The 277,715-nt window shown below is 52.3% G+C and overlaps 11 protein-coding genes, 2 non-coding genes and 1 pseudogene across 33 annotated transcripts; 7 read left to right on the top strand and 7 right to left on the bottom strand.

Moving 5' to 3' along the window:
* The first annotated feature begins 41,141 nt into the window (after nt 1–41,141).
* Nucleotides 41,142–43,233, top strand: LOC109271392 (F-actin-capping protein subunit alpha-1-like; annotated as a pseudogene).
* A 2,444-nt stretch (nt 43,234–45,677) lies between these two features.
* Nucleotides 45,678–242,333, bottom strand: TCTE1 (t-complex-associated-testis-expressed 1). Of its 4 annotated transcripts, none has more exons than XR_008423076.1 (6): nt 241,832–242,333; nt 232,391–232,763; nt 230,850–231,418; nt 227,554–228,003; nt 225,028–225,672; nt 45,678–45,734 (listed from the first exon to the last, which is right to left on the bottom strand). XR_008423076.1 is itself a non-coding variant. In XM_019457297.2 (6 exons), exons 2-6 carry the CDS (start codon nt 232,674–232,676, stop codon nt 225,463–225,465), a joined length of 1,314 nt encoding a protein of 437 aa, XP_019312842.2. In that variant the 5' UTR covers nt 232,677–232,763; nt 241,832–242,333; the 3' UTR covers nt 224,008–225,462. The 4 variants fall into 4 exon arrangements, 3 of the variants coding, with proteins under 3 accessions (XP_019312842.2, XP_019312838.2, XP_019312840.2); XM_019457297.2 differs by lacking the exon at nt 45,678–45,734 and having other exon boundaries at nt 224,008–225,672; nt 227,554–227,613; nt 227,815–228,003; XM_019457293.2 differs by lacking the exon at nt 45,678–45,734 and having other exon boundaries at nt 224,008–225,672.
* Nucleotides 71,000–84,716, bottom strand: MRPL14 (mitochondrial ribosomal protein L14). Of its 2 annotated transcripts, none has more exons than XM_019457267.2 (3): nt 84,597–84,716; nt 73,723–73,801; nt 71,000–71,479 (listed from the first exon to the last, which is right to left on the bottom strand). In XM_019457267.2, exons 2-3 carry the CDS (start codon nt 73,791–73,793, stop codon nt 71,113–71,115), a joined length of 438 nt encoding a protein of 145 aa, XP_019312812.1. In that variant the 5' UTR covers nt 73,794–73,801; nt 84,597–84,716; the 3' UTR covers nt 71,000–71,112. The 2 variants fall into 2 exon arrangements, with proteins under 2 accessions (XP_019312812.1, XP_019312814.1); XM_019457269.1 differs by lacking the exon at nt 84,597–84,716 and adding an exon at nt 84,481–84,590.
* TMEM63B (transmembrane protein 63B) lies at nt 84,818–109,222 on the top strand. 3 transcript variants are annotated; one of them, XM_053904970.1, is made up of 24 exons: nt 84,818–84,940; nt 91,560–91,742; nt 92,032–92,111; nt 92,374–92,415; nt 93,392–93,482; nt 94,911–94,948; nt 95,880–96,022; nt 96,135–96,186; nt 96,645–96,753; nt 97,417–97,487; nt 100,382–100,462; nt 100,938–101,061; nt 101,931–102,064; nt 102,207–102,344; nt 102,469–102,622; nt 103,528–103,634; nt 103,902–103,988; nt 104,192–104,257; nt 105,549–105,711; nt 106,283–106,388; nt 107,386–107,553; nt 107,784–107,899; nt 108,056–108,136; nt 108,408–109,222. In XM_053904970.1, exons 2-24 carry the CDS (start codon nt 91,584–91,586, stop codon nt 108,597–108,599), a joined length of 2,502 nt encoding a protein of 833 aa, XP_053760945.1. In that variant the 5' UTR covers nt 84,818–84,940; nt 91,560–91,583; the 3' UTR covers nt 108,600–109,222. The 3 variants fall into 3 exon arrangements, with proteins under 3 accessions (XP_053760945.1, XP_053760947.1, XP_053760946.1); XM_053904971.1 differs by lacking the exon at nt 84,818–84,940 and adding an exon at nt 87,207–87,228; XM_053904972.1 differs by lacking the exon at nt 92,374–92,415.
* CAPN11 (calpain 11) lies at nt 114,938–132,730 on the top strand. The gene is made up of 22 exons (XM_019457272.2): nt 114,938–114,987; nt 120,919–121,172; nt 121,551–121,620; nt 123,682–123,800; nt 124,618–124,751; nt 124,936–125,104; nt 126,354–126,437; nt 126,543–126,628; nt 126,868–126,942; nt 127,099–127,259; nt 127,401–127,570; nt 129,241–129,252; nt 129,589–129,800; nt 130,326–130,365; nt 130,464–130,532; nt 130,615–130,672; nt 130,814–130,878; nt 131,153–131,221; nt 131,678–131,756; nt 131,853–131,969; nt 132,440–132,498; nt 132,589–132,730. The coding sequence occupies exons 1-22, from the start codon at nt 114,957–114,959 to the stop codon at nt 132,613–132,615; spliced, it is 2,160 nt and encodes a 719-aa protein (XP_019312817.1). The 5' UTR covers nt 114,938–114,956; the 3' UTR covers nt 132,616–132,730.
* Nucleotides 156,616–156,718, bottom strand: LOC128777886 (U6 spliceosomal RNA). Its single transcript, XR_008423196.1, has one exon. It is a non-coding gene; the product is annotated as a U6 spliceosomal RNA (small nuclear RNA).
* On the top strand, nt 163,174–167,337 carry MYMX (myomixer, myoblast fusion factor). Of its 3 annotated transcripts, XM_019457282.2 has the most exons (3): nt 163,174–163,353; nt 165,726–165,912; nt 166,552–167,337. In XM_019457282.2, the coding sequence occupies exon 3, from the start codon at nt 166,566–166,568 to the stop codon at nt 166,818–166,820; it is 255 nt and encodes an 84-aa protein (XP_019312827.1). In that variant the 5' UTR covers nt 163,174–163,353; nt 165,726–165,912; nt 166,552–166,565; the 3' UTR covers nt 166,821–167,337. The 3 variants fall into 3 exon arrangements, with proteins under 3 accessions (XP_019312827.1, XP_019312828.1, XP_019312826.1); XM_019457283.2 differs by lacking the exon at nt 165,726–165,912; XM_019457281.2 differs by lacking the exons at nt 163,174–163,353; nt 165,726–165,912 and adding an exon at nt 165,943–166,072.
* Nucleotides 171,581–181,945, top strand: SLC29A1 (solute carrier family 29 member 1 (Augustine blood group)). 7 transcript variants are annotated; one of them, XM_019457276.2, is made up of 14 exons: nt 171,581–171,599; nt 174,054–174,163; nt 175,346–175,425; nt 177,399–177,480; nt 177,598–177,800; nt 177,913–178,052; nt 178,357–178,491; nt 178,586–178,683; nt 179,013–179,091; nt 179,521–179,618; nt 179,842–179,950; nt 180,190–180,275; nt 180,656–180,855; nt 181,216–181,945. In XM_019457276.2, the coding sequence occupies exons 3-14, from the start codon at nt 175,397–175,399 to the stop codon at nt 181,325–181,327; spliced, it is 1,371 nt and encodes a 456-aa protein (XP_019312821.1). In that variant the 5' UTR covers nt 171,581–171,599; nt 174,054–174,163; nt 175,346–175,396; the 3' UTR covers nt 181,328–181,945. The 7 variants fall into 7 exon arrangements, with proteins under 7 accessions (XP_019312821.1, XP_019312820.1, XP_019312819.1 ...); XM_019457275.2 differs by lacking the exon at nt 171,581–171,599 and adding an exon at nt 171,753–171,866; XM_019457274.2 differs by lacking the exon at nt 171,581–171,599 and adding an exon at nt 171,825–171,842 and having other exon boundaries at nt 175,343–175,425.
* Nucleotides 193,398–199,419, top strand: HSP90AB1 (heat shock protein 90 alpha family class B member 1). The gene is made up of 12 exons (XM_019457284.2): nt 193,398–193,530; nt 194,975–195,121; nt 195,560–195,766; nt 195,861–196,020; nt 196,163–196,296; nt 196,404–196,712; nt 197,136–197,301; nt 197,473–197,663; nt 197,775–197,922; nt 198,042–198,310; nt 198,591–198,924; nt 199,045–199,419. The coding sequence occupies exons 2-12, from the start codon at nt 194,975–194,977 to the stop codon at nt 199,152–199,154; spliced, it is 2,175 nt and encodes a 724-aa protein (XP_019312829.1). The 5' UTR covers nt 193,398–193,530; the 3' UTR covers nt 199,155–199,419.
* Nucleotides 199,671–203,153, bottom strand: SLC35B2 (solute carrier family 35 member B2). Of its 3 annotated transcripts, XM_019457285.2 has the most exons (4): nt 203,014–203,130; nt 202,295–202,488; nt 201,946–202,100; nt 199,671–201,225 (listed from the first exon to the last, which is right to left on the bottom strand). In XM_019457285.2, the coding sequence occupies exons 1-4, from the start codon at nt 203,022–203,024 to the stop codon at nt 200,287–200,289; spliced, it is 1,299 nt and encodes a 432-aa protein (XP_019312830.1). In that variant the 5' UTR covers nt 203,025–203,130; the 3' UTR covers nt 199,671–200,286. The 3 variants fall into 3 exon arrangements, with proteins under 3 accessions (XP_019312830.1, XP_019312831.1, XP_019312832.1); XM_019457286.2 differs by lacking the exon at nt 202,295–202,488 and having other exon boundaries at nt 203,014–203,153; XM_019457287.2 differs by lacking the exons at nt 201,946–202,100; nt 203,014–203,130 and having other exon boundaries at nt 202,295–202,375.
* On the bottom strand, nt 203,773–211,328 carry NFKBIE (NFKB inhibitor epsilon). Its single transcript, XM_019456684.2, has 6 exons — nt 210,706–211,328; nt 208,220–208,322; nt 207,322–207,544; nt 206,190–206,278; nt 205,783–206,022; nt 203,773–204,872 (listed from the first exon to the last, which is right to left on the bottom strand). Exons 1-6 carry the CDS (start codon nt 211,071–211,073, stop codon nt 204,807–204,809), a joined length of 1,089 nt encoding a protein of 362 aa, XP_019312229.2. The 5' UTR covers nt 211,074–211,328; the 3' UTR covers nt 203,773–204,806.
* On the top strand, nt 216,346–224,708 carry TMEM151B (transmembrane protein 151B). Its single transcript, XM_019457292.2, has 3 exons — nt 216,346–216,862; nt 219,034–219,474; nt 220,646–224,708. The coding sequence occupies exons 1-3, from the start codon at nt 216,740–216,742 to the stop codon at nt 221,771–221,773; spliced, it is 1,692 nt and encodes a 563-aa protein (XP_019312837.1). The 5' UTR covers nt 216,346–216,739; the 3' UTR covers nt 221,774–224,708.
* A 1,053-nt stretch (nt 242,334–243,386) lies between the features above and the next one.
* AARS2 (alanyl-tRNA synthetase 2, mitochondrial) lies at nt 243,387–256,092 on the bottom strand. Of its 5 annotated transcripts, none has more exons than XM_019457288.2 (22): nt 255,811–256,091; nt 254,360–254,551; nt 253,679–253,824; nt 253,285–253,452; nt 252,586–252,730; nt 250,419–250,564; nt 250,103–250,211; nt 249,724–249,762; nt 249,509–249,620; nt 248,880–249,013; nt 248,319–248,463; nt 247,859–248,031; nt 247,578–247,691; nt 247,348–247,488; nt 246,599–246,736; nt 246,411–246,520; nt 246,149–246,257; nt 245,723–245,845; nt 245,392–245,502; nt 244,734–244,817; nt 244,510–244,620; nt 243,387–244,139 (listed from the first exon to the last, which is right to left on the bottom strand). In XM_019457288.2, exons 1-22 carry the CDS (start codon nt 256,051–256,053, stop codon nt 243,975–243,977), a joined length of 2,958 nt encoding a protein of 985 aa, XP_019312833.2. In that variant the 5' UTR covers nt 256,054–256,091; the 3' UTR covers nt 243,387–243,974. The 5 variants fall into 5 exon arrangements, with proteins under 5 accessions (XP_019312833.2, XP_019312836.2, XP_019312834.2 ...); XM_019457291.2 differs by lacking the exon at nt 255,811–256,091 and adding an exon at nt 255,521–255,757; XM_019457289.2 differs by lacking the exon at nt 244,510–244,620.
* A 5,676-nt stretch (nt 256,093–261,768) lies between these two features.
* Nucleotides 261,769–261,873, bottom strand: LOC128777865 (U6 spliceosomal RNA). The gene has a single exon (XR_008423182.1). It is a non-coding gene; the product is annotated as a U6 spliceosomal RNA (small nuclear RNA).
* Between the last annotated feature and the right edge of the window lie 15,842 nt (nt 261,874–277,715).

Here is a 277,715-nt window from a genome sequence, read left to right as displayed (position 1 = left end):
AGGCATCCAAATTGGTAAGAAAGAAATAAAACCTTCACTATTTGCAGATGACATAATACTATATATAGAAAACCCTAACAACTCCACCAAAAAACTACCAGAACTGACAAAGGAATTCAGTAAGGCTGCAGGCTACAAAATCAATATACAGAAATCCATTGCATTTCTATACACTAATAATGAAGCAGCAGAAAGAGAAATTGAGAAAATAATCCCATTTATGATTGCACCCAAAATAGTAAAATACCTAGGAATAAACTTAACCAAGGAAGTGACAGACCTATACTCGGATAACTACAAAACACTGATGAGAGAAATTGAAGACAACACGAACAAACGGAAAGATATTCTATGTTCATGGATTGGAAGAACAAATATTAAAATGTCCACACTACCCAAAACAATCCACATATTTAATGCAATCCCTATCAAAATGCCAACTGCATTTTTCACAGACCTAAAACAAACAATCTTAAAATTTGTCTGGAACCACAAAAGACCCCAAATAGCCAAAACAATCTTGAAAAAGAAAAATAAAGCTGAAAGTATCACAATTCCAGATTTCAAGTTATATTACAAAGCTGTAGTAATCAAAACAGTATGGTGCTGACACAAAAATAAAGCACCCAGCTCAATGGAACAGAATAGAAATTCCAAAAATAAACCCACAATTATATGGTCAATTTATATTCGACAAAGCAGGAAAGAATATACAATGAGAAAAAGACAGTCTCTTCAACAAATGGTGTTGGAGAAACTGGGCAGCTTCATGCAAAAGAATGAAACTGGACCATCTTCTTACACCATGAACAAAAATAAACTCAAAATGGATTAAGGATCTAAATGTGAAACCTGAAACCATAAAAATCCTAGAGGAGAGCATAGGCAGTAATTTTCCCTGACACTGGCTATAACAACATCTTTCTATATGTCTCCTGAGGCAAGGGAAACAAAAACAAAAGTGAATGATTGGGACTCCATCAAAATAAAAAGCTTCTGCACAACAAAGGAAACAACCAACAAAACTAAAAGACAACCTACTGAATGGGAGAAGATATTTGCGAATGACATATCCAATAAAGGGTTAGTATCCAACATATATAGAGAACGTATACAATTCAACACCAAAAAATCAAATAATTCAATTAAAAGAAGGGCAGAAGACATGAACAGACATTTCTCCAAAGACATCCAGATTGCCAACAGACACATGAAAAGATGCTCAACATCACTCATCATCAGGGAAATGCAAATGGAAACCACAATGAGATATCACCTCACACCTGTCACAATGGCTAATATCAACAACACAGGAAACAACAGGTGTTGGCAAGGATGTGAAGAAAAAGGAACCCTCCTACACTGTTGGTGAGAATGCCACCTTGTGCAGCCACTTGGAAAACAGTGCGGAGGTTCCTCAAAAAATTAAAAATAGAATTACCCTGGAGAGTATGGGTGGCTCAGTCTGTTAAGCGTCTGACTTGGGCTCAGGTCATGATCTCATGGTTCGTGAGTTCAAGTCCCATATGGGACTCTCTGCTGTCAGTGCAGATCCTGCTTCAGATCTTCTGTCTCTCTCTCTCCAAAATAATAAATAAACATTAAAAAACAGAATTGCCCTATGATCCAGAAATCATACTACTAGGTATTTACCCAAAGAATATGAAAACACTAATTTGAAGAGATACGTGCTCCCCTATGTTTACTGTGGCATTATTTACGATAGCCAAATTATGGAAGCAACCCAGGTGTCCATCGACTGATCAATGGATAAAGCAGATATGGTGTATATACACAATGGAATATTATTCAGCATAAAAAAGAATGAAATCCTGCCATCTGCAGCAACATGGATGGAATTCGAGAGTATAATGCTAAGCGAAAGAAGCCAGAGAAAGACAAACACCATTTGATTTCACTCATATGTGGAATTTAAGAAAGAAAACCAAGGGTAAAAAAAGAAAGATAAACCAAACCAAAACAAAACCAAGAAAACGGACTCTTTTTTTGTTGTTTGTTTGTTTCAGACTCTTAATTATAGAGAACAAATATATGGTCATCAGAGGGCAAGTGGATGATGGGGAGGGGTGAAATAGGTGAAGGGAGTTAAAAATACACTTATCCTGATGAGCACTGAGTCATATACAGAATGGCTGAATCGCTACACCTGAAACTAATATGCCACTGTATATTAACTGCACTGGAATTAAAATAACATTTTAAAAAAATTAAAAAGAAGGTGAGGCCAAAGATGCCGCCCACCTACTACTATGGATCACAGCAGGTGCAGTGTGGACCTAGCAACAGAAGCAGCTTCCTATCACGCCACTGCATGTGGTTCTGGAGCTGGTGACCTCACGATTGCCAAAGACACAGCAGCCTCTTTAGGGGCCCAGTTCTGTGGGCATTGAGAATTGTTCCTGTAAGTTCAACCTTGAGTCTCTGTCTTTGGCCTTCCAGTAGTTCTGCAGAGTTTCGTACTCTGGAATAAATCTCTTCCATTTAAACTCACCACAATGGATCCTGTTCCCCGCAACAGAGTCCTGACGCCCTGGGCTTCGTATTTTATTCCCAGCTCCGTCTCCTGCTCTGTCTCTGAGATGTGGACGCGGGTCTACCAGAAAGCCAGACCAGAGCACATCCTGGTGACAATCGCCTGCCCTGTTAAGAACTGCCCTTGCTTGCCTTCTGAGAGTGAAGCACTGTCACTTGGCCAAGACTGTCTCCCAACTGTCTCTTCCCTCTGGAGGGTTTTCTTCTAGGAGTTTCCTTAGACCCTTGTGCATGTCTGAATCCCCATCCAGAACGGTAGGTAGATTTTCATTTCGTGTCAGTTCTGATGCGAGGGCCTGGACCGGTGTGTGAGGTAAAAAGCATGAGGCTGGTTCTGGACTCGGAAGGACAGAGGGTTCTAACCAGCTAGTATGGCTGCCGTGGTGCGGAAGTGGATGCTGACAGTGGGCAGGCTGTGTGATTGCTCCCATATTCGAGGGAGAAGTGAATGAAGGTGCTTTCTGCCTAACTCAGACAGGGGTTCGTTCGGCCACACACTCCCCAGGCAGCTACCCAGCCTGAATGCCCCCACCCAGCTTTCTGACACGACCTCTGATTTCCCCACCTAAACATTTGTTCATTGACGCATTGCACCGACTATTCCCGATGCTTCCTGACTCCTGTCTCCAGCTTACATCCCCAAGCCATCGCTCCAATGTTCACACTAGCTGTCACACTACCCTGGGGAGTTGAACCCAGGAAAGAGCTGGAGCTGAAATGGACTAATTCTTAAGTCCACACCTCCTCCAGGGAGAGCCTTCACCTCCAGGCTCCCCGAAGGCCCTCCTTCACACGTCTCTGTGCCCAATCAGGGCTGGGCACTTGGGAAGTGCTCGAAAAACCCATGGATCAGTGAAAGAATACACAGATTGCCTAGGAATGATCTCACCAACCACTGGCTTGCCTTTCCCATTCTTGCCTCTTGCCCTTTCCCGCACTCAAATACCTTTGTTGACATTGACATCTGGCCTCCCAAATCTCCAGGAAACTTGCACGCAGTGGGCCCCCACCCCCTTGCATCCCATCTGAGTCACTGTTGAACCTAAATCCAGCCTGCTGCAGAAGCCAGCTGCGGTGGGATAGAAATTGTGTCCTCCGGGGGGGCCCCCAGGCTCTCTCGTTTGAGGGAGGGGAGCCACCCTCTAGGCACAGTAGAGATGGTGGGGAGAGTGGTTAGTCATTTTCCGGGGAAGAAAACCATCCCTGAGCCCACCGCACAGCATCCTCGCTCTGGGCTCCTGCTCACCAGCCACACTCTTTCCACTTAAAGGGAAACAGATGGTGTGGTTAATTGGGGTGTCGTAGTAGGCTCTGGCCCTCGTTAAGGCCGAGGGTGGGGACAATGAGTGATTTACCGGGTCATAAACAGCAGCTCAAGGGAGGGTCCGTGCCCTCATGCCCACAGCCCCTGAGGATTGAGCAAGCAGTGGCCAGTGGCCAGTGGCCACTGGTCTTGGGCCGTGGGGTCAGGCTGGAGTTCAGACGGGACAGGACACTCGTCACCTCTCCCTGATCACTGGACTCTAAGCTGAGGCAGCCCGCAGCAACGGAGTGCAGCGACAGCTCCTGGGGCGGTCCAGATGCTCACAGCTGGAGAAAGTGAACACTGACCTGGGAGGGGCGGGCAACAGCAGGGTGGAAGGGGCAACCACAGAGAAGCAGGGACACCCAGGGTAGGATGGGCAGGAGCTGCTGGAGGCCGGGAGATCCCAGAGGGGTAACCGGGGCCTGCCTCTTCTCACCAGAGGCACACCGCCCCAGGCACACCGCCCAGCCCCAGCCCCTCACACAGAGGCATGTGTAGGAAAGGCAAGTCCATCCCTCTCTCCAGGGAGCCCCACAACAGAGAGAGGAAGTAGTTAAGAGCCCAGCTGCCTGGGTTCAAGCCCCAGCCCTGCCCATCACAGGCCTGTGTGACCTGTGGCCCCTCTGTGCCTTGATTTCCCCGTCTGTAAAATGAAATAACATTTCCCCATGAGAATTGCCTCGTTAGTAGGCTCAGAACGGCACCTGGCACACAGCACTATGTATTTGGTTCAGGTGATTATATTTAGGTGACAGACCCTGTGTTGATGAACTGGGCAGCAGGGGGGGGGGGGCGGGGGGGGGGGGCGTTCTCACCCTCCCCTGTAGCCAGCAACAGCAGCCTCTGGGGAGCATCTCCTTGCATATCCTCTGAGTCTCCTCTCTCACCCCACCAGGATCCCCAAGTGACAGCAGAGACAAGGGGCTCCAACCTTAACCAGAAAGTGAACGAGCCAGCCAAATCCCAAAGACAGCCTGGATAAGCGTGGAGAGTGAACACTGTTGACCGAGCACCTGCTGTGTGCCAGGCTGGACGCTGGAGTTTTATCCGCACTTGCTCACTTAGTTCGTGGTAGATTTTGCTGTCCCATTCTATAGATGTGAAACCAAGGCCTCGAGAATAAGTGTCTAAAATCACCCAGACAGCAAGAGGAGGGGCTGGGGTCGGGACCCAAGACTTCCTGCCTCCAGAATCTGAGCTCTTTCCTCAAAAACAGCTACTGATGTCACAAATACTGAGGGACTTTTAAACTAAGACTCTTCCAGACCTAGAAAATTCCAGTCCCTGTAAGTAGAACCCAAGAGCCTATATTTAAATACGATAGCTGCCCCTGGCTTTGGACCTCCTCCCACCCAGTGTGGGCCCCCTCTCAGATGATAGGCGGACAGGATGCAGAAGAAAAAGGGAGACGGAGCCCAGTCAGCCTGCACTGGTTATTTCTGGGGGATAGAAGCATCACCCCTGCCTCTGTGCCCCTTTCATCCCCAGGATCCCTCACTCTCTCTTAGAACCGGGGCCCAAACAGGCAGAGGGGGCCAAAAGAGGGCAAGAAAACCTGTCTCCAACATGTCTTGGAGTGGGAGGTCCAAAGCATGGGGTGCGAGGAGCAACAAGGTCGATGGGGCCAGCTCCTCTGTCCATGGCAGGGGCACAAGTGGAACGCAGAGGGGACTGACGCGCCAGACAGCACCAGGGGCCCCGTCAGCTGGGGGTGACCAGCTCTGCGGTGGGGAGCTCCTTTTAGACCAGCCCCTCCTCTCGTAGCACAAGGATATCCCTCTCCCCACTCTGACATCTCCCCCAAACACCCCCGGACATGATGAGAGAGCCGCCCCAGGCTCCCTGTGCTGCGGGGGCAGCAGACGCTGGTCTTCAGTAAGGAGTGGAGAGGGATCAGCACACATCACATCACGCTTGGCACGGCCCCCATTGGCGGGCACTGTGCCACTGTGTCGGCCAGCCATCTCCCCGCAGAACCTTTGTCAGCGGAGGAGGGGCTGGCAGGGGGATCGGCCCCCACGCTGAGCGGCCCAGACTCAGGAAGCCCCCTTACTGCCACCCCACCCCCTGTCCCCAAGCCCTGCCTCCCCTGGGCCCGGTTTGTGATTCCTTTTTACTAGTGTGACTATTTGCTTTCAGCCTCTCTCCTGGCTCCGTGAGAGCCTGCGTGCGCGGGGGTCACCAGAATATCCCGAGCACCTGGTGCATTTGTTGAATGATGAATGACTTGAACGCGAGTGCCACGTTCTTGTCCACGCCCTTGCCCCTATAGGTGCCCCGCGCTCAGACGTGGTGGGACGAGGAGCCCATCTTGCCAGAGCTGGTAACTCAAGGTCAACCTCAGAGCAATGCCAAATCAAGGAAGGCTTCCTGGTGGAGGTGGGCAGGGAGTGGAGGCGCCTAGTCTCACATCTGTTTTCCCTGCTCATCACCTGTTTCCGGCGGGAACTCCCAGAGGGCAGAGGTCATGTCTGGGTCTCAGGGCCACCGCCAGCACAACCTCATTGGAGCTGCACATGCCTGCCTCACTGTCAACTGTGACTCATGGCTCATGAGCCTTTCCTCTTGACTAGGGATCAGGGAGCAGTTATTACAGTAACATTACTAACCTCGTATCGTGGCTGTGACCACGCTTACGTTCACTGTTCCTTCCCCAACCCCAGGCCAGAGCAGTGACCTCACCCTTGGGGGTCAGCAAGCAAGGATAGAACTATTCCCCCAGAGGCAGGGGTTGGCCTTGATGGGTCTGGACTGCCTGAGAAGCCCAGAATCTGGCCCCTTTCCCTCAGAGCTGGTTGCACATCCTGGCCCCCCCCTCCCCAAAACAGCCAGCTCGGGTAGGGGCTAGTCCCCTGCTGCCTCCTGCCCCACCAGGGTGGGCACAGGAGAAAGAGAAAATGGTCGGGGCTGCCCTATGCCTGCCTTTCCCTACCACTGGGTCCAGGATGCTCACATGCTGGGGAAAGTTGTGTAGAGGAATGTGGCCATAGTGGCCAGCTCCCGGCACCAGCAGAAATCCCCGAGCCTGTCCATAGGCCCTGTTCAGACACGTTCCCTGACCATGGTACTGAGTAAGTGCTGAGGAGACACCTGCGGACTGAGGTCACATCCCTGCCTGCCCTCTCCTCCCAGACAGGCCCCTCCTGGGGCCCAGACCATTCTAGTTCCTCCTGTCAGACCATGAGAGGGCCCAAGGCATTTACTCCTACAGGAAACACTCAATGGGGAAGAAAGGAACACACAAGAGCTGGGCTAGGACCCCAGCTGGGTGCTTTTAGGGAAGTTACCCAATTTCTCTGGGCCTTAATTTCTTTTTCTTTTTTTTTTAATGTTTATTTTTGAGAGAGAGACAGAGACAGAGAGAGAGAGAGAGCACGAGCAGGGAGGGGGAGAGAGAGGGAGACACAGAATCTAAAGCAGGCTCCGGGCTCTGAGCTGTCAGCACAGAGCCCGACGCGGAGCTTGAACCCGCAAACTGCGGGATCATGACCGGAGCCGAAGTTGGACACGTAACTGACTGAGCCACCCAGGCGCCCCCGGGCCTCAATTTCTTCAACTGTAAAATGGGACTAAGACTAGCTACTTCTTGGCCTGGATCTGCAGTGGGTGAATAACAGCCGAAGGCAGCCACTCTTGGAATTTCACTGCTGCCGTTAACAGCTCCAGGCGGTAAACGTAGTAGTCCCCCCTTATCTGTGGGGGGTGCTGGCAAGACCTTTAGTGGGTGCCTGCATCCACAGATAGTATAGAACTCCACATATGCTATGTTGCTCCCATACATATATCCCTGTGCTAAAGTTTAATTTATCAGTTAAGCGCAGTAAGAGATTAACAATAATAACTAATAACAAAATAGAACAATTATCACAATACAATGTAATAACAGTTACGTGAATGTAGTCTCTCTCTCTGTCTCTCAAAATATCTAACTGTACCATGCTTACTGTTCTTGTGATGAGGTGGGATGAGAACATTCCCAGGTGATGAGATGGGGTGAGGGAAATTACAAAGGCATTACAGTGTAGACTTACGCTACTATTGACCTTGTGATTCTGTATCAGAAAGAAGATCGTCGGCTTCCAAATTGCAGTTGGCAGGTAACTGAAACCGCAGAAAGCGAAACCATGGGTAAGGGGGTGGGGGACGCCTGTACTAAGTATCAGGAAGAACTGAGGCTTCAGAGAAGGGAGAGAATCAGAGTTGCTTGAAGAAGGGAGTTGGGAAGGCCCCACCTCCTCTCTGCCAATGGCAGACTAAAGGAAACAAGGGCCCTGTGGCAGACACGGTCTCCCAACATCCACTGTTCCTTTCTCCTCCCCGGTTTTCAGCCAGACCCCCATGATGGATAAGGCCCTAGTGCCCAGCTTCCCTTGCAGCTCGGTGTGAATGGGTGATCACGCTCTGGCCAGTGGGTTGTGAGCAGTGCCTGTTCAATTTCCAGGAAGGGTCCAGGGAAAGGGTACGCCTTTCTCCAGCCTTTCTCCCTCCTTTCTACTAGCTAGAGCTCCGGCAACCATCTTGAACAATGAAGTGACCTTGGAAATGGAAACTACACCCAGCAGATCAATAAGAGAGAAGGAGCTGAGACTCTGACGGCCTGTGGTCGTCAAACCAGCCTGGGGATGTTTACTTGCAGACTTCAAGTACAAGGAGCAAAAAAGTTCATCTCTATCTTGTTTAAACGGAACTTAACTCTGATATAGACCCCTCCTCTGGTAGAATCACCTCAAGATTCACGTGTGGCTAGGTGTTATAAAGAACAGTTGCCCAGGATGTGACATCCCCCCATGAGGAACACTCCCTTTTTTTTTTTTTTTTAATGTTTCTTTATTTTTGAGAGAGAGACAGAGTGTGAGCAGGGGAGGGGCAGAGAGAGAGGGAGACACAGAATCCGAAGCAGGCTCCAGGCTCTGAGCTGTCAGCCCAGAGCCCGGCGCAGGGCTCGAACCCACAAACCGTGAGATCACGACCTGAGCCAAAGTCGGACACTTAATTGACTGAGCCACAGAGGCACCCCAGGGGAGGAAGAGCATTCCCTCCTGCATGCCCTCCATGGTCAAGAGAAGTCCTGTTGGGAGGACTTAGCTCCAGGAGGATCTGGGGATGGATGGATGGGTGAATGAAAAGAAAAAAGAAAGAGAAAGAAAGAAAGAAAGAAAGAAAGAAAGAAAGAAAGAAAGAAAGAAAGAAAGAAAGAAAGAAAAAAAGAAAGAGGCAGGATAGAAGGAAAAGAAAGAAAGGAGGGAGGAGTCGGGTAAGTGGGTGAAATGAGAAAAGATACCCAGAAGGAAAAAATACCCCAGAAAAATGCTTCAGGTGACAGCCAGCCAGCCAGGCTTCATGGTATGGGAATAGCAGCATGGCCAACCTGACCCACTACCCATGTCCAACTCTGTTTTCCTATCTGTATTTAGGAATGGGCCTTATGTCGGCCTCACAACTCAAGACAAGTGTGAAGTGATTTTTTCAAAACACACAGAATCAGTGTGGTATTATGTCAATACAGCCCTTAGCAGGCACCCCCTCTCTGATGTTCCTGGGATTCCTCACCTGTAAAGTGGGGATAATAGCAGAACCCCCTTTAGCTGGCTGTCATGCGGATTCAGTGGGGCGATTCCTGCAAAGTGCTTCTCACTGTGTCTGGTGCCTTGGCAAGTGCACAGGGGAACTGCCCAGCACTCACTATTGCTGCTGTTGAAATCCTGCCCTGGTGTAGGGAACAAAGAGGGCCCACCCAACCCGTGGTGTGAGCTTAGGGAAAGAGACGTGGGGCCCTCGCCCCGGAACAACCAACCCCAGCCCTTTAGGACCCTAAAGATCATGTAATGTAAACGCTGTGGGAGAGCCACACCTTCCACCCCATCAGGATCCTGCCTGGTCCTGCCTAGGAAGGCACAGGTCTGCCCTCAGTGTGAGTTTCAGGGGTTAAGTAAGATAAGGCACAGGGCTGCCCTTTCTAAAACTCCCCAGGGGGGTACCTGGGGGGCTCAGTCAGCTAAGCAGCGGACCCTTGATTTCAGCTCAGGTCATGATCTCAACGGTGGAGCTCGAGCCCCACGTTGGGCTCTGTGAGGACAGAACAGAGCCTGCGTGGGATTCTGTCTCTCCCTCTCTCTGCCCCTCCCCTGCTCGCTCCCTCGCTCCCTCTCTGTCTCAAAATCAATAAATAAACTGAAAAAAGGGGGGCGGAGGGGATTTTACGAGGGGAACTGAGGGCTGTCCTAGCTCTTTGGAGCAGCGAATGAGGAAATGAGGAAAAAATAACCTTACATGAAAGTCGCTGTGATTCCAGGTGGCCTAAAGGAGAATTCTGACGGCCCCCGCGGCATGAACTGTGTAGGGCAGGGAGCTGTTGGACGGAGTGAGGAATAAAAGGGTCTTGCAATTTAAGAGCAACCTCCAACCAGCAGCTGAACTTCTGAGCCTCTGCTCCAAGCTCTATAGAATCGGACAAGGTAATGATTTGGGGCGTGGGTTTGGAAATCGTGCGCAGAGGAGTCTGAAGCCGCTTTGGACAACGTTATCTAATTGCGTGCCTCTGTTTCTTCTTCTGTTTGAAACAAAACAAAAACAAAACTGAGCCACCAGGACGATCGATTCAGGGGAGGCCAGCTGAGAGCCTGGCCCCCAGGACAAGCTCCATAAGTATTCTCTAGCAGGCTGCTATCTTTCTCCTGTCTGGGCAGGAATCGGACTGAAAGTCTCTCTCTGAGTTCTTTTCAAGTCTAGAACTCCTTGACTCCACAATCCTGTGGTTGTCTGATTCCGATTCTGGGACCTAAGGATTGGATATGACACGACCGGATGGCTCCGCTGTGCACACCCCAGGCCTGGAGGCCCCACCAGCAGTCCGCATCATTTTGCTTCCACGAGTGGGTTTCACCCTGCCCATCACGTGTCCCCCAGCCCCGTGGCAGCCCCAGTGGCCCCGCCAGCCCTCTCTGACCCCCGCACCATGCCTTCACCTAAAGTCAGGGCAGTGTGGATCCCGCCCCACCCCCAACCGTCTTCCTCACACCTACAGTCCCCTGACAACGTCACATGCTGTGGAAGTTGGCAGGCCCGGAGGGGCCACAGATGCCAACACAAACATCATTCCTGTAGAGGGAGAAGAGCCCATGGGAGTTATTTTTAACCTGTTGATCAGAGACAATATCTCCAGCTCCGGGCTGGAGGCTCTGAAGGGAAAGTGACTTGTCAGGCCTTACCTCAATGATTCCCAAGGACACTGGGCTGCAGGCACCCCAGGCCTCACCCCACTTTGATGGAGAAGGGAAAAGGGAGACACAGCTCAGGACATGCCCCATATTGTCTCCAACAGTCTCAACTGGGGTTGAGCTCAGCCAGGAAGAACAAGGACGCCATGAATCGCAGAACATTGAACCCAGAGGTGGGTCCTCTCCAGTCCCTTCGTTGTTCAGCTGAGGACGCTGAGACCTGAGAGAGGAGCCCCAGCCATGCTGCCAGTTAGTGCTAGCTCCCTTCTCCCTCGTCCATCCACAAACCTGACACTTCAATAACTCTCCAAGGCTCTATCCAGGGGGCCACCTCGCCCTACCGCTCTGCCCAGTGGACCACCTTTCCTCTGCCCACTTCCCAGTCTGTCCCATCCCCGTGGACTGAGCCCCCGACAACCCCACGATGAGGCCTCTAAGCCCTGCCTCACCCTGCAAGGTCTTCCCAGGCGCCCAAGCAGCGCCCCCTGGAGGCCAGCAGCGGCAGTAGCCAGGGCAGCGGGTAGTGCCATGGTGGCTGGAGGCCCAGGCGAGGACGTGCAGGCCAGGGCGTGCCTGCGTGGGGGGAGCAGGATGGAGCTTCTGCCAAGAGCCCGCTGCCGGCTGCTGCCGAGCCTGTGCTCGCCAGAAAGGGGGAGGCCAGACAATGGACCCCACAGCCCAGCCTCCCGGCCTTGGCCCCTTGAGCTGGGCAGGCAGCTGCCGCCTCCACTGGGCCCTCACGTAGCCCACGTCCTGCCTGCTGGGTGGCCCTTATCACCGGGTACGTGCCAGAAGCCCACGTGCCTACACTCTGCAGTGGAGAGGGGACTGGAGGTCAGGGTGGATGGCACCAATGGGGAGTAAGGCTTCCTGGTCCCCCCCACCACCCCCGGCCACTCTCAAGGAGGGGCCGGAGCAGGCCCCGCGTACCCTTTGGGGAATGTCCCAACCCCAGAGAGACCTTAGCCGCGTCTTGCCCAGTTTCCCAACTCTTAACTACTCTTCTCCTCTTGGACCGAGAGGGTTGGGGGTGGGGGAGAAAGGAGAGACCGGAATCTTCGCATGAGTACTCCGGCTCCCCCAGCTCACAAAGACGGGGCGTGCTTCGACATAACAAGCACCATCACGTTATACCCATCGAATACGTGGGGAAACAGAGGCACAGAGAGGTTGAGTAAACTTAACCACAACCAAACAGCAGGTAGGGACGGAGTCAGAATTCAAAGCCAGGCAGGCCGAGTCAAGAGCCCAACCATTCCTCAACCGAATGCGGCAGGAGCAGGGATGGGAGTGGGCAACGCTCAACCTCCTACCCCACGGGAACCATGGCTTTGGGGTCTGACAGGCGTGGGCTTCAAGCCAGGAACTGTGTGCTCCAGGCCAAGTGAAGCCCCTCTCCGGGCCCATGCTTCCTCAGCTGTACGAGGCCCACGGCGAGGTGGTAAGTGCGCAGCGCGTGCCTCACTCATGGAAGGTGCGCTCCCCTTCACCTAGCAGAGCTCAGGGTCCCTCCATCGAGTGACTAGAACGTCCTCTAGCTGGTTGAAGGCCGCCAGGCCAGCCTGCACTCCCTCAGGCCAAGCCCACAGGGCAGCTGCCTCCCCTGGCACTCGGGCTCTGCTGCAAGCAAGCCACTAGCACGCCCAGCCACGTAGCCCCTGTGCCACGGCTGCCTCAGCCCAAGCACCGTCATTTAACCGTGGGCACTGGGTTCGCCCTGTCTTCTCCCCAGGAAACCTGCGAGCACCTGCGGTTGAGCCGAGGAGGATGGGCTGAGGGCAGGCACTGTGTCTCCCCCATCAGATCAGCGGCTCCAAAGGAAGACGGGGAAAGGTGCTCCCTTCGACACAGACACTCCGAGCTGGGGCTCCCTGCAAGCAGAGGCTTAAGCAAGCCACGTCGTCCGGGCTAGCTGGCTGACCGCACACTTATCGGCAGGCCCTGCTCCCATTTCCGGTCTGCCACCCAGGAGCTGTGTGACCCTGAGTAGGTCCCTCAGCCTCTCTGAGCCCTTTCCTCACTTCTCAAATGGAGATCGCATTCCCTATCTACCACATCCCAGGCTTGTGAAGACCGAATGAAGCCCCATGTGCGACACTCCCTCCTCATGACCTCTGCTAGGGAATTAGGACTCCATTAGGGGGGTGGGGGAGGGGGCCGTCCTGACTGGGAGGACACAGGAGACAGGCACAGACGTCAGAGAAAGAGGGAAGCAGGGGGTTTCCCCATCTTGATGTGAGGCCTAAGGCTGCTCGCGCAGGGAAAGAAAGCTTGAGGGGGCTGAGTCACCAGCCCTGTGGAAGATGCTGGGAATCTGCTGGGAGATTCCTAGCCACTGGGAGTGAAGTGACCACAGGAGGGACCACAGGAGACACAGGGAAGCCTCAAGGAATGAGGAGATGACCGAGCAGCACACGGAAGGGAACTGTGGCAAGGCTTCTCTTCCGGCACTCTGGAGGAAGCTGCTTGAGGAGCGAGACTGAGCCCTGCCCTCACACGGATCTCAGACTGATGGGGACACAGAGCCCTGCTCCCAGCGAGCCATAGTCTGAGGGGGAGACACAGCCCTGCCCTCAGGGAGCCCCAGTCTGAGGGGGGAGACCCAGCCCTGCCCTCAGGGAGCCCCAGCCTGAGGGGGAGACACAGCCCTGCCCTCAGGGAGCCCCAGCCTGAGGGGGAGACACAGCCCTACCCTCAGGAAGCCCCAGTCTGAGGGGGGAGACACAGCCCTGCCCTCAGGGAGCCCCAGTCTGAGGGGGGAGACACAGCCCTGCCCTCAGGGAGCCCCAGTCTGAGGGGAGACACAGCCCTGCCCTCAGGGAGCCCCAGGCTGAGGGGGAGACATAGTCCTGAACTCAGCAAATCCCAGTCTGAGGGGGGAGACACAGCCCTGTCTTCAGGGAGCCCTAGTCTGAGGGGGGGAGACACAGCCCTGCCCTCAGGGAGCCCCAGTCTGAGGGAGACACAGCCCTGCCCTCAGGGAGCCCTAGTCTGAGGGGGGAGACACAGCCCTGCCCTCAGGGAGCCCAGTCTGAGGGGAGACACAGCCCTGCCCTCAGGGAGCCCCAGTCTGAGGGAGACACAGCCCTGCCCCTCAGGGAGCCCCAGTCTGAGGGGGAGGCACAGCCCTGCCCTGAGGAAGCCACAGTCTGAAGGGAGAGACACAGCCCTGCCCCTCAGGGAATGATAGTCTGAGGGAAGAGACACATCCCTATCCTCAGGGAGCTCCAGTTTTAGGAGGGAGACACAGGCCTGCTCTCAGGGAGTCCAGTCTGAGGGGGGAGACACAGCCCTGCCTTCAGGAAGCCCCAGTCTGAGGGGGAGACACAGCCCTGCCCCCAGCGAGCCATAGTCTGAGGGGGAGACACAACCTTGCCCTCAAGGAGACCCAGTCTGAGGGGGGAGACACAGCCCTGCCCTCAGGGAGCCCCAGTCTGAGGGAGACACAGCCCTGCCCCTCAGGGAGCCCCAGTCTGAGGGGGAGGCACAGCCCTGCCCTGAGGAAGCCACAGTCTGAAGGGAGAGACACAGCCCTGCCCCTCAGGGAATGATAGTCTGAGGGAAGAGACACATCCCTATCCTCAGGGAGCTCCAGTTTTAGGAGGGAGACACAGGCCTGCTCTCAGGGAGTCCAGTCTGAGGGGGGAGACACAGCCCTGCCTTCAGGAAGCCCCAGTCTGAGGGGGAGACACAGCCCTGCCCCCAGCGAGCCATAGTCTGAGGGGGAGACACAACCTTGCCCTCAAGGAGACCCAGTCTGAGGGGGGAGACACAGCCCTGCCCTCAGGGAGCCCCAGTCTGAGGAGGAGAGACACAGCCCTGCCCTCAGGGAGCCCCAGTCTGAGGGGGGAGACACAGCCCTGCCCTCAGGGAGCCCCAGTCTGAGGGGGGAGACACAGCCCTGCCCTCAGGGAGCCCCAGTCTGAGGGGGAGACATAGCCCTGTACTCAGGAAGCCCCAGTCTGAGGGGGAGACACAGCCCTGCCCCCAGCGAGCCATAGTCTGAGGGGGAGACACAACCTTGCCCTCAGGGAGACCCAGTCTGAAGGGGGAGACACAGCCCTGCCCTCAGGGAGCCCCAGTCTGAGGGGGAAACACAGCCCTGCCCCCAGTGAGCCATAGTCTGAGGGGGAGACACAATCTTGCCCTCAGGGAGACCCAGTCTGAGGGGGAAGACACAGCCCTGCCCTCAGGGAGCCCCAGTCTGAGGGGGGAGACACAGCCCTGCCCTCAGGGAGCCCCAGTCTGAGGGGGAGACATAGCCCTGTACTCAGGAAGCCCCAGTCTGAGGGGGAGACACAGCCCTGCCCGCAGCGAGCCATAGTCTGAGGGGGAGACACAGCCCTGTACTCAGGAAGCCCCAGTCTGAGGGGGGAGACACAGCCTTGCCCTCAGGGAACCCCAGTCTGAGGGGGGAGACACAGCCCTGCCCTCAGGGAGCCCCAGTCTGAGGGGGAGACACAGCCCTGCCCGCAGCGAGCCATAGTCTGAGGGGGAGACATAGCCCTGTACTCAGGAAGCCCCAGTCTGAGGGGGGAGACACAGCCTTGCCCTCAGGGAACCCCAGTCTGAGGGGGGAGACACAGCCCTGCCCTCAGGGAGCCCCAGTCTGAGGGGGAGACACAGCCCTGCCCTCAGGGAGCCCCAGTCTGAGGGGGAGACATAGCCCTGTACTCAGGAAGCCCCAGTCTGAGGGGGGAGACACAGCCTTGCCCTCAGGGAACCCCAGTCTGAGGGGGGAGACACAGCCCTGCCCTCAGGGAGCCCCAGTCTGAGGGGGAGACACAGCCCTGCCCTCAGGGAGCCCCAGTCTGAGGGGGAGACACAGCCCTGTACTCAGGAAGCCCCAGTCTGAGGGGGAGACACAGCCCTGCCCGCAGCGAGCCATAGTCTGAGGGGGAGACATAGCCCTGTACTCAGGAAGCCCCAGTCTGAGGGGGGAGACACAGCCTTGCCCTCAGGGAACCCCAGTCTGAGGGGGGAGACACAGCCCTGCCCTCAGGGAGCCCCAGTCTGAGGGGGAGACACAGCCCTGCCCGCAGCGAGCCATAGTCTGAGGGGGAGACATAGCCCTGTACTCAGGAAGCCCCAGTCTGAGGGGGGAGACACAGCCTTGCCCTCAGGGAACCCCAGTCTGAGGGGGGAGACACAGCCCTGCCCTCAGGGAGCCCCAGTCTGAGGGGGAGACACAGCCCTGCCCTCAGGGAGCCCCAGTCTGAGGGGGAGACACAGCCCTGCCCTCAGGGAGCCCCAGTCTGAGGGGGGAGACACAGCCCTGCCTCAGGGAGCCCCAGTCCGAGGGGAAGACAGAGCCCTGCCCTCAGGGACCCCAGTCTGAGGGGGGAGACACAGCCCTGCCCTCAGGGAGCCCCAGTCTGAGGGGGAGACACAACCCTGCCCTCAGGGAGCCCCAGTCTGAGGGGGAGACACAGCCCTGCCCTCAGGGAGACCCAGTCTGAGGGGGAGACACAGCCCTGCCTTCAGGGAACCCCAGTATGAGGGCAGACACAGCCGTGCCTCAGGGAGCCATAGTCTGAAGGAAGAGACATGGCCCTGCCCTCAGGGAGCCCAGTCTGAGGGGGAGACACAGCCCTGCCCTCAGGGAGCCCCAGTCTGAGGGGGGAGACACAGCCCTGCCCTCAGGGAGCCCCAGTCTGAGGGGGGGGGAGACACAGCCCTGCCCTCAGGGAGCCCCAGTCTGAGGGGGGGGGAGACACAGCCCTGCCCTCAGGGAGCCCCAGTCTGAGGGGGGAGACACAGCCCTGCCCTCAGGGAGCCCCAGTCTGAGGGGGGAGACACAGCCCTGCCCTCAGGGAGCCCCAGTCTGAGGGGGGGGGAGACACAGCCCTGCCCTCAGGGAGCCCCAGTCTGAGGGGGGGGGAGACACAGCCCTGCCCTCAGGGAGCCCCAGTCTGAGGGGGGAGACACAGCCCTGCCCTCAGGGAACCCCAATCTGAGGGGAGACACAGCCCTGCCCTCAGGGAGCCCCAGGCTGAGGGGGAGACATAGTCCTGAACTCAGCAAATCCCAGTCTGAGGGGGGAGACACAGCCCTGTCTTCAGGGAGCCCTAGTCTGAGGGGGGGGAGACACAGCCCTGCGCTCAGGGAGCCCAGTCTGAGGGGAGACACAGCCCTGCCCTCAGGGAGCCCCAGTCTGAGGGGGGAGACACAGCCCTGCCCTCAGGGAGCCCCAGTCTGAGGGGGGAGACACAGCCCTGCCTTCAGGGAGCCCCAGTCTGAGGGGGGAGACACAGCCCTGCCCTCAGGGAGCCCCAGTCTGAGGGGAGACACAGCCCTGCCCTCAGGGAGCCCCAGTCTGAGGGGGGAGACACAGCCCTGCCCTCAGGGAGTCCCAGTCTGAGGGGGGAGACACAGCCCTGCCCTCAGGGAGCCCCAGTCTGAGGGGGGAGACACAGCCCTGTCTTCAGGGAGCCCTAGTCTGAGGGGGGGGAGACACAGCCCTGCCCTCAGGGAGCCCAGTCTGAGGGGAGACACAGCCCTGCCCTCAGGGAGCCCCAGTCTGAGGGGGGGAGACACAGCCCTGCCCTCAGGGAGCCCCAGTCTGAGGGGGGAGACACAGCCCTGCCCTCAGGGAGCCCCAGTCTGAGGGGGGAGACACAGCCCTGCCCTCAGGAAGCCACAGTCTGAGGGGGGGAGACACAGCCCTGCCCTCAGGGAGCCCCAGTCTGAGGGGGGAGACACAGCCCTGCCCTCAGGAAGCCACAGTCTGAGGGGGGGAGACACAGCCCTGCCCTCAGGGAGCCCCAGTCTGAGGGGGGAGACACAGCCCTGCCCTCAGGGAGCCCCAGTCTGAGGGGGGGGGAGACACAGCCCTGCCCTCAGGGAGCCCCAGTCTGAGGCGGGAGACACAGCCCTGCCCTCAGGGAGCCCCAGTCTGAGGGGAGACACAGCCCTGCCCTCAGGGAGCCCCAGTCTGAGGGGGAGACATAGTCCTGAACTCAGCAAATCCCAGTCTGAGGGGGGAGACACAGCCCTGTCTTCAGGGAGCCCTAGTCTGAGGGGGGGAGACACAGCCCTGCCCTCAGGGAGCCCCAGTCTGAGGGGGGAGACACAGCCCTGCCCTCAGGAAGCCACAGTCTGAGGGGGGGAGACACAGCCCTGCCCTCAGGGAGCCCCAGTCTGAGGGGGGAGACACAGCCCTGCCCTCAGGGAGCCCCAGTCTGAGGGGGGAGACACAGCCCTGCCCTCAGGGAGCCCAGTCTGACCAGAAGAGATAGGAGGTGTGCCTTCAGGGAACTTCCAATGCGATGAGGAAGTTGTACTGACGTCTGCCTAAGGGAAATCACCCTGTGAAGAGGAGGCTGAGCTCTGCTCTCAAGAAGCCCCAGCTTAGGCGTCCATGTCTGCAGGAACACATGCTTGAGTGAGTGCTGTGCCTTTGGGTGCTGGCACCTTTCCTGTCTTCCTTCAGACCCCCTACTCTGATGGGGGAGACATGACCCCCACCCCGGGAGAGCTCTCTGTCTGAGGGCATGTGTGCCCACGAGCACGCAGGCTGAAGTGAAGGGGAGTGGGGTACACGTGACTCTGTGGAGGCCCTGTTCTTACTAGGGGATGCCTTCCTGATGGGGGCGGGGGGAGGCGGGTAACTCCTCACAGGAGGGAGGGAGGATCCTTGGTTGAGCCCCGGGTTGGGGATCTTCCCCAGAAATGCTCTGAGAGCCTGGAAGATAGAGGGTGGAGGGACACAGAAGTGCGGCCACATCTGGTCTGGGGGTGGCCGGGCGCGCTGCCCCAAACAGCTGGGCCACATCTGGCTTCCAGACATCCACTCTTGCTCCATGATTCACTCCAGCCTCACATGTCTGCCGAGATGCAGAAGGCAAGGGCTTCAAGCTGCACATGTTGTCCCGCACGCATGCGCAGCCCTGGCACACCCAGGAGAGGGTGCCTGGGGCTGGGAGTCGGCAGGCGCCCCTTCTTTTCCTACCCCTGGCCCCGGTGTCACCTCTCACACGAGCGCTGCTGCCATGGGGATGGGGGTTCAGTTCGCCCTTGAGTCACCATGACTCAGTCTCCCGCCTGGAACCCTCACACTCAGGCTTCGTGGGCTTTACACGGGGACGGTGAGCAGGCTTGGAGTCAGCAGGAAGGAGGGGGCAGAGCCAGACAGGAACTCCTGATGCCCCTCACCCAACCTTTCCTAGGCAAGGAAACCTCCGTGAGAGCAGGGGATGGGGCCAGGGAGAGAAAATAACATGCCAAGGAGGGGAAAAGTAAGAAGCATATGGCATTCCCCCCTCACACACTGGGGTTCCCTGAGGACAGGGCTGTATCTCTCCTCAGACTGGCGCCCCTGAGGTAGGGCTCTGTCTCTCCCCTCAGACTGGGGTCCCTGAGGGCAGGGCTGTGTCTCCCCCCTCAGACTGGGGCTCGCTGAGGGCAGGGCTGTGTCTCCCCCCTCAGACTGGGGCTCGCTGAGGGGAGGGCTGTGTCTCCCCCCTCAGACTGGGGCTCGCTGAGGGCAGGGCTGTGCCTCCCCGCTCAGACTTATGCTCCCTGAGGGCAGGGCTGTGTCTCCCCCCTCAGACTGGGGCTCCCTGAGGGCAGGGTTGTGTCTCCCCCGTCAGACTGGAGTTTGCTGAGGGCAGGGCTGTGTCTCCCCCTCAGACCAGGTCTCCCTGAAGACAGTGCTGTGTCTCCCCCTCAGCTGTGATTTCCATGAAGGCAAAGGCTGTGTCTTTCCCATCAAACCGGATCGGAACTGGATCTCTTTTAGCTTTAGAACGGGTGATGCATAGACCAACAATATCATTTGGGTTTTTCAGGCCGGTTGGAGGTAGAAGGGATCAACTTCCCAACAAACTCCCATCCTGAAGGACGACAATTGTCCTCGCTGGCAGGGGCTCCCTCAGTGAGCAACCTGTTCCCAGCAACCCAGCCACCCTTCTGAGTGGTCCCTCCTGCAGTCTAGCCCCAGTAGCTCACACTAAATCATCTGCAGGGTAGGGTGGCCCCAGAGGACGTGTGTGCAGGGCCCAGCTGGACGTGGGAGTTCAGATGAAAGAGTCGGCACTCTCTGGGGTCACCGTCTCATATCTGGCTGCCCTCAGCGGCAGGGGGGTAGATCCAGCTCCCCTTAGACCCAAAGCCAAGCTTGGGGAGCAGTAGACAAGCCTGGGTATCTGTGGCCTGGGAAGGCCAGGCTGGGCAGGCTCCGGCTTCCATGAGTCCAAATCAGCACAAGAAGTGGGTCCCAGCCCCCTCAGCTAGTCCTTTTCCAGCATGGTGGCCCCTGGATCAGAGAGAAGAGGCCTCCTATCCCAGCGGGTCACTGCAAGAGGGCCACCCCATCCTATAGTGGGTACGTTCGGTAGTGAAGGAAGCAGGAAGCAGGACGGACAGGCCTGGAATCTCTCTCGAGACCCTTTGTCACCTTCCCATACCCGTAGCAAGGCTCGCCCCAATCTTCTATCCCACTCCTTCCCTCCTACATCTCTTTCAGGGAAATGAGCCAGGAGGTCACGCAGCACTGGGGTTGGCGTGGTCCAGAGGAAGCAACAACTTCTGGCCCTCCTTGTCCCACTGGCCACCCCACCTTCAGGCTGGTGGGATCAGAGAGTCCGTGCCTCCCCACCTGGTACTGAGAATTGGGCATTGCCGTGGCTGAGACTGCCCCAAGATGCCAACCCCACTGTACAGATGTCCTGGGACTAAGGCAGAGCCAGGGTGGGTCCAGCCCTGGAGTGAGCCGGCCACTCTGCCTAAGTTAGGGTGGTCCCTCTCCCAGTCAGGCTGTGAGCTCCCTGAGGTCAGGGACTGGTCTCCGGCTTCCTGAAAGGAGCTTGATAAATGTGGGCCAGCCCTGGGATAGGAGTGGGGGATTCAGGCAGGAAGCCTCCGACCTCAGTGTTGTGGTTGCCTTATTGGTGTCTCTGGCCCTAGTCCTAGAGAGCACACAGAAGCTCGTAGGATTCTCCAGATCCTCTCCTCCTTTCCTTCACTTTGTATTGCCCCCCAACCTGACCAGGCTGGCTGCAAGGCCTCCTTATCTCTGGGCCCATCTTTGCCCACAAGTTCCCCTTCTCTGTTCCTGGAAGCCCCAGGTTCCTGGTGCCTGGGGAGGGAGGGACGAGGGTATACAGGCAGACCTGCCAGAACGGACCATCTCTGAAGTTCCGGAGCCTGATGCAGGAACCCTCTCCCCCATGCTGGCAGGAGGACTGGCAGAAGCCGTCGTGCCAACCTCTGTCCCTGGGCCCCAGACAGGTGGCTGTGCTAGGTCCAGCTCGACCAGTGTCCCGTCCTCTCACCCCTTCCCCTAGCATCACCCCTCTTTCAAGTACAGGCCTTGCTGCAACCGGATGTCCGGGCACAGGCTTGTCCCCAAGAAACCCATCCCCTGCCCTGCCAGTTTCTGCACATCCTGCCCTCCCTCCCTCCTTTCCCCACCCGAGCCATCTCCCTCCGGGCCACTGTGCTCACCACACTTTCTGCAGAGCCCTGACCCACGTGGAGAGCCAGCCATGCCCCGCCCCGCAGCCAAGGAACAACAGAAGGGTCTCAGCAGAGACAGAAGGAAAGAAGAAACGACCCAGCTTCCCCAATAGCTAGCATGCCTCTGTCTTCACCCAGCCCGCTCTCCTATCTCTACCTGTTCTCAGCCTATGCCTGCTCTCAAGGCAGCAAGTTCGCTAGGTGTACTTCCCATTGTGTGGGCGAGGACATGGTCTCTCTCTTATCGGATGCCAAGACTTGCTGCAACCCGACTCGGCAGCAGAAAGAGTTGTCGTCAAGCCCAACCCTCAAATTCACACTGTAATCTAGAGGGAGGCTCTCACAGAACCTTCTGGCTTCAGTCACTATTCCTACGTTATCCAACCTCTTGGTCAGGTAGCTTTCTTCTTTGTACATCTCTTAAATTACACGGGAACACAACATTCACCCTCTTTACCATTTTAAAGTGCAAGTTCGGTGGCATTAAGTGATTCACATTGTTGTGCAACATTACCGCCATCCTTCTCCAGAAGTCTTTTTATCATTCCCCAACCGAAACTCTACCCATTAAACTCTAACTCCTCATTCTTCCCTCCCCACAGCCCCCGCAACCATCATTCTACTTTCTGTTTCTATGTGTTTAGTACCTCATTAAAGTGGAGTCATACGGTATTTGTCCTTTTGTGGCTGGCTGATTTCACTTCGCATCATGTCCTCAAGGTTTGTTCTTGTTAGTAGCGTGGGTCAGAATTTCCTTCCTTTTTAAGGCTGAATAATATTCTATTGTACGTATAGACCACATTTTGTCTCTCCTCTTGGGTAGCCTGTTTATTAACTACTTTTTTATCTTTTTAAATTTTTTTAATGTTTATTCATTTTTGAGAGAGAGAGAGACAGCACATGAGTCGGGGAGGAGCAGAGAGAGAGAGACAGACAGACAGACAGAATCAGAAACAGGCTCCAGGCTCCGAGCTGTCAGCACAGAGCCCGAAGCGGGGCTTGAACTAATGAACTTCGAGATCATGACCTGAGCCAAAGTCAGATGCTTAACCAACTGAGCCACCCAGGCGCCCCAATTAACTACTTTTTTAGAAAGTTAAGCCACTATATTCTCAGAAGAAAATGTCTGAAGAGTTCAGAAGCAAAAAAAAAAAAGGGGGGGGGGAGTTCACCCCAATCTGCTCAGAGCAAACCCCTGAAGTTTTTGAAGCAGAGGGCAGATAGATTTATACACAAATAGCGTTTTTTACAAAAATAGTGACACACTCCTCGCCGGTACTTCTCAAATGCAAAATTCATCAGAATCCCCTTGAGCGTGTGCTAAAACAGACCTCTGGGCCCCAGCCCCAGGGTTCCTGACCTAGTTGTTCTGAGGCCACCCAAGATTTGGGGTCTGCGGAATGCTGGTGCAGCTCAAGGGGGTACACTTCGCTGACTTCCACCATCTAAGCAGTGTCCTGTCACTTGCTTTTACACTTAGTGAATACTGACACTGAAAGCTGAACCTCATTCTTTTTTTAAAAAAGATTTGATCTTTAAGTAATCTCTACACCCAATGCGGAGCTCGAACTGACAACCCTGAGATCAAGAGTCATATGTTCTTCTGGCTGAGCCAGCCAGGCACCCCTGGAGCTCATTCATTTTAACCACCACATACTACTCTGGTCTGTGAATGCCCTATAACATAGCTAATCAGTGCCTTATGGATGGGCTTGACATTGCTTCCTGTTTTTTTAGATCTGGAAATAAAATTGCAGTGAACACAGTTATACATATACTTTGAACACTTGTGACAGTGTATCTGATAAATTCCTAGATGTGGAACCCCTAAGCCAAAGGTTTGTGAATTAATTCTGCTCATGTGTATGGCCAACCCCCTTCACAGGTGCTGTTGCCTTCCCACCAACTCAGAGGATGCCTGTATCCACAGTCAGATTGGGGGAAAAAAATCTTATTGTTTCTTAATTTTGATTTCTTGTATTGTGATGGAGGGTAGGCATTTGCACCTGTTTATTGGCAATTAGTACTCCCTTTTCTGTTCATGTGTTTTGCCCAATTTTCTATTTGCTTTTCTTTTCCTTGTTGACTGTATGAACTCATCTGTCATATATATTGAAAGTACTTTTTTTCTGGTTTATTTGCCTTTAGACTTTAAGATACTACTTTTTGAGAGAGAGAGAGAGACAGAGCAAGTGAGCAAGGGGCAGAGAGAGAGAGGGAGAGAATCCCACAAGGGGCAAAAAGAGAGAGGGAGAGAGAGTGGGGGGAAGAGAGAGAGAAGAGGGGTTCAGCCGAAGCAGGGCTTGAGCTCACCCTACGCGGGGCTCAAAGTCAAGAACCACGAGACCATGATCTGAACCAAAGTCAGATGCTTAACCAACTGAGCCACCCAGGTGCACCAAGATATTACATTTTTATGCAGCCCATTTTTTAAAGTCTTTCCTTTTGTGACTCCTATGTTTTGTGTCATACTTTCCCCAATCCAAAAATATGTATTTTTTAATCATGTTAATATTTTCTTCTAGTAATTTTATGATTTCCTTTTTACATTTAAATATTTGGTCCATCTGGGATTTATTTCAAAATAATGAATAGAAAACTGGGCTTTTTTTTTCCTAAACAGCTAGCAAGTTGTCTAATTTGATTATAATTCATTTTTTTTTTCTCTAACATGTTCCTTTATCACATATTCAATTTCCATTTGTTCATGAGTGTGTGTCTGGACTCTATTCTGTTCCTTTGATCTGTCTGTCTGTTCTCGTGCCAGTACCCAACTGTTTTATTACTGGAGCTTTATACAACATTTTAGTAGCACTGGCCGCCCCTCATAATGCCTGTTTTTCAGAATTTTCCGAGCTCCTTTTGTATGTTTACTTTTCCAGATGAACTTTAATATAATTTGTCAAGTTCAAAAGATCTTGCTGTTTTTCACATCCACGAACAGATGTGATTTTCTAATTTCTCAACCCAGAGCAGAAGAGAAACCAGTGAAGAATGAGGTGGGGTTGTGGTCTGCAGGCAAAGTGACGGTGATTGATAGGGCAAGCGACCGCTGATCGGGAGAGAGTTGATGAAGTGAAGGGAATAGAAAAAGGAGACACAAGAACCGTGAAACGCAGCCATCATGGAATGGGCCTTTAGTGGGGGGCCCAACAAGACTATATTACAACCAGGATAGTGATGGCCACTTGTAACCACAACTCTGAGTCATAAAGACTCACATGGTCTGTAACCTCTGATTAAGAAGGCAGGAAAGTGTGTAATACCCACTAGTGATTTCCATTCCAAAATACCTTTTTAAGGGCTCAGATATTAATGTTTGGAAAACTAATGTGAAATGGTTCATTCTTGGATGATGACAGAAGTATGACAATGTTACTGGTTCCACTACAGTTTTCTCAAAACCCACCTCTAAATTCCAGTGAGCTGCCAGCTCTGGGATTTGAATTTATTCCATCCGTGGAGACGGATCTGAGGGAAACGTCCCCAGCCTCTCAGCCAGTTTACACACAATAATACAAAAAGATTTAGCTCTTACTGAGCATCTGTCTCCCAACACGTGAGGCATGTGAGATGCAGACTACATTTTAATTCCCAACAGCCCCCCGAGATGAATGCCATATTCCCATTAGACAGGAAAATGTAGCTCAGAGAGCTCAAACTTGGGCAAGTTCAAGTTAACGTGTGTGACAAAGAACCCTCAGCCACCGTCACCCACATGCCGCTCACCAGCCCCCTTCTACTCATTCCCACTACCACTACAGGAGGTCCAAAAGGGAACCAATCCTATCCACACACCCCTTCACAAAGCCTGGTCCCTGCCTTACCCAAAGCCTGCACAGCTTAAAGAGGCCTCATCCCATGTCTCAGCCATGGGGAGGGTAGAGTGAGGATACTAAGTAAGGAAGAAAGGGACAGCTCCCAAGCCACCCACTTACCAGCCCCTTGAGATCAGGGACTCAGGAAGTCCCAGGAGGGTGCTCCTGGGACTTGGCACACACTTCCAAGACCAGCACCGCCTGCCACAGCCTGGCATGGCCTCCCGGCACTCACTGGTTATGTCAAGGCATAGACTCTGTGTTCACCATACCACACCTCTGCCAGCGGTGTGGGCTGAGCCCAGTCCCATGCAGGACACCCCAGGGAGTGGGAGTCTGCAGGTGACAGACAGTGGGAGGAGGTGACAGGGAAAGGCACACCCTTGGGAGTTCCCCATCTCAGAAAAGATAGAGGTCAAAGCATTTTTCCTTGACAGCCGGTTTTGAAGGCCCTCTAGAGGCCTTACCGGCCTGCCCTGGATTCAGGTACAGAGAAGTGGGAGGGTGAGGGCCTCCAGGCTGAAAGCTACTGGGGCAAAGGCAGGGCTATAGGCTCCTGAATCTAGTCCCCAAGGAACCAGAGTTTTCAGCCCTCCACGACCCCCTGCCCCAGCCTAGGAACCTGCTGACTGTAGAGCAGTGACCCCGAGGGTGAGGAGGGCAAGCAAATCAATTCATTCCAGCACCCACTAATCGCGAAGCGCCTACTATGAGCAAAGGACCGTGCTATTGGGGTGGAAGATGAAAAGGGGACTGGGTAGAGGTGAGGTTCGCTGGAGTGGGGACGGAGGGCGGTGGGAAGGCCTGGAGCAGCGGAGGCCCTACTCACTGAGCATCCCCAACCTCGGCACACAGAGGAGCCGCTCGCTCCGGAGCCCGGCGCGCGCGCGCTCAGGGCCCGCGCCGCACGCGCACGCGCGCTCGCAGCCGCTCCCCCGCCCGCGCGGCTCCGGCTCCCGCGCGCGCGCACTTGAGGCCTCCCTTGTGCGTCTCCTCCATTCGCTACGTGCAGAATGGTCCGTCGGCAGCAGCTGCAGCGCCGGGTGGGAGGGGGAGGAGGAGGGGAGGGGGAGGCGGCGCCCAGGTCTGGAGGAGGGGCCGCGGCGGGCCAGGCTGTGGAGAGCTGGGGGAGAGGGGCTGGCGGAGAGGGGCTGGGGGAGAGCCCGGGTGGGCGCATCGCTAACCCCTGTCACCTCCCTCCTTTGCCATCGTCCGCTGCTGCTAGACCATTATGGCCATCCCCCTGTTCCCAGCTTGGGCGTCCTGGAACCTAGCCGATCGGGTTTTTCTCCGTGTTGTCCCCTCCCCAAACCCCAAACCCAAGAAAGAAACACTCCTGGTGTCCCGTCGCCCTTCCCCCCCTCGCGCCCCCCCCCCCCCCCCCCCGCCGCCCCGTCGCAGTCCCAGTAACATTCCCAGGCTTTTGTGTGAGATGACCCAACAGTAAGCCTTTCCCCACCTTTCATAGGGTGGGGTACCTAAAAGATACTGTAGCCTCACTCCCCTTCTCCTCTCTATTATGTCCCTGGAGGAAGTGGAATGTTCAGGATGAATACAGAGCCTATTTCCCAGTATTTCCAAAATGGGAAGGCCAGAATCTCACCATGCACACCCTGACAGGATGGCAGAAAGGTCTGATGGCCCAGAAGAGCAGGCTGCTGCCCAGGGCCCTAGGGCCACATTCACAGAAATGAGTGTCAGGGCCCCTCCTAGACTGGCATGAATTCACCCGTATTACCAGTTTGTGCCCTAGACACCTGTTTGTAGAGAACTCTCCAGAAATGTAATGGTGAGAGGCCACCAAGGGATGGATCTTAGATCCCTGTGGATCCCAAATTGACCAGCTCTCCCTCCTACCAGGAATCCAAATGTGGCCCAGATATCCACAGCAGCCCCTCCCACCGGGTGGGATAACAGCTATTTTCTGTGGCACCTCCCAACCCTTCTCCCAGGGACAGGGGAGGAAACGTGCCATTGTCCAGTGCCCCTTCCCCATTAGGGCTGCTGGGAGGGGGCAGCTCCCTCATCCTTTCCTTCCTGGCCCCGGGGGGGCCCACCTGGGTTCATCTCCAAGACAGCCACCTGGGTTCAGCCTGCAGTCTAACCTCTGGCACTCTGCTGACAAGTTAAGTCCAGATCCTCAGGAAGTAAGGCATCTTGGGTCAGTTTCATTTTACACAAACGGACCCATGAGCCTGGACTTTGTACAGAGCTGGATCCAGGGAAGCGGATTGTCTGTTCCTTCCCTGGTGCCTCAGTCTTTGGGGGGCGCCCTCTGCTGGCCACTGGGAAGTGCAGGAAAGAACAGAGTTCTGCAGATGCACTCTCGGAGGGTCTGGAGAAGGGGACAAGAGTCAGAGAAACAAGTGAAAACCAGGAGCCAGCTGAGAGTGGCATACTGACCACAGATAAGAGAGGCATGCTGAAGCCTTTCTGGAGGTGGGGAGTTTTAAGCTGGCTTTCAGTAGACAGAGGAGGGGAAGCCACGCTGGCAGATGGGGGCTCAGGACATACCAGAGGCAGCCTTTTCCGTGTGTGGAACCCTGCCCCTGCCCTAAATGGCTCACACACCCACTGATGTGTGTGGTGCCCTGCCAGGACTGGGAGAAGTGGCCCCCAAAAGAAGTCCGCAACTGACAAATCTCTGCGTCCATCCCCACCCACCCCCCCAAACACAAGGATGGCCCAAGCCCAGGTCTGTGGCATGGTGGGGCTCAAGGTGGGGTAGGGGCCTGAGTCACAGCCTGGTGTGGTACTGCCCTGTCTCGGGAAAGGCCAGGTCAACAACCCATCACTCTGCCTCTGGCTGCCAGACATCCTCCTCGTCACGTCTCACACGTGGGGCCAGGGGGGTGTCAGGGCAGTGTCAGGGTGGTGTGGGCCATGTTAGTGCTAGGGCCTGTGCTTCAGGGCCACAAATGGGCAGGAGAAAAAGAATGAAGGGCTTCTCACTGCTGTAGCTGGAGGAGTTTGGGTTAGAGGGAGGAGAGACTGGATGGACGCCTGGGCATCTGGAGTGCCTCCTGGTATGTCGGGTAAGGGAGGCAACAGGTGCCACCAAGAACTGGCAGCTCCTAGAATCTGTCCCTGAAGTTGCTTTTTCTAAGGAGGGTCACCCTCAGGGCCTCAGTATCTGCACAGGCCCTTGGGCCAGGTCTTAACCTCCAAAGGTGGCCCACTGCTTTCAACCATCAGGCCCCACATGGGTCTATGTACCCCAGACCCCAAGAAAGGCGGAGGCTCTGGCTACCCAGACCACTCCGCAAAAGTAAATGGTTCTGTGGGTTTCTCTCCTCCCCTGCTCCACTCACTGATTCCCAGACTTCCACCCTAATGGCCAGGCCTCCTTCCAGACCTAGCCTGGGTGAAGGGGACTCCCAGGGGCGGGGATTGAGGCCCAGGAGGGAACAGAGAGCACGGCGCTTTAATTGGAGGTAATTAGTTAATTTACTCTGAAAGCAGTAGGGGGAGGGGATGGGTCTGTGTCCTAATAGGGCTCAAACTCTGCTGAGTCTCTTTCTGAATAGAGCTGACCACCCACCCAGGAGACCCACTCTTTGGCCCCAGGTCAGAGCAAGGCCCAGAGCAGACCTGCAGTGGAGCTGCAGAAAAAAAGCAGGTGCCTTGGGGTGGTGGGAACAGGCCTTTTGAGGTTAGGCAGGGGGGAACTGGCATGATTGGGGAGGTGCAATCTGGAATTGGAACTGGTTCCTCTCCTCTCACCTATACTTCCATCCCTCCCAAGGTCATTGCCCTCCCAAGTTGGGGGCCCACCCCCCTCCTATGGTCAGTGACCTCCCAGAGCTGCCCACCCTAAGGGCAGCAGGGCCTGAAGGCTAACCTCACTGCCTCCTGCTTCGGGAAGCCATTCCAATAACCAATAACCCGGGAAAGGGGCGCCAGAGGGGAGAGCCCCTGCCGGGCCCCAGGGGGGCGTGTCGTCGGCCCGACGCGTCGTCGGCGGCGGGAGGGAGGCCGGGACGGCGTGGCGGGGACTCTGGGCGACAGCCTCCGGAGCCCCGTCTGAAGCAGCTGACCCGCTGGTGGCGGGCCAGGTCGCGGCGGGGCCGGGAGGCAGCAACGTGCGGCGCGGCATGTCGCGGCCGCAGCGGCAGGGAAATGTGGGGGCGGGCCGGCGCGCCGCCACCCCCACCCCACGCAGGCCCATTCATAAAACCCGCAGGCATTGCCCGGGCCTGGCAGCCTCCTCTCCTAATTGCAAACTCATTAAGGAGTTTGCATCTAATTTGCATGGAAATCATTTCCTGGCCCTAAACAGAGCAACTCCCCCTTCTTTTCAGACCCCTCTGCCCTGCTCTACGCATACAGCCTGTGAGAGGAGGTGGGGCGGGGGGGGGGGGGGGGGGGGGCATTATCTCTGCCCTGAGCCCCCTCCCATGCCTCACTTCCCCCATCCTCCTGGCCGGGAGCCGGGAGCCGGGGAGCGGTGTTGGCAGAGCACCCACCTAGCTGGGAGTCCTGCCTGTGCCCTAGGTGAGCCCGCCCTGCACCAGTGGGTCCAAGCAAGGGGAGGTACCCGCCAAGTCATTTGCCCCCCGGCTTGGCCATGCCCAGGGAAGGGAGGAGGCGGACGGCGGGCAGCCGCAGTAGCTGGTTGTACCTGGCAGGAGTACGGTTGGTAGGTGAGGCTGTTCGTGCCCAGCCTCACGTACGTGCCCCCACCCCCACACCCCTCACCCCACAGAACAAGCGCCCAGTGACTACAGAAACAGACACCCAGCCTCTGCTCACAAAGGCACCCACACCAGGCCAGCCATAATGGCTGCCGTCTTGGCAGCTACCCTCAAGGGCAGACAGATGCCTTCACAGGCCGTTTGGTTCTTCTCCAGCACCCAGACAGGGTTGGGGGGAAGGGGCTTCTTTTAAGACTTCTCTTAACACTTCTCTCTTAAGGCTTCTCTTAAGCCTCATAGAGGGGCTCCCTTCTGTACCCCAAATGCGGCCTCATGCCCTTCTTCTCCCACAACCCATATTCATGGAGGTCCCCCAAGTGCTGGGCCCTACATGAGGGTCTACCCGGCTGACGGGGACACAGGGGCCTCTAACCCAGGAGGGACAGTGGAGGTGGCAGCCCCAGAGAAGGGGGCACCTAAGTGCTTCCCCAGATGGGCTCTCTCCTTCCTGTAGTAGGTGGAATGTTCCCCAACCTCTGGGAAGGGGGGAATGGCATGGTTTAAACTGTTGGAAATGGAACAGAACTACCTGAAGTACCTGAAATCAGGTACTACCTGGGGCACTGTGCCCTGGTCCTGTATGTCCTGAGACAGTGTAAAATGCAATCACAAAATTTTCAGCATCAGGATCGAAAATTAAAACCTGCCTCTTGTCTGGATTATCTGGATCTCTCCTCAGACATGGCCCTGCTTCTGCTTCCTGTCTGCCCACACTCCCACCTGCTGTCCCTGAAGTTTCTCCCTTCCATTGCTAGGGCCTGGAAGGGGTGGGCAAGGGTGTTCTGGAACGCTGACCACACATTCATCTTGAGCAGAGTTGGACCAACACTCTCCTCTCATCTCCTAAAACAGTTGGGGCTAAAGTATTGTGTGTATATGAGTACAGAGGTACAGGAGGAAAATAGTAGGGCATCTATTTTTTTTTAATCTCCTCTTTTCACTTAGGTTGAGTGTGGTTTATAAGGTAAACAACATAAAAATATGCTTATATTACTAGTGTCTCTCAATAATGTTTTTTTATTGTTAGGGAGCATGGCCAAACACTCTTTGGAGACCACTGGTCTAGACTTCAAGTCTAGACTTGTGACTGCAGGTGGGGGGGGGGGGGTGGCTTGTCTTGTCCCTCTTAGTATCTGTCCTTGAGAAGTGGTCAGTACAGAGGCCAGCAGGAGGCAGGAAGCCGGGACAGTGTATTGGATGAACAAAGTCTGCCCCTGGAATTGACAGGTAAAGAAATTGAAATAACTCTGGGTGGGGGAGTTTGCTCAGAGAAGCACATGGGCAGACAGAGTACGTCTCATTGCTGCTGTGTGTGCAGCCTGCGCATGTCCAATACCCACAACGAATCCAGACTCCACTCCCAGCCACCCCAGTGGATGTGGATGTGGTTCCTTCCTCTGCCTGCTGGCAGCATGACCTGTCTGAGCTCCTCTCTAGCCAGACAGCAGGGCCACCGGCCACATCCACTCCAAACCCAATGGGAAGCCTGCTGCAAGTTACCTATCCTAGGACTCTCTGGAAGTAAATATGGTGTAGGAGAAAGAATTTAGGCTCCAGAAAGCCCTCAATCCTTGTCCCGCTGGGTAACCTCAGGCCCAACACATAACCAGTATGAGCCTCGGTTTCCTTGTCTATAACATGGGACTAATAATCGTACTAACCCAGAGGGTTGTTGTCAATACTGAATGGCCAACTGTGTGTACAGAGTCTGCACATAGTAGGTGTTCAGTAAAATTACCCTATGTGTGCAGCAGGTGCCCCATAAAGAACCTGTTGAATTGGGATTTGCTATCAGCATGAGAGGGAGAATTCTGAAGGCAGACAAATGAGGCTTTGTACAACACCTTCCTGCAGAAATTAACAGCCATCCCACCATCCCGGGCCCTCTCCAAGCTCACCCACTCCCAGAGGGGGTGTGGGAGGGGAGGGATGGGTCCTCCTCCCTTTCTCCAGCCAGCTCCTTTTCCTCTTCCTGTGCTGCCTTCACTTCAAGCATGAGCTGAGGGTGACACCTGACGGCCATTCCTGTAGCTGCAGGACCCATACCAATGACACCACAATAAGAAAGGCAAGAGGTCTGGTGGGAGAGGGAGCCATTCTTTCCAGCACTTTCCTTCCACTTCACACCTCCCTTCCAGGGCCCAAGGAACCTCTAGAAAACCACCCCTCACTCCACCTGAGAGAGCTCTGACACTCGTACCTGCCTGAGGGGTGTGATGATCAAGGAGGCCTCTGCCCAGACCCTGCCCTGGCCCTAGGCAGAAAGCAGAAAGATGAAGGTTACTCTTCCCCCATGTGCATTCAGGGCCTTATAGGCATCATCTCATTCAATTCTTATCACTAGGGCCTATTATCACAGCAGGGAAAGCAGGTACAGCAAAGTTAAGCAACTTGCTCAGGGTCACACAGCTCCTAAGGATCTAAATGATGAAATGAATGGGACACCTGGTAAGACTCCAGGTGACAGAGGAGGCCAAGAGGAAGTGGCCTGCCAGAGGGTTAGAAACACCAAGTTCCAACCCAGCCTTGCCCAACTAGTGGAGTGACCTCCCTCAAGGGCCTTCTGCTGGCTCGAGGGCAGTGGGGTGTTGGATAGAGCAGTGATTCTCAAACTGGCCCTCCCTCCATGAGAATTATCTGGGGAGAATTAAAAAAAAAATTAATGTTTATTTATTTTAGAGACAAGAGAGACAGAGCACAAGTGGGGGAGGGGCAGAGAGAGCCAGAGACAGAATCTGAAGCAGGCTCCAAGCTCTGAGCTGTCAGCACAGAGCCCGACGCGGGGCTCAAACCCACGAACCATGAGATCATGACCTGAGCTGAAGTCAGACACTCAACCGACGGAGCCACCCAGGTGCCCCGGAGAATTTTTTAAATACCAATGATTGCCCCAGCCCTGGCTGATGAAATCAGTGTCAGTACGAGTGGGGCTGAGGTATGGGTATTTTTAAAAATCTTTCTAGGTGATTCTAAATGAAGCTAGGGTTGAGATTGTGGCCTCTGGGAGTTTTCCATCTTTAGACCTCCCTGCCCTCCAGAGGTCAGCTCCCCAGGGCTTCCCCTGTCCTGAGGGCTCTCCAGAGAAACCACGCCTTCCTTCCCCAGTGTTCTCTGGACATCTTAACGTGTCCACCCAGACCCCCAGGGCAAGCTGCCTCCTCACCCCTCTGTGGCCCCAGGGGGGAATACTGTCCATCAGCTCTTCCCAGAGGGGGCCCAGTGGGCTTGAGCCTCCTGAATCTCTGACCCCAGGCCTGGCCACTGTGATGGGGGCAGGGAAGGCCACTGAGAGCTTAACCCCAACAGGATGAAGGCGCCATAATTAGGGTCAGGTGGTTGGCTCAGCCTGCGGAAATCCCCAGCTTAGTAGGGATAGGGGGGCTTCAGCCTGGGAGGGGAGGGGGTCAGAGCAGAAGTGAGGGGGCAGGGGAGCCCAGGCACGTGGAGACCCCAGGACCTAGCCCCTAGCCACCTCCTGGGAAGGCCCACTAGAAGCTCAACCCAGTTCACCCCACCCTGGGTCGCTGACCCCCAGGGAGACAGGAAAAGACTGACCAGCCCCCGAACCCCAAATGCCCCGCTGCTCCTTCGGGCTGGGGTGTGCCAGGATCAACTCCCAACCCCAGCCTTTAGTGGGAGGAGGAGGAGGAGGAGGGTACTGGTGGGAAAGGGCTACGTGAGTGTTCCCAGGGCAACACAGGCTTCTCTCTGGCCCATAATCCTCAGGCCTTGAGTGAAGGATCGCTTTCTTCTGTGGAATGTAACAGTGAGGGGACAAAATGGGGCAGAAGGAGAGGGGGGGTGGAGGGAGCAGATTCCAGGGAATAAACTTTGCTGGAGGTTCTTGCCAGCCCCCAAATGGTGGCAGCTACAAAGAGAAATCCCCACCACCCCCAGATCACCCCAGGGCACAAGGTCTTGGGCTGGGCTGGCCAGGTAGCTCCCAACAGACCCCCACCCAGAGTCCCAGGGGGCCTGGGTCATCACCTTTGCTAACTGGGCATTTGTGAGGGAAGAAATGGGGTCTAAGAGATTAGAACCAGCCAAGTCACGTAGCATCAGAACCACACCCAGAAGCTCCAGCTTCCCAAGAGACTACCCAAGTGAGCCAGCAAGAACCAAAACCTGCTCCCACACTTACCTGGGCCAGAGTCCCTCTGCCCCCAAGCTGGGCACCCCTCCCCCCTGCCATCGGGGTCATGGGCTGGGCATGGCTGAGCAAGCAGGGGGCGGGTACATACCAGTCCACAGGCCATGATGGCTGGGACCAGGGGCCAGCCCACTGGCTCCCTCATTGAGATTCAAAACTTATCCTCCAGGAAGCCTTCCAGGCTGTTCCACAAAGGGCTGGTGGTGCCAACACGCACACACTCAGCCTTGACCTCCCAAAGGATGTTTTCCCCTCCCTTGACTTCCCCTGGCCCATCACAGAGGTCCTACATAGACCCCCGTTCTGCTAGCTCTAGGCTCTCCCAAGAACCCCTGAGGGCAGGACTGTGTGGGCACAAGGTACTGTGCCCAGCCCAGCACCAGCAGCAGGGAGACTGGGGAACAAGAGTCTCTTAGAAAAGGGCCAAACTTGGGGCCCCTGGGTGCTCAGTCGGTTGAGTGTCTGACTTTGGCTCAGGTCATGATCTCACTATTCATGGGTTCGAGCCCCACATCGGGCTCTGTGCTGACAGCTCAGAGCTTGGTGCTTGCTTCAGATTCTGTGTCTCCCTCTCTCTCTCTGCTCCTCTCCCATTCTCACTCTCTCTCTCTCAAAAATAAATAAATGTTAAAAAAGAAGAAAGAAAGAAGGAAAGAAAGAAAGGGGACAAACTCAGCTGCAGTCACAGAACCTGGAAATGACCTGCAGTGGGAAATCACCTCAAAAGGCATCTGGTTCTGGTTCAGCCCCCACCCCCCACACCCCGTGACCTTGCAGTTGTGGGATAGCCTTCTGTCTCAACACCTGCAGAGATGGATGTCCCTTCACGGATCCGTTCACTCATTCATTCACGCAATGCTCCTCACCCAATCATCTTCCACACCTCAGGGGCCAAGGCAAATTGTTTTCAAGGTCGTTGCGGGGGTGGTATCTGTCGATCACCCTTCCTGGGCCAAGCACAGTGCTAAGTGGAAATAAAAGATCCCGGCTGGCAACACACCCCCGTGTTCATGTTGCGCCGTGGCACTTACAGTTTGCACACCCCATTATTCCTTTCAGACCCCAAGCAACCATCCTGGGTGGTGTTGGTCCTGCTCACTGGCAGCAGCTGAGACTCCGAGGGGGCATGTCTTTGCAGCTGGGAGAGGGGTGGCCTCAGGACACAGCCTGCACAGCTGCGCTTCCGGCCCAGCGCTCCCTTCACGCACCCACTGCCGGCCCTCTGCCAGCTGGAGTTCCCATGTGGGAGACAGGCTTTGCCCAGGGGAGAAGAGGGCTCCTAGCTATAAAAATAATAGTGCGGAAGAGTCAGACTCCCGCTGGGTCCCAGACACTGTGCCGAATCTGTTAGCGGCAGGGGAGTCAAGTGCTGACCCCGGAACTCCCACCACCTGTCCTCTGGGACCGGGCCCGCAACAGGGACCCGCACAGCTGGCACATGCATACACGCACAGACACACCCAGGTGGCATGAGTCCCTGCACGTCCTAGGAGATGGGCTGTCCCGGCCCATTCACTCCCCTCTGATAACCCAGCAGCTTCTAGCAGGACACGCACGTACCTCCAGGCTGGTCACCTCGGGCACATGCCAGGCCAGCTGCCAGGGCCCAGATCACCAGCCCTGCTGGGCCCTAGAGCGTGACCTCCTCCATGGCTCACCCTGTTCGACCTCAGGAAGGGGCGTGACCCCATGGGATGTGAGGTCCAGAGGCCCCACCGGCTCCTCCTCAGGGCCAGCAGGTGCTGCAGGGCTGGGGTCTAATGAGGAGCCTCAGGGACACCCCCCGCCAGGCTCCGTGCAGGCACCCAGCTCGTGGGCACACTCCAGGGAGATGCAGAGTAACAAAGAGAGGCCTGGAAGGGCTGACAAGGCTCTAGCAGGGAAGGGGGCGGAGGTGGAGGGGGGAGGCAGAAGGGAAAGTAGGAGTAAATCTGGGAAAGGTGGAGGTCGAGGTTTGGGATCAAGGAGACGCACAGAGAGGGCTTGGCCAGCGAATGCTAACAGGGCAGCTGGAATTTAGGAAAGGGAGGACCCGTGGGGCGTGAGCAGAGGCAATTAAGAAATGGACCCTGGAGCAGGCAGAGCTGGGTTAGAATCTTTGTCCAGCCACGTACAAGCTGGGTGACCTTGGGCAGGTGGCTTACTCTCTCTGAGCACCGTGGTATAATAGTACCTGCCTCACAGACTTGTGGGAAGTAAATGAAGCAAAACGCCAAGCACCAAGCACGGAGCCTGACACACAGGACCTGCTCGACTCATAGCAGCTGTTGCAAGGAAAATCCAAAAGGCTCTGAGGGCAAACCTGAAAAACAAGTCAAGCCTGCCCTGGGCCTAGCAGAAAGGGGGCTTAGGGAGCAGAGAGCCCGGGGAGAGACTGGGGCCATGGACCCAGGGCAGCCTCCCCACAAGGTCCTTGTCCCTTGAAGGGGATAGGGGGTGAAGAAGAGGGCAAGACAGCCACTGCCGCCATGTTGGCATCATTCCAGGGATTCTGAAAGGTCCCAGGAGTGCTTCTCTCCACCCCAGGCCCTCATCATTCACATGAGAGGACCTAGGTCCAGCGAGAAAAAGGAACTTGACCAAGGTCACTCGGAGACAGCAGATCTGCTAACCCCCAAGCCAGCCTCCTTTTCCTGGCGAGGCACCCTGGGCCCTGTTCAGAAGCAACAACCAGGGAGAAAGACCCCTCAACTCCATGAAAGGGAAAGACCTAGAAATCATATTCCCTGGAAATAAAGATGAAAAACTCCACTCCTATTCCCACTTGCTGAGGCCTGGAGAACACCCATACTTCCTCCGAAGCCCAGACCAAAGGTACTGCCTCTGAGAAGCCCTCCCTGACCAGCGATGGCAGTTGTGCAGGTGACATTCTGCAGGGCCCTCTCTCTGAGGCCTCCACCTAGCCACTGCTATAGTCAGTGGGTGTGTTTTGTTTTGTTGTGTTGTTTTTTCCCTCCACTGAGCTGGAGTTTTTGAGGCCAAGGGCAGGGTCTTAATCAAGTTGGAGGGCCCAGGTCCGACATCATAATCCAGCCTAGTGCTGCTGTGTGTGTGAACGAAGGAACCAGTTGGATCCAGATCTGCCGGGGCAAGGACACCCTAGGGGTGGGGACGGGGCTCTAGGGCAGCTGCCTTCCTGTCCTGGCCAGTCTCTCCCTCCCCCAAGCCTGAGAGCCCGTGCTAAGAACAAGTTCCTGGTGCAGGCTGTACCCTGTCCCGGATGCCTGGCATTTACCAAAAGGGCAGAGACAGTGAGAAGGGCCTCACCTGTGCCATCCACTCAGAAAGGAGCCGGGCGGCCGGCAGGAGGGAGAGGAGTTAGGTTTCAAAGTGCCCGAAGATGACAGACTGATGGCGGAGGCTGGCCATCTCAGAACCTGCAAAGGATTAGTACCTAGATGAGATGATACAAGGGGCATCTGCAGAGCTACGGGAGGATGGCAACCCTACCCCCAAAATGGGCAAGAGATATGAGTGGGCAGTGAAGGGAGACAAGACCCCAAAAGCGAACACACATGAGAAGAGGTGCTGAAAATCACCAGACATCACTTCTTTCCAATGGATGGGCAAAGATGAGAAAACTGGATAAAGCCCAGTACTGGTGGGGATGTGGGGACACGGGAGCCCTTTGCATGGCAGGCATCGGCCCGATGGCACACCGTGGACTCGGGGTGGCCATGCTTAGTCAAGTGAAATACCAGGTGTCCTGTGACCCTGCAGCTCCCCTTGTGACTACATATTGAGAGTCTCAGGCGGGTCCCTCTGGTCCAGGCAGAGCTGGCCCGCAGCTCATTCCCTCCAGGGGGGTGGGCAGAAAATTGTGGGGTTGGCACATCATGGGATAAATGACAGCAGGTTGGAACAAAAAGTTTGTTTTTTTTTTTTTTGAAAGGGAGAGAGAGAGAGAGAGTGGGGGAGAGAGGCAAAGGGAGAGGGAGAGAGAAAAAATCTTGGGCCCCATGCTCAGTGCAGAGCCTGATGCGGGGCTCAGTCTCATGATCATGAGATCATAACCTGAGCTGAAATCAAGAGTCAGATGCTTAACTGACTGAGCCACCCAGGTGCCCCAACAAGGCTAGATTTTAAAAGAGTGCTGAGCAAAGGAGATTGTGACACAATGACATTAACCGAAGTTGTTCCAAAACAACAGTGCCTATTTGCAGGAAACATACAAATGGAAAGATCCACATCCAATATTGTGAGGGGGGAGAGGAGCGGTGTGGGGGGCTGAAAGGAATATATGCACAAACTAGACAGGCCAGTGATGCCCACTAAGCCTGTACCCGAGGGCCACAAAGGGGGATGGCCCCAAAGCCCTGAGCACAGGCCACCGGTGGAGCCAAGGGCCCCATGCAGGTGGGTCAGAGCCCTGCTGACCTCAGAGGTCACCCTCCACTCTGGCAGAGAAGGATCTTGGCCAAAGTCAATCCACTGCACACTCAGAGCCCACCCAGCATGGGCATCTTTCATGCCCTGGAAATGGAGGCAGAAGGAACCTCGAACCTATGGCAGTGGGGTTCCCCTGAGCTGGAGGCAAGGAGGAAGTGAGAAGTGAGTCTCTGACCTCCCAAAAGTCTCTATGATTAAGGGGCTTTGTACTTTTCTTGAAGGAGAGTCTTTATCTTCAGATGTACATTCAGGGGCATCTGGGTGGCTCGGTCGCTTAAGTGTCCTGCTCTAGGTTGCAGCTCAGGTCATGATCTCATGGTTTGTGGGTTCAAGACCCCCATGAGGCTTGTGCTGACAGCTGTGGAGCCTGCTTGGGGTTCTCTGTCTCCCCCTCTCTCTGTCCCTCCCTTGTTCGTTCTCTCTCTCTCTCTCAAAATAAATAAACAAACATTAAAAAAAAAGAAAAGAAACATCTGTGAAATGATATGCAGCCTGAAGTGTGCTTCAAAATCATCTAAGGGTGGGGGCAGGGGAGAGTGGATAGGTTGATGAAACCAGATTGACCATGAACTGATGGCTGCTGAGTCTGGGGATGGGTGCATGGGAGTTCATTATGCTTTATTCTCTACTTGTGATTGCAAATTTCTCTAATAGAAACTTAAAAAAGGAAAAAGTTCCCCCTAAGAGAGTCTATCATCTGAGGAGAGTAGCCCCTGAGCTCAGGGAGCTCCCAGTCTGATAGGGGAGACACAGCCCCCACCCCCCGCAACTGCCCCCCACCCTCTGTGTGGCCACGGCCTTCCTGCATCTTCTCAGCCTGCCTAACTGGTCAGGGACCACACGTGGGACAGAGGCATGGTCCTGTCACTGGGAGCTGAGCCCCCAGACCTGGCCTTTGTCACTGAGCCCCAAGGGTCAGGCACGGGTGCCACGCCTAAGCAGAGCTGGCTCTGGTTCTGGCTCTACCTGCTTGTGGCCTAGGTTCCTCACCTTTACAGCACCTGCCTGAGGAAATGCCCCGGGGGGTCCAGCTGTTATCAGTGGGGAGACGTCTCTGTTGACCCAGCCCCTCCCTGACCAAGTCTCCCTGTCCCTATTGTGGTTACTCGGCTGTTGCTGCCTCTGCCTCCCTGCTTGTATGATGAGGACCAGCGAGTTGGAGGCAGTGTTTCATAAATGCTCACACTGTCACCAGGACCAGGGGAAGGAGCTGGCCAAGGTCACACAGTCAGATAGTGGCAAAGCTGGCTTAGTCACAGGTGCAGAACACTGAGCCAGCTGCCCCCTCACTCACTATGAGGCCTGTAGGCCGACAGACAGAGTGCCCTCGTTCCGAGTTAGGGTGGGGTCCCTGGGACAGTCCCCTTCAAGCTCCCAGTCCCACTGCCAGGACCTCTGACTCAGAGGAGCACCAGAAACTCCACGTGGGTGAGACGCAAGCCAGAGGGGGGAGGCTGGGGAAAGAGGGAGGTAGAAGCCTTTATCCTGCACCCCCTCCAGGTACACAGAGGGGTCCAGGGACATCTGTCCAGGAAAGCAAGTCCAGACTCAGGGGCTCTGCCAAGAGCTGCTGGGTGAGTCAGGAGTCTTAGGCAGGCCTGGACACCCCTCTCGTGACAGTAGTAATAGCAGTCAACGCTTGTATAGTGCCTGCTGTGTACAAGGCAGAGTTTACAGATAGGAAAACTGAGGCATTGAACGATTAAGTAATTTCCCTCAAGTCACTCAGCTTGTAAACGGCAGAGCTAGGGTTTGATCCCAGGCGGGCTGCCTTGAGTCTGTGCTCTCAGCCACCCCAGTACACTCTCCAAGGGCAACAGTCTGACTTCTCCTGAGACAGTTCTTCTGATTCCCCAGGGGTCTGGTGGCCGTTGACGTAAAGAGGGGGGGCCTCTATCACAAAAGGGCACAGGCCAATGGCCACAGCTCCTTCCGCCATGAGAGCCTGAGAGCTCCTGGGAGCCCAGATGGTGTAGAGACCAGGCAAGGCAGCAGCTAGAACCCTGTTTATACCACAACCCATGGGATGGGCTCTTCACCTGGGGCAGACCGCACTGCCCTGGGGCAGGACCTCCACTCATCTCTTGCTCTGGAAAGCAGAGTAGAAGGTAAGTGGGCAGGGAGTGACTGTGTCAGAGAGATGGGCTTGTATTTATTTATTTTTGTTCTTAATTGATATCATTCACAGAAAGTTAACGAAGAGGGGAGCACCCAGGTGGCTCAGTCAGTTGAATGCCCAACTCTTGACATCGGCTCAGGTCATGATCTTGTGGTCATGGGATCGAGCCCTGCGTCAGGCTCTGCACTGGGTGAGGAGCTTGCTTGGGATTTTCTCTGCCCCTCTCTCTCTCTGTGCCCCTAACCCCCTCTCAAAATAAATAAACCTCAAAAAAAAAAAAAAAAAGGTTAACCAATATCAGCAACAAATTCTTTGTGAAACACCCTCACAACCAGTCACCACGTGGGCCCTGGAGAATCTCTGTCCTCTACTGAATGGGAGCAGCTGAGGCCACCCCCTCCCCCCTCCTCCTGAAGCGTGGCCCTCTGCCAAAAAAAATGCCACACCGTGTAGTGGTGGGTCGGGAGTACGGACTTCCGGAGCAGAAGCCGGGGCTCTGGGTGAGTGCTGCCACTTCCACACTGAAATACAAGACCACATATTAGGTGACTTCTGGGCCTCGGTTTTCTCATCTGCAAAGTGGTGGTGATAATACCATCCCCTCACAGAGGGTTACGGGGTTGTTGTGGGTTGTGTTTTTTTTTTTTAATATTTTTTATTTATTTATTTATTTATTTATTTATTTATTTATTTATTTATTTATTTATTTATTTTGAGAGAGAGTGAGAGAGAGAGACCAGAGGACGAGCAGAGAGAGAGAGGGAGACAAAGAATCCCAAGCAGGCTCGGGGCTGCCAGTGCAGAGCCAGACACAGGGCTTGAACTCACAAACCATGAGACTGTGACCTGAGCCAAAACCAAGAGTCAGACGCTTAATAGACTGAGCCACACAGGGGCCCTAGGTTAGGGGGTTTTCATGAAGTAAGGTATGTCAAGTGTTCAGCCTGGTGCCTGATACATGGTAGGTGTGCAACATTGGCTTCTTAGCGTTACCACTGCTGTCAGGATCAGCCCCAACCAAGCTGTGAGCTCGTTGGCGGAAGGAACCACATCTTGTTAATCATGGTCTGTCTCAGCATTTTGCACAGAGCTTGGGATACTGTAGGTGCTCCTGGCTTTAGGTCAAGTTCCCCAGAAGCAGATCCTGAGATGGGGAATCCCAGCTCGTGATTTCCTAAAGCAGTGTTCCCAGGGGGATCAGGGGTCAGGGGGACACTGAAGAGAGACTGGGGGAGGCAGGGGAGGCCCACAAGGGTGCAGAGGCTGGCTTCATCCTGTCCTGCAGGGGACTCTGCTGTGCACGTTACACCTCAGGGCTCTCCCCATGCCACGCAAGGGAACTGAGCCCTCTCTCACCTGCACTCCATTTGTTGGCTAAGAGCTACTTTGGGGGGCGGGGTGTAAACTTCCAGGCACTTCCACTATGCTCCAGGAGCTGAGTGCATTATGTAGAAAGAGAGCCTGCAGAAGGGAAAGCACACAGGGGGCAGGGAGGGTGCATGGAAATGGGAAAAGGGAGAGTAGCCCAAGACAGCCGACTTTGAGGATTAGGTGTAGGTGAGGAGAGGGTACACATAGCTGCTAAATTCATCACTCACGCACCCCCAGGGGAATTTAATGCAGTGTTCAAGGATGTCCGGCTACTACTTAATAATGACAATCTCCTCAGGGAAGGGGCAGCACATGCATTTGCCCAGTATAACGGGTCAGTTCACGTCTGTGAAGATAGAAGGATATGAAGATCAGGTCTTAATTACAGAACACGGTGACCTGGGCAATAGCAGATTTTTAGATCCAAAAAACAAAATTTCCTTTACGTTGGATCATTGACGGAAAGAAGCAAGTGACCCCCAGCCAGAGGATGTAGATGGAGGTCTGAAGTCTTGGAGAGAATCCTGTGACAGTGCTTTAAGGGCCTATGTGAAAGATCATTATTCCAATGGCTTCCGTACTGTTTACGCTAAAACTATAGGTGAGCAACAGATCATTACTGCATGTGTTGAAAGCCACCAGTTTTAGCCTAAAACCTTCTGGAATGGTCGTTGGAGATCAGAGTGGAAGTTCACCATCATACGACCTACAGCCCAGGTTGTTGGAGTGCTTAAGATTCAGGTTCACTGTTACGAAGGTGGCAATGTTCAGTTGGTTAGTCATAAAGATGTACAAGATTCAGTAACTGTTTCGAATGAAGTCCAAACTGTCAAGGAAGTTTATTAAAATCATAGAGCATGCAGAAAATGAACATCAGACAGCAATTAGTGAAAACTATCAAACAACGTCACACACCTCATTCAAGGCCTTGCGCCGGCAGCTTCCGGTTACCCGCATGGAAATCGACTGGAACAAGATACTCAGCTACAGGACTGGCAAAGAAATGCAGAATGCTTAAAAGGCTGAATGTAGGATTCTTCAGTATGCGGAAAGAAAGGATTCGACATGCGGTCATATGATAAATCAGTGATTTATAAACAAGAGTGATATTTTGCAGGTTTTCTAGCCTCATGGAATACTGTTTAACCTTGACTCTTTTGTGTTCTCTGCCTTGTAATTTTCTGTTTTCACTACATTTAGTTGTATTTTTTTTTTTAATTCTGCCACATTTAATGATGGAGAAGGAGATCTATCCTGGAGTCATTTTATCTTTTAGAAATTTTTCCTAGCCGTGAAGCCCTGTCATTGATATAGACAGGTAATACACTCAGCACTTTTCTATCCCTATCCTTCAAAGCACTTCTGGTACTTCCGTAGTTTTTACTGATCCACCAACTGCTAACGATGCTATGTTACAAACGTGCTGAAGGGAAGACACATTCACCCTCTCCCTCTGACTGCTTTGATCATCATTTATAGCATCCCATGACTGTAGTGTTCAAAAGTTTGGATAGGGCTTTTCAGGTCCTTTTGTGGGGGCAAAGGAAGTTTTCTGGAAATGCCATCATAGGCAGCTTCTCTGGGGAAGTTGCTTTTAAATCCAAAGACTTGAACCACATTCCCTGCACATGAACGTGTTTGCTTTTTTCTCTTCCCTCATTGTCTCTTTCCAATCTAGCACCATTATGGTTATAGACATCTGCATTTTTAGAAGAGTTTTACTCATTTACTATTCTTTTTTTTATTATTCAAGAACTGCTGACATACTAGGAATGCAGTAGAGTTGAAAACGTGAAAAAGTGCAGATGTTGAAGGAAGAATAGGTATCTTGTGCTTTAATACTTTGTGGCTGGATTGTACTATAAACAGATGATTCAAACAACTAAGTAAATCACAAACAAAACCAAGAAATGAACCAAAGTGAGAAGGACACGTCCCAGGCAGTATCTTTCTATTGTAACCTGTTATTTGAAGGGATACTAGGGATTTGTTCTAAACAGGATGGAAAACTGTTTCCAATTTACTTGTCCTCAGTCCTGCCTGCCAAGAACATGAACATAACTGTGATACAGCAACCCTTCCCAGGTATACTGGCGGGTGTATGTGTGATCTCAGAATACACGGGGGACACAGATATGGTATGACAGCTGGTCATGGTGGATTCATTTCCATTGTTTACACTTCTATGACCAGGCCTTAAGGGAAGGTCAGTTTTTAAAAAACCAAGTAGTGTCTTCCTACCTATCCAAATACATGTCAAAAGAGAAGGGTGCTTGTTTTTGCTCAGTAATATAGTTAAGCAAGTTTGTTTCCAAGTGACCTGTTGACCTATATAAGCATTTTTGTTTACTTCAAATAAAATATATTTGTATTAAAAAGAAAACGAAAAAAGAAATGGAAAAAGGGCCTCAGCGGATCTGCTATGCTCCAGAAACATCTTCTTGGTTGGCTGGAAATCAGTCCCAGCCCAGCCTCTGAAGGGTCACGGATCCCTGCTAGTCGAGGGAGGTAGAGGCAGAGAGGCACAGACCGCAGGGCAGAGGGCAACAGCTCTAACTTACCTGCAGAGTCCCAGCCTGTCAGAGCCAGGAGGGTCCCCTGAGCAGCAGCCTCTCCCCTAGCTGAGCAAGGGTGGGGCTGGGGCCGCCTGATGTGGTCTTGAGAGCCCCCCTGCACGTCCGGCATGGGTGCTAAGTTCTTCTCATGGGTCACTCGCTTCACTCTCATACAGCCCTGGATAGTATCCCGGTTTAGACACCAGGAAACTGAGGCACGCAGAAGGCAAGGGACTTGCCAGAGTTCCCCCAAAGAGTTCAGGGCAAAGATGATTAATGCGATTAGTCATTAGGAAAATGCAATCAAAACCCACAATGAGATACCATTTCACACCCACGAGGATGGCTATAAAAAGGAAAATAACCAGTGCTGGCAAGGAGGTGAGGAAATTGGAGCCCTCACATGCTGAGAACATATAATGATGGAGCTGCTGTGGAAACAGTTTGGCGGGTCCTCAATAAGTTAAACATAGAATTGCCATATGATCCCTATGATTCCACTCCTTGTATGGACCAAAAGAATCAAGAACAGGTGTTCAGATGGAACTTTCATAAGGATGTCATAGGAGCACAATTCACAACAGCTAAAAGGTGGAAACTACCGAAATGTCCATCAACTGACAAATGAATAAACACAATGCACTATATCCATACGGCAGAGTATTATTCAGCCATAAACAGGAACGATGTACTGACGCGTGCTACAACATGAGTGAACCTTGAAAACATCGTGCCGAGCAAAAGAAGCCAGTCACAAAAGGCCACATGTTGTAGGGGGCCATTCATATGAAATGTCCAGAATAGGTGAATTTGTAGAGACAGAGTAAATGGGTGGTGGCCAGCGGCTGGGGGAGGAGGCATAGGGAGGGACCATCTAATGGGTGTGGGAACTACATAGCAGGGATGTTGCAGAACCCTGTGAACATTCTACGTGCTACTGAGTTCAGTACACCTCAGTGTTTAGTTTATTTATTTATTTATTTATTTATTTATTTATTTATTTATTTATGAGGGGGTGAGGTGAGGCTCAGAGGGAATGTGTGTGTGTGTGTGTGTGTGTGTGTGTGAGAGAGAGAGAGAGAGAGAGAGAGAGAGAGAGAGAATCTTTAGCAGGCTCTGTGCTCAGCGCACAGCTGAACTCAACACGGGTCTCAGTCCCACCACCCTGGGATCATGACCTGAGCTGAAATCAAGAGTCAGATACCAGTCAAGTGCCTGGGTGGCACAGTCAGTTAAGCCTCAGACTCTTGATCTCGGCTCAGGTCATGATCTCACAGTTTATCAGTTTGAGCCCCCCATCCGGCTCTGTGCTGATGGCCTGGAGCCTGCTTAGGATTCTGTCTTTTCCTTCTCTCGGCTCTCCCCCACCATCTCTTTCAATAAAATAAAATAATAAAATAAAATAAAATAAGTTGGACAATCAACCAAGACACCCAGGCACCCCCTGAATTGTACTTTTAAATGGTGCAAATGGTAAATTTTATGTTACCTTACCACATTTTTTTTAAGTTTTTAAAAAAAGTGACTTTTTAAATTATCCTATGTCCTTATTTAACAAAATGAGATGCCAGCAACCCTTGCATCAGTTCCCAAAATGACTTTTTTTGCAATTTTGTTGGTAAATCCTCAAATCTAAGAAGCATGGTCCTGCCCGACCTGCCCGTCAAGTTTCCCTCTTCTGGCAGAGGGTGAATCGGGTCTCACTTACTCAGTGAGTGGGAGGAGGGTGGGGCCCCTGGGGACCATCCCTGGCAGGGTGGCTCTTTGCAGCCTGCCCCCCCCCCCTGCCGCCCCACCCCTTCACACAGCAGCATCCTCACTGGCCAACCTCTGCTTACCCCGAGGCTGCCTCCTGCATCCTGGTACCAGAGGCCTGTCCTCCAGCAGCAAAGGGGGACACGTGGCACCCTGCCACTCTCCCATTTACCAGACCTCTAGTTTGGCTTAAGAAGAGGCAAGCCATGGGGCTCCTGGTAGCTCAGCTGATTAAATGTCTGACTCTTGATGTCGGCTCAGGTCATGACCTCACGGTTCCTAAGTTTGAGCCCTGACAGCACAGAGCCTGCTTGGGATTCTCTCTCCCTCTCTTTGCCCCTCCCCTGCTTGCTCTCTCTCTCAAAAATAAATAAACTTAAAAAAAAAAAAATATATATATATATATACATATATATATATATATATATATATATATATATATATATATATGGGCAAGTCATGTTCACGGACCAATTTTCTTGTGAACCAAATGAGGCTTCATTAGACCGTGTGGACCACACTCATCCTGAGCAGCTCACAGCCAAGTTCTGAGGGGGCTGTGGGCATCACTGGGACCTCTTGGCCCTCTCCAAGTTTCTCAGACTAGCCCAGACCATTCTAGGTGTGATGCTGATGCTGAGGGCATAGTCAAGGCCTCTGATGCTACAGCCAGGAATGTACCACAAACTGCTCACTTAAAATCCTGTTTTGGGCTTGGCAGTAAATTAAGTGGCAGAGACCTAGGGCTTGTGTGGGAGGCACTGCTACTCCAGAAGAAACCATTAGAAACCATCAGGAGACCATGGGGAGCTGTGAAGGGAAAAGAAGGGAGAAGAACAAGGATGGACAGACAGACGGCAAACATGGCCTGAAGGCCCACTCTGGGCCAGGCACGGTGCTTGGTGCTAAGAGTAGAGCATGAAAGAAACATACTCCCTGCCAGGAGCAGGGACATACACCTGAATGCCTGATGAGCAGGTGGAGAGCCGGGGCCAGGACTAACACTTATCAAGCCTGGTCATCTCCATAATCCTGGAGACAGGAGCTTCATCCTCAAGAGCTCACGAGCTGCCAACCAAGTCAAAAAGTAGGAAACTTCCAGACCGAGGTAAGACTGAGAAGAAAATAAACAGAAGGCGGGACAAAGCAAAATGGAGCCAGCAATTCAGGGGGTGGTTGCAGAGGGCCTCTCTGAGGAGGGGACATTGGAAATGAGGTAGAGGAGAAGGAAGAGCATTCCAGGTGGGGAACAGCAGGTGCGGGGGCCAGGAGACAAGAAAGGACCTAGCATGTTCAAGAATGAACAGTGTGTGGAGGCTGCTGTGGCTGGAGTGTGTACCCGCAGAGGGGCCAGAGACAGGTCAGGCAAGACCTTGCTGACTGCAGCGAGGAGTCTGGGTTGGGTAATGAGAGCTTCATTTGCATTTAGCAGATAAGGAAACTAAGGTTCAGAGAAGAAAATTTCCAGGGCGCCTGGGCGGCTCAGTCAGTTAAGTGACAGACTCTTGATTTTTGGCTCAGGTCATTACCTCATGGTTTGTGGGATCGAGCCCTGTGTTAGGCTCTGCGCTGACAGCAGGAAGCCTGCTCAGGATTCTCTCTCTCCCTCTTTCTCTGGCCCTCCCCTGCTCGCGCTCGTTCTCTCGCTCTCAAAATAAATAACACTAAAAGGAGAGAGAGAGGGAGAGAGAGAGAAGATTCCTCCACACAGTCTGTTGTCAAAACCCACAGGTCTTTATTTTCTCAACAGGCACTGGAAACCAGACAGTGATTAATGACAGCTGATTTAATGACAGGGGCCTGGAGGTGGCCAGTTCGCCAGGGAAGCCTTTGTGGTGGTGCTAACATCTGAATTGGGCCTTTAAGGATGAGGAGGACTTTACCAGGCAGAGAAGTGGGGAGGGAGAGTTCAAAGCAGCTTAAGTAGAGGGGAGACCGGAAGCACGTGGTCGGTTTGGGGGATGAGAAGCAATGGAGAAGAGGCACCTGGGCGGCTCAGTCAGTTAAGGATCTGACTCTTGATTTCAGCTCAGGTTGTGATCTCATGGTTTGTGGGTTTGAGCCCCATGTCAGGCTCTGCACTGACAGCACGGGATTGGGATTCCCTCTCTCTCCCTCTCTCTGCCTCTCTCCTGTTCATGCTCTTTCTAAACAAACAAACAAACATAGAAAGAAAGAAAGAAAGAAAGAAAGAAAGAAAGAAAGAAAGAAAGAAAGAAAGAGAGAGAGAATTGCCGAGTTGGAAGACAAGTGTGATAAGGCAAGTTGGGCCAGATTATAAGGGACTTGAGTGCCTATCAAGGATGTCTGAATTGACTCACAAGCAACGAGAAGCCAAGGAAGGTTCTTGAACAGGCTAAGCTGTTCTGTGCTTTAAGAAGATAACACTGGTGCAGGAAGCAGGAGAGGCTGGGGATGGGGGGGAAGGGACAGCTAACATAAATAAGGGGACAGAATCTGAGGGAGAAGAGAAGAAGGAGGAGGGGAAGGGGGAGGGGGAGGAGGAGCGGGAGAGTAATGAGTTGTGAACTGCAGAGGGAGGTGAAGCAGGGTAGGACCCCCTCAAATCCCAGAGATCAAGACCACCGGCACTGCTGGTACCCCCCTGCCACCACTTCCAGCCGGGGACATACTTATCCTGATTATACATGACCTCCACAACCTGTCTGGTGGGTACTTGGGAGAGCAGAGGAGTTCAGGCCGCAGATAAGGAGGTATTTTGCAGGACCTCACCCCAGGACCCCACCCTGCTTCACTCCACCCACCCCTGGCCTGGGTCCATGGTCCATTCTTAGCCAGTGGCCCCAGGCCCTGGTGCCGGTGATCCCATCAACCCCAGGCTTCCTGTCCATGCCCACAGCCCCCAGGCCCATCTCCTTCCCTCTTTGCTTTCATGATGATCCTGCCAGATGATTCCTGCCAGGACTCAGGGATTTAGCATCTGGGCCTCACCCTCTGCCTCACCCCCTCAGGCAACACCTGCCCGCCTGCTACAGCTGGTGATGAGGAGCTCAACTGGTCTGAAGCTTCCTCTGCCCCTGAACCAGTGCAAGCCCCCCAACCCTGGTTTGCCCACAGCAAACCCCAGCCAGCCCATCCCTGCCCCTCTGCTGAGGGGCCCAACCAGGCAACCCCTGCCGGGGCTGTCCAGACACCAGGATGGCGGCTTGGGCTCTGGGACCGGGGAGCTGGGAACCCTTCTGCCCACTAGATGTCGTGATGCGCACAGAAATGTAGGTTTTACAAGCCGGCCTCCCTCCTCACCTGCCCAGGGACGGAATTTTCACCACGCCCTTTGTCTTTATCTCGTTTTTTATTCCCACTCCTTGCCCCCACCCACAGCCAACCATTTGTATGTGTTCTTGCAAAACAGGTGCATGTATTTTGTAATTTCCTGTTTAGTATGTCATATATTTCTTTGTTTTCTCAGTACCCTATTTTTAAGCCCTATCTATGTTGCTAGGCCCCCGTGGGTACCTTCCACAGTTTCTGGCTGAGAGGGTGACAGGCACCCAGGTTCCCTCCAACGCCCCTCAACAATCCTGCCATGAGCGCCCTTGCACATGTCCCCTGTGGACCTGCCTAAAGATTCAAGGAGTGGAACTGCCCAGTCACAGGGTTGACCTGATGATTTGAGTCCTGCCAGCCAGCTCTCAACTCACCCAATTCATGGATGCTTACTGGGAAGAGACTCCAGGCCTCCACCTCCTGGACTGCCTGGCCTGGCCTCCCTCCCTCCCTGTGGGTGACCCTGAATCCATCCAACAGGAATCTGCCTGGGCCTTAGGAGAGTTGGGGGATGGCTGTCCAGAGTATCTCAGTGACTGAGAGACCTCAGGTCTCGCAGTCTCCCCTGGGCCTGCTCTGCCCACCTGTACTGAGTGCTCACCAAGGCCCCGCTGGCCCAGAAGGGCCCCACGTCTCTGTCTTCGGGACTCTTCCTGGTAACAAGGCCCATTTTCTCCCTCTTCCCCTCCCAGAGAACTCCCTCAGTTTCCTGCTTCTTCCCAAGTTCTTTCTCTTCCTCGGCCCATCCCTTCTGTGTGATCAGTTCTTCGCTTTCTAGCTGTGTCTACGGGCAACTTTAGACTCTCCAAGTATCCTTGTCTATAACATGGAGATAAGGGATATCATTACTAGTAACAGACACACAGACATGATCCCTCCTCACCTCTGCACACAGCCCTCTTTCAGACTCCCTGCTGCCCTCCTTCCTACACATGGTCAAGTCACTTGAACTCCTCCTTCAGGAAGTCATCTCTGATTGAACCAGATATGGTTCCTAAGCCATGTTACCTGTCACCTAGTAAGAGCTCAAATGTTTTGTGGGCTGAAATTTGAAATCACAATAATGACTGTGATTCATCGATCACGTGCTATGTGTTAGGAGTACTTTACGCTACTTCACTCACACAAGAGCCCTGGAAGGCAGACATTAGCATCCCCATTTCACAGAAGAGGAAGTTGAGGCTCGGAGAGTTGAGGTGACTTACCCAAGGTCACAGGCAGATAATTGTCGAAGTCAGGACTGGAATACAAAATTGTCTGACATAAGGTTTTATGACCTGACCCCACACCACCTCCTTCAGAATCCCTTCCTCCTTTCTTTTTTCCTCCATATACCCAGTATGTATGCTGCATTTTAAAATGAGTGATTTATTTATTTATTTATTTATTTATTTATTTATTTATTTATAATGTTTATTTATTTTTGAGGGACAGAGACAAAGAGAGACAGAGCACGAGCAGGGGAAAGGCAGAGAGAGAGAGAGGGAGACACAGAATCTGAAGCAGGCTCCAGGCTCTGAGCTGTCAGCACAGAGCCCGATGTGGGGCTCGAACTCATGAACTGTGAGATCATGACCTGAGCTGAAGTCAGACACTCAACTGAGCCGCCCAAGAGTCCTTAAAATTAATTTTAAGTATACAAATAATACAGAAGTATATTCTCCTCGGAAACATTAAAGCACTGTAGATAGAGCTTTGTCATATTTGAACAGGATTTCCCACCCTCCCCATAGTACCCCCTACTACTAACTGTCCTGGATATGATCTCAGTCCTTTTCTAGGCATTCACACACATTTTTCTACATGTGCAGAAGTAAGTAATATTGTTAAGTGATTTTATTTTTACATAAATGGTGTGTGTGTGTGTGTGTGTGTGTGTGTGTGTGTGTGTATCAATCTTCAACATGCTTCTCCCCACCCCACCCAACAATATGTCTTGGACAGCTACGTCTATTTACACCTACACCATTCTTTCTTGGAACCGTTGTACCTGGATCGGCTTTACCTATCAAACCGGCCCTTCCTGCTGGCTGTTCAAATTGTTCCCAGTTTCCATTATTAAAAACGGGGCCATGGGGCACCTGGGTGGCTCAGTTGGTTAAGTGTCCAACTTCAGCTCAGGTCACGATCTCACGGTTCGTGGGTTCAAGCCCCGCGTCGGGCTCTGTGCTGACAGCTTGGAGCCTGGAGCCTGCTCACATTCTGTCTCTCTTTCTCTCTCTCTCTCTCTCTCTGCCCCTCTCCCACTCACGCTCTCTCTCTCTCTCAAAACTGAATAAACATTTTAAAAAATTAAAAATAATTAAAAATTAAAATGGGGCCAAAATGAACATCCTTGTACAGACTTCCTTGTACACTGTACCAGGAGGCCTTCTCTGTCACACTGTTACTGAACACCGCTGATGGGAGTTCTCAACCTGGAAGCCACTGAAGGCCTCGGGGGGCCTTGAACCCGTGAAATCATACATAAATTTACCTACATGTGCCTCTGCATGTTTGGACTATTCTGGGGAGAGGGGCCATAACCCTCACAGGTTTTCTGGTTTTCAGAGGCCCTCACAAAAGCTAAGAAGCACTGACCTGTGTTAACTTTTGTGCCTTTACGAAATACCATGTTATGTGCTTAGAAGGACAAGGTGGACAACATAAAGCAGCTTCCCTCCCAGCGGTTTTGCTGACAAGGATTCCATCTACTGCTGAGACAATCTCTGGAGCCCAACCTAGCCCAAATTCTGGTGCCACCCCTCACTGTGGGCAACTAATGAACACCAGCCTCAGTTTCCACTTTACAAAGTGAAGAAATGCCTGCCTCATAGGACTGCTGTGAAAACAATAAGATCACCGGTGCCAAAGTGTCCGGCACATGCATTAGGCGCTGCTCTGTGTCCTTGTCCTTGGCTTCCTTACTTCTGGCCAAGATCTTTAGACAACCTGAACCCTCTCAAGGGCAGGGACTGAGCTCACCCAAAGTCTGCAATCCCCTTGGGCTCAGAGCCTAAATCCATTCTGGACAAGTTGGGATGCTGTGAGCGGAGTCCTTGCCCTGCCTCTGCGGGTCACACCACAGCAAAGCCACAGGACAAGCCCGGCGCCTGAAGAGGTTCTGCTGGGGGGACCTCTGACTGAGGTGGTATATGCATGTGTGTGCACGTGTGTGTGCATGCATGTGAGTACATGCGCATGAACATGGATGTGTTCATGGGAGTGTGTGTCTGTGTGTGTGTGTGTCCATGTGTGTTGGAGAGGCAGAGACCAAAGGTGAAGGCCAAGGTTTCCTAAGAGGCAGGATCCCCGGCCCTCCCCCCTTAAGGAGCTTCCAGGCTGATTTAACAAATATGCAATCACCTACTGTGTGCCCAACACTGCTTCCGTCCTCGAAGAATTCATAGGGGACAAAAGCAAGACAGTTGGGTTCAAGCAATATTTCCAGGTGGTGGCCTTGTCCCCACCCCTTAGAGTCAGACTCATAATTCCACTAGTGTAACCTCATACATGGCGCCTTGGAACAGAAGCGTGTTCAAGGGGCGCCTGGGTGGCTCAGTCGGTTGAGTTTCTGACTTCGGCTCAGGTCATGATCTCACGGCTTGTGAGTTCAAGCCCCACATCGGGCTCTGTGCTGTCAGCTCGGAGCCTGGAGCCTGCTTCCAATTCTGTGTATGTCTCTCTCTCTGCCCCTACCCTGCTCACACTCTTATCTCTCAAAAATAAATAAACATTAAAAAATTAAAAAAAAAAAAAAAAAGCAGCAGCATGTTCAAGACCCAGAGTAGAAAAGGGTGGAGTCAACTCTATCCTGGGGCCACAAACCCACTGGGAGAGAGGGGGCATTTCCACTGCTGGGCCTTGCCAAACCTGACCCACGATGTCCCCCGCAAGGCATTCTCCTCCCTTTCCCACACATGGTCACTGAGCCTTGCTCAGTGCAGACCCCTCTTCTGCACAGGCAGGAAACCATCGGGGCCCAGCGCCCTAGTGCACTACCAACCCCTTCTCCATTCTCAGCTTTCTCCCCCAGGTGGGCAGCTGGTCCCCATCTTTCCCACCCCTACCCCACTCTCAGCAGACAGCCTCCCTCTTACAAGGCTTTCAGGAGTTAACCCTTCAATGTCCTGCCCGCCCAAACCTATACAAAAACTGACCTCCCTGAGCGCCCAGCCTGCCACCAGGCTCAGGGATCAGGTGTCCCTTCGCTTGTTCGGGCTCCCCTGCTTCCCCCTCTGTTGGGGCCTCCTTCCACCAGTCACCATGCCTCCACCTCCAGCAACAACTGCACAGGCCCAGCACTCCAGCTCCATTTCCTGGCCCAAGGACCTGAGACAGCGGCTCCACCAATCAGAGCTTCAGTCCCCACGTCAGCACAGGGCACAACCCAGGAACACTGACAGAACCGACCTCCTGAGGTTTTGGGAAGATGAGATAACATCAGCACATGAAATGCTCAGAAGTGGGCTGGCAGGCAGGGAGTGTTCACTAAATGTGATTGCAATTGCCCTAACCCCTAGGCGACACCCACCTGCCACAAAGGCACTTTCTGGTGATCACTAGGTGCCCATGAATGCAGTCCCCCTGCATGGGACGGCACCGATAGCTGCCTACCTGCCCCGTCATATCCACTTTTGGTCTAAGTCAGAGGACCTTCCCCCAATCCAACCCTCCCAGGGCCTCTGCCCATCTCCACCCGAGGCCCAGGCTCTCCATCAGGCAGCATTTTGTTATACTTTCCTCCCAGGGGTCACTTTCCTTGGGTCTGGGCATCACTAGAAGGCCTTCAGAATGAAACACAGTCCATGCTATGGGGTCTTCTCATGCTGATAATATTGACCTAGTACTTACCAGGTATCAAAAGTTCCAAAATAACAGAAGTAAAACCAGTGAATCATCCAAGCAGTAATTTTTTTAATGTTTATTTTTGAGAGAGAGAGAGAGAGAGAGAGAGAGAGAGAGCATGAGTGGGAGAGGGGCAGAGAGAGAGAGAGAGAGAGAGAGAGAGAGAGAGAGTTACAGAATCTGAAGTAGGCTCCAGGCTCTGAGCTGTCAGCAGAGCTCAACGTGGGGCTTGAACTCACGGACCAAAAGGTCATGACCTGAGCCAAAGTCGGATGCTTCAGACCACAAGGTCATGACCTGAGCCAAAGTCAGATGCTTAACCGACTAAGCAACCCAGGCGCCTCCAAGCAGTAATTAATAAAAGTTTATTGTGCACACACACCAAGAAGACAGTTTACAAACCAGCGCTCAGCACTCCCAAAACATGGTATGAGGGAGGCTCCAGGGTGTACTGTTTTAAAGCAGTTTACACAGTGAGAAAGCAGTGACTGTTTATTCTGCACAGTGACTGGTCATATTAGACTCCTCTTAAATGACTGGGAATTAGAGGTTACTTCCTATCAACCTTGGGAAAGTTTCAGTTTTGCTTGTGATTTCCAGAGGCATAAGCAATGGCCCAGGTCAAGTTTGTCATGCAAAATAAGCTCAATTAAGCTTTGCTTGTATGACTAACCTGGTTTTGTCTGCTCAGGGAATTTTAAGTGTTTTTGTTTGTTTGTTTTTAATGTTTATTTATTTATTTTGAGAGAGAGAGAGAATCCCAAGCAGGCTCTGTGCTGTCAGCCCTAAGCCTAACACAGGGCTCAATGTCACTATCTGTGAGAGCCACCCAGGTGCTCAGGGAATTTTCAACGCTGGTCTCCATTTGTTTTTGATTTTCACATATGCTAGCATCTTCTTACCAAAGACCCCCTCACAGCAAGGAGGAGAATCCACCTGTCTACAAACTGCTCGGGTCTCTCCCAACCTAAAGCATCTCTCATGCTGTCCTCTCTCCTCTCCCCTCGTCAAACAAACTTCTTGAAGAAATTCTCCTCCCTCCTCGTGACCGTCTGCTTGCTCCCATCCCTCCTCGCCCCACTGCAGACTGCCTCTGACCTCCCTCCACCAGTGACAACCATGTGGTCACTTCACCCGACCCTCTGTAGACCTCACCCCAGATGCAGACCCCCATCTGACAAGTGGGGTGACCACTTCTTCCTCACACCTCACCTCCGCACCTCCAGGACTCCACTCCCCAGCCCTCCTCCTCCTCCTCCTTCCCATTTCGTGTTGATCTCCTGCCCAGCTTCCTCCTCTTGCACCCACTTCTTAAATACCAGTACTCTCCAGTCTCTCCCCTTCCTCTCCCTGAGGGTGGGGAGGCGGGGGGCAATGGGTTTCCCGATGCCTCTGAAACCTTTCATCTGTTCTCTCCTTGACCTTGTGTTTAGACGATGTCCCCCCAACACTTACAGCTCAACAACCAGAAAAGAGCTTCCTTCCTCCTCTCCTCTCCTTTCTCAGGGACCCACCAGCCCCCCAGGCTGCAGACCTAGAAGGCACCCTGGCCTCTGTCTACTCCCAAATGTTCACCAGATCCTGCCCATTCCACATTTGGGCAGTTCAACAGTTGGCTGGCCCAGTAGGTTTAAGACCCAAGGTGCAGGATGCATGGATGCCCTTTTATTTCAGGAAAGTGGCTCAGAGGAAGGCAACTGAGCAAGCCCCACACCTCTAGTCACAGGTAGTCAGGCCTGGCCTCCAGGTGGCCCCAGCTGCATCGGGGATGCTGCAGGCAGCTTCCTCTCCCTGCCTTGACCCAGGCCACTGCCAGTCACCCTCTGAGCTTGCCTCGCTCCCCGCCACAGGCACAGATGGCATTTGCCCCATGCTCAGCGGCTCCCCTCCCCACCCACTCTCCTGTTTCCCACCACACAGTTCCTCTGAATACAAACCTCAGCCCTCAATAACCCATCCCCACAGCCCAGTTGTGCTGTCTTGAGTTTCTAGACCCCTGCCCTGTCTCCCAACATGACTCCCCTATTCCAAACTGTCTCAACCTGCTAAATACCTATTTCCCCCAAATATGTCCTGAATCCCATCCTTCATCCCTGCCTTGCCCTACCCTGGTGCTCTTACCATCTCTTCAACTTACTGATTCCCCTGCCACCTACCTGGCCCTCATGCCACCCCTTAGAGAGGTCCTCCGCACAATAGCCTGGCCCAACTTGACAAATGCAATCTGGGATGAGGAGCTCTGGGGGCATTTGAAGCCAAGTGGTGAGGAGGTCAGGGTCCCGGGGCTGGTGCGGCCCTGCCAGCCTCCACACTCACTGCTGGCCTCCAGGGTCCCCAAACCATTGGCAGGTCATGGTCCCTCTCACTCAGTGTCATACATCTGGCTTTGGCTAGGATGAAAGTAGCTTCCACTTTAGATGTCACTTGACCAATCTTCTGGCTTCCAGGAATCTCTTCAGGAAGTCTTTCTGGGTCCCCCAGACCAATGGCTGCTGAGGCAGAAGCTTCCTGACACTTCCCATAGAATGAACCAACCCCATCACCTCCCAGGAGCTTCTCCAGGGCAGGGACCATTGTTTGCCATCTGGGTTCCCACGGTCCATGTTTGTATCCGGCAGGGTCCTAGCAGGTCACAGGTGGCCCACTCCAGTCAAGATCATCTGAAGAGAGTTAAACAAAGGTGCAAGCAGCACAGTGGGCTCCATGGTGCCCCAGGGGCACAGCTCTTGGAAGGAGAGTGGCAGAGCTGCTGTGAGAGGGGACTGAGGGTGCGGCCAGCCCTACAGGGGCAGGGGACCATGACAAGTGCTCCGTACCCATCCTGTGCACTCCTGTTAGCGCTTCCCACTGGCCAAACCCAACTGGAAGTCAGAAGGCATGGGAGTCCATACAGGTTACCCTCCAGGACATAACTAGGCAGAAAGGGGGCATGAGGGGCCCCAAAGGGCAAATTAAAAGATGTCCAGCCGGGGGCCCAAAAAATGCCAGTTGATCCAAACTAACTGATGAGGTGTGTGAGCAGGGCTCCATAAGATGACTGACAGCGTCTCCAAGAGGAAAGGACACTCCAAGCTGAACATGTGCAAAGGCACAGCTGTGGGCTCGTGTGGCTCACCTGGGCATAAAGATACCAGCCAAGAAGGAGGGGTTCGAGAAACAGAGCCAGTTCAGGTCTCCACGCTGATGGCACCTGGCAGGCAGAGCTGTTTAGTCGGCCTATACAGGACTTCCTTGGCCTGGGTTTTGCAGGTGGGAATGGGTTCAGAGAGGCAGAGGCAGCCTTTCGTGGGGCTGGGGAAAGACCTATGCTTGATAAATCATTCAGCAAACACTGAGAAGCGACCTGGTAACTGGGTGCTGAGAGCTGAGCCGTGAGCCAAGACCAGGTGCCAGCCCCAGGGAGCCCAGTCAGCTGGGCACAGAATGCAAGGGGAGGCCCACTTCCTTGGCCAGAGTTGAAGCTCAAGTTGCAAGGGACAGGACACTGTGCTGATAAATAAGGCAGGGAGCAGGCCTCCACCAGCAGGAAGCACTGCCCTTGGCTGGCTGGCTGGAACTGACCTCAGAGAAAACTGGAAGCAACTGTGGGTATCTGCCATCCAAATGATGCTTCCGGGAGACAACTCAGCTGAGGGAGGGCACGTTACCAAGGAAGATTTCCACCACAGATCAGTGCAGCAGAAGGAGCGGGAGCTGTGAGGTCAGACGGGCCTGACTTCAAATCCCAGCCTGCCACCAGCCTGGATTTGCTCACTCACATATCAGGCACAACACTCACACAGTGTCATCGCAAGGGCTACTTGGAACACAACGTGTAAAGTGCCTGGCACAAAATCAGCCTCATACATGGGTTACTCTTCTCTGTTCCTACCACCATGCGCTACAGACCCCAGGCTGAAAGAGGTATGATGTCTACACCGAGAGCCGTCTCTGGTGGGCGGCTGCATTGTCACAGTGACTCGGCAGCAGACAGCAGCATGTCGGGACTGTGTGGGACCCCGGGCTGGAGGAGTGCCACCCTGCTCTAGGAAAACGGGCAGCACTCCATGAAAATTAATAATAAATAAGGAAAACGGGACAAACCCAAAGGGATTCCAAAGTTGTAAGATCTGTGAGGTAGCAAGGCTGCTGGTGCCACCACTAGGACAGTTGTGGAGAATGGGGGCGGGGGCAGGGACAGAAGCCAAAGCTCTGAGAAAAGCAACTAGCCTCAGTGACCTAACCCATGAGCAGGTGGCTCAGCCCAACCTCCAGCCATGCCCTCAACCCGAGCCCACAGCTGAGACCCAGTCCAGGGCCCAGTCCTCTGATGGTGACTCTGTCGGTCTATTTCTCAACGCTTCAGGAAGCTGCAACCCTTCTAAATCCCCCACTACCTGCTGCTCTACCTTTAGGGCTCAAGCCAAGGCAATGGCAGATACACTGTGGTCAAGTACAGAGTTTCATGGATTTCAGTGTTAGAGGGTTTCACTCCTCTAATTCAACACCATTATTTAGGAACCAGTGGTTCACTGTGACTCCCGGATGTCCTCTGTTCCCTCACGCACGACTAGTCTTACCCCAGGGTTTCTTATCCTTGGCATTATCAATACTTGAGGCCAGATGGCTCTTTGTTGTGGGGTCTGTCCTGTACATCATAGCATGTCTAGCACTGACCCTGGTCTCTACCCACTAGATGCCACCCCCAGTTGTGACAACCACCAATGCCTCCAGATGTTGACAAATGTCCCCAGTTGAGCACCACTGCCTTATCCTTTCCACAGCTTTCTTTTCTCCTAAACAGGGTGAAGATTTAAAAAATCTTGGGGCGCCTGGGTGGCTCAGTCGGTTGAGTGTCCGACTTCCGCTCAGGTCATGATATTGTGGTTGATGAGTTCGAGCCCCACGTCGGGCTCTGTGCTGATGGCTCGGAGCCTGGAGCCTGCTTCGGATTCTGTGTCTCCCTCTCTCTCTGCCCCTCCCCTGCTCTTGCTCTGTCTCTCTCTGTCTCAAAAATAAATGAACATTAAAAAAAAGATTTTTTTAAATTCAATTTAGGGGTGCATAGGTGGCTCAGTCAGTTAAGTATCCAACTCTTGATTTCAACTCAGGTCATGAGCCCATGGTTTGTGAGTTTGAGCCCCACACCTGGCTCTGTGCTACCAGTGTTGAGCCTGCTTGGGATTCTCTCCCTCTCTCTCTCTCTGCCCCTCCCCTGCTCACCTGCTCTCTCTCTCAAAATAAATAAACTTTTTAAAAAATTCAACTTTAGTAAGAAGCTCATTTACTCAATATCTTCCTGGGTGGGGATCGTGGAGGAACCAAGATGGAAGAAGGTGGAAAAGCTCTGTCAACAAGAAGCAACTAACAGCCTAGGCACTTAATGCTGAAACCAACTTCTGGTGGCACATTGTCACTCTGTCACATGCATCTCTTCCTTTCTTTTCCATTCTTTCTGTCCCCTAAGACTGAGGACTGCTGACTGCTTCCAAGGACATCATTTAAATCCGATGAACTTGAGGCAAAGGTTGAGCTATGTATGTTCATCTCACTCCTTCCATCCATCCCATAGACATTTGTCCAGCCTGAAGGGACTGCTGTCCTCTGAACCCTTGTACAAACAACTGCCTCACAAGCCACCTTGTAACTCTCTTAATTGTTGCCTAAACATTTGAAGGTTACTAAAATTTTTGTATGAATGAAACCAAGTTTAGGAGGGGGGACGGTATTTTATTGTTTGGGAAAAAAAGAAAGCAAGTTCCAGTAAACGGTTTCCTTTTTCATCCTGGCTAGTCCTGGAAAGAGGTATCAGAGGTATGGCCAGAAGCCCCACTCATCAAGGGTTCTCTCGAAGAAAGCACATACTGATGGTTTGGACATGAATGTGAACTCCGGTTTCACAGGGTTACCAGCATGGGCAGACATCCTATGAGCGGGAAACTCTGGGCATCCACTGTGTGGATGAAGTCCATGGGTAAGGATCTGCACAGAGACGTGCGACACTGTCCAGCACTCGTCCTTGGAAATACTCCGTAAATGTCTCAATTTTTGCCCATTCCTACACTAACCGTCTAAACACAGACTCCTAAATTGAGAATCCAGATTTTAACCTTTGAGCTGTCAATACTCTTGTGTACCTACTGAGCACCCGGGAGACAGCAGAGAACAGGACGGACACTCCTGAGTAATTGGGCCTGCCCAATTACAAAGTGGTCTGAAAAGTGCCATGCTGAGGGGTACGAAGCACGGCGGAGGCCCCACAGATCATAAAAGGAACGCTGGGCCCAACTCCACTGCGTACTCAGTCAGTTTTCTATCTATGAAATAAAGACCTAGCACCCAGAGTTGTCACCGAGGCCGCAGTCACAGAGCGCAAGGCTGGGAGACGCTGTTGCAGTGGGTGCGAGGGAAGACCACCGAAGGGAGAGCTCCCCAGAGGCAGGGGTTTGCCAGTGGCGGTGTCCACAAACCAAGCGGACCCCTGGGAGGAAGTGCCCTGCTACTCAGGGGAAGGAAGAAAAGGCAGAGAGGTGGGCTCTGAAGCGCTGGGACCCCGGGGGCGGACGCAGGGTTCAGGGGAAAGGCTTCAGCCCACGGCAGCAAGAGCGCCCTGCCTCCTCCCCAACCAGCCCCACGGCACCCCCGCCCCACCCATCCCGGTCACCCCACACGCCTAGGAGTCTCCCAGCTCCTCACACCAATAACTGCTTTCTGCCCCAACAGGTTGGGTGGGTGTGTGGCCCCTTCCAAAAATGGTTTTCAGAAAGTTCACCATATTTCTAAGCTCAGTGGTGACAGTGCTCAGTGATACTGTGAGGTGCAGCGAAAAGAACTGGACTGAGAACCAGAAAATCCTAGTTCTCATGCTGAAACTGCTTCTTTTGTCTGTGAAATGTGGGGAGATCCTCAGTCCTCCAAGTCATAGTGAAAGATTCAAACCACACCAGTTTTCTTTTGAAATAAACTCAAGCCACAGTGGGTTAGAGCTGACATGGCCCGTGAGAGAGGGACCCTATGCTCCCAGCCGGGTGTCACAGAAAGGAAAACTCAAAGTACATGCTAGACGAACAGTAGTTACTTAGGAAGCACAGAATTCTCCTTTTTTTTAATGTTTATCTATTTTTGAGAGAGAGAGAGAGAGAGAGAGAGAGGGGCATGAGCAGAGGAGGGACGGGGCGGGGGGCGGGGACAGAGGATCCAAAGTGGGCTCTGCGCTGACAGCAGTGAGCCTGATGCAGGGCTCAAACTCACAAACTGTGAGATCATGACATGAGCTGAAGTCGGACACTCGACCAACTGAGCCACCCAGGTGCCCAAAGTTCTCCTTTCTTCTTTTTTAAATTTTTTTTTTTTTAACATTTACTTATTTTTGACAGACAGAGCAAGACAGAGCACGAGTGTGGTAGGGGCAGAGCGAGGGGGGTACACAGAATCCAAAGCAGGCTCCAGGCTCTGAGCTGTCAGCACAGAGCCTGATGCGGGGCTCGAACTCACGGACCGCGAGATTGCAACCTGAGCCGAAGTCAGCCGCCCAACCGACTGAGCCCCCCAGGTGCCCCCTCCTTTCTTTTTAAACGCTCACCACAAACTTGAACAGACATGATTTATGAATTCAACACTTACTGCATGTCTACTGTGTGCCATATGTTAGAACAGAGTTACAAACACTACAGCCACATTCCTGAACTGGAGGAAGGAAAGAATACAAACCAAGCCCAGGCCATGGGGCCAGGGGAGGGACAGTGAGAAAGGCACAGCCAGAAGCAGGAGCGTGGGCAGCAGCGAGCAGACTGAACAGCTTCAGCTCCTGCCATCTGAACCGTCCGGTCCCCAGCCAGCTCAGAGCCACAGGTTCAGGGGACCCACAGTCTGGGCACTGACTAATGGGAGCACATTTCAAACACAGGTTTGATTTTATCATTAGAAATTTTTTTTTAAAGGCAATAATTCCTTTTTCTTTTATCCCTATCATTATTTTGAAAATGTCAAACCTAAAATAAATTGAAAGAATAGTATAATCCCCATATACTCCTTTTAGATTCACCAATTGATAATTTTCTACACATATCAAGACACTTAATTCCTAAGTACTTCAGCATCTGGCTTTTTAAAAACATAAATACATGACCTTCCAAAAAATGGAAATGGGAGGAAAACTCCCAAACTCATTCTATGAAGCCAGCATTACCTTGACTCCAAAACCAGACAAAGACCCCACTAAAAAGGAGAACTACAGACCAATTTCTCTGATGAACATGGATGCAAAAATTCTCAACAAGATACCAGCCAACTGGATCCAACAATACATTAAAAAAATTATTCACCACGACCAAGGAGGATTTATACCTGGGGTACAGGACTGGTTCAATATCTGCAAAACAATCCATGTGATACATCACATCAATAAAAGAAAGGACAAGAACCACATGATCCTCTCAATAGATGCAGAGAAAGCATTTGACAAAATACAACATCCTTTCTTGATAAAAACCCTCGAGAAGGTAGGGACAGAAGGATCATACCTCGAGATCATAAAAGCCATATACGAAAAACAAACTGCTAATATCATCCTCAATGGGGAAAAACTGAGAGCTTTCCCCCTAAGGTCAGGAACACAACAGGGATGTCCACTCTCACCACTGTTATTCAACATAGTATTGGAAGTCCTAGCCTCAGCAATCAGACAACACAAAGGAATAAAAGACATCCAAATTGGCAAGGAGGAAGTCAAACTTTCACTCTTCACAGACATGATACTCTATGTGGAATACCCAAAAGATTCCACCAAAAAACTGATAGAACTGATCCACGAATTCAGCAAAGTCTCAGGATACAAAATCAATGCACAGAAATTGGTTGCATTTCTATACACCAACAATGAAGCAACAGAAAGAGAAATCACGGAATCGATCCCATTTACAATTGCACCAATAACCATAATATACCTAGAAATAAATCTAACCAAAGAGGTGAAACATCTATACACTGAAAATAATAGAAAGCTTATGAAGAAAACTGAAGAAGACATGAAAAAAAGGAAAAATATTCCAGGCTTATGGATTGGAAGAACAAATATTCTTAAAGTATCGATACTACCCAAAGCAATCTACAAACTTAATGCAATCCCTATCAAAATAACACCAGCATTCTTCACAGAGCTAAAACAAACAATCCTAAAATTTGTATGGAACCAGAAAAGACCCTGAATAGCCAAAGAGATCTTGAAAAAGAAAACCAAAGCTGGAGGCATCACAATCCCGGACTTCAAGCTGTATTACAAAGCTGTAATCATCAAGACAGTATGGTACTGGCACAAAAACAGACACTCAGATCAATGGAACAGAGTAGAGAACCCAGAAATGGACCCACAAACGTATGGCCAACTAATCTTTGACTAAGCAGAAACGAATATCCAATGGAATAAAGGCAGTCTCTTCAGCAAATGGTGTTGGGAAAACTGGAGAGTGACATGCAGAAGAATGAACCTGGACCACTTTCTTACACCATACACAAAAATAAACACAAGATGGATGAAAGACCTAAATGTAAGGCAGGAAGCCATCAAAATCCTAGAGGAGAAAGCAGGCAAAAACCTCTTTGACCTCGGCTGCAGCACCTTCTTTACTCAACACGTCTCCGGAGACAAGGGAAACAAAAGCAAAACTGAACTATTGGGATGTCATCAAGATAAGAAGCTTCTGCACTGCAAAGGAAACAATCAGCAAAATTAAAAGGCAACCGACAGAAGGGGAGAAGATACTTGCAAATGACATATCAGACAAAGGGTTAGTATACAAAATCTATAAAAAAAAACTTATCAAATTCAACACCCAAAAAACAAATAATCCAGTGAAGAAATGGGCAAAAGACATGAATAGACACTTTTCCAAAGAAGACATCCAGATGGTCAACCGACACATTTTTCGAAAAAATGCTCAACATCACTCATCATCAGGGAAATACAAACTAAAAACACAATGAGATGCCACCTCGCTCCAGTCAGAATGGCTAAGGCGAGGATGCAGAGAAAGAGGATCTCTTTTGCACTGCTGGTAGGAATGCAAACCGGTGCAGCCACTCTGGAAAACAATATGGAGGTTCCTCAAAAAATTAAAAATAGAACTACCCTACGACCCAGCAATTGCACTACTAGATATTTATCCAAGGGATACAGGTGTGCTGTTTTGAAGGGGCACATGCACCCCAACGTTTATAGCAGCGCTACCAACAATAGCCAAAATATGGAAAGAGCCCAAATGTCCATCGATGGATGAATGGATAAAGAAGATGTGGTATATATTTACAAAGGATTGTTACTTGGCAATCAAAAAGAATGAAATCTTGCCATTTGCAACTACGTGAATGGAACTAGAGGGTATTATGCTAAGGCAAATAAGTCAGTCAGAGAAAGACAGATATCATATGACTTCACTTGTATGTGGAATTTAAGATACAAAACAGATGAACATAAGGGAAGGGAAACAAAAATAATATAAAAACAGGAAGGGAAAAAAATAGGGAGGGGGACAAAACATAAGAGACTCTTAAATATACAGAACAAACTGAGGGTTGTTGGAGGGGTTGTGGGTGGCAGGGATGGGCTAAATGGGTAAGGGGCATTAAGGAAGACACTTGTTGGGATGAACATTGGGTGTTATACATGGGGGATGAATCACTGAAATCTACTCCTGAAATCATTATCGTACTATATGCTAACTAACTTGGGTGTAAATTAAAAATTAATTTAAAAAAAAGATAAAATAAAAACAAACACATGATCTTATAAATAAAAGGAGTAAAAAGTAAAAACTAAAATTAACTTTTATATGGAACAAAAGGGAGAAAAAAAAACGTGTATATATGGACTCTCTCTGCAAAAAGTCACCTACCAAAAATCAACTTAATTAAGTACAAAGGGAAGCCTATGGGACAGGAGATCTGCGGCAAAGTCTCTTCCAAATACGTGGAAAACTATGTAACTAATGCTCAATGTTTCGCATATTTTGGGGACAAACCTGGAGAAACAAAATCCACAGACAACCCTAAAACTTCATTTCAAGCAAGGGTTTCATTCTCCTTCACCAGCAAACCTTTAACCAGAGCTGGCAGCAAATCAGTACGTTCAGGTAGTTGGTTAAGGACAGGGACAACAAGGTCCACGGACTAAGGGAAGCTCCACCCCCTGGCCCTGTGTGCCAACCAGGAAGGGCACTGGCTTAGTCTGTGGGCATGGGGTGGCACAGCCACCTCCAGCCTGTGACATCCAGTACAGGCCAGGAGCAGCATCCCTTGAAAAAGCCAGCATGTGAGAGAGGCCTCTTTCTCTCTTCTTGCACTGGCACTGTGCCCTCCTGCCTTCCGGAGTGGTACAAATCAACAGGGAGCCCAGAGCAGGGAGTGGGGACCTGGGAGGGTGGCTCTGATCCCACATTGGATCATCAGTCCCGATTGACCAACAGTTGCCTCTATTTGGCAGGTAAACATTTGGCCTAAAAGCAATTTCAAAGGAAGGTTTCAAACTATCCAAGGGTATCCCGATTATTCAAGAGCTCTTGTGAAATTCCCAAAATGTTTAAGTTCACTTCCATTAAAAAAAATAAAAACAAAAACAAAACCAGCTTATAGTATGTCTTGAGATAGTCTGTCATAATATCAAGCAAATGACAAGAGGCATTACTGTTCCTGAATCTGGCTGGAAACCACTGGCGTTAAAAAATCATAAAGGCAAAAAAAAAAAAAAATCATAAAGACACTAGCTTGATGCTGAAAACTGAGAAGCAAACTCATGACCACTGTGAACCTGGGAACTCCCAACAATTTGGAAAATGACTAATATTTGGGAAAACAATTCAGCAAATGTCCAAAATGCCAAGGGGTACTGAACTGTGATCTCTATCCATCCTCCAGGTGGGAAAGAATAAAACAAAATCCTGAAACTTTTTGTTAAAGGTTGAATTACAAAATCAGAGGAAGGAAGAAATGCAGCTGCCAGAACAGATTTGAATTTCAGTTAATCATTTGATTCCAGTATCATGCAATTTTCATCAAAAACAAGAATTCTCAGCAGCTGAGAAAGAACCAGAGAGAACATGAGGAAGAGGCCAAGAAAGGCAATGAGGGGAGGGAGCAGGAAAGCTAAGGAGGCTGTGCCCAGGAGAGGCCAGAGCCTGTGGGCTCCAGAGGAGGCAGCCCCTGGGGCTTGCTCCCCTGCTGAGGGAGGGGTTCCTCTCCTCCCATGAGTCCTGCCTCACAATGGTCTCTCTCTCTCTCTTTCTCTCTCTCTCTCTCTCTCTCTCTCTCTCTCACACAGCCCGCCCTCGCTAAAGCAAGGCCGGGCTTAAGTCTCAAGAGGGAACTGCCCTTCACCCAGGAAGAGACCACCCTGCCAGAGGTGCCTGGCTTCTGTTTGCCAGGAATGTTGGTGGCGACAGGATGATCTCTGCACATTCTTTGACCAGGTCCCTACCTGCAGCCAAAGACATACTCTTCAAAGTGGCTGGGGCAAGGGCTGCAGCCAGAAGCATGTCTGGACTACTCCAGAGGCACCCCACTGGCTGGGTCCCCTGAGCACCAGGCCCCTGTGCAACTCCCTGAGGCTGTGGCTTGCCCAAAGTCACAAAACTAGGAAGTAGCATAGGCCCAAGTGGAGTGCAGGTCTCCCAACCTACAGCCCTTCCATCACATTTCTTTGATGGCGCTGTAGCAGAGGGAGTAAAACCACAGGTAGAGCCAAACACTGCAGGAGGCAGAGTGATGACGCCTATGAACCAAGAGACATGAGGCTCTTTGACCTGTCAGGGGCAGCTTCTTAAGGGCGCGGAAGGGAAAAAAACAAAAGCAAGCTTATACTCATAGGGAAACATAATCTGTGATTATAAATATTTCATGAGCAAAGAAAGTGGTACTGGCTGAGAGACTGGGGCGGGGAGGGTGGACAGCAAATTAGATCCCAGTTTGCAAAGTGATAGGGCAGCTGGAAAAGCAGCAAAGCTGAGGCTATTCTGGGCTGTGCGCTGGGAAGGCCTGCGTCACAGGCGGAGAGCAGGGTCCGGCCACTCGGCTTTGTGGAAACCACAGCCTTCCGGTGGTCAGCACAGAACACCTTGGGGAAGAGTGAAGAGCAGAGGAAGGGACAGTGAGGACAGTCATTTGAATGACTTGGGTAGGCCCCAGCGGCAGAGGGAATGCGGCAGAGCGGCAGGACCCTGCAAACTCATGAAAGGATCCACACCACAAGCTGGCTGCTGACTAAGGGCACAGGAAGGAGTGAGTCTGACCCCAGAAAGCAAGTGACCTGTGACGACAAAGGGTAGCTCAGGAAAGAGCAAAGGCCCAGCCCCCGAGCAGGTGGTACCCGGCTGAGAATAACAGTTCTGCTTTTCCTTTGCCTCAGGACAGGGGTCTCTTTCCCCCAAAGCCTTTGGGAAGCAGCAGCCCAGAAAGCAGAGAAATTAAGAGCTTGCTGAGTACCAGCTGCTACAGTTGGAGACACTCAACACTGACAAAGCAGGACCCAGGCTGCGTGTGATCCCTCCTCCTTGGCCACGGTGAGCCACTGCAGCAGAGCATGTCAGCCACAGACTCTATATCAGTCCTTCCACAGGGCCAGATGGAAAAGGACGTTAGCTCCTCAGGTACCCAGGGGGACCCTGAATCAAGCTTTGTCGGAAGGGCCCTGGGGAGCGGTGCACGCCTCAACCAAGTAGACGGAAAACTACGAGCCCTCACCTCACTGCAGTCAAGACATAGCAGGTAACAGGCTCCAAGGTGTACCCACTGACTTCAGGAAACGCAAATTATCCTCTAGGCTCACAGCTAGAGAATCCATTCAAGGTGGGGAAGACTCATCGACCACAAAATTAAGACCCCATAATGCTGTGGGAAGACTCTGCAGTTACAAGTCCCAGGATCTGACTTCCAGACCAGCTTTACTACCTAGGAGTTTTAAGACCCTGTGAAATCAAGTTACCTCTGAAGCTCAGTGTCCTCGTCTAAACCATGGACCAATGCCTGCCAAACCTAAGGACTGTGAGGAATCCAAGGACAGACATACACATACTTTCAAAACAGATACTAAGTGCCATTCCAATTTAAGAGATCATTTATATCCAGCTACCTACCTGATATCTCTTGGATGTCTCAAAGGCATCCCCTTCCAGATGCCCCTAATTGCTCCCTCCCTGCTACCCAGACCTCTCCTAGGGTACTGCCCCCTCACACCATCCAGGCATGGAAGCCAGAAACCCATGACCCATTCTTGGCCATCCCCACCATCTTAATGCACCACCAAGCCTAGTCAACTGTACTTCCTAAAGGCTTCTCCTTCCCTCCTTTACTACCCTCCTCACCCAACACATCATCATTTTCACAGGGCCTGCTGCAGAGCCTATGCTACCCATTTTGGCTTCCCTCAGCCCCTGTCCACAGAGCAAATCTAAGCACATCTCCTCTCCCACCACCCCTACCCCACATGCTAAATACCCCACAACAGTACCCTCAACGTAAGCTGGAAAGGCAAGGGAAGCTGCCTGGGGCCTATGAGGCCTCGCACAGCCTGGCCCCGCTCTTCTCCTACTCTCAGCCAACACCACACTCCGTCTCACTCTCCCTGCTCTGGCCACACTGGCTTTTTCAAGTCCCTGGTACTTATACCATTCACTCCTGCCACAGGGCTTTTGCACATGCTCTTCCCCCTGCCCGGAACATTTTTCCCTCCTCTCTAGCCTAACTAATGCCTACTCATTGATTTTTGCTAAGGTATAAAAAAGCACATGATGTGCATAACTCAATAATTATTTATAGATCTATACCCATAATTCCTGCCTAGATAGGTTTCCCTCTTCCCCTTTCCTGTCCACACTCCTCCCCACCCCCACCACTATCCTGACTTCTATGACTTCTATTCATTTCTCAGAAAGCAGCTGATGCAACCTTTTCTCAGAGAAGCTGCCTCCAATCCCTCAGAAAAGTCTAACCCCTCTATCACAGGCACTTTCACACCTGAGAATTTGCATTTGAATTATGTGAGCTGTGTTGATTTCCCAAGGGACACCGTAGGCTCCATGAGGGCAAGGACCATCCCTACTTGCACTCACTGCTGTTTCTCAGTGCTGGCACATGCATAGAAATGACAACAAAAAACAGCTAATACCTACTGAATGCTCATTATTGCCAGGTACTCAGACGTACTACCTCACTGAACTCTCACATCAATCCTACCAAGTAGGTGCCATTGTTATATCCCCATTTTACAGGTGAAGAAACTGAGGAACAGAGAAGTTAAAGAACTTGCCCAAAGTCATTAAGTGGTAAGTGGCGGAGTCAGGATTCAAACCCAGGCAGTCTGGCTACAGAGCCTGTGTTCTTTATTTTATTTATATTTTAAATGTTTATATTGAGATAGAGCGAGCGCGCCTGTGCCCACAAGCACAGGGAGGGGCAGAGAGAGGGAGAGAGAGAATCCCAAGCAGGCCTTGCACTCTCAGCACAGAGCCCAACACTGGGCTCAATCTCACAAACCATGAGATCACGACCTGAAATCAAGAGTCAGACGTTTAATCGACTGAGCCACCCCGGCGCCCTGGAGCCTGTGTTCTTGATCATTGTGCTACTCTGCCTCTCAGAGGCCAGTGGAATATACTACAAGCATGTGCTCAGGATAACTTGAGTGAATGGACTTACAAACGAGTTGATGAGATTTCGTTAAGGGAACTAAGGGAGACCCCCCAAATCTCCCTGAGAAGATCAACAAACAAATGGGACCCACCTACATAGGCCCAAGATTAGGTCATCTGCAAAACCTAAGGGCTCGTCCATTCCCCCGGCAGTCAAGGGCAGAAGCTTTCTACTGAACACAGAGGAGTGCTTCTGCTCCCTAGCAGAGGGTACTCCACAGCAGAGAGAGGATTACCGTCTGGGTTCCATCGAAGCCTGAAGGCAACATTCCACTAGATTAAACAAGTCCCTCTGCTCTTTTTCATGCTAACCCTGTAATCCCCATAACCATTTAACATCTCAAACCCTCTGACACACAAAAAAATTTCTGGCTGGCAAAAAAATAAAACAAAATAAAATCTTGCCTGGTTAGAAAGTGACAGAGTCCGGGGCGCCTGGGTGGCTCAGTCGGTTAAGTGGCCGACTTCGGCTCAGGTCATGGTCTCGCGGTCCGTGAGTTCAAGTCCCGCGTCGGGCTCTGTGCTGACCGCTCAGAGCCTGGAGCCTGTTTCAGATTCTGGGTCTCCCTCTCTCTGACCCTCCCCCATTCATGCTCAGTCTCTCTCTGTCTCAAAAATAAATAAACGTTAAAAAAAATTTTTTTTTAAAGAAAGAAAGTGACAGAGTCCAAGTGCACATGAATGAATTGGCATTTGGTTTATACATCCATTCTCCAGAGCTTGACAATCCTGGATGGGCTCATAGGCTACTTCCTGCAAAGACTGCCATCTTGTGTGGCCAGACAAGGGTTGGCCACCTTTTAACTGCTTTGGTGCCATTTACCTCATGACTACATCCCAGAAAGCTCAGGAAGGAACACACAGGAAAAGGTTTATTTTTTCACAGGACACTGTTCCCTGGCATGAGGCCCCAAGTTCCCTCCCATGAGTCCCAGTGCAGCCAGTGGCCTGGCCACTGCTCACACAAAGTTCTGAGCAATGGCCAGCACTTTGGAAAATTCACCTTCCCTCTGGCGCAGGCTGGTGGGGATGGGTGTCTTAATTCGGGTCCCCACAGGGTTCCCATTGTCCTCAATGAGGACCACATTGTTAGAGTCAAACCTGGGGGTCATCCGGGGACCAGGCATGCGATGCCCCACAATGAGTGCCTTTTTCTTCTGTCCCTTGATGGCCAGCAGTATCCGGTCACCCACCTTGCCCACCCCACTCTTGTTATAGACGTGGATGCAACGAGGAGGGCGATGGTACGGGGTGTTCCCCAGGGCACTGTTGTCCACCACACGTACGCGCGTCATCTTCTGAATTGCATCGAGGCTCCCAGTGGTGCTAGGGAAAGAGAAAAAATGTCTGAAGTCTGTATCTTTCCTGGCCAGGGTGCAGAGGCCTCAGAGGGCAAGGCCTGGGAGAGATCAAACGTTAGCAACAACATGCTGAACAGAGCAAAACCCAGGGCCCTGACAGAAAGTCGGGTTCTTGTGAAGACTTCTCTGTGACCAAGACAGTTTCCTCACAGTCAAAAGCTTCTGCTGCCAGGTCAACATCTCAGCTTGGAGGGGTTTTAAGGAGAACCCGATTCTCTGTTACAACAATCTTCATGGCAACCTAACTGAAAGCCTTTAGTATTCAAAAGAACTCTTGAGGATTAAGGGAATATTTTACAGGCCAGGCCTCACCCATTACCTAGCCTGCAAAACCTGCTCCCCCACAATACACCGATTCCCAAACTTCCCATCTGTGTGTTGCTGGGAACTAGACAACATGAGTAGGTTTGCTAAGGGGGTCCCCTGACATAATATAGGAGAAACCAGAAATAAGTCAAGGTAACAATCTTTTGTCTCAATGCATTTGCCCCACTAGACTGGAATTGGTTTTAAAGAATACCTATTAAAGGCAGACAAACTATTATTAAGCAGTCAGATAACAGGTGGATTTCTATTTTCCTGAAGTGCTGGCATTGTCCCGGGTAATCCCAGGCTCTCCCCTCCAATTCCACATGCTTCCTCCAGGTAATCTCATTGGTTCCCTCTGCTTCCAACTAGTAAATTTCATCTCCGGCCCCACTTCTCGCCTATACTCTAGCCCTGCATTCACTCCAAGCTCCCCGCAACGTGTCCTACTGATACTGCAGGCTCAATAGGTCTCACAATGACCTCATCGTCTCCCCTTGCAAACCTCCCCCTGCTGCCATATTTTCTTTCTAGAAAATGGCTTCTCCAGCCCCCAAGCCATAAACCTCTCTCTCCATCAACACCCTGGCTGCCAAGTCCTATTGCCACTACCTGCAAAGCCCCTCTGTCCCTTCCCTCCAACCCCACCAACACTGTCAGTTCCACAGCTTTCTCTCTTGCACCAAGACTGTTACATTAGTGTCCCAAGTGGTTCTGTGTGCCTCACATTGCAGACCAAGGGCTCTCATCAGAACATTAAACTGAGGCCAACCCCCCCACCCCCACCACCACTTAAAACTGTACAGTGGTCCACCACTGTCTACACTGTCGACAGTCTGCCCCCCCCTTACCTGCTGAGGTCCACAACCTCTTCCCATTGACCAGAGTGACCTGTGCCCTCCGGGCACACCATGCCTCTGAGCCCTCCCTGGAGGCCTGGACGGGCCTACTCCCACTTCCCTTGTGGGAAGGCTGCCTCCGCTCTCCCTTCCCCCTCCTCGTCCATTAGCAGCTCCTGTCTCAAGCCATCCAAAGCACCGTACAAACCTCTATTATTATACTGGTCACATTTCCTCAGAGTTATTTGTTTCCAAGTTTGCTCCTGTGGCCAACTGTGAAGACTCTTTCAGGACAGGAAGCAATTCTTATTCATCTATGACCAACCCTAGGCACAGTGCTCAGTAAACGCCAGGGAGTGAGTGCACGAATGGGGCCAGAAGGCACGTTTGCCAACAGGAACACACCCAGTGCTCTGCGTCCTGGCTTAGCATCTATAAGGAGGGGAGGCTGTCATACTTCCACCGTGCCTGAGTTTTGGTAGTAAGCATGTAACTTTTTAAAAAGAGATTCCAGGGGTGCCTGGGTGGCTTGGTCGGTTAAGCGTCCGACTTCGGCTCAGGTCATGATCTCACAGTCCGTGAGTTCGAGCCCCGCGTCGGGCTCTGTGCTGACCGCTCAGAGCCTGGAGCCTGTTTCAGATTCTGTGTCTCCCTTTCTCTCTCTGCCCCTCCCCTGTTCATGCTCTGTCTCTCTCTGTCTCAAAAATAAATAAACGTTAAAAATAAAAATTAAAAAAAGAAAAAGAAAAAGAGATTCCATTTTTAAAAGAAAAGGTTTTCATGCACTGGGGGAATGACAAGGTCAAGAAATGTCAGAGTCCAGCAAGGACCGAAGTTACATCTACCGTAGGCCACTCCCTACTCTACCTCCAACAGCAAAGTCACCTCCTTACCAATCCTCTTACCTGACCTGACCAAACCCCAGCCGCTCTGGCCCCTTAAGCTTTCCCAGATGCCAAGCCTACCTCTCTGGGTTCCCACTCCCTTTCGAGTCATGTGATGCCCAGCCCTGATGGGAGGTTTACTCAAAGACACAGCTTTTAGAACCGAATGGGAAAGTTACCTGAAACTGCGCTGGCTGAGGGCTCTGCCTGCACGGGTGAAGGGGCACCAGAGCCCAGCAAAGAAAGCCATGGCAAATCCTGCAGGAAAAGAGGGGGAAAGGGGTTATTTCTAAGTCAGTGTCCTTACTCAGAGCCAACCTGCTGGGGACTCGTGTGGGAGGTGGTACTTCTAGCATAAGATCATTAGTCACTAAATATAAATCTTAGTGGTTAAAAGATACACAGATGATTAGGTGGAACTCTAGCTCCAGTTTTGCTGATTCATATTCTCACTGGGGTCAGAGAGCTGGCACGGCCCACAGCAGTTCTTGCTATAATACAATAGCACAGAGGATGCCTTCCTGGTTACAGACTTCCATCGTCAGGAAGAAAGCAGGAATCCTCTGGTACACAACCAGCCAGTGACCCCTTCCCAAGTCCTCCACAGAGGAGAGCCTACACACCAGTGCCTCTGACACTCCTGTGTCTCCTGAAACCAGAACTTTTACTCCCTGAAAGCAGACTACCTGACCAACTGCCAGCTTGTCTTGTCACCATATCACCTTTCCCCAGATATAAAAGCCAGAACACCTGGATAGCTCAAGGCTAGTCAAGTAGAGCCAAAGGATGCCCTCGCCACGTCACCAACCAAAGCCTCTATCTGGGTCAGTCTCCCAAACAACAATATAACACAGAAAAATTACCTGCCCCACTCTACAGCTGAAAGCCGTGTTTGGGACAACAAGGTGGAGACAGAAGAACAAACACCAACCCCAAACCGACTCCTCCAACTTGCAGAACCCCAACCCCACAGCTCCCTAGCCCCAACAAATATGGCAGCCCCAGCTGCCTGCAAGACCTGGGCATCAGTTAGGGGTACGTTTAAGAAAATCCTATAGCCAGCCAGCAATTCTAGCTGCAAAACATGCCCGTTCTTCTATCCAAATATTTGGCTACAGAGGGCCTCATCGAGAACTTTCTGCTGAGAAAGGCCTCTACCACTGGAGTATTTACACACAGCCTTCCCTCCTGTAACTTCAAAGCACCTCAGATAAGATTTTATTTAACAAGGGTGGGAGCGGGAGCCACTATTTACTTCCACAGAAACATCTAGACACTCCAGAAATGCTTATTAACTACAATTTAGCCTCAAATTACAAGCTTATTCTCCAGTGTTTTCCTTAAGACAACCCAGAAAGCATTGGCCAAAATGTAGTTATGATCAGAAAATTAAATGCAAAGAAAGGCAGCTAACTTCTAGAACTACTAACGTCTGACATACCGAATCAAAGACAATCAGAAGAGGCCAGCTTTACCTTTACAGCTAGGTGACCCTGGACAAGGAACTATGAGCTTCAATTTCCCCATCTGGAACACCTACACACAGCTGGTCATGAGATAAGCCATGAAAAGGACAGAGCATGGGGGAGCCTGGGTGGCTCAGCTGGTTAAGTGTCCCGATTCTTGACTCTGGCTCAAGTCACGACCTCACAGTTTGTGGGTTTGAGCCGCACATCAGGCTCTTTACTGATGGCACGGGGCCTGCTTGGGATTCTCTATCTCCTTCTCTCTTTTCCCCTTCCCCACTTGTACTCTCTCAAAAATAAACAAACATTAAAAAAAAAAAAAAAGATGAAAAAAACAAAGGACAGGGTGCCTGGGTGGCTCAGTTGGTTAAGCATCCAACTTCAGCTCAGGTCATGATCTCGTGGTTCATGGGTTTGAGCCCCGTGTCGGGCTCTGTGCTGACAGCTCAGAGTCTGGAGCTTGCTTCGGATTCTGTGCGTGTGTGTGTGTGTGTGTGTGTGTGTGTCTCTGAAGCCCCACAGCTGGCCATGGGCAGAACCAGAACCAGAACCGGGCCCAGCTTCAGCCCAAGGGTCTTCCCACACACTGTACAGCTTCACTCTGCCATGCAAAGCTCACTTCTCAAAAGGGAGCTTAGGGCAAGAAGCAGTTTTAAGGGTCATCTGGTCTTTCTCGGTTTTCTTTCTTTATGAAAATTTACCTAATAGTTAAAAGCATCAGGCACTAGACTAAGTGCTTTACATTATCATCTTCTTTAAGCCTCACAAAACTATAAAATAGGTATTAGTATCAGCCTCATTTTACACATGAAGGAATGAGGCCCTGCGAGGTTAGATAATTTGCCCAAGGTCACACGGCCAGGAGTGACAAAATTGAAATCTGAACCCATGCTCTTACTCAACAGTTAACGTGGTTTAACTTTAATTTTACTATTAGTATTTTTCCAACTGTTAAATCATCCCCATTCCATCACTGGTATCACATACACATTTTACTCATCCCCAACCCAATGCTTGCTGAATCAACCGAACTATATAAGCACCAGGTGAAAATTATTCACTTTAATCCAATTTAAGTTTTTGAGGACAATGTGTAGTGTAGGTGGCAAGAAGAGTTCCACACTCTGAGCAATAACTAAAAATTGGCCTAAAAAAAAAAAAAGGCTCTGAAAAGCAGTCCGTCTGGTCCAGGCGGCGGCTACCTCCGATCTCAGCCAAGCTTTCCCATCTGACGCTGGCGGGCCCTTGTTCTCACTCCCAGGGAGGAAAGAGGCTCCTCAGCTCCTCCACAGAACCCTCAAGATTAGCCCAGCACCACCCACCCACATTCCCTCTCCCGAGAACTGCAACACCCTGCCTCTTCACACCGCACCTCTTCCTCAGTGACACTTACGTTAGTCCCAGGGCTGCCGAAGTGCTGGGGGCTTCCCAGAACTTTCCCGACTTGGGTACAACAAACCCACGACTCAAGGCACCTCTCTAAAATCTGCAGGGCAGCCTGGGCACAAACCCAAAGCCAGACCTCCTCTCCGTGCCTTGCTCACAAGCCGCCCCCACAACCTATGCCCAGCTCTGCCCAGCTAAATCTGCCCTAGTGCCAATCGCATCTCCCCCAGGCAGCCTTGTGTAAAACCACAGCATCACTTGCTACCCCTCCTGCACACCGAGGACATCTGGGGATCCTGTGCCAGAGGAACTCTCACAGCGCCAACGTTCACTATCCAAACTCAGTCACCGCATAAATTTAGATACTTTTTTGAGATAAGGCTGATAACCCTTAACATTCCAGTCCTTGCTACTCTCCAAAACTCAGAGACTCTGCAGAGATCTTGATAACATGGCATCTGAACTCACTACAGGAATTCAGGGGTCATGTAGACTCAGATCACGAGGATTATATGTACTGCCCTCAGACACAGGAGTAATACATTGACATCTCCAGCAGGTACTTCCATTTTCACAAGAAAAGGTCCAATTCAAAGACTTTTCACTAGCCCTTCAGTGGATCTGATAGTGACCTCCACACCCAAAGGACTTAAGACATCAAATGGACAGCAGTAAGCATTCCCATGAACTTGAAAGCACACAAGAACCAAATATATTCACTTATTGTACACGTGTCCCTTATTTCTCAAAAAAAAAAAAAAAAAAAAAAAATCTGTGGTCCCCTCTACTCCCACCCCAGCAGGTCTTGATAGAATAGGAGTGCAATGAATACCTGTTGAATAAAATAAATGAGGTGGCCAGGGCACCTGGGTGACTCAGTTAGTTAAATGTCTGACTTTGGCTCAGGTCATGATCTCGCAGTCCCTGAGTTTGAGCCCTGCATCCAGCTCTGTGCTAACAGCTCAAAACCTGGAGCCTGCTTCGGATTCTGTGTCTTCCCCTCTCTCTGCCCTTCCCCCAAGGGCAAATTTTTTAAAAATTTTAAAATGAGGTAGCCAACAGAAAGAGAGACTCCCCTCACCCACGGCTCCACACAGAAGGAAATCCAGACCCTGTAGAGCTGTTATCTGTGTATCAGGAACCAGGACATCACATGCAAACATGCTTTGGGAGAACCATGGTGCTAGTCATGGGAGGATTAGCCCGTGCCATGTATACCAGCCCCTGGAATCATCTCCTGGGCCTAGTGCCTACAGTGCCCACTGTGGAAAGGTCCCTCATCCCACCACTAAATAACTGGTTCGGATCAGGCAAGAGTAATAATGGAAGCAGCAATTTACTTCAAAGCAACTCCAACTGACCCTGATGTTATTTCCTAGCATAAATCCATCATGCAGACACAGCCCTGATTCACTTCAGTCTATATATAATGCTTTGTTTCACAAGCAATGTCACTCTGAGTCTTGTGTGCACAGGAAACTAACCCCAATGATATTTCCTCCTCTACAACACTCTCACTCAGAGGCCAGCTATTCGGAAGACTCCAGTGCCAGAGATGGCTTTTCATGCCACTTCCTGGTCAGCACCAAGTATTGCCCTCCAGGTTTAGAGTATGAATCACAACCTCTCCAGGGAGAGGGGGATGGGGGAGCAAGAGAAGGAAGGAGGGAAGGAATGAAAGAAAGAGAGAGATTACTTAATAAAATCCAAGAATTGTGCTCACTTTCCATCCTGGTTTAGCTTTAAGATCTCCCTTCGGTTTTGGAGGCCAGGGAGGGCCAAGCAGGTGAGTATTTTACTTAGCATGGCCCTATAGGTCCCATCAGAAAGACATTCAGTGAGGGCAGGGACCTGCACACTCAGAGGGCTCAGCACAATGTATCCAAATGGAGTTCACTAAGTATCTGTTAGATGAATACAATTAATCTACAATTGCAATTAGTTCCCCTCCAGTCCCAGAGAGGCCCCATGCTGGGGTTGGGGGGGGGGGGGTCTTTCTTGTGCCCTTCACTCTGGCTCCTAGTGACTTGGGGAAGCCTCCAAGACACAATGAACATGTTTAGCTAATTTTAACACATAGAGACTAAGCTGGAAAAGCAGACAGAAAAGACCCTATACCTCTGGTGCTTTGTGGAAAGCAGGAATGTACCATTCCTTGAGCAAGGAGTAGCAAAATGGTATACTTAGTGTCACAGGTACATGTTATATATACATATATATTTATTTATTCATTGTTTCCACCTGAACAATTTCCATCTTTAAGTGCCTGGCATGTTAGGTACCATATAAAGCCGTCTAAAGAGGAACGGACTCTTAAGAAAAGAGACAAAAATAAAAAGTTCAGCACAATCACATAGGCATGTTCAAAGGACATGTCAGTAAATGAAAAGAAACACATACAAATGCAAGGCCCAGCCACAAAAAGGAAATACACCTACCGTAAGGATAGAAATGTCCTTCTTAATTAAAGCAGGAAAAAGGAGAAACTTGCCGGCTTCCAGGAATCAAAAAAAGGACTCCCTGACCTATCATGCAGGAGTCCCTCCCATCTCCTGCAGATCTCACCCCAATCTTTCTGTACCAATAAGTACTCCTACTTGTTGTTTTAAAACTCATTACTGTTTTGTTGCCCAATTATTCTCTTTTAGGAAATTTTGTGGGGTTTTTTTTTTTTTTAACCTCACACAAGTATAACATGCTACAATTCTCAAAGTACTTTCATAGATCATTTTGTTGGGTGGTTACTTTTTTTTTCTTTTGAGATTTTATTTTTAAGTAATCTCTACACCCAACGTGGGGGGCTCAAATTTACAACCCCAAGATCAAAAGTTGCATGCTCTACCGACTGAGCCAGCCAGGAGCCCCTGGATGATTCCCTTCTTGAGCACCGAACAGAAACATATAGACAAATGATAAAGAGCAACAGTCTGTAAGGGGTTGACTCTGTTAAGGGTTTTGAATAGTTCTGGGGGCTCAGTAAAGTACCATTTTGCAGATAAAGAAATGAAGTCCAAAATGCTAAGCAACTTGTCGACTGTCCAAGGTCAGAAAGCTGTTTCCACTGTACCCTACACAGCTAAGATGCTGCTTTAACCATTAATAAACTTCACAGAAACAAGCATGCCACACAGAGGGCAAGCGCTCTTTCTCCTCTGTCAAATCTTTTAAAACTCGGAAATTAAAAAGCTGTCTCTTCATAGGCACCTGGGTGGCTAAGTCAGTTAATGGTCTGACTCTTGATTTTGGCTCAGGTCATGATCTCACAGTTGTGAGATTGAGCCCTGTGTTGGGCTCCACGCTGCGCTAGGAGCCTGCCTAAGATTCTCTCTTTCCCTCTGCCCCCTCCCTACTTGTGCTCTCTAAAAAATAAAATAAAATAAAATAAAATAAAATTAAATAAAATTAAATTAAATTAAATTAAATTAAAATAATAAATAAAATAAAATAAAATAAAATAAAATAAAATAAAATAAAATAAATAAAATAAAATAAAATAAAATACAATAAAATAAATAAAATAATAAAATAAAATAAAATAAATAAAATAAAGCTGTCTTTTCAATAAATATCTACACTACACCCAGCCCAGATTAGGACCGAAGCTGAGCTGATCTGATTCACTGGCCAAAGTGTCAGTTTTCCCAGCATCACTATCAATAAACAAAGCATCCCTCCAAGGCACAGTGGGCTGTTTCTACAAAGGCTACCAGTGAGGACCCCATTTCTCAATGTGATTCACAAAGATAAAATGTTTCCAGGGTCCTTGACCTAGGCTTGTTTATTTATTTACCTTATGCTCCACCCTGTTACAAAAGTATTTAAATAGTGGTTCTTGGGACGCCTGGATGGCTCCGTAGTGGCTCAGTCCATTCAGCTTCCGACTCTTGATTTTGGTTCAGGTCAATTCACCCGATGGAGCCCCCTTGTCCTGCATCAGGCTCTGCGCTGACAGCACAGGCTCTCTCTCTGCCCCTCCCTCTTGTGTGTGCAGGAGCACACTCACTCTCTCTCTCTCTCAAAATAAACACTAAAAAAAATAAAATAGTGGTTCTTTAATGTATATGACAATTCTCAATTATTCAAGCTGGTTTTTCAATATGTGGATTTTATCTACTCTAGACTTGCTCCCCCTCCTTCCTGACCTCACTGGTGTGCAAACACCTATAGTTCCAGAAGTAAGTTTGTAACAATCTTGGTTTGGTCAAAACTCAGAAAAACCTATAAGGCAAAGTTAAGTCCTACTTAATCTGTTACATACTTCCCTCCCATTAGTACCTCTACTGGGCCAGTGGCAAGGAGCCAGGTTTATGGAACTGTCAGTTGGGCAGGCCTGCAGTAGAGAAAAAGAAAAGCCTAGGGGAGCCCCTGGACTCAAAGAGAGGATGCTGCTGACGGAAAGCATATCTCTTCCACCCTCACCCTCCCCTGGAATCAACCTCTCCAGGCCTCAGCAACTCTCTGTCAAGCAGGGGTCATAGTGAAGAGCGAAGAGGCATGGAAATGAAAATGCTTTAGCGGGCCTCATGAAGAGGGTCATCTTAAGCGGGGAATCCCTCTCTGGATTAACCAGTAAGGACCAGGTCTGCACTGTAAGCAGTTTGTTTCCCAAATGCTGACCAGGGAAAAGAGCCTTGCTCCCTGATTCTCAAGGCAGCACTATGGGTATGTCTTTTAATTAATTGATTAATTAATTTTAATGTTTATTTATTTTGAGAGAGAGAGAGACAGAGCACAAGCAGAGGAGGGGCAGAGAGAAGGAGAGAAAGAATCCCAAGCAGGTTCCACGCTGCCAGTGCAGAGCCTGATATGGGGCAAGAACCCACGAACCACGAGATCATGAGCTTAGCTGAAACCAAGATCTGGACACTCAATCGACTGAGCCACCCAGGTGCCCCTACATTTTTTAACGTTTGTTTATTTTGAGAGAGAGAGAAAGAGAGACAACACAAGTAGGGGAGGAGCAGAAAGAGAGTGAGAGAGAAAATCCCAAGCAGGCTTCTCACTGTTAGCACACAGCCAGACATGAGGCTTGATCTCACAAACAGAGATCATAACCTGACCCAAAATCAAGAGTTAGACCCTTAACCAACTGAGCCATCCAGGTACCCCCCACTATGGGTCACTCACTCCTAAAAGTGTTTTTCAGCTAAAAGTAAACATGGAAAAGTGCTCCTTCCCTTTTCTAAAGACATAAATGATTTTTAGAAAGTTTTTGACAGGGGAACTTTCCCACTCTGAGTTGTGTTTCAGGAATAAATAATGAGCTAACTGATGTGTTAATAAGAAAGCATATTACCAGGGCACCAGGGTGGCTCAGTCGGTTGAGCGTCCAACTTCGGCTCAGGTCATGATCTCACAGCTTGTGAGTTTGAGCCCTACGTCAGGCTCTGTGCTGACAGTTCCGAGCCTGGAGCCTGCTTCAGATTCTGTACCCCCCTCTCTCTCTGCCTCAACCCACTCACATTCTGTCTCTGTCTCTCTCAAAAATAAATAAACATTAAAAAAAATAATAATTAAAAAAAAAAAAGAAAGAAAGAAAGCATATTACCTCACCCAGAGCAACATTTCTGGAATTTGAATCAGTTCTCTCTTCCAACCTGGTTGTCATTGCTAATACACATGTAAAATCGCACAACGGTGAGGTACAACCCAAAGAAAACCATCAGCCTCTAAAATGAGGGCTAACTCATAACCTCTAAAAGGAAGACTAACTTGTAACCTGATTTTTGAGACCTTCAAAAAGAGACCTTTGGGGGCCCCAAGGCCCCCCGCCACACAGCCATAATAACTATCCAAGTAACAAAAACAAAAGGAAAATCCATTTTCCCCAGCACAAAATTGGGACAAAATAGGTTTTAAAGGACTTTTACATCATCTAAGATTCTAAATGTCGAGGAGAGCCTAAATAATCATGTCTAGCACCCAACAGAGTACTACCCGAAAATGGACTCCATGCAAGGTTTTTATCCCTGACATTCAGGAGCAATAATAAAATGTTTTGGCCACCATTTCTTCATGGATTCCACAGCACATTTGATTCAATTATCATTTCAGGCTTTTTGAAAAGTTCCTTCTTCTCTCCAGTAATATGTGGTTTAAAAACCTTAATTAGGCACAGGCAGAAATAGACCGGGAATCCCCCACATGTTCAGATTAAGAAATAGTAATACATAGGGGTGTCTGGGTGGTTCAGTTGGTTAAGCATCCAATTCTTGGTTTCAGCTCAGGTCGTGATCCCACAGTTCATGGTATTGAGACCGGCATCAGGCTTTGCGCTGACAGCCCCAGGCCTGCTTGGGATTCTCTCTCCCTGTCTCTCTGCCCCTTTCCCCACTCATGCACACACGCTCTCTCTCCCTCAAAATAAAGAACTAAACTTACAAAAAATAGTAATACATAAGAAACACCTTGTAGTGATCCTCAGAGATCCACTTCCATGACAAGTGCTATTTGGCAATGGATCACACCAGCTTTACAACCATAAAATCAACATCATATGCAAAAATGTCCATAGGAAACATACACCCAAGAAGCTCTAAGGGTTAAATGAACAATTCCATCCGTGAAAAAACAAAAACCAGAGCACACCCCCTTTCATCTAAACTCCTTGCTCCCACTCAAAACAACTCCCGGAATCCAAACTTACAAAGACCACCAGGGAGTGTACCAAAGACAGGTTCATCCTCCTTTCTATCCTTCCTAAGTAAACCAACGTACTTCCTACTCCAACAAAATGCTTGTTCTTCAACTGCATGTATCTCCACGAGTGAAGAGTAAATTGTCCTTCTTCTTGGAAAGTACCTCTCTCAAGAGACACAATCTGCTCTTTACTGTACGTTCCCAGTGTGCTGAGTCCTTGTGTACATTTTCAAATGACTGAACACTCAGGCTGAGGAAGGAAAGGCAGCAAACAGGAAGATAAGGGAGACCAATCCATTTCGAAGTTTTCTGTGACACACAAAGAAACACATGGTATTAACACTTGACACATTCACATATGTATGAATGTATGTATACCTGAAGCAAGTGTCAGGAAACAATACTTGGTCTTACTAAGTAAAATGAGCCCTGATGGCTTCTACCTTTTTTTTTTTTTAATGATGGCTGTGATCCACTAAACTGGATTTCAACTAACCAATGGAACTCAGTTTGAATGGGAGTTCAGTTTGAAATGCAGTAAATCAAACCTTACTGTTGCATTCCACAAGCTTTTAATGATCCCTTTAAAAAGCCAGCAGACAGCAGAGACAATGACCAATCACAAGAACCAGACACAACCAGGTAAGCAGTGCCCTTCCTCTGTCCAGCAGCCCGGGTTTAAGTATCTCCCAATCTCCCAGCTTTTCCCAGGTAACCCAACATGACTCCATCATATGCCCTTTTGTTACCCCGTTTATAAATTCAGTCCATTCAATCTCCCAGGATGGCAAAGTTCATTTACTGCCCAGTATGGAACGCAAAACTTCCTTTTTGTTCCCAAACCTCCCTCTTCAAGCCTGAAGGGAAGATAGAGCCTTCCAGGAACCCAAAATTCAATGAAAAAGTTTGTACTCTGCGTGCCTTTGTGATCTATTTGCGTAGGTGCTATAAAAGAGGATACACACGGCCTGTCTGTTCCCCCCTCTCTCCCCCTCTCTTCATCTTTCCAGTCTTAATCCCTGGCTGATGCAGCCTCTGGTGAAATGAGAAACCAGGGAACCCCCTGGAACAGGGGGGAGCCACTCATCGGCATGACAGTGAAGGCAGTGGACTCACTCTCCACACCACAGAAGCGCCTGGCAAACGAGTCACAAAGTCATCTCAAGAGCCAAGCTGGAAAAGGGAAGGGAAGACAAGAGAAGCAGACAAACTCAAGGAGCCGGGGCTGGGTAACGGGCCGGAGGCCAACTCGCCAAGGCTGGACCGCAGCCCGCCCCTCACCAAGCCAGCCCCACATCCCTGGGAAGGGCAGGTGAGCGCAAGCGGGGGTCGCGGGGTGCAGAGACCCCGGGAGCCCCCGCGGCCCTCGGGGACCGGGGTCAGAGGCCTCCCCTCCCCACTCTGACCCCTCCCACTGGCCCTCTGCCCCCAAGGGGGCCCACTAACCTCCCACTCCGGCTTTTCCCCGTCCACCCCGAGGAGTGCGCCTTCCCTAGTGCAGGGGAGAAAGGAAGCGGAGAAGGAGGAGCGTGACGCCCATTCCCCCAGTCACAGGGTCGTACCGCTCTCGCCGCCCCGGAATATCCCGCGGCGGGCCTCTCTGGCCCAGCGCCGCCTTCCTGCCCCACGCGGCCTCTCCACTGCGCCTGCGCGCCCGACCCAGCCAGGCGAGCGCCGATCTGAGAGTGCGCGCGCGCCTTGCGTGTTCTGGCGTGGGGGGTGGGACCTGTGCGGCCCCGCCCCCTCCTCATCCCCCTCCCTCCTCCCGCTCCCCCTCCCCCAGACACTGCCGCGGCCGCCGCAGGAGCCCGGAGCTCGAGCCGCCCAGCGACTCCCCCTCCCCCTCCCCCAGCCCCGCCCCGCCCCAACGCGGGGCTCCAAGCCGGAGCCGAGTCTGCGCCTGGGGGTAAGTACGCGACCCTTCCCCAACCCCTTCTCTTTTCTTTGAGGCTCCTACCACCACCCAAAGAAAACCCCAGACTCAGCTACGTGTCCCCTCCCTTCAACCTCCTGCGGGACCCAGAGGTGCCCGGGCCCGCGGGACCCAGTGGTGCCGCGCGCTGCCCCCAACCTCGTACCATCCTGAGCCAAATGCGAGTCCTCTGACCCCTGCCGAGGGTCCAGATGTGCACCGCCGTCTGTCCCCACCCCTAGGGAGATCCCGAGGGGTGGGACCCCCGCCCCCGGCCCCCAAGCGCCACTCTTCTCCCACCTGCCGGGTCCAGGTGCGCGTCCCCCCGCATGCCGCTCCAGGGTTCCAGCTGCGCCCCCATCAGCTCGCCGCCGCTGTGGGGAACCTGCCGCCCCCGCCCCCGAGTTTTGGATTCCAGGGTCGCCAAGTCCAATGTCCTCGGTCTCTTTTATCTTTTCTCCTGTTCCCGGGGCCGAGAACCACCCACCCCCCCAAGCCTGCCCGGGGCAGGGGTTCGGGCTCGGACAAGGGCAGGGTTCGCGGGTGCTGGCTGGAGGCCGACCGCTGCCCCCAGCCCGTCTGGGGACTGGTCTCGGGCTGAAGAGGCGACTGGCCCCGGGAGCGTGTCCTCTCCTTGCGCCCCGCACAGTGCAGTTCATTCATGAGCCGCCCGGGCCTGCTTTGGAGGGTGCGGTGGGGAAAGGCTTCAGAGGCGGAACAAGGAGTGGGGCAAAGGCCCTGTTGGGGGGAGGGGGCGCGCTTTGTCCCTCCTGGCCTTCTTGACCGTCTAGCGAGGACAGTCCCAAAGATTTGGCGCCTTGCTCCTCAGAAGAGAAGGTCGCTTGGGAAGTGGAGAGGAGAGGTCAGAGGGGCCAGCTGCCCTTGGGGCTCTGTGCTGCCACCTGCCTGGGTCCCCTGGGGGGAGCTCTGGCCGCTCAGCACTCCACTTCCCTGCGGGGCAGGAGGGTCTGGGCTTCTGTACCCAATACCACTCTCTACCCTTTCCCTGGGTCTGCCCGGGGAAAAACGAGGCTGTGCTCAACCCCTCTTGAGTAGGGACCCCCAGTCTTGCTTCCCAGGCCGTGAGAGGAGAGGAGTGGGAGTGTCTACCAGGCTTCCAGCCCTGGTTGTGCTGGCAGCATGACTGTCCTCCAGGGCACCAGAGGGTCCAGGCCCTGGCTTGCTGCAGGTGGCACAAGCTGGGGCCTGCTGTTGGCTCATCCAACTCAGTCTTGGCCTATGGTTGGGTGGTGGGTGGGGATGTGGCAAGGCAGAAGGCAGGTGGTGAGTAGCTAAAGGTAGTTAGGGAAGCTAACCCCCTTTTGGACATCCTACAAGTTCCCTCCGATTATGAGTCTTGGAGGCCTCAGTTCAAATTCCAGATCTGCTATTCTTTAGCTGTGTGACCTTGACAAGTTACTTAACCTGTCTGAACCTTAGTTTTAATTAAAAAGTGCATTTACTACCACCTCCTTACGAGATTTATCATGAGGATCAACTAGATAACACAGGTAAAGAGCCTGGCACCCTGCCTCGTTGTTGATCAATAATGGGTTCTCTTCTCTAAACTTCTGACCCATCTTGGCATAACATCACCCTCCTGGGCTCCCACCTTTCTGGTCTGCTACAGATGGATTGGATATGTCTGAAGAGTCTGGGAACACTCCCTGCCACTCAGCGGCAGAATCCTGAAGGCCATATAAACCCTTTAGTCTAAACAAGAAGCCCATCCTGACTGAGGGGCTCTGTCACGTTAAAGTCTGTTTTCCTTTATTTTGATTTTTACCAGTTTTCCTTCACTAAACCAACCCCTTTTATGCCAACACTTTATTAATAACAGTACCTAATATTTTTAGAATCTGTCATGTGCCTTGAACTGTATTAAGAGCTTTACATAAGTCATCTTGTTTAGTTCTCAAAACAACCACACAACTGAATTGTGATTCCCATTTACTGATGAGGGAACTGAGGCCCAGGGTGGTGAAGTAATTTGCCCAGGTCAGTAGCCAGCTCTGTCTCATCCTAGATAAAGCCTGAAATCACAGTCCCACAGTCTGAGTGGGAGGGTCTGGCAGCCACAGGCAAGAAGGAGGGCAAACAGGTAGAAATAGGGTGTGGCATTTTTCCAGAGCTGGAGCTGGCAGCCCCCACCCCCACCAGGTCCCTGATGGAAGCTTCTCCTCCGGCCAGGGCAGCAGCATGCGGTTGTCAAGACCACACACTTAAGCCGGACTGCCTGGGTCCATATCTGGATCTGTGACAGACTGACTGTGTGACATCGGGCAAGTTCTGCACCCTCTCTGTACCTCAGTGTCTTCTCAGGGTTGTGATGGCTAGTAAATGAGCTAACATGTGTAAAGCACTAAGAACAGTGCCTGGCACAGAAGAAGAGGGAAATCAATATTTGATAAATGCATTCTTTTCCTACTAGTTTTTTTTTTAATTTTTTAATGTTTATTTATTTTTGAGAGAGAGAGAGACAGAGCACGAGTGGGGGAGGGGCAGAGAGAGAGGGAAACACAGAATCCGAAGCAGGCTCTAGGCTCTGAGCTGTCAGCACAGAGCCCGACTCCGGCTCCAACTCTGGAACAGTGAGATCATGACCTGAACTGAAGTCGGAAGCATAAGGGACTGAGCCTTAAGACGTCCCTTTTCCTGCTACTATTTATCCTCTTTTGCAGATACTTTAAAAAAAAAAAAATTTTTTTTTAACGTTTATTTATTTTTGAGACAGGGAGAGACAGCCTGAACGGAGGAGGGTCAGAGAGAGAGGGAGACACAGAATCTGAAACAGGCTCCAGGCTCTGAGCTGTCAGCACAGAGCCTGACGTGGGGCTCGAACTCACGGACCGTGAGATCATGACCTGAGCCGAAATCAGATGCACAACCAACTGAGCCACCCAGGCGCCCCTGCAGATACTTTTTTTACCCATCCCTGTGAAGCTTGGAGGGGTGGAGCAAGGATATTAATACCTCTTTGCTACAGTTTGGAAGACTGAGGCCCAGGTTACATAGTAGCAGAACTGACCCACATCATCATCCCCTCCCTTCAGAACACACAGCCTTCCTGATCCCAAGCCCTAAATGAAATCTTCCCAAGTAACTCTGGAAGAAAAAACTTTTACCTTCTAACTCCCTCACCCTCACCATGCACACGCTTTTTAATGGTAACATAACAACCTTTAGATAGCTAGAACTAAAATCCTCCGCCATTTTGGGGGCACCTGGGTGGCTCAGTCGGTTGAGCGTCCGACTTCGGCTCAGGTCAAGATCTCACGGTTCATGAGTTCAAGCCCCGCGTTGGGCTCTGTGCAGACAGCTCAGGGCCTGGAGCCTGCCTCGGATCTGTGTCTCCCTCTCTCTCTGCTCCTGTCCTGCTCACACTCTGTCTCTCTCTCAATTTTTTAAAAATTTAAATAAATAAATAAAATCCTCCTCCACTTTCTACATACTGCCAGCTAAAGTCTCAGTGTCAGACTAGAGAAATTCCAGGATACACCTGGCCCAGGGGATGAACTGCCCCCTCACTTAGTCCTCCCCCCAAATATTCCGCCTCAGTTTCTTCCACCCTCCCAGCTGCTCTCCCTAAAAGCTTTGGGCAGCTGCCCTAGGTGAAGTTCAGCCCCCCTGCAACCCTGCCCCCCACAATTAGGAGCACCAAGGAACCCAGTGAGCCTGAAGAGCCACTGGCCCTGACTCCACACTTTACCTGCCCTGTGACCTCATGTGAGTCGCTTCTCCTTCTCTCTCCCTGGGCCCCTGCTTCCTCCCCTGTAAAGAGGGGATAGTGATCTGATCCAGCAAGTACCTTGCCTTCCTTGGGGGTCAGGGGTAAGATCAATGCAGTTGTTGGGGGAGGGGGGGAGTGCTTTGTGACTGTAAAGAGGGAAGCAGCAGATAGACACCATAATTTCAGTTACTAAGCATCTACCTGGACCTTCACCCACCCTATGGGGCCCCCTTACTGCAGAAGCTCGCAGAACGTTCCACCTTCTTTCAGTGTGGACAGGACTGGGGGGGGGGGGTGCGTGGTACTCCAGGGGTTTGTACCCATTGCATTCTGGTCTGATGGAGCCTTGGAGTTGGGGAGAGAGACAGGCAAAAACTAGGAATGGGCTCTCTTGATTGCTGGAGTATACTGGAGCGGGGGGCGGGGGCCACTAATTCAGAGGGCTGCCAACCATCACAGACCCAAGATCCAAGATACCTATACCTACCTTTAACCTCCACTTTAACCCTGGTACCGCAGGGTTCTACACACCTCACGTTTACATATCCAAGCTTCTAGGCACACCCACACACCCCCCAACTTACACACCAGTCTCCTACCTCCCCCCCAACACACACACACACACATCAACACATGTCTGCACACCTAAACATACACATTCCCACAATGCTCTAGTATTCTCTAGCTGGAGAATGAGCATTTATGAAACTTCTGTGTTTTGTGGAGTCCTCCTGTTCTAGGCACATCAGAAAAGCATGGTGCCCTGAACAGTGTTCTAGCTTTAGAAGGAAGTTGACCTAGGTTTGAACTCCATCATTTTATGAGCAGTGTGACTTAGGGAAAGTTATTTAACTTCTCTGATCCCCTGTGCCCTCATCTTAAAATGGCAATAAGATCCAACTCAGGATTGTCAAGGATTAAACGAAATTGTGTATGTATTATTCTTGAAACAGTGGGTACTAGATAAGTGATGCCTGTTGTAATTACTAAATTCATGGGGTTTTGGGGTTTTTTTAAGGCAACTTGGGCTGGAAGGGAAGAGGGAGGCATAAACACTGGGCAGTTACCACTTTAGCCTTCTTAATACAGGCTTTTCAGAGACTCCCTGGGACCAAGTGAAACATATAAACAACCACAGCTTCCCCCTCCACTTGAGAGCTGGTGCCTCTTCCCCTGCAATTGAAGTGTCAGGAAGGGGAAAACCAGGGATCGGTGGGCAGGAGAAACCCTCTGAGTCCCCCCAAGGGGCTAGAGGATGCTTGCTGCCAGAGTTACAGTCACTGATTCTTGGTTTGTTGTTCTCTCTCTTTGTCTGGTTTCCTCTCTTCCCTAGGGACCCCCACCCCCACCCCAGGCAGAGTTTCAGTGTTGTCAGCAGAAGGGGCCCCCAGGGGCCCCCAGTAGGACGGGGTGGAGCAGCGTGCCTCGGCCACACTTCTCCACCGTAGGAGCCTCCCCAGAGCCCTGCTAGGTTCCGTCCCCAGACACTCCCAGAACCCAGGTATCCGGGCTGGCTGCCCCTTCCCTCCTCCTCCCCGCCCCACCCACCCAGCCCAAAGAGGGCCGGGCAGCCCGGCAGTGGGCAGTGGCGGGGAACCGGGCTGGAGGGCAGTACCCTGGCTGCCGGGGACTTGGGCGGGCTAAGAGGCCCCTGCCCACTCTCTCTTCCTTTGCCAATGGAAAAGCTCGCTGGAGGGCACAGCATTCCCAGCCTGCCCTACTCCGGAGGCAGGAACAGGGCACTCTGGGAGTTGTAGTTCTCACACCACTCAGGTGACCCCTGTGCTGAGATCGTTGGAGAGGTGAGGAAGCTGGAGGGGAGGAGCTGCTTCCAAGGCAGGGAAAAAGGAATGAGGGTAAGCAGGAGTGACTGGGACCAGGCAGATAATGCAAACCCAGAAGTCCTAACTTTTTAACTGACTTCCCACTCTGACCCCATCCTCAGGTCCCTACTCTGAGGACAGAGAGCCAGCTCTGAAGCTGAGCATCTTTTTTTTTCCTTGTTGTTGTTGTTGTTGTTGTTGTTTAATGTTTTTATTTATTTTTGGGACAGAGAGAGACAGAGCATGAGCAGGGGAGGGGCAGAGAGAGAGAGGGAGATACAGAATCCGAAGCAGGCTCCAGGCTCCCAGCTGTCAGCACAGAGCCCGACACGGGCTCGAACTCACAGACTGTGAGATCATGACCTGAGCCAAAGCTGGACGCTCAACCGACTGAGCCACCCAGGCACCCCCCTTTTTTTCCTTTGTTTTGAAGCCAGTTATATCGAGAAAGTGATTAACAGTGCCGAAATCTCTAAGCAGATGAAATCATGCCATTTTTCTAATAGAGGTAGAAAGAGAAGATCAGGATGAGGTAGCTGGTTCCTGACTCATCTTCCCCTGGCCTCCTCACCCCACCTTTTAGCCTTGAACCCTCAGACCTAAGACCTCTCCCCATCTTCCCTCATGTCTCTGCCTGAGACAGAGAGAGAGGGAGAGAGAGGGAGAAAGAGAAAGCAAGCATGAAAGTGAATGTGTGTGTGTGTGTGTGTGTGTGTGTGTGTGTGTGTGTGTGTGTTTGGAGAGTGTTTGTGTGTGTGTATGGAGGTGGTGGGAGGTAGGCAGCAGAGACTCACAACTTCCAACTTAGAAAAACCAGTCTCCCCAGTGCAGATCTGGGCCAAGTTCCCCAGACCCTGGGTGGGGTCTCGGCCTCAGAGCCAATGAAGGTAAATCCACGTGACTCAACCCTCCCCTCCCCAGGCCCTTATCTCTGGAAGCCAGTGCTTCCCCCCACCCAGGCAGCCGGTGATCTGCCCTCACTCCCTCTCCCCATGCTCATGCTGGGAGCCATGAGGGGGACAGGGGATGAGCCCAGCTGACCATGGTGCTCTCTGCTCAGGAGGACCATGCGGCAGTAGCAGCCATGCTGCCCTTCCTTCTGGCCACCCTGGGCACCACGGCCCTCAACAACAGCAACCCTAAGGACTACTGCTACAGTGCCCGAATCCGCAGCACCGTCCTGCAGGGCCTGCCCTTTGGGGGTGTCCCCACCGTGCTGGCTCTTGACTTCATGTGCTTCCTTGTGAGTGCCCACACATGCCCCCCCCCCACCCCCCATGCCTGGCATCCACACCCTGTACCTAGCTAGCTAACACCTGTAGCTCTAACCACTCTTCCACCTGACCCTGACTCCCCAGGCTTAACTATGGGAGGGATCCGTGTCACGCAGCCCAAGCCTAGCCTCTGGCCATTCACCCAAGCCAGGGTCAGCCCTTTCTAAGGCCAGATCCCAGCCCCTCTGCCCCTGCCCTCCAGGCTAGTCCCGTGGGTGGACGGTCTCTCTACCTGCCAACCATTCCCTCTGCCCACAGGCACTGCTGTTCTTGTTCTCCATTCTCCGGAAGGTGGCTTGGGACTATGGGCGGCTGGCCTTGGTGACAGATGCAGACAGGTAAGGCTTGGGGACTCTGCCTCACCCCTGCACACATACACATGCACACTCACTGTCACTCACTCAACACACACCCATCACTCCTCAGGGATAGGAAAGAGCCAGCCCTCTCTCATCCCCCTTTGTCAGGGGGATGAAGAGGGACCAGTCCCAGAACAGCCATGGGGGACATGAAGGCCTACAGTTGGATCTGTGTCCTTTGTCAGTCCCCCGGGACCCTCCCCCACCTCCCCTGTTAACCCTGTCTGTTCTCTGTCCCCAGGCTTCGGCAGCGGCAGGAGAGGGAGCGAGTGGAACAGGAATAGTATGTGGGGCACCTGCCCCCTCATCCCCACTAAACCAGCTTTCTCTTTTCTTCTCTCATGCTTCTTTTCTCTTCCTGCCTCGTTACTGGTTTCTCTTTGCAGTTTTCTCCTCTGCAGGCTCATGTTTCGGACTAACGCAGGCGGTGTGCTTTGCAGAGCAGGGGACTTCCAACTTGTCTCTGCCTCGCTCCCCCATCTCTCCCTCTGGCTTTCTGCCTGGGAGAGGCCCCTCCCCATGTGCCTGGCTCTCTTTATGGTGGCCGGTGGCCAGGCTGGAGGGGCTGTCCTCCCGGAAACTTAGAGGACGCTCACCTGTTGGTCCCAGAGACAAGATTGGGTGTCCCCAGTGGCTTGCCATCCCCTAACAACTAGTTCTTCATATTTCAGGGTTCCCTGCTCACCCCTTCTGGAGGCCTGGGAGGGGGGCCTCCCACGGAGCCCCGAATCTGGCCTTTTGTGTCACATCATTGTCTCTGTCTATAGGACTAGCGTTGGAGTTGCAGCAGCTGCTGGGGTCAGGGAAGGGGGAGGGGAGGGTCCCACCTGGGAGGCATCCCCCAGCCCCTGATCCCTCCAGCCCTTCTGGGGCTCTCCTAGTCCATCCTTTCCTTCAGCTCCCCATTGCCCTGTGCATAATACTGGCTCTGTCGCCCCCCTATCCCGTCCCCTGCTGGTCAGCCCCAGAAATGCAGGGCCTCCTCACACTCTCGCTCCAGCCTCCAGGGAGTAAGATGAAGACACCCTTCTCCCTTCACTCACTTCCCTGCACTGGTGTGCCCTCCAGGTGCTCTGAAGGAAGGAGGTGCAATTAAGGGAGGCAGGGAGAAGGCAGGCGTTCGTCCCCGCTTCAGCCTCTGCGCTTTCTGTGCTTTGTCTAGCCCCTGGAGCTCTGGAGGGGGAGCCCCCCACTTCAGTCCCGCTCCCCAGGAGCTCAGACTCACCAGGCTCTCTGATCTCTCACCTCCCCACCCCCAGTGTGGCCTCAGCTATGCACGGGGACAGTCATGACCGGTATGAGCGTCTCACGTCTGTCTCCAGCTCCGTCGACTTTGACCAAAGAGACAATGTGAGTGCCCTCCCCCAGACTTGTTAGCCACCCACTCCTTCTCCGGGGCAGGGGGCTTAGCAGCCTCTAGCCTCCAGTGATACAGAGTCAAGGACCTGGAATGTGGCCTTCTCCTCAGCAAGGGCAGTGCTCGTCTAAGAGCCACAGGATGGCCACCCAGACTCGCTCTGTACTCCACGCCAGCCTCCAAATCAGCACAGACCTAACATTGTGAATCCCACACTTTGCACCACGTAGAGCCCCACGCCCATCTCCACCTGTTAATCCCAAGGACCCCTTCTTCCTTAGGGTTTTAGAAGTAATGACAGGCCTTTCTGCCCCATGGAGCAAAAGCAGGAATTCATTGCGTTGCTCAGAGATTGCAGGCTGGTGGCCCTCGTCTAGATGGGGCCAGTTGTGGGTTGGGGCTGAGTGGCAGAGGTCCTTACAGATAAGGCGATTCACAGCAGTCCCCGGACCCTCATGCACGCCAGACCCAGTACTCCAACATTACCTGCCTGGCCCCTGTCGTTCTGCCAGGGTGTGGGTCCTAGTCAGAACTCTAATCTTTAGGCCCTAGGCTGGCCCTGGGCAGTCCGGCTTGGGCTGGGTGGCCTGGGGGCAACAGCTCCTGTAGCAGCCATAGTAGAAGAAGCCTGTCAGCTTCCTGAGCTGGACTCACACCGGTAAGTGGCAAAGCAAAGCTATCACCCTTGCCCGCCAGAGGTGTCCACATGGTCCCCAGACTCAGGTGATGTTGGCAGCAGGCAGCACAGTCCTGCATCTTAACTGGAAGCACCTCTGTCCCCGATCCTGTGTTAAGCCTGGACCTTCCACTGGTAGGAAGGTGAGGGAGGGTTCTCTCTGCCCAGCCCTCCCCCTTGTATCCCGACCCTTCTCTCAGTGGGGTCTCTGCTGCAGGTAGGCCTGGGGGCTTGAAGGTGGGAGACTGAAGCTCACAGGCACCCGGGGGTTGGTCCCTCTGGGCTGTATTGGAAGAAAGGTGGCAGGAACTCGGGAAGCCTGGCCTGCCCCTCTGCTGTAGGCAGAGCCATGTTGCGGACTCTTCTTGTCTGGGTCTGGAGTCCCCACTGCCTCTCCTAGAACCCTGAATCCCACTCCTCCCTACCCTGACCCACACCGCTGCAGGCCTTCCTTTGGTTGTGCTGCCCCGTTGGCTCTTGGCGGGGATATGTAGCTCTGGACATGAGCATCCACAGATAACTCAGTTTGGCCTTAGTCCCTTTCTCCTTTGAGGGCTGGCACCTTCCCTCTCCCCCTCTGGGATGAGCTGCTTTCTTTGGGGGGTTGTGGAAGTTGTTCCAAGGTGAGCCCAGCCTGGAGGTGATTATGAGAATGGGGCAGGTGGGATTTGAGGGGGAAGGGAGGCTGGGGGTGGTGGGGTGGAGGGGGGCTCCAGCTGATAGCCCTCTGTCCCCCCCACTCCAGGGTTTCTGTTCCTGGCTGACAGCCATCTTCAGGATAAAGTAAGTGAACAGTCTTCAGGCTCTAAGGAAAGAGAGAAACAAAGAAAAACTTCAGAACCTGTTACTTCCCTACAAAATCCAGAGGCCAGCAGCTTTGAGGGCCTTAGTGCTCCTAGCCAGTCCAGCACCCTCCTCCTTCCTCCAGGAGGCCAAGCCCTGGGGTCCTGGCCTCTGCTGTCCCCTGAGCTGGCCTCAGTCTACCCCACGGTCTCCTGTATGCCCCCCTGCCTGGTGGGCCCGCTCTGCCCTCAGCTCTCCGCACCCCTGCCACCCTGTGAGGGCAGAGGCCAGAGCCCCCCCACCTCAGAGCCTCCGTGCAGCCAGCGGGGTGGGGGACAGCAGGCAGGCTGGGAGCAGCCAGCCAGCAACAGGCAGGAGCCAGTGTCCAGCAGACAGAAGTCAGGAGGTCGAGCCAGAGTGCGGCAGGCAGGCAGTGAGCGCTGAGAGAGGCAGGAGGCCCAGACAGGTCAGCACCACCATTGCCCACGCCCCGGCCCCCAGGGCCCCTCCCCAGGTGCACCACATAATGTGTTTATCCAGCACCCATAAGGTGCTGCTCTGTCCCCAGCCTCCATCCTCCCTCCTGCTCCAACCTCTTCCATCAACCCACCCTCCCTTTCAACACCCCCTCTACTCCTGGCCCTTTCTTACCCTTTCTTCCTCTCTGCAATCTTCCCCTTTCCCCTCTGTTCCCCTCCTCTCTCTCCTCTTCTCCTTTCCCTCCCTGCATCCTTCCTTTCCTCCCTCCCCTTCCCTCTCCCTTTCTCATCCCCCCTCCCAATAATAGGGGGCCCAAAGACCCTAGCCCACCCCCATACTGCTGCCAGACTGGCAGGGGCTAGGGTGGACTTGGGGGCGGGCAGGGCAGGCAAGCTGTGGCCCCTCTGCCACCCGGCCCTCACCTGATTCCTCTGCTGCCCCGGGCCTGCAGGGATGATGAGATCCGGGACAAATGTGGGGGCGATGCTGTGCACTACCTGTCCTTCCAGCGGCACATCATCGGGCTGCTGGTCGTCGTGGGCGTCCTCTCTGTGGGCATCGTGCTCCCTGTCAACTTCTCAGGGGACCTGCTGGGTCAGTGAAGGCTGGGATGGGTGGGGCGGGGAAGGGAGGAGAGGGGGCAGGAGGGCACGCGTCCTGACCCCAGCATCATCCTCTCCCTCTTCCTGCCCCCTCCCACCCCCAGAGAACAATGCCTACAGCTTCGGGAGAACCACCATTGCCAACCTGAAATCAGGGTAAGATTGGGAAGCCAGTCAGTGAGGTCAGAGTCCAGCTGTAATGAGGAGGGGTGCGAGGGGGAGCACTGTGGGGAGAGGTGGATGTGGGGCCCTGGGGACTTGGATTGGAGACAGAGTAGGTGGATGTCTGCTAGGAGTCCCCAGAGATGACCAGATAAAGAAGCTGCTGTGTGACCTCAGGCCAGGGAAAGATGGCAGGGGGTAGTTAGGGGACAGTGTAGCCAGTGCACAGGGCAGGGAGAGATGACCTCTTGGGGACATTTCAACTGCAGTGGAATAATGTTGGGACCCGGACGGTGTGAAGTATGGGGCCTGCCCTGTGAGGGGGCCAGTGCCAGAAGACCGCTGGCAGTAGAAGGGCCTTGAACCAGGGCTGAATTCACACCGGGAGGCTGGGCGCTGTCTGAGTGGGTTCCTGGCCCCAGTGGCTCCATGTACCCCTCTGCCCCACCCAGGAACAACCTGCTATGGCTGCACACCTCCTTCGCCTTCCTGTACCTGCTGCTCACCGTCTACAGCATGCGTAGGCACACCTCTAAGATGCGCTACAAGGAGGACGACCTAGTGAGTAGAGCCCAGCCGGCCTGCCCCGCCCCCAGCCTCTTCCCTTCCCTCTGGGCCTCTCTCCCCTCGGCCCTAAGGGGTGTCAGTGCCAGGGTGAGGCCACCTGGGTTGCATTCCGGGCTCAGCAACTCAAGAGCCCCTATGCTGCAAGTTCAGTTACCTCCCCAAGCCTCGCCTCCTGGTCTGTAAAATGAGACAACAGCAGAACCTTCCTAAGATGGGGGGCGTTGGCGGGGGGGGGGGGGGGGGGTAGGTGATAGGAGGCGTGGAAATCACCCATGCTGTGCCTGGCCCTGGGGAAACAGCAGTGGTGATGCCATGCTTGGGATGCTCCCTCCCTCTCCGCATCCATCTACCAGCCCAGTACTGAATGCCCACCCTACAGCAGCCATGGTGCCGGGGCCGGGGGCCTTGTGGCCTGAGGGTCAGAGTAGTACCCCCTCCCTCGCCCTGGATGACCCCTCAGGAGTGAGAGACCAAATGGCTCTTTCATTAAGCTCCTGCCTGATTTCAATTAGATGCACTCCCCTGCTTTCCCTGGAACCTGGTTTATCCCTAAGGCCTCCTCCCACCCAGCTGCTCCTCTCTGCTCACCATTCCCCACGCCCTCCTGGCATTCTCGAGCCTCCTCTGGAAGGTACATGCGCTCCCCTCTCACCCCAGGTGAAGCGGACTCTCTTCATCAATGGAATCTCCAAATATGCAGAGTCAGAAAAGATCAAGAAGCATTTTGAGTGAGTGGCCACTCCTACCCCCAACCCCAGGTCCTGTGGGCCCTTCTTCCGCCTTTCAACCCCTCAGACTTCTCACACCCTCCGGCTGAGGTCTGGGCTGCAGTGGGGTGGAGACTAGACCACTGAAGGATTAAGTGACCCCAGGGCATTCTAGCACCAGGGCTGGGTGATAGCCACCCCCGCCCCCAACAGCAGGGGAAATATAAGAAATACTTGTAAAGTGAGAGAAGGAAGTGTATGTCACATCCCCTCCTTCCTCTCTCTCACCCCCCCCCCCCCCCACTCCACCTCCCCTCTCAGCTTGAACTGGGTCATGGGTTGTTGGCCTGGGATCCAAGGGCCCTTCAAGGTGTGTGGCTTCAAAACCGTAGGTGACATTCTGGGGTTTGTGTGCAGATTGGCAGGGAGGAGCTCTTGGCTTTCAGTGGATCCTGGGGGGGGGGGGGGGGAGGGGGGGGCTGTGGACCTGAGCTGCATGTGTTCTCAGGCTCTTTTCAGCTCTGGAGTTGTGTCTCAGAGGGGAAGGGGAATATACACCTCCAGGAGCTCCAGGTGGCCGGAATGGTCCGCATCCGGGATTAAGGATCCCGTCACACATTCATCTGTGTGCTCAGCAGACTTTCTCATGATATTAAGCCTTGGGACCATAGAAACGAATGAAAGATCATTGAGCTCTCTGGACGTTCACATGGTGGAGGTCAGCATCAGGAGCTGGTCCAGGGTCTGATCAGAGATTGGTCTGAGGCCAGTCTGTGGCCAGAATTAGGAGTTGGCCAGTGGTCCTGATAAGGGACATTGGCAGTTTGGATCAGGGCTCAGTCTCTGCTCAGGATCGGGACTTAGTGAGGTCTGCATCCACAGCCAGTTGGCCTGGATCAGAAGCCAGTTCTTGTTCTGGATCAGAACAGGATTAGGAGTCAGCATCTGGCCGAGGTTAGATTGCAGACCCCTTTGTTGCAGGCAAATGAGTGGTTTGTGATCAGCATCAGCGGACGGATAATCATTCATTCAACATGCATTTATTATCACTTTCTGTACTCCAAGCATAAATAAATTAGAAACAGGCCCTGCCCACACAGAAGTTCAAGAACAGCGGTCAAAATTAGATCATCCTCAGTCAGTACGAGAGCGACTTGGGATCCTGTCTGGATTCCCAGCTGTGATCGGCATTAGGGGGCAGTCCGAGTCAGGATTAAGGACAGTGTGTGCTCAGAATTAGGTGGCATCTTAATATCACTGTCCTGTTGGGATCAGTTGTCAGCTTGTACTGGTTAGTCCTTTAATGACAAATCCTTCTTGAGCACCTGCCGGGCACCCGCCCTGGAGGGGGACCTAGGGTTACAGCAGTAAACAAAGAAAGAAAGCCCCTGCCCTTGTCCGCTGGCATTCTGGTGGGCGAGACAGGTAATAAACAAACGAACTAGTAACAGACATTGTGTTGAGTAGGGGTGGGTGCCAGGGGGAAAACCAAAGCAGGGAGAGGAACAGAGTGAGGGAGTCAGGAAGGGCTGCTGTTTCCAGTGGGGGGGAGGGAGCGGCGGGGGTCATGCTGACAGGGCCCTGCACACAGTGAGGAAGTGAACCCCGCTAACCAAACATCCATTCAGCACACACTCATCGTACACCTACTGTGTGCTTCCTACCAGGGAGACAAAGGAGAACCAGGCCTGATGGGTGTCCGTGGGGAGCTCGTGGTTCAGGCTATTTCAGGAGTCAATCTACAGTTTTGTTTAGGAAGCAGACTGTGATTAAAATTTAGTGGTCAGCCTCTAAGCAGGGTGGGGGGGAGACTGTGGTCCTAATTGGAGTTTGGGGGGGTCAAGGAGGTGAGCATCAGGGAACAGCCATCTCATGGATCCATTCGTTCAGCGCATGTTTATTGAGTACCTAGTATGTCTAAGCTGCTGGCCCAGGCCCGAGCACATGGTGATGAGTAGGGCTTGTGATCCAGGTCTGGGGTCTGTCTGAATTAGAGGACTGACCCAGCAGAATTAGGGAATATCCCGTGTGTAATATCAGAGAGCCTGCATGGCAGGGATTAAGGGGTTAGAGATTAGTCGGGTGAGAATGAGGGCTCAGCCTGCCACAGGGTTCCAGGCCCATCCAAAGAGGAGCCCTAAAATGGTTAGAGTAACACCGTGTCGGGGGAAAAGTCTGTAGTGCATTTCAAGGACCGCATCCCAGATTTAAGTTTGCAAATTCTCGTGCTTTGGGGAACTAGATATTGTGCATCTGTTAACACTTGGTGGTTCTTCATTTAAAAAAATTTTTTTAAAGATGGGGCTCAGTCTAGATTGGGGAGCAGGGAGCAGTGTGCGATGAGAAGTGAGAAGGAGCCGCAGGCACCCCTCGAGTCCTGCCAGGTACCAGCACCGAGAGTCACATATAGTCTCTCTCTGCTCGGTTTCAGGGCAAGGTGAGGGTCAGTCTCGGGTCAGGGTTAAAAGGTCAGTCTTGGGTCTGCAGACCGGGCCGTGGGTTGGTTGGGATCAGTTGGACCGTAAGGCAAGGCTAAGTGTTGGACTGTAACCAGGTATTCTGGAAACAGGGTTGAGAGAACAACCTGAGTAAAAACCGTTTCTCTCAACTGAAAGTTCAGAGCTCTGAACAAGAGTCAGACCACGGCCGTGGCCTCCCCTAGCACCGTGCGAGGGTGCACTCACATCCACGGTCATCATCGGGGTGTGCTCAAGGTCCCCGTGCCTCAAGGCTCCCCGCTGCTGCTCAGTTAAACACAGGGAGGAATTTCCAAGTTTCATTCTTACGGAGCTCCCATTTTTGTAGACCAGAAAGAGGGAGCTTGAATTGGGGGTGTATGTCTTCACGGTCGCGGCTGCAAGTCGGGGGCAGGTGGGCAGGGTCGCCGCAGAAGATGATGGTGGACTGTATTGCAGGGAGGCCTATCCCAACTGCACGGTTCTTGAAGCCCGCCCGTGTTACAACGTGGCTCGCCTCATGTTCCTCGATGCAGAGAGGTAATGGGGGGGGATGACACCTGGGGGCCCCTGCCTGTTATAGAGGGCATCTCAGCTGCCACAGGGGAACCTGGCTCCCCATCCAGGTGTTTCCCAGGGCATTTGATTTTAATTCAACCCCTGGGTTGCCTGTCAATCCAGCTCTGGAAAGAGCAAAGCCTGGAGGTTAGCGTTTATTGCAAGAAGAAAGGAGCCCACCATCCCCACCCCGTCCAAGGACATCCCCTTCTCCAGCTACAGTGTGAAAACTTTAGGCCAGACTATAGGAAGAATTTCTGGCCCTCAAGGGATGGGCGGGAAGACCCTGGAATGGGGACATATCTGAACCATACATTCTAAGCAGATCCAAGAGTAAGATCGCCCCTGTCCTCAGGGAGTGGACTTAGGTGGCCCCTCAGCTGGGCTCCCTACTCACCCTCCCAGCCATTCCTGGCCCCAGCTGGGTGGTGGGTGACTGGACCCCTGGATCCCACAGGAAGAAGGCCGAGCGGGGAAAGCTCTACTTCACAAACCTCCAGAGCAAGGAGAATGTCCCCACCATGATCAACCCCAAGCCCTGTGGCCACCTCTGCTGCTGCGTGGTGCGAGGCTGTGAGCAGGTATGAGGTGACCTCAGGCCCCCAAAGCTCCTGCTGGATACGGGGAGGGGTTGGACAGATCTTGGGAAGACAGATCACAGTAGAGATGGGCACATTCCAGGTGCGTGTCCCAAGACCCCGGGAACACACACACACACACACACACACACACACACACACACACACACAAATGGGTCTTAAACATAAACAGCCAAAAGTAAGGGACGCCTGGGTGGCTCAGTCAGTTAAGTGTCTGACTTAGGCTCAGGTTATGGTCCCACGGTTCGGTTCTTGAGTTCAAGCCCCGCATCAGGCTCACTGCTATCAATGCAGAGCCTGCTTCGGATCCTTTGTCCCCCCCCCCCCCCCCCCCCCCCCCGCCCTCAAAAATAAATAAAAAACACCAACGGTAAACAGACTCCCTGAGGAGGCAAGGCCATGCGGCCCAGGGGCTGGAGGTAGGGTGCCAGGATGGGGAGCAGGGCGCAACCCTCCCTCAGTAGGTCCCCACCTGTTCCTACAGTCCTTGAAGCTCCAGTTCCACTACTGGGTTTGTACCCATCCCTCCAGTGACCAAATTTTCAGGGCCCAAGTCAGAAGAGGTCAGCCAAGAGGACAGTGCTGTGGTGTATTTACTAGCTCTGTGGCTTTAGGCGAGTTTTCTGACTGCTCTGTGCCTCAGTTTCCTCATCTGTAGGATGGAGCTAATTGTACCTACCTTGGGCTTATGAGGATTACGAGTTAACACATAGAAAGCCTAAAGCAGTACCTGGCCCGTAGTAAGCCCTGGGGCAGCGCCGCTGGGCATGGTGGGGACCAGCCCAGCTCTCTGACCAGAACCTTCGCCTCACCCGCCCCCCCCCCCCCCCCCCCCCCCCCGCCACCGGCAGGTGGAGGCCATTGAGTACTACACGAAGCTGGAGCAGAAGCTGAAAGAGGACTACAAGCGGGAGAAGGAGAAGGTGAACGAGAAGCCTCTTGGCATGGCCTTTGTCACCTTCCACAATGAGACCATCACCGCCATGTGAGCCCCTGCCCTGCCTGCCCAGCCCAGTCCTTGCCCCCCACCGACCAGCCGGGGCTCCCGGGTCCCCACGCTCACGGCCAGCTGTCGGCAGTGGGGTCCCCAGCGGCTGGCGCCCTGGTAACCGGTGCCCGTCCCCCAGCATCCTGAAGGACTTCAACGTGTGTAAGTGCCAGGGCTGCACCTGCCGCGGGGAGCCGCGCTCCTCGTCCTGCAGCGAGTCCCTGCACATCTCCAACTGGACCGTGTCGTATGCCCCTGACCCCCAGAACATCTACTGGTGAGCGCTGGGGTGGCAGGGGCACGTTCCATGGGGCCTGCTGGCTCCAGTGGGTAGAGGGGAGGTGTCTCCGGGAACCATCAGCATGCGGTCCCCAGGATGACCCTCTCCCCTGCCTTCCCAGGGAGCACCTGTCCATCCGAGGCTTCATCTGGTGGCTGCGCTGCCTGGTCATCAATGTCGTCCTCTTCATCCTCCTCTTCTTCCTCACCACCCCGGCCATCATCATCACCACCATGGACAAGTTCAACGTCACCAAGCCTGTGGAGTACCTCAATGTGAGGCCCTGCCCCGCCCCACCCCTCTATGCTGTGTCAGGAGACACAGATGCCGGGCCTCGAATCCCTCTTCGGGGGGAATCCAGAACACCCTCCTGCCCAGTCTGGCTCCTCTCCTGCTTTTCTAGCCCAGCCGCACCAAGCACTCCCACACGACCACGGGCTGTAAAGCCCTCTGTGAACTTCCCTGGGGCTCCCTGCCACCTTCTCCTAGCAGAGACCACCCTTGGGTTTGCGCACATCTAGAGAGACACCGGGGAAGAGAGAGAGCCTAGGGCCAGTCCCTTCTCATCCCCCAGTCTCTCCGACAAACGAATGGAGGTTCAGACTACATCCCTGGCTTCCAAACTCAGATTCTGGTGCCTTTATCAAAAAGACTCTTACGTGAAACCCAGTGTGGAAAAGCAAGGCTGCTCAGATGGCGACAGAGTGACGGTCACTTCCACCAGCTCTCCCCTCACCTCTCCTGCCACGCACACGGCGTACCTCCTTAGAGTCTCAAAGTCCAAAGGAAGATAGTTTAAAAAATTACTGACTGATAAGAGCAAAATACATAAGACCCGGTTTTTCTGGGTTCAGATTCCACCCCCCTTCACTCCTCACTAGCCGGGTAACCTACTGAATCTCTTTTTGCCTTAGTTTCCTCATCTGTAAAATGGGGTAATATCGTGAGGATCAATACACGTAAAGCATGTGATCAATGCTGGGTACTTAGTAGGTACTCAGCAAGTGCTAACTACTGATGCTGTTCATAAGACCCTGGCCCCCACAGGTTCTGGACGTCTGTCATGGGGCCCTGAGAGCTGCGGGGCCTGGGGCTCAGTGGGGGAGGGGGCCGATAAGCAAAGCAAGCTGGACCGGGGCCACTGCCCCTGCCTGAAACGCAGCCCCGTGCCCCACTGCAGAACCCCATCATCACTCAGTTCTTCCCCACCCTGCTGCTGTGGTGCTTCTCGGCCCTGCTCCCTACCATTGTCTACTACTCGGCCTTCTTCGAAGCTCACTGGACACGGTGAGACCCTTCACACTCACTGCACTCTGGCCCTCCTAGGTGTGCACCCGTCCCCCCACCCCCACCCCGCCGCCCCCAGGCAGCCCTTTCCCCTTCAGCCTCCCCGCCCCAGGCGGCCCCAGAGCTGCTGGGGAAGGGATGCTGGCCGGCATCCTCACCCTGGGCGGTCCCCATCCCAGTGGGGCCTCCTGTGATGCCATCCTGGCTAGGGGAGCAGGCGTGGGGGGCTGGTTCTCCTGACCTCTGCCCCCGTGCCCCCTGCCCCAGCTCCGGGGAGAACAGGACCACCATGCACAAATGCTACACCTTCCTCATCTTCATGGTGCTGCTCCTGCCCTCACTGGGACTGAGCAGGTAGGTCGCAGACGATGGGATGGGAGATGGCGTGGGGGTGTTGCAGGGTGGGCGAGGGGAACGGTCCAGGCTCCTACCTCCCTCACAGAGCGGGGGGACCCAGGTCTGGGGGAGCATCCCCAGAGGCTCACGGACTAGACTCCTCCCCTGGTGTTCTGGGCCATTCCAGCCTCCCACCACACCTCTCCACTCCTCCTCTCCAGCCTGGACCTCTTCTTCCGCTGGCTCTTTGACAAGAAATTCTTGGCTGAGGCAGCTATTCGGTTTGAGTGAGTGACCTGGGCCCCCAGGGAAAGAGACCGGAGGGCGGGGGTGGGTATGCCTGGGACACACTGCCTTTCCCCATGGGAGGGTGCCTCGAAGCTTCCCACCCCCCCGCTGCAGGGAAGAGGAGGGGGCTTACAGGGTGTGGCAAGGCCATCCCAAAGCTTGCACACAGTGTCTCAGGTGTAGACGTGGGAGATATCCCTGGGGTCTGTGTTGGGGCTCATTCTCCGGGAACCCCTCTAGAGGTCACCTTCAAAGTGTATTTGGGGCTTTAGGACCCACACTGGGGCATTTCTCTGACCGTCTCTAGAGCTTGTATTCTAGGACTAACTGTGGGAGGCGAGTTTCACTCAGGAGGTTTGGAAAGGTGTCTGTAGTAGGATCTTGGCCATACTTTGGGAGTGATTTGGGTGTATCCCTGAAGGGCTCTGGAGCCCACACTTCTGAGTATTTATGGAAGGCTCTTGGGCTCCCAACTCTGGAGTATTTACGGGGAACTCTGGGGCTCATACTTTGGGATGTTTATGGGGTATGGGTTCTGGGAACACCTCTGAAGTTTCAGGCTCTTATCCAGAGGTGTGACTGTGAAATTCTTTATAGAGCACCTTTTCTGGAAAGCCCTATGAAGCTGTTTGGGGGTGGGGGTGAGGGGCCACGTGCCATGGCTGTATATGTGGACACAAGCTCCAGGGGTCTTGCTCTAGGCCATCTGTGATCATCTTGGGCTCACACTTGGGGTATCACAGGCACTGACAAAAGTTCTTGGGCTCCCCCACTGAAGATCTTTGAGGAAGGGTCTCTGGAGCTTGTGTTCTGGAGGTGGCTGAGGCTCACGCTCTGGGGGTAATAACCATGGCTTAATTTCAGAGCTAAGGGGTAATTTCTGGGTATTCCTAGGGCTCACGCCCTTGGGGGTCTTTTAGGATCTCATGGGGGTTGTCTGTGGAGACCTCGGACAGTCATACCCTGAACTCCGGTGGCCTCAGGGCTATGGAGCACTCTCCATGGGTCTTTATAGCACACAAGTTCTAGGCGCACTGCTGAGCTCACACTCCCAGGTTGCATCCACTCGCACTGAGGGTGTTGGAGGTGTCTGTTGAACACTCTGGCATCTGCCCCTGGGGTTCACACTCTGGGGGGAAGCGGGGGCACAGGTGCTTGAGAGCTGACCTGGGGTGTCCACATGGAGGAAGGCGCGTTGGGGGCGAAGGTGTGGTGTGCTCTCTGGCTGGCAGTGGGCAGGCCGCCGCCGGGTCTCCCAGGGTGCAGTGCTGGAGCACTTGGTGCCTGCAGGTGCGTGTTCCTGCCTGACAACGGCGCCTTCTTCGTGAACTACGTCATTGCCTCAGCCTTTATCGGCAACGCCATGGACCTGCTGCGCATCCCAGGCCTTCTCATGTACATGATCCGGCTCTGCCTGGCGCGCTCTGCCGCGGAGAGGCGCAACGTGAAGCGGGTACGGCCGCCTGGGGCCGCAGTGGCCCGCACAGCGCCCCCTGGTGGGCCCAACCAGAAACAGTGGCAGTTCTGCTAGGGTGTGGGGACACAGGGGTGCCGGAAGTTGCAGGACCCAGTTCCGAGGCCTTGGGCTATCCCTTTCCTTTCTGGAGCCTCAGTTTACCCATATGTGCGACGATGGATCAACATAGAGAACCCCGAAGGCACCTGCCAGTTCTGACAGTCTAGTGTTCCCATGGGAGTTGGGGGAGGTCCGGGTCCCTAGACCTAGGGTCCCTGTGCCCTCACCCCACACGAGGTCTCTGGGCATCCCATTCCCAGGCCTACCAACCTACCAGCCCCTGATTTCTCAAAGAGCCCCCCCCCCCCGACCCATGCCCCGTCACTGTACCCACCCTGACTCAGCCACAGCCCCTCTTTCCATCTGCTTTGCCCTGCCCCACCCTGGATATTGGGTTCCTTTTCCCCACAGCTTCGTTCCTGGCCCCCTGCCCCCTCCCACCTGCCCTGTGCCCTTCTAGTCTGTCCCTCCCTTCCCTGAGCCACCCTCCTGCCCATCTCCCCCCCAGCATCAGGCCTACGAGTTCCAGTTTGGCGCAGCCTACGCCTGGATGATGTGCGTCTTCACGGTGGTCATGACCTACAGTATCACCTGCCCCATCATCGTGCCCTTCGGTAGGCACCGCCGCGCCGGGACCTGGGCCCTGCTCGGGGGGACCCAGGACCTCACCCGCTTCACTCCAGTAAGGCAGGCCGCCCTGAGTGGACAGGGCCCCGGCTGGGAGGCCGACCCCTCGGGCCTCCCGCCCGGTCCCTGCCTCAGTCTGGGGCCGGGCCTGGGGGGAGGAGGGGGAAAACCATCTCAGCTCAGGTTGGCTCCAGCTGGTGTGCTGAGCCCCTGGGCAAAGCCACCCAACATGGCCATACTCATCCACACCAAGTGCCTTCACTCAACTGACATGCTCGGACACACATCACATACCCACAGAGGTATTCACATGTGCGCGCACACACACACACACACACACACACACACACACACTGTCACTCCTACACAGCATCCGCGGGTACACGTGGACACAGTCCCATAAGCTCAGGAAAGACCTTTGGATTCCAGGGTGGGGTTGGACTCTTGCCACTCACAGAGACCCACTGTAGCTGAACTGTGCGCCTTGGACAAGTCCCTCTTCCTTCTGAAATTTAGCAAAGTTTCTCTTCACCTGTTGCCCTACTAGGGACCTCTCCTTTCCCCCTGGTAACATCCTAACCCCTTAACCGCCCTCCCTGGTTATTGAAGGCTCCAAAATAACCCCTTTGTCCTCATTTGAAAGCTCCCATTCCCTCAGCCTCCAGGAAAACAGAACTTACCATCTAATTTATACCCATCTGTTTAGGGACAGGATAGAAAAAAACCGAGAAGGGTTTCAAGAGGAAGCTCATTGACCCAAATGAATGGACTTCTAATAGTAGGGTTTTTAGCGAGGGGCAGCAGAACAAAGCAGGGAAGCTGAGGAAGCTGACAGTCTGTGATCCTGCGATGGGCTTGGGGCTGGGGCAGGAGGAGGGAGGCCAGCCCTTCAGCGATCTCGGTAGGACTGGGACAACCTGTGACGGACACACCGAGGTCCGGTGGCGTTGGTTCCGAGGTCAGGGCCCGTGTGGCTTCCCCCAGGGCTCATGTACATGCTGCTGAAGCACCTGGTAGACAGGTACAATCTCTACTACGCCTACCTGCCGGCCAAGCTGGACAAGAAGATCCACTCAGGGGCCGTGAATCAGGTGGTGGCCGCACCCATCCTCTGCCTCTTCTGGCTGCTCTTCTTCTCCACCATGCGCACGGGTGAGGGCCACCCCCCCACATGCCTCAGGGAGCTGGGGGAGGGGGACCCCCATTCAGAGTCAAGGCAGAGCAAGCCATGGGAGGGTCCATGATGGCCAAGGGCCACAGGCAAGGAACCTGGGAGAAGCCACAGCACATGGAAACGTGGGGTTGCATTCAGAAGGTAGCGAAGGTGGGGGGGTGCCCAGAGGAAAGGTAGCAGCCCCATCCTCTGCCCCCTCCCCCACCAGGGTTCCTAGCCCCCACGTCCATGTTCACATTCGTGGTCCTGGTCATCACCATCGTCATCTGTCTCTGCCACGTCTGCTTCGGACACTTCAAATACCTCAGTGCCCACAACTACAAGGTGTGGGGCCAGGGGGGCAGGGGATGGCTAAGGGCAGAAGCTCAAGGGGGATGGGTGGGAGCTGAGGGCAGGGGTGCCAAGAGGGTGCAGGGTCATGATTGTGGCTGAGAGCCAAGGACATCTCCCCACTCCCTGACTCATTCTGGACCCCTCAAGATTGAGCACACGGAGACAGATACTGTGGACTCCAGAAGCAATGGACGGCCCCCCACTGCTGCCGCTGTCCCCAAATCTGCGGTGAGTGCCCCGATTCATGGCCAAAGGTGGGGAGGAGCCTCTGATTGAGGCTCAATCCAAAGTTGGGGATTCCATTAGTCCTTCAGAAAGTGAAGCCCATTCCAGACCCCAGAGGCAGGGAAAGATCTGGCTTCACTGAGGGGTCTGCCCACCTCTCCCTGGGGGGGAAGATCACTGTCCCGCTTCCTGGAGACCCTGAGATTCCCCCAATCAACCCCTCGCCACCAGGAGCAGCTGTCCACCCTCACCCTCTACTCCTCTCCCCCTTCAGAAATACATCGCTCAGGTGCTGCAGGACTCAGAGGTGGACGGGGAAGGGGACGGGGGTCCTGGAAGCTCAGGGGATGAGCCCCCATTGTCCTCGTCCCAAGATGAGGAGCTGCTGATGCCACCTGATGGCCTCACGGACACAGACTTCCCGTCTTATGAGGACAGCCTCATAGAGAATGAGATTCACCAGTAAGGGGAGGGAGGGGCCCTGGAGGCCACGCCCTGCCCCCACCCGACCCACCCCCCCTCCCCAACGGACACTAAAAACGCTAATAATTTATTAGATCTAAAGCCCCTTCCTCCCCCCATCCCCTGCTTTCATTAAGGTATTTAAACCTGGGGATTCCACCACTCTCCCCCCACCATGGAGGGAGGGAGGGAACCCCCCCAACCTCAGTGAGGAGAGCCCCGAGCCGGACCCGGGGCAAAGAGGGGTGCGGACAGGGTTCCCCCAGATCAGTGCCCCCCAGGCTAGTAGTATGGTCAGGAAGGGTTATTGAGAGCCAAGAGGGGTACCTGGTGCCATGGCTGGAGACCTGGGGGGGGGGCAGGCATATCAGGGGCCACCCCCCCCCCCCAGTTCTTTCCTCCCCCCAAGGCCCCCTGGGATCTGGCACTCCAGGGAAATGGAGCCTCCAGCCCCTGTGGGTTGCATGAGAGGGGAGGGGCTGCTGAGTGGGAGGAAGAGTCAGGCCCCCAGCCAGGGAGGTGACCTAGGGGTGGGGGGTGGGTATGGCTGACACTGGAAAATGGGTTTTTGCACTGTTTTTTTTTTTTTTTTTTCCTTTAAAATAAAAACAAAAAGAAAAGCTCTGAGGCACGTGTCTGATTTGTGCTGCCGCCCCGGACACGTGGGCTAGGGACCAACCACCCTCCTGTATCTGGAAGATCTGTTTGGACCCCGGGCAAGAGACTTCCTGTGCGGGACCTCAGTTTCCCCAGGGAGAGGAGACAATGGGCCTGGGAGACTGCAGGGGAGTCTCAGGCAGGCGGAGCCTGCTCAGTTCACACCGCCACCCTACTCTGGCATCTACTAGCTCTCAGCTCTGTCTTCACCCCCTGCCCGGAGGAAGCTGTAGGACCACTCAGTCTGAGGGACAGCGACACAAACCCACACACCCGAATCCCCAGGAGCCACACAGATGGGATGGAGATTCAGGGAGAAAGGCCATGCAAAACCACAGGTTCCCCACTGTCTTCTTGAAGACTTCCTGGAGGAGGAAGATCCCCAGAGGGCTGCTTCTAGAAAGGGGCTCAGCCGGTGGCTCTGGAGGGTGAGAGAGGCCAGAAAATGGGGCCACAGTAGTCCCGCAAATAATGCCATTATTATTTGTTGTCATTGTTGCCATAACATATCGAGCAGTGATGTGCCTGGAATCCTGCTGAGTGACTCTGTTACCTGTTTTAAAGCATTTACTCCCCAGAGAGCTCACTCCAGGGGTCAGGCATGGGTTCACTGCGAGGAGGATTACATGAGGCAATATAGGCCAGATGCCCACTTGGCCCAGCGCCTAGCCCAGAGGAAACACCCTATAAACGTCAACTGGAATTAATTCTGTGATCATTAATAGCACTTGCAACACAGGTGTCATTTTCCCTCTTCTTGTGGAGGCTCGGGGAGGCTGCGGGGTTTGTCCAAGGTTACCGGCCTGAGAGGAATCTTGGAAAGCCCTTCTGAGAATCTCAGTGAGCCAGGCCCCCAGCCCGTCTGTCCCTTCCCCCTCAGGAGTGCCTGAGGCCCTGCCGGACAAGTCTCCTGCCCAGTCAAATCTCCCACATCCCCAGACCCAACTGTAATTCACTTTTTTTTTTAATGTTTATTTTTCTTTTTACATTTATTTATTTTTGAGGGACAGAGAGAGACAGAGCCCAAGTGAGGGAGGGGCAGAGAGAGGAGACACAATCTGAAGCAGGCTCCAGGCTCTGAGCTGACAGCACAGAGCCCGACGTGAGGCTCGAACTCACACACCGCAAGACCATGACCTGGTCTTGGTCTAAGTCGGACGCTTAACCGACCGAGCCACTCAGGTGCCCCTTTTAATGTTTATTTTTGAAAGAGAGGGAGACAGGGCGTGAGCAGGGGAGGGGCAGAGAGAGCGGGAGACACAGAACTCGAAGCAGGCTCCAGGCTCTGTGTTGTCAGCACAGAGCCCAGCATGGGGCTCAAGCTCACAAACCATGAGATCGTGACCTGAGCCGAAGTCACTGCTTGACCAACTGAGCCACCCAGGCGCCCCAGTAATCCACTTTTTGTAAGAAATTTCCTATGGCCACTCTAGCCCACCCCCGAGAGGCCCACCCAGCCACATGGTCGCATGCAACGTACATTGCGTGTGCAACGGGTCTCCTGGCTCCTGGAGAACCGAGAACTCCAGTCCCGGTTCTGTCACTAACGTGCTGCGCGACCCTCGGAAAGCCGCCTCTCCTCTCTGAACCTATCTGCTCATCGATAAAACCAAGGAGTACGACCAAGTGACCCCAATGGCCCTGAACATCCAACCCATCCATTACCCACCACCCATCAGCAGGACCCCGAAAAGAAAGTGAGTCAAGGAACTCCTAGAGGAGAGAAGAGGAGAGACCCCAGGGGACCAGGCAGAGGAAGAGAAAAAGCAGATACCACAAAGGCTTACAGATAGTCGACCAGAAACGACCAACAGCAGGGATAGCAAACAAAGCAAAAAGCCCGTGAAAGATTGCCCAGGCACTGGCAGGGGGCAGGAGGCACACGGTGTGGGGCCCACCCACTCCCAGGCTACAGACAGATGTCCCCTGCTTGGAAGGCCAGTGTTCCCTGGGGGCACCGCCGTGGGCAGCTCGGCCCAGGCCTCAGCCCTCACGTGTACGACAGTTGCACAGTCTTGTGAAATGTGGGCCTCCAGGTAGGGTCCCCAGAGTCCCAGGGTTGGGGAGCAGAGTGCCAGCCGGTAGGTGGGCTGAAACTGGCTGTGAATTTCAAGCAGGGAGCACGCGCAGCAGGCCTCTGAGGCCTCAGACAGCAGCCCCTGATCCCTCCATGAAACCTCCTCGAGTACTCCTGTGCTCCAGACCCTGAGCTGGGTGCTGGCGACATAGCAGCAAGGCTGATTGTAGAAGCCCACGGCCCGGCGGGCAGGCCAGAGACAGATCTGAGCACTCACTGGGTCCAACACCCTTCTGACCACCTTCTCTGAGTTGACTGAGTCCTCAGAGAAGCCCTATCCCAAATTCAGAGATGAGGGGCCTGGGGAACACCGCGCTCATGTCCCTTGCTCCTGCTAACATGACTTTGGGTGCAGGGGTGCTAGGACAAGGGTGAAAAAAAATCTTAGGGTGGTATGAGAGCCCCAGATCAGGACTATCTTGCCTATTCAAACTTTTTACTGTTCAGCCAAGAAGGTTGACACCCAAAGAGGAGGAATGACAAGAACCCACAACTATTAAGGCCAAAATGGCTAGCGTGGTACCAGATGCCTTCCCCAGGGTCATTGGATTAAACCAGAAACACTCCCAGCATGTGTTGGGAGGCTGGGAATGGCGGTGGGCAGTGGGGCGACCCTTCATCAGGTCAGACAGAAAAGTCCAGAAGGCGAAGGAAGACTGGGGAACTGGGTTAAGGGGCAGCGAACAGACGGGGAGGGGTCGGGGTCCAGGTAAGGACTCACTGGCAGAGGCTGTAGGCAAGCAGGGAAGCATTCTGGGGCTGGACGCCTGGGGTCCTGTGAAGGTCCCACAGGTTCTGATCTGTTCTTTGGAACAAAACAGAGGAAGGAAGAAACCAGGTGTGTTTTGGGTCACGGGGGAAGGACCACTGGTGTTGATTGAGAGGGGGCCCTAGGGGGGTGCTTTAAGTAGCCAAGAGAGGTTTTGAACCAAGCACCTTGGTTCACGAAGGCCCCTCGGCTCCCCCGAAGCGTGTTCTCTGTACAGGTGGGCAGGCACAGCACCACTTTGCCTGGAAAACCCCGTTAGCTGAGCAGTGTGGCCTGGGACAGACCTCAGCCTAGACCCCCAAATTCCTCACCTGCCTGGCTTCCCTCGAGGCGGGGTCTCCCCTAACCCCACCTTACAGGGTCTTCTCCCCTAACCCCACCTCACGAAGCCCAAAGCCAGGTTCAAGTGTTGCCAGTTGTGAAACTCCAGATGATGCCGAAACAGCAAACTGAACACAGGTCCTGGGGCGAGCACGGCCCCGAAGTGGGAGACTGTAATACAGGAAGATGCCCGCAACCACCCAGCCCCTGCCTCTGGTGCCCCCTCACAGGCAGAACCCAGGTCAGAGAGGGAAATCACAACATGCTCATTTCACAAACATTTCCTGAACCGGGGCTGAGGGTCCGGCTTCGCCCTGGGTGCCGCAAAGGATCCTCGAGGTGCGACGGTGGAGTCACGGAAGGAGGCCACAGGGAGCCCCAGAGTCCGCCTCTCCTCCCTCCCTTTCCAGCTGGGGCCGGCAGAAGATAATGGGCAAGAGCTGAGGATTTAGGTTCAAGTCCCTGCTCAGCCACTTACCAGCTGAGTGACGCTGGGCGAGTTGTATCGTGCCTCTTGAACAGGAAAGCTCCTGATGTCCTCACACACGAAATGCTCTGACACCAAAAGAGGGAAGGGGGCTTTTCCCACATCAACCGACTCTCCAACTATCCAGGCACCAGCTGGGTGTCCCACAATTCTGTTCGGTTCTGACACCGTCTACCTGGAGCTAGCATCAGACGCCCAGGTGGTCACCTGTGCTTCCCCCCGACTGCCTATACATCAGGATTTATAGCCCTTCCTCAGGTTTTATCATTTGCTATGACAGGGGCGCCTGGGTGGCTCAGTTGGCTAAGTGTCCGACTTCAGGTCATGATCTCACCGTATGTGAGTTCAAGCCCCACACAGGGCTCCAGGCTGACAGGGCGGAGCCTGCTTGGGATTCTCTCTCCCTGCCCCGCCCCCCCAAATAAAGAAGCTTTTTAAAAAATCTTATCATTTACTACGACAGCTCAGCAGAACTCAGGGAAACACATTTATCAGTTTCTTGTAAAAGGATATATTATAGGACACCAGTGAGTGGCTGGTTGAGGAGGTACCTAAGGTGAGATCAGAAAGGTCCCAAGCATAAGAGCTTCTGTCCCTGTGGAGTTGGGGTGCCCCGCCCTCCCAGCACGTAAATGTGTTCACCAACCCAGAAGCTCTCTAAACCCCATATTTAGGAATGTTTCTGGAGGCTTCCTCCAGATTGGGCCTGATTGATGATTAAGTCAATCTCCAGCCCCCTCTCCCCTCCCTGGAGAATGAGGAGTAGGGCTGAAAGTTCCAGGTTTCTAATCACGGCTTGGTTTTTCTGGCCATCAGCCCCCATCCTGAGGCTATCCAGGAGATCTCCAGGAGTGACCTCATTAGAACAAAAGACGCTGTTGTCACTCACAAAACTCCAGGGGATTCAGGAGTCCTGTCCCAGGAACCAGGGGCAGAGACCAAGTGTGTATTTCTTATTATGTCACCTCTGGCCCTCACTTTCCTCATCTGTAATGTGAGGATAATGATAACGTCCTTGAGCTGTTTTAAGGATTAAACAAGCGGCAAGTTCTTAGCCCAGCATTTGGCACATAATAAGAACTTAATTAACTGTAATTAATGTTCTTATAGATGAGGAAGTTGAGAGATCCAGAAAGGGGGGTGGGGAAGACTTGTCCGAGGTCAGCTTGGAACAGGACTCTATGATTCCATTCAGCAGCCTGAGCACCTGCTCTGTAGTCAGCACTCCACCAGGCAGGGCGGGGGGACACAGGGACGACTGGACAGTCCCTGTCCTCAACGGTCATACGCTCTTGGAAAGACTATACTATAGGGAAGGTTTCTCATGTCAAAGAGTTCACTCTTTCCCCTGGATAGACATGACAGCCAGGCCAGTGGCCTAACCATGCCAGGGAGAGTGTTATGGGTTGAATTGCGTCCCCCCAAAGATGTATTCAAATCCTAATCCCCCCAGTCAGTACCTCAGCATGTGATCTTATTTAGAAATATGGTCATTGCAGAAGTAAACAGTTAAGATGAAGTCACGCTAGAATAGGGTAGGTCCCTAATCCATTGCAACTGGTGTCTGTATGAGAAGGAGACACAGAATGCCTTGTGAAGACCCAAAGACACACAGGGAGAATGCCATGTCAGTGGGAAGTTGCCTTTCAGAAATGAAGAGGTTTTCAGGATACAAAGGTCAAGTTGGGGTGTCAGGGCCACCCCCTTCCTGGAAGGCTTGGGCTGGAGGAGAGGGACTCAGACTTGTCCTGATTGGACAGTACGGTGAGGACAGCCAGCATGGTGGAGGTGCCCCCGGGGTAGGGGTGCTGGGACTCCTGTCTCCACAGGAAGATGACCCTATGGGCGGCAGGTAGGGCCCAGGCAGATCGAAAGCGGCTAGGTTACTGACCATGCCAGCTATGAGGGACAGTGGGAAGGAGGACAGAAGAGGAAGGCAGCTATTAAAACGTGCCACTGCCCCGCGGCCCCCACTGCAATTGGAGAGTTCTAGGTGGGGGTGGGGGTTCCCCTCCCCCTCCCCACCCAGAGCCTTCAACTGTCAAGCACCATGATAGCCACCAACATGCCGTACTCCCCAGGTAGGCACTGATGGGCTTGTACCTCTACAGACCAGGGCCTCCCCGCCCCCTACCAGGGAAGAGGCCATGTCCCCTCGAGGGTGACTCTCCCATCGGACTGGAGGCTCCCTAGGAGCAGATGAGCCTCTTCCCCAGACGGTCCACTGATGGCCAGACCCACAGGACCCCTTCTTCCTGTCTCCACTGAAAGGTTGGAGTCGAGGAGCCGAGAGGGACCTCACACCCCACTGTCACAGCTATCTGTGAGAAAGGCTTGTATGAGGGAAGCCCCAGAGGCCATTAGAAAAATAAACCTCAGGGAACAGAGAGAACCCCTCCCCATCCCAGAAAACCTGGCCTCTTGATCCAGAAAGACCAGACCGTGAGAAGGCTACAGGAGCAGGACTCCGTAGGCAGGCCTGGGGACCTGACCTCAGGGCCTGAGGGAGATAGCCCTGGGGAGAGGGGTGCTGGGCAGAGCTAGGCTGTTCTGCAGGGTGGAAGGCAGCCAATCCCAGCCGGCAGAAGGGCTCAGCACTGCACCTCACCCAGCCTAGGAGGGCAGCTGGCTTCTGCTATACAGGGCACCCTAGATCCTGGCTTCCCCGGCCCTCACCGTCTGCCTGACCCCTGGAGGCGTAGGGCTAGCCCGAGGAGAAGACCAAAGCCAGTCCTCACTCTTCCAAAGTGCCCTGAGAAGTCTAGACACCCCTGGGCCAGAGAGCTTCCTATCCCTTCATGCCTTGTTTTACTGCGTTGCTCTGGCCATCTGCCTGTCTTTCCCACCGCCAGGCTTATCTGTCTGTCTGTGTCTCAGCTTGCCCACGCCCCTAGCCCACCCGCCAGGGCTCGAGTCTGTCACCCGCTCTGGAGACGTTTTTGGTGACGACTGTGGTGGAGTGTGTGTCTGTGTAAGTCTCCCCGCCAGCCAACTGAGTAACACGCTCAGACCCGGGAGACTTGGTACACAGGAAGTGAAGCTGGCGACAGAATGGTGGGAAGTGACTTCTCAGGCTGGGTGATGATCGGAGGGCATGATCACAGCCTTGGCCTGCCCCCTGGGGTTCTCCAGTGTTCTTGGACACCAGCACCTCCTGTGGTCCTTCTAGACCCGCAGGGGGAGCCCAGTACATTCACTGCCATCAGTCAGAGTCGACCTAAGGCGACCTCGTAGTGGAAGGGCACAGAGCGGTTCACCTCACTGTCTGAATGACCTCGGGCCATTCGCTCACCCCCGGTCTCTCACCCTGAGCACTACGGGACGCTTAGCAGCATCGCCGGCCTCTCCCCTCTGGATGCCAGTAGCACCCACCTGGTCCCCAGTTATGACAGCCCAAAATGTCTCTAGACATTGCTAAGTGGTCCCTGGGGCACTATCTCACAGGTTCAGGACCACCGCCCTAAGGCCTCCAGGCAGGCTCTAAGTTAGATGTAGGTCAGATGGGCCTAGTCGTTCCTGCCCTGCTGACGACTCGGGGTAAGGGCCAGGTGATGAGACAAAACCAGTCCTCAGGGATGCCACTGCCCTGGGACTCCCACTGCAATTGGAGAGTTCTGGGTGGGGGTGGGGTTCCCCTCCCCCTCCCCCTCCCCACCTAGAACCTTCAACTGTCAAGCATCACGCTAGCCACCAGCATGCTGTATTCCCCAGGTAGGTGCTGATGGGCTCGTACCATTCCTGTACCTCTGCGGACCTGGGCCTCCCCCAGGGAACGGGCGTGTCCCCTTGAGGGTCCCCCTCAGGGATGTTCTGCCGCCTGCCTCTTTGGACCCTCTTCATCTGGACCCCTTCTTCACCCCCCAAGATTTGTCCCCCCACCACAGGCCTCCCTCTAAGTCTTTCCCTTGCTCTTTGAGCAAAGAAATTAGCCACTTCTTCCCCTGCGTCCCCAACACACCCCTTTATTCACCCCACCTTAGGGGAGTGGAGTGAACTTAGAGGAGGGAAAAGGGGGCAGTCACTCTCCCCAAGAACCTCCCAATTATCCCACCCGACCTGGTGGCCTCTCTCCCTGGCACCTTCTCCCTGCCTCTGTGGCCCATGAAGCTGAACCTGAAGGAGGATAGTCGGAGGAGGGTCCTCTCAGAGCTCCATGCAGGGGTGGGTTCGCTTCTGACTCCTCGGTGCCCGGCACAGAATACATGCTCCGAAAATGTGGCTGAGACGAGCTACAGTTTGCTTCAAGGACCGCAAACGGAGCAGCAGAGACAGACAGGCTCACAGAAGATCCCAACATATAGAGGACAAGTGTTCCTGCATCCTTATGATCACTGAGTCCTGGGAGGGAGGAGGGGTGCTATATGATCCCAGGAGGAACTCCATAAATACTAGCTACCCAGCCGGGTCAGCGAGAAGGCAGCCAACAATTTCTGAGCGCCTCGTGAACGCCAGCCTTTTTCATGTCTGTTGCACCATTTAATCCTGAAACACCCTGCAAGGTAGGATATGACGGCCTCTTTAGAGAGATGAGAAAACCAAGGCTCAGAGACATAAAGCAGCGTGCCCGAGGTCACACAGCTATCCACTCTGGTATGGGGCAGCCCAGGGCTGCAAAAGAGGAATCAGCTGCCTAAAGGGAGGTGACTTCACAAAGACCGCCTAGAGGCTGTAGGAAAGTGGAGGAAGACTAAGCCGCGAGTGATGGGTAGGAGCATGGACCAGCCTGCCTAGGTATGACCCTCACTGACTCTGCTGCCCACCAGGTATCCAGCCTTGAGGGAGTTCAACCTCTCTGGGCCTTGGTTCTCCCCCCTGTAGCAGGGAGACATAATAATAACAAACCCAGCCAACAGCGTTATGAGGATTCCCTGAAGTAATGCAGGTAAAGCATTTAGAACCATGTCGGGTACGCACTGAGTCCTCAAACACTGTTAACTATTATTTTTATAACTGCTCTGTAAGTGCTAGTTACTTTTTTTTTTTTTAAGTAAGCTCTGGGGCCCAGTGCGGGGCTTGAACTCACGACCCCGAGATCAAAACCCAAGCCGATATCAAGAGTCGGACGCTCAGTCAACTGAGCCACCCAGGCGCCCTGGTGCTAGTTACTTTTACACCTGGGGGAGATTCCTAGTATCTTCTCGTCACAAACCATAGGCTCTGTGGAAGAAGCAAAAGACAGGGTCCCAAGTCTCCATTCAGCAAACTCATTCTAATCCTTACAGCCAATGGACTTTTCTCACCGGGGGCCAGGAAACTCCAGGCCCCAGGGACCCCAAAGGGGGACCCCAGAGAAGCCTTTATGCTGTGGTCAGGGACTTTGCTCATCGCCTGCACCAACGCTCTGTCTTCCCTAGGCTGGGGTGAGCTCTTTTTTGTCCCCAGCCCAGGCATGGCCCATGGCAGTGGTGGGTGGAAGTCTGTAGGTCCCTCCATTTACCAGGCATCTGCTCTGGGGTCAGCTCTTCGGGGGGATTCTCCCTAATGGAGTGGAGGGTCCCAGGGATGAGCCACATGACCATCTATCCCTTCACAGGGAGAAACTAAGATGCTCCTCCCTTCTAGAAGCACTGGGGAACATCATTCAAAACATCTATCGAGCACCTACTATGTGCCCAATGCAGCAGCAAACAAACGACAAAAACCCCTGCTCTCCTAAGCTTTCATTCTAGTGAGGGAGACAAATAATAAATAAAGTGTATAGTATGTCAGGGACCAAAGAGGGACAGGGAGCTGGGGGTCAGGGCAGGAGAGAGAAAACAGAGATTTGCAAACATAGATGAAAAATCACTACAGTGCAATGCAAAGCATTCATTCGTTCATTCATTCATTCATCCACTGAAAGCATTTCTGAGCCCCTGCTGGGGCCAGGTGCTCTATGAGACAGATGGAGTTCATTGTACTTTATTTTTTAAGTTTATTCACTTAGTTTGAGAGAGGAGAGAGAGTGAGTGCACGGGGCGGGGTGGGGGGGCAGAGAGAGAGGGAGAGAAAGAATCCCAAGTAGGCTCCAGCATAGAGCCCAGCATGGGGCTCGAACCCATGAACCGCGAGATCATCACCTGAGACGATGTCAAGAGTCGGATGCTTACCTGCCTGAGCCATGCAGGTGCCCCAAGAGACAGATGGAACCTAATAGTGGACAGAGGAGCCCCCATGTCCACCCTTGAGAGCTCACAGACAAGTCAACTCAGCAGGCAGGCAGTGATGGGTGTCACAACAAACGAAAGCGTTAGACTTGACGGCGGCCCCACACTCTGGGCACGTTAGGGGAGGGCTTCCCCAAGGAGATGGCATTGAGCAGGGACTGGAAGACTGAGCAGGACTGTCCCCAGTGCACCAGGTGTGTGCGTGGGATCAGGAATGACCCCGGGCGGAGGCACAGAGGCAAGAACCATCTGGTACAGCTGAGAAACAGGGGCTGCCTGTGCAGGAAGGCTCTGGGCCTCTAGGTGGCAGCCTGGCTTGGGTTTGTCAGGCTCCAGGGGGAGACAACAGGAGCGTTACCGGACCTAGAGAAGTCCCAAGGAGACGCTGATGTGGGACAGGGGAATGGGTTGGCTTGGTTGGGGTAGCGTGAAGAGTAAAGAGGCCTCAGATAAATTTAGCCACAAGTGGCCCGTGATCCCCTTAGTTGGTGAAGATGGGAAGATGGTGCTAGTTCCACGGGACTCCCCGCTGAGGAGAGGGGCCTCCCTCTAGGAGGTAGCATCAGGAAAAGGTCACGGTCATGGGTCAGGGCGCCTGGGTGGCTTAGTCAGTTAAGCATCTGACTTTGGTTCAGGTCATGATCTCACAGCTCATGGATTCAAGCTCAGCTCAGAGCTTGGAGCCTGCTTTGGATTCTGTGCCTCTGTCTCTCTCTGCCCCTCTCCTACTTGGGCTCTGTCTCTGTCTCTCAAAAATATATAAACGTTAAAAAAAGATTTTTTATTAAAAAAAAAAAAAGGAAAAGGTCACAGGCCTCGTTTGGGATCTGCAGTCAGACTTAGACCCATGCCCAGCCCTCACCCCGTGACCTTGGGCAAATTCCTTGACCTCCAGGTCCCTGCTTCCTCTTCCAGTAATTAAGGGTATTGCATGGATCTTTCTCAGGGCTGGTGTGCCTGGCACAGAGCAGGCACTCGGCACTGTTAGCTCTGCAATTGTAACTCTTCTCCTTGTCTGTCAACAAGGGAGGACGAATAGCTAAGACCCCCTGCTCTTGCCTCTGTGGAACTCAGCCCCCTGTGTGCTCAATCTGGGTCTTACCTCTAGACACCCCAGAACCCTCCTGCCCTTCCCTGTAGCTGCCCCTTCTTTTCCTCACTATGCATTCCTCCCATGCCCTGGCACCAACGGGGCTCTGTTTGACTCAGACCACATCCTTCTACTACTCTCTATCTCTATGTAGATTGGCCTATTTGGGGCATTTTATATAAATCTGACTGCCTTCTTTCACCTACATCCATGACAGCATGGATGAGTACTTCATTTCTTTTTGAATGATATCCTTGTACGAATGATATTCCGTTGGATGTCTGTTTCTCATTTTTTGTGCCCATTGATCAGCTGCTGGACATTTGGGGTCTCCTCCCACTTTTTGGCTATTGGGAATAATGCAATGAACATTTGTGTCCAAGTTTTTGTACGGACATATATCTTCCTTTCTCTCAGGTAAATGCCTAGAGGTGGAACTGCTGGGCCATATGGTAATAACTCTATGTTTAACTGTTAGAGGGAGAGCCAGGCCATTTTCCAAAGTGGCAGCACCCTTTCATATTTCCACCAGCAAAGTATGAAGGTTCCAACTTCTCCACATCTTTGCCGACACTTGTTATTATCAGTCTTCTTTATTATAGCCATCCTAGCTGGTGCGAAGGGGTGTATCACTGTGGCCTTGATTTGCATTTGTCATTGACGACCAGTGGTGTTGAGCAATTTTTCACATGAGTGTTGGTCATATCTTCAAAAAGAAATCTGTCCAGATCCCTTGTCCATTTTTTAATTGGGTTGTTTGTCTTTTCATTATTAAGCGGAGGCGGTTTTCACCAATCAGGGAATGGCGGCTCACATCACCCACTGCCGACTCAAAGCCAAGGGCATGGGCCAACACCACAACGCCCAGAACTTCCATAACCAGAGCTTTGAGGACCTGCAAGCAACCTGTCTGAGGAAGGGGGAGCTGTTCGAGGACTCCTTTTTCCCTGCCGAACCCAGGTCCCTGGGCTTCAAGGAGCTGGGTCCCAACTCCAAAAGCGTGCAGAACATCTCCTGGCAGAGGCCCAGTGTGGGTACTGGGAGGGAAGGCATGACTCATCTTCGGGGTGGAGGGCTGTTTGTAACAATGTCCCAGTCACTTTGACATTTCCAATCTCCCAACCTCCCTAATCCTGGCCCTGGAACTAGTCTCCACCTCCATCAGGGCTGGAGACAGTTCTGGACATGCTTAAGCAAAACCTCTCAGATAACCCCTGGGAAAGTCACTCACTGACCTTTGCTATCACATCCGACAACTACGTCAAACTGGTCTTGTGCCCTCCTGCACCCTGTTTTCCCCTAGAACTTGGAGGTGGGCATCATGCCCCGGGAATGGCGAGATGGAGGTTCCGGGGAGGGGGGCGGGGCATGTCCTGCACCCTCTAAGACCTTTATTCCTTTACTGCAGGAAATCACAAGCAATCCTCATTTCATTATGAATGGGATCAGTCCAACAGACATCTGCCAGGGTGTACTTGGTGAGTGAGGAGCAAAAAAGCCGGTCGGGGGGGAGGGGGTGAATCGGGGAAGAAGGCTGAGGTAGGGGGAGTGCCAGAGTGTCTTTTGAGGATGGGAAGCTGGGACTCTTAGATTCAGACAACCTCTCCTGCTTCCCTGCCCCTCTGTTTCTGTGAAGAGGATAATGAGACTGTCAAGTATGTTCTTCCTGTTACCTCCCCCCCCCCCCCCCGGTCTGATCCCAGCCCCTCCCGCTGCTAGCTGGGTCTGGGAATAAGCTGGGTGGTATACTAGTGACCCATTGCTGCACAATAAACTGCCCCGGGCAACGACAAATACCTATCATCTCCGTGTTTGTGGGTTAGTGATTTGGAAGAAGCATAGGTGGGTGGGTCTGGCTCAGAGTCTCTCATGAGGCTGCAGTCAAGATGTCAGGCAGAGCTGTGCTCACCTGAAGGTTCCGCGCGAGCTGAAGGATCCACTTCCAAGATGGCGCACTCACGGGCCAGGAGGCCTCAGTTCCCTTCCATGTAGTCTTCTCCATAGGGCCGCTTGAGTGTCCACACAACACGGTAACGGATTTCCCCAGACGGAATGATATGAGGGAGAGGACAAAGAGGAAGCCATCATGCCTTTTACCACCTAGTCTCAGGAGAACACACGCGGTCACCTCCACCACATTCCATTTGTTAGAAGCAAGCACAAAATCTGGCCCACACTCAAGGGAAGGGAATTAGACTCCACCTCCTGAGAGGATTGTCAAAGAGCTTGTGGACATATTTTTAAGCCAGTGCCGGTTCCAGAACTTCCTTAGTCTGACGTATTAAGTAAAGGGGCACTAGGCTCTTCAGCCCCCTCTCCCATGGGCTCCCATGACAAGCCCAAGGGATATCTTCCTCCTTAAGGAAGGATTCCTCCAAACCCTTCATCGCATTTTCAGGGACAAGACCAGTATGGGCTTCCTCTGGGGCTGAGTTCTGTCGTATTTGTGGCAGAGAAAAGGGCAAGTTGTAGGCAGGGCAGAAACCAAGGAGACCTCAGGCCCCGTGTCTGTCACCGTGGCTTACTGGGCCACAGGAAGTGACCTGGCTTCTCTCTATTTAGGTGTCCTTTTGGCAATGGAAGATTGGAGTGTCCTTAACCCTCCTTTTCCCATCCTCTGCCTCCCACTAAGGGTACCTCAGGCAACTAGGAAGCCATTGGTAATCGCAGTAGCTTTCCGAGAGACCCTCAGCCTCAGCCTGGCCCAGGACACTCACTCAGGCTACCACCCTGCCCCACGGCCACCCCAGGACATCTGAGATACCGAGAGAGTACTCGATGGGTGACCTCAAACCAGAGTTACTGCCCCTGTACCCCATCAATGCCTAGCCCTGGGGACCTAGCTGGGCTACAGCCTAAGCCCCTTGGGTGTCTGGTGTTATGTGACTGATACCAGGGAGAGATATCTTGATTGCTACACTAATGTAATCATGGCGTAGAAGTAGAAGGAGGCAGGGCATGGGGGAAGGTGACTGGATTTGTTCAGGGGGGCGGGGAGGGGGGAGAAAACTGGCTCTCTCCCAAAGAAAGTAGATCCCAGAGTGAGAAGCAAGACGAAAGCCAAACACCTCCTCCCCAAATCTGAAAACAAAAGCATCCAGCTCTAATTTGTGAATCTCTTCTGTAATACAGAAGGTAAAGAGGCTCACCTCCCCCCCACCCCAGAGCCTGTTCTTTCAGCCCTGTTTCTCCCTACTAGATTCTTTCCTGAACACTTCTTTTTTTTTTATTTTTTTTTTAACGTTTATTTATTTTTGAGACAGAGAGAGACACAGCATGAACGGGGGAGGGGCAGAGAGAGAGGGAGACAAAGAATCGGAAGCAGGCTCCAGGCTCTGAGCCATCAGCCCAGAGCCCGACGCGGGGCTCGAACTCACAGACCGCGAGATCATGACCTGAGCCGAAGTCGGACGCTTAACCGACTGAGCCACCCAGGCGCCCCCCTTCCTGAACACTTCTTAGTGACAGGGCTAAGGGAGGGGGCCACGGAGTCAGTTCCTGGGAGTACAGGAGAGGCAACCCCCTTCCTGTCTTTCCAGGGGACTGCTGGCTGCTGGCTGCCATTGGCTCCCTCACCACCTGCCCCAAACTGCTGTACCGTGTGGTACCCAAGGGGCAGAGCTTCAAGAAAAACTATGCAGGCATTTTCCATTTTCAGGTGAAGGATGATTTGAAAGCCAGAGTTGTTTTGTGGTGTGTGTGTGTGTGTGTGCGCGTGTGTGTGTGTGGCAGAGACAGAGACAAAGCAGGTAGGGAGGAAGAAGAAGAATTAATTATATTTGCTTTGAAGTTACATTTTTTCTTTTTGAAAAATGACATTTATTAGGGTGGATTTTTGTCTAATTATCAGGGAAATATCTGGTCACTAAAGAAATCACGTAAGCTAATTTTTTAAAGCCCTCAAAGAAAATGATAGTAATGATCTGTTGTTGGTGGCCCTCCTTCTCCTGCTTCTCTCCCTCTCCCTCTCTGTCTCTTCCTGTTGGTAGAAACACGCATGTGTGTGAATGTGTGTGCGTGTGTATGACATCGGGAGTCACTGTCACATAGTTTTGGTAATCTGCTCTTTAAACTTACCGACGTGTGGACACATTGCCCGTGTCGCAAAATATTTCTGAGAATCACAAGAATTTTTTTAATTCCAAATTTAAAATCCTAAAGCCCAGCCAAGGTCAAAATGTGGGTGGGGTCCCTCTGGGGCCCAAGGCAGAAACTGGAGATGAGGCTGGGGTGACCTTCAGGCTTTTCATAGCTTTTCACTCACTTTTCAGCCCTTCTGGGGAGTGGGCTCTCTGACACTGGCGTGTCACTGATCCTGGCCACCAGGAGGTGCTCGTGTAACACAGTTCTCATATACGGCAGCGGGGGTGGGGTGGGTGTGAGGGTGTGTGCCAGTAGGCACGCATGTGCTTGTAGGATGGCCGGGGGCACACACGTGTCTTAAGCCCCACTGAGGTCCACCTTGCTGCCCACAGATTTGGCAGTTTGGACAATGGATGGACGTGGTGGTGGATGACCGGCTGCCCACAAAGAATGGCAAGCTGGTGTTCGTGCACTCAGCTGAGCGCGCTGAGTTCTGGAGTGCCCTGCTCGAGAAGGCATATGCCAAGTGAGTGCCCCAAGCCTGGGCTTGCCTCCAAGCCTGCCCGACAACTGGCAGCTATGGGGGCAGCTGACTCGGGGGAAAAAGCAGATGGAGGTCAGGGCATCCCTTCCTGCCCTCACCACACCCTCTCGTGTCCAAGCTGGCATCTCTAACCCAGAGCATAAAAGTGCCCTCTCTGTGCCCGCAGGCTGAATGGGTCCTATGAAGCACTGTCGGGGGGCAACACAGTAGAGGGCTTTGAAGACTTCACAGGGGGCGTGACCTATAGCCTCCAACTCCAGAAGCCCCCTCGGAACCTGCTGAGGATTCTTAGGAAGGCCATAGAGCGATCCTCCCTCATGGGCTGCTGCATCGAAGTAAGCCATACTGGGTCCTGCCTCAGGGCCTTTGTACCTGCGGTTGCCTTCACCCAGATGGTTCTTTCCCCCAGGTAGCTGCACGACTAGCCCCTTCTCATTCACATTTCAGTTCAAATGCCCCTTCCTCAGGTCTCTCTTCCCTACCTCCCACTCTAAATCAGCTGCTCCTACCTCCCTTTGCTTTCTACTTTGTTTTTATTCTCTCCCCAGCATGTATTGTGATCTGAAATGGTCTTACTTATCAATATAGTTGTTCCCAGTCTATCTTCTCCCGACAGTTTCGTATTCCATGGGGGCAGTGACCTGTCTCATTCACTGCCGGATCCTGGGACTTAGGACGCTGCCTGGCATATGCAAGAGACACCCAGCAAATATTTATTCAAAGAAATAAATGAGCCCAGGGTGGAACCGTACGACCCTGCCTTTGCACTCTGGGCATGTAACCCCGAGAAACGAAGACTTACAAGCACATGAAAGCCGGCACACAAATGTTCATAGAGGCTTTGTTCATAGTAGCCAGAAAGTGGGAACAGTCTAGACGTCCTTCACGTCCTTCACGGAGTGAATAGTTAAACTGCGGTGCACATAGGCTATGGGATATAACTCGGCAATAAGAGGAAATGAACTACCAATACATGCAACTACTTGGCTGAATCCCAAGGGAATTATGTTGCGTGAGGAAAACCAAGAGAGTTCAATACTGTACGAATCCATTCACATGACAGGCTTGAAATGACAGATTTTTTTAATGTTTATTTATATTTGAGAGACAGAAAGAGACAGAAACAGAGTGCAAGCAAGGGAGGGGCAGAGAGAGGGAGACACAGAATCGGAAGCAGGCTCCAGGCTCTGAGCTGTCAGCACAGAGCCCGATGCGGGGCTCGCACTCAGGAACCGCGAGATCGTGACCTGAGCCAAAGTTGGACGCTTAACCGGCTGCGCCCTCCAGGGGGCACCTAGGTGGCTCAGTCGGTTAAGCGTCTGTCTCTGGATTTTGGCTCAGGTCGTGATCTCACGGTTCATGGGATGGAGTTTTGAGTCCGGCTTTGCACTGACAGCACGGAGTCTGCTTGGGATTCTCTCTCTCCTTCCCTCTGCCTGCCTCTCTCTCTCTCTGTCTCTCTCTCTCAAAATAAATAAACTTAAAAAAAAACAACCCTGGACCCCAAGAGTGCTCACATCTCTTCGGGTGCCCTGGTGCATCTGACCGGATCCTGAATTCCTTTCTTTCCTCTCTTTTCTGTAGGTCACCAGCGACAGTGAGTTGGAGGCCATGACCCAGAGGATGCTAGTGAAAGGGCACGCCTACTCCGTGACCGGCCTCCATGATGTGAGTCTGCCAAGGGCACCCTACCTGGAGACACAGAACAAGGAGGACAGTCCCTCCTGCCCCGGACCTTTAGCCACACCCCTGCCACCACACCCTTTCTGCCAGGTCTTCTACAGAGGCAGGACGGAAACCCTGATTCGGGTCCGGAATCCCTGGGGCCGGATCGAGTGGAATGGAGCCTGGAGTGACAAGTAGGTGCCCCTGAGCAGCACTGTCAGGTGAGGGGCAGAGCGCACGGCCGGCCCACGAGCCAGGCAGTGTCACAGATGGACCCTCTGGCGTCCCAGGACCAGCCTCTCCCCCCTAGTGTCTTTCCCTCTAACTCAGGACCCCCAGCGGCAGGAGTTCAGCGGGGAGGGAATCCCTTGGGGAGGAACAAAATACCTTCTGAGCCCTGCCTTTCTCCTTCCACCTCCTGTCTCTGATCCAGTGCCAGCGAGTGGGACAAAGTGGACCCAGAAACCCAGAAACAGCTGCTTCAGAAGAGGGAGGATGGGGAGTTCTGGTCAGTGCAGCTTGGGTGGGCTTCCTTCTGCCCCCATGCCCGTCCCTTCTTCTCCTCTGCCGCCCTCCCACCCTTGCCTTTGATGGGGAGGCTCTGAGGGGGAGCCTCCGGGTGTGACGGTGCCACAGGCTCTAGCCGTTGCGCCCTCCACCACAGGATGTCCTACCAAGACTTCCTGGACAACTTCACGCTCCTGGAGATCTGCAACCTGACGCCTGACACGCTCTCCTGGGACAACGGGGGCTGTTGGCACACCACCTTCTGCGAGGGCAGCTGGCGGCGGGGCAGCACTGCGGGGGGCTGCAGGAACCACCCCGGTGGGTGAGGGGATTCGGGGTCCACGAAGGGGTCAGGGGACCGGCAGATCCCACGAGGCCCCGCCGAGGAGGCAGGCGTGTGGCCGAGAAGCCGGTCCATCCTGGGAAGGGCAGAGCCATGCTGACCTGCTTCTTCCACAGACACATTCTGGACCAACCCCCAGTTCAGGATCTCTCTCCCGGAGGGGGATGACGACCCAGAGGACGACGAAGTTGTCTGCACCTGCCTGGTGGCCCTGATGCAGAAGAACTGGCGACGGGCACGGCCCCACGGAGCCCAGCTGCAGACCATTGGATTTGTCATCTACTCGGTGGGTGCCCCAACACCTCCCCCAGCCACTCTTGCTCCCTCTCCTGGCCTCACCCCCTTCAAGACCCTGCCAGAGGCCTTAATGAATAGTAACGCCTTCTAAGAAGAGGAAGGAGACAGAGCGCCAGGGAGGTGAGGTTACTTACCCGAGCTCACACCCCCAAGGCTCAGAAGCAGATTATGTCCTGATTCCCAGATGTTCTGAGACTTCACATTGTCCCCAGGTGTCCCCCACACACACACACCCGCCCAGACACACCACCCAGAGCGTTGACTCCAGCAGCCAAGAGGTATCCCAAGGGGCGCCTGGGTGGCTCAGTCGGTTGGGTGTCCGACTTCGGCTCAGGTCATGATCTCACAGTTCACGAGTTCGAGCCCCGCATTGGGCTCTGTGCTGACAGCTCAGAGCCTGGAGCCTCCTTTGGATTCTGTGTGTCCCTCTCCTGCTTATGCTCTGTCTCTCTCTGTCTCAAAAATAAATAAAAACATTTTAAAAATTATAAGATACTTCATCTTTAAAAAAAAAAAGAGAGAGAGACACAAGCCTTGCCCTCCTCCTAGGCTGGGAGCCCACCAGGTTAACAGACACCAGACATGCCTGAAGATATTTCCAAGATTAGGGGTGCCTGGTGGCTTGGTCGGTTAAGCGTCTGAATTGAGCTCAGGTCATGATCTTGTAGTTCATGAGTTTGAGCCCTGCATCGGGCTCTGTGCTGATGGCTCGGAGCCTGGAGCCTGCTTCAGATTCTGTGTCTCCTTCTCTCTCTGCCCCTTCCCCGTTCACTCTCTCTCTCTCTCTCTCTAAAGAATAAAGAAACACTCAAGACATTTAAAAAATATATATATTTCCAAGGTTAGCTGTGGTCCTTCGGGAAAGGTATATACTCTACCTCCCACCTGGGGCTCTACAGGGCATCAGCTATGGGTTTTCATCATCCCTACGGGGCAACAACCCACTTAATCTTTTTTGTTTATTTTATTTATTTTTGAGACAGAGAGAGAGAGACAGCAGGGGAGGGACAGAGAGAGAGAGAGAGACAGGAGATAGAGAATCCCAAGCAAGCCCCGTGCTGCCAGCACAGAGCCCAATGTGGGGCTCAAACTCATGAACCATGAGATTGTGACCTCAGCCAAAATCAGGAGCCGGACGTTCAACTGACTGAGCTACCCAGGATCCCTTACAACCTACTTATCTTGGTTTAACTCACCTTTTTACAAACATATTTGTGTCCAATGGTCAGTTTCAATAATCACCTGTTAACTACCTGCAGGATACGAGTGTTCCATGGAAAACGCTCGTGTTCTGGAAAACGCTCTCCTCGACTTTCATCCTAGCTCTTTCACTTTTTAGCAGTGTGAAATTGGGCACGTTACCTCACCTCTTGGGATTCGTTTCCTATCCTTAACCTGCAGGGGTAAAAACCTCCCCCTGGCAAAACTTTGTGTAAACTATGCTTTGTTGTCCAAAACTGAGGGATTATTAATGTTGACGTTAGGACTTTTGGCTGTCAGAACCCATGCCCCACCACCACCACCCCGCTGTAACACCCCCAACACACACACATGTGCACGCGTGCACACACACACACACACACACACTGCCTGACTTCTACAGGCCTGAGCCCTTTCACCATCCTGGGAGTTTGGCCTTCCTCTCTCTTCTCTTCCTAGGTCCCAAAGGAGGTACAGAAGACATGGGCTTGATTCTGGGCAGGCACTGCCCCACCTCTGGCTGCATGTGGATGGGCAAGGGGTAGAATTCAGCCAAGGGCTCTCAGGGCTACTGGGTTAGGATTCTACTGCGTTGGGGCCCCGGATGGGAGTCAGGGCAGGAGATCAAGGATTAGGGAGTCGGGCAGGAGATACTTTGGTTACCTGCCAGCTGGGTGGTATCCAGGACTGGTCAGTTTGTGGTAATGCCTCCCCCGGAGACTTGCCCCAGTAAGCTTCACTTTTGGGGTCCCTCTCTCTGCCTATACTCACATGCCAGCCCTGTACCCACCTCCAAGGCACATATAGTTTCAGAACACCCAGGATACTCGCTTGAAGAAGGACTTCTTCATAAAGTATCAGGACCATGGCTTCTCAGAGATCTTCACTAACTCGCGGGAGGTGAGCAGTCATCTCCGGCTGCCTCCGGGGGAATATGTCATCATTCCCTCCACCTTTGAGCCACACAGAGATGCCGACTTCCTGCTACGGGTCTTCACAGAAAAGCACAGCGAGTCCTGGTGAGGAGCCCTACCTCACCGCTCCAAGACCACCTGCCCAAGAGCTGTAGGATGTCAAGCTCAGGGGGCCGTCATCTGGTCCTCCCCAACTCTGTCCCTAGTTTAAATCAGGGAAACTGGGGGCGCCTGGGCGGCTCAGTCGGTTAAGCGTCCGACTTCAGCTCGGGTCACGATCTCACAGTCTGTGAGTTCGAGCCCCGCATCGGGCTCTGGGCTGATGGCTCAGAGCCCAGAGCCTGTTTCCGATTCTGTGTCTCCCTCTCTCTCTGCCCCTCCCCCCGTTCATGCTCTTGTCTCTCTGTCTCAAAAATAAAATAAACGTTAAAAAAAATAAATAAATAAATCAGGGAAACTGAGGCATACGGAAGGGGAGTCTCAGTAGCAAGCCAGAATCAGAACCCAGATCCCATGGAACCTGTTGCACGCTGCTTCAGATACACGACACGATCTCCCCACAAGCACCCCACTAAATTCCCTGTCTCCCTGATCCCGCATAACCACGAACCTTCCTTCACTTTTGCGCAGGGAACTGGATGAAGCCAACTGTGCTGAGCTACTCCAGGAGGTGAGGGGAGGCTGTGGGGTTGAGGGACCAGAGGAAGCATCTGAGGAGTGTGAAGGAACTTTCTTGACTGGGTCCCTTTCCCACTCCTTTCCCTCCAGGAGAAGTTCTGTGAGAATGATGTAGACCAGGACTTCATACATTTGTTTGGGATAGTGGCAGGAGGAGAGGTGCGAGGCCGAGGGCTGGGCACCCAAAGCAGGTGGATGGGGGGAACGTGCCAGAGCTGGGATTTATGGTCGCCCTTCCTAGGACAAGGAGATAGGCATGTATGAGCTACAGAAGCTGCTCAACAAGGTGGTCACCAAACGTGAGTCTTTCACCCCCCCCCCCCCATCCTGCCACTCACAACCCTTCTCCCGCAGCTTGCACTCACCCTGGGCCGCTCCCTGCATCCCCTGCAATGCCCCACTCACTCCTTCTCTCTTCCTGCCCCTTCTCTCCCTCACAGTCAGAAACTTCAGGACCCAGGGCTTCGGCCTGGATGTGTGCCGCTGTATGGTCAACCTCATGGATGTATCTTCTTGTCCAGTGCTCTCCCACCCCTCACCCCTACCCCCAAGCCTGGCCCCCCGGTGACCATCGCTCTGGCCAGTCATGCCCTCCTTCCTGCCGGGGATTAGGCTCTGAGGTAGCAAAAGATGCCAGTTTTTCTGGCTGTTACCATAGTGACCACATAAGATCCCCAGGTCTCATGTCTCCCACTCAGCGAGCCCCTCTGCTTCCCTGGCCCCAAGATGCCCTCTTCACTCCCTCTTCTGGCATCCTTGACTACCACCCCCCTCCCCAGAAAGATGGCTCTGGCAAGCTGGGGCTTCTGGAGTTCCAGATCCTGTGGAAAAAAATCAAGAAATGGACGGTAAAAAACACTGAAGGAGCAGTTTATGGCGGGGAGAAAGGGAGGTCCTCAAGAGTGATGGGGATTAGTAAGGACGATGCTAGAACCTGGAGCCCCTGACTAGACACACACACACACACACACACACACACACACAGAGGACAGGATCTGTTGGAGTGTTGGTGCATTAGCTAGTCAGATTAACAACCAGTATAGTCCAGGCATCATCAGTTTAAAGGACTGGTGCAGAGGGCCCAGTTGGGAGTGGGTCTTTCAGACCCCTGACTCTGGTCTTAGCCCCCTCCCCTTGCCAGAGGCCCCCTACAGTCACTAGATGACAGGAATATTGGGCGCTCAGGGCGGGGGCCAGTGTAGGCAGCGCTGGGGTCTTGGGTAGTCCTTGTAGGTTAACTATACTGAAGTATTTCATTATTTCCACCACCGTGCTATGCACACCCCCTCTGTCTATCCCTTCAGGACATCTTCCGAGAGTGTGACGAAGACAACTCAGGCAGCTTGAACTCCTATGAGATGCGCTTGGCAATTGAGAAAGCAGGTTAGCAGGGGGTCAGGGGAGAGGGTCTGGGGGCAGCGAGGGAGGACGCGGTGGCCAGGGGGCTGGACTCCCCCGCCGCACTCCTCTCTCTCCCAGGCATCAAGCTGAATAACAAGGTGATGCAGGTGCTGGTGGCCAGGTATGCAAACGATAACATGATCGTGGATTTTGACAGCTTCATCAGCTGCTTCCTGAGGCTCAAGGCCATGTTCAGTGAGTCAGCCATCTGCCCACTCCCCACCGTGGGTCGGGGACCACTGGCCGCCTCCCACACGCCCACGTGAGGAGCCCTGCTCCCAAACCATCCCCCTCTTTAGGGCACAGATGATCTGGGTTCAAATCCCAGGCCCACCACTTGTTGGCTGTGTGCCTTGAGCAAGGCGCTTTATCTCTCTGTGCCTCCGTCCTCTGTTCTCATCTATAAAATGTGGGCAGTAACAGTATTGCCCTCATAGGACGGAGCCACAGAACATATGAGTTTCACGCGTGGCGACGCTCTGTGTGTGGCTCGTGGCGAGGCTTGGAGTTGTTATCATTAATTCCTTCCTGGGCTGAGGGTTAGCCTGGAGGCAGCAAGGGACAGCTTCTGATGCCCTTTCTGACCTCCTGCTTCTTTGGGATTGGGTCTTGCAGACCGCAGACTCGGCTCTCAAACCCCTTCCCTTGCCTCCTCTCCCAAACAGCATACTTTCTATCCATGGACCCCAAGAACACTGGCTATATTCGCTTGAATCTGAACCAGGTACTCACGGCTCCCCCTGCCCTCTGCTCCCCCAGCCATCCTGCCCCACCCTCCCTACCGGCCTTGGATCTGCTTCTCTCCTCCCCACAGTGGCTGCAGACAACCATGTGGGGATAGGGGAGCCCCAAGAGCCCGGCTCCCACCACCACCACTGCGGGGCTCCGGGCTCAGGGGCAGGGCACTCCTTACTGCTCTCGGCTCTGCATTCCCTGCCAATGGAGCGGGCTCCAGGTAGTGGCACCTGGGCCCCTTACTCCAGCACCAGGCCGTCCATTGCCCACCCCCCCAGCCCGAAGTGTTTCTCTTTTTCCCCAGCCAGCTTCTGGTGGCTGGATTTCCCCCAGTCTCTCTCCCTTTCTGAGTATATTCTACTGAAGATTAAGTGCCACTTCCCCAGTGGCTGTGGAGGCTCTCCATACTTTCCTGCTCACACGTACCCACTGCCTACCTCTCCAAGCTTGGGCCCTCCTCTCTCTCCCTCACTTGCGGGCATTGTTATAATAAACAGCCATTGCCACTGGCTTCTGTGTCTCCGTGCTTCTATGCCAAGAAAATTCTGGCAGGGGTGGAAGTCACTTCCCCAGCACCAAAGAGGGGCTCCAGGAGCTCTCAGTTAGAGTGATCTCACCCCTACTTCCAGGGAGGCATGTGTGACTGTTACAAAAACTAGAGGGCGCTGTTGACATTTATGGGCAGTACCAGAGACGCTAAAGGCACAACGGTCCCTCCCCGAGGACCCGTACAGACGTGGTACCAAGGAGCAGCATCTGAGGACAGGGCATTGGGCAAAGTTAGGGGCCCTTGGGACGCCAGCCTCCTCTCTCGTCCCCTCCCCCAACCTGGGGTCTCCAAAGGTGGCATTGCAGGTGTCTCAAAGGCCAAAAATCTGGCATCCACGTGAGCCAGCCGGTCATAGAAATGAAGTGACCCTCCTGGGTGCGAGGCGGGGAGGGGTGAAGATTGTGGCAACAGATGAGCTCCTTCCTGCGTGAAACGTGCTCTGATTCAAATCATTTGTGTTGTTAGACACTTGCTACTGCTGAGCCACTGCCCTCACAGGAAGGCTCAAGGGACCCTTGACCTGTTCTTGACCTTGGAGTCTCTGCCCCAGGTGCCCTCTCCCCTAGTCTCCAGCCTCTTGCTGCAGCGAGAAGTCCAGACCATCTGCAGCAGCCCCTCAGCTGCACATCGCCCATCCTTCCAGATCTTTCCCTGGCTTCCCCTCTGGTCTCTCTGGGCTGGACACCCGGGCCTGTGCATGTGAGCTCTTTAACCTCTTGGACAGAGGCAGCTTCCAAATCCCTTTAGCTTAGGGACCTGTCCACCTTACATGCCTCTAGATCCTTCTTGTGTCTGTGTGCCCTTTCGTCCTGTCTTCCCGGCTGGTGGCTGATTTCAAGTTCCTTCCTACAGCAGTGGTCCGTGGTGGCTCCCTTCCATTTGCACGACACCCACCCACCCCTCTTATGCTTAGTGGGGGGCTGGATTTCCAATCTCCCCTGCCGCCTGTCTCCTTTGTGGCCTCAAAGACTAAACTAAGTAAGCCGCCCTCTCCCTCATCTGCCGCCCCCGCTCTTCCCAGGAATCATTTCCGCCAGCCACCTCCCTCTTCCTCCTCCTGCCCTCTGCAAGCCTTGTCTAAGAGAAAGTCACACTCTCTTGAAGAACCTCTTAAAGACCAGTAGTTCCTCCACACCACTTTCTGCCTCCTTTTTTCCACAGAGCTGCTCTCTAAGGTTCCTGGGGGGCAGGGCAGGGATTGTTCGGGGAAGCCCCAAAACTAGCAGGTCCTTTGAGCTTTAGAGAGGCCCTGGGCAGTCCCACTGGGTTCTGGGAAGCCCGGCAAGACGCTGACCCCACCTGTTGTTCCTTGCCCTGGTGCGAGATGCCGCCAACTTCTGTCTGGGTGGCTTCGGGGCAAGTTATTTTACTTCTCTGAAAGTCCCCTTTTTCTCACCTGTGGGTTAAGGATGTGAAATGACAAAAATTTATCTGAGTAACTGAAAAGATCAAATTGGCTTGACTGAACAATTCATGAATCGGGCAGCATCCCACTTAGCGAACAGAAAAAAGCTCTGTCCAGCTGTAGAAACAGGTTTGTAAGGGCAGGGGGTGGGGCAGCGGAAGGAAATTATTAGCAAAGAGTGTATTGTTTTAGGTAAGGTCACCTCCCTAAGGGGGAACAGAAGGAGTCTATCCGTAAATGTTCTAGTGCTGCAGGTAATCCCAGATTGACTGGTTAAGGGTCACATCCCTAGGAGGGTTAAAACTACAGTTAGGTTAGGTATGAAGTCTTGGTTTCCTGGTATGGGGCCTTGACATAAGTGACTCCATGATCCATGTGGGGCCTGGGGATTTTCTTTTTTTTTTAGCAATTTCTTTTTTTTTTTTTCTTTTCTTTCTTTCTTTTTTTTTTTTTTTTTTTTTTTTTAAGAAAGGGAAAGAGTGCACAAGCAGAGAAGGGCAGAGGGAGAGAGAGAGAGAGAGAGAGAGGGATTGACTGACAGAGAATCTTAAGCAGGTTCCATGCTGAGCGTGGAGCCCAGCTTGGGGCTCCATCCCACGACCCTGGGATCATAACCCGAGCTGAAATCAAGAGTCAGATCCTCGACCTACTGAGCCACCCCAGTGCCCTTCTTTTTAGACATTTCTCCTTTTTGATTCGATTCTAAGCTTAACTGAGAGACGTGATCGAAATTTAAGACATTCCGTGACTAAGGTAGTCACAAGTTACAACTTCAGGTTCATGGGTTTTTTTTTTTAAAGTCATCTCTAGGGGCACCTGGGTGGCTCAGTCGGTTGGACATCCGACTTCGGCCCAGGTCATGATCTCACGGTTGGGGGGTTCGTGCCCCACGTCGGGCTCTGTGCTGACAGCTCAGAGCCTGGAGCCTGCTTTGGATTCTGTGTCTCCCTCTCTCTCTGCCCCTTCCCTACTCGCGCTCTCTCTCTGTCTCTCAAAAATAAACAAACATTGAAAAAAAATTTTTTTAAATAAATAAAGTAATCTCGATACCCAGCGTGGGGTTCAAACTCACAACCCTGACATCAACAGTTGCATGTTCCATGGCATGGATATCACGCCTACCAGGAGCCCCAAGGTTCACCATTTTTAAGTCAGTTCATCCTCTTTGCTCTTTTTCTGACAGTCCAGTCTTCGGGAGATCGTGCACTTGGTGAAGTACAGCTGTGAACACGCATTTAAAGCTTTTGAGAGAGTACAAGGCACCACGGAGATTATCGTGATGAGCACAAACAGGATAATCCCCAGTGTCTGCCGCGCACTTCAGAGCCATGGTTTCCAAGACCCAAATAAGTCAAAGTAAGACTCTGCTGAAGGAGTCACTGTTTTAAGCCCTGTGGCTAGGGCAGCGAGCTCGTGCAACTGAGTTTCAGCCTCCCCAGAAGTGTTAATCCAGGTACAGCGGATGGCATTGGCCACAGCACAGACACCTCCTTGCTCAGCTAAAAGATAATCAGGGCTATCCTGTTATCGAGGACAGCTTTACTGCAGAGTTTAAGGATCTTTGTTGGCCAGCTATTGTCTGAGGGACAGATTCTACAATATCTTTAAGAGTTAAGGAGAGGTTTCTGATCATATTCTTATCTATATTTCCTCCTAACCAGGTAAGTATGGCTCTGCTAAAGGAAGCAAACCCTGAGTTGTGAATCCCTCCTGATAGGTCTTTTCTTTATTCCTTTCTTTCTTTTCTTTCTTCCTTTTCTTCCTTTTCCTTTCTTTCATTTCTTTCTTTCCTTCTCTCTCCTTCTTTCTTTCTTTCTTTCCTTCTCTCTCTTTCTTTCCTTCTTTCTTTCTTTCTTTTAAATTTTTTATTTTAGAGAGAAAGTGAGCGGGGGAAAGGGGCAGAGGAAGAGAGAGAGAGAGAGAGAGAGAGAGAGAGAGAGATGATCTCAAGCAGGGTCTACGCTCAGCACTCAGCACAGAACCTGATGCAGGGCTCCATCCCACGATCCAGCTGAAATCTGATCTGAGCTGAAATCTGAAATCTGAGATCTGAGGTGAAATCAAGAGTCAGATGCACAGGATGCCTACCTGACTCAGTCAGTTGGGTGTCTGACTTCGGCCCAGGTCATGATCTCGCGGTTCACAAGTTCGAGCCCTGCGTCGGGCTCTGGGCTGACAGCTCGGAACCTGGAGCCTGCTTCAGATTCTGTGTCTCCCTCTCTCTCTGCCCTTCCCCTGCACATGCTCTTCTCTATTTCTGTCTCAAAAAATAAATAAAAACAGGGGCACCTGGGTGGCTCAGTCGGTTGAGCGTCCAACTTCGATTCAGGTCATGATCTCGCGGTTTGTGAGTTTGAGCCCTGCATCAGGCTCTGCACTGACAGTGCGGAGCCTGCTTGGAGTTCTCTCTCTCTCCCTCTCTCTGCCCCTCTCCCATGGTCTCGCTCTCAAGATAAATAAATAAACTTGAAAAAAATAAAATTTAAAAAAAAGAAAAAAATACATAAATACATAAATAAAAATATTAAAAAAAAAAAAAAAAGAGTTGGACGCTCAACTGACTGAGCCACCCAGGCACCCCTGGTAGGGTGCCTTTTCTAACTAACTCAATGATGTAAATCCAGGGGAGTCAACCAGTGAGATGTCTTATTTCACTTGTGACAAGTTGGGGACACAGTGAGATAACCTAAGAAGCATTGCCCGGCTGTGCACTGATGGGGAGAACAAAGACCAAAGGAAATGAAGATAAAATTCAATTTCCTTATATCCTGCAGCCCATTGACAAATACTTGAGGCCGGCAGAGTGTGACATTCCTCCAGGAATGTCTTGTTATATTTTTTAAAAAGATTTTATTTTGAAGTAATCTCTACATCCAATGTGGTGTTTGAACTCACAACCCCGAGATGGCGAGTGGAATGTCACCTCTCCACCCACTGAGCCAACCAAGCGCCCCCACAACTGTCTTAACGCTAATGCCTTGCTAGAGGGAAAAACGGACTTAGTCGACAATAGCTAGGCCTCCAGGATCCTGTGACTCTTCTTTAACATAAGAAAATCCTTCTGGATGTGAAGGTTCCTTAAAAAATTAAAAATAGACCTACCCTATGACCCAGCAATAGCACTGCTAGGAATTTACCCAAGGGATACAGGAGTACTGATGCATAAGGGCACTTGTACCCCAATGTTTATAGCAGCACTCTCAACAATAGCCAAATTATGGAAAGAGCCTAAATGTCCATCAACTGATGAATGGATAAAGAAATTGTGGTTTATATACACAATGGAGTACTACGTGGCAATGAGAAAGAATGAAATATGGCCCTTTGTAGCAACGTGGATGGAACTGGAGAGTGTGATGCTAAGTGAAATAAGCCATACAGAGAAAGACAGATACCATATGGTTTCACTCTTATGTGGAACCTGAGAAACTTAACAGAAACCCATGGGGGAGGGGAAGGGGAAAAAAAAGAGGTTAGAGTGGGAGACAGCCAAAGCATAAGAGACTCTTAAAAACTGAGAACAAACTGAGGGTTGATGGGGGGTGGGAGGGAGGGGAGGGTGGGGGATGGGTATTGAGGAGGGCACCTTTTGGGATGAGCACTGGGTGTTGTATGGAAACCAATCTGACAATAAACTTCATATATTAAAAAAAAATGCAACAGGGGCGCCTGGGTGGCTCAGTCGGTTAAGCATCCGACTTCGGCTCAGGTCATGATCTCGCAGTCCGTGAGTTCGAGCCCCGCGTCGGGCTCTGTGCTGACAGCTCAGAGCCTGGAGCCTGTTTCAGATTCTGTGTCTCCCTCTCTCTCTGACCCTCCCCTGTTCATGCTCTGTCTCTCTCTGTCTCAAAAATAAATAAACGTTAAAAAAAAAATTAAAAAAAAAATGCAACAGTATATACCAGGCATTGTGTTACACCCTAAATATATAAAATAAAGCAAGAGCAGATTTAATTTAAAAAAAAGAAAAGAAAAGAAAAGAAAATCCTTCTGGAAACTTCCTTTGTTTCTTCCGCCCTTCCCCACTTAACCCCACTTAAAACGTATCTAACCAATCACTCCTCACAATCCTGGTGCAGCTCTTTCTGCCCATAGATCCTGTCTCTGGGCTTTAATAAAAACCACATTTTTTTTTTTTTTTTTTGCATCAAAACCGTCTCAAGAATTCTTTCTTGACCGTTAGTTCCCGAACCCCACTTCAAATCATATCTTGCACCAGCTCTCTAGACATTTGTAGACCCAAGGAGAGTGATGACCACCAAAGACAAGGGACAAACCCCATCCGGTCACAAACCACTTCCACTAAGGTGGCGCTGTGAATGTGGACAGATAGGAGTCTGGGATGACGAATCCAGCAGGCCGAAAGGCAAAGGTTATCCTCCTTCACACCAATGAGGGGGGTCATCTTTCCAGGCCAGTGCCATTGTGAAAGAAAGAAAAAAGAAAGGGTTTCGTATCAGTTAAAGTGTGAGGTCTCACGATCTGGCCTCTTGGATGTCTCCAGCACTTGCACAGGACCAGATGCCAGGGGGAGCCTTCTCCAGCTCCAAGGTGCACATCCAAGGTTTAAGGCGCTGTGGTTTGGCTGCCATCTGACTAGTGAGGAGGGCCTGCTATAGTCCCTTCCAAGGAGATTCAAGAGCAGGCTTTGTTCTCACCAGTCCAGTTGTATGATCAGAAAGTTACCAGAAATCTGTATTCTACGGGCTCCGGTGTGGCTCAGTCGGTAGAGCATGTGACTCTCAATTTTGGCTAAGGTCGTGATCTTGCAATGTGTGAGTTCGATGGTACTTGGCAGACTCCTTTCCGTGAATTTCTCTGAAGATGAAACTCGCTTACAGGAAGCTTCTATAAAAGTATCTGAGTAAAACAATAACTGCCTGTAAATGATAAAGGACTTAAACATGACCTGGGTAAAAAGATCTGATGAGAGTTCATTGTAATGCAATTAACAAAGAAACTTGGGTATTCTTGCGACATACATTTTAAGACAGTAATTAGAATTACAAGTGTCGACATTATATTAGGACACATCAGATTGCCAGGAATTTTACAAGTTTTCCAGAACACGTATATGAAAGAGCGGACCTACACTGGCCAACTCCATCTTGTTCTGTGTCCTCCACCTTGAGTGACTATGTCCCCAACATGGCCCCCTTTCCAGGAAAATTGCAGAAACCTCAGACCACGCCTCCTCCCCTTGAGTAATCTCCCGCTCACCCGTTCAAACTCCCCGATCAAAACCCATCCAGCAACCTGCCTAACGGGACTCTGACCCTTCCCCAGCCAATCGGCTGAGGCCACGACCCTTCCCCAGCCAATCGGCTGAGGCCACGACCCTTCCCCAGCCAATCAGCTAAGGCCACAACCATTATCTCACCAACTGCCCCTAGACTCCTATAAAACCTTTGTGCTTTTGTTTTTAACGTTTATTTATTTTTGAGACAGAGAGAGACAGAGCATGAACGGGGGAGGGGCAGAGAGAGAGGGAGACACAGAATCAGAAACAGGCTCCAGGCTCTGAGCCATCAGCCCAGAGCCTGACGCGGGGCTCGAACTCACGGACTGCGAGATCATGACCTGAGCCGAAGTGGGACGCTTAACTGACTGAGCCACCCAGGCGCCCCAAAACCTTTGTGCTTTTGAAACTCGCTGGCTCTCTCCGGCATCTCACCGCTGCGTAGGTACAGGTAGGGGATTGAGCTGGAGCTAGCTCGAATAAAGGCTCTTTGCTTTTGCATCGGACCCGGCTCCCTGGTGGTCTTTGGGGATCGCGAATTCTGGGCATAACATATACAGGCATAATATAAAGAAGGCTTAGTACCAATGCAGTTTGACATGTTGAGGTTCGAAGCCAATGGCCAAGAAAGAATGCTTTTCGTTAATGTTTGTTTGTTTTAAACGTTTATTTATTTATTGAGAGGGAGAGAGAGATTGAGAGAGTATGAGCCCAGTAGGGGCAGAGAGAGAGGGGAGAGAGAATCCCAAGCAGGGTCTGCACTATCCTTGTAGAGCCTGATGTGGGGCTTGAACTCATGACACATGAGATCATGACCTGAGCCGAGATCTAGAGTTGGACATTTAACCTCTGAGCCACCCAGGTGCCCAAATGTTTATTTACTTTGGAGAAGCGGGGAGAGGAGCAGGGACAGAGAGGGACAGAGGATCCAAAGCGGTACGGGGCTCGAGCTTGTGAACCATGAGATCGTGACCTGCGCCGAAGTTGGACACTTAACCTACTGAGCCACCCAGGCGCCCCAAGAAAGAATTCTTGAGAAGCCTTTGGTGCAAAAGGGTGGCTTTCTTAAAGCACAGGGACAGGACCTCTGGGCAGAAAGAGTTGCACTGGGATTGTGAGGAGTGACTAATTCGATAGTTGGGAGCTGGGGGAGGTAAAAGCAAGGGGGAAGTTTCCAAAAGGACTTTCATGTGCTAAGAAGACCCACAAGATCCTGGAGGCCTAGCTATTGTCAAGCTAAGGTTGTTTTTCCCTCTGGCAAAGCATTAACAATAAGATAGTTGGGAGTTCCTGGAAGAATGTTATTCTCTGCCTGCCTCAAGTATTTGTCATTGGGCAGCTGGTTATAAGGAAACTGAATTTTATCTGCATTTCCTTTGCCTTTTGTTTCCCACATCAGTATTATTTCTTATTTGACAATGCTCCCCGTGTAATTTAATATATCAGATAAGCCTAATTAAGTTTGATATCTCCCTTTTTATAAGGAGAGAGAACAAATCCTTTGAGATGTTCCGGGAAATGTCTGGAATAACTCAAAGGTAGTTCAAGGTCAAAAAGACTATTTAGGATTTGATTTGGGGGAAGCTCATCAAAAATATCAAAAAGGTTGGGGCACCTGGGTGGCTCAGTCAGTTAGGCATCCGACTCTTGATTGCGGCTCAGGTCATGATCTCACAGTCCTGAGCGTAGAGGCTGCTTAAGATTCTCTCCCTCCCTCTGTCTCTCCTCCTCTCATGCTCACCCACTTTCTCTCTCAAAATCAATCAATCAAAAAGGTTTTAAAACACTTGGGCAAATAGAATCATGGGTCACTTTCACAATACTTAGTTATCCATTTAACCAAAGCAAGAAGTAAAGACTTTGCAAGCAAATACAGAAAGTTAAAATAGTTATTAAAAATTTCAACTCTTTTAGCATTAAAAAGATTCCAGGTTTTTTTTTTTCCTAAGTAATCAGAGACTCAATAAAGGCAAGCATACAATCTTTGCATTTCTAGGCAGATTACATTAAAGGTGAAGAAAAACCTTTGTTTATAATGTCTTCTTAAGAACAGGTCAATAATCTAGAAAAAATATTCTTTTTTTAAGTTTATATATATATGTATTTTAAGTTTATATATATACATATATATATAAAATATATATATATATATATATTTTTTTTTTTTTTTTAAGTAATCTCTACATCCAATGTGGGGCTTAAACCCATGACCCCAAGATCAAGAGTCACATGCTCTTCCCACTGAGCTGACCAGATGCCCTGAGAAAACTTTGTCCTTTTGACAGCAAGAAAAGCTAACTTCTAATTTTGCAGCTGTTTACTTTTGATACTAAAGCTTATTTTTTTAAATGTTTATTTATTTTTCAGAGAGAGAGAGAGAGCAGGGGAGGGTCAGAGAGAGGGAGACAGAGGATCCAGAATGGGCTCTGCGCTGACAGCAGAAAGCCTGATTCGGGGCTTGAACTCATGAACCGTGAGATCATGACCTGAGCTGAAGTCGGGTGCTTAACCACCTGAGCCACCCAGGCACCCCTAAATCTCATTTTTAAATAAGTTCATTTTAATCTTAGCCAATTTGATCACATATTAAAATTCCTTTTGAAAATTTCCCTTTCCACAAATCTTCTACAACTCTTTCTGTTTTACATTCAGATTTTGTCCTCTATTTTCCTCTTTAAGTACCCCTATTTTAGAACAAAATTACTATATTACAAAAAGTAATGCGAGAACAGGATGTGTGCTTTCAGTAAAAGAAGTTAATGGAAATGCATTTTTGTAGACAGAAATATAGTAATTTTGTAATATTATCTTTTTTTTTAATTTTTTTTTAACGTTTATTTATTTTTGGGACAGAGAGAGACAGAGCATGAACAGGGGAGGGGCAGAGAGAGAGGGAGACACAGAATCTGAAGCAGGCTCCAGGCTCCCAGCTGTCAGCCCAGAGCCCGATGCAGGGCTCAAACTCACAGACCACAAGATCATGACTTCAGCCGAAGTTGAACACTTAACCGACTGAGCCACCTGGGAGCCTCAGAATATGCTTTTTTATAGAAAATTTCTCACCATGGCATAAACCATGTTTATTAATAGAGACAATTATTTTTAGCTTGTCTGTAAAAGGAAGCAAAAAAAAAAAAAAAAAAAAAAGGAGAAGCCTGTGTTCAGTAATTAATGTTTCAGCATTTTATCTTATTTGGAAATGATCTAGATATTCTTTGAATTTAACTTAACTCATCACTTGGCAAAACTTTAAGATTTCAGGTTACCAAAAAGACTTGAGGAAGGGGTGTCTGCCTGGCTCAGTCGGTAGGCTATGCAAATCTTGTTCTCAGGGTCAAGCCCCAAGCTGGGTGTGGAGCCTACTTTGAAAACAAAACAAAAAAGATGTTTAAAAGATTTCAGGAAATTTTTTTTTTTTTTTAAGTAATCTCTTCTCCCAGTGTGGGGCTCGAACTCACAACCCTGAGATCAAGAGTCACATGCTCTTCCGACAGAGCCAGCCAGGCGCCCCGTGAGGAAATTATTTTAAAAGTTTACCTAAGATTTTTTTATCTTATTTATATCTACTCAATTTATTTTTTCTTAACAATTATGTTTAGATTACCCACAAAAACTTTATGAGACATTAGATAAAATCAACTATTGTCCCAAGGTATTTTTCTTGTTGACAAATTTTGTAACAGAGATAACGTGACCTTCCTCGATTAGCAAACCAGGGTAGGATAAAAGTATTATATTTAATGCTAATAACTTCAAAGACATGTTTATTTTAATTAAACTAACAACCTTAAACTAGCTTTAATACTAAAATATCTTCCCAGAGCATGTGAACCTGAAAAGCACTTGGATTAGCTTCTATTATACTTCTGAAATTTAGAAATATTTCATTTATAAGTGTTTATTTTTAAGCCAGTTAAATAGAAGCCTTCGCAAATTAATTCTAGCAATTCCACACAGAAGTAGAAAATGTCACCTATCTACAATAAACATATAAACAGAGACTTTACAATTATCGTTTTAAAATTTTTAGCCACGAGACAGGCATGAAAATACAAAACCCACTAGTTTATAAAAGAACAGTTAGATCCAAACTTTTTCTGGCAGATGAAATAAGTTCAGGTGACTTGCTCAGATTGCTAAAGATTTTTCTACTAATATTTGTGGAAGAAAACACATGACTTTTCATTCGTCTAAGTTTCTTTTTTTTAACATTTATTTTTGAGAGAGAGAGAGAGACAGAGCAACAAGGGGGAGGGGCAGAGAAAGAGGGAGACAGAGGATCTGAAGCGGGCTCTGTGCTGACAGCAGAGAGCCCAGTGTGGGGCTTGAACTCACAAACTGCGAGATCATGACCTGAGCCAAAGTCAGACATTTAACTGACTGAACCACCCAAGTGCCCCCATTCATGTAAATTTCAAATGGCCTGTGGTGCCTGGGTGGCTAAGTCAGTTCAGCTTCTGACTCTTGATTTTGGCTCAGGTCGTGATCTTATGGTTGTGGGATCAAGCCCCTCATCAGGCTCCAAGCTGACTATGGAATCTGCTTAAGATTCTCTCTCTCTCTCTCTCTCTCTCTCTCTCTCTCTCTCCAGATGGCTGTCTCTCAAATAAAAAAGTTTTTTTAATTAAATTAAAAAACTTCTAATTGCCTTTCTCCCTTTCATTCTACTTCTGGTAAGAATTACTTTAGGCAAAATAAGTGAAGGGAATTAAAACATACAGACTTCTAGAATTAAGACATTATTAATTTCTAAAAAAAATTTTTTAATGTTTATTTATTATTGAGAGACACAGAGAGATAGAACATGAGCAGGGGAGGGACACAGAGAGAGGGAGACACAGAATTGGAAGCAGGCTCCAGGCTCTGAGCTGTCAGCACAGAGCCCGACGTGGGGCTCGAACCCACAAACTGCGAGATCATGACCTGAGCTGAAGTCGGATGCTTAACCGACTGAGCCACCTAGGCACCCCAAGACATTATTAAAAAAATTTTTTAAAGAGGGGGAAAGAATGGCTTTCCTGAAGTTTGTACTTTTAATATTTTTATCTCAAAGTCCCAGGAAGAGAATGCAAATTCCTCCAAGAAGGACTTTGGCTTTGTAAAGTCAATCATTTACAAGCCGCTTGAGATAGGGGAGGTTTGGGAATTAGTAAAGAAATAGGTGAACTTTGAATTGCCTTTAGAGCTGCAAGTCTAGTTTTGTAAAGATTTGTAAGATAAGGACAGTTGCCTTTAATCCCTCTTCTGAAGAACTGGGCTGTAGCCTGAATGTGGAGGACTGACATATCCACCCACCTATGGTGAAATGTTTGTTAGTTTCTTTCTTCGTGGGTACATTTCACTGACAGGAAACAGCCTTCTAGCCAGCTTCCATCAGTTTTTCCAGGATCCCATCCTAAGGTTCTGAGTGGGGCTTAAAGTGGAGAGAGTATAGCTCTGATATTTACTAGAATTTGGCAAGGCTTTGTTTGGCTTTTAATTTTAGTTTTCCTTTGGCTGTGTCAGGGAACAATGTAGCAGCTTACCAGAAGATTTCCACAGAGTCGCATCAGCTCTGGGAGAGGCTCAAGGGGGGTAGGGGGGGCTCCTTTGACAACAGATATGGTGGTGTCTGTAAAGTGATTAAACCGGTGGACTTTTGTCTCCAGTCATGTAGTGTAAAGGCAATTCAGACAGAGGATAACTAGAAGGAATCTGAGTAAAGGATAGAGGGAGGGGGAGGCAGTAAGAATTAGGACAGTCTTACAGTCGTTTGTATTACTTCTGTGTCTTCGTAATTTTTTATCAGCTTTTTTGCACCGAAAGTTTCAATAAAGCTGGTTTTGCAATTTTGAAGCCTTTGTTTTTACGTGTACTTCTTAAATGATCTTATCTGATTGGAACATTCTTCCTAATGGCCACTGTAATTCCCCTGAGGGCTGGTAAAGGAGTTTAACCTACATTTCTGTCCAGCCAGATCTAGCTGTAAATGAAGTACAACTCACTTTGGCCTTATTTTGGGGATCGCCACCTGACGTTTATGAAGCCAAGTTCCTCAGAACGCAAATCAAGCTTAGTAAGATTTTGCCATTTGTGTAAATATCTATAGCTTCCAGAACCGAAGTTCTTAGACATAAAATAAGCAGGTGCGCTGGAAGGTGGTACACTTGACTCTGTAAGAATTAAGGATCCCATCTTTATTATTTATTTACTTACTTTTATTGTTTGTTTGTTTTTTTCATTAAGCTTCTGGGTTTCTCGAAGCCAGATTAATACCTAAGAAAGATGCACATGGAATTGGGTTTGTGTGGTGTTTCAGTGTTTCACCTCATTGCACAGAAATTGTCTCTTTTTTTAAATGTTTATTTACTTGTTTATTTATTATTTATTTTGAGATAGAGAGTGGGGGAGGGGCAGAGACAGAGGAGAGAGAGAGAATCTCCAGCCGACGCCGCGCATCAGCACGGAGCCCACTGCGGGACTCGAACCCACAAACCATGAGATCATGACTGGAGACAAAATCAAGAGCTGGATGCTTAGCTGACTGAGCCACTCAGGCACCCTAAATGTTTATTTATTTTTGAGAGAGAGAGATGGGGGGGGGAGGGGGAGGGGGATGGGGGGGGCGGGAGAGGATCTGAAGCAGGCTCTGTGCTGACAGCAGAGAGCCTGACACGGGACTCAAACTCACGAACCCTGAGATTGTGACCTGAGCCAAAGTCGGACACTTAACAGACAGAGCCACCCAGATGCCCCGCGCGAAAATTTTCTTGAGGTTGGTAGATGACTTAGTGTCAATCTAACCCATTCTGTGGCCAACTTATCCTAACACGGGCGTCTTTGGGTCAGGTGGCACTCTTCACACTCTAACAACTCTTAAATGCTGAACCCATGACCACCAATTTTTGTGGCTTTTTGGCTTCCAAGATCCCCATCAGCAATTACACCTTACCTTGTGGGTACACTAACAGAAAGCCACAGAAACCAAGGAAACCAACCGTGGCCGCAGCAGTACCCAAAGAACTAGGGGCTGGGGAAAGGTCAACCCGACCTCAAAGGATGGGGACTGCAGACTGATTCCATACAAATGGAGAAACACAGCTGCCACCAGCAGCTCCCCGCGTGGAATCTGAGGACAGAACCAAGAACGAGGGTTTAGAAATCACTGTGGACCAGCCCATAGAAGACTGCACAGTGCCAGCAATTCCAGTGTGGACTCCACAGGCAGACCTCAGTCTCCCTCTCGGGCGAGCAGTTCCAAACCACTGGGAACTGAAGACTGAACCAAGGGCTCCAGCCTCAGCTTGCCATCTCAAACTGACCCACTAAGCCCTGGACCGGGAAGCCAGTTAGATCAGGAACTCATCTGATCTCATCATCGCAAAGAAAGCCCGGTTCCCAACTGAGAGGGACTTACCCACAGCCCTGGGAAACGGTGAGAAAGACAGTGAACTCAAAAAGGGGTTCGCAGCTACCACGCCTATCCACAGTCTTCTTCGGGGTCTGCCGCGGCCGCCAAATCTGTTAAACAACCAAAATTCAACTGAGTGGTTGGAAAGATCGAACTGGCTTTATTGAATAATTTATGAATCAGGCAGCGTCCCACCCAGCAAACAGAAAAAAGCTCCGTCCAGCTGTAGAAAAAGAAAGGTTTGCAAAGGCAGAGAGAGGAAGCAGGAAAGGGAAATTATTAGCAGTGTATTGTTTCAGGCAAAGGGAACGGAAGCAGTCTATCTGTACATTTCCTAGCGCTGCCCAAGAAATTCCAGGTTGACTGATTAAAGGTCACATTCCTGGGAGGGGTTGAAACTGCAGTTAAGTCAGGTATTAGTCTTGGTTTGCTGATGTGGGGCCTTAACCTAAGTGACTCCATGAGGGGCCCGTGGTTTTCTTTTTAACAGGGGTGCCCCTGGCTACCTCTCAGGGCGTGTCCGGTGGACAACAGGGATCAAAGTGTGCTCAGCGCTTGGTGAGCAGTGAGCGCTCCCCGGGGGGTAAACTCATCATCCTCATCACATTTAGATGAAGGAGCCCCACCTGTAGTTTGTGTGCCGACCAATCAGAGGGAGTGTCATTCACCTAGATGGTGTGGTGCACGCCCAGAGTTGCACCACATGGCGGCTGCCTAGCATTCGAGAAGTGAAATGAATTAGCATACATGTGATAAATGCATCTAATGAACACACGCGTCTAACACATACGCAAGCGTGCATGCGTCACATTCTCCCACATCCAGACTCTGAAACAGAAGTGCCCCCCCAGCTACAGCCAGGCCTGTCTGGCCTGCCCCCTGCCAAATCTGCATCCCGCCCCCTGTTTCTCCAGTCCCTTTGGACTTGATCCCAGCTCAACTTCATTTGCCTGCTCTCTCAGCCTAATGCCCTGGAAGGTCATTCCCACTTTGTCCTTGCTGTCTCTCAAGGATCTGTAACTACACTTTCTGATCTTCTCCCCTGGCCTTCATTGTGGCTAGCTTCCTCTGTGCACGGAACCGGGTGGTAGGGTTTGGCTGGGGAAGGGCCCTGGCCCGTGCTGCCTGCAACCTGCACAGCTCAGGCTGGGTGACCTTGATCGAGGCCATGTGGCAATCTAGATTTCACATCTTGATGACTAACTGCCATTCTCTGCAGCTGCTGCCCCCATTTCCTTCAGGCCCCCCTCCACGGCTTCCAGTTTTTCTGCAAGAATGAGGCCACATGAGAGGAACCCCCTCAGCCCGACTTCTCCAGTCCCTCAGAATAGCACCATAGCTTTGTCTTCTGGTTTCTGAGAAAGCGGGGTCTAAAGTGGGCCAGAAATCTTGCCGTTTGCAACAACATGGATGGGCTTTGAGGGCATTATACTGAGTAAAATAAGTCAGACAAAGACAGACAAATATGTATGATCTCACTTATGTGTAGAATCTTAAAAAAACAAAAAACAAAAACAAAGCCAAAAGCAAAAAATCTAACTCATACATATAAAGAACAGATTGGTGGGGATGGGGGTGTGTGCAAAATGGGTGAAGAGGGTCAAAAGGTATAAATTTCCAGTTATAAAATAAATATGTCATGGGGATGTAATGTACAGCCTTGTGACTATAGTTAATAATACGGTTGTATGTTTGAAAGTTGTTAGGAGAATAGTTCTTTTTTTTTTTTAAGATTTCATTTTTAAGTAATCTCTACACCCAACGTGGGGCAAAGTCACAACACTAAGATCAAGAGTCAGATGTTGCACTTGCTGAGCCATCCAGGTGCCCTGCCCAAAGAGTTCTTAAAAGTTCTCAACACAAGAAAAAAAAATGGAATCATATTTGTATGTAAACTAATATAATGTTTATAATGTATATAAACTAATATAATATAATGTCATATGTCAATTATTTCTCAATTTAAAAAATAGAATGTGCTAGAAAAACAATGGACTACCACATAACAGGAGCAGTGGACTGGACACCACACAGCCACGGCTATAAGATTCTGAAAATATGCTGAGTGGAAAACAGTAAAGCAAAATGAACATGGTAACTTTTTTGTACATTTTTTAAATGATGGTTTCAACAGAATATAAACTTTCCCATCTTAACCATTAAAAAATTTTTTTTTCTTAACATGTATTCAATTTTGAAAGACGAAGAGAGACAGAACATGAGCAGGGGTGGGACAGAGAGAGAGGGAGACATAGGATCCGAAGCAGGCTCCAGACTCTGAGCCGTCAGCACGGAGCCAGATGTGGGGCTCGAACTCACAAACCGTTGAGATCATGACCTGAGCCGAAACCAAGAGTCGGATGTTTAACTGACTGAGCCACCCAGGTGACCCCAAACATATTTTATTTCTCTACCCTCTTTGCACAAAAGGTGGCCTGGTATACTCATCAGTCTGCACCCTCCTTTTTTTCTTAAAATTTTTTTTAATGTTTATTTATTTTTGACAGAGAGACAGAGCATGAGTGGGGGAGGGGCAGAGAAAGAGGGAGACCCAGAATCCGAAGCAGGCTCCAGGCCCTGAGCTGTCAGCACGGAGCCCGACGCGGAGCCCAAACTCACAGACCTCGAGATCATGACCTGAGCAGAAGTCGGACGCACAACTGACTGAGTCACCCAGGTGCCCCTACACCCTCCTTTTTTCTAAAAAAAAAAATTATTATCTTGGGAATATTACAGATAAGCCAGGAAAAGAGGCTAGATGATCCATGTGGTCATAGATCAGACTTGGAGATATCAATATGAATTCACGTTTAGCTTAACATAGATACAGATGATTACATACAATATATTTATAGATATGTGTGTATACTGGGGTCAGTATACACACACGCATTTCCTTCCTCTGCAGGCTGAGAGGGCCCAAAGCCACAACACTCCAGTAGCAATGAGCACACCAAGTGCCCAGTACTTGGTTTCTAATACCATTCACCAATAAACAGAACTGGGGCTTGTGGGAGAAATGTCTGATTCTAGGGCTGGTGCAGGAAAGGTATAAGATGAGCCCAACGCGTCTTGTGCCAGAAAGTAAGGAAATGCTCAAAATAATGGCAAAAACAAAGAACACAACGATGAGAGTACGTCAAAGGTGATTGCCCACCCCTTAAGTGTGGGCAGCACCTAGTGACTTCCTTCCAAGGAGGGCAGTATGAAAAGTGGGAGGAAAGAGTAACTTTATGGTAGAGAAACCTGACAAACACAACTTCAGGCAGCTGATCAAGGTCAGCGTCAACAGGAATGGCTTTTTACTTCTTTGGTTTCTTTCCCCCCAACCCCAAAACTCCAGTCTAATCATGAGAAAAACAGACAAATCTCACCTGAGGGACATTTTGCAAAACACCTGCCCAGGATTCCTCAAAACTGTCAAGGTCACCAAAACAAGGAAAGTCTGAGACACAGAGCCAGGAGGAACCTAAGGAGAAAAAGACAACTAAGTGTCATGTGGTCTCCTGGATGGGACCCTGGCACAGAAAAGGGACACTGGGCAAAAGCTAGGGAAATCTGAATAAAGTATGGGTTTCAGTTAATACTAATGTTATCAATATCTGTTCCTTAACTGTACCGAACGTACTATCCTAAGGTCAGATGCTAATTATAGGGGGAATTGGGTGTGGGGGATACAGAAATAGTCTGTACTATCTTCACAATTTCTCTGTAAATGTAAAACTATTCTCAAATAAATAGGTGGGGCGCCTGAGTGGCTCAGTCAGTTAAGTGTCCGACTTTGGCTCAAGTCATGATCTCACTGTTCGTGAATCGAGCCCCACATCAAGCTCGCTGCTGTCAACGCAGAGCCCAGATCCTCTGTCTCCCTCTCTCTCTGCCCCTCCCCCTCAGAGATAAATAATAAAATAAACTTTAAAAAATAGTTTATTTTTTAAAGTAATTAAAATAGATACCTTGGAGATATTTTTCTATTGGTGCACAGAGAGCTTCTGTATGATTTTTTTATAGTGGCATAGGATCTCACTATGTAGTGAAGTCTTGACATTGACTTTGTCTGTTCTTTCCTGACAGTTGTTCCCAATCTTCAACTATTATAATCAATGCTACAATGAATGACACCACACGTGGCGTTTCATATAATGCAGATATTTCTAGAAGATACGTTTCTAAAAGTGGGATATTAAGTTAAAAAGTATATACATCAGGGGCGCCTGGGTGGCTCAGTTGGTTAAGCATCCGACTTTGGCTCAGGTCATGATCAGGAGGTCCGTGATTTCGAGCCCCGCTTCGGGCTCTGTGCTGATGGCTCAGACCCTGGAGCATGCTTTGGATTCGGTGTCTCCCTCTCTCTCTATACCCCTTCCCCATTCATGCTTTGACTGTCTCTGAAAAATGAATAAATCTTAAAAACAAAAATTTAAAAAAAGCATATACATCAGTAATTCATTATATATATTAAGCTCCCTCCATATCAGGGGAATTTATACTGCCACCAGCAATATGAGAGAGTGCATATCTCCCCACATCAACACGGTATGTGGTAAAACTTTTACATATCTCTAATCTGGTAGAAACAAAATTGTTTCTCAGTGTCCTCATAATTTGCATTTTTCTTATTGCAAGTTGAAACTGAGCTAAGACTCCCGTTTTGCTTGCATTTCATTTTCAGTGAGCTGCCTCTGTATATTCTTTGTCCATTTTTATACTAGGCTTTTGTGTTTTTCCTTATACAAGTCTAGGAGCTATTTATATTTTAGGAAGATTTGTCTTTGTTCTGCCGTAGGGGCTGCGAATATTTCCCTTTGTTTGTCATTTGTCTTTCCACTGGTTTTTTTTTCCTAATGTTTATTTATTTACCTTTGAGAGAGAGAGACAGACAGAGAGACAGAGCGTGAGAGGCAGAGGGGCAGAGAGAGCCAGAGACACAGAATCTAAAGCAACTCCAGGCTCTGAGCTGTCAGTATAGAGCCCGACCCAGAGCTTGAATTTGTGAACCACAAGATCATAACCTGAGCTGAACTCGGACGCTTAACTGACTGAGCCACCCAGGCACCCCTCCACTGGGTTTTAATGCCTGCCACACAGACCCCACTCCTCCCTTTCACTCCAGCAGAACTGCTTTCCTCAGGCCACCTGTCCCCTCTCAGAGCCACGTCCCAAAACCCCTCTAGTTCCTCATTCGTCCTGGTGACATTTGACCTCTTGGTGACATCTGGCTCTATAAAGACTCTTCTTATTGTAAATAACATTTATTGTGTCCTTTGACTTCTGGGATTACATATTCTTTTTTTTTTTTATGTTTGTTTATTTTTGAGAGAAAGAGAGCATGCGTGTGCAGGAGGGACAGAGAGAGAGAGAGAGAGAGAGAGAGAATCCCAAGCAAGCTCTGAGCTATCAGTGCGAAGCCAGGGGTGGGGTTCCAACCAAGAGATTGGTACCTGAGCAGAAGGTGGATGCTTAACCGACTGAGCCACCCAGACGCCCCCCAGGATTACAAATTCTCATTAGAACATGGAAAATAGAGAAAAGCACACAGAAGAAAACCAAAATTCACCTTTCAGCCTACTTCCCAGGATAACCACTTCCTGTTTCTCAATGCCTTTGTGTGTTTTTATCTGTGGGTGCATTTATTTACAAAATAAATTTCTTTTTTTTTTTTTTTTTTTTTTTTTGCAATTTCTTAAATCTCCCTTTTGGGAGTCTATCGCTGCACTTTCACACCCCTCGCTTTTCTCCTTGCGTTTATTCTGTCTCCACAGGCAGGTCCGCCGGAGGTGCCCCTCCTGCCCATCGCCTCTGCAGCCTCATTCTCTCGCACAATGCGCCACATTTCTCCCACGCTGCCCGAGGTTAACCGCTGCACACGCTCCTGCCAGAGACGTGAGCCTCTAGGTCCCGTGGGTCTTGCAGAAGCACCTTCACCTTGTTGGAAACTTGGCTTCCTCAACCCGTCCCCCAGAGTGAGTCTGCTGTCCCTCTTTCCCTTAGTGGCACCAGCTAGTCAGAACCACCCAGACTCGCCCAAGCACTGTTTCCAGCCCCCGCCTCGCGCGCACCGGACATTTCCTGAATTCACCCCGCTGTTTGACCTCCATCTTGGCTCAGGCTCTTCCTCATTTGGATTCTGTTCCTCCTCCCTGCAGCAGGGTCACCCTCTGCCCCCAGCGCACCTTCGGCCTCTGCCTTCTCTTCCTGTTTCCTCTCCGAACCCCCGCCCTCGCCTAGACCTCAGCTGGCTTCGAGCTCGGCCAGTCTTGTGGGAGGCCTTCTAAGAGAACTTCCACGCCTGCTCCCCAGGCCATGCTGGCCAGGCGCCCTGGACTCCTCAGGCGCCAGGCACTTTTCCCTGGCAGCACAATCGTCTCTCCTTATTGTAATTTCCTGTTTACTCCTCTGGGTGCCTTACTGACAGCCGGTGGCAGGGCTGTCTTTCACTGACTTATTTCAAGGTATTTCAAGTGCCTTCACAGGAACACTATGTTTGTTGAGGAGGGAAATGAATGGGTGTCCTAGCTAACGTGCTCACTCCCTATTTCGAACGTCCAAAGCTCTCCACCAAGGACGCCTCTTGTGGGGCCAACCTGGCTGTGCGGGATATTAGAACCCTCCTGGGTCTGAGGTGCAAACTTCTCTACCTCGACTGTCTTCCCTGCACCCTCTTCCGACTGTCACCGAGGTCCTCTCTGAACCTCAGTTTTTTTCATCTGTCTAGGGAAGAGAACACTCCAGGGAAAATTATAAGGACCGATGAATACGAGATGTGGGTACATTATTAAAAAAACAAGAGTGCTACCATTCACTGAGCATGTTCTCTATACCAGGCGCCGTTCTAATATCTAACCAGTAGTAGAAGCCTTTTCATTCTAAATTGGCTCCATTTCACAGAAAGGTAAACTGAGGCCCAGAGCCGTTAATGACTTATTTGCCTAAGATTCCTCAATGGAGGCAGAAGGGCTGGGATTTGAACCCTGAGCGGAGCCTACTTGCTTAACCACCACCCCATATCGTGTCTCTATTAAATAATATATATTAGTATCACTCGGTCTGAAAGCTGCCCTCTTCGAATAAAACTGACCCAATCACACAACCATCCTCTCCTGGAATGATTCTAACTCTAATGGGAATTCTGTACGTGGATTTTTGTGTAGATATCTACTTATCTATCTCAAGGATGGAAACGTGTTTAAAATGTAGCTCTTTACAAAAGAACCATGCCCATATTTTCTGTTCTTTGACATTTGTGTGATCAGATTCAAACAGAATCAACCCTTCAGTTGAATGACACAGAGTTTAACTACATCTATTTTGCCATAACTCACATGGATTTACCTTCAGTGGCATTGGAGATGTACATTCCCCAAACCCAGCCTTCCAGGTCTTCCAAGAACCTTTAGGCTGGGTTTCCAGTGCCTTCCCTCCTATTTTCAGAATTCCCTCACTGAGAGAGCTGGGTGCAAGGGAGAGGAAGGAAGTGGGTGGGGCTCTCCTCTCGGATTCACAGAGGACAGGAGGAAATAAAGAGAGGTCTGGTGGCCCTCTGGGTCTGTGGCTCAGGGCACAGGCTTTGCTCCCCTGGAATGCCATGGGGGGGCGTGGCAAGGTCACCTCCACGTTGTTGGGTTCCCCTGACCTGTCTCCTGTGCCTGTCCTATTGCTGTGTCCCTGATGCCAGCCTCATCCCTGGCACAAAGCACCAATTCCTGCCTAAGGGAGCCAGAGAAGGAAGGGAGGGCAGAAAGGGGCCATTTCTGGACACCCAAGGAGAGACTGAGTGTAGAAAGAAGGACACCCCCGGAGAACAGTCAGAAGCAAGAGGCACTCCCAGCACCATGCTCCCTACTGCCAGCCCACACTGCCTTTTACTTCTTGGGGTCCAGAAACTTGTGGGGAGGCAGGGAGAGAAAGAGAGGAAAAAAAATGCTGGGGGCCTGGGTGGTTCCTTTGGTTAAATTTCCGACTCTTGATTTCATCTCAGGTCATGATCTCACAGTTTCATGGGTTCGAACCCCGTGTCGGCCTCTGCCGACAGACCCTGCTTGGGATTCTCCCTCTCTCCCTCTCTTTCTGCCTCTCCCCTGCTCACACTCTATCTGTCTCTCAAAATAAATAAATAAACTTAAAAAAAGAGGGAGAGAAAGGTGAAGAGCGTTAGGGAAATCCAGAGAAAAAGCCTAAGAGGTTGGAGAGACCAACTCAGGCGTACCTTAGAGATAGTGTGGGTTCAGTTCCAAACATTACCAAAAAGCAAGTATTGCAATAAAGTGAGTGAAATGAATTTTTTGGTTTCCCAGTGCATATAAAAGTTAGGTTTGCACTATACTGTAGTCTCATAAGTGTGCAATAGCATTATGTCTAAAAAAACCAATCTTTTTAATTTAAAAAATGAAGTTTATTTATTTATTTATTTATTTATTTATTTATTGAGACAGAGAGAGAGAGAATCCCAAGCAGGCTCTGCACTGTCATCGCAGAGCCCGATGTGGGGCTCAAACACACAAACGGTGAGATCAGGACCTGAGCCAAAACCAAGAGTCGGACGCTTAACCGACATAGCCACCCAGGCACCCTACAATGTGCATATCTTAATTAAAAACTAATTTATTGCTGGGGCGCCTGGGTGGCTCAGTCAGTTGAGCATCTGACTTCGGCTCAGGTCACGATCTAGCGGTCCGTGAGTTCAAGCCCCACGTCAGGCTCTGTGCTGACAGCTCGGAGCCCGGAGCCTGCTTCAGATTCTGTGTCTCCCTCCCTCTGCCCCTTCCCCACTCATGCTCTGTCTCTCTTTGTCTCTCAAAAATGAATAAATGTTTAAAAAAATTAAAAAAAAACTAATTTATTGCTAAAAAGAAATGCTAACCTTCATCTGAGCTTTCAGCAAATCAATCTTTCTGCCGGTGGAGGGTCCTGCTTCCTTGCTGATGGCTGCTGACTGATCAGGGTGCTGGAGGCTTGAGGGTTATGGTGGCTGTGGCAGTTTCTTAAAATAAGACAACGGTCAAGTTTGCCACATCCATTGACTCTTCCTTTCACGAATGATTGCAGCATGTGCTGCTGTGTGATAGCATTTTCCCCGCGGTAGAGCTTCTTTCAAAACTGGAGTCGGTCCTCTCACATCCTGCCGTGGCTTTATCAATTATATTTACATAAAATTCTAAAACTTCTGTTGTCAGTTCATCAGTCTTCACAGCCTCTCCACCAGGAGCAGCTTCTGTCTCAAGAAGCCACTTTCTTAGGGGCGCCCGGGTGGCTGAATTGGTGGCTGAGGGGGCCCGGGTGGCTTTGGCTCAGGTCATGATCTCATGGTCCATGAGTTCGAGCCCCATGTCAAGCTCTGTGCGGACAGCTCAGAGCCTGGAGCTTGCTTCAGATTCTGTGTCTCCCTCTCCCTCTGTCCCTCCCCCGCTCACACTCTGTGTGTGTGTGTGTGTGTGTGTGTGTGTGTGTGTGTGTGTGTGTGTGGTGTGTGTGTCTCTCTCTCTAAAATAAAATAAAAATTTTTTAATTCTTCCTAACTTCTATTAATGTTGATTTGTTTTCAAGATTTCACATATCATCCTTCCCAGGGGCCGTGCTAATCTCTGTACTGTTCCAACTTTAGTAAATGCGCCTGTGAAGCAAGCACCTATTACTGTTAATATTTTGACCTCTTCCCATGAATCACAGATGTTCCTTTTTTTAATATTTACGTATTTATTTTGATAGAGAGAGAGAGAGAGAGAGCACGCACACAGAAGAGGGGCAGAGAGAGAGAGGGAGAAAGAGAATCCCAAGCAGGCTTCATGCTGTCAGCACAGAGCCTGGCTTGGGGCTTGATCTCATGATCCATGAGATCATGACCCGAGCCAACATCAAGAGTCGGACGCTCAACTGACGGAACCACCCAGGCATACCTGTATTTCTCTCTTTTTTTTTAAGTTTATTTCTTTATTATGATAGAAAGAGAGAATCCCAAGCAAGCCACACCCTGTAAGTGTGTGAGCCTGATGTGGGTTCGAACTCACAAACCTTGAGATCATGTCCTGAGCCGAAGTCAGACGCTCAATTGACTGAGTCACCCAGGCGCCCCCGTCTGTATTTCTTAAATAATAAGACTTGAAAGGTAAAAGGACTCCTTGATCCAGCTACTATAGAGTGGATGTTCTGTCAGCAAGCACGAAACATTAATCTCGTGGTACATCTTTTTTTTTTTTAATTTTTTAACATTTATTTTTGAGAGACAGAGAGATAGGCCACAAGACAGGAGAGAGAGAGAGAAAGAGAGATACAGAATCCAAAGCAAGCTCCAGGCTCTGAGCTGTCAGCATAGAGCCCAACGCGGGGTTTGAACTCACCAGCCGTGAGATCATGACCTGAGCGGAAGTCAGACACTTAACCGACTGAGCCACCCAGATGCTCCTATATTTTTAAATTTTTTTTAATGTTTATTTATTTTTGAGACAGAGAGGGACACAGCATGAGCAGGGAAGGGGCAGAGAGAGAGGGAGACACAGAATGTGAAGCAGGCTCCAGGCTCTGAGCTGTCAGCTCAGAGCCCGACGTGGGGCTCGAACTCACGAACTGTGAGATCATGACCTGAGCCGAAGTTGGACGCTTAACCGACTGAGCCACCCAGGCGCCCCTGCTCCTATGTTTTTACATAGGTATGTATCTACAAAAGTATATACTAATGCTCATATATTTAAAATTTTTACATAGGGGCACCTGGGTGGCTCAGTTTATTTTGGCTCAGGTGATGATCTCACGGTTCATGGGATTGAGCCCCACATCAGGTTCCGCACTGACATCGTGGAGCCTGCTTGGGATTGTGTGTGTGTGTCCCTCTCTCTCTGCCCCCTCCCCTGCTCTATTTTTCTCTCTCAAAATACATAAACATTTAAAATAAAATAAAATTTTTACATAAATTATATAATTTGGCTCATAACATTTTTCCACTTGGCTTTATCTTATTCAACATCATGTTTTGACACTTATCCCTGTTGATACATGAGAGTTAGTGCACTCATTTTATCTGTTGTATGGTATTCCATTTTATGATGAAGGTGATTTTTCTTTTCTTTTTTAAAAAAAAAAAACAAAGATTTCGGGCACCTGGGTGGCTCAGTTGGTCAAGCGTCGGACTTCAGCTCAGGTCACGATCTCAAGGTTCGTGGGTTCGAGCCCCGCGTCAGGCTCTGTGTTGACATCTCAGAGCCTGGGGCCTGCTTTGGATTCTGTGTCTCCCTCTCTCTCTGCCCTTCCCCTCCCCCCCCAAATAAAATAAATATTAAAAAAGGGATTTTATTTTTTTACTTTTTTTTTTTTTTAGAGAGAGAAAGAGAGAGGGGCATAGGGGCAGAGAGAGAGGGAGAGAGAGAATCCCAAATAGGCTCCATGCCATGTGTGCAGAGCCAGACATGGGGCTCAATCTCACAAACTGTGAGATCGTGACCCGAGAGGAAAGCAAGAGCATCCAGCTCTTGAGCCACCCCAGGGCCCCTAAAAGATTTTAGGTAATCTCTACACCCGATGTGGGGCACGAACTCATAACCCCAAGATCAAGAGTCACATGTTCCACTGACTGGGCCAGCCAGCCAGGTGCTCCAAAGTTGACTTTTCTGTTCTCCTGTTGGTGGACATTGATTGTTTTTGTGTGTTTTGTTGTTCTTGTTGCAAAAAGCATCAATGGATATCCTTGCACACATCTCCCTATGCACATTTGTGGACATTTCTCTAGAGTTCCACCTGGAAGTAGGACTGCTGGATTCCAGGGAAATGTGTGTTTCGAGCTTCACCAGATATTGCCAAAGTGCCATCTAAAATGATGGTGCCAGGGTGCCTGGGTGGCTCAGCCGGTTGAGCGTCTGACTTCAGTTCAGGTCATGATCTTGCAGTTCGTGGGTTCGAGCCCCTCGTCGGGCTCTGTGCTGACAGCTCGGAGCCTGGAGCCTGCTTCGGATTCTGTGTCTCCCTCTCCCTCTGCCCTCCCCGACTCGCGCTCTGTCTCTCTCTCTCTTTCTCAAAAATAAATAAACATTTAAAAAAATTTTAATAAAAAATAAATAAAATAAAATGTGCCTATTAGCTCTCTCTTCATCTCCTTCTCAGAGATGCAGAACGGTAACCCTTTCAGATACCGTTTGCAGTTCCCCCTATGCTGGTGTAGATAAGTAACTTTTCACACGTATGGGTCACTTGTGTCTCCTTTCCAGGAAATGACCTGCTCGTGACCTTTGTTCATTTTCCTTGTTGTTATTGCTGTTTCCTTGTTGTTGGTGCTGTTTTCTTATTGATTATAGAAGTATTTTGTTTATGACGGATACCAAATCGTTTCCAGGTATGTGGGTTGCAAATGTCTTCTCCCCGTCTGGGAGGGACGGTCTTGTCATTTTGTTGTGAGTGTCTTGTGTTAATTGAAAGTTTTTTAATTATTATTGAAGCTGGGTGATTGATACGTGGGAGTTCATCATACTATTATCTCTACTTTTGTATAATTGTGAAGATAACACAAAAAGTTTATAAAACTCTATGACACAAATAAGCGTCTACTATCCCAAATTCCTAAAGATCAGCTCCTATATTATATAGTTTTACTTTCCACATTCAGATCTCTAATGCTACTGGGATATATTTCTGTAGTTGGTACAGCAACAGGTCAACACTTATCTCTTCCTCATGGAGGGCCAACTGTCCCAGCCCCATTTCCGACCCTGTGCTCCAACCCCGTCCCTTCTCCTCTGAGCAGAAACTCCCCCTCTGCCCCATATACTCTGGGGTCTGTTTCTAAATTCTCTATTCTGTTCCTTAGCCACTGTGTCTATGTTTGCATTTTGCCACACCGTTTTAATTCCCATATTATTAGATTGGCCAGAGTAGTATCTGTAGGGCCAGACTGATATCCTTTCTTCTTTTTCTCCTTGGTCCTTTTTTCTTCCACATGCATTTAAGAAATTTTTTTTTTACTTTTATTCATTTTTGAGAGACTGAGACAGAGTGCAAGCGGGGGAGGAGCAGCGAGAGGGGGAGACACAGAATCCGAAGCAGGCTCCAGGCTCCGAGCTGTCAGCACAAAGCCCGACATGGGGCTCAAGCCCATAAACTGTGAGATCATGACCTGAGCTGAAGTCAGATGCTTCAGAGACTGAGCCCCCCAGGCACTCCTTCCATATACATTTTTTGATCAGCTTACTCAATTCCAGAAAGGGAAGCAACCAACACTGTTGGGATCTTAACTGGAATCACACTGAATTTCCAGAGTAATGTGGGGGAGAACTAACATTTGTATAACATGATACTCTCCTGACCATTGTTACCAGGCACATTAATCCGTATGTTCAGGTCTTCTTTTTTTGGTCCCTCTGTAAAAATGGTGTTTGCTTTCACCGTTAGGGTCTCACTCAGTCTTTGTTAGATTTATGCCTGGGGTTTGTGGGTTTTTCTGCTGTCCCTCCACCCATCAAATATGCCAGGCATGTCCTTCCCTACCTCCTACTCCTGCCTCTTGGTGCCCACCCCTCCTTCCTGCTGCCCAGGGAGCAGCTGTCCTGTGCCAACAGCTGACTTCCCTGTGAGGCGTTACCAGAGGGGTGCAGCTCACACCCCCCACCTTAGGTCCTGTCAGCTGAGTCTGGGGAGAGTGACAGTTGTTTCAGCGGGGACAATGGGCCGCATTCTGTACAGGCTCCTCTCTGGGCTGCCTTCCCCCTGGCCACAGCAACTGTTCTTGGGGATAGGGTAGGGTCCCACCTGTCAGCTCTACTCTTTCCGGCAACGCTCAACTCCCTGACCCATTTCTCCATGCCTGATAAGCATGTCTAATATGTGTCCTCCTGCCTGGCTGCCTGGTCATGAGCCTATCCTGGCCTGGAATTGGTGGGCAGAAGAACGGACGGTGGTCATGGGTCATGGGTCGTGGGACTGTCCCCTCCCAAGTGCATAATCTCTTACCTCAGTGGTGTTGCAAGTACCCGAAACTTTCTCCCAGGCCTCAGATCCTCACAACGGCCCCACTCAGACGTTGAGTGACTATTGTCACAAGCCAAGAGGAGCTGTGCTAGGTAACAGGGCTGAACTCCCAGTGCCAGGCTGGTGCTCTGCCCTTCCCCCCCACCAACCCCGACACTCCCCGCCCCTGACTGGCCTCCACACCTGCTCTTCAGCACCTGCACCCTCAGCACCCCTGCCCTTGATGAGGCACCCCTGGCTTCTCTTCAGAACGCCTGTTTGGGGGTGGGCACTGCCTTCAACTTCCCACGAATGGGGAGGCTCCAGGCCAGTGCTGATCCCCCAGAGGGGCAACAGGACAGTGAAAGATGACAGAGCCAGGGGCCGGGGCCCGAAGGAGACTTGAAAACTCCATCGATTTTTCAAGCTTTAACTGAGGCCCAGCACCCACTCTCAGTGGCTGGTCGTGAACATCAGGGTGCCCCCGAGCAGACCTTCGAGAAGCAGCCAGCTGCCCTGGCCTCAGACATAGGGTGTACTGGGAGGTAAAACCCAAATGATGAAAGGAAGGAAACTCTTGTTTACTGGACACTTTCTAGAGCCAGTTCTGGACCATGTTCTCCCATGTCTCCATCCTGTCAGAGGCAGGAGTGGTGACAATTCCCGTGTTAGAGAAGGGGGCCACCACACAGCACAGCTCCAGACGGTGTTATCCCCATCCCCACTTGTGCAGTGCACAGTCTGCTCAGGCGTCCCCGGAGGCCCTGACAGAGGGTCCCAGAGCCAGCATGTAAATCCATTCTTCACCTCTCTGTGCAGGCCGTGGCAGAGGAGGTCATGTAGTGGAGTGCTGTGGACCCCTGCATGGGGACAAGCAGAAAGGGGTGGGAAGAACGGAAGGCCCCGCGGTGCCTGGTCTCCCAAGAACCCATTAGCTATATGGGGTGCCTGGCTGGCTCAGTCGGTGAAGCGTGAGACTCTTGATCTCGGGGTTGTGAGTTCAAGCCCCATGTTGGGTGTAGAGATTACTTAAAAAAAAAACTAACTATATTGCAACTCTCACTGCCGCCCCCCCCCCCCACCCGGTCTACCCAGATGCTTGTCTCACACTATCTGCTGACTCTCCGTGGATCTGTCCCGTGTCCTCGGCGGCAACTGACACAGGCCTGGCACACGGTCACTGGCACTTCGGTGCTTGTGGTTGACACGAATGGCTCCAATTACCCAAAAGCATTCTAGAGACCCCTGAGGCTCTGGGAAGAAGACCAGGGAGGAGGACTCCAGGGGTCACAAACTTCACAAGTTGGCCCTCAGATCCTGTTTTGTTTTTTTAATTGACTTTAAGGAACAGGAGGTTTGGCCAGTTTCCTCAAAGTTTCTGGCCTCTTCCCAACAGCAGAGGGTGGGGGGCAGAGGTGAGGGTGGTGCAGGCAGGATCCATTACACAAGGCTAAATCAGGAACTGGGAGGAATTGCTCTGTGGTAGCTCCGTTGCCAGAGAGGATGGTTATCTTTCCAGGAAAGGCTGAGGAAATCCTTAGCAGCGCCCCTGCTTTTCTGCCTTGGAGAAAATGTCTGGGGCAGGCTGATGGGCATAGGGAAGGATTAATCCAGGTGAAGGTGGGAAGGAGGTGGACAGGGGAGTTAATCCCAGGGGGTTAGGGAGTAGAGAGTAAACTAAGACTAGACCCAGGTCCTGGCAGCTGCTGCCCCTCCCCCACCTCCCTTTTCACTGCCCCCCCCCCCCCCCACCTCTGAGGTTCCCCATTGTTACCAGAGACAACATCCTGTTTCCTTTACTTGCCTCACTGGTCTAGGTCCAAGAGTCCCTCACTATGCTGGGGGGGGGGGGGGGCGGAGAAGGGAGCGGGGAGATAGGGGAAGGGACGAGGACAAGGATGAGGGATGGGACAGGCATCTGACTCCAGGTCCAAGGTCCAAGGATCTCACAGCTGTAGCAACTGAGGTTGGAGGGGAAGTGTGACTTACTTGAGGTCATCAATTTCTGCTTATGCGGGTCAGTGCTTGGTTGAGACTCATGGTTCCCTCAAAATTGCATACTTCGAAGGTTCCCAGAGGGAACCATCAGGTCTGACTCCTTTCCCTTGGGTTCATGTGATTGGTTCGCCTCTCTGAAAGGCTCTCTCCAGCTTCCATGGCAAACAGGGTCTCACATCCTAAGAGTGTACGCAGATCAAAGGCGCTCTGGGGCTCAGCAGCACAGGCTCTGGACAAGCAGGTCTGAGTTTGGGACCCATCACAGAACCTTCACTGAGTCATTCTTTACATTGAAAGTTTATTGCCAAGCACTGGGGACCACCAGCAGACAAAACAGATGTAAGTCCCTACGTTCTCTGGGGTGGGGGTGGGGGGCAGCAGATAATCAGTAAGATAAGGAAGTAAAATAAAATATATAGCATGTCAGAAAATGATTTGCTGTGGAGACAAGTAAAACAGAGATTTGGATAGAGAGGGGACAGAGGAGATGGGATGAAAGGGGTGTAATTTTAAACAGGATGGATAGGTGCCATATGGGCAAAAACTTGAAAGAAGTGAGATAGAGCCCCACGTGGATACCTGGAGAAAGAGCCTTGTGGGAAGGAGAACAGTGGGTGCAAAGGGCCTGAGGCAGAACCATATCTGGCACAGTTAAGGAGCAGCAAGGAGGCCAGTGTGGCTGGAGCAGAATGAGAGAAACAAGGATAGAAGTTGAGTCAGGAAGTTAGGTGAGGTCAGACCACCCAAGGCTTTGTAGGTTGCAATTAAAGCCTTTGGCTTTAACTCTGAGATGGGAGCCATTGGACTGTTTGTGCAGAAAGAAGACAGGATCTGATTTATGGGGTTTTTTTTTTGTTTCGTTTCAAGCACAAATGTACTTAAAACAGCGCAAAGCCCATGCGGGGCTTGGACCCATGACCCTGAGATCATGACCTAAGCTGAGATCAAGAGTTGGATGCTTAACCAACTGGGCCACCCACGAACCCCTGAGCCATCGTTCATGAAAATCATCCTGGTCACTGTGTGGAAAAGAGAAGCAGGAACCACCAGTTAGGAGGCAACTGCAGTAATTCAGGTGAGAAATGATGAATGCTCAGATAAGGGTAGTCACGGTGACATCAGTGAGAGGTGGTGAGATTCTGGATATTTTGAAAGCAGAGGTGCCAGAATTTACTCATATGGGTAGTGAACTGTGACGGGAAGAGAGAAGGTCAAGATAACGTCCAAGATTTCGGCCTGAGGAACTAGAAAGTTGCAGTTGTCATTTACAGGGATGGGCAAGCCTGAAGGAGGGGCGGGTTTGGGGGGAGATCAGGCCATTTATCTGTGGTAGGACTCTGGCTAAGTGAGCCACTCTGAACCTCGGTTTCTTCATCTGTACAATGGTTATAATAGCTCTCCTGCAGAGTGTGTGGTGCCTGAATGGGGTGTCTCTTGATCAGACGGAGGCCCCCAAATGTGGAGTGATGATTGGGTGGAAGCCGGTGGTGCAGGGGGTGAAATAACTCACCTGAGGCAGAACGAAGGGGAGAGAAGTTTAGTGAACACACCGCAAGGGAGCATCTGGCTGGACAGCAGAGGAGGGGCTATCTACAACAAGGCAGTGGGAGGGAGCCACTTTTAAGGAGGGAAAGTGAGGAGGTATGGTGACAAGGAGTTTTCCCTTTTTTGGTACCTGTGCCTAGTTGTTATGGGTCAGTTAGGGCCTATGGATATTTCAGGGTGGGTGGCCTGATAGACCTGTCTGTATTCAGCCAAGTGGTCGCTGTGGCCCTTTTGTTTTGTTTTAAGTTTATTTATTTATTTGGGGCAGGGAGGGGTGCAGAGAGAGAAGGAGAGAATCTCAAGCAGGCTCTGCACGCTCAGTGTGGAGCCCCACGTGGGGCTCGAACTCACCAACCATGAGATCGTGACTTGACCAGGAGTCAGATGCTTGACCGACTGAGCCACCCAGGTGCCCTTCACTGTGGCCCTTTCTGCATTCCATTGCTCAAGCCTGTTTGTCTAAAAGCAGCCTCCAGATAATGGTAGTAAGTAAGAAGTGAGTGAGGTCATGAGCTCACAGGATTGGCACGTGTCGGCCCATGGCCCAAGGATGACACATGACCAGCACATCTCCTCAGGCAGCAACTGGAAGGAGAGGAGGACTGAACCATAAATCTGAACTCGAGCTCCTCTCCCTGCTTCTTCCAGGCAGAAGTGGGAGGGCCTTTCTGACGTTTAGGTTTTCTTTCTTCACGGTCTTCTTCGGTGGCTTTAGAGATGGTGATGATGCTAATGGAGGCTGGTGATGGAATGTCGATAACTGTTCCCAAAGCTGTGAAGTTTACAAAATGCTTTCATGGCCATTATCTCTTCTGGGTCCAGAAAGGCAAAACATGTACCCATTTTATGAAGTAGGAGGATGTGGTATTCAAAAACAAAACAACCCCAGGTTGTCTCTGTATTTCGCTAGCTCATGAAACTTCATTTCGTGTTGGGCGAAAGTGAGTGAAGAGGGTCCTAAAGTGGGTGGGAGTGTCACCGAGCTGTGTCCAACTGTCAGATGGACTGTGACCTCACTCCTCTACCCCCGGTGCTTGCCCACGTCCTGCCGTCCTGTTCTCCCTGTTTCGGTCACTCCTTGCCATAGCATGCCTGGCGTGTCTGGGCTGCAGCCTTCCCGCTTCTGAGGTTTGGGCAAGTGGGTCTCTTACATCGTTCCATTCTAGGTACTCCCAGTTACTGAGACAACCGTGGAGGAGACTAGAGACCAGAAAAATCAATGCGCCGACAGGCACACCCTTAGAAAGCACAGTCTGGGTTCCAACTCTGAAGTCTACACCCAGCAGGAAAAATTCCTGCATGTGCTCCTTCTACTTCTTCCGAGCCAGCTGCCCCCTGCCCTCAATATACCAGGTGCCAGAACACAGCTGTCTCTTCGTTAATCCCCCCCCACCCAGGCAAGCGGTCCTAGGGTGGGGCTGAACTGGGTGGGGCCGCCGTGTAGGGTCCAGGGAGGCTGTGCCCCTGCAGGCAAATTCAGCCAGAGACTGATTCTGAGCAACAGTTCTGACTGGTGAGAGCTGCTGCCCGGTGGGGTTGGGGGGGGGGGGGGGGGTTGGGAAGGTAGGAAGTGTCAGGTCTGGGTGGATCAAGGGGCCTTGGAGGAAAATTTACAATTGCCTAGGGAAGAACTCCTGCTGGGTTGAGACTGAGGATGTGCTTGAGGAGGGGTGGAACTGACTGGGGGGGGGGGGGGATGTCCAGGGAACTAGAGGAGCCCCTGGAGACTGGGAAGGGCAAATTGTGGGTCCTAGCCTCAGTTTTGCTCTTGCTTTGGTTCAATGTCTCCATCTGCACTGTGGTAAGAACCTTCCTGCCCCAGCTACCTTGCCAAGAGAAAGGGCTTCTGGAAAGCAAAAATGACCCAGGAATTGAAGTGGGGGGAGCATGAGGGTATAAACTGGAGTGGGGGGACACCTGCCCACCCCAGTTTTTGCCAGGTGAGGAGGGAGCAGGAAAGGGGCAAGCTTAGAGTCTGGATTGCTTTCACAGTCGCTGACCCAGCCATGCCCGCTCCACTGCTCCCACTGCTGCTTCGAACCCTGATGTCCCGCTTGCTGCTGCCTGCCACCCGCCTGGCCCGCCGGCACCTCCTGCCCCTCCTGCGCCGACTGGCCCGCCGCCTGGGCTCGCAGGATGTTCGAGAAGCTTTACTGGGCTGTCTGTTGTTCATCCTCAGCCAGAGCCGCCCTCCCGACGCTGAGGAGGTCTCCAGAGTGGCTGGCCAGGAGAGGAGGGAGAGGCTAGCTCCCCCAAAATGAGGCTGCGATCCCTGATATTGGCTGTGTCATCAAAAGCCATTCTTTTGGAGCAAGACAGTCCTGGCACCACCACTGAGCACAGCCTACCCACTGTGCAGAAGACGCGGTGGGGGACTGAGCACAAAGAGGGGTCTGACCAGGAATGCCTCCCCACTCCCAACAGGAATGACTGGAAGGATACCCAGCATCTAGCAGAAAACTGATCTTACGCCACCCTGCACTCCTCCTTCCAAGACACCTTTCCTAATCGCCTCTGGGCTGGGAGGGGAAAGGGGGGGATGAGGGGAGTGACTCTGCTCCCCCACCCCCATCCCGGGCAAATGGGAACCTGAGTTCCAGTGAGGGACAGTCCTCACCCATGGATAACTGACAACTTATCTGAGAGGGGAGATTTTAACCCAGACAGTCTGTCCTTCAGACTCAGGATTTTCCTTCAAATAATAGAACCTTGATTTGGTCAGTCTTGCCCCAAAGCCCAGCACGCAGCAGGTGCTCAATAAATATCTGCTCATTTGAATTCGTGGGATACCATTGAAAATTGTGTCACCCATGCTCCTACACTGAAAAACAGTCTAACGTGGCCAGGGGGTGGGAGGGGGAAAACCACTCCCGGCTCCCTTTTGCTTCCTATTCCATTGTCCTGCAGTCCTCATCTCCTGGAGATCGTTTCTCTTGCATAACTTCAGTATGTCACCCCGTGACCCAGCAGTCCTGGGTCCGATTTAGAGGTCTGGCCGGCCAGCTCAAGGTAAGAAGGAAAACTTCCTCGGGCCGCTCACCTAGCGGCGTGGGAAGAGGGAGATTTGTTTGCTAAGGGGCCCTGCCGGCAGCCACCCAGGGGAGCAGAGCAAAAATGCTTCCTGAGGGGCACTGTGCCTTTTAAGAGATCTGGGCGGTAGGGGGTGGAGGTGACCATGGGCATTCACCTCATTATTTCCTCCTCCCCAAAGAGCAGCCCCTAAGGGGTCAAATCAGAGGTGTCCGATTCATTTGCTTTCAGCCTCCGGGTAATTTGCTTATTGTTCCCAAGCAACAGTCCTCCCTCCCACCTCCCTCCCTCCGCGAGTCTTAGGCTCTAGGTTGGGGGCGGGGGGATAGTGAGGGATGCGGGCCCCTCTCAGGATCCCCGTACGGTCCCCACACCAGTCTGAAGTTCGGCCCCTGGGAAGAAGTGACGCCAGAGCTGTGCGCCCCCACTCCAGCCCCGCGGGACCTTCCGCCGGACCCCCACCTCCCCACCCCTCTCGGCACCATCTGCTTCCTCTTGGCGCCCTCAAAATCAAGAGCACGTGCTCGCCCCTCTCGGTAAGGCGACCTGGGGGAAGGGGGCTTCAGCCCGTGGTCCCCTAACCTCGTTCCCCTCTGGGGTCACGAGCACCTTTTCTCTCGCTTGTTCCCGGCCTTCCCTGCGGCCGGCCTCGTTCGCCCCGGAGTGGCGGAGTGGCGCGGCGCGAGGAGGGACGGAGCAGGCCTGCGGAGTGCGGGGCGGTAAGCCGCCGGGGTAGCCCGTTGCAGCCCGTCTCCCGCCCGGCAAGAGGCCGGTGTGACCCGGCGCGGGCCGCGAGCTACGGCCACGGCCCCAGCCCCGAAGTAAGGAGGCCACGAGGGGGACCCGGGCCAGGGGATTTCCGTCCCCCCCCCCCCCCCCCCCCCCGGCTCCCAACCGGCAGGACTGCGGGGAGCGGAGGCGGGCCTCCAGCGCAGTGGGGCGGGGTCTGCGCGGTTCCCACGCGCCGCGCCGCCAGGGCAGGGACAGGTGCTGGTGCGGCCCTAGTTGGGGGATATCAACCGTGTCGGAATCTGCGGTTTCCAGTATAGGGGAGCCTTTAATCAGACTTGGAAGGCCGCCCCCCCCCCACGACTCTTCTTCCCCACCCCTGCCGCCCTAACCGTATACAGATGCCCCCAAGGTCAGAGACCTGCCCAGAGCAAAGGGTAGGGGGAGAGGCCCGAGAAATTAGTCTGAGACGACCAAGCCCAGACCTAGTGAACCTCAAATCTTAAACCCTGACCCTCGTTCCCATCCTGGAGTACACACACCCACTAGGAAGGCGAGGGAAGTGAGAGGGCTGGATTCTGTATCTTAAATGTTTGTTTAAGTTTTTATTTACTTTTTGTGGGGGGTAGGGGCAGAGAGAGGGGGGGACAGAGGATCTGAAGAGGGCTCCCCGCAGACAGCAGAGAGCCAGTGGTAGGGCTCAAAACCACCAACCAGGAGATCATGACCTGAGCTGAAGGTAGACACTTAACCCACTCAGCCACCCAGGAGCTCCTGTATTTTAAATGTTGATGTTTGGTTCATCATAGATTTTTTTGCATTAACTTTGATTTTTTTTTTTTTTTAATTTTTTTTTCAACGTTTTTTATTTATTTATTTTTTGGGACAGAGAGAGACAGAGCATGAATAGGGGAGGGGCAGAGAGAGAGGGAGACACAGAATCGGAAACAGGCTCCAGGCTCCGAGCCATCAGCCCAGAACCCGACGCGGGGCTCGAACTCACGGACCGCGAGATCGTGACCTGGCTGAAGTCGGACGCTTAACCGACTGCGCCACCCAGGCGCCCCTAACTTTGATTTTTTTAAAGACTACAGTAAAATATTATTTATCTTGATTCCCGAATTTTTTGGAGTCAAGTCCCTTAAAATTTGCAGTCAAGTGCCTCATTGGCCTCTCTCTAGTCCCAACCCTGCCACAAGGGCAGGGACAGAGAGTCACAAACAACAACTGAGAACGCACAGTCATGAGACAGGTGCTGGTGACAAATAGCCAAGCCAAGCAAACACACTTCCAGCAAACACAGATGGACACAGGGCTGGGGAAAAGAGGGCTGTGTGTGAGATGGTGGGGCAGGCTCGGGGCTTGGAATGGGAGGATGGAGTCTGGAGCTACCGACAGTCTCAACTAGAGTGGAGTATAGGGTGGGGGTGGGGGTGCAGCTGACTCAGCCCTTCCTACCCTACTTCTGTGTCAGTGACCCAAGGGAACTCAGGGAGGGAGAAAGCCCTAAGACTGGGCAGAAGGCGACAGGACTGGCTGGGCCTGACCAGAAAAACTCCCAGTACTGACTGGTGTGAGTTGGGGCCCTGAGGATGTCCAGCAGAGGGCCCTGGCACCCAGCAACCATCTCTGGCCAGGGAAGTAGCCCCGAAGGGGCGTGGATGCTGGCTGGGGGCCCAGGCAGGGTGATTGCCAGATGGGCTTCTCTCCAGCAATAACAGCCCTGGCTGTTGCCATCTAGTGAGCAGGCCAGGCCTCAGCGGGGGTGGGGAGAGGAAACAGCCTTCCACTGTCTGGCCTGGGACCCTCACCACTTCCCTCCAGTTTCTTTCCACTTCCAGCCCCCTCTGCACACAACTCCAGCCACTGGCTACCAGCCTGGCCATGCCTGGAGGATCTGTCTGACCACTAAGGCCTGCCACCCCCACAGGCCCAAAGATGGGAAATGAAGGTGGGAGAGAGACAGGGGCCAAGGAAGAGGGGAGAGGAGGGCTGGGAGAGGAAGAGCGAGAGACTGGACAAACACAGGATGGGAATGGGGGTGGGTAGACCCAGACATGAAGCTGCCCTCAAGCCGTGGGGCAGTGCCTAAAAAAACACCACCCTACCCATCTTCCTGCCCTCTGTTTGGTTAAGGCTGGGGGATGATGGTGTGTTATGTCTCTGTGAGGCACAGAGCCAGGAGGCTGAGAACATTCCTTCTGGAGTAGCTTGGGGACAGGTCACTGATCCTAAGTAGAAAAGCTACCCCTCCTCTCAGGGCCCAGTCTGTTCCCTGGCAAGAAGGTGACTCTACCTTATTCTTAATGATGGTAGTATGCTAATTGTTATTTAGTGTCCAAAGCTTCTTCAGGGGACGAGTCTCTTGGGTAGTTGGGGAGGGTGGGGTATGCTGGACTGGATTTTCTGTCTTCACACCTCTCCAGCCTTCAGATTGTCCTCCAGCACTGAGGGCAGCTATAGGGGCCGTATTCTCCTTCCCCCAAATTTACTGACCAGCAAAATGGGAGAGAATCATTCTGCCTCCCTTGGAGGTACAAGAAGGACTGACCACCCAGCATGCCCACCCCCTTCCTCAGCCAGTGGAGGATGTGGGGCTCCGCAAGCCTTGGCCTCTGCCTCTGAGTATCGGTCCATAGGATTCACGCAGGATGTAAGGCTATTCTGGGCTTTTTCTCTTACCATCTCCAACTGTTCCTCAGCGTTTCCAAAGTTCTGGATTTAGAAAAAGTGAACCTCGAGGGGCCTACAGACCTATGCCACTACCCCTTCCCCCGCAACCCCCACAGAGACACACATCCCCCTCCTTATCACAGTTGAGGGTGGCATAGTGTTTGTGTGTGGGTGTTCGGGTCTGTGTGTTAGAGGTGGGAAAACCCACCATTCAGGTCACTGATTATACTGATTATGCAGAGGGATCCCTCCGGCATGGGGGTTGGGGGAGCAAAGGAAAGGAAGAAAGTGGCACTGAGAAGGGAAGAGGCCCGCGCAGAAAAGGAAAAAAGTGCAGTGTAGGAGAAAGTGGCGTGGGAGGGGTTCGGGGAGTTATACCGGAACATCTGGGATGGAGTATGGACGTGAAGGCGTCCGGACGGGTCTGAGCCGAAGGTTTGCTGCAAGGAGCGTCCGGACGCGGGTTCTGTAGGAGTTTCTGGAGCGGCAGCGCGGAGGAGACTAGGGGTACCCAGCGTGGGGCTGTATTCTCCGGACCGGGTGCTTCATAACGGGGCAGGGTTTGGTGTAGCGGGCCCCACAGGTCCCATTTTTAGAAATAGCTTGAGGTATGGGCCATGCAGCCCCGGCTGGGCGTAGCTGGGCGAAAAAGGGGGGGGGGGGGGGGCGAGGCTCACGTCCCGAGCGGCTGGGGTGGGGGAGCTGGGGCGGGGCCGCGGCGGCGAGGGCGGGGGGGGGGGGGGCGGGCTGCGGCTGCGGACGTGGGCCGGGGCGGGCCCAGCGGAGGGCGGGTTTCAATGTGCTGCCGCGGGCGCGGGAAGCTACTGAGAGGGCGCGCGGATCTCGGCGCGGTAGGACTCCTTCCTAGCTAGCAGGTGCTTCTCGGGCCGGGGGCCCGGGATAGGGGGAGACCGGGCACCGCCGGGGCGGGAGGCGTCTCTTCCCGCCGCCACGGGGGCAGGGAGGCTGGGCCTGGCAGCTGCGCGGCGCGCGGAGGGGACGCTGGGTGGGGGCCCCGCTTCCCCGGCGTGGAGCGTGCGGAGCCGCGCTGCACGTGGCGCGCAAGGGCCAGGGCGCGTGGGGACTCTGAGGAGATCGCGACCCGAGCGGAGCGTGGGCGGCCTGGTTCCTGGGCCTGAAACCGGCTGTCGCCGAACTGACCTCCGCAAGGGGCGGGCGAGTAGATGGGTAATCTCGATCAGTCTAGTTGGTACAGGAGAGGAGCCGCGCCGGTAACCGTGTTGGGAGGGGTGGGGGTGGGAATGGGGATGAGGGCAGGGCGCGTGCCTTGGAGGTGAAGGAGCTGTCTCTTTAACCTCTGCCTTTTATTGGCCGAATTCATGTTCCTGGCCTCCCCTTCCTGGGCACGTCCTTATTTACTCCCTGAGGGGACCCTTCCTTATCTTTAGAAAGGACAGGGGCACACACCGCGGGTTTCCGTCCGCGGGGGGGGGGGGGGGGCGGGGGGGGGGGGAAGAGCAGCCTGGGTGAGGGCTGGTCCCAGCCCTGCCCTTCAGCCTTCTTGGGGCGGCCCCTTTGCCCACTCCTCGCGGTAACCTCCCACTTGTCCTTCTGCCTGTTGAGCTCTTGGTGCCAGGATGTGTGTGTAATTGGAGGGGGGTTGCCTTACACCTGAGGCTCCTGTCAGGCTGGAGATGCCGCCCGCACCTTACACCACCTCCCCCAACCCGCATCTCCCAATTTAAAGGGCTAGCTGAGAAGCAGCCTTTCTACCTACCTCCCGGCCCCAGAAGGAGGCTAGGATGAGCTGCACATTGACTTTGAATTCCAGCTCACCTATTCACTAGCTCCGTGACCTTAGGCAAGTGACTCAACTGCTCTGAACCTCAGCCTCCCCCATCTGTTCAATGGAGAGAGTTTAGTGCTAGCTTAGGGGTGGTTGTGAGGGCAGGTAGTGGCTGGCCCCATATGCAACTCCATGGGACTAGAGAATATGATGCTACTGCAAAGATGTGTCTGGAAGCTGGGGTGCATGAGAGGCGCTGGGGGTCTGGAGGGGGGGCGGAGATAGGTATAAAAGGAGGAGAGGTGCTCAGTTGGGTGGCTGCTTTCAGAACTCCATCCCTGCAGGCCAGGGCGTGGGTGGAGGGACACCAGATGCTGAGCTGGTGTCAAATCCCTGGTTGCTGCTGGGCAAAGGCAGGCAAGAACAAAACACCTGGGCTGGCCAGCTGACTGTTATGATGTGGGCAGGATGGGAGCACAGCTGGGGGGGAGAGGACAGAAATGAATACTTCTCTGAGCCTAAGGCAGATTTTACTAAGAAAGGGGAGATACTCTATTCTCTCCACCCCACCTCCCAGTTCTTTACTGCCAGGAATCTTACCTGTGGGGGTAGGGGGGTGGAGCATGGGGTGTGCTGAGGTGTGAAGCTGGGGGTTCCCCTCCTTGCTACCTAATAGAAAATCTGAGTCCTGAGCCTTCTCTCCCCACCCTCCAGGGTGGAGCCCTCTTGCCCCCATCCCTCTCGGAAACATGAACAGTGTTGTTCACTGCTCTGTCCCCAGTGCCTAGAACAGTGCCTGGAGAGCATGCAGAGGTCCTCAGTAAATATTTGTTGAGAAAATGAATAAAGGAAGACCTCTGCCTCCCATCTGGGAGGTGTGTGGGTCTGCTCCTCCTGTCCCTGTTCTACAACACAGGGGTGTGCTGGGGCGCTAAGGAAGGCCTTGGGAGAGTCTGGAGTTCACCCATGGAGGGGTTGAGAGCAGTAACAGGAGGGATAGAAAAGCTGGTTGAAGATTTCAGGGTCCCTGGAAGTAACTGGGAAGTAACTGTTTGTCGGTATCTGTCTGTCTCAGGCTGGGAACTGGCTGTACCTGGGATTTCTGCCCCCCCACCCCCAGCTCCCCTACTTAGGCTGCTGGGTTTCTTATCTCCCAAGCTAGCTACAGGAGCAGTTTTTATCTCCTGGTTTTGTGTGTGTGTGAGAGGCTTCTCAGAATGGGGCCCAGGGTACCAGAACTCCCATGGCAAGGCCTGGGAGAGAGAACCTCCCCATATGCCCTGTGCCACTTTCTTCATTCTGGACCCTTACCCAGGGGGCGCCCATGGACAAGGCCTGCTGCCAGAGCCTGAGCTAGGACCACTTCCCAGGGACTGCCCAGGCCCCCTCTGCTCTGACCCTTCTGCTGGCAAGTCTGGGCATCCGGTGAGTGCTCGCCCTAGCCCAGGCCCAGGTCCTCACTCCAAACAGCAGACCTGGCTCCAGAGCTGGGCCTGCACGTGGGGGATGTGCCAGCACACGCCTGCCTGGCTTTCCTTGCCATCCAAAGGGAAAGCTGTCTGATCTGGTGCCAGGGCGCCTGCCCTGCACGAGCGGGAAGCTGGAGGGGGATCGTGAGGGGGTGGGCTAGGAGCTTTGGGACAATGTGGTCAGTCGGGCCTGTGTCCCTGCTCCCCCAGTCTTCCTTTCAAGTTTGCTCTCTGAAAGGGGAAGAGGATAGGGACCTGGGAGTGAGTCAAAGAGGAACTGAGGGGGGATGGGGTAACCCTGGGGACAGGACTGGGCGTCGGGGAGGGGCCAGGGTGGTTGTGGGAAGGGCTGTGTCCCCACATGCATGGTGAAGTATTTTCCTAGAAAACTGGCCAGGAACTAGGAAGCCCCTGGGCAGTGACTGGAAAGGAAGGTTCAAGGGCTGCCAGCAGAGAGACTGGAGTCTGGGGTGCCTCCAGCAGGGCGCAGGCCCTCCAGAGCCCACTCCTGCTATGAGCGCAGGGGCTCCCCCAGAGGGTGTGAAGGTCAGACCTGCAGAGAGGGGCCTGGTGCAGGGGAGGCATCTCTGGCCTGGCTTCTGTCCTCTTCCCTGTGGCTCTTGCTGCTGCTGCTGCTGCTGCTGCTGATCTGTTTGTTTTGTGCCCTCCCTCCTCCCCTTCCCTCCCCTCGCCCTCTTTGCTTTGACTCCTGCTTCCCTCCTCCTGTCGCTCCTTCCATTATCCTTGTTGTCTGTTGTCGTTGTCCCTGACTGCTCTCATCCTCTTCCTTGCCTTCTTTGCCAGTCTTTCCCTCCCTCTCCCTCATACTTCCTCCTCCTCCTCTCCTGCTCGCCACTCTCCCGTTTCCCAGCTTACAAACTGCTTCAGCTGCTGGATAAAAATAGCGGTGGCCAGGCCGGGAGCCAGGTAGAGCCTGAGCAGGCAGGGGGCCCGACAGGGCTGGTCAGAGGGGTCAGATTGAGCAGTCCTCAGGGGCAGGGCCAGGAGGGGGTCCTTGTGGACTCTCCGGCTTGCCTGCTCTGTGAACCCTGCCTGCCGCCTACCCCACAAGAGTCTAAAGAGGCCTATGGGGAAGCAGGGCCAAGACGTGGCCTCACACTGCTTCTGCCCCCAGCAGACGCCAGGAGGAGGGAGTTATCGGCCAGGCAAAACTGAGAACGCCGTCACCATGACAACCGGTCACGAGCCTCAGGACAGGTACTGGGGGACCTGGCCAGGGGATCCAGGGGAATTGGAAATGGGTCTCCAGGGGGCTGGGTGTGGTGTCCTTTGGAATTTGGGGTTTCCACTGCTGCCTGGTCTTCCAGCAAAGTAAGCTATGAGTCAGGCCTGCACGAGGGGTGGGGACCATGCGTGTCTTAGCCCGGGGGGCCTGTGGAGAAGGCCAGGATGGGTGGGCGGCAGCCCCTCCCTGGCCTCTCAGTGTTTCCACTGTTGCTCTCCAGCCAGCCAGCAGCTTCCAGCTCCTCCTCCCATCACTCTGGGGAAATCATTGGCGGCACCCCTAGTTCCGGAGCACATCTGGCAGAACTGCCCTCTCCCTCAGGCCTGGCCCTGCCTCAGATGACCCTGGCCCACCCTGGTCCTTGAACTGACCTTCCTCTCATTTCCCCGCCTCTGGAGCCTATACGCTCCTTTCAGTTAGACCCACAATGGTGATCATGCATACGTATTTGCGGGGGGGAGAGGCTGTAGCGTGGTTTAAGCCCTCCAAGGAGTCTAGGACCCAAGAGAATCGATGAAGCCATGCCTGTGGTCCCAAAACTCCTTCAGCCCAGGCCCCCAGCCTCATCCCCTCTCCACTGCCAATCCGGTCTCCCTCGTGTGCCAGAGGCCACAGAAGTAGGCCACTTCTGGCTATGGGACCTCAGGTACTTAGCTTAATCTCTCTGGGACTGTTCCACCTGTAAAATTGAGGTAGGGTTTATTTGAATGGGAGGGAATTTAAGGAGACATAGTAAGTACAGGCCCCAGGTTGGTTCCGTCCCTGTCTCCTCCATTTCCAGGCTGCCTGTGCTATCAGAGTCTCACCATTGGTAGCAGTTCTGTGAACCCCTCTCCCATCTCCATGTATTGGCGCCCTCTCCCAGCCCCGCTTTGACCATGTATTCTGCACAGCCATGTCTGGGAGCTTCTCCCTTCATTCGGGACCTCTGAGTCGAGCCTTTAGCTGTGTTCTTCAAGGTCCGGAGGATAAAAGGGAGTAGGGGCGGAGGGAGGCTGCATTTGCAGTGGCTCAGACCTCCCCACTTGGGGCACTCACCCAGGCCTTTCCTGTGTGAGGCCGGGCCCTGTACTCTAACTGGACCTGTTTCTTCCCTACCTTGGACTTTGTCCCTGCCATCTCTGTGAAGAAAGCGGGCATTAGCTGTGGGGAAGATATGACAGACACATCTGGAGACCACAGTAGGAGGGTTCGGGGCCCCCTGGGGAAGGCTGGCCATCCCAGACAGGCCCTGAAGTGTAGGGCTTGGGGCAATGCCCTGGCCGAAGCTAGGGCGGCACTTATTTACTATTTGGGGCCCAGATGACGTCCAGTGGCCTGATACCTCCTGGCCTACCCTATGTGGTGTGACCTACAAAGCTGGTTTTGTCTGGGCCAGGGAAAAAACAGCTCCCTCGCTTCCCAGCCACCCCAAGTCACCCCGCCCTCCTGTCCCACTAGGTCCAGAATGGTCTGGGAGTTTCTTGACCTCAGAATCCTCTTTGGGGAACCACACAGTCCCTACCCAGACAGCATAATCACTTCCAGCCTGCCCAGTGGGGGGTGGGAGACACTTGCTGTTTGCTTTCTCCCTCACCCGCCTACCCCCAGCCTTCAGCAAGATTTCCAAAACCACCTCCGGATGTGTGGGTCACACTGTTTCCCAAGCCTGCAGGGTCCCCCGAGTCTTTGGGGCTGAGAACCAAGGTCCTGTTGGCCATGCCTTTCAGTCCTGTGTCCCTGACCCTACTCTCCCTGTGGACATATCTGTGCCCTTTTCCCTACCCTCGGACACTTCCCCTTCTACATAAACCCATAGGTGGACTTGTGCACATGGGCACAGATGCCTGTGCCCTGGGACAGTTGGAGAGACTGAACATTGGGGAGGGAGGAGCTCTTAAGTTTGGTCTGCGAAGGAGGGTGGAGTAGTGGGTCACTAGGCCCCTCTTTCCTCTCCTATCCTCAGGTACAAAGCCGTCTGGCTTATCTTCTTCATGCTGGGTCTGGGGACGCTGCTCCCGTGGAATTTTTTCATGACAGCCACTAGGGTGAGACTGGGGGGACTGGGCTCCAGGGGGACATGTCCACTGGGCATGTAGGGCATGGATCTGTTCTTGGGGGCCCCGGGAGAGAAGTCTCACCGCTTCTCTCTGCAACCCACACAGTATTTCACAAACCGCCTGGACGAGACCCAGAATATGTCCTTGGTCACTGCTGAAAACAGCAAGGACTTCCAGCCCTCAGCCACCCCCACAGTACCCTCCCCAGAGCGGAATTATCTCAGTGCCCTCTTCAACAATGTCATGACCTTATGTGCCATGTTGCCCTTGCTGTTTTTCACCTGCCTTAACTCTTTCCTGCATCAGAGGTGAGTGTCCAGGCCCCTGGCCTGACCAGCCCCCTCCACCCCCTGCTGCCTCTTGTTCTCCCTGTGCCGAGCCTGCAGCCTCACCTCTTGTCCCTCTGCTGCCTCGGCCTAGGATCCCCCAGTCTGTTCGGATCCTGGGCAGCCTGATAGCCATTCTCTTGGTGTTCTTGATCACTGCTGTCCTGGTAAAGGTGCATCTGGATGCCGTGCCCTTCTTCGTCATCACCATGATCAAGATCATGCTCATTAACTGTAAGCAGGGCTGGGAGCAGGCCTAGGGCAGAGATCTTCCTGGATCCCCCCACCCTTCTTTCAGAAGCACAGTCAGCCAGGAAGGAGCCCATTCCTCCCGCTGGAGGAAATGGATGCCGTGGGTAGTCAATGATTCAAGAGGCCAGAGGAGACATGGACCAGGGCTGGGAGTAGGGGCAGAGAGGGTCATTTGGTGTTAAGACTCACTGGGACCTGTGTTCCTATGGGCCCCCAGCCACCTCTAGCGGAAGCAAGTCCCACCTTGCTCTCCCCTCCCCTGCTGATGCCCACCTTGTGCCCCCAGCATTCGGTGCCATCCTGCAGGGCAGCCTGTTTGGTCTGGCTGGCCTCCTGCCCACCAGCTACACTGCCCCCATCATGAGTGGCCAGGGCCTGGCAGGCTTCTTCGCCTCGGTGGCCATGATCTGCGCCATCGCCAGTAAGTCTTCCTACTATCTGCCCGTTGGCCTAGTTGCTGGGGGAAAGGGACAGGGGTGGGGCTGGTCTTTGATTTCTGCACACCCTCCACCCAGGTGGCTCGGAGCTGTCAGAAAGTGCCTTTGGCTATTTTATCACGGCCTGTGGGGTTATCGTTTTGGCCATCATCTGTTACCTAGGCCTGCCCCGACTGGTAAGCAAATGGAGAAAGCCAGATTTGGGGTCTGGGGTGGGGGGTCCAGGGCTTCAGACCAATGGTGTTTTGTTTTTTTTTTTTAATTAATTTATTTTTTTAATATATGAAATTTACTGTCAAATTGGTTTCCATACAACACCCAGTGCTCATCCCAAAAGGTGCCCTCCTCAATACCCATCACCCACCCTACCCTCCCTCCCACCCCCCATCAACCCTCAGTTTGTTCCCAGTAGACGAATGGTGTTTTGAGACCCAGACCTGGGCAAGGCAGGAATTCTGGAGCTTCCACCACTGAATCCACCTCCACTGTCTCCCTCTCTTGGTAGGAATTCTACCGTTACTACCAGCAGCTCAAGCTTGAAGGGCCTGGAGAGCAGGAGACCAAGTTGGATCTCATTAGTAAAGGTCAGAATAGCCCACAGAAGCTGGGGTGGAGGGTGGCCTGCCCTGGAGGGAGCAGCATGGGCACAGAGGGCAAGAATGAGTATACTGTTTTTGCTGGCAGTGACAAGCCAGAGGCCAGATGGACCAGGGCTGGGATGAGGAAAACAACGGGAAATAAAAACTGGGAAAAATAAAGGGGGGGGGGAAGATTCCGGATGACCTTGAATGTCTGAGAGCAATGGGAAGTGATTTCAGTTTCTTGTAACATGACCTGAGTCTCCTGGGAGAGGTCAGGACCGCTGGACCCATGCTGTGGGATTTACAGGAGGTCTGGGCTAGGTGTTAGGGTGTGGCTGTGCACTGGTAAGGAGTGTCCACCCCCTTTTGTGTCATCTCCTGTTGTCCTGTCCTACCTATAATTTGATGCTTCCACAACCTGTCACCCCCTAGGAGAGGACCTAAAAGCAAACAAAGAGGAGTCCAGAGTTCCAGCCCCCAACTCTGAGTCCACCAACCAAGGCCACTCTATCCGAGCCATCCTCAGAAACGTATGTGGGGCATGGGTGTTCTGCCCTCTGCCCTTTACCCTCATTCTCTCCTTTTGCCCCTCCCGACCTGCACACTATCCATCCGCTCCCTTTCCCACCCGATACTGGCCACTCTCCTGGATTCTCCTGTGTGTGTGTGTGTGTGTATGTCAGGGGGTGGGGATTCTGGGTTCTTTGAATGCACAGCGCCATGAAGACACGGGCCTGGGTCCCTTTCCTCTAGATCTTAGTCCCGGCTCTCTCCGTCTGCTTCATCTTCACGGTCACCATTGGGATGTTTCCCGCTGTGACTGCTGAGGTCCAATCCAGCATTGCGGGCAACAGTGCCTGGGGTGAGGACACCATGGGTTCCCAGGATGGGGACAGACAGGAGCTAGAGCAGGATTGGGGGTGAGGGAGTGGGGGATCCTAGGCTGTTGTCTCCCCAACTAGACTCTTCTTGGCCCATTTGCCCTTCCCTGGGCTGGAAGCATCTTCTCTGTTTTACAGCTGGGGAAACTGAGCCCCAGTGAGGCTAAATCTGTCTCTCTGGACCTAATAACCATCCCTGAATCTACTTTTCCTCTTCCAGGAGCCTACTTCATTCCTGTGTCTTGTTTCTTGACTTTCAATGTCTTCGACTGGCTGGGCCGGAGCCTCACAGCTATATTTACGTGGGTAAGTGGTAGAAGGTGGCACCCAGCCCCTGTGAGAGGGAAGAGTCCAGCCTGAGATGCAGAAAGGGAACCAAGATAGTGTGGTGGTAAGGGGAGCGTGCTTTTTTTTTTTTTTTTTTAAACCAAGACATTATGTATAGTAAGTTGTACAGGTCTTAAGCGTACAGCTTAATGAATACACACACACGTAAACATGCATGCATCTCTGAATAATCACCACCCAGGTCAAATATAGAACATTGCCAGCACTCCAGAAGGCTCAACCATGCTCCCTCCCAATCACCATGCCCTAAGGGTAACCAGATTCAATCCAGATCCTAAGGGGCCCCCAGTGGAGGCTGTGGGCCAGCCCCGGCTGAGGTACCACCTGCTCCTCCGCAGCCTGGGAAGGACAGCCACTGGCTGCCAAGCCTGGTGCTGGCCCGGATATTGTTTGTGCCCCTGCTGCTGCTGTGCAATGTCCAGCCCCGCCGGTACCTGGCTGTGGTCTTTGAGCACGACGCCTGGTTCATCATCTTCATGGCTGCCTTCGCCTTCTCCAATGGCTACCTCGCCAGTCTCTGCATGTGCTTCGGGCCCAAGTGAGTGGGGACCTTGGTGGCATCAGGCAGGGTCTAGAGCTGCAGCAGTGGATGCTCAGTGAAGGGAGAGAGGGCAACAGGAGACTCCCTGATCCTGGAGGGGCATGTAAGGCACGTAGGTGAAGGGGTAGTGGTGGGTGGTGGGCGGTGGGACACCCGGGGTACCTAGGTGGAGATGTGGGTAGGTGGGAGACAGACCCCAGTACACATTCCCCCAAGAGGGAAAAGCCAGATTGGGGGTGGGAAAGTAAGATGCTTGGCAGCAGAATTCTGTGCTCAGGCAAGTCTCCCCACCCCAGAGGCTCTGGGTGGGGCTGGGGTAGGGGCCATTCTAAGGAAGCCTTGCCCTCCCGCCTTTAGGAAAGTGAAGCCGGCTGAGGCAGAGACAGCTGGAGCCATCATGGCCTTCTTTCTGTCTCTGGGCCTGGCACTGGGGGCTGTCTTCTCCTTCCTGTTCCGGTCAATTGTGTGACCATGGATGGATAGAAGGACTGCAGTGGCCGCCTGCTCCTGCCCCCTTTCTTCTCCTTCAGGGACGGGCAGGAGTTTGGAGGTTTTCTCTTCTAGCTAGCCAGCTTCTTCTTTCTCACGGCCTGTTCTGGGCCCGGGTGTCCAGGCCCTGAGGAGGGAACCTCTGTGGATGGACAGTGGGGACATTGTGAGCCTGAGGGTCAGAATCAAGGGAAGGGATACAGTCTCTACAGTCTCTGCATCTGCTCAAGGGCTGCCCCCCCCCCCCACCTTGGTTCTGACTGATCCTTGCTTGAGCAGGGGAAGCAGAGACTCCTGGGCTCAGACTGTGTGTGTGTGTGTGTGTGTGTGTGTGTGTGTGTGTGTGTGTGTGTTCATCTGCCTATACCAGGGGTGGCGAGGGGGCAGGACTGTCTGTTCTAAAGTCCAGTCTGACATTTCCATCCCCCTTCTCCCTATGTGCCTCCTCCCCTCACATCTCCGTGTCCCTCTCCTCCCCCTGCCTTGTTGTTACCCATCATGCACCTTGTACAGTTGCCATTTTATGCCTTTTTTTATATTCAACAGAAACCAGGTGCCTTCAGAGGCTCTCTGATAAAATAAAACTTTTTTTTTTTCTCCATGGCTCCCTGTGTCCTCCAGCCACAGCTTCATGCCCTAGAGAGGGCAGCAGGATGGCAGCCCGAATCTGGGGGATGAGCATGACCCAGCTGAGCCTTGCCAGCGCTGGGCTGGGCGTGGGTCCAAAGGTGGGGGGGGGGGGGGGGGGGGAGCAGTTGGTCCTCTTAGCCTCAGAGAGGCTGCAGTGCCCCCTGGTGGGGCCACGGAGAAGGGACAAGTCTGGAGCTGGGATGTCCAGGCTGCCGGCTGAGACTGAGAAAGGCCATTTATCTTTGCTGCTCAGTTCCTTCTTTCATAGGACTGGGGACAGAGCCAGTGCTTCACCTTTTTTTTTTGGTCTTCACTGCCACCTTTTCCACCTGTCCTCACCACCCAGCCTGAGGAATGAACCTGCAAAACTGGTCAGCACTCCTCCCTTGACTAACATCCCCTCCCCTGGCTGCCCTCCCACACCTCCAGGCAAGAAGAGGCTGCAATCCAAGGGTTCTCCTCTACCTGGCACTCTGCCCTGACATCAAAGCTCAGTCTTCTTGGGGAACAAGGGGCCTATGTGTCCTTGCATTAAAACTGGGCCCTCCCCTTTTCTTAAACTCACCTAGGGGTGGGATGGTATGGGACTCACTCCGTGGAGGGAGCCATACTACTGGGTCCCCCTTCTTAAAAATTACTCTTCTGGACTGGAAGTGGGGCCGGAGCTCTGGCTACTGTGGACACACACACATACACACACACACCTACTGACCCTGGCTATAGCCCAGACTGTTCACTAATCCCTGACCAGCAGATAGTTACAAATTGGCACCTCTGTCAGGGCTTCTGTTTCTCAGTTTAATTTAATTGAAGGCTTCAGGCCTCGTTAAGGGTTCTTAGCACATTTTTAAGACTATTTGATGAGCTTTGAAGTTCTAATAGGATAGTTAAGTATATCATTACATGGAGAGCTAGAGTCCATGTATTCCAGGGGCACATGCCAAACCAGAGTATGTATCTGAGGCTGGTGGAAAACAAGGTATTCCTTTCCTATCCGATTCAAAAGCAGGGGTCCCCTGAGTATTCTCCCATCTTTGCAATGCCCTTTGGCAAAGAGGCTGAAATAAATCTGCACTCTTCCTCTTTTCTCCCTCAGTTCTTTTTTTTTTTCTTTTCTTTTTTTTTTTTTTTTTTAATTCGAGAGGGAGAAAAAGAATCCCAAGCAGGCTTCACGCTCAGCATAGAGCATGATGTGGGACTCGATCCCATGACCCGGGATCATGACCTGAGCCAAAATCAAGAATTGGATACTCAACCGAGTGAGCCACCAAGGCACCCCATCTCTCAGTCCTTCTTGACCGCCCCATTGTACCCCAGACTGAGAGGCCTATTGTGCTCCTTCCCTGGCACCAACAGCCCCTCAAGAACCCTGCGTTTCTTCCCTGGGTCTCTTCACTACCTTCTGCCTGCTCTCTCTGGACTCCAGCCCAGGTGTCCTTCAGACCATCCCATGCATGGCCACAGAATGATCCCAAACCAGACTTAATGTTACGTTAGTCTCTCTCCCTGGAACATGCTGAGCATTTCCTGGTCCTCCACCACCGCCAGCAGTGACAGCCAGTTCATGCAGTTCCTTCCCCTTCTGTACCTCAGAGCTTTGGAAACTTTTGTGACTTGACTTCTGTCATGCTCTTACCTTACTTACTCCAGCTACTAGACAGAATTCGTGTTTTTCACTTGATCTTAGCCAAAAGGCTGAGAAGCGATTGAATTCATGTTTTTCAAGTTAGGGTCACATTCTATTTATGTTTTCACTCTTCAAGCTACAAGTGCTTTCCTTGGCTCCCAGAGGTCCTCAAAAGCTGTTTCCTAAAAAAAAAAAAAAAAAAAAAAAAAAAAAAGCTGTTTCCTTCACTGCATCTGCTTGTCCCTTGCCACACAGTCTTCACATGCCTGTCGTCAGCTGTGCGGTGGCACTCACTTCATTGCCTGTGCTCATGGGATAGAGATGGGCGTGAAGTGGTTTTCTCTCAACCCCGTCCATGATTTGAAGGAGGAAAAAAACGTTCAGATCATCTCACTTTCCTTCCTTCTGTACTCAGGTTGATGTTGAAGCAAATCACTAGAGTATTTTTTTCAAAAAATGTTTTCTAATGCAAATGCCAGGAATTTACAGTCTCACTTGTTTCCGTTCTCCTGACCTCACCTGAAGACTGCAGAGGTGAGGGTTAGAAAATACAACTCCCAGGTCTCTGGCCTAGCCCTCTGCAGTGATGGCTCCTGACCGCAGTAGGCGCTCTGAAGGCACCACCGCCTCGAGAGGCAGGCCTCTGCTATGAGACTTCACCACTTTCCCTCTAGCACTTGCTTCCTGTGAGATGGGGAAGGGCTGACCATGAGCATCAGCCAGGTGTCCCTGGCTCTCCCAGGACTTGCTCATTACCATCTTCCTTCCATCTGCCCTTTCTGCCTCAAGTATCAGTCTGTATTTAGCTGCTGGCCACCCTGGGGTAGCTGCCACTGCAAAATCGGAATTCCCCTTTTGTTTAACCTGTGATGAATTGGGGCTCTAAACTTTGGAAGAGCGAAGAACCCCAGTAAAATCGGCGGCGATCCCTAAAAAATAGAAGTCAAGCCTCTGGTATAGCTGACAAGCTAGAATATATCTGTGTATCTATTCTTTGAGGTTAATCTGGAAAGAGCGTGGTGAGGGAGTATCATGGGTGAGGGGTTGAAGGGAAAATTCCAGCTATTGGGAAGACATAATCAGAATGTTAAACTACGCTTATGATTCAGAATGGATATGAGCAGAGAAATGCAGAATCACCTCGAAGAGCCCTGTTCTCTGGGCAGCAGGCCCTGCCTGAAACCTGAGTCTTGACATGCAGGAAGAGTGTCAGCCTGAGGGAAGTCAGCCAGCCATTGTGGTCCCACAGGGAGGCCAGGCTGGCAGTGAGGCCCATCTGGTTTCTAGGGCAAGTTGGCAGTGAGTGTAGAGATGGACACCTCACATGAACACAACCCACGTCCCCCCTCTCCAACCCATAATGGTAGGTGTCCTAGCTGGGCTCCTGTAGCTAATCTCCAAATGACCAGGCTTCCTGCGCTGGTCCCCTCTGAGAGAAGAGGTGCTCGCCCAGAGCTCTCCATAGCCTTGGCAGTCGTGGTGCTCCGTCAATGAGCCGGTTGGCATTCTGGCCCCAGACTGCAGGGCAAATGCTAAATGAGTCACTAGGACCCCACAAAGGGCGGGGGGTGGCTTTCAGTGGGGTTGGTTCCGATTCAGAGCCTAGAATTCCTCTTGGGCCTGCCAAAGAGGGCCTGCCTGTCCTGTGTGACCCAGGACAAATCACTCATCCCCCGGGGCCCAGATCTTTGTTCCTAAGACAGGGTGACACACACACACACATATATATGTATACATATATATATGTATACACACATATACTCAAGCACACGCGCGCATACATATATATAGACACACACACATATATATATATATATATGGACTCGCTAAGGTGATTTAGGGAGTCTGTGAGAGAACCTGGATGCAAGATGTGAGGACCCTGGAGACACGTGGTGAGACACGTGGCACCAAGAAACATTAGGACGAGCCTCAGTATGGTGCGCTCCCCGCCCCCATCTAAGCGGCTCGCTGTTCCTCGCCTCATCTTCAGCCCCCGGAGCCTTGTGAGCCGAACCTCATTTTCCCCCACACTAGGTATTCCCAGGGAGAAACGCCCCACGGGCCCCCGCCTAGCAAGGCCCAAGAACTGCTGGGCGGGGGCGGGACCGGGACCGGACGCAGGGGGCGGAACGCAGGAGCGGGAGTCAGCTCAGCCCCGCCCAGGGGCGGGGGAGGGGGGCGCGGTGACGTCACCCGTTCCGCGTGCTGCCTGGACCTGCGGCCCTTCACACATGCACCGTGGCGGGTGGGAGACCAGATTGGTCATCTTGAGGCCGGCTCCACTGACCGGTAAGCCTGGGTGACCTTGAGCCAGGCATTTTTCTTTGCGAAGCTGCTTGTCTGTGAAGCAAAGGTAGTCACACTTGGCATTGCCTCTCTCTGGGCCATTAAACTCGGAGATCGTAACAACTCTTGCTTTCACCCACTACTCCGCTCACGTCTTAGATGTGTAGTCACCTAACCATCTCCCAATAACCCCGTGTTCTGCCTACTGCTGTGCCCATTGTAGTCCAGAAACGCTGGAATGGTTTCCGAAGCTGGAATGGTTTCCGAAGCTGAAATGGTTAAAGGGTGGAAAAATATTTTGTAAACCGCAAAGCACTGGGTATACGCAAATCTCTGTCTCTGTCCACGTATCAGATATGCAGACAGAATGGAGAGACGGAAGAATTTCCAGACATTGAAAGAGGTGACATGCCAGGCCTCCAGTGATAGTGTGGCACTAAAATGCAGGCCTGGTATACCTTTCTCCCCTGCCTTCAAAAAAATTTTCCAGACAGTTCTCTTTTCACATCGCCAAGGATCCCAAGCCTCCTAGGATCTGGAACTCCCATGTAACCCTCCCCAGGTGAAAGCAGCAAAGTCCTGGTGTCTCATCCCAGTCTCTCCTGTTTATGAGTTCTTCATCACCCAGTCGTGCTACCACAGTCCTGCCAATCCCTTACCTGGTGCAGGCACCAGGCCCAGAAATCCAGTCAGGTGAGAACTGCCTCTTGGAGAGTGCCTTGTGCCTGGGGCAGGACAGGTGGCAGGCAGAACAGTTAAGTAGGTCAGGGTTGTTTGTGGTGGACCCCGCCCCCTCACCTTCCCTGGCCTGAAATCTACTCTTGATTCAGGGTTAAGTTTTACCTTTTTATTTTTTTTAATGTTTATTTATTTTGAGAGAGAGAGAGACAATGTGTGTGTGCGCACGCGCTTGAGCAGCGGGCGGGGGAGGGGAAGGCCAGGAGTGGCAGAGAGAGAGAGAGAGAGAAGCAGAGAATCCCAAGCAGGCTCTGCACTGTCAGCATGGAGCTGGACAAGGGGCTCGATCTTACAAACTGTGAGATGATTAACCGATGTTTAGCCGACTGAGCCACCGAGGCACCCCAAGTTTTACCCTCTTATTCAAAGGGACCTGGGAATACTGAACAACACCCAAGACAAAAAGGGACACCTGGTGGGCATCAGGAGGACTACAGACAATTTGGGGTTAACAAAGATAGGCAGGACTCAGTCACACCCCTCAGGTCACCAATACTAGGCCCTCAGAGAGGCAAGACACACGCATATGTGTATTAATAGAGTACGTTACCAAAAATGCCCTATTTACTATTTCAGACTGGCTTAGATCATAACTTCTGGCCTTTTCCACCACACTCCCCTGAGAAATTTTGTTCTTGCCCGTGACTTCAACCATCAATCAGCCTCTGTCTCCTGGACATTCTCTCATTGGTGCCCCATACCATGCCTAAAACAGATTCTTGACCCCCTTCTATCCAGAGTGGTCTTCCTCCTGTGCCTTCAGCCCCCATATTCCATCATTCTACCTCGGAAAATGTGAACACCTGCCTTTTCCCTACCCTTGTATGATCTCCCCACTTTTGACTTCTGCCTTCTCCAAACTATGTCCTGGGGAGTCTCCAAGTGTTTTTGTTTGTTTGTTTGTTTGTTTGTTTGCTTTGAGCAGCACAATTAACTGGCTTGACTTAATAGATTTAACATATTTAGACTTTTATCCAACAACTAGATAACATATATTTTTTTCAAGCATACATGGGACTTTTACACATATTAACCACATTTCAAAAGAAATCTCAAATACAAAAGAGTATGTTAAATGCTTTTAAGCTGATCAATGAAGATACCATAAGGGGAGTCAGGAAATGCTTAAAACTGAATTATAATAAAAATACTATATACGGAAACATGGGATATAGCTAAAATGGTACTTGAAGATAAATCTGTAGCCTTAAATTCTTATGTCAAAAAAGGGGAAAGTCTGTAATTTAATGTGCTAAATATTAAAGCTAATACAAAAAGAACAAAACCAAACCAAAGAAAGAAATAATAAAAAATTTAGTGGAAATTTAAGAAAGAAAGTAAAGAAACTGAAGAAGCAGAAAACAAATATATGAACATCAATATAAGTAAAATAGACAAATCTCTAGTGAAACTCATCATGAGAAAAAAGGGATAAGACATGAGAAACAATTTTAGGGATAAAAAAGAAGACATACTTTAGATAGAATAGAGATTGAAAAGATCATCAAAGAAAAGAGTATGCCATAATAAAGCTTTCAAGAAACATCCAGAAAAATTGACTCAAAGAGAGGTAGAAAACCTGAATAGTCCTATATCATTTAAATGGAGGGGTGCCACTGGCTTAGTCAATGTAGCATATGACTCTTGATCTCGGGGTCGTGAGTTCCAGCCCCACATTGGGTGCAGGGATTACAGCAAAATGAAATCTTAGAGAAACAATAATAAAGTAAGATCTTTAAAAAAAAGTTGAGTCCTTAGTTAAAATGGTTCCATACAGGGGCACCAGGGTGGCTTAGTTGGTTAAGTGTCTGACTTCAGCTCAGGTCATGATCTTGTGGTTTGTGAGTTCCAGCCCCACTTCGGACTTTGTGCTGACACCTCAGATTCTGTGTCTCCCTCTCTCTCTCTGCCCCACCCCTGCTCTTACTCTGTTTCTCTCTCTCTCAAAAATAAACATTAAAAAAATAGTTTGTCCATTACAAAAAAAAAATGTTTCCATACAGAAAACAATAGACTCAGTCTATTTTATAGGTGAGTTCATCAAAATTTTAAATAAATAGACTAATTCTGTTTAATATTATTGAGCCTGTTAATTAATTAAACATGTAAATACAGGGAATTTTTAATTTTTTAAAAAATGTTTAAGTGTTTATTTATTTTGAGAGAGAGCAAGGGAATGCAAGCAAGGGGAAGGGCAGAGAAGGAGAAGAGAGAATCCCAAGCAGGCTCCATACTATCAGCACAGAGCCCGAGCGGGGCTCAGTCCCACAAACCCGTGAGATCATGACCTGAGCCCATATCAAGAGTCAGATGCTTAACCGACTGAGCCACCCAGGCACCACCCCATAGGGAATTTTTTTTAAGTTTATTTATTTATTTTGAGAGAGAGAGAGCAGGGGAGAGTCAGAGAGAGATTGGAACCCCAAGCAGAATCCACACTGCCGGCATGTGTGCTCAGGGTGGGTCTTGAACCCACGAACTGCAAGACCATGAGCTAAGATCAAGAATCAGACACCCAACCAACTGAGCCACCCAGGCACCCCGCGCAAAGGGAATTTTTTTAAAACAATAGTCTCAATAGATGCAGGAAAATAATCAGATACTTGTTCCAATTAAAAGTTATAACAACTTAGGAATAGAAAGAGTATTGTGCTCAATGGTGAAATATTAAAAGCATTCCTTTCCTGATCAGAAATGAGATAGGGATGCCCAGAATCACTGTTTCCACTCATCATTGTCTTGCAGGTTTTAGCTGGTGCAGTATAACAAGAAATAAGAGATACAAGGATTAGAAAGGGAGATTGCAAACTGTCATTGTTCTCAGATGATAGATAGGGTTGTACTTAAAAAACAAAAAACAGGGGCGCCTGGGTGGCTCAGTCGGCTAAGATTCTGGCTCTTGGTTTCTGCTCAGGTCATGATCTCACAGATCGTGAGTTCAAGCCCCATGTCGGGTTCTGTGCTGACAGTGCAGAGCCTGCTTGGTGTTCTCTCTCTCTCTCTCTCTCTGTCCCTCCCCCCTCTCAAAATGAATAAATAAAAAAAAAAAACCAGACAAATTAAGAATTAATAAGGTAGTTTACCAAGTTGTAGGACCAATAAACAAAAGTCAATTGCTTTTCAAACTCTTCAGGAAACAAAATGAAGGAAATTTTCCATTGCCATTGCATCAAAAACAAAAAACAAAAAAACAAACAAAAAGCATAGTACTAACAATCAAGTGGGTGAGAGTTGTGAGATTTCTCATGTCCCAACAGGATGTGGAAACTGAGGCAAAGAGGTGGGGCCCAGGCTGGTCATGCAGACTGGCTCAATTGTCCCACATCTCTAAACATCAGGTCCATTGGCCTGTGAGGATGTCAGTTTAGGGTATTCCCCACTCCCCCCCACCCCTGCCGGAGTTCAGAGATTATAAGCGTCATGGAACTGGGAAGAACCAGAACTGACAGGACACATCTGGCAGCCACTGAGTTCGGGAAGCCAGTTTGTTCTGGGAGTTAAGGATCCAGAGCTACCCCTCACTCGTATACAACCTCTGATGTCCCGATGCCTTTGGTTGCTTGATTCATCTACTGCCTCTTAGCAACCCTCATTGGCCTCCCTGATCCCCCTGAAAGGCCAGTGGCACAGCCTAATTGGGAGAATTCCTAGTCTGAGCAGCAGCTAAGTCTCTGTGCATCCTCCAAGACCCCACTTCGATTTAGGCTAGATTAGGGGTCTGTAAGTCTTCTCCGTAAAAGGTAAGAGAGTAAATATTTTAGACTTCGCATGCTCTATGGTCTCTGCCACACCATCAACTCTGCCACTGCGGCATAAAAGCAGCCAAAGACAACATGCAAACAAGGGTGGCTATGTTTCAGTAAAACTTTATGAACACACATCCGAATTTCACGTACTTTTCACAGGCCAAAACAGTATCTTTCTGTTGATTTTTTCCACAATTAAAAAAATGTAAAAACCATTCTCACCCATAAGCCATCTAAAAGCAAGCAACAGGCCCACCAGCTGCAGGCTACAGTTGGTCAACTCTTGCTTCAACTGGCTACCCTCCAACGACAGAAGGTTGGGCTGGGTCTTTGAGGCCTGGTCAGGAATAAAGGGTATCTTGGGAGCAATAGGCATTGCAAGTGCTCCTGAGAATAGGACTCCGGAGATCTAGAGGGTTTTAAGCTTTGACAGCCTCCATGGCTTCCTACACTCTAAGTTAAGGTCAGAGCATCTTAACATGGCATTCGTGGCCCTCTGTGACCTGAACCCTGCCTGCAGGGCTACTTTTTGCTCTTCCGCCTCCTTCAGGGGCTCCTAGGCTATGGTCCTTCTGTCAGGGCTGTGCCTTTCCATGCTTTTCCCTCTTCCGGGAATAGACCTGTGTCATGGGCTGACTAGTCTTGGCCCTAAGCCTGCCCCTTCCCCAGGCTGAGCTGCCTGCCACAGCGCCCTGTGGACTGAAACCTCCGTCTTGTTTATGCATTTTTGCATCCCCGGGCACTCACTGTGGGAGCTTAAGTTAGTGTCAGTGAGTAGGAGAAGGCTTCCAGAAGAGAAGACTTCCAGAAATTCTGTGCTAGTGGAAGATTTGAGATTGTCCCATTAGGAGACCTGCTAGGAGTCTCTGGTCCTAATACTGATCAGCACGTGATTTCTGCTCTGCTTTGGACTTGGGTCCTGGGAGGGGAGACAGCATCCCCACTCCATTCCTGGAGCAGGGAGCAAGGGTTAGTGCAACACAGGCTCTGAGCTCACTGTCCTCATTGAAGCCTTGCTTCCCCAGTTCATAGAATGTGGAGACTCGCTTTTACCTCTTCACAGGATGGTGAAATGGTGTGAATGCTTTTTGTCAACTAGGGAGATGTTTCATTAGCTAGAGCCCTTCTGCCCAGAGGAAAAGAAGGTATATTGAGGGAGGACACTCTTGGTTTGAGATTTAGATCAGGAACAGAGAATCCTGGGGCATTTCGGGGAGCAGCACCCACACCCCTTCCCAAACCCATTAACTTCTCCCAGCCACCGGCTTCTCACACTCCACAAGGAAGGAAAGAAGAGCAAGGAAAAATACAATTGGGGTGGTGCTAAGCCTGGGGCAAGGATGAGGAAAGCAAAGATCCTTTATCCTTCGGAATTCAACACATAAAGAAAATATAAAGGAAGGAAGATGGGGCACCAGGGCTGATGAGGGAGGGCTGTGGGGCTGGGGGTGGGGGTGAGGTAGGGGAGGAACCCCTCCCCAGCATTCCAGCGGCGACACAGTGGGCCAAGAAAGCAGTTGATGGACACCTACAATGTCACAGAGCAGGAAGTGGCCATTCTCTTCCGGAGGGGCTGTGGGCCCAACAGGATTCCAAGATGAGGCCTTGGATAGACAAGGACAGCTTTCCATCTGAAGGGCACACAAAAGGGGTAGAGCCAAGCGAAGTATGGCGTCCCACAGCTCCCTGGGCAGGCTAACGGCTTGGGAGCTCCGGCGCCACATCTGAAGAGGAACAATTTCTGGCAGCCTTCAACGGGCTGCTCTCTGGGAAGCGTCTTCAAGCGCCCTCCAGGAGCCCCTGCCACCCTGCAGGGGTCCCTGGAGACCCTCTGCTCCTCCGGTCTGGCAGCTGCAGGAGCGAAGAGGGCCAGAAACGAAACGAGATTGAGAAAACAGCTCGATATGCTCACGCTGGGGAGACGCATGTCTCTGTGTTCTACACACGTGGGCGACTGCAGGAGTTGGGGAGGGTCCCCCCGGTGGCCAAGTCGTCCCCAGTCTCCGCTCGCTGAAGGCGCGTCAGCACAGCCGCCCCAACAGCCCTGTGCTATGTGATTGATGGGGAAGGGATTGGGGGAAGGTCAATCACTCCCTTTTTGCTCCATCCCACTCCCGAGGGAGTGCCGAGCTAGCTGGGCCTGGCAGGTGGATAATAGGGTCCCGCCAGCGGCTTTAGACGGTAAATAGGATTGGGACAGCCCACCCCCTGCTCCCCGGGGACCCCGGCCGATTCCTAGAGGGTAACACAAGCAGCTGCAGAGACAGGACCAGGCCGCAGAGGGCGGGGCGGAGCCTGGAGGAAAGGGGCGGGGTGGGGGCGGTACCGCCAAGGCGGGTCTGGAAACTGCTGGAAGTAATCGCAGTACCGCCGTCGTCGCTCCTTCCGCCGGGCGCGGGCAAAGAGTCCCACTGCTAGCCCGAGCCGGCGCCCTTCCCACCCCCCTCCCCACCAGGAGCCACGCCCCGCTGCAAAGCGCTGGCTCTTTCCCCTCCCCGAGGGAGGACCGGGCTCCCGGGGCTGCGTGAAGTTAGATCTCGAATTCTGCACTGTCCCTAAGGAAAGCCCTTTTCCCTTATTGGGCTGTAGGCATGTGTAGGGCAGATTCTAGCAAGGAAGTCGAACCTGGGAGTCGAGGTCGGAGTGGTTGGCCTTTCTATCCACCTTTTTTGGTATTCCTCTTGGGCAGGACACTTATGTGTGGAGGCGCCTGTATTAGGGGTTTATAGGGAGGTCAGTGGGATCCTCGCCACTAGATCCCTCGTTTATGTCATGTGAGCATTCTCAATCTCTAGTTCTTGGACGGTGGTCGAGCCTTGGCAGTGCGGAGATGCGGCCACGAAAAGCGGTACTTGCGCGTGCTCTCAGGGCGGAGACTGAGACCGGTTGCTTCCGCCCTTCCCCGCCCCCTCCCCTATTTTGGACCATGACGTCAAGGTGGGCGGGCAGCGGCAGGTGCCGGGCTGACCCGCATCCTCCTTTAAGGCGGAGGGATTCGGGGACGGGCAGCTGGTCTGTGCTTCGCCGTATATAGGGCCACTGGGGGCGAACAGCCGCTCTCTTGAGTCACCCCCGCGCAGCCTTGTTGCGGATTTTGAGCCGGACTTAGTCCCTGCTCACCGTGGTCTGTAGTGCTTACAGCTCTTCTCCTTGAAGGTAAGGTCATTGGTTCTTTTCAGGTGTTTCTGATTGGATTGTCCTTACGTGTTGCTTTCGTCCATCGTTTCCTTTTCAAAGCCTAGATTTTGTCGTGTTGGAGCGGTCTTGGGATAGGTCAACTCAGAATTTTTGGGGGGTGTGGATGGGACAGGGCTCTCGAGAGTTGGGCTAGTTTTTTCATTCGTGCTTTGGTGCGGCGTTTCCCTCAGACGGCAACTAGCCGTGGGGGGAGGTGGGCCGCGGAGTGGGCTTGGGGTAGTGGGCAGCTGCACGTGGTGTCCGCGCCGGCCCGGGACGCTGCCATGTTTGCCCCTCCACTTCCGGACGCGGCTACGGGGCGCCGGAGGGTCCCCAAGGGTGGTGGGTGTGCGCGCTGGACGTGACTCAGCACAGCCTGGTGCTGGCCTGGCTTTGCCATCTCTTCCGTGGGACGCATTTTTCCAGGGCTTTCTATTCCTTTATGTGAGGTTCTTCGGCAAGGAACGATTACGGCCGGCTCTGGCCCGCCGTTCTTTCTTTCCAGAGCTTTTCTGCAGTCCCGGTGAGGGGGAGGGGAGAGGAGGGGGCAGGCTCTGGAAGATTCATGGGCCCTTTCCTCCCCCGCCCCTCCCAGAGAGCTGAGATTGTTCTGGAAGCTTCTGGAGCCCGGCGCCCCGCCCTGGTGCCCGGATGCTGGGGCGAAGGGAGGCTGCGCGGTGGCGCCCCCTCCTCGCGTGGCCCTGGCTAACGCATGTCCGGCAGTGACGAGGGTCTGCCCAGCCGTCTACGGCCACCATCTTAGTTGTGTTTGGTTTCGTTCTATATTGTAGCCACATGTGTTGAGGGGTGCTTTATCCGTTCTTTGTCTTAGCCTCTTGGGCGGGTATCCACCGGTCTCTCGGGTTATCTTCTATCCTGTGAGGCAGCAATCCCACGTGAGCTTTTGATGTGGGAGATTCTCAATTGAAGAGAGCCAATTCCGGATTACTGGCCATTTAACATGAAATCGCTCATCTTGGGCTATTGGATTTTGTAACAAAAAAGGTGGTGGAAACGTAGTAGGTGGTTTTCTCCTTCACCTGAGTTTGGGTTACCTGGAGTTGTTATTCCTATTCTTGGGTTGGGCCCAGTATCTGCATTTTGAACAGGCTACCAGGTGATGCTGAGGTTTTGGGTCCCACGGATCAGTTAAGAGCAGTTTGGTTTCAAAATACCTTTTCAAAAAGCTTGACCTTGTGTATTGTGGTGAAGCAGCTTTTTATTTTTCTTTCTAAGTTGGATTCCCACTAAGAGAAGTCTTTAAAGAAAAGGCGCTACGGTTTTTGAGGAATATGTTCATTACCTGGATTAAAACAGCTTGGACTAAGTCTCTTTGAGTCTTCCGCTGTGACCGGGGTGAACTTGAAGTGTTAAATGTGGAGCCATCCAGTTCTTTTGTAATTCTTGATTGTTCTCATTTTAGATGCCTGAGGAAGTGCACCATGGAGAGGAGGAGGTGGAGACATTTGCCTTCCAGGCAGAAATTGCCCAACTCATGTCCCTCATCATCAATACCTTTTATTCCAACAAGGAAATTTTCCTTCGGGAGTTGATCAGTAACGCTTCTGATGTGAGTGGTGTGGGCAGCTTCATTTGTGGTTTTTGTTTTCAGCACTCCGGAAAAGAGAAGCGCGGTTTGGTATTTTGTGGGGCTGCTATTCTAAAAACATTGATGTGGGTAGATGGGTTATTGTAACTGTAAATGGTTCTTTTTGTGTTCTAAGTTTTATTTTGAGAGTGAGGGAGGGGCAGAGAGAGGGAGAATCCCAAGCAGGCTCTGAGCAGTCAGCCTGGAGCCCAACACACGGGGCTTGAACCCACAAACTGAGATCATGACCTGAGCCAAAATCAAGAGTCAGGTGCCCCAACTGTATGTGGCTCTTACACGCCAAGTTTGGGAGTGGGTAATCAAAATTGATGCTATTTGGGAGTAAAAAGTAGTATTGTTTTGGACGAAGAGCTGGGCTTTTAGGAAGCAGAATTGTAAAAATGAGATTTGTGTTTTCAGGCCTTGGACAAGATTCGGTATGAGAGCCTGACAGACCCTTCCAAGTTGGACAGTGGTAAAGAGCTCAAAATTGACATCATCCCCAACCCCCAGGAACGCACTCTGACTCTAGTGGACACCGGCATTGGCATGACCAAAGCCGATCTCATAAATAATTTGGGAACCATTGCCAAGTCGGGCACTAAAGCATTCATGGAGGCTCTCCAGGTATGTGGTATTTCAGCTAGGTGCACGCCATCCATTTTTGTGGATGTTTGGTTTGCTGTTTTGTTTTAAACTTGTTTGTAAAATTTCCTGGCAGGCTGGTGCAGACATCTCCATGATTGGACAATTTGGTGTTGGCTTTTATTCTGCTTATCTGGTGGCAGAGAAAGTGGTTGTTATCACAAAGCACAACGATGATGAGCAGTACGCGTGGGAGTCTTCTGCTGGGGGCTCCTTCACTGTACGTGCAGACCATGGTAAGACGGCTTTCCTATTAGGTTGTCTGGGTTAGAATTCTGGGGAAACCTGTAATGGAGATCTTGAGGGTGTTACCTGTGGAGTAGTTGATGACAGGTCTGCATTTAATTTCATTTTTTATACTCTGTGATTAACTCCTAGGTGAGCCCATTGGCCGGGGCACCAAAGTGATCCTCCATCTTAAAGAAGACCAGACAGAATACTTAGAGGAGAGACGTGTCAAAGAAGTGGTGAAGAAGCACTCGCAGTTCATAGGCTATCCCATCACTCTTTATGTGAGTATGGACTGGTACTCCTCACGTGTATGTCTGCTCTTTCGGGGAGTTCCAAGGTCCCCGTTTTGGTTTCTGAAGTCTGGAACTACTGTCTTTTGTACTTTTAGCTGGAGAAAGAACGAGAGAAAGAAATCAGTGACGATGAGGCAGAGGAGGAGAAAGGTGAGAAAGAAGAGGAAGATAAAGATGATGAGGAGAAGCCCAAGATTGAAGATGTGGGCTCAGATGAGGAGGATGATAGTGGGAAGGACAAGAAGAAGAAAACAAAGAAGATTAAGGAGAAATACATTGATCAGGAAGAACTGAACAAGACCAAGCCCATTTGGACCAGAAACCCTGACGACATCACCCAGGAGGAATATGGAGAGTTTTACAAGAGCCTTACGAATGACTGGGAGGACCACTTGGCAGTCAAGGTGAGAAGCCTTGCATGTTGATTGAATAGGAAGAGCAGGCAGAACGGCGTTGCTGGTAGTAGACCGTCGAACTTGCCCAACTGTTTGGTGGTGGGAACTGAATGCCATGGATCCATGTCCTTTCACTTGTTGATGACCCTTTTAGGGTAAAGAAAGGACATCTCAGTGACCTCACTTTGTCTCTGTGGCAGGTTCCTGATAGGACTGTTAACTCATTGATCCCAGGATTATACATAGCAGTACCATTGTGGATCAGTTTGGGGCATAGGAGTTTAATTTTTTCAAAAGAGGTCCTATGATGTCTGTTCTGTCATCAGTGCTTAGGGAAGATCTCTGTTCCAGACAATTCAGTGAATGATGTGATGTTGGGACTTAAAGGTGTATCTTGAAATACACTACTGGCTTACTTTGAATTTCTTTCAGCACTTCTCTGTGGAAGGTCAGCTGGAATTCAGGGCATTGCTGTTCATCCCCCGTCGGGCTCCTTTTGACCTTTTTGAGAACAAGAAGAAAAAGAACAACATTAAGCTCTATGTCCGCCGTGTGTTTATCATGGACAGCTGTGATGAGTTGATACCGGAGTATCTCAGTGAGTGTCCTTTTGGCCGAATGTAGTTGGTTGGGTAAAGTCCTATAGTGCTCTCAGGAAACGGAGGTTTTGTCTTTTTTTTTTTTTGAAATCGGGTTCAGTGAGAAAGTGGATCCTGTTGAACTTAGATGACCCTGTCTACAGTAACTCCCATTTTCTTCCTGATTGCAGATTTCATCCGTGGTGTGGTGGACTCTGAGGACTTGCCCCTAAACATCTCCCGAGAAATGCTCCAGCAGAGCAAAATCTTGAAGGTCATTCGCAAAAACATCGTAAAGAAGTGCCTTGAGCTCTTCTCTGAACTGGCAGAAGACAAGGAGAACTATAAGAAATTCTATGAGGCATTCTCTAAAAACTTGAAGGTACGGAAGTAGCAAATGCTTACTTATTAATTAAGATGGAGGGTTTTTTTCATTCACCTAGAGAGTAACAGATTATTTACAAGTAAGATCGTTTTCTTTCCACCTTTGAAGCTTGGAATCCATGAGGACTCCACTAATCGGCGTCGTCTTTCTGAGCTGCTGCGTTATCACACCTCCCAGTCTGGAGATGAGATGACTTCTCTTTCGGAGTATGTCTCTCGCATGAAGGAGACCCAGAAGTCCATCTATTACATCACTGGTATGTTGGAGCCTGGGTCTGATCAAAGCCTCATGGGGGTATAAGGAAATAGGACATTTGGGAATACCTGGGAACTGGTAGGCGGCATTCTGATCCCTGAGTCTCTCTCAACCCTGCAGGCGAGAGCAAAGAGCAGGTTGCCAACTCCGCTTTTGTGGAGCGGGTGCGGAAGCGGGGCTTCGAGGTAGTGTATATGACTGAGCCCATCGATGAGTACTGCGTGCAGCAGCTCAAGGAGTTTGATGGGAAGAGTCTCGTCTCCGTAACCAAGGAGGGCCTGGAGCTACCTGAGGATGAAGAGGAGAAAAAGAAAATGGAAGAGAGCAAGGCCAAGTTTGAGAACCTCTGCAAACTTATGAAAGAAATACTGGATAAGAAGGTTGAGAAGGTAAGCAGTTCTGGGACTAGGATGTAGTTTGTAAATGCTTTAGAGCTGTTTCCCTCAGAATCTTGTGGTGCTACACAGTTAGTAGTTTTAGGTTGCCTGATTTGTGCAGAGCTTCTTTCTTTCCCGTTTCGCTTTTACCAGGCAGGTGGGTTGGTATTTTTATAAATATTTGGGAACGATGAAGTGTTTCTTCTGAGAATAGAACTTAACATACCATCATCTTAGCTTGGAAATGGTAATCAGATTTAACATAAACACAAGTTTTTGTCCTTATCCACAGGTGACCATCTCAAACAGGCTAGTGTCTTCACCCTGCTGCATTGTGACGAGCACCTACGGCTGGACGGCCAACATGGAGCGGATCATGAAAGCCCAGGCACTTCGGGACAACTCTACAATGGGTTATATGATGGCCAAAAAGCACCTGGAGATTAATCCTGACCACCCCATTGTGGAGACACTACGGCAGAAGGCAGAGGCGGACAAGAATGACAAGGCTGTCAAGGACCTGGTGGTGCTCCTGTTTGAAACTGCACTGCTCTCTTCTGGCTTCTCACTGGAGGATCCCCAGACCCACTCCAACCGAATTTACCGCATGATCAAGCTAGGCCTGGGTGAGTATCTTTGTTACACCAGAGTGTGGCTAGGAGTTGGGTAAACTAGTCTCTGAGGGACAGATTTGACTTAATGGTATTCGGGTTGACATTCACGTGGCATTCTTTCCTACTTAACAGGTATTGACGAAGACGAAGTAACTGCAGAGGAACCCAGTGCTGCTGTTCCTGATGAGATCCCTCCCCTTGAGGGTGATGAGGATGCGTCCCGCATGGAAGAAGTAGATTAGTTTCTACCTGCAGACCTGTGCCCTCTGTATAGTGTCCCCATGGCTTCCCAGCAGCCCTGAGTGGCCTCGGTTCACCTGGTTCCTTCTGCTGATGTCTAGTGTTTTGTTTTTTTTCCCCCTCCTGTCTTTGTCTGAGGCAGGATACAAGGGCCTCAGGCCTATCCCTTCCTATATTTGATGAGGGGTTTGGATGTGTACTGTGGTTTTTTGTTTATTTTGTTCTGAAGTTAAAGTATGCAAAATAAAGAAAATACAGTTTTATACAGTTCTGCTTTCCCTTGTAAAGTGGATCTGGTGCCTTCTGAGTTTCTTTTGCTTTCCTATTCCAAGTTGTACCTGCTTTCATCCTGGTAATCGGTTACTCTGGTACATTGAAAGCTAAAGTCACTTGTAACCATCTAGCAGTTCTGAAGTCCCCCAACAGACTCTAAAGGGTAGCCACAAACCAGCATGTGATACTCTGTCCCCTTCCTAAAGCACATATTTCCGTCAACGAAAACACGGGACTCGAGACCATTGCAGCAATTTAATTTAATAAAATAAAATTAGAGCAAAAAGTTAACATTTCCAAAGTACCAAAACCTGCAATGGGCTCTTGGAGCAGAGCCTGGGGATCCAGGAGCAGAGGGTGGTGGTGCTGGGTAGGGCTCTCCTATCCTTCTCCCCCAGCACAGCACCGTCTTTCAGGGACTCCTGGGAAAGCAGCACTTGGAGCCTACAACACTTGTGCTTTTCTCACCAGAGTAAGTTCCATAGGTCTCTGGGAGGGAGTCTGCACGGGTGGGCCATTCAAGGTAGGGGACAAGCACAAGTGTGTTGGTGGCAGAGCCCACAGGGCAAGACTTCAGGGAATTTTGAGAGGGGCCTTAGAAGGTGCTTCTGCCTTCTCAGCAAGCCCCTCCCACCCATTGAGGAAGGTCCTCTACCTTGGGGCTCAGAAGAATCCCTACTGGAGGACGGGTGACTTAAGGCAAAGGGGAAGGCTGACTCCCGGACTCAACCCCAACCTGCAGAGCTGGTTTGTGATACTAAAAGCCTGCATTCTGACCTTGAGCCAGCCGCCTCAAAAGTTACAGTAGGAGAGGAAAACTGGTACGGTGAGGTTCTTGTTGGACTTCATCTCTCAGGCCCCTCAAACTTTCTGCACAGGGGACTCCACAGGCACAGCCTTCTTTCCCCGTTGCTTTAGTCGGCCCCGGGCATAGACTCTGAGGAGGAGGGCAGCAAAGACCACAGCCACCCCCAGACCCCCCACCACAGTGACTGTGTGGCCATAGAGGAGGCAGGAGAGGAGGATGGCGAAGGCCTGGCGGAGGGTCATGATGATGGTGAAGACGGCGGCCCCGAACTGCCCGATGGTGTAGAAGATGAAGAGCTGGCCGCATGCAGAGCAGACTGAGAGCAGAAGGGCATGCGCAGCAAATTCACTGTGTCGCCCCATGAAGCGGGTCCCCTCCAGGAGGGCCCCCTGCTCTAGCAGGGAGCCCACCGTGAAGAGGCAGGAGAAGAAATTGACCCCAAACATCATCTGCACCGAAGACATCTTATAGGCAAACAGGGCATCCTGCCAGTTTGAGGTGAAGCTGTCAAAGGCGATGTAGCCTGCCAGCAGGATGAGGCCGGACAGGGTGGTGGCCGGGGAGCTGCGGGGCTCCGGTCCGCTGGACAGCAGGAACATGCTGACCCCAATGGAGATGAGGCCGGCCGTCAGGTATTCCCAGTGTTCGTAGCTGCGCCGAGACACCAACTTTCCCATCAGCATGACAGGGATCACCTTAGAGGCCTTGGCCAGCACCTGGGTGGGAAAGCTGACAAACTTGAGAGCTTCATACTGACACCAGCTGCTGAGCACGTTTGACAGGCTGGCAAAGGAGTACCGGTACATGGGTGCTCCGTGCCGGGGCTGCTTACAGAGGATGCAGCAGAGGCCAGCCACCAGCAGGGCCAGCACCCGGTTCATCAGCACCAGGAACTGGGAGTCCGTGAAGCGCTCACCTGGCGAGGTGGCAGTAGCCCCATAGCTGCGGGTCATCACTCTCTCCTGCAGCACTCCCCAAGTCAGGTAGGACACCTGGAGGGAGGGGCGGGGAGGAACGAGGACCGAGAAGGTAAGAGGAGGAGAAGGTGGCCCGAAAGATTTCGACCTCCCTCTTCCTCAGAAAAGGTCTAGATGATTCAAAGGACAGCATACGTATGTTGGTCCCTCTGTAATAACCAGAAGTTTCCTCTCCCCTCCAGAGCCTGGATTCACCTCGGAAGGATCAAGTGTGTGTGAAACGATGACAGAGGCTTTAGGCATGCCCAGACCCTGTCTGCCCCACAGGAGGGTAGTTAAAGCAGACTCCATTCCATGTAGCCTCCTGTCTATCCTCAGTGGATTTGGGGAGTAAGACTGGACACCTGTGCGGCACGTGTAGGACTAGTAGTGCCCGCTCTGAAGTGCCAAGAACTCCGTATCTTCGCTCCCTGTCACATGCAGTAGTGGGGGGAGGGCTGCGTGGCTTCCCCAAACTTTGATCAATGGGTTAGCAGTATATGAGACATCACTGCAGGGGGAAGGGTAGTAACGGCACAGGAGAAATCACACAAGAGGGCAAGAAGAAGGGGGAAAGACAAGACAGTGGTTATCCCGACCACCTCTAAGATGGTGGTACTATGCGCCCCCTGGAAGAGGGGGCCATGTTAACACAGCCAGCAAACCGCGGGGGGCTGGCAGGGTGAAAACTTTGGTTCCGCACCGTACCTGTCCTGGGGTCCAACCCAGGAAGAGAGGCAGAGCCTGCCTACCTACCTGGAGCCCCGCGGCGCAGAAGAGCAGCTTCAGGGCCTGCCAAGTGGGAGTGGTCTCTGCCGGCTCGGTCCGGGAAGCCAGAGGAACCTCGTCAGAGGCCTTGGGCTCATGGCCAAACACACAAGTTTTCACCAGGGGAAAGCAGAGACCCCTGCCTAAAATACAGGCAACCAAGGTCAAGAGCCAGTATTCTCCCCAGCACCTCCTCTTGCCCAGAGCAGCCAGCGGCCCTGCTGTCAGGCCTGCAGGCATCCCTCCCTCCCTTCGCAAGCCACAACCCAATCTGGACTGCTGGTCAGCACTCATAATAGGGACCTGGCACGCTTCCCCACCCTTTCGGCACACACACCTGTCTCCAGGTAGTTCTTCCGCTTGAAGTACTGCACCAGCAGGTAGCCAGGTACCATAAAGCTGGCATAGCCAGCAGCATTCACCAAAAAGCGGAAAAACCACAGCTGCGTCCATGACTCTGGAGGGGCTTCGGGGGTCTCCCCACCTGCCCCCAGGGAGGGGAGCGCAGCCAGCACCACCACTGCCCACCACCTGCGGGGACAGCGGACGTAAGGATTAGGGTGCCGTTCCTCATCCACTCGGCCCTCCGGAGGGGACTACACTGGAGAAGGGCCCGGAGTCTCCCCGCCCCCCTCAGCTGCAGCCCAGCCCGGACAAAGAGCCTCTCTCTCTCCTGGGGGGGGGCCGGCGCGGGCCAGGCGGGGCTCCCTCCCTCCTCGGGGGCGGACCCGCCCCTCTGGCCACACAGGTTCCCTCTGTTCCCTCCAGCGCTGGCCGGCCGTTCGGGCTACAGGCGGCGCCCCCTCCTCCCACCCCGCCCTCCAGGATCCCGGAGCGCCAGGGTTCCCAACTCCTCCGCCCGACACTCCCGGACCCTCGCAAGGAGGACAAGTCCAGTCCACGCCGCGCCCCCCCTCCCCGCCGGCCCCGGGCTCCGCTATGCGGGCCTGCCGCCGGGCAGCTGGGACCCCACCCGGCCCCTCCGTGCCCAGCAGCGGCAGTCACGTGGCCCGGGGGCTCGGTCACGTGGGCCCGCCGCTCCCCTAGCCCCCCCACCTGGCGTCCATGGTCCGGGCCGCGTGGGGCGGAGGGGGGCCGGGGAATGCGGTCCCCGGGCCGCGCGGTCCCTCCGCTCCCGCTGCCGCCTCCAGGAGCGGCCGGCGAGCGAGCGGCTAGCGGAAGTGCCGCGCTCTTCCCGCCTCCCTCCCCGCGGCCGCCCCTCCGCCCCCAGCCGCGACCAGGCAGCGCCCCGGGCCGCCGGCGGGCCACAGCGCCCCCGCGCGGCCCGGAGGGAGACGCGGCCCGGTATCCGGGAGCTGGGCCGCCCAGGGCGGGGAGCCCCCAGGCCGTACACCCGCACCCCGCTTCGTCATCGCCCTTAGTCCACACAACCAACCCGGGAGGTAGTGGTGCCCCTGCCCTCTTGGGACAGGGACATTGACGTCGTGCGTCCCAAGCACTTCCTCTTGCGCCACCCCTTCCCCGTTTTCTGACGGGAAGAAGATACCTCCTTCCATTCCCCAATGGGCTGCAGTTCTGTCCCAACTCCCCAAGACCTTCAGGCTCGGCATGACCTGGCCCGCCTACCTCACCCACTCACCCACCCTCTGCAGAGTCCCACTGGCCTGCTCTCCGTTCCTCTAATTCACCAAAGGCCTTCGCCTGAACGCTCTCCCCACATCCCTTACTCGTCCTCGTGTCCAGGTGGAGATGACAGTCCTCACAGACCTCCCCTGACCGCCCAAAGTGTGGCCCTCCACCAACTCGTGTTCACCTTCCCACTCTTTTTTTCCCCCTCACAGAATCCACTGCAGCTTGTAATTACATATTTATTTGGGCGTTTGTGATTTTCATGGCTGTCTCACTCACTAGACCGTAAGATCCAAGTGGCCAGAGATTGTGTCGTTGGTTTATCCCCCTGTATCCATATTGGCCATACTCACCTCACAGGGACTTCAAACGTGTGTGGAATGAAAGGAAAAACACACAAAGCCACCTCCCTCTACAGGCTGGCCTTTCTCTCCAGGCTCCTCCAGATGGCCACCTCCAGGGCAGTGGTGATGCCTCCCACCCGGGGGGGGGGGGGGGGGGTCTTCTCATTCAGGGCAAGGGTTTGTGCTGGACAGAGAGGCCTGAGGATGGTACCCCCTCCCTCCCCCCCCCCCCCCCCCCCACAACACACACTCCCTACCTAGCAGAGTCCTACCCTGCTCAAGTGGCAATTTCCTTCTGTCTCTACCATAAGGTCACAAGGCAGGCCTATCTAAAAATCCCCAATGCACGCAGACATGCACGTGAGCAAAACAACTGTAGGGGGGGATCTTTATAAAGGTCTCTGCTGTTTTAGTGTCATGTTATTGAAACTTCCCCTTCCCCAGAGGGTCAGTTCAGGGCCTTCTGTGTGAAGTCTTTAAACAGTGTTTTTAAGAGTCCTCAACAGCAGTGGGATGGAACCCCTCAGGGTCCTGCTTGCTGATTTCAGTTTCTCTCCTCACTCAGGAGAGTCCATGTCTTCCTACTGATTGGCAGTTTCAGGCTGACCCAACGTGGGTAGAAACAAGAGCCCCTGCCATCTTCTAGAGGCAAACAGGCTTTGCCCAGGATACCTGGGGCTTTGGGAGTCTTCAAGAATCTCCATCCACCTGGGAAAGTCTTCCTTCCAGACTTGCCTTCTCTCACTTGTGATCCCTCCTCTCCGCTCAGGACCGTACTGGCCCCAGGCTGTGGCCTCAGCAGTCCCCAGGACACCAGAAGGGCACATTGTCAGGGCCCAGACTTCAGCAGCTATAGCTCCGGCTTCCGGATGTGAAGAGGTGGGAGTCTCCGGGGCCCCAGACTCTGCCCTGGCTTCAGTCGGCACACAGCAGTGGCTTCCCAGAGATCTTCAGGTCATCAAAGGGCAAAAGAGCCAAGGGCTGAGAAAGAGAATGGAGAGAAGCAAAATCAGGGCCCATGGGGAAAAAGCGGCAGTGGAGGAAGGGAGCTGGGAAGACAGATTGGACCATTTCTCCTCCACCAAATGACAACTCAAGGACATTGAGGAACAAATCTTCCCACTAATCCCCAACACAGCAGCCCCTCTGGGCTAGGCAGAGCCCTGAAGCCTTAGGCAAGCCCTGACTCTCTAAGATATCAGAATATCAGAGCTCCCACCCTGGAGGTGATCTAGCCCATGTGTCTGGTTTTGGGTTTTTTTTTTTTTTTTTTGGCGGGGGGTGGGGGGTAGGGGCACGGGGGGGGGGGGGGGGGGGGGGGGTGGTACTTAGAAAACATTTTGAATATTTTTTTAAGTAAGCTGTAGGCCCAGTGTGGGGCTTGAACCCACAACCCTGAGATCAAGAGTTGTATGCTCTCCTGACTGAGCCAGCCAGGAGCCCCAGAGTATTTTTTACTTTGAACATTTTAAAATGGGAAAGACACTACAGGAAATCTAGGTCCCATCTTTCTTCAAAAAATTCTAAGACCTGGCAACACTGGGCCCACATTCTTCCTCTGCAACTATCTGCTGAAGCTGAGTAGAGTGACCCTTGGGCATTGACTCTGGTCTCTCACAGGCCCCATCACCTTGCCTTACACCTATCCTGTCTCACCGATCCACTGTAGCTGCAGGGCTCCTGTTAGAGTCCAAGTTTGGGCTCCCTGGGCTTGACCAACTAAAAAAACAGAGGGGCAGAGGCTTGCCCAAGGTCCCACAGTTGGTGAGTGGCAGAGTCGTGGATTACTCCCGGGGATCCTGACTCTTTGGCCCTTTCAGCTATTATGGTGCCTGTCTCTGCTCTAGGTGTGGGAGGTCCTGGAGAGCAGAGCTGAGCCTATGCCTCTTACGTCCTCAGCCAGGTCCTGGGGAGTCTCGTCTTCCACGTTCCGCAGCAGGGAGTCGGCACCTGCCTCGCACAGAGTGGATGAGATGCTGCTGAGGCCCCGACCTGCCGCAAGGTGCAGGGGTGTGCACCCGTTGAGCATGCGGGCGTCTACCCGTGCGCCAGCCTGGAGCAGGAACTGCACCAGACCCCGCTCCTGGGTCTCCACAGCCAGGTGCAGGGCTGTTTTCCCACTGGTGCCCTCCTGGAGGAGAAGAAGGATGTCAGCCAAGGCCCTGGAGAAGAATCGTGCTGGGCCTGGGCCCTGGATAAGGAGGTGAGTGCCACCACTGCTGACTGCTAGGCAGGGGACTTGGGGCTGGATCAGGCGGTGGGGCAGGCCCTGGGCCGGGCCCTGATTGGCCCTCTCACCTGTGTGTCAATGTCAGCTCCGTTCTGCAGCAGCAGTTCCATGAGCGGCCGGTTCCTCTGCAGGGTGGCGATGTGGAGGCAGGCCAGACCTGGGATGGGGGTGAGGGTGGGGGCTGCTAATCAGCATCCACCAACTCTCTCCCTCCCTCTCTTCAGGGACCTCCCTACCCCTCAGCCCCAAGGGACTCACTGCCCACTCAATGCCTCTGATCACAGGAGTGTTAAAACACAAACCCAAAAACCCCCTCAAAAGTCTGAGGGGAAAGGAACTCAAAGTTTCCACCTTTTCAGAGTCATGTTATTGAAACTTTCATGCTTCAGGGGTCAGGTTGCTGAGTGACACCCCACATAAGTGCACCGTCCCCCAACATACATTCCCCTCCCCCTTCCCCCTCTCCCCGCCGCCCCCCCCCCATCTCTAACTCTACCTGCCTTGAAGCCCCATCCAAAAGCCACCTTCTTCAGAGCTCTCCAGGATCCTCAGGCCCCAGCCACCCCTCCCCCCCACCCACCCCGAGGGCCTTGTCCTGCCCTGTGCTTCCCTAGCCTTCTTGCTACCCGCTTTCTGGAGTGGAACCACCCCCACCCCCGCCTACAGAACTTGATTCAAAGTGACATCCCTCACCTCCTTCAAGTCTCTGCTCAAATGCTGCTGCTCCTTGAGGGTTTCCCTGGTCACTCTCTTTAAAAATCACACCCGCCCCATCCCTCACATTCTAGTTCTCACTCTGCTCTACTTTTCCCACAGCACTTACAGCTTGGTAACCTACTAGAGAACTCACTTCTTATATTTAGTGTCTGCCTCAATCGCTCTCCAGCTCCTGGAATACTGTCTGGCACACAGAAGGCCCCCGGTACATTTTTGTTGCATGAATTAACGAGTTCGTCTAATCTCTGGTAAACTAAATATCTTGAGGGCAAGGTTTAGCTCTCTGTTTAGCTCACAGTAGGCTCTCATTAAATTCTAAATCAAGTTCACTCGTTCATTCGTTCCTTCAGCAAAAAGGTACTGAGTACCTGTTGACTTAAAACTGGAGGTGCATTGACAGACAAGCTATGAACCTCCTTTTCCTGACAGTGGGGTCCATCTCTTGTCCCCTCCTCATCCCACAGGCCCTGAGGCTGCCCATACCTTGCCAGTTTTGCAGCTGGAGGTCCAGGGAGTGAGGTGGTCCTCGGCCTGGCTCTGGCCGCCCCTCCAGCAGGCAGCGGGCACAGGCCAAGTGCTGGCGCTGGCAGGCCACATGCAGGGCCGTGTCACCGTGTCTATCCTGTAGCACCCGACTGGCCCCCTTCAGCACCAGGGCCCGAACTGCACCCGGCTGGTCCAGATGTACAGCCAGATGGAGTGCTGTCTGTAGGTACAAAGGGTCCAGGGCTGTTGTAGCATGCTCCCACCTCTGGGGACGTGCTAGGGTGGACACAGGAATTACCAGCTGCCAGCACCTTTTTTGAGGGCAGCTTATAAAGGCTATGGCCCTGGTCTTCCAAGGAAACGCTACCAAACCCTTCCCTCTGTCACTGCCCACCACCCCAGTTCTGGAGGCAGGGTGAGGAAAGTGGGCCCCTGCTCTTCTTAGAGGTCCCCTCAGCCCCTGGAGAAAGGACAGTTGGGGGCAGGGAAGACCTCTGTTATCCTTGGGGGCCAAGTGACAAGGACGGGCTGGAGGGAGGAAAGACAGAGGCACCAGGCAGGCAGTCTCAACCTGGCATACTCCTCTTTTAAGGTTCCATGCAGATGCTGCCTCCTGTATTAATGCTCCCCACAGACGCTGGGTCCCACAGCAGCTGGGGTCACAACTCTGGTCACCATGCTATGAAATCAGGGGTTGACAGGAGTCCCCTAGCCCAGGCTCCAGCACCTTGTGGGCAGAGGCGTGTCTTACTTGCGTGTAGCATCAGCTTCTGTCCCAGGGTCTGGGATATGGTTTCCTGAGTGCGCAGCCCAAGTACCCTCGTGTGGCTGCTGGGAATGGCTGTCAGGGCAGATATAGGTATCTGGGCATAGCCCAGCCTCTCCCCCCACCCACCTGGTAAAGGTTGTTCTGAATGTCCAGGACCTCCTGGGGCAGCAAAGCCAGGCAACAGAGCAGCACGGCTGGGGCCTCGTGAATCACCGCCAAGTGGACCAGCCTGGGAGAGGGAGACCAGGAACAGGGTTTAAGTGTTAGGGCTCAGGCCAGAGACAGTGAGCTAGGGTCCTGGGGTTAGAAGGAAGAACACATCAATCTCTAAGAAGACACACATAGGGTCGGTGTAGGAAGTGAGAGTTTGGGCCAGGAAGTGAGGGTTGGTAAGGGAAGCCAGGATCTGGCGGGTGGGAGTTCCAAGTTCCCATCTCTGGCCTTCAGGGGGGGCCTTGGCTGAGTGGGAGCGTGGGCAGGGTGCTGATGGGAGAAGGTCCTTCCTGTTCAGCCTGCCCACACCCCACTCCCCTCTGGCCCCAGGGCCCCACCGGGCCGGCTGCAGCTCAAAGCCAAACTGAAAGCTGCCGGGGTAGCACAGAGGTGGTTTCCGGGGCTGAGCTCCCCACGTCTGCCAACCCCAACAGGGAGGACTGAGAGGGCAGGAGCGGGGTCACCCCCACTCGGGGCAACTCAGTGGTACACATTCCAACGGAGAGAACACAGAAGCTCGTGGAAGAGGAGACAGCGCGGCATCCTGTCCTGCTGCCCTTTCACAGGGGGATCAAGAGGGTCACTCTTCAGACAGCACAGACTGGGTGGGGCCTGACCAGAGGCCCTCCACTCCGAGGACACTTCCAAGGGGAGGTCTGTGCAGTGCAGAAAGTGTGTGTTTGTTGGGGGCCAAAGAGCCTTAATCTCTTGCTCAGGTGGGAGGGGGCAGTTGGGAGGGGAAGTTCCAGTCCTGGGGTTTCCCCACATCAGGTGGGGAAAACGAAAACCAGAGCTGGAAGGTCTAGGGTGACAGCTGCCTTGGGGCATGAAGTGCCTTGGGGGGGTAGTTTGGGTAAAGGCCTGTCCGGGCTGGGGAGGGGGCTGCTCAGGCAGAAGGGGGGCAGGCTCAGTGGCGGGTGGCAGGAGAGGCCCAGGAGAGAGTGACTGAGGGAGGGAGGGAGGAACCGCTCTGGAAATCCCCTCGGCCAGGGCCTGTTCTCTAGGTCACATTCCTGCAGCCACCTCCCTCTCTCCCTGTCTCCCCTCCTCCCACTTCCTCTCCCCACTTCCATAAGTCCTATAAGCCAGACACCTCTGAGGGAAGACAGTGCCCCCTCCTCTCTAAGGACCTCCTGGGGAGTCCTGACACCGCTTCTCCACCGCCCCTAACCCCACAGTCTAGACACGACACCTGTCTTTAACTAGAGCCGGGTAAAGGCTTCTGCTGAGAGGCGGACAAAGGACGGCAGTGCCAGAAGTCACCACTCCCTAGGTCAAAGGTCAGCCAGAGGTATTCCACATGGAACCCCCAAATTCTTGGTTCTGGGCCTGAGGGTTGGTGATCTGGGCGGGATACAAAAAGGCCTGAGGTCATTCCTCTCCCACTCCCTGGGTCCAAACGCTGTCTTTGTCAAAGGCCACCCAGGATTAGGACCCTCCCATCTCCTCCAAAAAGCAAGTCAAGACAGATACCTGCTGCCTCCTCTACCCTCCCCACCCCCATTCATTCCAGCATCCCCAGTCTGGGACCCCAGCCCACTCCACTCTGTTCCTCATCCACAAATCCCAGCCACCCCCTCTCTTGACAGTGTTTCTTCTTCCTAAGGGACAAATCCTCAACTGGCCAGCCCCTCCCACCCAAACTACTTCTTACTTCAACTGCCTGCCCCCCCCAGCCCAGTCCCCACCAAGCTCCACCTGGGCCTGGGGCAGGAAGGGTAAAGTAAAGGGGTCAGACCAGGACAGTGAGGGGGACTTGGAGGGCTCAGGAGGTAGAGGGTGCCGGTAAAGCTGACTCCAGCCCTCACTTCCCCTTTCACAGCAGAGAAGGAAGTAAGCTGGGCAGCCAGCCGCCTGTCTGTCTGATGGGGCAAGAGTGCTCCAGCCTGGCTCACCCCCTCTTCCTCAGGGCTAGCCTCAGCTCTGCACCCTGCCAGCACCTCCATCCTTAGCTTCCTGACCCCTCCTGGCAACCTGTAACTGGCATCTTTTGTTCCCCCAGACGGGGCATTCTGAGGTCAGGGGCTGGGAATCCCAGATATTGAGCAAACAAGGATACCTACCCTCTTCCCCAGCAAGGAAAAAAAAACCCTAAAAATCTGGACTGGTCAGGGGAATTTTCTCTTCCAAGGGGTGGGTTATTGGTAGCTTTCCAAGCTGCTAGCTGGGTTCCAGGTGTCTGGTAATGATGCTGGGGCCTCTGGTCTGGGCCCCTCCAGAGCTAAAAAGTGGGCTAAGAGTGAAGTCTGGAGTTTGGAAGAGTGGGGACAGCCCCTTCCAGCGCGGGTGTCTTGAGGGATCCTCACAGAGTGGGTTCCCGGCCTGTTGAGGCTCCTGGCAGGCCCAGAGTTGGCATCGATTGGAAGGGGTCCCTGTCTCAGCTTAGACCCCAGACTCACGTGTCTCCATCCTCTGAGATGTAAGTGAGTGCTTCCAGCTGCTGAGGGCTCAGCGCTCCCGCTGCGGGGAGCGGAGAGCGTGGGGCTGGGTCCTCGGTCTCCGTGCCTCCCAACAAGGGCAGTGGCTCCGTGAGCGACGAGGAGCCATAGGTGGAGTCAGCTCGCTCCCCATCTGTATCTTCCTTCTCCTGTGGCTCCTTGGCTGTTCCCGGAGGATGGGTCCAAGGCTGGGGGCCGCCACTGTCCGAAGGTCCGGAGGCCGGGGCCGGGGTGGGCTCGGGCAGGGAGCGCAGAGAACGCAGAGACTCGATGCCCGAGTCGTACTGGCTCTCATCCGTCTCGTCCGGCCCCTTGCGCGCCTCCGACATGCCCGCGGTGCCGGCCCACGGGGGCCAGGTCCGAGCAGGATCCGGCTCCGGGCTCCGCCGCGCCGCCTTTCCGGGTTGCAGGTCCGCCTTGCGGAGCTGGCGCCCGGCCCGGAGTGGCGTTCTTCCCGGGCTGCGGGGGCCCGAGGGGTCGGCGAGAAGCGCGGGCGAGGCTCGGAGCGCTGGCGGGTTCCAAGGCAGAGGCTACTCCGAGCAGCTGGACTGCCCAGTCGGACGCGCTCTCTCGCCCCGCCCCTCCTGCCCCGCCCCCGACAGACGCTTCCGGACCGAGGCCCCGCCCTCCGGAATCCCCCTTACCCCGCCTTCTGCGTTGGCTCCGAGTCAGGGGTTACCCGGTCCTGAGTCACTCGTGCGTTAATTCACCCATTCATTCATTCATTCATTCACCCATCCTTCCATCCATTCACATTTTCCCCCGTCCTTCTTTTTTTCATTCATTAATTCCATGCATTTTCTTTCCTTCCTTCCCTTCTTCCATTTCTTCATTCATTTTTTCCATTCATTCACTCATTCGTTTGTTTTTAAAGGAATATTTATTAACCGTCTGCACAGGCTGAGCTGAGCGTCTTGCAGGGAAAGCACGTAGGTGATGGGACGGGGAGCCATTGCTTCCTATCTCCTGCCCATTTCTCTCAATTTCTCTGTTTTTCTCATCTATCAGTGCCCAGGAGTTTGGGTAGGGAAAGATAAGATACCTATTGTCTGTAAAGAAGCAGTTTTCCCTTTGGGTCCTGGATAGAGGGTCTCCTGTGTCAAACTTCCAGATCACATAGAATTGGGCATGAGGACGGATTTTTAATTTTTGTTTTTTTTTGAAAGTAGGTTTTCCCAGGCAGGCCCTTGTCTAAAAAAAAAAAAAAAAAAAAAAAAGGCAGAGTGGTCATATTTTTTGTTTGTTTGTTGTCTAAAAAAGCAGAGTGGTCATTCTTCACAGGGATGAAACACTGGCTCCGGGTAGTTACAACATCCGGTTACCCCCAGCAGGCAGGGAAGTTTAGTTCCTCCTGGTGGGGCCAGGATGGGGAGGCCCCAGACATGCTGGGCCATGCTCTGCTGAGGTCCCCACCACAGCCACAGCCCTAATGCCAGCACATCTTTCCTCCTTCCCTGTCCCTGCTTTCCCTGGGTCTAAAGGGCCTAGGGAGGTTGCAGGCATACTCCACCCACACAGTGAGCCCCAAACTAGTGCCCCATGATTCATCCCCTACCCCAAGTGCCAAAACCTAGGGCAGCAGTGACTTTAGATCATCCCCAAGGGAACATCTCCCTATTCCATCTCTAGCATTGGTGGAAGGAAGCTGGAGTGAGTGTAGACAGCTACTAGCCAGCTCTCCTACTGCCCTCCTCCGTGCAACAGCATCTTAACCATCTATCTGACAGACATGTATGGGGCTTCTCCTATATGCCTGACACTGGTATTTCTTTTTTTTTTTTAATTTATTTTTAAAGCTTATTTATTTATTTATTTAGAGAATGATCATGCCCTGAGCTGAAATCAAGAGTCAGATGCTTAACTGACTGAGCCATCCAGGCGCCCCTGACATTGGTTTTTCTGCTGGAAGCAAAAGCAAGTATCAATAGTAACAGTAATAACCAACCGCCACTAACCCCACCTCACCCCAAAATGTCCCATGGCCCTAGCCTTCACAAATATCCCTGACAATTACAATACAGACTGATTGTGCTAAGACAGGAGTGAGCACAGGGTGCTGTGGGGCCATGGAGTGGGGTCAACTACACAGTGGGGTGAGGGGAAGGAAGGGTTTCATCTGACCTGGAAATGGGAAGGGAAGAGGGCTGGGGAGAAGAGAAGTACCTAGTGTGTGTGCTTGGAGGGGGGGCAGTGAGTAAAGAGAAGATAGTGGATGGACAGACAGGAGGAGATGACCCACTGCTCTTCCTCCCCATGGAGGACCAGAGTGGAGAGGGTGTGTTGAGCATGAGGCAGTGAGACGCCATGAGGGGAAAGCCCAAGGAAATTGAGGCATCTCCTTCCCTTGAGGTCAGCGTGATTTCAGATGTTCTCAACTTCCTCCCCTGACATGTTCCTCTCTCCTCCTCAAAGGCTGGAGCAAAAAATACAGTCATAAACTCCAGACCCAGACGACTTGGGCTCAAAATCTGGCACGATCACATCCCCATCTTAAAGTTGGGAAGCTGAAACCCAGAGGGGTGAGTTGACTTGCCAAAAATCAGAAAAGGCAGAGCACGGTTCTCCTGCCCCTAATCCAAAACTTTGAAAAAATTTTTCAGTGAAACTTTGTTTCTTTTATTATGAAGGTCTAAGGAATTGGGGCATCTGAACCTTCGGCAAGGACACAGGAACTCAGGCAGATGCAGTGACTGCTCCTTTCATTCATACGGAGGCTGAATTTAAGGAAAAACCTATCCCAATTCAGTCCCGGGTCTCGCTCTGAACCAGAACAGGTGTGTAGCTGCCCCTTTTCTAGCCACGTGGGGGCAGCATTGAGTCACACACTGCTTTCAGCACCTAGCCTGCACTTTGACAGGAAGCCCTTAGGGGGACACTTCAGGAAAGGGGACAGGGACCATACAGTTTCATTTGGAAAGATGACATGAGGACTCTGACTCAGGCCTCAACGTGGTCAGGGCCCTGACTTTGCTTCCTCAGCCCCTCCAGTCCTCTTCTCTCTCTGCCGTTTTTTTCTGGTGCCCTTTGTAGTGCCCCACTCCCAGCCTCCACCCACCCCAGTCAAGCTCATCTTCAGAAAACAGGCCCAGTTGCCATGGTGACCAGCTGGTCAGCTGGCTCCTTCCACACCCCCTCCCTTCACCCCTCTTTCCCCCAAGCTTCCAAGGAAGGGTTATGTGTGTGAATGGAGAAGGGGAGTTGTTGGGGGGCTTTTATCTTGGGAGCTCTGGGGTTGGCCAAAAGGAGTTGGGCTAGCTCTCCTCCAAAGCCCCCCGAGGGGGAGAAGGGAAGGCAGTAGGGGTGGGGAACAGGAGGAAGATTATAACAACTAAGTGGAGAGTGCGAGGATCCCATCTGCGTTGGGAAAGGGCAGGGTTAGGAACTCTGCACTCTGTCTGCAGTGAGGACTGAACTAAATGGAATGGGCTGAGGTAAGATGAGGGGTTGGAGTTAGATGTGAGGCAGGACTTCCCACAAAGCATGAGTGAGAGACCCTGGAGTGAGCCACCAAGTGAGAGGGCTCTTCAGGACCACACCCTTCCTCTGTTTGGGTAGGGAGGAAGGACTCACTGACTGCTGGCGGATCGTGCAGGCTGATAGTTCTGAAGCAAGAGGCAGACAGCCGACCATCCACCTTCACCTTGCCTGGAAAGAGAAGAGTAGGAAAATGGAGGCAGGACCAGGAGTGGGGGTGTATGTGGGGGCGGAGGCAGTGGCTAACCTGCCTCAGATGAGGGGCAGGACCATCCCAGCAGATCAGTATGCTTGTCCCCTATCCCCAAAGACCAGATTATCCCAAGCTTTGCCTTAAACTAACTTCCTACTCACAAACATCTGCATGGCCTTTGGAATGAGAAAGATCTGGATTCTAGGATTAGCTCTGTGAGTACCAGCAGGTGACCTTGAATAAGTCAGTACCCTCCCTCTACCTTGGTTTCTTGTGGGTAAATGGGGGAACAGTTAATATATATATGTCAAAGACTCTAATGTAACACATGGCAAGCAGTAGGATTCCACAGTGACTGTGCACACACAGATTGAATATGCGTAGCCTTTATACTACTTTTTTGATGTTTATTCTTTTTGAGAGACAGTGAGTGGGGGGACGGGGAGGCAGAGAGAGAGAGAGAGAGAGAGAGAGAGAGAGAGAGAGAGGTAATCCCAAGCAGTCTCTGAGCTGTCAGCACAGAACCTGATGGGGGCTTGAACCCACAAACAGGGAGATCATGACCTGAGCCCAAATCCAGAGTCAGACACTTAACTGACTGAGCCACTCAGGCACCCCTATTCTATTTTTTTTAAAGGTTAAAAAAAATTATTTTAGAGAGTGGGGGAAGTGGGGCGGGGGAAGGAGCAGAGGGAGGAAGAGAGAGAATCTTTTTTAAAAAAATGTTTGTTTATTTATTTATTTTGAGACAGCAGGGAAGGGGCAGAGAGAATTCCAAGCAGGCTCCACGCTGTCAGCACAGAACCTGATGTGGGGGGAAAACTCACCAACCATGAGATCATGACCTGAGCCGAAATCAAGAGTTGGATGCTCAACCAACTGAGCCACCCAGGCGCCCCAGAGAGACAAAATCTTAACAGGCTCCATGCTCCGCAAAGAACCTGATTTGGGGCTTAATCCCACAACACTAGGATCATGACCTGAGCTGAAATCAAGAGTCAGATGCTCAACTGACTGAGCCACCCAGGTGCCCCCCCCCCCATTATACTATTTTATCATAATGATTGGTCCCCATCCCCAATTAGACTTTGTATTCTTTGAGGGTAGAATATTGTATGTTTCATTTCTGAACAGGGTACTCAGTAGAGACCTAATATCTGTTTATTGCATGGATGCATCCAGGAATGAATGAATGTCAGTTTTCTTTCTGCCTGTCCTAAGCAGTACAGAAGAGCAGTGTGGGTAGATGGCAGGAAAGGGTGGGTTACTCACAGCCCAGCTTGGGGTATGATTATGCCTCCTACACCCACAGAAGAAGGTCAAAGCCGTAGGGATTGTCCAGTTAACTTTTTCGATGCACAGATGAGGAAACTGTGGCTTGAAGAGCGGAAGGCACTTGCACAAGGTCACACAACCCCTTAATGGCAGAGCCAGGATTAAAAATTAGAACTCAGGTTTCCTGGTCTCCAGCCTAGGGTAATGTACACACTTCATTCTTCTTTGGGGCTGTTCTTCTAAGGAAGGAAAATGGCTTTGGGAAGGCTGGTTCCAATGTCCTCCCCTCTGCCCTCTGTTAGTCCTTTCTCATATCTAGCTTCAATTCTTACCCTATTCCATCTCTGTTCGGTTGGGTCAGGCGTCTGAAGGCTGGCTCCTGCCTTAACCCGTTACCACCCAACTGGGAGTAAGGATCTTCCCCAGGGTTCCAAGGCTCAATTTCCTCTCCCCACCCTCTGCCCCAGGAACTTGCGGGAACCAACGATGGGGAGGGATGTTGGCTGAACCGCTGGCGCCCCCTCCACGAAAAAGGGACAGAGAAGTGTTGCTGCACAGATCTTCCCAGGATGGGGCGGGAGGAGGGGGTGCGGTGAGCAGGGCTGGGAGTGGGGAAGGGGTGCAGGGAGCCCCTGTTGCTTCTCCTCTTTGGGGGGTGGTTATTAGGTAGGCTTGCGGAAGGCGGAGTTTGGGGGGCCGGGGGCGGGGCTCCTGCGCTGGGAGGAAGAGGGGGGGCGCGCTGGCTCCAGCTCGGCTCAGACAAAAGGCGGCGGCGGGAGCGGGCGGGAGGCGGAGCGGCGCCGCGAGGGCCTCAAGGTGACACCCGCCCCCGGCCCCGGCCCCCCCCGGCCCGGCCCCCCAGCCCGCCTCCCCACCCCCAGCCCCTAGACCCCTACCCTCCGGTGCCCTTTCCAGGCCCCCTCCCCCCGGCGGGGGGTGGGGAGCAGCGAGGGCCCCGCCCCCTCCCGCCCCCTCCCCAGGGCCCGCGCAGGATGCCCTCGGCCCCCGACAGCCCCCCGGGAAGCCCTGAGCTCGACGCACCCCCTCTACGCCATGTCCCCCCCTGGCTCGGCCGCGGGAGAGAGCGCCGGCGGCGGCGGCGGCGGTGGCGGCCCCGGGGTCCCGGAGGAGCCCACGGCGGCGGCGGCGGCGGACGAGGGCCCCGCCCGAGAGGAGGTGAGAACAGGCGGCGCCCCTTCCCCGGGCGCGGCCGTAGCCTGGTCCCCCATCCCCCGCCGCGCGCGGCCCCCGCCGGTTCCGCCGCAGCGCGGCCGGCGCCCCGCACCCCGAGCCGGCCGCCGCAGCCGCAGTCCCGCGCCGATGCCCCCACCGGTGGCCGGAGCTGTCCGCGGTGGCGGGGAAGGGGCTGCGCCGGGGGCGGGGCTCGGGGGTCCTGGGCAGGGGGAGGGGCCTAGGGGCGGAGCCTCGCGGACCCCGGGCGGAATGGGGTGGGGACGGTGGCAGGATTCCTGTTTCGCGAAGGGGATGCAATCTTGAATGCAAGGAAGGGCGACTTGTAGGGGCTACAGAGGCAGAAGAGGAAATGGTGGTGGTACCTGAGCTGTGGTCCTAAGAAGGTCAAATGTGTACAGAGGCGATTACCCCCGGGGTCACTGGGAGTGAGTGCACCTCTCTCCCAACGTCCCTGCAGCTCCCTCATTCCTGGGTGGGGGGAGGCCCTGAGTCCAGGAATCCTTCAGAGTGTTGGAAATAAGCATATCCCTAGTTGGAGCCCTACTCTTCAGTCCTCTGAACCTGGAGACAAAGAGACTGAGGAAGGTACCAGTAGCACTGCTCCCCTCCCCCCCCCCCCCCCCCCAGGCACACTCGTGCACACACATATATACACACTGCACTTTAGCAGAAGCACATGGGACGGGGCAGACCTGCAGGTAGAGACCCTTTCAGATGTGCTCTCAGTGGGATACACTCAGGTGGATACACAAAGGTGCACATATGTACACACCCCAAGGACAAGGCTCCCAGAAAGGTACCCTGTACCCTAATCTTGTTTGTATACGCTGTGTGCTATTTCCTAGCCCACCTACCTATCTGCACTTCCAGATCTTTCCTCTCATTTCACACCAGGCCCAGGGACTGCTGCCTGTTACTGTGCCCTTCCTTTCCACCCTCTTCTCCCTTCCCGTGGCTAGCCTCCAGGTCAGGCCTGGGGAATTGGAGGAAATCAGGATCTAGTAGGAGGGTGTGTGTGTGGGGGGGAGGGGTTCCTAAAGCTAGACAGCAGGGAGGAGGAGTTGAAAGCACAGCCCACCACCAGAATTCCAACTCCATTCTCATCTATTAAGTGGCTGCTGCGTGCTGGGTGCCACGGTCGGCACCCAGGATGCAGAGATGGAGACCCTGCCCTCAGGAGCACTCAGTCTAGACACGTAAACAACTCACTGGGGCAACCATGGGACAGAGTGGGCCAAGTGCTTCAAGAGGCCCCCAGAGAGCCAGCCCCAAGAATCATTTTCTTTTGACAAATGGCTGGGCTGCAAACCTCTTCCTCCCTACTCCCCACCCAGTCCCACATCCCCTTTCCCCAGCCACTTGCCTCTGCCCTTCTGGATATCTCCTCCTGGACTGCCTTCTACTCAGAGATGCCAGTCCTCTCCCTCCCATCTGAGAACAGGAAAAGGATATTAGGGTCCAGGAAGGGGACTCACAGGGGGCCTAGGGTTCAGAACGTGGGGAAGGAGTCAGAACTGAGGGTTTTTTGCCCCCTCCCAAAGGAGGTATGAGACTAATTGTCTGTGAGGAACAGGGAAGTGGATGGGTCAAAGAGGACTGGCTCTTCCAGAACCTAGGACTCAAAGCACCTGGAAGAAGCGAGGGCCTCACCTGTTAAGCGGGAAAGTGATGTCAGTGGGTCCCTCCCCACTTTCCTGGAACACCTGGAAGGAGTCCTGGCTGGGGAGCTGCCTTCCCTGATGCCTATCTGTCCTCCCTTGTCTTCCCCATCCACGCCTTCTCCTGTTTCACTGCCATCTTTATGTCTGTCTTTGGACTGTTTTTCCGGGTACATCCTATCCATCTGTGTCTTCTCTGCCACCTGGGCCTCCTCCCTCCATCTCTGGCTGTGATCCCTCGCTGCCTTTTGGGGTGTCTCTCTCTACACTTCCCTGTATTGGCATTTTGTTCTCATTTCCTGTCCCCATGGCTCACTCTGGGTCATTTCTGCTTTTATCTTTGGCCCTCGGCTCCCATCTTGGTCTTACCTTTTCTTGCCACGTCCCTGTCATCTCTGATGCTGGCTTCCACCCCTCCATCCATCTCTGTGCTGGGTCCTGCCACTCTGTCTCACTCCCTGTTCATCTTGGACCTTCCCCTGCCCATCTGAGCAGCAGCGTCCCATCCAGCCCTCTTTCACCAAGTCCCTCTGCCGTGAGTCCCACTGGAAGTGCCTGCTGCTCTCGCTGCTCATGTACGGCTGTCTGGGGGCCGTGGCCTGGTGCCACGTAACCACGGTGACCCGCCTCACCTTCAGCAGCGCCTACCAGGGCAACAGCCTCATGTACCACGACAGCCCCTGCTCCAACGGCTATGTCTACATCCCCCTGGCCTTCCTGCTCATGCTGTACGCCGTCTACCTGGTGGAGTGTTGGCATTGCCAAGCCCGCCATGAGCTGCAGCACCGTGTTGATGTGAGCAGCGTGCGGGAGCGTGTGGGCCGCATGCAGCAGGCCACGCCCTGTATCTGGTGGAAGGCCATCAGCTACCACTATGTCCGCCGCACCCGCCAGGTCACCCGATACCGCAATGGAGACGCCTACACCACCACCCAGGTGAGGGGCTGGAGGGGAGCGCAGGCCAGTCCAGAGGGGAGGGGGGTGCTGGGACCCTGACTGACTGTCCCCAGGGGGAGGAGCACAGGCGGCAGTGAGCTGCAACAGCAACCATAATAATAACGGCAAACACTAGCAGCAAGGCTCTGCCCTACATACATTACAAATACCAGATGGATTTATTTAACCCTCCTAACAACCCTATGAGGTAGGTAACTACTATCCGCATTTTACAGATGAGGAGAGTGAGGCTTGGAGAGGTTAGTACCTTGCCAAAGTCAAACAGTATGTGGTGGAGCTGGGATTTGGACCCAGGCAGTCTGGCTCCAAGGTCTATACTGCTTAGTGCTTAATGGTTGGAGGTGGCCTCACAGGCACGGTCCCGCGGCATACTCTCACCCATTTAGTGAGGTGGCTGCTACCAGGGCCTCTTTCACAGGGAAGGAATCCTAAACTCAATGACTTGCCCAAGGTCTGCAGCTTCTTAGTGGTAGTGCTAGATTTAAGCCAGGGGCCCTTTGCCAAGTCCAAGGCTCCCAGAGGTGGGAGTCTGCTGGCAAAAAGGTGGAGGTAGGCATGGGAGGCCTCGTGGAGAGGTGGAGTGGGGGCCAATTAGCACTTACTGGACCCTCCAGGATTAGGCATTATTCCAGCCCTGGAGGAAGAGGTTTTCTCCGATAAGGGTGACCCCCGTCTCCGTTTTGGGATGGGTAAACAGAAACCCGGGGCCTGTGAGAATCAGGAAGGGGGCTGGGTGATAGCTAAGGTGGGAACAGGGAGCCCCGAGACAAAAGCCGGTTCCGGCCATTAGGGACCACATCTGTAAACAGGAAGGGCAGGCCATTTGGGGTCATGAGGGGGCAGCGGGGGACATGGGAGACGGCAAAAAGGTTAGGCAAGCCCGAGGGGGCAGTTCGTGGCCAGCGCCTGACCCCGTGACGAAGCAGAGCTTAAGTCAAACTAGAATACACCCGCAGGTCTGAGCTCCGGCCCGTCTTCCTCTCTAGTTGAGTACGTTGAGGGCCTGCGCTGCTCCATAGAGCAGATGATAAGATCCTACCCGGCTCCAAGCGGGCTCGAAGGCAGGACAGGCTTAGGGTTTGAGCAGGCAGCAAGAGCGACGAGGGTGAGCCGACAGAGGCGACTCCCGCCGCCCTCCCCGGCGCCGCAGGTCTACCATGAGCGCGTCAACACGCACGTGGCGGAGGCCGAGTTCGACTACGCGCGCTGCGGCGTCCGCGACGTGTCCAAGGCGCTAGTGGGGCTGGAGGGCGCGCCGGCCACGCGCCTGCGCTTCACCAAGTGCTTCAGCTTCGCCAGCGTGGAGGCCGAGAACGCGTACCTGTGCCAGCGCGCGCGCTTCTTCGCCGAGAACGAGGGCCTGGACGACTACATGGAGGCGCGCGAGGGCATGCACCTCAAGAACGTGGACTTCCGCGAGTTCATGGTGGCCTTCCCGGACCCGGCCCGGCCGCCGTGGTACGCCTGCTCGTCCGCCTTCTGGGCCGCGGCGCTGCTCACGCTGTCGTGGCCGCTGCGCGTGCTGGCCGAGTACCGCACGGCCTACGCGCACTACCACGTGGAGAAGCTCTTCGGCCTGGAAGGTCCCGGCTCGGCGAGCAGCGCGGGCGGCGGCCTGAGCCCCAGCGACGAGCTGCTGCCGCCGCTCACGCACCGCCTGCCGCGGGTCAACACGGTGGACAGCACGGAGCTCGAGTGGCACATCCGCTCCAACCAGCAGCTGGTGCCCAGCTACTCGGAGGCGGTGCTCATGGACCTGGCGGCGCTGGGGGCGCGCTGCGCGGGGGCGGCGGGCGGCGGCTACGCGCCCTCGTGCCGCTACGGCGGGGTGGGCGGCCCGGGCGCGGCGGGCGTGGCCCCGTACCGGCGCAGCTGCGAGCACTGCCAGCGCGCCGTCAGCAGCTCGTCCATCTTCTCGCGAAGCGCGCTCAGCATCTGCGCCAGCCCGCGGGCCGGGCCCGGGCCCGGAGGCGGGGCGGGCTGCGGGGGCAGCCGCTTCTCGCTCGGCCGCCTCTACGGCTCCCGGCGCAGCTGCCTGTGGCGCAGCCGGAGCGGGAGCGTCAACGAGGCGAGCTGCCCCACCGAGCAGACGCGGCTGTCGAGCCAGGCCAGCATGGGGGACGACGAGGACGACGACGAGGAGGAGGCCGGGCCGCCGCCGCCCTACCACGACGCCCTCTACTTCCCGGTCCTCATCGTGCACCGGCAGGAGGGGTGTCTGGGCCACAGCCACCGGCCGCTGCACCGCCACGGCTCCTGCGTAGAGACCTCACTGTGACCTCCGGCCCCGGGCAGCCCGTCGCCCTCCCTCCTGCCCCTCGCGGGACTGAGCTTCTTGCGTGTAGCAGGGGGGTCATGATGGTGACCGAGGCTGTGCTGGGCACGGCGCGGGGAGCGGGGAGGCGACGGTGCGCGGGACAGACCCCATGGGGTCCGGATCCCCCGCCTTCCCTGTACATAAAGAGACCGATGGGTGGGAGGGGATCGGGGGGCTCCGGAGACTCCCGGCACGGTCGGCTCTTCCAGCCCCGTCCCTGTCCTAGGGGGACACCTCCCCGCCCTACACGCACACTCGAGATTTCCCGTCCAGCCTTTCAACGGATCTTCTGACTGTTAGTGGAGGCCGTGCTGTGGCACCGCGTGGGGCCCGTCTCCAGTGTGAGCCCCCTCGCTGTGCAGCTGGGGAGGTTTAGAGGCGTGGGGAAGGGAAATTGGGGCTTTCCTTCCATCGCTGCCTGGCCCCACCAGGGCCTCTCTCTACTGAGGTCGCGGTGGTTTGGCGAACAGTAGGGCTGGCTTCCAACCAGCTAATGAATTCAGTGGGTCTGAAGCAGGGGCCAGATGTCAGCCCCGATGCTCCATCTCAAAACCGTGCAAATGTTGCTATCCTCTTCTTGGCGCTGGCCCCAACCATCGGGGTTTCCTTTCTGCCACTCCCTTCACTGCTGTTTATCTCGCTGGGCCCCTGGAGTGTGGGTCCTGGAGGGACTGTGCTCACACTGCACACGTCACTCCCCCCGCCCCCCTCCGGCTCTCTGGCCCTAAAGAGCACTTGCCCAGAGAGGAGGGAGGCATAATGTGGAGGGCATGTACCTCAGTCCTTTCTCTAAACTCTGTAGCCCCCTGGCAGCAGCGGCCTCCTCACCTGGGTTCTGAGAGGGCTCTCCCTTCAGTTGGGGGGGTTGGGGGGTGGGATACCCTCCCCCTAGGCGCGTTCATTAAAGCTGGCCAACGTGAGTGGGTGGGAAGAGTGGGAGACAGACCTGGGTGACAAACTCTCGAAGCAGGTGGGATTCAAAGAGGAGAGGGCAGTGGAGGGAGACTGAAAGGGGTGTCTGGGGCAACTCTTGCTTCCCCAGACTTGGGGGGGTGGGGTGCAAAGGGTGGTTGTCTCCACACATTACCTCTGTAGGACTGAGGATGTTCTCACAAGCCCCAGCTGGAGAAATGAACTCAGATTCAGTGGCAGGGTCAGAGGCAGGAATTCTCTAAATCTTGCCGAACCCCTCTGTCCTCCCCTATCCCATGAGCTGAAGCCCTGCCGTGGGGCCCAGAGGGGCATCCTGCCACCACCCAAGGGCGCTGGCCCCACGTCCTGTTCCCCTAAAGCTGTGACACCTCCTCTCCGCCACCACTCCCTCCCTGATGTGCTTCTGTGTGCATGTCTGCGTACAACCCCCTGCCCTCCCAACTCTCCTGCCAAAGTTTTCCCAGCAGACTTAGTGCCCAGGGATTGAGGTCACATTTCAGGCTGGAGAGGATAACCCTTGGGCGGCCGCCATCGCTCACCCCTGATGCTCCTCGCTTTGCCCGAGCCATCAGAGCTCCTCCGTCCCCTCCTTCAGCCTCTGCCATCTTCCTCCAGCCTAGCCAGGCCTACACCTGCCAAGGACATGGCCTCCACCTATGCAACATCTCCTCTGGCTCCCCCTGTCCCCTTCCCTGGGGGACTCGGGAGGTACAGATTGTGGGGACACCACGGCCCGTGGCCCACTGGGGTTGAGCTTTACTTTGCTGTAGCGATGGCTGAGTGGGAAGGCAGAGGAGGCAGGAGATGGGGAGGCTTGGGCAGGAGGGAACAGCTGTCCACTAGGTTTCCCTGGGCAGCAGGGGCCACCTGCCTGCCAGCACTGAACCTGCCTGGGCCCTGAGTCTGTGTTCCTCGGGGGCCTGGAGGTTGGAGCACCCCTCTTTGCTCTGAACAGACATCTGTGAGGTACACGTGGTGGGAGCTGTGGCCGCAGGCCCCAGTTCTTGGCACCTGGATGTCATACCCTTGGGCAGCCTGGCCACTTCTCGGCTCCAAGGAGGAAGGAACTCAGCTCCTTCTCCCTCAGGCCTGTTCCTGAGACAGAGCCTGAGCTGGGGGGGGGGGGGGGCGCGGGGGGCACTATTATTATTTTTGCCTGTATTGACCATTTCTGCCTAGGTCTTCTTACGCAGACAGCCTCACCTCCCACACACGCACAGACTTAGAGAGAAGCCAATTCTTTGGTCTATTTTCTTGGTAGCTTTATTGATTGCCAGGGAAAACGAAAACCAGAAAATTAATTAATCTCTAAAATTAAACTTTACACTGAATGTTCTTGTTTCTCTAATTAGAACCTCTGCTAGCAGCTGTGGCTATGTACACACACACACACACACACACACACACACACGCTCACACTCACACACACCCTCACATCTACACGTTTGCACTCCAGAACTGTCCGAGGGTGTCAGGCACAGACAGACTCTAGGTTGCCCAGACAGGCACACAAGTGCAGTCACTCCCAAGCCCCCTGTGGTGCTCGGCTTGGCGCCTGCTTGGTGGAAGGAGTCCCTGGAGCGCGCAGGCACCCCTAGGCTGTGGCTGCAGCCCATGGCCCACCCTTTGGAAAGACCACGAGGCTGGAGGCTCTGGGCCCCTCAGCGGGAGGAGGATGGGAGATGGGGGCTCAGCCTGACTCTCTCAGGTTCTCTGGTGGCCCTGTGGGTCGACATGACTCCTGTGGGCAGCCATGGAGTGTCGCAGACTCGTGGAGGGCACCCGGAAGGCTCCATACGTGCGCGGGGACAAGGGCTTGTGGGGTGGGCTGGGCGTGGCTAGGGAGAAGACAGGTCTCTGTCAATTGGGTGCATCACACTGTGGCCTTTCTGTCGTGGATTTCCAAGCGCAAAGATTGTACAAATCAAACTGGTGGATAATAAAGTTGCAGATGACTCACCGACTTCCCTCCCCAGTGTGGCACCTCCAGCAGAAGCTCGCAGGGGAGGCAGGGAGTCTGAGCCCCTCCTGTCACCTCTGTTTCCCCCTTCCGAGGTGTGTGTGGGGGGGGTAGTATTAGTGGATGGCATGGCCTGTAGAATGGGATCACTTTGGCAGGTCGAGTAGTAGGGAGGTGGCATCTGCAGGGGTGAGGGTGGAAGAGCCAGGCAAAGCTCTGTGGTGGCCAGAGGAGAGAGACAATATAATGTGTGTGTGTGTGTGTGAGAGAGAGAGAGAGAGAGAGAGAGAGAGAGAGAGAGAGAGAGAGTACGCGTGCATACTTGGACATGTTTGAAGGTCAAGAAGTCAAGGATCTGTTCAATAGAGAAGAAAATGGTCGGGAGAAGGGTCGGGGAGACGGGCGACCTCCATGGGACAGGCTGGGCTGGCACAGGCCTTCAGAGTCCTCTCTGCCTTCCCTAATCCTGGAAGAAGTCGGTCATTTCAGGGCGTCTGGTAATATCCTCTCCCTGGGTATAGGGGATGGGTCCCACTTCATACCCCTTCGCTCCCCCTATCCCAGACCCCTCCTCTTCCTCACATCTTTATCCAAATGACCCTCGATCACTCACCCTAAGGATATCCGTGCTCTCCCCCTTTCTCCTCCCTCTAGACCAGCGTGGCACTCTACAGCAGGCACGGCAGAGGCATGAAATGAAGGATGGGACTGGGGCAGTGACCCAGCTCCAGCCACTGCCCCAGCCCTGTCCCCCATCTTATCCTGCAGGGTTCTCAGGGCCCTTGGCCGTGATTGGTGACATGAAGCAGCTGGGATTCGGGGCCCGCTGGCGGGCTGCTTCCCGGTTGGCACAGAGAGCCTGGCCAATGAGGTACTCGCTCTCCTGGGCTACATCTGACAGGCGCAAGTCAAACTCCAGGAGGGTCCTGTTGTCTGACATGCCTTCCAGGAGCTGCTTCCCGCCATCCTGAGAGAGGAGTACAGGGAAAGGGTCATTTCATGTTACTACCCAGGATCACACACACGCACACACACCTACACACTCTATATAAAGATGTGACGAGTGGTGCCTGGGTGGTGCAGTCGGGTAAGCGTCCGACTCTTGATCTCGGCCCAGGTCACGATCTCACAGTGCATGAGTTCGAGCCCCGCATCAGGCTCTGTGCTGATGGTGCCGAGCCTGCTTGGGATTCTGTCTCTCCCTCTTGCTGCCCCTCCCCTGCTTGTGCTCTCTTTCTCTCAAAATAAATAAACTAAAAAAAAAAAAAATTAAAAAACAAAAAAGATGTGACTAGGATAAGAGTTTCACAAAACAATGGTTAACCTATTTGTGCACCACATTACTGTGTTCGGTCCTAGGTTATCCTACCCTATTCCATTCTCTTCCGTAAGAAAAAATGGTGCTCAAGACATAGTAAATTGATTTTTCAACCCTAATGGTTTGAAAAACATCGCTCTGTGGCAATGATGGTAATTCCATTCCTCTGGTCCAGCCATGGGTATGTGAGACAGATCTGGCTGATGACATGTGAGGAGGAAGTTTGGAGGGAGTGGCTTCTGGAAGGTTCTTCTCGCTCTGAAAAAGGAACAAGAGGGGTGCTCTCCCTTTTTCTGTCTCTGAGCATGATGCTTTGTGAGGTGCAGCAGCCATCCTGGGACCATGAGAGAAGCACCTGACAGGACACGGCCATGTGGCCAGGATGGGCAGAGCAGACAATGGCACTAAGCCAGTGAATTTACCAACTCCAGAACCCCCTACCCTGGGGCTTCTGATTATGGGACATAAAGTTCCTCTTGTTTGTTTGTTTGTTTTTCAGTTTATTTATTTATTTTGAGAGAGAGGGCAAGCAGGGGAGGGGCAGAGAGAGAGGGAGGGGGAGAGAGAGAGAGAGAGAGAGAGTGAGTATCCCAAGCAAGCCCCACACTGTCAGCCCAGAGTCTGATGATGCGGGGCTTGAACTCACAAACCATGAGATCATGACCTGAGCTGAAACCAAGAGCCAGACGCTTAACCGACTGAGCCACCCAGTCTCCCCCAACAGTCCTCTTGTTTAAGCCACTTCCTGGTTCAGCTTTCTATTACTTGTAGCCAAAAGCACCCCATCTGGAAACAGTGCGTGTGTGAACAAGGCTTTTCTGGAGAGGTTTGGTAGAGGTCTTTTATGTGAAAGACTTCTATGGTTGTGACCCAGTAGTGTGTTGCAAAGTCAATTTAATGGGTTACGGGCGCATTTTTAGAAAATGAGGCAGAATAGGGGCGCCTAGGTGGCTCAGTCGGTTAAGTGTCCGACTTCAACCCAGGTCATGATCTCACGGTTTTTGGGTTCGAGCCCCGGGTCAGGCTCAGTGCTGACAGCTCAGAGCCTGGAGCCTGCTTCGGATTCTGTGTCTCCCCCTCTCTCTGCCCCTCCCTCACTCATACTCTGTGCCTCAAAAATAAATAAACGTTAAAAAAAATTAAAAAAAAAAAAAAGGACACTGAAGGACATCAGTGCCTAGCATAGGATAAAACCCTGAGTAATAGTAACAGCTAGCAATACTGATGTCCTAGCCAGGGCTTTGCAATGTTACCTGCTTTACAAGGATAACTCATTTACTCCTCCCAGCAACAACACTTCGTAGATACAATTATTATCCCGATTTTACAGATGAGGACATGGAGGCCCCAAAAGGTGAAGTAATTTAGCCCAGTGAATGGCAGAGCTGGGATTAGAACCAAGGGAAGTCTGTGGTCTTAGCAACTATCCCGGAAGCATCCCGAGGCAGTCAGAGGCCACACCCAGCCCCCCCCCCCCAGGCTCCAGGGCCTCTCCTGGGCCCCCCGCCTGCCCGAGAAGGTGCAGCTTACCAGCCCGATGTGGTTGCAGGACAGGTTGATGCTGGTGAGCGTGGTGTTGACGGCGAGCACCTGGGAGAGGAGGGTGGCGGTGGGCTCAGACAGTTCATTGCCACCGAGGTGCAGTGTTGTGAGGCACCTGTTGGTTTGCAAGGCGTGCGCGAGCGCCTGGCCGCCCTCATCCTCAATGCAGTTGAGGCGCAGGTTGAGGGAAATGAGGTTGGTGTTGTGTGCTAGGGCGTGAGCCAGCGACTGGGCACCAAGCGCGCGCACCTGGTTGTTGGCCAGGTTGAGCACTCGCAAACGGCTGTGGCTCAGCAGCTTGGCCGCGGCACGCGCGCCCCGGTCCCCAACGAGGTTGTGGGACAGGTCCAGCTCCTCGAGGGCCGGGTGATCCAGGAGGCTGCGAATGAGGATGCGTGCCTTGTCGTCATCCACCTTGCTCCGGGTCAGCCTGAAGATCTGTGGGCAGGTAGAGGGCACGCAGCAGCTGGCAGTTAGGGATAATCTGCCTGCCTGCCTGCCTGTCTGCTTACCTACCTTCTGTGGGTAGAGGAGGGGGCCACAGGGAGGCCTGAAGTTCCGCCCACCTGATGTTGGCCCCCTGACTGGCTCCTGGGCAGGGCAGGCCTCCCCCGCATGGCAGAGCAATGCAGAATGGGTGGCAGTCAGTAGCAAAAAAGCCGACCATTTATGGAGAAATCACCATGTGCTGTGCATGCTGGTAGAGCGTATCGTGACCATCACCTCTAACCCTCAACATCCCAGTCTGGTAGCATGAGTTCTTTCCACGTTACAGATAGAAAACGAAAGGGGCGCCTGGGTGGCTCCGTTGATTAAACGTCCGACTTCAGCTCCGGTCATGATCTCACGGTTCGTGAGTTCGAGCCCCGTGTCGGGCTCTGTGCTGACAGCTCGGAGTCTTGAGCCTGCTTCGGATTCTGTGTCTCCCTCTCTCTCGGCCCCTCCCCCACTCACACTGTGTCTCACTCTCTCTCTCTCAAAAATAAATAAACATTTAAAAAAATAGTTAAAAAAAAAAAAAAGAAAATGATAGCTTAGGGTGGATGCGTCATTTGCCCAGAACCACGCAGTGATCAAGCCCCAGAGGCAGGTTTGAATCCAGGTCTGTTTGATGTCCCAGCCCCTCGCCGTGCCTGCTTCAGCTGGCTAAGATCTACCATGGCAAGGAGAGGAACTCTTGGAAGGAGGTGCCAGGGTAAGAACCGGGGTGAGAGACGGGAAATGGGGGAATGGAAGGAAAAGATGAAAGAAAGAGGTTGGACTGGCATGAGAATACTGGAGATGGGGGCCCTAACCCTTCCCTTCTCACCAGTCCCTCCCGCCCCTCCCTCTTCCTTGAGGCCTCTTCACGCTCTCCCCATCCTTCAGTCCTCAGCGTTCCCTCCATCCCTCTCAGCCAGCTTAGAGCCTCTTGTCCCTCTCGTCATTTCCTGGCACCTATCTGGCAAAGCTCCAACCGTGGAGCAACCCCACTCTCTAGTTTCTGCCTACCTGTGCCCGAGCAGCTGCCAAGATGGAAATGTCACATGACCGGACTGATTCGTATCGCTGGAGCCACCAGTCGACCCTCTGTGCCGTGTGCCAATTCAGCCCTGTTTCTCTGGACAACACACTCTCTCGTACTCTCTAAAAACGATGTCAACCTTCTCCAGCCTCCTCACCCTTCAGGGGGCCACTCTACAGGTAAAGTCTCCCCCTGCCTCCCCAGCCATTGAATGGGAGCCCATCGCTTTCCTAATACCAAACACAAATCCACTGCTACCCACCATATCCACTCTCTCCTCTGCCCAGAGCCAACCGTCCCACTCGGTCCTCGACTCCACTCGTCTTGCCTTCTCAGGAACCTTCCTTGGTCAATGAACCTGTGGCTTTCTCAACTGCTTTCTTGCTATTGGATAGAGCTTTGCATTGGATTTATTTATTTATTTATTTATTTATTTATTTATTTAGAGAGAACAAGTTGGGGAGGGGCAGAGAGAGAGAGAGAGAGAAAGAGAGAAAGTCTCCACTAGGCTCCACGCTCAGCACAGAAGCCGATGTGGGGCTTGATCTCACAAATGGTGAGATCATGACCTAAGCTGAAATCAACAGTCAGACACTTAATGGACTGAGCCACCCAGGTGCCCCCACATTGGTTTCATTTTATTTTATTTTATTTTATTTTATTTTATTTTATTTTATTTTATTTTATTTTATTTTAGAAATTCTTTGTTTTTTAATTTTTTAAAAATGTTTATTCATTATTTTTGAGAGAGAGAGAGAGAGCGCGCAGGGGAGGGGCAGAGAGAGAGGAAGACGCAGAATCCGAAGCAGGTTCCAGGCTCTGAGTTGTCAGCACAGAGTCGGAGGTGGGTGGGACTTGAACTCACGGAGTGTGAGATCATGACCTGAGCTGAAATCAGACGCCCAAGCGACTGAGCCACCCAGGCGCCTCCCCCCCCCCCCCCCAAAATTGGTTTTAAATGCAAGCAAGTTTCTTTTTAGGAAAACTCAAAGCTTTCATCTATTACCAATTTCCCCTTCACCCCCTTCACAGCCAAGTTCTTGAAAAAGCTGATCACAGCCATCCGGTTTCCTCACTTCCCACTCTCTCTGTAAGTCACTCCGATCTGGCCCCTGTTCCTAGCACTCCACTGACAGTTCCAGCTCTGTGACCTCCGAGTTTGCTAAATCTGGTCCATATCGTCATCCCCGCCCCCCATTGCTGCCTGCCCCTTTTCTTGACACACACCCCTCCCTTGTCTCTGCGACTCAAGGCCACGTCCCCCTTTCCCTCTTTCTCTGACTTTTTGGCAGGCTTTCCCTCTTGCGACCAGAATATTTGGGACCTACTTTACTAAAAAATTATTCGTTGTGTATTTGAATTTCAAATTTAACTAGGTGTCCCGTATTTTTATTTGCTAAACCTAGCGATCCTCTCCTAGTTATAATTGTATGTTTACGTGATTGCTGATTAGAGCCCTTTATCCCACCAGACTGTTAGCTCCAGAGGGCACAAATGCATAATTTTGCTCACTGTCGAATCTTTAGCACCTAGGACAGGGCCTGGGGTGCAGCTGTTCCCCGGATGAATAAATGGCCAGTGAGCTGGAAGGACTGTGCCTTGCTCATCTCTGCATCCGCAGAACGCAGCTTGGTGCAGGTGCATAAAAGGACACTTGGTCGGCGAATGAGAAGGAAATGGGAGGGGGGAGATGGCGATGGGGGAGGAGGAGGAACACGGGGAGAGGAGAGGGAATCCAAGAGGCGCAGAGAATGGGAGGTGGGGGAAGGCCCGGAGGTACCTTGAGGGTGTGGCATGCCTTGATGGTGGCCGCCAGGGAGTGGCAGTCGCGATAGGTGAAGAGGAAGAGGTTCCACTCGAAGTTCATGCCGCAGTCCTTGACCCCGTACACCAGGTCCAGCTCCTCCAGGTGGCTCAGGCCGGCCACCAGGTCTTCCAGTTGGTAGTGGTCAGTGGCGGGCTCCTCCACCTCTGCCTCGCTGCCGGAGTCGGACAGTTCCCCGCTCCGGGGTCGGGGCGGGAGCTTCATGGGCGGAAGGAACTGATCCACACGGAGCCTGCGCACATAGTTCCTGCAGAGCGGCAGCAGGTCGAGGATCAGCGCGGGGTCCGTGGTGCTGGGGATGAAGTGCTTTAGCAGGTTCTCCAGGTGCCGCTCGAAGAACATGCGCTTCCAGCTGCCGCCGTGCTTGGCCACGTGGCACACGGGCCAGCGCTGCGTGCAGCAGCGGCGCCAGTAGCTCTCGTCGTCGATCAGGTTGGCGGTCACAGCCAGCGGCAGGTCGGGTGACAAGTGGTCCAGGACCTTCTGCTTGTGCTCCGGAAGCAGCTGCTTCAGGATAGGGTTGTCTTTGGGGACAGGAAGGAAAGCAGGAGTCACCGTGCGGGGGACGCCACCGCACGGTGCCCTGGGGCTGGGCCTACCTGGGGGCCCTGAAGAAACGGAAGACCCTCCCCGGCCCTCGGGGAGCCCCAGTCTGAGAAGGGAGACAGCCTTTATTGTCAGGGATGCCCAGTCTGAGGGAGGAGACACAGCCCTTGACTTTGGGGTGTTCCCTGCCTGAGCCTGGATGTCTTAGTATCTGGTTTCTGGGAGCCCCTAGTCTGAGCCAGAATCTCAGGACTGGCCCTCAATGATCACCTAGTCTGACGGAGGAGATAATCCTGAGTTCAGAGACTCCAAAATGATTGGATTCATTCATTTCAAAACAAAAAACTTTTTGAGCATGTCTTGTGCACCAGACGCTGTTCTAAGTGCTGAGGATACAAGAGTGAACAGAACAGAGGAAGCCACTCCCTCTTAGGAGAGGAGGCAGACAATAAAAGAGTCCAGCGAAAATATTGTATGTAGGTCAGGTGGCCATAGGTGCTGTAGATAGAATGACGGCCCTGTCCTCGGAGGGCTCCCCATCCAGTAGGGGAGGCAGGCAACTCATCTTTAAAAAGGATGAACATTTACAGAGCATAGAGTACAGAACAAAGAACCTATACACGCTGTGGAAGGAGAGTGTGGAGGATAGTCAACCAGGGAGGGCTTTCTGGAGGAGGAGTTCAGTAGATATGGTTCGGGCTGGGTTTTGCTGGAGAGAGTGGGAAAGGCGAGGAGACGGCATAGACACGGAGGGCACAGTGCGGGTGGGAATCTGGTCGCTCTGGCCCTGGGAAGGAAGGGCAATGTTGAGTGGGGGATGAGGACATGGTGTGGGAGGGCAGGGGCTGCCCCAGGCCCCAGCCGCTCAGGCCTCGCCTCCAGGAGGTCCCCACCCACCCCTCCCGGCTCGGAGCCTTTCCCTCCCCGCCCAACTGCAGGGACAGACTCACTCTGGAAGTTCTTGACAATGTGCTGAATGCAGAGCTCTGTGAGGAGGGGCACGATGGCCAGCGACCACTCAGGATCCTCAGCGATGATCCTGCGCATGCGACCTCCACTGGCCCCAGTACTCCAGCCCTTGGACTTGCTACGGGGTGGGATGATGGAGGGCCTTGAGGGCTGTGGGCCTGTGCTGGAGGTCTGACCTGCAGTGGAGGACTTGTCCTGGGTGGAGGTGGAGAACTGGCTGAGGGCCGACGAGGTCGGTGTGGCTACAGTTGCCTGCATGCTCTGCATTGGCAGCGTGGGCGCAGGTGGCCCCTTGGTGATGGCCTTGTGACGGGGAGGCTCTCAGACCGACAGGCCCTCGAAGCCCATGGGAACCTGGAGGGAGGGGAGGGGTAGAGGTGTTAACTCTGGAGGACCTCGGTGGGCATTTCGCAAGAGGGCAGCACAGAGTGGTTCTTAAGGGCCCATCTCTGGAGTAGAGCAGAACCAGGCACAAATCCCGCCGACTAGCTATGTGGCTCTGGGCGAGTGACCGAATCTCATAGTCTCATGTGGCTCCTCTATGAAGTGAGGATAACAGTTACCGGGAAGAGGAGGGGGAGAAGTGAATAAAATAATGCGTCCAAAGAGGCATAGTATCCTGTAGCTCTGGAGCAAGGAGCAGGCCCTCATTGTGGATAATAATACCTACACAACAATTGTAAGCAATTGATATATGTTGGACACTTTTTTTAAAAAGTTCTTTGGGCATCTTAACTCATTTAATCCTCACAAAAGCCTTTTGGGGATAGGCACTCATATTTTTCCCGTGTTTTCTGCTGTGAACCTGAAACAGAGAGGTTCATTGACTTGCCCCATGTCACACAGCTTATAAATAACAAGGGTGGATTTCAACTCAGTCTATCAAGTTCGTACTTAAAAAAATTTTGTTTTAATTTATTTTTGAGAGAGTGCAAGTGGGGGGGGGGGTTGCGTAGAGAGAGGGAGACAGAGGATCTGAAGAGGGCTCTGCACTGATAGCAGCAAGCCTGATGTGGGGCTCGAACTCACAAACCATGAAATCATGACCTGAGCCAAAGTCAGACGCTCAGTCGACTGAGCCACCCAGGGGCCTCCATACCCTTTTTTTTCCCCTAAGATTTTATTTTAAGTAATCTCTACACCCAACGTGGGGCTCAAACTCATAACCCCGAGATCAAGAGTTGCATGTTCTACCAATGGAGCCAACCGAGCACCCCTCAAGTTCATACTCTTAACCCTATATTGTACTGTCCATCTGAGGGTGAGGGGTGGGGGTGTGTATTGCCAAAAGACCAAGGTATAATAAAGAACCATTTAGTTCAAAACAGCTCCGGGGCACCTGGGTGGCTCAGTCAGTTAAGCAACTGACTTCGGCTCAGGTCATGATCTCACGGTGCGTGGGTTCGAGCCCCGTGTCAGGCTTTGTGCTGACAGCTCAGAGCCTGGAGCCTGCTTCAGATTCTGTGTCTCCCTTTCTCTCTGTTCCTCCCCTGCTCGTTCTCTGTCTCTGTCTCTCAAATAAACGTTAAGAAAAAAATTGAAAAAAAAAAAACCACACAGCTCCTGGGGTTAAGTATTTCACAGAAAAGCAACTGCCTGATCAGGGGGATGGGGTTGGGAACAGTACTGGCAAATAGAAATATAACGCAGGTCAAAATTCAAGTCACGTACACTATTTGCAATTTTCTAGCATCCTCGTTAAAAAAGTAAAGAGCGGCACCTGGGTGGCTCAGTCGGTTAAGCATCCGACTCTCGATTTCGGCTCAGGTCATGATCTCACGGTCATGAGTTGGAGCCTGGAGTCAGGCTCCATTCTAGCAGTGCAGAGCCTGCTTGGGGTTCTCGCTCTCCCTGTCTCTCTGCCCCTCTCTGTTCTCTCTCTCTCTCTCTCTCTCTCTCTCTCTCAAAAATAAATAAATAAACTTGTAAAAAGAAAGAGAAATGGGTGAAATTAATTTTATGTTTAACCCAATATGTCCGAAATATTATCACTGAATATGTAATCAATATGACAATTATTTTTTTTTAATTTTTTTTTATGTTTATTTTTTATTTTTGAGACAGAGAGAGACAGAGCATGAATGGGGGAGGGTCAGAGAGAGAGGGAGACACAGAATCTGAAACAGGCTCCAGGCTCTGAGCGGTCAGCACAGAGCCCGACGCGGGGCTTGAACTCACGGACCGCGAGACCATGACCTGAGCTGAAGTCGGACGCTTAACCGACTGAGCCACCCAGGCGCCCCAATATGACAATTATTAATGAGATATTTTATATACATGTTTTTCATACTAAGCCTTCAAAATCTGATGGCTCAAGAGCCACACGTGGCTGCTGGCTACTGTCTTGGATAGTGTAGGCTGAGAGGAAGGAAGGGGGAACCAGACCCGTGCTCTGTCCAGGGTGCCAGTACCTTGCCTGCTTCTGCGAGGACTCTGGCTCCACACCCCACCCCCAACCTCCTGATCCAGTCTTCCTAGTTCTCCCAGCCTCCCGGCTTTCCAGACGGAAGGCGTGGGAGGCGAAAAGGCAGCTAAATCTGGGGCTGAAGACAGAAGACAGAGGATGGATCTGGGGCTGGGGACCCTCCTCCGCGTTTGTCCATTCCTGCCTCCTTGCTGCAGGTGGCCTCGTCCTGAGACTGCAGGCGGAAATGGGGCTGCTCGCACCTAGCTCCTCCTCCGGGCGGTTTCCCTTCAGATCTGCTCCCTGACTCGGGTGTACTGTGTCGTGGCCAGTGGGAAGGAACACTCTGAACCAGCAAAGGTGTCCTTGACAGATGGAGGGGACCAGATGGTACTCCCCAGTCCACCAGGCATCTCAAGGAGGAGGAAGAGCCTGGCTGTGTGTGTGTGTGTGTGTGTGTGTGACAGAGAGAGAGAGAGAGAGAGAGAGAGAGAGAGAAAGACAGAGAGACAGAGAGACAGAGACAGAGACAGAGAAGGAGGCAAGGGGCAGCATAGGAAAGGTATCTTTGTATTTGTGAAATCCTTATGCAAATCAAATGCAAGTTCACAAACAGATTGTGTCCAGATCTGCGGAATAACCAGCTGGTGCATTTGACTAATAGCCCCTCAGAGGGTGTGGCTGGGAGGGGATGCTGCTTAGAGGTGCCAGATGACTTCGCATTTCTGGCTTTGCCAGTGACTTGCTGTGTGACCTTGGCCAACATACTTAACCTGAGTTTCCTTATCTGTAAAACAGGATAATGATATCTTCCTTATGCAGGCGGTTGTGGAGATTCCTCTGAGATAATATTTGAAAAGAGTACTTGGGGGGGTTGGCGTGTGGAGGATGAAGACACTATGGAGGGGGAGGGTCTTAGGCAGGGGACACAGGGGAACCCTGCCTCTCAAGCGCTGACCTGAGACGGTATCCTTGAATAAGGTCCTTCCCTATCTCCAGGGGAGAGGCGGAGGGCAAGGTGGCAGTGGTGGTGTTTGGGGCTGGAAAGGATAGAGGGGCCTGGCAGACAAGGAGATAAGAGACAACAGGCCAGCCCTGCTCCTGCCAGCTCCACGTCTGGGCTCCTGGGGCTCCCTCCAAAAGTTCCCTCCAGAGTTCTGGCCTAAAACATTCCCGTATTCCCTTTGGTCCCAGATGCAATCCCAAGACACCCTGCGGGTCAGGCCCAAGAAAGCAGGATCCAGCTGGGCAGGGGGAGCCCGGGTTTCTGGCCGGTGTTGCCCCGGAGCCGACTCTCTAGGTATATCTCACGACACTGCCGGCCTCACCATCCAGGTAGGCTGTTCCCTCTCCTTCCTCCTGGGAGGCCACATGTGGGGAAACCCCACCTGGGGCCGGGCTGGCGCTGGTTTCACTGCCTGGTGCCTCATTGCCTGAGGCCCTGACATTTCTTCCTGAGGCTGGTCCTCATCTTTCTTGCTGCTGTTTGGAGCCTGCAGCCACCTCTGGGCGTGACACTGTAGGACCCACCCCAGGGTGGGTTCCAGCGCCCTGAGCCACCTCTTCAGAAGGAAGAGGCAAAGCATCCTTCCATGTGCCCCAGGTACAGGGCTGGTATCAAAACAGACCCCCTTTTGTCCTGTGGTGTTTCATAGAAACCTCCAAACCACCAGGGCTGGTGTCATTTGTAAGGCAAATGTTGAAGCCATTAACCTCATACAATAATGTAGGAGTTGATCGTATTCACTTAATTGATTTTTGAAAAAGTAGATATTACAAAACTATTTGGGGGAAGCAAATGATGACTAGACACAGAGGATTCTTTCTTCTTCTTATTTTTTTTCTAGAGAGAGGAAGTGCACAAGCGGGGGAGAGGGGCAGAGGGAGAGAGAGAGAGAGAGAGAGAGAGAGAGAGAGAGAGAGAGAGAGAATCTTGAGCTCCATGCTTAGCATGAGGTTCAATCCTACGACCCTGGGATCATACCTGAGCCAAAATAAGAGTCAGATGCTCTACTCACTGAGCCACCCAGGCGCCCCTTTTCTTATTGAAGAAGTTTTCGTTTCAATTCCGGTTAATTAACACACAGTGTAATATTAGCTTCAGGTACCCGCTGTGGCGATGGGACATTTCCATACCACACCCTGTGCTCATCACAGCCAGTGCACGCCTGGCTCCCCATCGCCTGTGTAAACCATCCACCTCCCCTCTGGTAACCATCCTATATTAGCGAACTGGAATTTAGATACAAACTTAAAAAAAAAAAAAAAAAAAAAAGATGACACAAAGCAGGGATCCTCCCTGGCAGGCGGTACACCTGACCCCTGCCCTTCTCCCCCACTGTGAGGCCGCCACTCTCTCGGATCCCCTCCCGCCTCTCCGATCATTCTCGAGGTCTCCATTGCAGACTCCCCTCACTCTACCCACCTCCCTGCGACCCTGCGTGGCTCCTATGGATGGTTGCAACTCTTACCTTTCCTCTGAGTTCCAGACTCAGGCCTACCAGCTGCCTCTCACCTCCCCCCAACTGAGTCTGCACCCAGAGAACTCAGAGCCTCCCCCAAGCCTCTCCTTCCCCTGGCTCCCTGCCTGGCCAGGGGCGCCGCCCCTCCATGTCTGGTTACTGTTGGCGCCCTCCGGTTCTACCTCCCACCCCCGCGGCCCTCCCCTCCCTGAATGCTGTTGCTTTAGCTCGGGGGCTCCCTGCCTGCCTGGATCCCGGTGGTAACTGCCCAGCACCTGGGGATGGCAGCCAGCGCGGTCCTCGCCACTAGCCTTCCCACAGCTGCCGCCGCCACTCGCTGCCCACTGCCCACTGGCCACAGCCCGGCTTCCTCAGCTCAGTGGAGAAGGCCCTCCGTGACCAGGAATGTTGTTGGAAATAAGCTCGCTTTGCCTCTGGAGCTCTGCAGGCTAGTTCACGCTGCCCAGCCTTTGCTCCAGCGGTTCTCTCTCTGCCTGGAACGCCTTTCCCACTGTCTCAGCCTGGGGAACGGAGCGTCCTTGATCTTTCAAGCCTGAGTTTCCCTACCACTTCCTTTCTGAAGCCTTCCATCCTTTCTGGTCCCCACCCCCCAAGTACCCTCTCCCTCTATCAGACCTTGTGCTGGTGTCATTTCAGTGGCCTGATTGATCACCCTCTCCCCACACCCACGCTAGACTGTGAGCTCCTTGAGGTGCAGGGACTGTTCTGGCCTCCTTTTTCTCCCTAATCCCTGGCCCGTGTTGGGTCTGCTCTACAGGAGGTAGCTGGTGTTCTGAGCTGCCCCACCCCCTTCTGAGAACAGATCCTGGCCAATAGGAGTGCCCCATATTGGCCAGGGTGATTGGCTCAGGGGTGGCCACCTGATGCAAGCCAATCAGAGTCCTTCTTGGGATTTGTTGGAGCAGCGGAGGTAGACCAAGGACGCATGTCCTTGAAGACTACTGATCCCCCGCTGCTGGAGGCTATTCGCCTTCACGTGGAAACCCGCCTGCTGCAGGAGGGGATGAAGCCTGGGAGAGACCAGCAGGAATGAGAGGTGGACAGAGCACCTGGTACCTTCAGTCCCCAGTCTGAGGCCCCGAGGCTCCCAGAACTGCACTTCCTCTGGTTCTGAGACTTCTTTGGCAGCCTTTCTAACAGGTCCCTTTTGCTAAAGCTGAGTTCGGTTTCTGCCCCTTTGTGACCAAAGGGTCCCAACCATTTGGGTCCGCTCACAATTTGGTGAATGAGATGGAAAGAAATCCTAAATCAGGAGATGAAATGGTTCGATGGGGTGTCTGAGAATCAGGGCCAGAGGCCCCAGGTTTATTATACACAGGGCTCGGCATCTAACTCCTGGGGCCTCTTCCTATCCTGACCACCCCTGGCCTCCAGCCTCACCTCTCATCTCTCCAGGCATCAGCGACTTGACCTACTTATCAATCCCCCACATCTCAGTGTGAACGAGTTTCAGATCCAAAATGCCAAGTTAGGAAGGTGGGCAAGGAGGGCACACCACTGAGCGGGGGGAAGGTGGGGAGGGGCCCACAGGAGAGTAAGTCAGGGGACCTGAGGCAAGTCTACCTACCTCAGTGGGTGACCTTAGTCTGGCCTAGGCATCACCAGTCTGCAGCTGCGGGTATCTTTCCTGGAAGCCCCGGGGGGTCGATAGACACCCATTAGCTAGGGGCCCAGGGGTATCCTGACAGCTCCCAAGGGCCCAAGAAGGGCAGCCCCAAAAGTGGCAGTCACTTTCCTTTCTGGAGCTTTGTCCCCCTAGGGAAACTTCGGGGCAAACAGAAAATCCCAGAGTTTGAAGACTGGAAGCATGTTTAAGAGTCTGATCCTTCTCTGGGGCAAGAATCTTTTCTGACATTCCAGAGAGAAGGTTGGGGCGAGGGGGTGATCACCTCTTGTGCCACCACCTGGTGTCCCTATCTAAGGCACACCTTATGCTCGACTGGGGAAAGTGGGAACATGTCCAGTGACCTTTCATCTCCTGGCACCTGTCTTACAGGCCTGTTGGGCTGTTTTGCCAGCATCACCCTAACCCAACACAGAACCACAGTCCCTGCAGAAAGGCCAATCCTCTTCCAACCACGTCCCCACCCTGTGTCCTTACTATCAGGGTCCAGGGTCCTGAAATCCCATTCAGGCCAGAATCAGAGGGTTAGGTGTTAAGGTCCGCCCTCTATGTGCCCAAGCACAAGCAACATAAAGGGACGACATGCTCCGGCTTGGCCAGCTTATCCTTATTTTTGATGGCTTGCGCCTGGTGGACAATGTTCTGGGAACTATATCCTTGCCTACACACAGCTATGAGTTATTGAGTTTGGGCCTCTCAAAGCTCTCCCAGCAGGAAGCAGCTGGCTAAGGACTCAGGCATTACGTTACCTTAGGGCCAATCTCCATTCTGCCCCCTAGCATCTGTGAGACCTTGGGCAAGTCATTTCACCCCACTAAGCCCCCTATTTCTTTATCTGTAAAATGGGGATGGTAATTAATGGGATCCACTTCCTAGGATTATCCAGAAGATTAAAGGAGCTAATGTGGGTGACACATTTCATGTCATGCTGGGCCCAGAGCCAGCATTCAAAATATGTGTTAGATATTGTGATGAAGATGTTACATGCCTTGCCTACATATGTTTATTAGGTCTTTAAATTTAGGGGCCCCTGGGTGGCTCAGTTGGTTAAACGTTCGACTTTTGGTTTAGGCTCAGGTCATGATCTCACGGTTCGTGAGACGGAGCCCCACGTCGGGCTCTGTGCTGACAGTGCAGCCCCGATTATCTCTCTCTCCCTCTCTCTCTGCCCCTCCCTTGCTCATGCTCTCTCTCTCTCAAAATAAATGAACGTAAAAAGCAAATCTTCAAATTTACTATTGAGGATTATTATTGTTATTACGACACTATTATCTCCTTGCACAAATGAGGACACAGGCTTGTAAAGTGTAAGTAACCTGCGAAGCGTCTCGGAGCTAGTAAGTGGAGACGCTAAGATTTGAGCTGCTCTCCGTCCAAAGCCGTCTGTCACTTCTAGGCACAAAAGCACAGACCAACAATGGTCCTTCCTAAGGACTTAGGTTCCTTCCTAAGTCACCCAGACTCGGTTGTTCACAGCGCTTTTCCAGCGGGCCTCCCGCTTTCTCCAGCTCGTGATCTCTTGTCATGTCACCAGCGTGAAGCCCGGGGTCACCCTTTGGATGCTGGCCTAAACAGCCCAGGCTCCCTCACCTCCTAAATCACTGCCAGACACGGGGCCCTTCCACAGACATGGGCCATCGCCTGTGGCCTTCAGCACGAGGCCTTCTGGGGACCCCAGAAGATCCCGCGGAGCTCTGCTCTCCTGCCCCATGGCTCCTGCAGGGCCCTTGTCACAGACCTAGGTAGGATTCAGAGTCTGAGACTCCGGCATGTTTCCTCCTCAGAGGTCTCAGACCTTCTCCATTCTTCTCAAGTCCCCAGTTAAATATAATCACCATGGGCAGAGGCTTCTTCCCGTTGCCCAAATGGGAAAGTTGAAGAGGTTGGGGGGGAGCTCTCACCCCTTCCTGCTCATCACATCCCCGGTCCTTGTTCTCACCTACTTTCCTCTTGACTGAGGCGCCAAGCACCTCTATGCCCAGGGACACAACCCTCTGGGCTGGCTTGGCCTGATGGGCTACACCCCGCCCCCCCCAGCCGCCTCCCCCACGGTGCTTCGACCTTCTCGGCTAGCTTCTCCTTCACCTTAGGATCCCCAGGGAGAACCCTCCCCTGGCACCTATCCTCAGGCCCTGAATGGGCCCTTTGTCTTACTCCCCTGATGTCTTTTGTGCCCCTGTTTGATCAATCACTCCCAAATTCCCACTTGGGAATTCCCAGTCTGTGAAACCACGAAAGAGGGACAACAGTTTCTCTGACAGAGCCCAGCTCAGCATGCTTGGTGTTGGCTCCAGTGAGAGCACACTGTTCACATCCCCGGGCCTGGCCCTCCTCCCAACTCCTGACCACTTGGTCTGTGGTCTTAAAAAGGACTCCAGAGTATTCGCTCCCCACCCCTCACTCCTGCCTGGGGCTCAGACACCCCAGCAGGGAAGCTTAGCTCCAAAGGCCAGCGAGTCCCTCCCCCAACCTGCCTGGGGTGCAGAGGCCCTGGTAGCTCCTTGGTAACCAAGGGAAACCAGCCATGCTGTGGGAGGGAGGGAGGGAGGTGCCGAAGTTTCTGGACCTGCAGGAGGGACTGCAATCAGCAGGAGCTGGGATGGGGGTCAACCTTTCTGAGACGACTGCGGCCTGGAGCTCAGGACTGCTCTCCTCCACCGCCTGCCCGACGCCCCACTTTCCCCTTCCTCCTTCTCGCGGTGCCCCACCCCCACCCCCGCACCCCCTTACTCGCAGACCGTGACTGTAGCGGAGAGGGCAAGGGTCAGGCTTCAAATGGGTGGGGAGCTTCCTGCGGGTACAGACCCGCCCGGAGTCAAGCCAACCTCAGCTGGGTGGGAGTGGGGGTTGGCTTGAGAGTTCACCCCATAAGGGAGACCCGGGGTTGAGCGCCCTCTCTTCTGGGGCTCACCTCACCCACTCTTGGTACCCGGGTGCTCGCTTCCCTGCAGGTCCCCCCGCGCGGCCGGCGCCGGTCGTTAGGGACGCCCCGCGTCGCCAGGGGGCGGGTCCGAGGGCTGGTGCGCACGTGCGCGAGAACACCCGCCTGCGCGCCGAGTCTCGGCGGTGCACAGTGGGTAGTGGGCGCTCTGGCCGTGGGGGGTGCTCTGTGGACCTGGGGGACATGTTTAGGAATAGGTGGGCTTTTCTTGGGGGGAAGATGAGGCGTGCGGGCCGGGGCGGGGCTCCTGAACCGTAGTACTGTTCCTTCTTGGTACCTTTTGTGTGGAAATAGGGGTGCGGGGTGGCGAGTGGAAAGACAGTTCGGGAAACGCATCAGCGGTCTCTTCTGGAAGATGTGGAGGTGGAAGGGCGCCAGCAGGGGTTACTGGAAGGCACCAGACAGTAAGGTTCCAGGTCTCCACAGCGCTCCTTCACGCAGCCCTAAACTTTATATCGCCACCCCGCCCCCCCAGCCCTGGGTGACAGGATGTGGTGCTTCTGATGGGCAGGAATGACCAACTTCAGGGGACTGGCTAGTAAGAAAAACTGTCCTTCAGGAGGGGAGAGGCAACCAGGACGGTGGGAAGTTTCACACGGAGGTGGCTTAGCTTTGACTTTCAGGTGTCGCGATTCCTAGTGTGTTACCATGGGTAAGTTAACATCTTAGAAGCTCAGTTAATCCATCATAAAACCGTGCCATGACTCCCTCACCCTGATGTGCACGCGTAGACAGCCGGGCCTTCAGTGAGCACCGCCGAAGGGTGGCTACGAGATGCGGAGGTAAAGCTTTGCCACTCCGCAGGGCTGAAAGCGGTCAGGGCTCAGCGGAATCCCGGAATCCCGGGCAGGAACCGGTCCTTTGCAAGCCCTCTCACCAGGGCCGCAATTAGAATGAGAGATCATGCAGGAAGCAGCGCTCTGCGCTAATAATTTTAACTAAATGGCCCTAGAACTCAGTCACCAGGGAGCCTTTGACTTGAAGATGGGCCCCCTGAGGTCCTTTCCTTCATCCAGCAGCAGAGATTTGGTAACAGAGGTAGAACTCTGGCTTGGCCCTGAGTGGATTCATTCTGTTAGGGAAGCAGGGCTTCCTCCTGCTCTGAGCGGCCGGTTCTCAGCTTCAGCTTAGGCTCAGGGGCAGGTGCTCTGGCCCCTTCTCTCTACAGACCCCATCACTTGCCACTCTCCCAGCTCATGGTGCCTGCTCAGCTCCCCCTCAGGGCCCCTGAACTAGCTGAAGTCCTCAGCCTGGAGCGCTCTTCCCTCAGAGACCCTCGTGGCTCATACCCTCCCCTCAGATGCCACCTCCGGGGGAAACAGCAGTCACCCCCACCCTCCTGATCCCTGTCCCGCTTTCTCTGCAGACCTCATCACTGCCTTACATCCTCTTCCTTCTCTTTATCGTGTATCTCGCTACTAGACGGAAGCTCCGCAAGTGCAGGAAGTTGTCCCTTTGGCTCTCACCACATTCTTAGCAACTGACCAGGGCCTGCTGCGCATTTTCTCAACAAATCACCAGGGCCTTCGCTAAAATGTGAAGTCACTGTTAATGACACAAGTGACACCAGAGAGGGTGTGCCCTGCTGTAATGACTTTCATAAGACAGTTCTGGATCTTGGTGGCCAGCGAGGCCTTTGTGGGTGCCCAGGCTGGCATGGAAAACCTGTTGAACACCCGTGGCGATGAGGATGGTTCTGATTTGGATGATGGGTGACTGTTCGATCCAGTGTGAGGGATCAGCCGGGTGATAGAGCACCCATACCAGGTTGCTGGGAGGGGAAAGCTGTTCTTTTTTAAGCAAAAGAACTTCTGGAACTTCCTGGCTGCAGTGAAATACTTGTTGATGAGCAATCACAGCCAAGACAGTCCATGGCTTCACATTCATCCAGTGGGGGTGTGTCTCTGAGCCCACTTCTGCCTTCCAGAACCCCAACTCCTCGTGTCCTCACGGGGCCTGGCCCAAGGCAGCCCCCTAGGGCTCAGCTGCTTGGCCTCCAGTCTTCAGTCCTTTGCTTCAGCCTCCCGGGAGGTTCTGCTGGCTCCTTCAAGGGTTCCTGGCACTGGCCCGTCGGCAGTCTGTCCAGTCTATGTGAGTCCCTGGCGAGCCCGGCTCAGAGCTGGTTGAGGGCGTAGGCTCGGGCTGTCCTGAGGGCAGCTTCCAGGTCAGCCGTCGTTCCGGTGCCCTGAGCCACCACTTGAGAGCCCCAGGCCTTGCCCCCCATGTGGCTGCATACCGCCAGTGCCCAGGCCTCTGCTGTGAAGGCTGGTGTGGTACCCTGGGAACCAAGAGAGAAGGGGCAGTGATGCAGAGCAGCCCTCCCCACCAGCGCTCACTCCATCTACCCCTTGAGAGTGGCATCACAGTGATTAGTCGGGAGACAGGAGAGCACGCGGCTGGGAAAGTGTGTGGAGGTTACTGAATGTCTGCTACTTGTTTGCAAGGGATGTGTGGCCTGGATGGTCATAATTAGGGACCCCCACGGTGCCTTCTCTGGTGGGGGGCTGTGGTTAGGGAGGAGACGGCCCTGTCCCCGTCCTGGGGTGTCCTCCTAGATCACCTCTACCCAGCCTTGGAGGAGTCAAAGGTGTGCAACTGGAGAGCTGGACCAGGATGGGTGGGCGGGGCTGCTCTCCTCCTTCCCTCACCTGGGCCACCTGACAGGCACACAGCACGTGCCCCAGCGGCTGGGGGCTGAGCAGTAGCACAGACGTGCGAGGCGCCCGCTCACACAGCTGCCGTACCACCTTCACCAGCACCTGGGCAGGGAAGGGCAGACAGTGAGCCCACAGCTCTCTGGACCCCCAGCTACCTCCCAGCCAGGACCTTCCCCTCCCCAGACCATGGGGCCACCCCCAGCCCCCACACTCACGGAGAGGGACTCAGTGGAGACTGTGTCCACAATCAGGGGCCCCTCCGAATGCCGCCGCAGCAGCTCCTGGGTTTTCTGTGCAGCCTGCAGGGCAGGAAGGACGGCACGGGGATCAGGGTGGAAGGCAGCCGGGCCCCACTTCCGAACCGAGCCCCCGTCCAGAAATCCCCTCCGCCAGCAAAGGTCTTTGGCTTGGAGGAGAGGTGCCAGGGGCTCTGCCTCAAATGGCCTGTGTCCTTCCTCTCGTCCCTCACCTCGTCCCTTTCACCACAGCTCCAGGCCCCTACAAATAGGCCACTGAAGGTGAAGGACTAAGGCTGGAGCACAGATGGACGAAACGGGGCGGGAGGAAGGCAGATCCACGGTCAAGTGGCACTGGGGGCTGAAAGGCGTAATCAAGTCAGTCGGCTTCCTAGAGGGCGAGTCTGAGCCAGACTTGGGAGTTGAAGGACAGACACGGTTTGGCAGAGAAAGAAGTGGGGGAAATGGCCTGGTGATGGCACCCAGCTGGCAGGAGAGAGAGGAGCTGCACCCCCCCCCCTGCGTCAGGCGCCGTGCCAGGTCGCGAAGCTTCTCCGTGTGCATGCTGGAGTGCCTCTGCCCCTCGCCAAGTGTGCCGGGTACCTGCCCCCATGGGTACAGCCGAACCTCCTCTCACCTGCCCCGTTTCTAGCTTCCGGATGGCAGTGTTGGCACGTCGCTGCAGCACCTTCAGCGTGGCCTGCAGCTCCCGCCGCTGCCACTGGGGCATCACCGCAGTGTCCACAGCCTAAGGCCACAAACAGTACATCAGCCGCGCCCCTCCCAGTCTCAGAGCCAGGAGCCAGCAGTGCAAGGGAAGAGATCACACCCACCACATCCCACCCTGCAGACAAACAACAAATATCTAGGCCAGCAGGAGTCCCAGAGGAATTGGGGGAGAGACTGAGGCATGGGGAAGAGGGCCAGGAGAGAGTGGGGAACAGCTCCGCAGCAGCAGTGACCCTCACATCAGTGAGTCGTCCCATGTCCTTGGATAGTCGCTGAGCCTCCACCACATCCTGGCTGCCCCGACTCAGCCGTTCTGCCGCGGCTCCTACCTCCTGGGCCAGAGCCTGGCCCACCTCTCGGGCCTGCCAGGAGGGAACGGGATGCTCAGGGCTGCTCGGCTTGCTGTCACCTCCCCAGGACAGGGGGGCTCTCGACCCACTGCTAGTCAGGGCCAAGACAGAAATACTGAACAATCAGGCCCAGTCCAGGCACCAAATAATCACAACAGATGCCAGCTGTTGGCAGCACACATGTATGAACACTGGTTCTGCTGCTGGCATCCCCCGGCCTGAGAGTTTCGGCCGTGTGTGCTCCTTCCACCCCCCCACCGCCCCCCACCCCCCGTCCAAATCCGGTGGCCTCCTGGACCCTGCCGGCGTGCCAACCTGCTGGGCCTGCTCCCCGGTGACAGCCAGCAGGCGGGTGGTGCCCCTGGAGAGCTGGCGCTCCCCAACGATGACCAGGTCCCCTACAGCCCCTGTGCGCAGCAGGTGCCTGTGGGCAGAGGGAGGGAGAAGGAAGTCAAGGGGCATGGTGGGACGGAAAGGAGCAACCTAAGCTCCAACCCGGGGGCTGGTGGCTCCAAAGACCAAAGAAGGGTGAGGATCTCGGACCCCGGGTTGGGGCAGGCCGAAAGGAGTGACTCACGTCCCACAGCACAGCTCCACAGAGGTCTGCAGCGCAGCCTGGGAGGCGAGGTCCAGCGCCTCGGCCACGGGCACCCCCACTGACACCACCCGCACAGGGTCTGGGTATACCTGAGGAGGAGAGGGGACCAGTCTGTTCACCAGCCCGTGAGGGGCAGGCAGTCTCACCAAGGGGCCTCCCCAACTCACCTCATCCAGAAAGCGCAGGCCAGGGACGTGGGCGGTGCGTGCCAGGGCCACCTCCTCCATGTACACGGCCTCATCCTGCCCCACGGCCTCCTGCACCGTGCCCTCCACTGCCCGGAGCTGCTCTGGGGTCAGTGGAGCCTGGTGGGGTAGGGGGAAATGGATAGACCGACAGGCAGTCAGCTGCGTGCCTGTAACCAAAGCAGTAAGAAGCAGTCCGTGTTCACTGATTCTCCTCAGGTTCTCAGACAGTGGCTAGCACCGAGCAGGCGCTCAATCAACCTTTGTGGAGTAGACAGTTCTTTTCCTTAGAAAGCTGTTGGGAATTGCAGGCCTCTCATCAGGCACTAAAAATTGATGTAACAGAAAATGCTGTTCTGTACCGAGGGAGCTCACCACAAGGGCCAGCCTAATGGAAGAGAAACACAAGATGGGGTAGACGCAGGTGCAAGGACAGAGCTAGATGTGCGAGGAAGGAAGGGTGACAGAGAAGGGAGGGCAGCTCTGCTTGAGCAAGAATGTCTTGGGTGACAGCGGGAACAAGGAAGCTGGGTGGCCGGAGGCTTCAGAGGCTATCTAACCTGACCCCTCGCTGGTGCAGGATGCCGAGATGAAGACGTCCCTCACGGCCTCACAGTGACTGAGTGACAGGGAGCCTAGGTCCTTGGACTGGCCAAACTCCCCCTCCCACCGCCCTCCTCCCCCCCCAAGCCACCAAACTACCTCTTTTTAAGCCTTTCTGTCTTCCTCACCTGGGTGGCCACATCAAAGCGCAGCCGCTCAGGGTTGAGATGGGAACCTTGCTGCTCCGTGCCGGGGCCCAGGGTCTGCCGGAGTGCCCAGTTCAACAGGTGGGTGGCCGTGTGCTTCTCCATGCAGCCTAGACGCCAGGCCTGAAACACTTTTGTCACCCAGAATCCTGGGGGGTAGGGAGAGTCAAGAGGCTGCAGGATATTCTAAATATCAGGGCTTGGGGCCTTACCTCATCTACATGTAGCTGCACCTGGTCCCCAACCTTCAGGCCCTCAGGGGCCACAGCCTCGTGCAGGATGAAGCCTCCACAGACCTGGGCCCGGGGCACTGGGAACAGTACATCCTGGGGAAGGGCAGGGGCCAAGGCACTGATACAACTGCTTGTAGCTTTTCCCTCCCCTTGGCTCCCTTCCCAGGTCGGGTCTGCCTTCTGCAGAAATTAACTTGTGTGTGTGTGTGTGTGTGTGTGTGTGTGTGTGTGTGTGTGTGTGTCTGTGTATGGGGGCTCACCTCCTGCCCCACCCGCACCAGGTAGCCTCGGTCTGAAGCCTGACCCCCCTGTTCAGCGTAGAAGTTGGTTTTGTCCAAGAGAAGGCCACAACGCTGGCCTTTCCCCACAGAGGCCACAGCTGTCCCGTCCTCTGTATACAGCTGGAGCACCTGCGCCTCGCAGGTGCCAAACTCTGCCAGGAAGAAGAATGGTTATCAGTGCTGGGCAGGGGTGTGGGCCCTGGGCCGTTGGTCTGTACCTTACTTGAAGCCAATGGGCATGTAGCTGGTGGAGGGGCACTTTCAGGGGCCACAGAGACCCCTGGTGGCTATAACCCCCTCGCCGCCCTCCCCACCCCCCCCCACCCCCGCCCCCCATGAAACGTATAGGGCTGGTAGCAACCCTCACAGATGTCCCTCTGTCCCTCCCAGAAACCGCCAGGGACGCTTGTTGGCCACCAGCCTCAGTCCAGCCTCTCACCATAACCCCCGCTGGGTCGAAGAGAGTAGCTGTACTTGGGACTGTCGTCAGTTGGGGGCACCCCTCGGCGCTGCAGCTCCCCCAGTGCGTGGACATTCAGCTGCAGTCCCCGCTCCTGAGCTGGCTCGGCCTGCCGTGACCGGTGCTGCAGGACGGGCGCATGCATAGGGAAGGGGTACACGGACAGTGCAGTGGGACCTGAGCCTCCACAGAGCCCTGCCCCTGCCACACAGCTGTGTGGACTCTGCAGCCCCTCTGGAATAAGCCCTTGGGGCTTGGCTGGCTGCTAGAGACCCTGGGCTGGCTGGTGAACCACCCGTCATGCAGGGTCTCAGCCACCGCTCCCCTCTCTAAGATGCTGTGCTGGCCTCTCCCCATTCCTGGTTCTGTTCAGTCCACTGTATTAGAGTTCTCCTCTACAGGCTGTGGGTGGGGCCTGAGGTGAGGGGACAGACCCCGTCTCCTGTTTCCCTCAATAGCTGCAGCTCCTCCCCCAGGAACTCAGGGCTGGGAAAGGGACTGTCCCAACAGAAGCCTGGGCAGGGGTGCCCCAGCGTGTACCTGGGTCTCCTCCTGGGCCAGCCGCGCCAGCCCAGCAGAGTCCAGCTGCACCCCCTTCTCCTCCAGCATCAGCTCTACCAGGTCCAGGGGGAGCCCCAGGTTCCCAGACAGCGATAAGGACCAGGCCACTTCAGCTTTGAAGAAGGAAGACAAAGGGTGTTCAGAGGGGAGGGCAGGATGGACTGAAGGGGAAGAAGTGAGGGAGAAATAAGGGCCAGGGCTTTTCCGACCACACAACAGCCACCAGGTACCAAGCACAAGTGTCCTCTCCCTACACCCGGTAGGTCCAGGAGAGGGGTCAGGCTTTAGGCTCAAAGGCCAGAGCCGAGGGCAGCCCAGGAGACTCCCTTGTCATCTGTCATCAGAGGAGAAGGGAAGCTCATTCTCGGGATGAAGCCGGCCTTGGAAAGCAGAGACTGGTGGCAGGGCCAGCTGGACAGAGGGGAAGTGGGGAGAAGGAGGGTGGTGTCCCGCCACAGAGAGATGTGGGTGTTGGAGACAGTGCAGGGAGAGGGACATGGGGAGGAGGGTCTGCATGCTAGGCACACGCCTGCCTCAGAGCTCTGTCCTCTTCCTGCCTTGGTTCACCTGAGTGAGCCCCTCACACCTTGGCCAGGCCGCTCACTCACCAGGGAACAAATCAGAAGGCCCCAGGCGCCTCAGGGTCTGATCGATGATGTGCCGACCCCGCTGCAGGGAGGCCAGGAAGGCTGCCTCGTCCTCTGACACCAGGTTGACTATCTGAACAGGGGGCAGGGCGGGACTGGAGCTGGGCCTTCTGGAAGGGAGAGCCGCTCTCCACCCCTCTCTTGTCGGCCCCTCCCTCCCCATCCAAAGCCAGTACCTGGGCTGAGTGCTTCCGCAGTTCTGGATAAGCATCTCCCTGGGGGAGGCAGAGGGCTGAGAAGGTGTGAAAGGCAACCTCCCCACCCTGGACCTCCCTGAGGACACCTGCCTTGGAAGCTCAGCTCCGGCTGATGGATGGCAGACTCAAACAGGGAATACGGACAGAAGGGGGTCCCAAACTCAGAGGCTCAGAAGCCAGGGCAGGGAGGCCTCCTGAGGGCTCCCTGCTTTTTGGATTCAGTCTTAGCTTTCTCAGCCTGACAAGACCTGGGGCTGGCCATTTAGGGTAGGGAGCCTAGGCTGAGGGCACCGTCTAGGCTCAGTGGCAAGCTTCCTGAGCACCCGGGGAAGCCCAGAAGAATAAGTTCTGCCCTCACCAGCGTCTCCACCACTACAGGCACCAGGCTGCCTAGGAAGCCAGGTGGTGCCCGCAACACCTCTGTAGAGAACCGCACAGCTCGACGAAGGATCCGACGAAGCACCAACCTAGAGGGGTTCAGAAGCCAGATGAGAACCGCCTGCAACCCTTGGTCAGCAGTATGGAGAGTGGGGAGGACGAGGTTCAGAGCGGGTGCTCTCATCTCAGAGCCCTCTCCCTCCCCCCACTCCTCCTGACCCACCTCTCCCCTGAAACACCCCCCACCCCCCGCCCTCGCAGCCCCTGCCTCTCTGTGTAGCCCCTGCCAGACTCACGGGGCACCCGACATTCCGGGGCAGACACCGTCGGCGATGCAGACGCTGAGTGTGCGGATGTGATCAGCCACAACGCGGTATGCCATGTCTGTGCGCCCCTCGTCTGCTGCTCCTACCCGACCCAAGTAAGGGGACACCCCGCAACCCTGGAGAGCGAGAGACAAGGAGACATGGCTGCTGGTCCTGCCTGATGTGGTCCGGGTGGGGTGCCCTTCATCATCTCTAGAGCATCTGCCCTCACCCCTAAAGCTGATCACATCTGGAATGACCTGGTCGGAGAAGCTTCAAACATAAAAGGGAGTCAGTCCCTGCCCTCCCAGGGCCACATTCAGCACTCACAACAATCGCAGCTGTGATCATTTACTGAATTTCTACCATCAGAACGGGGAGGGTGCTTGAACGAAGCGTTGCCTAATATCCAAAACATCCTGCTCTGGGAGGTATTACTAGTCTCGCTTTAAAGAGGAAACTGAGGCTCTGACGAGCTAAGTGGCACGAGGCCACACAACGCATCAGGAGCAGATCTGAGATTTGCACCGGCCTGCCTCCACTGCCCACACCCACTTCTCCAGCCTTTATGGGGGGCAGGGAGGGAGGTGTAAGCTGTGCCTATGTGTAAGTGCTCCAAAGCAGGTGGCTGATTCATCCAGCTCTAAACCTGTCTCTTCCCTGAGCTTCCTCCCCTCAATTAACAGTCCTGCCATTCACCACACTGCTCAAGTCAAAAACTAGAGAGCAAGCCTTGGTTTTTATTTCCCTTCCTCATCCAGTCTGTCACTGGAGACTTTTGCTCCTGTCCTGCCTTTGTGAGATCTTTCAAATCAATTACTTTTCTCCACTTCCACAGCTACCAGCCTCAACCATGCCCTCCTGTCTCCTCCCTTTACTACGAAACAGCCTCCCAATTGGCTTCTTAGCTTCTCCTAGGTCTCCCTCCAGCTCATCCTTCATGCAGCAACAAGAGGGGCCTTTAAAAGTGTCAATCAGATCGTGCCCCTCCCCCACGCAGAACCCTTTTCACTACACTTAGCATAATAAGAGCCCCACTTTGGACTTCAAGGGCCCAGAAGGTTGGACTTCTGCCTTCCTTTCTATGGTAGATTGTTTGCAAAAATGGCCACAATCCTTCCCTCTTCAGTGTGCTTGCCACTTTACAACGAGACCACAGCTGCTTCCCATCCAAGGATAGAATCTATTTCTCTATCCCTTGAACCTAGGCTAGCCTTGCGACTTGCTTTGGCCAACAGAATGAGGTGGAAAGGACACTGTCCTGAGCCTAAGCCTCAAGAGACCTGGTGTGCTTCTGTTCTCCTTCTTGGAACCTTGCTGCCTTGGGATGGGAACAACCCTAAGCTAGCCTGCTGCTTGACAGACACACAGCCTGGTCACCCCCGTTGCCCCAAACAGCCAGCCAGCCAGTCCTTGAACTACAGCTGCCTAGCAGCTACCTATAGGTGTATGAATGAACTCACAGAAGACCAAAAGGTTGACACAACAGAGCCCAGCCACCATGGCTAGCTCACAGACTCATATGCTAAATAAATGGTTGTTATTGTAAACTACAAAGTATTAGGTGCTTTGTTACACAACAAAAGCGCAGTCACACATTCTCCAGCTACATCCCAGGTGATTCTACTCTGGCTAGCTCTAGGCCACCTTTGGGTTCCTTTCCTGCCTCAGGGCCTTGGTACCGGCCATCCCCTCGGCCTGGAATGAGCTTCTTGTGGCTGGCTCCTCCTCTTTCAGGTTCCAGCTCAGAGATCACCTCCTTGGTGAGCCTTCCCCAAACACTTCATCTAAGATTCCTCTCCACCGTCCCCCCTGCCCCCACCACAGTTACTATCATCCATGTTTACTGCCTGGTCACAATCTGCAATCTGGTTCAAGTCTGCCATCTTGTTCTTTAATACACTTACTTATTTACCTCTTAGGCTACAACGTAATCTCCTCTACTAAGCACAAAGGACTACACACAAAGTAGGCACTAAACACCTATTTTTTGAAGATGCGAAGGAAGCAAGGATTTGGGAGCAATATCAGGTAATAAATAGAAATCCCAGCCTCTTGTTTGACCCTGCTATCCTTGGCTGGGCAAGGTTTCCACATGCAGGAATACTCGGAGTTCTCAACAAAGCGCCAGCTTCTGGAAGGGAAGAGGCCGGCTCACCTGCTGAATGGCGTCAAGCAGCGGGGAGAAGAGATCAGTGTCGTAAGTGGAGTGCGTGCCTTGCAGCACGGCCACCAGCCTTTCCAGGCCCATTCCCGTGTCCACGTGCCGCTGGGGCAGGGGCTGCAGGCTTCCATCTGCCTCTCTGGCCAGGGAAGGTGTGCAAGGTGAGGCCCCACATGGGATTACTGGGGTGAGGCAGATGCCCAAGTGCAGCGGAGGAACGAGGAGGGGCTGACAGTGGGAGGAACCAGAAGGCAGTATCCACCCCTCTCCCACAAAGGCAGACAGTGATGGCCTTGGGTCCTGTACTTTCTCATAAAGGGTGATCTCCACCCTCACCCCTGCTTGGGCCCTTGCCTGGACCCACACATCCCCTTTCTGAGATAGAATGCTTTGCCCTGAGAAAGAGACATGTCAAGGCTGGGAGAAAATCTTAGAGACCACCAGGCTCCATGTCATCCAGTGATGAGAGAACAGAAGCCGGCGGACAGCAGTGACTAGTTGAAAGTGTCACGAGCAAAGACTAGGGTTAAATCAGTTATTACCTGAAAAGTGTTTAGAAATGTACCTGGCACACAGTAAACACCATTTAGGTGTTTTTTGTTTTTTTTTTATAAGAAATGGATCAAAGTCTCCTGAATGCCACCTTGCCCACTTCTGGCCAGGGATTTTCCTTCTGCTTCAGCACCCCATTACCTGTTGTGTTGAATGAAGACCAGATTCCACAGCTCCACCAGCTGGGGGGCTCCCCCTCTCCCAGCCAGGTCATAGTGGATCTCCGTGCAGGGCCCACAGGGGCCAGTGTTCCCCATTTCCCAGAAGTTCTCTTGTGGTCCAAAGGAAAGCACATGACTGGCACACACCCTGACAAGAAAGCCAGGAGGGTGGTGGGGAGACAGACAAACCTGGAAGCCAGAACCCTCTCTGCCATGAGAGCCTCTCCACCAAGCTCAGCAAGAGGAGAAACAGGGCTGACCCCAATCTGTTTCTGGGACCAGATGCTAAGACTCTGATGACTGATGCTGGTTCTCTCCATTTGCCAGTCCTCTTGCCCTCTGGAAGTGGACACAAGGGGCAGAGGCAGACTTACCCTAAGCTGAGCCAGATGTCCCTGCTCTCCAGGTCTGGGTCCAGCCCTGCCTTGGGGTCACCACCAAAGTAGGAGACCCAGAGCCTGTCTTCAGGGATCCCGTAGACCTGAGTCAGCAGTTCCCAGGCCATGCGGCAAGCCTCCTCCTGCAGGGGAAACCCACATGGGGTGGGAGGAGGAGAATGGTGAGAAGAGGGCCCCGCTGAAGCACCAATCAAGCCACATGAGTTCAGCCCTCAGCTTAACACAAAATTCCACTGCCCTCCTTGTTTCCAGAACAAACCATGACCATTTCTGCTTGAGTTTTTTTCCTGTCCAGAAAACTTCACCCCTCCTTTAGATCCTTTCCTTCAAGTCCCACTCTCTCCATGAAGTTGTCTTTCCACCCTAACCTGGGATGATTTCTAACTCCTGCATTTTAGTATTTGTCTGACCATTTATTCATTCAACAATTACCAACCAGCCATTAGGCAGGAGGCACAGTCCTGGCCCTCAGGCTTACAATCCAATTAGGGAAGTGAGACGCAGTCTCATCATACTTGTTCATCTAGCACTTTGCCTTCCTGTGTAGTATGAGCCCTGTCCAAGCAGGGCTTAGGAGTAGAGACAGGACTCCTCTTGAGCCCCTTCTTGGTTGACCACTGACCTTTTTTCTAACTCTAGGACTTCCTGGAGACTCACCTTAAAATATTCACCCCCAAAAGCCCAATTGCCAAGCATCTCAAAGAAGGTGTGATGGGAAAGATCTCGGCCCACATCCTCCAGGTCGTTGTGGCGTCCTCCAGCCCTCACACATTTCTGGCTATTGGCCACACGTCGGAAGCCTGCCATTTCGCTTCGTGGATCCACGGTGCCCAGGAAGATTGGCTTGAACTGGAAACACACAAAGGTCCCAGTTCTCACTCCCTCCGTAGACGGGAGAAGTGGGGAGTGGGGTGTTCAGAGTGAAGGCTGACTGTGCCCCCGAGAGTGCGGTGTGGTCTTGGCTAAGGGGCAATCTGGAAGCCTGGAGGCACCCATCTCTGATGTGTGTGGGGCAGACAAGAGGTAAATAAGTCAGGAAACAGAGATACTCTGCTAGTAAATTAGGCAACGTAAAAGAAGGAGGACTATGTTGGTGGCGGGAAACAGGGCACTGAATGGCTTCATCCTTCATGTCAGCTTCTTTAAATCACACCCAATAACTTCAGTATAAAACCAAGACCACAGGACACTGGGCATGCCTCACAAACTCAGCATTTAATAGCCTCTACGTTTGGGGTGCTTGGGTGGCTCAGTCGGCTAAGCTTCTGACTCTTGATTTTAGCTCAGGTCATGATCTCACGGTTTGTGAGTTCAAGCCCTGCATCAGTCTCTGCACTGACAGCATGGAGCCTGTTTGGGATTCTTTTTTTTTTTTTTTTTTTAAATTTTTTTTTTAATGTTTATTTATTTTTGAGACAGAGACACAGCATGAGCAGGGAAGGGGCAGAGAGAGAGGGAGACACAGAATGTGAAGCAGGCTCCAGGCTCTGAGCTGTCAGCACAGAGCCCGACGCGGGGCTGCGAGATCATGACCTGAGCCGAAGTCCACATAACCGACTGAGCCACCCAGGCGCCCCAAGCCTGCTTGGGATTCTGTCTCCCTCTCTCTCTGCCCCTCCCCACTTGCTCTATCTCTCTCAAAATAAAAATAAACTTAAAAAAAAAGTCTCTACGGTTAACCGATTCCCCCCTCCTTGCTCATTTTACAGGTGAAGACAAATCTAGAGAGGGTAAGTGGTGCTCAAAGTCAAAAGCTTAGAGAATACAGTCTAGCACATAAAATGTGCTCAACAAACGTTTATTTAACGAATTAGTTACCTTTATTTACAACATGAATAAATGAAGCCAGACTTCCCCCACCAGTCTGCCCCCAGAGAACTCCACACTCTCCATTCTTGGACCTAAAACTAAATCCCAACCCAAGCTCCGAGGTCGGGCCCTCCCCAAGCCCCAACTTGTGCCCCCAACGATTTAGCCTAACAACAAACGGTCCTTTCCTCCAAAGCCAAGAGCTCCGCCCCTCGCTTCTTTTGCCCAATCCCGCAGTGCCTTTCTCCCCGGAAAAAAATCACAAACTCCGCCCCCGCTCTGGGTGGCTCAGCCCCCACCTGGTTCATGCCCGCATTGACGAAAAGCAAACTGGGGTCGCCGCGGGGCCGCACGGAGGCGGACGGCACCAGTTGGTGGCCGTGGCGGTCCCGAAAGAAGCTCAGGAAGGCGTCCCGAACGGCCGTGGCCGAGGCTGGAGGGGGCTCGGATGAGAACGGCCGACGGCTGAGGCCACCCCACAGAGGCGACCTTCGAAAGGCCCGCCGCAGTCGCCGAGCTGCAGCTGCCATCGACGCCGCCATCTTAACTCGGGGCAGTAACTTCACGGGGTCAAGGGACGCCGCGGGGATAGAAGGTGGCATGGAAAGGAAGCCGTGCTCTTTGTACAGCGGCCCCTGGCGGTAGGAGGACTCAAGGCAGCCTCTGCCGCCCGGGTAGAAGTGATTGGGAAGGGGACGTCAGCAGTAGGCCTAGCTCCACAGCTGCCTGGCACATAGTAGGCCTTTAATTCATTCGTCATTAAACAAATATTCATTTAGAAGCTACTAGTGCCAGGCATTGTTTTAGGCTCTTAAGGATATATTAGTCACAACAAAATCCTTCAAAATCCGTGCTCTCCAGAAATCTATATCATAGTAGTAATTGTCATGTTTATTAATTTTGCAAGGTTACAACTGGAGTTGCAGTGAACAGGCTTGGATTCAACGTGTGTGTGCGCGCGCGCACATATGTGTGTGTGTGTGTTTCCGGTATGAGGGAAGAAGGCAGAGTGCCAAGGGAAGTAGTATCAGCATCCATTCAAGAAGCATTCAATAAACATATTGAATATTAACTATGTGCCAGGCACTGTTCTAGGCACTTGCCAATGCCCTTTGCCCTTGGCATTGGAAATGACTGGTTTGTTCTTAGGGATTGAAGCAGCCCCCTTGGAACAGGAGCAAATAGCATCTGCTTCCTTATTAATTGCTAAATAACATTTGGTCTTTTAATTTGCCTGGGGATTAGAGGGAATCCAGGTTGTCAGGGCAGGATGAAGCTGTTGACCAATAGCTGCAGAGATTTCTCTCTCTCTAAGTTTCCCAAAGCCCTAGGGTTTTGTGTGCTTTGCATTAGGGTAAGAGAGGTACCTGTTCCACCTCCCGCTTCTGTCTTTTTCTCCATGGTGACAGCTGTGACCATGATGCCAACACAGGCCCTTGTGGGTACGGCCAGGGCCCTCATGGGGCTTCTCATGATAACCTCTGCTCTTCGCCTGGGAAATTAAACAGGTGAAGAAGAGAACTCATGACGGTTAAAGCGGAGCAGCAGAGCTGAAATCAGTGTGGCCACCTAGTAGGCCTCAGCCATCCACATGGGCTCTTTTGGTCATTCTTTATGAGTTATGTTATTTAGGGACTTTTGAAAAATGGTTTCCTTGGGAAACGTGTAGTCTTTTTGGACTCGAGTTTCCAGAGCAATGGTGAATTCTCAACTTTGTATTCTGACAGAGTGTAGCATCTATCTCATGATCCTCTGTTTCTCCCCTTGCCCACGTAAATTAAAAGTGTTGTTTTGAAAGTGTGTTTTGCCTGTTTTGGTTTTTCCAGCGTTTTTGGAACAGGAACCCAAAGCCAGATGGGGATTTCTGTGAGATTGATGATCTTGAGACAAGACTGTGAAATTCTTCCCCAAACTGAGATGGGAGTGTTTTGCTAGAGAAATCTAGCTGGGGCCTCTAACCAGTACTGACGTCAACAACTTTCTTTCACTTTCAGATTTTTCTCAGAAAGTTTTTGTATTATAGTAGGAACTCCATGTTTTTAGACTAATGTGGATCTAGTGTGGAGCCATGGATTATGTTTTTCAAACAGCTTTATTGAAATATAATGCATATACCCTACAGTTCACCCATTTAAAGTGTACAAGTCAGTGGCTTTCAGTACATTCACAGAATCATCGTCTGTGAATCATAATTACTTTCAGAACATTTTCATCACCTCCAAAAGAAACCTCATGCCCTTTAGCTGTTAACCACCCCCATCAGCGGTAGGCAACTACTAATCTGTTTTCTGTCTGTTTTCTGTAGATTTGCCTATTCTGAACATTTCGTGTAAATGGAATCACACAATACATGATCTTTTGTAACTTCATTTAGCATAATGTTGACAAGGTTCATCTATGTTCTAGCATGTATCATGGACTTTTAGAAATGCATTTTTTTGAGTTGTTTTCTGTTGGAGGAAGGGTTTTTCCTCCATCTTGCTGTTTTGTCCCTGCCATTAAAAAATGGTCATTTTCTTTTGTTTAAGTGTGGTATTCTCTGGTAAATCAGTCTCTTCCCCCCCACCCCCCCGTGAAGCAAAGTGGTTCTTTTAGGATTGTGATGTGTCTGTTCTGATTTGCCACTGTCCTCTGATGAGGAAGTGAAACTTAAGGTCTGCAGTTTCCCAAGACAGATATATCTGGGGAGAACTCACCAGACTGAGAAGTTACTGACCTGGGAACTTCTCTCAGGAGTACTCATCATCCATCTTAGTATTTGTAAGAATTTCATTTTGGGGTTTAAAATGCAAACTGAGGGGTGCCTGGGTGGCTCAGTCGATCAAGTGTATGACTTTGGTTCAAGTCATGATCTCACGGCTTGTGGGTTCGAACCCCGCGTCAGGCTCTGTGCTGACAGCTCAGAGCCTGGAGCCTGCTTTGGATTCTGTGTCTCCCTCGCTCTCTGCCCTTCCCCGGCTCACGCTCTGTCTCTCGAAAATAAATAAACATTAACAAGTTTAACAATAAATAAGTCAATAAATAAAAAATAAAATGTAAACTGAGTCTGTTTACTAGGAGCTGTTCAGCTGGGTTTGGGTGTCGCCTTCCCTGGGTTTGGGATTGCCCTTGTGTTGTTTGACTTACTTATCTTGGCAGGCCCAAGGCACCCATTCTTTGAGCGTTCTCTTTTCACCTTATTCATGAGAAGCAACGCCTGCCCTTACTCTGGGAATGGAAATTGTTCCTCCTGATTTCCCCCTTGGCTTTGAGAGCAGGAACCTGAGGTCAGTGATGCATTCTGTCCTGGACTGATGGTCAGAGGAGACACAAGGGAATTTTTACCCTTACTGAGCATAGGGAAGTCAGCTTTGGGAACTTCTTCATCATAAAAGCCATCTTTTAGTGTCGAGGTTAAAAGTTCAACCTGTAAGAGGTATTCCCAGTTTGATGTATTTGTTTACGGCTTTGCCCTGTCTGGATTGTGAAAGCAACGCTTGTCAAATGTCTATATGCATAGGGATTTACCGGGATCTTGTTAAAACTGCAGACACTGACTCAGTAGGTCTGGGTAAGCTCGCAATTCTGTATTTCTAGCAGGCTCCTAGGTGATGCTGTTGCTGCCCCTTGCCTACCAGACCATACTTTGAGCGACAAGAGTGTGGGAGAGGACTTGTGGGAAGAGTTGGGACACAGACTTTTGCTTGGGGCGGGGTCCTAGGGTTTGGGTGCTTCTAGGCTCTCCCCTTTCTCCCGGAGCAGCTTGGTGGAGCCCGGAGCTCCCTCTGCGCATGCGTGCTCGCTCTCATCCACCTTCAGCCTGCGTCCTCTTGAGGGTGACGGCTGCGTCTGCCTGTTGCTAAGAGACGCGGAGGTTGAGCGGACCAGCGGTGGGGGGATGGGAAGGGAGCGGCGCCCACGGGAGCCGGGAAAGGGCATGGGGACGCAGGTCCTGGGACTCCAGGGATGGGAGCCTCCTGGGATCCAGAATTCAGCGATTTAGTGGACCCTCAGTGTTGCAATGCCTGGGTTTGTCTTTAGGCATTTTTTTTTTTTAATTGTCCCATTTTAAATGGTTATAAGTACGAACGTAATATTCTCGAGTTGCCTCTTGGCCAGGAAAATCTGAAATACTTTCTATCTGGCCCTTTGAAAAAAAAAAAAAAGAAAAAAAAAAGAAAAAAAAATGGCCAACTCCTGTGTAAGAGGTTTGTTTTGTTTTTAATCTTTTTTTTTTCTTTCTAAATCACATAATAAAACACAGACTTAGAAAAGTCAACCAAACCAAATGAATAGCTTAATTATTATTAGAAGGCAGACATCTTTGTATCCACCACCCTGATTGCAAAATAGAACTTTGCATCAATCCCAGGCACTCTACCTGGACCTACCCAGCCATCTTCTTCCTTCCAAAGCTGGCCACTACCCTGACTTTAATAGTTATCACAATTTTGGGTGTCTTTATAGTTTTATCACCCAAATATACATCCTTAGATGTATTTTATCGAGACAGAGAGAGAGAGACAGAGAGAGAGCGAGCGAGCTGGGGGGAGGGGGAGAGAGACAGAATCCCTTGTCAGTGCACTGTCAGTGCAGAGCCCTTGAGCTCAGGAACCATGGGATCATGACTGAGATCATGAACTGAAGCGAAAACAAGAGTCGTAGGCTTAGCCAACTGAGCCATCCAGGTGTCCCTTTGGATGTATTCTAAAAACCTGACTGAAAATGCATTTTAAGTCTTTTTATCTGTGGATTCCCTCTTAATTTCCTTCTTTTCCTTACAGTGTGTGGACTTTTTCACAGTCTGTTTTTGCTGACTTCATATTCAATGTTCAACTCACATTCAACAGGTTCTTCTGCGCTCTCTGATTTCAATCAAATTAGCACCTGGATCTAGAAACTTAATCAGATACGGGTTCGAATCCCTTTGGCGAGAGTCTACGTGGTAGAGGGTGCTCTTTCACCAGAGGGCATGTTGATGTCTGGTTATCTTTCTATGATCTTAGCAGCCACATATACATACTGTCTCTACCTGTTAATTCATTGGAGAGTGCAACATGGTGACATTCACATTCTATCATCTCTTTTTCATTTATTCTCTATAAAAGGCTATCTTTTTTCCTCAATTTATTTCAAAAACATCTGTCTAAAGCAAAATAATTTTGTAATTGTATCATTCTGTTTATTGCTCCTTTCCTTTTTTTTTTTTTAATGTTTTCTAATGTTTATTTATTCTTGAGACAGAGACAAGAGCGTGAACAGGGGAGGGGCAGAGAGAGAGGGAGACACAGAATCTGAAACAGGCTCCAGGCTCTGAGCGGTCAGCACAGAGCCCGACGCGGGGCTCAAACCCACGAACTGTGAGATCATGACCCAAGCCAAAGCCAGACACTTAAGAATATTGGGACAGGCAACGTTATTCACAAGAGCCAAAAGGTGAAAACAATGCAAATGCTCATCAGTGGAAAAATGGAGAGACAAAGTGTGGGATATACATACAATGGAATATGACTGCCTTAAAAGGAAGTACAGATACATGCTACCATGTGGATTATCCTGGAAAACATTATGCTAATTGAAAGAAGCCAAGCACAAAAGGCCACGTATTGTATGATTCTGTTTATATGCAGTGTTCACAGTAGGCAAATCCATAGAGCCAGCTAGATTGAAGGCAACCAGGCGCAGAGAAAGGGGAGAATACGGAGTTACTGCTTTATGCATATGGAGTTTTATTTTGGGACAATAGAAATGTTTTATTTTTGGGGCGCCTGGGTGGCTCAGTCGGTTGGACGTCCAACTTCGGCTCAGGTCATGATTTCGTGGTCTGTGAGTTCGAGCCCTGCGTCGGGCTCTGTGCTGACAGCTCAGAGCCTGGAGCCTGTTTCGGATTCTGTGTCTCCCTCTCTCTCTGACCTTCCCCCGTTCATCTCTGTCTCTCTCTGTCTCAAAAATGAATAAATGTTAAAAAAAAAATTTAAAAAAAGAAATGTTTTATTTTTTACTTTTTTTAAACATTTATTTTTTATTTTTATTTAAAAACATTTTTTTAACACTTATTTATTTTTTGAGAGACAGAGTGGGAGCAGGAGAGGGGCAGAGAGAGAGAGAGAGAGGGAGGCACAGAATCTGAAGCAGGCTCCAGGCTCTGAGCTGTCAGCACAGAGCCCAATGTGGGGCTTGGATTCGTGAACTGTGAGATCATGACCTGAGCCGAAGTTGGACACTTAACTGACTGAGCCACTCAGGTGCCCCAGTATGTAATAATAATAATAAAAAAAAAATCTATGGAACACTTCTCAAATTTGCATGTGATCCTTGTGCAGAGGCCATGCTATTCTCTGTATCGTTTTAGTTTTAGTACATATGCTACTGAAAGTGAGCACACAGTGTATGATTAAAAAACACAACACTGAGCATGCAAGCAAAGTTGAACTATTTTTGATAACAAGAGTAAAGAGGGTGGAATGTGCTTTTTTTTTAAAAAATTCTTTTAACGTTTATTTATTTTTGAGACAGAGAGAGACAGAGCATGAACGGGGGAGAGGCAGAGAGAGAGGGAGACACAGAATCGGAAGCAGGCTCCAGGCCCTGAGCCATTGGCCCAGGGCCCGACGCAGGGCTCGACGCAGGGCTCGAACTCACGGACCTTGAGATCGTGACCTGAGCTGAAGTCGGACGCTTAACCGACTGAGCCACCCAGGTGCCCCTGGAAAGTGCTTTTTAAAAGACCTAAACAAATAGAGTGTAGTTGATGATAAGCACGCCAGAGTGTCGAGGAATGGAGTGTCCTGCTATTTCCAACTTACTCTGAATTGCACCAAAAATAGAATGGATTCATTGATGGATGGGATAGATGTGTGATAAGGGGATAGGGCAAATACAGACAAATGTCAACAATTGTAGAATCTAAGTGGTGAGTATATGAGTGCTTACTGTATAATTCGTTCAATTGTTCTTTGTATTTGAAATTTTCACCATCTTTTTTTGGGGGGAAATTTTTATTTGTATTGTGCAAGGTTTGCTGGGAAGGAGTGAGAGTCCTTTAGCGGATGGGGACCTGAAAGGCTGAGGGGACCCCTCCAACAATTTAGAGGCCTCAGGGAAACTGCGGAGGACTAACTGGCTTGGAATTAGGACGCTGGAGGCACATTTGTGCTGGGGTGGGACAGGAAAGAGTAAAAGGGTCAGAGGGACGAGGTATGATTTTCCCTGATTAACATGGATGCAAAAATTCTCAACAAGATACTCGCAAATCAAATCCAACAATACATTAAAAGAATTATTCACCATGATCAAGTGGGACTCATTCCTGGGCTGCAGGGGTGGTCCAATATCTGCAAATCGATCAACATGATACATCACATTAATAAAAGAAAGGATAAGAACCACATGACCCTCTTAATAGATGCAGAAAAGCATTTGACAAAATACAGCATCCTTTCTTGATAAAAACCCTTAAGAAAATAGCGATAGAAAGAACATACCTGAAGATCATAGAAGCCATATATGAAAGACCCACAGCTATTATCATTCTCAATGCGGAAAAACTGAGAGCTTCCCCCTATGGTCAGGAATACGACAAGGATGTCCACTCTTACCACCATTAGCCTCAGCAATCAGATAACAAAAAGAAATAAAAGGCATCTAAATCGTCAAGGAAGAAGTCAAACTTTCACTCTTCGCAGATGGCATCATACTTGAGGTGGAAAACCTGAAAGACTCCACCAAAAACTGCTAGGACTGATACATGAATTCAGCAAAGTCGCAGGATGTAAAATCAACATACAGAAATAGAATACCTAGGAATAAACCTAACCAAAGAGGTAAAATATCTGTACGCTGAAAACTATAGAACGCTTATGAAAGAAATTGAAGAAGACACAAAGAAATGGAAAAATATCCCATGCTCATAGATTGGAAGAAAAAATATTTTTAAAAGGTCTATACTACCCAAAGCCATTTATACGTTCAATTCAATCCCCGTCAAAACAACACCAGCATTCTTCACAGAGCTAGAACAAACAATTCTAAAATTTGTATGGAACCAGAAAAGGCCCTGAATAGCCAAAGTAATGTAGAAGGAGAAAACCAAACGTGGAGGCATCACAATGCCAGACTTCAAGCTGTGTTGCAAAGTTGCAAATAATAAGACAGTATGGTACTGTCACGAAAACAGACACATAGATCAGTGGAACAGAACAGAGAACCCAGAAATGACCCACAAAGGTATGGCCAACTAATCTTCGACAAAGCAGGAAAGGATATCCAATGGAATAAAGACAGTCTCTTCAGCAAATTGTGTTGGGAAAACTGGACAGCGACATGCAGAAGAATGAACCTGGACCACTTTCTTACACCATATGCAAATATAAACCCAAATGGATGAAAGACCTAAATGTCAGACAGAAAACCATCAAAATCCTAGAGGAGAAAACAGGCAACGACTTCTTTTATCTTGGCCACAGTAATGTCTTACTAGACATGTCTCTGGAGGCAAGGGAAACAAAAGCAAAAATGAACTATTGGGACCTCATCAAGATAAGAAGCTTCTGCACGGCAAAGGAAACAATCAGCAAAATTAAAAGGCAACCGACAGAATGGGAGAAGACATTTACAAATGACATATTGGATAAAGGGTTAGCATCCAAAATCTATAAAGAACTTACCAGACTCAACACTCATAAAACAAATAATCCAGTGAAGAAATGGGCAAAAGACATGAACATTTTTCCAAAGAAGACACCCAGATGGCTAACAGATACCTGAAAAGATCTCAACATCACTCATCATCAGGGAAATACAAATCAAAACCACAGGGAGACACCACCTCATACCTGTCAGAATGACTAAAATTAACAACTCAGGAAACAAGAGATGTTGGCGAGGATGTGGAGAAAGAGGAACCCTGTTTCATTGTTGGTGGGAATGCAAACTGGTGCAGCCATTCTGGAGAAAAGTATGGAGGTTCTTCAAAAAATTAAAACTAGAACTAGCTTATGACCCAGCAATTGCACTACCAGGTTTTTATCCAAAGGATAGAAAAATGCTGATTTGAAGGGGCACATGCACCCTAATGTTTATAGCAGCACTATCAACAATAGCCAAATTATGGAAAGAGTCAAATGTCCATTGACTGATGAATGGATAAAGAAGATATGGTGTATATATACAATGGAATAGTACTTGGCAATCAAAAAGAATGAAATCTTACCATTTGCAACAATGTGGATGGAACTAGAATGTATTATGCTAAACATAGAAGTCCATCAGAGAAAGACATATATATGATTTCACTCCTATGTGGAATTTAAGGAACAAAACAGATGGACATAGGGGAAGGGAAGGAAAAATAAGGTAAAAACAGGAAGGCAAACCATAAGAAAACCTTAAATACGGAAAACAAACTGAAGGTTGCTGGATCAGCATTGGGTGGGGGGATGGGCTAAATGGGTGATGGGCCTTCAGGAGGGCACTTGTTGGGATGAGCCCTGGGTGTCATATGTAAGCCATGAATCACTAATTCTACTCCTGAGACCATTATTACACTGTATATTAACTAACTTGGATTTCAACAAAAATTAAAAATTAAAGAAAAGGGGGACCAGGTATGGAGAGTGGGAAAGAAGGAGGGTGATTACAATCCACCTTTGAATTTCCTTAGGTAAAGAGATTACATATATCGCTTACCGGTTTTCCTGTTGTCTTTGGCATTTAAAGGGAGAGAGAGCCAAGATAGCAATGTGAGCTCGTGAAACGCAGCCGGCCACTTGTGCAAGATTTCCAAATGGCATGATAGTACCAGGGCTCAGAGTTTGGCTCTCAGATTTGCAAATCCAGAGATTAAAACATCTGAGGGTCTCATGTGTGCCCAGATCCTGCTAGCCCACTGCTAGATTACTAACAAACCAGGAGCGTGAGACCTGGAACTGCCAAGCGGATCAGACGCTTGGGGCAGATGGTCATTGCATTTTCTCTCCCGTGGGCTTGAGCAACAAATATCTTCAGAAGCCTCCTTAAAGGGCAGAGCAACATGGCAAGGGGAATTAGTGGGACATCGGCTTAGTGGCCGATGTTACTCAGGGTGGTTAGATGCAGGGCTGCAAATCCAACTGAAATGTTTGCCTCGGCTGGAGTTAGCACACTCTCCCCTGGACAGGGCTGGAGACCCACACTTACGTTTTTTTGACCCTTGGTCTTCTCCCTTCCGGACACTACATTTCTTCTGTTAACAGATTTTTTCCTCACGTGACCCGATGGATTAGGTGTGGCATCTTAAGCCAATTATCCCATGGGTATTTTCCATGACTTCTTCTTCTCCTCCTCCTCCTCCTTTTTTTTAAGAGTTTATTTATTTTTTGAGAAAGAGAGACAGAGTGTGAATGGGGAAGCAGTGGAGACACAGAGGGAGACACAGAATCTGGAGCAGCCTCCAGGCCTGAACTGTCAGCACAGAGCCTGACACGGGGCCGGAACTTGGGAACGTTGAGATCATGACCTAGGCCGAAGTCAGATACTTAGCTAACTGAGTCACCCAGGCGCCCCATCCATGACTTCCTAACCACACCTTTGCATGCCACCTGTAGCAAGAGTCAGGAAGTAACCCATGGTTGAGGGACTGGAGGTGCTAAGAAAGAAGAAAAGGTGATCATAGAGATAGATAGCCAGTAGAGTACCCAGACTATTTAATTCAGACCCTTTTCAGAGTTCATGGTCTCTACGAATTCTGTTTGGATTTTAATACTGTGAGTTTTTCATGCCTCTCATCTGCCCTGGTCCCAGCTGGTACATGGAACCATTTTTGATGCTTTGGAAAGTGGCATTTTCCTGTGTATTCTATTCCTACAACGCATCTTTGGTTTGAGCAAAATCAAGTATCCACTTGTCACTAATGTTGAGTCTGATGGGATTTTCTCTTGCCATCTCAGCTGCAGCCCCTAACAAAGCAGACTTTACCTGGCTGGCAGATAGAAAATTGTACATCACGATCTTGGCTAACCAAGGAGGTATCATAGGTGTTTGTCAAGACTCGTGTCAAAACATTTCACTGTGTATAATTAAAACACACACACACACAGGGTGCCTGGGTGGCTCAGTCGGTTAAGCGTCCTACTTCAGCTCAGGTCACGATCTCGCGGTCTGTGAGTTCGAGCCCCGCGTCAGGCTCTGGGCTGATGGCTCAGAGCCTGGAGCCTGCTTCTGATTCTGTGTCTCCCTCTCTCTCTGCCCCTCCCCCGTTCATGCTCTGTCTCTTTCTGTCCCAAAAATAAAATAAACGTTAAAAAAAATTAAAAAAAAAATAAATAAAACACACACACACACACACACACACACACACAACCACACTACACCAATGTTGAGTCTAGTTGATGATATGCAGGCTGAACTGTTTAGGGGTAAAGTCTTCTGATGTTTGTAACATATTGTGAAATGCATCAGAAATAGGATGAATTTAGAGATCTTTGTTTTAGACAGCATAGAAACAGACGCAAAGCGTGTAGGCCATGTGTTAATAGGGCATCATAACTTACTGATTAGTAAAAAGTAGTATTTATTAAATTTTTTCTAACTTCAGAAGAGCATGTGTATTGTAAAACAGCTGAAGATTGAGTAGCTTCATTTAAGTGTGGTTGTGAATGATGAGGTTGTGTTGTGTGGGAAGCTACCTTTCAGTCGTGGGCCTGAGATACTCGGGTACTGTGAAGGGCTTGTGGGACCCAAGGAATTTAACAAAAATCCCCTACCCCCTGGACAAGCAGAGCAAGACTAACTCCATTTTGTGCTACACCCACCATCTCATGTATAACCCCCACCCTAGTCAAGCCGCTGAGCACACCCTTATTGGAAACTGGCTCATATAGGAATACGGAACCCCTAACCGCCATAGAATGTAAACCCTGCCTTTTGCCTGCCAAACTTGCGCGCCAATTCTGACTGGAGTGATAGGCTAGTTCAAACAGTTACTATAGGGTAAATTGTAATTCAATTGGCCACCTACATGTGGACTGACATGACTATGCAACTTTCTGTGTGTGTTACCATCTCATTGGCCACTGGCCCCTATAAAACTGCTACGCCTCTTAACCTAGGGGTCCAAGTCCCTGCTCCGCTGTGTCAGGTATACTTGGGCCCAAGCTCGAGCTTGCAAATAAACCCTCGTGCATTTGCATCGGTATCGGCTCCTTGGTGGTCATTTGGATTCGAAATTGGGGGCATTACAGGCTGGAAGAAGGGGCAAGATTTTTTTTTTAACGTTTATTCTTTTTTTTTTGGTTGTTTATCTTTGAGAGAGAGAAAGAGAGAGAGAGAGAGATAGTGTGAGTGGGGGAGGGGGCAGAGAGAGAGAGAGAGAGAGAGAGAGACAGAATCTGAAACAGGCCCCAGGCTCCAAGATGTCAGCAAAAAGCCCCACGTGGGGTTTGAACTCGTGAACCATGAGATCATGACCTGAGCTGAAGTTGGACGCTTAACCGACTGAGCCACTCAGGCACCCCATGTTTAGTCATTTTTGAAAGACAGAATGAGTAGGGAGGGGCAGAGAGAGAGAGAGAGGGAGACAGAGAATCCTAAGCAGGCTCCCAGCTATCAGTGTAAAGCCTGAGGCTCGAACTCATGAACTGTGAGATCATGACCTGAGCCGAATTGGACGATCAACTGACTGAGCCACACAGGTGCCCCAAGATGTTGTTGAATAACAAAAATTCAACTGAGTAAATTCTAAAGATCTAATCGGCTTGATTAATTGATTCATGAATTGATTCATCTAGCAAGTAGAGGGGAGCTCCAAAGGACTACAGAAAAGGAAATGTTTTTAAAGGTAGACAGGGAGCAGAATAAAGGAAGAATCCATTGTTTTAGTCAAGGTTGCCCTTCTAAAGGGAAGAGAAGGGGTCTCTCAGTGAATTTCCTACTGCTGCCCCAGAAATTCCTGTGTTGATTGTTTAAAGGTCACATTTCTGGGGGGTTGAAATTGCAGTTAAAGTAGTTAAGTCTTGGTTTACTGACTTCGGGCCTTAACCTAAGCGACACCATTTTGGGTTTGTGGTTTTCATGTTAACAATACACAGAGAGCATGTTGATGAGCCCCGCTTTGTTGCTCAGCTGTGGGTTTGACTTGCCCATACGTCTCTGATCAAGTCCGCATATACCTTCTCCAAAGATTTTATGTTGAGGGTGGTTAGAGTAATTTTAATTCAGTGAATCGCCACCCCTGGTCCCATGGCTATCTTCCCGGGGTCCTTAAAACCCATGACTGCAGGTGCGGCTTCCTGATCAACTTGTTCCTCGGTGAGAGCAAACAGCGGTGAGTCAGGAGCAGAAGCAGGGCCTCCAAAGCTCCGTTGTAGCTGTGACCGTGTCTTCCCCAAAAAGGAACGTCCCGCTCTTGATTTCAGCTCAGGTTATGATCCCACGGCCCTGCGTCGGGGTCTGTGCTGAGCACAGAGCCTGCTTAAGATTCTCTCCCTCTCTCCCTCTGCCCCTCTTCTCTGCTAGTGCTCTCTCTCATAAATAAATAAATAAATAAATAAATAAATAAATAAATATGAGTTAATTAAAAAAAAAAAAAAGAATCTATTCTCTTATCAGTGTTGACCAAGGCCAGGGGTGCTGTGTAGTGTGTTTTATTTCCTTGAGAGAACCTGGAAGACAGAAATTCTGGAGGCTCCTGGCTAGCTCAGTTGGTAGAGCATGTGGCTGGCTCTTGATCCTGGGGTTGTGAGCTCAAGCCTTATGTTGGGGTTAAAATTTACTTTAAAAAAAATGGTATAGGGGCGCCTGGGTGGCTCAGTCGGTTAAGCGTCTGACTTCAGCTCAGGTCACGATCTCGCGGTCCCTGAGTTTGAGCCCCGTATCGGGCTCTGGGCTGATGGCTCAGAGCCTGGAGCCTGCTTCCCATTCTGTGTCTCCCTCTCTCTCTGCCCCTCCCCCGTTCATGCTCTGTCTCTCTGTCTCAAAAATAAATAAACGTTAAAAAAAAATTATAAAAAAAATGGTATAGAAGTGCTTTCTGTAATGCTGTGAAAATATCTCCGAGAGTGGAAAGAACCGAGTGAGTGTATGCTCTTACCGTGCACAAAGGGATGGAGAGAAAATACACACATATTTGCTTGTACAGTTCTGGAAGGGATACACAGGACGTAAGAGTGGCTTCTGTTGGGATGGAGTGGAGGTAGGACCTGGCTGGATGGGGAAGCAGTGGGAGCGAGTCTTTCCTTGTACGCCTTTTTATAGTTTTGTTTTGTTTATTTATTTTTGAGACAGAGAGCGTGTGCGCGCGCGCGTGCGCGCGCGCGCGCGCACACACACACACACACACACACACACACACACACACACACACGCTAGTGGGGGAGGGGCAGAGAGAGAGGGAGACAGAGGATCTGAAGTGGTCTCTGCTCTAACAGCAGAGAGCTGATGCGGGGCTCGAACTCCCAAGGCCATGAGATCATGGCCCGGGCTGAAGTCGGTCACTTAAGTGACTGGGCCATCCAGGCACCCCACCTTTTATAGTTTTCGATTTTGCAAACTATGTACGTGAATAAATTAAATAAAGTGTAAAAAGAGAGAATGTAGAATGACATGAGACAGTGCTCTCCAGTTCCTTGGAATGCATGAAAATGGAAGACTTTAAGACTTTGGTATTTCCCGACTAATCATAATTTCAGTCACAAAGGCTGGCACTACACCGCGACAGACGGACTCTGTGTCTTAACGAATGTCATGCATGTGGCTCTGCTGTTATTTTGACACTGATTTTATTTCGCTTTTTTTTTTTTAATTTTGTTTGTTTATTCTACAGGTATGTTTGTCATCACATCCTTCTCCTTTCACAAAGATATTTGGGCAGGCCCCGGCCTTCATGGAGTTCGGGGAATGCAAAATAGTGTCTTTCAATGCACACACTACAGAAGCAGACATTATGTGATGTTTATGGTTCCTGGGAATCAAATCTGCCCACTTGTCAAGGGTATCTTATTTCCCTGTGGCTCCCTTCTTGTCGTTTGAGCTTTTAGGAATGGAGAGAGAGTCACTCTGGCTTTGGTGTAGAGACTTCTGATGAGAAGCCCTTCCGCAAAAAGTATTGAATAGATTAGAACACAGACTTCCATTATCCCTTCTGGAAATGGAGCCTCTGTCTGTAAGGATGTCTGGAGAATGGAAAGCTAAACACAGAATTAGGAATCCTAACATTAATGCAATTTTCATTTGCTATCAGCTTACTCCGTTGTCTTTGAGATGCTATTAAAAATGCATCAGGATGCGAGTGAGATAAAACATATCAAAATTCAAATTGATTCCTGTCTCCATTGACACGCCATTTCTCTGGCTTCTAGCAGCTTTAACTGTCTGGGACACAGCCCAGAGTGTGGGAGTGAGGAAAATGGTCCCCTGAGCAGTGACAAGTCCTGCCATAAAGCTCAAAAACTCAGTTCAAGGGAGGGTCTTTCCCACCCTCACTCAGAGCCTGTGGAATCTAACTTATTTATATTAATAATAATTGCTTTCCTGGGGCGCCTGGGTGGCTCAGTCGGTTGAGCATCCGACCTTCAGCTCAGATTGTGATATCACAGCTTGTGGGTTTGAGCCCCACATCGGGCTCTGTGCTGACAGCTCAGAGCCTAGAGCCTGCTTCAGATTCTGTGTCTCCCTCTCTCTCTGTCCTTCTCCCACTCACACTGTCTCTCTGTGTCTCAAAAAAGGAATACATGTTAAAAAAATTTTTTTAATTAAAAAAATAAATAAACATGAAAAATTGGGCGCTTACAATGTACCAGGGAACATGCTTTATATGTAGTAACTTAGTTAATCCTTCCAACCCAATGAGATAAATTGCTATTATTATTCCCATTTTACGAATGAAGAAACTGAGAGAGGTTAAGTAACTTGCTCAGGGATATACAGGACAGTGCATGACGGAGAGGGAATTTGAACCTAGGCCGCCTGGTTGCCGAACCTATCTTGCTAACCACCTCTCCTGACTTCCTGTCTGAGCGCGTGTTTGCATGCCCGCTTGCGCGCGTTTAAAATGTGTCATCCTAAAAAGCTTGGGAAGTTGGTTTTCCGGCGTTGGGCACCTTAGGAAGTGGGGCCGCTAGAAGCGAGCATATTCCTAACAGCAAGAGATGGCCTCGCGGTGATGGAGGAGAAGAACCCACAAACCTGAGCGGTCTGGGCTCTTGCTGGGAGTCAGTCCTGCACATTTCAGCTGTCCTTGCGGGAACCACCAAAGCACAGGATAGTTACACCGTCTGTGGCAGACGCTGTAAGCTCTCCCCAGCATTCAAGTTCCCATTTTCTCTCTCTTGGTAATAGGACCCCCCAAATTTTCCACGGACTGCAGCTGCTGAGTCTCTCTTACCGCTAAGCATGGTCGAGTGGTCCCTGGACTCGGAGAAGTGAGATGTGCCTGGTCACACAAGCTCTGCCCTCTGCCTTTTCCTGTCCACCGGCTGGGACGCAGTCTTAGGGGCAAGGGAAACCCCCAGGGATAACAGCAAGGGATGAAAACAGCTTCACTCTGATCCTACGGAGTCGACATGGGCGCCCTGTGCTAGTCATTCCCGTGTTGTTCCAGGCAAGAGAACCAACTTTTCCGCTTAATCCATTTTTTAAAGTTTATTTATTTATCTATTTATTTATTCATCTATTTATTTATAGAGAGAGGGAGAGAAAGAGAGAGAGAGAGAGAGAATGAGCGGGGTAAGAGCAGAGAGAGAGGGAGAGAGACAGAATCCCAAGCAGACTTCCACACTGTCAGCACAAAGCCCGATGTGGGGCTCCAACTCTCGAACCACGAGATCATGACCTGAGCCGAAGTCAGACGCTTAACCGACTGAGCCACCCAGGCGCCCCTGTTTAAGCCATTTTACTCTCACTCTTAGAGCAGCCAAACTCACAAGCCAGCGAATACACCCAGGACATCAAGGAAAGGTTACAGTATGTTTGCTGTATTTTGGTAACAAATCAAGAAAATATTCAAAGCATTTTAGAAAGAGTTCAATGACAAGGTTTAAGGCCCAACAGGGGCAACTTTACTTATTTGGAAGCATCCCCAGGAATTTTCCAAATGCTGGCAGAAAAAGGAGTTGTACTCCACTTGGTTGATGTAATATGGAGAGGATATAAATTCAGTTCAGTCCCACAAATATTTATGGCATGGCTACTAGGTGCCCTCAGGGACCCAATAGTGGGGTAGGGGGTGTGTGGGGACATCCCAGCCAAGTCCCAAGGCTGAGCAGAATCATGCTGGCCATGTTCTAGCTCCTGGCAGTGTTAAGTTCCCCTTAAAAAGCGGGGTATTTGTGTCTTATGAAAGCCCGAGCTGAAAAGCCCATTCAGAGGTTTTCCTGCCTTGAGAAATATAACTGATGAAATGAACATTTTGAATTTCTGTCTTTCTCCTTTCTATCTTATTCCAAGATCTTCCCATGCATGAGACAGAATCCAGCAAACTTTAGGGTGAGCAATGTACCCTCTTGGGATGTGGGTAAGCAGACATTACCTGGGATATATCATCCAGGAATCAGAAGGGTCTTTAGCAAATAACATCTGTTCTTTCATTGTTAAGCAGTGGGAAAAGCTGAAGGAGTGGCCGGGAGCCTCTGAAATTGAATCTGTGCTCACAAAAGCACGAGTTGGCTCATTGTCTTGTCCTCGACGACAGGCTGATAGATAACGGGTAAATTATTTAATTCTGGTTGTCAGTTCTGTGGATGATGATGTTACCCTTACTGCAGCAAGGGACTACAGGGAATGATCAATCGAAGGTATTAGATGGCACTTGGCAGACTGAGAAGGAACAGTAATTAATTACTTTGGAGCAGACTTGCAGAAATATCGATGCCTGAAAGACACTTGACATTTTCTTTTCCCCAGACAGTTTTAACTCAGGGGAAGCATCCAGACTGTGGGAGTTGGGGTAGAGGGCTGAGCTGCAGAGCACAGAGGAGAAGCTAGGAAAGGTAGAGAAGAGCAGTCAAGAGCTGTCTTTCCCTGAACTGAGGTTCGAGGCTGGCTTCCTTGGGGTCTCACCCCAAATTTTTGCTTACCTCTTTAGTTCCCAAAGTTAAGACATGGGTCTGATTTTAGCTGGGCCTTAAGTCAAAGCCAAAATTAAAAAAAAAAAAGTTAAAAAAAATTGCTTAGGGGTGCCTGGGTGGCTCAGTTGGTTAAGCCTCTGACTTGGGCTCAGGTCATGATCGCACGGTTCGTGGGTTCGAGCCCCGCATCAAGCTCTGTGCTGACAGCTCAGAGCCTGGAGCCTGCTTCGGATTCTGCGTCTCTGGCTTTTTCTGCCCCTACCCCACCCGCTCTCTCTCTCTCTCTCTCTCTCTCTCTCAAAAATAAACATTAAAAGATTTTTTTGTAAATAAAAAAATTTGTAAAAATTGCTTAAATTTGATTTTAAGGTAAATTGTCCCCCCATATGTGTGCACACATATACATGTGTATATACATGTACACAACTACATATATACATATGTATATGTATATGTATATATACATATATAAATGTTTTTCTTTGACTTCTAACAAAGACTTACCACATTTGTTTTTCATGCAAAACTGTGGCTGGATGAAAAAAAGATCCTAAAAATAAAATAAATAAAATAGGCGGATAAAAGCCCTTGAATTTTGCTGAAATGATAAATTTCAATTATAAATGAGAAGGCTTCTATTCGCTCTGAATGAACATTGTCCTCTTTTATATAATAGATAAATGTATTGAGCAGTAACTCTTTGGCACATTGTACAAAGCACTTGAATTTTAATCTCATCTCTCCCTGCAAAACAAAACAAACCCAAACCAAGAAAGTATACGATTGCTTCCTGATGTTCTTAGGAGAGAGCGTGACATCTATAAGCTCGTTGGCAAGCTCTGGGTCCCAAGCCCTGCCTCTCTGTCCCCTACCTGGCTTCACTTTCTTCACAGTACTTATCTGTGTCCTTGTCCTCACATTTATTTCTCCACCATTTGAAATCTTGTCATTGGGGGGCACCTGGGTGGCTCAGTCAGTTAAGCGTCCGACTTCAGCTGGGGTCACGATCTCATGGTTTGTGGGTTCGATCCCCACGTCGGGCTCTGTGCTGATAGCTCGGAGCCTGGAGCTTGCTTCAGATTCTGTGTCTCCCTTTCTCTCTGTCCTTTTGTCTCTCTCAAAAATAAATACATTTAAAAAGTTAGAAAAAATTACTTTACAAAAAAGAAACCTTGTCATTGAACTATAGGGGCTAAAAAGCGCATTTAGGTGGATGGCTGTATGGATTTTCCAATAGTCATGGGCTTTAAAAATTCATTAAAAAAATTTTTTTTAGTGTTTATTTAGTTTTGAGAATGAGAGAGACAGGGGGCGAGCACGGGAGGAGCAGAGATAGAGGGAGACGTAGAATCCGAAGCAGGTTCCAGGCTCTGAGCCGTCAGCACAGAGCCCTACGCAGGGCTCGAACCCACAGACAGCGAAATCATGACCCCAGCTGACGTCGGACGCTTAACTGACTGAGCCACCCAGGCGCCCCCCAAAATTCATTTTTATTGTAGGGACATCTGGGTGGCTCAGTCGGTTGAGCGTCTGACTTTGGGGCTCACAGTTCTCGAGTTTGAGCCCCTCCTCAGGCTTTGTGCTGACAGCTCAGGGCGTGGAGCCTGCTTTGGATTCCGTGTCTCCCTCTCTCTCTGTCTCTGTCTCTGCCCCTCTCCTGCTTGCTCTGTGTCTCTTTCTCTCGAAAATAAACAAAAACATTAAAACATTTTTTTCTTAATTTATTTTTACCGTAAAAAAGATACGATGTACTTACCGTTTCAACTGTTTTTGGCATACGATTCAGCGGCATTCAGTCAGTATAGCTGCGGTGGTGTGCAACCGTCCATGACATTTCCGTCAATCTCAACTGAAACTCTGTCCCCACTGAACACTAACTCCGCTTTTCTCCTCCCCCCAGTTCCTGGTAACCACCATTCTATTTTCAGTCTCTATGCATTGGATTCCTCTGGGGACCACCTACATGGCCATGGACTTTTTTTTTAGTTCTTTTTTTAATGTTTATTTTTGAGAGAGAGAGAGAGAGAGCAGGGGAGGGGCAGAGAGAGAGGGGGACAGAGGATCCCAAACAACCCGATGTGGGACTTGAACTCAAGAGATCACGACCTGAGCCAAAGTCAGATGCTCAACCAACTGAGCCACCCAAGTGCCCAGGCCATGGGTTTTTGATATAAAGTGGACTGGCCGAGACTCTGAGATCAGACACAATGTGCCTCTCATTTCTTTCTACTTGGTGTGAATTTATTAATGTCCAGCTGTGTGATGACAGTCCCCAACCAGCCAGGGTGCCCTGAAGACTGTTCTTGTAGATTTTTCTCCCATTGCTGTCATCACCAGGAGAAACTGCTCTGTGGCTATTGTTTCAGTGGCAGACCACGGTCTCCAGTGTGAGTTACAGGAGGCGCCAGCTTCCCAGTTAATTTCTCTTGCCCAGCACAGTAATAAGTGGATTCCTTCCTCCTTAAGTGGATTCGGTTAAGTGCCTGGTGGTGTTTTGAATGCCATCTCTTAGAATAAATCGAAGCCATTTCTGAATTTTGATTTCTGAATTTCTGATTTCTGAATGTTTCTTCTTCCTCTGCTCTGAAACGCTTCCTAACTAGGAAGGTTTTGTATTCAAGAGTCTCTGCTTAAAAGAAAAATGTGTCGAGTATGCAGTTCCGCTTCTTTCCTGCCCTGATTCCTTTCCTAAATCTGAATCCTGTGTAGCTGAGCAAGGAACATCTGGAACTTTTAAAGGCCTGTTTCATCCGAGAGGAAGACACATCTGGTTTGGAGTGTTTCTGGAAAGTGAAAAAGGAGAATAGAAATTTGAGAAAGACCGATGTGTGTTGGGAGGACGTGTCCATACCTTATTCCAAAGCATGAGAATCGTGAGGACGGTTGGTTTGGAGGAAATGGGTAGTCCTGCAGGTGAGGCCTTACTCTGTTCAAAGCCCCATAGAGCAAACCCAGTGAGCAGTCCAGGCGTCAGAAAAGTGGATCATGATTTTGTCATAGGAGTTGGAGAAGACAGAAGAGAAGGTGTTTCCCTCCACTGTATTTTTTTTTTCAAAAAAAAATTTTAATGTTTTTATTTATTTTTAAGAGAAAGAGACACAGAACAAGCGGGGGAGGGGCAGAGAGAGAGAGGGAGACCCAGAATCCAAAGCAGGCTCCAGGCTGTGAGCTGTCAGCACAGAGCCCGACACAGGGCTCGAACTCACGAACTATGAGATCATGACCTGGGCTGAAGCCGGACGCTGAAATGACTGAGCCTCCTTCCACTTTATTTATTTATTTAAAAAAAAATTTTTTTTAATTTTTATTTTTAAAAAAAAATTTTTTTTAACGTTTATTTATTTTTGAGACAGAGAGAGACAGAGTATGAACAGGGGAGGGTCAGAGAGAGAGGGAGACACAGAATCTGAAACAGGCTCCAGGCTCTGAGCTGTTAGCACAGAGCCGTATGCGGGGCTTGAACTCACAGACTGCGAGATCATGACCTGAGCCCGACTGAGCCACCCAGGTGCCCCATCCTTCCACTTTAAAGTAACAAGGACTAGGACACCTGGGTGGCTCAGTTGGTGAAGTGTCCAACTCTTGATTTTGGCTCAGGTCATGATCTTACGGTTTGTGAGACAGAACCCCGAGTCGGGCTCTGTGCTTGGGATTTTGTCTCCCTCTCTCTCTGCCTCCTCCCCTGCTCACGCTTGCTCCCCCTCTCTCAAAATATATAAATAAACTCAAAAAAAGAGTACACAGCCACGCCCTGTGCCATGTGACTTTGTGTTATTCCCCCACCGGTGTGGATGGAGTTTATGTCCTCCCTTCAGAGATCTTAGGCTTTCCTGTGTAACTTGCTTTGGCCCACAAAATATGGGTGGAAGTGACAATGTGCCATTTCATTCAGCCCTCTTGTGCTCATGCCATTTGACACGAGATGAACATGCATGAGGGAGCTTCTGAACCCAGGAGAATGAGACAAATCTCAGGGAGCAAACCTGACCTACACCCTGGAGCCAGGCTGATCTGCAGCTTAAAGTATATTGACCTGGTTGGCTTCTAAACTCATGAGTTATTAAATATATGCTGGTCGTAGGCCGCAACATTTTGGGGAAGTTTGTTACAGAGCATTATTATGGCAATAGATGACTAATACAAAGACCACAATGCAGAAGCAGAGAGTAAAAGAGTAAGTGAAGTAG

Source organism: Panthera pardus, unplaced genomic scaffold (genome assembly GCF_024362965.1).
Source record: "Panthera pardus isolate Hobbes unplaced genomic scaffold, ASM2436296v1 HiC_scaffold_17, whole genome shotgun sequence".
Taxonomy (NCBI): Eukaryota; Metazoa; Chordata; class Mammalia; order Carnivora; family Felidae; genus Panthera; species Panthera pardus.
The sequence above is the reverse complement of the archived record's forward strand: the minus strand, read 5'-3'. Positions and strand labels throughout refer to the sequence as shown.

Excerpts from the sequence above, each read along its gene's own strand:
- MRPL14 (XM_019457267.2), bottom strand. The coding sequence starts at position 73,793 with ATGGCTTTCTTTGCTGGGCTCTGGTGCCCCTTCACCCGTGCAGGCAGA. Across the intron at positions 71,480-73,722 it reads CTCAGCCAGCGCAGTTTCAG|CACCACTGGGAGCCTCGATG; the intron begins GTAACTTTCCCA and ends CTCTTTCCCTAG.
- TMEM63B (XM_053904970.1), top strand. The coding sequence starts at position 91,584 with ATGCTGCCCTTCCTTCTGGCCACCCTGGGCACCACGGCCCTCAACAAC. Across the intron at positions 96,023-96,134 it reads CTTCTCAGGGGACCTGCTGG|AGAACAATGCCTACAGCTTC; the intron begins GTCAGTGAAGGC and ends TCCCACCCCCAG. Across the intron at positions 103,989-104,191 it reads CCCTCACTGGGACTGAGCAG|CCTGGACCTCTTCTTCCGCT; the intron begins GTAGGTCGCAGA and ends CCTCCTCTCCAG.
- CAPN11 (XM_019457272.2), top strand. The coding sequence starts at position 114,957 with ATGATAGCCACCAACATGCCGTACTCCCCAG. Across the intron at positions 130,879-131,152 it reads GTATGGTCAACCTCATGGAT|AAAGATGGCTCTGGCAAGCT; the intron begins GTATCTTCTTGT and ends CCCCCTCCCCAG. Across the intron at positions 132,499-132,588 it reads TTCGCTTGAATCTGAACCAG|TGGCTGCAGACAACCATGTG; the intron begins GTACTCACGGCT and ends TCCTCCCCACAG.
- MYMX (XM_019457283.2), top strand. The coding sequence starts at position 166,566 with ATGCCCGCTCCACTGCTCCCACTGCTGCTTCGAACCCTGATGTCCCGC.
- SLC29A1 (XM_019457276.2), top strand. The coding sequence starts at position 175,397 with ATGACAACCGGTCACGAGCCTCAGGACAG. Across the intron at positions 180,276-180,655 it reads TCACAGCTATATTTACGTGG|CCTGGGAAGGACAGCCACTG; the intron begins GTAAGTGGTAGA and ends GCTCCTCCGCAG. Across the intron at positions 180,856-181,215 it reads TGCATGTGCTTCGGGCCCAA|GAAAGTGAAGCCGGCTGAGG; the intron begins GTGAGTGGGGAC and ends TCCCGCCTTTAG.
- HSP90AB1 (XM_019457284.2), top strand. The coding sequence starts at position 194,975 with ATGCCTGAGGAAGTGCACCATGGAGAGGAGGAGGTGGAGACATTTGCC. Across the intron at positions 195,767-195,860 it reads CATTCATGGAGGCTCTCCAG|GCTGGTGCAGACATCTCCAT; the intron begins GTATGTGGTATT and ends ATTTCCTGGCAG. Across the intron at positions 196,297-196,403 it reads GCTATCCCATCACTCTTTAT|CTGGAGAAAGAACGAGAGAA; the intron begins GTGAGTATGGAC and ends TTGTACTTTTAG.
- SLC35B2 (XM_019457285.2), bottom strand. Across the intron at positions 202,101-202,294 it reads GAAGAACTACCTGGAGACAG|GCAGGGGTCTCTGCTTTCCC; the intron begins GTGTGTGTGCCG and ends CCTGTATTTTAG. Across the intron at positions 201,226-201,945 it reads TCTGCGCCGCGGGGCTCCAG|GTGTCCTACCTGACTTGGGG; the intron begins GTAGGTAGGCAG and ends CCCTCCCTCCAG.
- NFKBIE (XM_019456684.2), bottom strand. The coding sequence starts at position 211,073 with ATGTCGGAGGCGCGCAAGGGGCCGGACGAGACGGATGAGAGCCAGTAC. Across the intron at positions 207,545-208,219 it reads TTCAGAACAACCTTTACCAG|ACAGCACTCCATCTGGCTGT; the intron begins GTGGGTGGGGGG and ends TTGTACCTACAG. Across the intron at positions 206,023-206,189 it reads GAGCTGACATTGACACACAG|GAGGGCACCAGTGGGAAAAC; the intron begins GTGAGAGGGCCA and ends CTTCTCCTCCAG.
- TMEM151B (XM_019457292.2), top strand. The coding sequence starts at position 216,740 with ATGTCCCCCCCTGGCTCGGCCGCGGGAGAGAGCGCCGGCGGCGGCGGC. Across the intron at positions 216,863-219,033 it reads AGGGCCCCGCCCGAGAGGAG|CAGCGTCCCATCCAGCCCTC; the intron begins GTGAGAACAGGC and ends CCATCTGAGCAG. Across the intron at positions 219,475-220,645 it reads ACGCCTACACCACCACCCAG|GTCTACCATGAGCGCGTCAA; the intron begins GTGAGGGGCTGG and ends CCGGCGCCGCAG.
- TCTE1 (XM_019457293.2), bottom strand. The coding sequence starts at position 232,676 with ATGCAGAGCATGCAGGCAACTGTAGCCACACCGACCTCGTCGGCCCTC. Across the intron at positions 231,419-232,390 it reads CATTGTCAAGAACTTCCAGA|ACAACCCTATCCTGAAGCAG; the intron begins GTGAGTCTGTCC and ends CTGTCCCCAAAG. Across the intron at positions 225,673-227,553 it reads CCTGCAACCACATCGGGCTG|GATGGCGGGAAGCAGCTCCT; the intron begins GTAAGCTGCACC and ends CTCCTCTCTCAG.
- AARS2 (XM_019457288.2), bottom strand. The coding sequence starts at position 256,053 with ATGGCGGCGTCGATGGCAGCTGCAGCTCGGCGACTGCGGCGGGCCTTT. Across the intron at positions 248,464-248,879 it reads TGGCCCAGGAGGAGACCCAG|CACCGGTCACGGCAGGCCGA; the intron begins GTACACGCTGGG and ends CCCGTCCTGCAG. Across the intron at positions 244,621-244,733 it reads TCTCCACTGAGTCCCTCTCC|GTGCTGGTGAAGGTGGTACG; the intron begins GTGAGTGTGGGG and ends TTCCCTGCCCAG.